This window comes from Apostichopus japonicus, chromosome 8 (assembly GCF_037975245.1).
Source record: "Apostichopus japonicus isolate 1M-3 chromosome 8, ASM3797524v1, whole genome shotgun sequence".
Classification (NCBI taxonomy): Eukaryota; Metazoa; Echinodermata; class Holothuroidea; order Aspidochirotida; family Stichopodidae; genus Apostichopus; species Apostichopus japonicus.
The window spans coordinates 34,084,457-34,360,703 of NC_092568.1; the positions used below are offsets into that span (position 1 = coordinate 34,084,457).

Here is a 276,247-nt window from a genome sequence, read left to right on the forward strand (position 1 = left end):
CATAAGCAGAATTAAATGATATTGACTGGTGAAGTTTGAATTTGGCGTTTCATTTTAAAATGATGCAAGGATATTATGTCTTTTAAATTGCTTGGGAGTGAATTTCGGAGGTTTTTGATCGAGTATCGTAATTATGAAAGTCGCAATTATAAGTGAAAAACGAGTCAAAGCTTTTTTGTAAAAGTCCTTGATGAAATTTTGCACATCAAGAACATGAAAATTTTTAGAGTCTTTAAACAGAGAGTGGTATGAGAATAATATGGAACATCGTGTATATTTCTGATAACCTTTCTAAGAGATGGAAATAATTTATTCTTTTGAGCAGTCACGTATAGTAATAAGCTATAATTAAGATGAGGAAAATTAAATCATTTTAAATCATGTTGAGCTGACTTTCGGAGAGAAAATTCTTTTGTAGATAATACTACTGTTTTGTTTTAACGTGAAAATGCTCTTTCCTTTCAGTTTGTTATCAATGAATGATTTTTTTATTAAAACATATGTCTTTTTATTATTAAAGGACAACTTGTTTCCATTAAGCCAATGTAAAATATTTGTAAATTTTTTAAAGGTTGTAAATTAAGAAATAAAAGATTTTAAAGGCTTCAAGAATGTAAATGTTTTGCCTCAGGTGGCGATGATCTAGTACAAATACAAAAGGAATTAAAGCGAGCCATTCGGAAGGAACGTATTAATTACAAACGGAACATTTGAATCACACTTCAGGGATAATAATATGAAGAAAGTTTGGGAGGGTATGAAACTGATGAGTGGGTACGCCGGGAAAAACTCAAACTCTGACCAGACTCTGTTGAATCCGACCATGGATTATGTTAATGAATTGAACAAGTTTTATAACCGCTTCGATTGTCACAATTTTAACGATGAAATTACTACTATCAAAGCAGCTCTTTCGGGTTCTACCAGTGATGAACATTTTACTTGCACTGAGGAGGAGGTTCGCCGTGAGTTTCGCAAGCTTGTTCCATGTAAGTCTTCAGGGCCGGACAATCTTTCACCACGATTACTGAAATTGTGCGCCGATCAGTTATGCGGTATTTTTAGTATCATTTTTAACTACTCATAACCCCTAACAGACCGGCAAAAATTGCACGAGTAGAGGGAAGTATGATGAAGAGTGTTGGCCAGGAAATTTTCGAAAATTCCGACACAGTTCATTTATTGGTGTACAAATATTAAAACCTCTTATAACGGCTATTATAAAACTTCGTTGAGGAAATGAAACAAATGCCAGATATTTCCGAAAACGAACACTACACACATAGGCGTAGGAGGCGGGGGGCTGCAACCCCCCCCCCCCCAAATATTTTTTTTCTGAAAATTCGGGCAATATGCTGAGAGTTTTTCGGGCACCTACTGAAAGAAAAATAAATTGCAATACATAGCTACATCTAAAGGGAATGAATTAAAAATCATCTCCTTAGCCATTACTAATGTAAGAGAGAGTTTTGACATAATTGGACCTCCATGCTTTTTCTTCATCTGCATAAGACATTTTGTTGTTTACATTAGCATCCCGCGGTGTACTGCGCAACTTTCACGGATCGTACGGTACACGATGGCATGCGATGTAATAACCGATGCTTGCTTACATGATATTGACATTAACATGTTGAACGCGCGCGGAGCTTGCGAAAAATGTTGGTTATATTTTTCGGGCAAGACGTTACAGCTTCCCAAATCAAATTGGGCTGCTTCGCCTTTGACTACACACACAGACAGTTTTGAAGCTGTTCATCCTGGAACGCCATTTTCATGCTCACTGATATGATTCGATATCTGCTGTTTGCTTGACAAATTCGAACAGGCGCGTAGCGAGGAATTTGCCAAGGGAGGGGCGAAGTCTGTAGGCAAACTATCTAAGCGTAGCGCCACCATGGGTTGGCGCGAAGCGTACAAGAAAATTTTGTCCGAAAAGGCCGCCCAGATCGCTGGAAGTGACACTTCCCAGGCCTTGTTAGTTGTATCTAAGCATTTTCTATTTTGAAATTACTAGCGATATCATAAAAAATATGCTCATGTGGTCGCCCCCTTCCCGAAATGCGTCATGTTCCCGACGACTCGGTCGAGTTCGAGACCAGCCACAGTTGGTTTCAAAGCACAATTCTACAATTGTTTAAGGCGTCCATACACACACACACGCGTGATGATAGACCATATATCGTATATATATAGATACATTAGTGAGAGAGGAAAAATGGAAACGTCAAAAATGGAGTTATCGGTGTAAGGGGTAGGGTGAGGCGCACGCCCCTCCCGAAATCCTCGATCCGTCACTGGCTACCCTGTGTATATAATAGGGATCAGCGCTATAATGATGTCACTGTTCCTCGTTCTCTTCCCGGTGTCTTGGCGTTTTTCTTTTACTCCCTCCTTTTCTCCTTTTTCTCTCTTTTTCTTTTCCCTTCCTTCCTCTCCTCCTCCCCTTTTTTCCCCTCTTTTTTCTTCTTTTTTTCTCTCCTCTTTCTCTTACCCGGGGGGCGCGCTCCCCAACGCCCCCTGGATACGCGCCTGGTATAGAGAGGGCATTGATACGTTGATGGGGTAGAGGTATTGGAGACACGACGACACACACACAGCAGCAACGTGTCAAAAACATATTTTTTTTCAAATCAATTTTACCTACATCAAGTAAGTTCACAGTGTGTGTGTTGGGGAAGGGGGGAGGTAGCATTTCTCCAAGGACCATCATACGACACTATCCAAGCGGAGCTTTACCATCAGTTGGCGCATAGTGCACCAAAGAAATGTTTGCCAAGTCCTCACAGATTGTCAGTAATTGCCAAGGGCGGTGAAGCACTTTTAATCTGGGGGGGGGGGGGGGGCACCGACATCAAAGGGCACTTTGCAGAAATTCGATTGGACTGATGCAGCCTTATATTTAGTACCCTTTAAACTCCTATTGTATTATCTTATTTGCGTATACACATCACTCTATCAACGCCCCCCACCCCCCCCCCCCTTCAAGGAAATTATGCATATACTAGCACTGCAATATCCAATGTGCAAATTGGGAAACAAAGAACAAGTTTTCTTTTGAGACAAAATGAGGTGAAATCATGCTAGTTGCTAATGTAGGAATCTTCCGAATTAGAGTTTATTCCTTGTTAATATCTTAACAAATTTTTTCCATTCAAAATAGCTTTGAGATTGACCCACGGATATTCATTAAAAGTCAGGGGCGTAGCCAGGATTTGCAAAGTTATATGCACGACTATCAGAGCGGAGCGCCACCATCGGTTGGCGCGGAGCGTACAAGAAAATTTTTGGTTTTACAAACCCCTCAGATGGCCGGAAACGGCCCTTCCCGAGTGATCATTCTGGTTCCCTGGCCTCTTGCAACACTTGAGACACCTGAATTTTTATGTAGAAAAAGGGCACATTTTTAACCTGAGGAAAAGTGGGGGGGCACGTGCCCCCCCCCCCGGTTCCGCCGCCCTTGGAAGCACCATACACAATGATGTCATCAATAAAACATTGTACGTTGGAAATATCTTTCAAGAGTAAAGACATCACTTTTTGGAAGCAAGACGGCGCAGAGGCTATAGTCAAAAGCACACACGTCTGAATTTGAATAGCCCATCATGAGTAATAAACGTTGTAAGATCCCTGCTACTTTTATATAGCTCAAGTTGGTGATAAGCACTCTTTAGATCCAGTTTTGAAAAATATATAGCAGCCTTCATAGACTCCAGAATTTCATCAATTCTGGGAATTGGATGTCTCTCACTTATCACTGCCTTATTGACTTTTCTCAGTCAACACAGACTCGAACCGTCCCCTTTTTTCTCCAAATAACCACTATTGGGGAAACCCATTCAGTAGCTTTTGTAACTCGTTCAATTATACCCTCTTTCTCTAACCGTGTGAGCTCTGTAGAGACTGCATGAGGCACTCGCCTGAAGGACTGTTGTACTGGTTTTGCATCAGTCTTTATCTTCACCTTATGAATGAAGCCTTTAATAAATCCTACTTGGGAATAAAACAACTGTGAATAGTTTTTAACCCACCGGGAGATACAGTAGGCCTACTTTTAGTAGCATTGGTATCATCAATATTACAATGTGATGTGAACACTTGATTTGGGGTTATAGGAACCGCATCTGGGAAGTCTGTTACATCAACACGATTTGCAAGACAAGACAATGACTCACCAAATATATGCAAACCTAACCCTTGGATAACATCCTTACCCAGTAATGAAACCCCGTTCTGTAAAACATAGACATTAGTATGCATAGCACGACCTTGGTAACTTACTTTAGCAGTAAAGCAACCCAGCAACTCAATAACATCATTACTTTATGAATTCACCTGTACTTTACTTGAAGCCAAAACTTCTCTTAAGAAAAACTTATCAAATGTACTGGCATTGAGAAGTGTGATATCTGAAGCAGTGTCCACAGTCAAAGTCAATAGAACATTGTTTATATGTACCGTGCATGTAATATTTGGCTTAGCCTTTGTTGGTGGAATACTTGGTAGGATACTTCAGTTTTCACCATTAACACCTCCATCGTATCCCCATCGGCAGCGTTACGCAAAGAATCCCCCCTGAAACTTGTTGAACCCTGGGAAGTTGGACCATCTGATACTGTTACCTCCCTCATTGATGTATTGTCGGGTCTCTTCAAACACATTTTAGCAAAGTGTCCAGTCCTTTGGCAACTTCTACATTTCACACCTTTAGCTGGGCATTGTCGATCGTTGGCCAAATGCTTCGGTGGTCCACACCTATATATAACACTGACGACCAAGCAAGCCCGACCTTGCTGAAGGATCCTGTGTAGAGCCGGTATTCCAATGTTAACTGTGGTTCTTCTTATGGCCCACTCGAACTTTGGCACATGATTTGTTACCGTTACTGTTTGAGTAATTAGGAGAATGTCCGTGTCCTGCAATTGACTTAGCATCTCTAGCAGCTTGTTCTGAGAGTTTTGCAATAGATCGATGATCCTGAAGACCTCAAAAACTTCCGCCCAGTCTCGAATCTACCTTTCATTTCCAAAATCACTGAAAAAGTTGTGGCTGCCCAGCTGAACACCTATTTATCACAAAATCACTCCATGAACCATTACAATCAGCCTACAGGAAGTTCCATAGTACCGAGACAGCACTTTTATCTGTGCATAATGATATTCTACTTGACTCAGGGCAACATATTCTCCTTGTTCTCCTTGACTTATCTGCCGCCTTTGATACTATTGATCACAACATTTTATTGAAACGTATAGCTCATTTAGGTATTACCGGAATTGCTCATGACTGGCTACGCTCATATCTCTCAGATAGACGACAATCAGTATCTATTGGTGGAACTCATTCTGCACCTCAACAGCTACGCTTCGGGGTTCCACAAGGGTCCGTTTTAGGCCCTCTCCACTTCACGTTGTACATGTCTCCATTAGGTCAAATCATCCGTCACCATAACTTAAATTTCCACCAGTACGCTGACGACAACCAGCTGTATACCTCTCGTTTACAAAGTCTACTCCTATGGATGCGATAACGTCTATTGAAGTTTGCTTTAAAGACATAAAGGAATGGTTTACCATAAACAAACTGAAACTCAATGACTCGAAAACAGAAGTGCTCCTAATTCGTTCTCGCTTTGATACGTCTCGTACGTTATTTACCAACCTCCACATCGGATCCGCATCTGTTAAATTATCTGATTCAGCTAAGAACATCGGAGTCACTTTTGATAGTTCACACTCATTCAACAACATATTTCTAGTACTTGTAAGTCAATCAACTTCTTTCTCTGCAAAATGGCACATATTCGGAAATATCTAACTGAAAGTCCTGCAAGACCGTCATTCATGCTATAATGTCTGCCAAACTGGATTATGCCAACTCGCTTCTATATGGTGTACCAGAAAATCAGCTTCGATTGCTCCAGCGAACGCATAATACAGCAGCCAGAGTCATCACACGCTCAAAGAAGTTCGACCACATCACTCCTATTCTTCGGCAACTGCACTGGTTACCAGTTTCCTACAGGACATATGAAGCCCTGCATGGATTAGCACCAGAATACATGAGTAGCATGATCAGTCGGAAGACCACCGCCCGCTCTCTCCGATCCTCAAATCAGCTACTGCTCCATGTACCTAAGTGGAAACTCAAGTCATTTGGTGAAAGATCGTTCCCTAATGCTGCTCCTACTCTTTGGAACTTACTTCCACTGCACATGAAGTCGGCACCCAACGTTAACATTTTCAAAAACAGACTCAAAACACATCTATTTTTGACTGCCTTCCCTGAGCACTAGCGCCACTGGGCATTGGTTTTCCTCTGGATATTGGCGCTATATAAATTTGCATTTATTACTTATTTGCAATTATTAGATATTGCTTTCTGTAATGCCAAATTGGACTTTAGAAGTAAACGTTCACGCAGACGATGTGAATAGGTCTTTTCAACCAATTGATCTCTGATCATTTCACCATGAAAGGCTTTAAAATCACAGCTGACTGCTAACTCTCGAAGGGCAGCAATATAGTTATCGATAGATTATCCTGGTAACTGACCAAGTTGTCTGAACTTATATCTCTCAGCCAGTGGCGGAGCTAGGGGTATTGGTCAGGAGGGGCGAGAATGGTCTGTAGGGGCGCTTTCGACACTATCTAAGCGGAGCGCCACCATAGGTTGGCGCGTAGCGTACAGAAATTTTTTGAGTAAAGATACTCCCTAGATCGCCGGAAATGACCCTTTCTGGGCCTGGCTAATTCGCAGATAAACGAAGAGAAGAATAAATAGGCGCATCGCCAAATTACACCAATAAAATGTGACAAATGTCAATATGTAGATGAGAGCTCAATTAAAGAAGTCAATAATCGCGAATAAGTAAAAAGTGGTAAAGAGCTGAAAGGGCGCCAGCAGTCCATTTGAGTCCGTCAGGGGGCTTTCGCCCCCCCCCCCTCTGACTGTATGGACGCTTCGCCACTGCTCTCAGCAACTACATTGACAATAGGCGAAAAATGTCTATCCAATGCTCTCAACGCGAGTTTGCATACATCACCTTCGGTACAAGCCGTAGTACTAGTAGCAGTAAAAAAGTTATTAAAACGTGTTCATGTTAAAATATGATATCTACAACATGTTATATAAACAATTTACAATAACATTTTGTAATAACATTTCTACACCCTTCTCAAAATGTTATAAACACGTTACGTGTTTGCTGGGCTAGTTCACAACTGCAAGAAAACACATCTTTGGCTGGACGTAGCACATCAGACAAATGGCGCAACTGTTTCAGTGTTTTAGAAAACCATTCAAGTTTTAAGACAAGCAAAGTTGAGTTTTATGCAAATTAAAGTTCCATGCAACTTAAATTTAACCAATTAGCTGTCTTTATCAGTCACAACAAGTATCATCAACATTATAACTACTAACAGGAGGTGGACATGCTTATCACTCTCCTTCGTAACACCTTATTATGCTTTCAGTATAAGTGTGGTGGGTGTCATCTGAACTAATTGTGTTGTTCACTTTTCATTTTTGCTCGTGTTTTTAATTCCTATCATTCAATACATTTTCAAGTACTTAAAATAGACAAAGCAAAGCACTAGTCGGGACAGTCGAACTGTTTAAAAAAATAGTGTACAAAGTTATGTGTGATATAACCTACCGTCAAATGTTAAACTATTCTATATTAGAAGGTTAGACACTATCATAGGAGAATGTGTCTGAATGCACAAAAGCGATGTGAATAACACCCATTAAACCATGATCATTAGATTATGCTGTTAAACACATTCACATTGAAGTAAGATTGGTATTTTTTACCACAGATATCAATGTCATTCCTTCATTAACTCTTGTTCATGGCTGTACTTTAGTCATGATGTCTTGTAGCAATGTTATCCAACATTATTATTATATCAGTGTTCTCAGCTATCTTACAGCTATTTTTATGTAACTGATCGGCTTCTTTTTTATATTTTTTGCATTTTTGCTTAATAAACTAGTTTGTTCAGGTAAATCCTTACCAAAGTCTTTGATAATTTTGTTTTGAAGACTCACATTGTCTTACCATTGAAGAAGGCAGGAAACGATTCAGCATGATCAGTATTTGCAATTTATAAAAAAAATGTTAAAAACAGAGGTATTTAGGATTGTCTGACTTTCGTTATGGTATGAAAATGTGACAAAAGATTTCACATCCAAAAGATAAAGAACCTTAACAAGTTTATTGATCCCACGAAACAGAAAATTTTCCATACAATCCTGAAAATGAATGATTCATGAACTATATTGAATTTGTAAGGTGTGAAATTTTACAATTACTTAGTAATTCCATCTAGGACACACCTGTTACTTAACAAAAGGCATCATGGGAAATGATATTGGCAAAAGCAGTGTACATAACTTCTCACAACAAAGAAAAGATAAACACAGTGTACCATTGACCATTTATGCATTCAGCATCAATGAAAAGTAGCAGCCAAAATAACACAATCATGTACAATAAAAGCAACTCAGTCTTTAGCGAATCCAATTGCGTCTTCATATGTATTTAACCTCCAATCACACTACTAGTGTTGACTAAAGTGGAACACATATCAGGTGCGTATCCAGGGGGGGGCGTTGGGGGCGCGCGCCCCCCGGGTAAGAAAAAGAGAAGAGAAAAAAAGAGAAGAAAAAAGAAAAAAAGAGGGGAAAAAAGAGGAGGAGGAGAGGAAGGAAGGGAAAAGAAAAAGAAGAAAGAGAGAAAAAGGAGAAAAAGAGGGAGTAAAAGCAAAACGCGAAGACACCGGGAAGAGACAGAAGAACAGTGACATCATTACAGCGCTGAAGGGTAGCCAGTGACGGATCAATGATTTCGTAAAAGTGTGACTCACCCTACACCTTACACCGACAACTCCATTTTTTGACGTTTCCATTTTCCTCTCTCACTAATGATCTATATATATACTATATATGGTCTATCATAACGCGTGTGTAGAATTTTGCTATGAAACCAACTGTGGCTGGTCTCGAACTCGACCGTGTCGTCGGGGAACATGACGCATTTTGGGATGGGGGCGACCGCCCGCCCCCCCCCCCCCATTCAGCATTTTTTTTAAATGATATCGCTAAGTAATTTCAAAATAGAAAGTGCTTAGAGGCAACTTACAAGGCCTGGGAAGTGTCATTTCCAGCGATCTGGGAGACATTTTCGGCCAAAATTTGCTTGTACGCTTCGCGCCAACCTGTGGTGGCGCTACGCTTAGATAATTTGCATACAGGCTTCGCCCCTCCCTTGGCAAATTCCTCGCTACGCGCCTGTTCGAATTTGTAACGCAAACAGCAGATATCACATCATATCAGTGAGCATGAAAATGGCGTTCCAGGATGAAAAGCCTCAAAACTGTCCGACTTGCCTGAAAAAATAACTAAAAATTTTCGCGCGCGAAGCGCGCGTTCAACGTGTTCATGTCAATATCATATAAGCAAGCATCGGTTATTACATCGCATGCCATCATGTACCGTACGGTCCGTTCAAATTGCGCAGTATACCGCCAGATGCTAATGTAAACAACGACATGTCTCATGTAGATGTAGAAAAAGCATGGAGGTCCAATTATGTCAAAACTCTCTTTTACATTAGTAATGGCGAATTAGGGCCTGCACCCCCGCCGCGCAGTGGCGGAGCGTCCATATGCCCCCCTGACGGACTCAAATGGACTGCTGGCGCCTTTTTCAGCTCTTTACCACTTTTTACTTATTCTAGATTATTGACTTTTTTATTGCGCTCTCATCTACTTATTGACATTTGTCACATTTTGTTGGTGTAATTTGGCGATGACACCTTATTCTTCGTTTATCTGCAAATTAGCCAGGCCCGGAAAGGGTCATTTCCGGCGATCTAGGGAGTATCTTTACTCAAAAATTTTCTGTACGCTACGCACCAACCAGTGGTGGCGCTCCGCTTAGATAGTGTCGAAAGCGCACCTTCAGACCATTCTTGCCACTCCTGACCAATACCCCCTAGCTCCGCCACTGCCGCCGCGCCTCCTACGCCTATGTGTGTAGTGTTCGGTTTCGGAAATATCTGCTATTTTTTCATTTCCTTCAACCAAGTTTTATAATGGCCGTTATAACAGGTTTTAATATTTGTACACCAATAAATTGCCTGTGTCTGAATTTTCCAAAATTTCTGACCAACATTCTACATCACACTTCCCTCTACTCGTGCAATTTTGACCGGTCTGTTAGGGGTTGAAGGAAGTTTTTCTTCTATATTGGTTGTCCATAGATGAAATATTGTACAACATTATGGGTATGTTTTGAAGTGAGTTTATTCACGAGAAACGTGAATTTTCAAATTCTGAACAAATATGGGGCTTAAAACCTTGAAAAGTGGGGCTGACGGGTATTGTGGGCCGCGACGTAGAATCACCTACAAAAGCAAAGACCCACAGGAGATGCGATCAGGTCGAACATGATGTGTGCCGGGTTGACAATCTTCAAAAAGGTTATGGATGGAAAAAAAAAACTATTAGGAAATACTTTGTTCTCAGGCAAAAAGTGTACATCTGGTTGGTCATTTCAAGCCCGAGAAGTGCCGTTTCCGGTGATCTGGGGGGTTTCAAAACAAGAAATTTTCTTGTACGCTGCGCGCCAACAGATGGTGGCGCTCCGCTTAGATAGTAATTCGCGCCCCCTGGATTTGAAAATCCTGGATACGCGCCTGCATATGATGATATGAAAGAGTGGGAGGACGTAGTCTCCTGGTTCTGTAAGTTCTCTATCTCCAAGTACTAAATTAAAGCCATTAATATTTACGCAATCCTCCATTACGATTTCATTGAGCCAAGTCTCTGTAAACGACACGAGGCTAACTGATATGTTTTAAATATTGTATGCAGAGCGTGGTGGCCAATTGGCTAAGGCGTCGGACTCGTGCTCAAAGGATTGCTGGTTCGATTCCTGCCTAGTTCATGACGTTGTGTCCTTGGGCAAGATGCTTTTTCTCATTTGCCTCTCTCCACCCAGGGGTTAAATGGGTACCTGTGAGGTAACTTGTCATTGGGCGCACTATATAACTGCTGACGACTGGAGGGATTGTCTCTGGGACAGGGTCATCATTGACCATGGGTAATATAACGTCTGTAAAGCGCTTTGAGACCTATCGCTGTTGTAAAGCGCTATATACAAAGCAAATATTAAATATTTTTATGTATCGTACATAACCGTTCAACTCATTCATTGTATTAATATAAGTGATTGTACGTTACCTATTATTATTGACGTTAGATATGGCTTGAATTTACGAGCTTTGAGTCGTTTCCTTACTCCCTCTGCTTTTCCTCCTTTTCTTCATTGCATTAGGTAACTCCAAGTTATCAATAGATCAATAAAAAAAATTGCCGGGTCTAGGGTGCATAGTACATAACTCAGCTACCGTATCATACCGAATCGGCTGGTTAATGGTAGTTGGAAAAACAACATTTACACACAATCCAAGCGATGGAATGAATATTAGAATACGATGAGTATCATAACTCTTCAACTTTATCAGGTTTCTCAGATTATTTGAGAGAGAACGATGATCAGCTTTATTTGGCTAGACATATAGCTATGAAATGTGCATACATGTAGGGATACTTGTCTGACGCATTTCACCGAAACGGCAAATTGAAAAATAGTTACATAAAGTGACGGCGATAAGAGTCGTTACAATGTGTAGCGAAAACGGACCCATGAAAACAGCGGAAGTTTAGCCCAGGGACAGAGATGGAACTAATACTAATCCCGCACTCCCACCCACTACCATCTCACCGGCCCACTACTCCGGTACAAATTCAGGAAAACGCCCATTCTCATAAATTAAAAGTGCTCTTAGCTTGTGAAAAATCCTTTATTATTTTGTTCTTCTCGCAAATGAAAGGTAGGCCTATATGCCTACCCTTGTCTGTAAAATAAAAGTGCCTTTTATAAATCTAAAAAACAACAACATCCCAAGTGAATCCAAAAAGGAGGTTATATTGAGACTTTTTTAGGAACTTTGTGGTTGAAACTTTGAAACATTGAAAGTTCCTCCCTCTCCCCCACTGTCCAGACTATGATTCCCCAAGATGCAACCATCTTTTCTCGTCCAAAAACACATTCACTTGTACACAATGAACGTTGATTTAGTGAATTCCCTCGGATTTAGAAGAGTTCGCTGGTTTACTTGTGACACGTGATACATTTGTGTATTGTTTTCGGTTAGTGGCAGATCAGTTGACCTGTTGAAGTGTGTATTACATTCTTCATTATACCGAATTAATTCATAAACTAGTTATAACAAAATTACAAAATGCTATTACGAATTTGAAATCCTTATGAAGGCAGGCCAGAATAATTTCATTTTGATCGTGACCAAAGAAGGATTTAAAGGAGGCAATTTCAGCAGCCCTGTGACGTCACGGTTTATGTGTATTTTATTGAAAAGTTTGTGTATACTCTCCAAAATACATCAAGAATTAATAGGTATATGAAAGTAAAAATTTAGCCTTATGACATGTCTGGCACACTTTGTGAAAGTGTATACGTCCCTAGTTAGCAAAACGGAGCCAATTTCCCAAGCCCCCAGGCTCCAGCAGAAGACAATATATCTTCAGAAAACGGTCATTCGGTCAACTTAGATGGATCGTCTTTAGCTTTCGTGTTGGGAAATAGCGTCCTCTTTTTCTTACGAGTAAAAGACGACTACTGCGCAGTTTGATATAGCCCGTTCTAAAGTTGACGAAAAATTAACTTCTGATTCAAGATGGATTTCGCAATAAATAAGAAATAAGTAAATATCTAAAAGAGAATGGATATGACAACACACTTCCAATATAAAAACATACAGACAGTTCAACCGTAGACATCATAGACAGACATGTGGACCGTCATCAAAACATTTAGGGAACTCAAATTGAAAGCCAAAATGTGAACACCCTTATTTTTTTCTTGTCTGTCAAATTCATGATTCCTTATTGCAGATAGGATATAACGTATTATTAATAATAATGAATACTGTGAAAATTACACAAAATGGCTACCTTAAAAAACCCGATCAAAGTTTTTAGAAAAATTCCTTCGGAGTCGTATGTTGACCAACGCCACAAGTCACTATTTTAAAATGGCGTCCTCTTTTTTCACAACATTGTTTAAAAACTCTCTACATACGGCTCTGAGTTGTCAAAATGCTGCTGTGTAAATAAAAACATTATGAACAAGTTAGAATAGAATATGGGATCTCGTTTACAGTCAGGCTACGTTTTTCACGGATGCCTATAAACGACGAACCGTATTTATTAACTAAGCAAATCTACCTACTGGATTAATATCCGCATAGTCTGGCGAAAAAATGCGTGGTATGAAATTTAGTTTTTACCATTGTTTGAAATAAGTTAAAGGGCAAAAAATTTAATTAAATAATAACAATTAAAAATTAAACAAAGTAGTTTGGCTTTTCAGCATTACCAGTTAGAGCTCATCAGTATAGGCCTAAAAAAGCTAGATAGTCTAATAATGGTCAGTCTTATTCCAATTTCAACAATCAAATATTTTACTACTAAAGTTATTTTCCCCATTACAAACATGTTATTGTCAAATTTACTACCTAGTTCGATCCCCGGCTCCAAGAGCAATTTACAGTTTTTCCATCTGAAATGAATTTCTAAATGGCGAAGATTCCAAATTTGAGTTAAAATGTTGAAATTTAACCCACCCGACGTGTAAGTTGAAGTCCATGAGCCCTTGCGAGTTTCTCCCACATAAGTTGGCGCTTAATAACGGCCTCATTATATCTTAAACGGAGATTTATTTCAACCTTGTTCATTAACAGCACACAATACACATGACTAGCGGATGATCCTTAAGTAAGCTCAACCGACCAATCAAATATGCGGTAGTTATTACCGCATAAGACATCAAACCACCACGACGTTGTCACAGAATGTTAGCACCAATCAAAATAGATCTCAGAAAAGCTATAGTCTGCATAGGTTTACACAAGGGCGCAGGCATGTTGTTTATCCAGGAAATGCCTGCAATTGGCTGAAACCCTAAAGCTTTTCTGAGATCTATTTTGATTGTTGCTAACATTCTGTGACAACGCACGTCGTGGTGCTAAGGTGAAATACGCTAATTGGGAAATAGTTACGAAGCTACTGTTCCAAACTAATAACCTTGAACGGTGCAGAGACGGCCAGTGACCAAAAGTGCACGTTAGTGCTACTAAAGGGCGGAATTTCACATGCTTTGACTTCACCGCATATATTCTTACGTGTACTATTTTAACAGCATTTACTTGCAACCTGCAGTACAGGTATATGCACGTATAGCCACGACAGCTACAGTACAAATGTTTAACTAATGGAGGACCCTAGCGAAGCCAACGTTCTTGTATTTTTCTGTAACGGAAAGAAGGTTAGTTTCAAATCAGTTCCTTTAACTGACAATTTTCGAAGAATCAGTTACATAGTTGAACTCGTTTTGTAAGTATATAACTAATGTACTTTTATATTATACCAACATATATATATAGTTACCTCTTACATAACCTAGCAGCCTTTGCTATGGTACCTACAGACCGTGACGAACGGAGTGAACCCTCCTCCTCCCGACCCCAGAGTTTAATAATAAAGGTGTTAACTGTTACTACAAATTTTCGGGTATTGTATTCTTGTCTGGGGAACAATCTAGGAGAACAAGGGGAGGGGGGGGGGAGTCCCGGGATTCGGCAGCATTTTGAGAAAAGAAAATGACATGTCAAAAAGAATATCTACTCTAAAAATCCATGGAAGGTATCTGAGTCTTAAGTGGGACATAGCGTGTACAGTATATACATAGGCGTAGGAGCCCAGTTTGATTTGGGGGGGGGGGGAGGGGCTGTAACGACTTGCCCGAAAAATATAACCAAAAGTTTTCGCGCGCTCCGCGCGAGTTCAACATGTTAATGTGCATTTCATATAGGCATGCATCGGTTATTACATCGCATGCCAATAACGTACAATCATTTGCCGTCTTATATACCCTTCCATATTGGTTAGCATTATTGGGGAAGTCGTTACAATAATAACGATAATAATAATATCAGGTTAACCATTGAAAAACACATTGCAAATTATTTTTCTTTCAATAGGTGTCCGAAAAATTCTCAGCATATTGCCCGAATTTTCTCAAACATGTAGGTTGGGGGCTGCAGCCCCCCCCCCAGCCCCCCGCCTCCTACGCCTATGAGTATATATAACTTAAACAGTTCAACATTGTTCCAGAAGTTGCAAACTATAGCACAAGTTTGTATCTCAATACCCGTTATTTTACCAAAACTTGCTAATACGGAATGGGGGGGGGGGACCGTCCTCCTTAGATCCCACCCCAGGTTGGCATAACATCTAAGCTTCCTTACCCTTATATGGTGATTACGAATCCTGTAACGTTCTCAAGAACGACCTCAAAGTTAAGCAGTTTGTGTGATAGTATACTTCTTATCGGTTTCCCACAGTATATATATAGTTAGTGTTGCTCATGCATTACAAAATTATCTAATTGTATCAAGACAAAGAGTGTATACTTGCGGTACTTGTTTGCGGACAAAAGTATAAAACCAAAATTATTTGCGGAGTGATTGAAATCTGAATATAATTGATATATAACAAAGGATTTCAATTGGGTCAAAAAGGTTTTTTTAAAGGTCATGTAGACTGCCGGATTGACCCGTACACTGCCGTTAACGGCGCAGCGATTCAATAGGAAGCCACTCTCTTAATTCGCAAGATTGACTTTTCACTCTTAAAGATTGAATTTTAAATCTTTGGCAGATTGATATTAGGGACCAATCGGCTTAGATTGACTTTCAATCTGTCTTAAGATTGAAAAAAAAAAGTCTTAAAAGATTGAAAGTCAGTGTTTTTTAAGATTAATATATCAATCTAATGGATTGGTTTTCTTAATCTAAATTCGATTGACTTATAAATTTCAATCTAAAACGATTGTAACTATCAGTCAATTAGATTGATAAAAGTCATTCCATACGATTGACTCTTCGATCATAAAAACTGACTTTCAATCTGTTATAGATTGAAAAGGTAGAAATCTAATAGATTGACTTTAGAATCTAATTTAGAATGACTATTAGTCTAAAAATGTTTTTTATTTATATGATTGGGACTGTCAATCAATATGATCATGATTGTCACTCGTTTTGCAGTTTGTCTATGTTTAAGCTTTCAACGTTAATTTTGTAAACATATATTGCAACAATTGGTTTTGTCACCCAATTAAATTATTCTCAAACAGAAGCTATAAACATAAGAGTATGTCCACTTAGTTTCGCTTGAGGAAAACACCAGAAACAGAAAAGACAGAATGTACTTTGTAGACGAATTATATTCATTTACTGATGCAGTGAAGAAAACAAAACATGCAGAACATGGGAAATACTGGAGTTCCATAATTTTAAACATTTTCAGGTGCTAAAGATGAAGGCTAAAATAAAACATCATTAAAACACTGGCATGCATTTACTGATGCAGTGATAAACAAAACATGGGAAATACTGGAGTTCCATAAGTTTAATCATTTTCATGTGCTAAAGATGAAGGCTTAATACTGGTGTTCCATAATTCTAAAGTTAAAGAATGAAGTTTACAATAACATACTGAAGATTTTATCAGGTGTAAAAGGAAAATTTGAATAATTAGCCTTTCCTATAGATACAATAGGCAAATAAGAACCTGAATTGGATTAAAAAAACTGAGGCTATGTCCCTTTTGGTTAAAACAAAACAACCTGGTAAGAATACCGAGCTGAACTAAAATTATGCATGCTTGTTTTAAATGCTAAATCTTTTATTTATATTTCATCAGTAAACACCATTTTAAGTCAATATCATTACTTGGGTGGTGCTCTTATTGCTGCACCAAGAGCTCGAGCCTGTGGTTTTGCTGTTGCTGGAGGTAGTACTTCATAGTTCATTGCAGCAATAAATTCCCAAAATTGTTGCAAACTTGGAGAGTACTCCACATTAAAAACATATGACACTTAAACGGTCTGTCTAAAGCATCCACCACATGAAGCCCTCCTGAAATTGCAATGCGGTCCAATATTACAAAGAACTGTTTCGGATCTTTTTCTGCACCAAGGGATAGCAACAATGGCTGCTTGAAACGATCTTCTTTCAACTTTGTTGCTTCTTCAACATCTGTTCCTTTCTGTGGATAACAAGCAGAAAAGAGTAATAACTGTAACACATGAAATATGTTCAACTGCTTTTAAAGTAGCATTTTGCGTTTGGTCGCCGTATTATACTTTTTTGACATGTCCATCAAGTTTTTTACATATATCAATCACAAAAGAGCCAACTAAGATATTTATAAGATATTTGCAGATAATGAGAAAAGTGTCCACGACAAACTCGATATTTAAATTAATCGCATACAGTTCCCCCAAACCTACTAGTTTGAATTCAACCAATCAGAGATATGCAGGTTTAGTGATGAGCCGTTGCTAAAAATAGATTCAAGACTTTGCGTTGGTACAACCAGGGAGTTGTAATGGAACTCCCTGGTACAACTGCCATATAGACTGTACCCAAATCAAGCATGGTGTTGTATTATGGATTGGTCAATGACGTTCGTAGTGTATATTCATACTATCTGTGAGGTTTATTGGGATTCCAACGGATAATATCTTGGAGAAAAACACAGTTGAAAGTTGCAAAATTTTCAACTTTTATGCCACCATTTGAAGTAAGATTTAAATAGATGGGCTAGTTATGTATGTCGTTATGGCATAGTGGAGTCAGTGAGGTTGAGAAAAATCATAGAAAAGCACGCAAATTGTTTTATTGCACATGTAATTATGTATGCACAGTAACCGTAGAAGGTGTACCGTAACAGTGCAATAAATGTACTAGATAGTCTATACTATCCACACTTTTGCCATCTGTGGGCACTGTGCTTGATATTATGATATTATGCCGATATGGATTATAATATTGAACTGACAAGAGAAGTCACAAGCCTTTACCAATTTTAATGAGCAGTAAACTTCTTGCATATAAGTACAACATGATATGTACAAGCATTAAGCATCACTACACACTTAACCCTACTGTCCAGAGAATACACACTTTTTATATATATACTGCACATATATACAGTTTCAGTATGACCAACCCACAGCTGCTGACCTTGTTCTGTGAACTGCTTGTAGTTCAAGGGTCCCATTAACCTTTGGGCAATAAGGTGTATCCTATGGCGCGAGAAAGCGGAATATATTACGTACAAATATATATCTCTAAAAAAAATATACAATTGAGTGAAATGCGCCCTGCACCACTGACGTAACAGTTTACCTGCCTTACAGATTTCAATAGGCACTTGCGGTAGATCGCAGGAAATTTGAGCTGTGCAAATGACTTTCACAAGTTCGTTTCCTTTGCAAGGTTTGGCAAACTGCTTACGTAACACACCGGCTAACGTTCCAAACTAATAACCTTGAAATGTGAAGAAGTGAGCAGTTACTGTTAAGCCGGCTAGTTACGTACGGTACAGAAGGCTTCGCTGTCGAACGTACCGTAGTACAATCAGGGAGTTGTTATGGAATAATCCCTGGTACTATCATGTGCAATGTGATATCGCAAACCCACTAACTATGAACTGCATTAAGATTCTGAGCAAACATGTGCGTTTTATGAATGGCCAGTGTAAAGAACAGGCTGGTCACTGCTGAAGTTACTGAACATCTCAGTCAGCACTTACAGAGCTCCGTACTTTGTACAGCATATATATTTTTCGCACAGAATATATTTTTCGTACAGAATATATTTTTCGCACAGAATAGGTCTTGAGTATTAGAGAATATATATATTTTCTTTACACACAATAAAACTATATTTTTGCACAGAATATAATTTCTCCTGTAGAATATATATTTTTTCTGTCTCAGAATTTATATATTTTGCTAGAGAAAAATATTTTTCTGTCAGAGAATATATGTTTTGGTACTTTGTACAGCATATATATATTTTTCGACCAGAATATATTTTTTCGCACAGAATAGAATTTTGTTGTTAGAGAATATATATATTTTCCGTACACACAATAAAAATATATTTTTGCACAGAATATAATTTTTCCTGTAAAATATTTTTTTTTCTGTCTCAGAATTTATATAATTTGTTAGAGAAAAATATTTTTCTGTCAGAGAATATATATGTTTCTTAACAAGATATATATATATATATATATATATATATATATATATATATATATATATATATATATATTGAAAGAAAATATATATTTTTCTCTTAGAGAATATATATTTATATTATAAATGTTTTTGTGTCAGAGAATATTTTTTTTTCAGAATATATATAAATATGTCTAAAATGTATTTTTGAAGTAAACCATGTATATATTTTGCAAGTAAAGCATATATATTGTTGTACACAATATATTCCGCTTTCTCGCGCCATAGTATCCTCATGAGGGTTTCTCCTAGCTAGTAGTAACTGGAATGTGATTAATGATTTATCATTTGATGACTTTTTCTCCTATACAATTCTAGCGTGATATTATACTATTCTAGACTGTCACTGTGTGAAGAATTTTGTACACTCTGCACAAGGGATGTGGTGGGAAGGTATGAAGGAAACACAGCACTGTAGTGTTTAACAGTTGATTTTAGCACTAGCAAGGGCCAAGGCTAGGTCTAACGTTAGGCCTTGCCTGCCATAGGCCTAACAAGTTTCAATGTGAATATGGCGATGGTCTTTATCTATCATGCTGCTAGACTACACAACCGAAGTTGAATGAATGTTTCAAATGTATCACGATAAAGCCTAGGCCTACTGTAATTGAATTAAACCGCATGCACATACGCATGTGATTTTCTCTGCAGTGCGTTAAACCTCATTTCGCCAAAAGTCACAATAGACCCTTGCCTAACTTTAAGTCTAATATAATTAAAGTAGGAAATGCAACAATAAAAGAAAAGGAAAATTGAAGATGGGCAGATACACAAATTAAAGGAGTAAATGAAAGCGTGTAAAACGAGCATTTTGAAATACAGACAATAAGAAAAGCGTAACGTTAAGCCTAACGTTATCATAGGCTTAGTAGATCAGCAACTAAGCAGACTGAACAGCGAAATGCTAGGCTACATGATCGACAACTAGCTGAAAGGTGTTAAAAAGTCAAAAATACGAACCTTCTAGAATAGTGATTATCTCCTCCGTGAACTCTTTCTTCGCCAGAAAATTTCTTACGGTTCCTGCCATCTTTCTTGAAATGAGAAGGCTTCTTCGAAAGGTTTTAAGAAACTGAACTAAAATACACCGCTGTTTTGGCACAATCAGTCAATCAGTACTGTGTACTATCATATACGTTTCATGCAGTGCGTTGTGCAGAGCAGTATATAGAAGACCGGTATAATGTATTACGCTGTGTGTACGTACGCGGTGCAGCAGTGGGCATTTGGTTTTGCGAAATCTGATTGGACAATAGGCAGCGTTGGTATTTGTTTTGGCGTAATCTGATTGGATAAAAGTCAATCTTTACAAGACTGACTTTTATTTGCACCACGTGACTTGATTCTAGCGTTTTCATTGGATATATCTGTAAATCTAAGAAACGATTAAGTCAAGGATAAGACGTATTCAATCTATTAGCTTAGATTTCAGTTCATTTTCAATCAAATAGATTGAAAACTACTGTCAATCTTAGCTACCACTGACTTTGTCAATCTTACGAATTAAGAGAGCAGGGCAAATAGCGTATGATTGGAGTCACGTTTAGCTTTACTGATCTAGCCTGTGACAAATATCTTAACGCCGGGTTTTGTATGCGTTGCGTTTTCCTTAGGTGCCGATTTGGGAGGGCCATATAGCAATTCTCTACAGTTGTTCAGGCGGGAAGACAAATGGCCGAAAGTCATTTCAGTATATGTTAGTCTACGTAGTGACATATTATACCACTTGTGGGTAGAGTTAAAAGTTGGTTATCTACAGATGTTCTTAACATGTTGAAGCATGCTTAGCTTATTATCAAATATAACTCCCAGATCCAAATTTGTCAGAAGTACAGTTTGTTGGAGTTTACCACATGCGAGGCTTTTATATACTTCCTATACACCTGGAAAACTTTGCCGGATATTACTGATATATTTAAAAAGACTCTTTATTCATCATTGTTGTATATAACGTGCCACTCCACCCCCTCCCCCCTCGGGAGTCCGAACGGGCGAACTTGGGGCGCCATTTCGGGAGCCCCCGTCTTTCGGGGCCAACTTGGGAGCCGTTTCTGGAGCCCCCGTTTTTCGTTTTGCTTTTCGGGGGCCGTTTCGGGAGCCCCGTTTTTCGGGGGTTCTTTTCAGGAGCCGTTTTTTTTTATTTGTTTTATTAAATTTATGTTCAGCCTCGGAAAATTCTTGTTCCGTTTGGTATATTATAGCCTGCTTTAGAGTCATGTAAGGGGCTACCATTTTGCCAATTTGAGATATACCGCCGGAATTCGGAATTGAAATCATAGTATTGGATTGTTCATAGGCAAAGAACTCTATGCAGTGAATGTATGCATCGTTGTTGCTTATACCAACATAACATTAAGTATCTTGTGGTCTGACGTTAAAAAAAACCAATATTTGTAGCAACAACAGTTGCCAATAACCAACTTGCACCCGTGTGCAGAATGTTACCACGTTTTAACTCTATACTCATAGCTTACGTGTATACGAGCATCCACAGCTTGGAATAATCTTACTTCTGGAATTTGTAAATTGCAACTCACTTTCATGTTTTAAGAATATACTAAGGAGTACATAAATACTTATTAATCAATTGGTTTATTGTTATTCCTTTATACCCTTCTCGTTCTCTATTTTTTCTCTCTACTTTGATAGAAAAGGGAGTGACCTGCCTCACAAGCCTACAAAGGTTTTTCAGATCACTTCCTAACATACATTTATCTTTCAATAATGACACATAATTTGTAACATATATTGTTATTATTATATGTTACGAAAAAACAAACATAAATGAAATGTAATTAACTTGTATACAAAGAAATTCTATATTTCTTTGATGGAATACCTCATGAATTAAGTCCGACAGGGCGGAATTACTTGATTTAATTAAGGGCAAATTTTACTATGAGTGTAGTAAATTTGTAATGTTGAACATGTTTTAATTCCGGGTAAATAATGACGGGCTGGATATCATCCACAGCGGCAGTATTCATTGTTACATTGATGACTCGGCTTAGGCTCCGATTGTGATGGTCCCGGTCTCGACTTGGATCCTATCGAAGGACTCAGTCTTGATTTCTGATCCCAAGGACTAGGGCTTTTAAGGACTTGCTATATATAACACTGTCGCTGTGCAAAGTCTTAAGTGTGCCATAATTGGACCACCATGCTACTAGAACTCACATGCAACTTACTTAAGAGTTCTATTTCGAATAAAAAATATATGGATGGAAGTCCGCAAAATATTGAATTGTGATATAGGTTAACCTCTTTAAGTGAGCAATACAAGAGCATGTGATATGCAAGTGGCAAAGTGACATGTGAATAGATACAATGAATAAAGCTTCGAGTATGCAATTAACTGCAAGGGACTTGCCGGCCTGTGTGTAGGCCAGTCGTGGTGACTGCCCCAACTCTTTCGGAGTTCTTCCACTAGTATTTAGTGTATCGACCTCTACGCTATTGTCAGATAACCTCGAGAAAGCTCTAATGACCCATTCGTCTTTGTTGCATACTTCCTACAATAAGCCCTAATTTTTTTTTTACTATTTTACGTCCTAAAATACGTCCTGCATTACACCCTACAATACGTCCTATTTTACGTCCTAAAATTCTTCCTTAAAAACTCCTAAAATGAATTCCTGAAATTTCCTAAATTACCACCTGGGGTGGGGGGGGGGGGGGCGGGTGCTCCCACCCCTCTTTACTAACAGGGTTAGTTATATATATATATATATATATATATATATATATATATATATGATGAATAGTCATCCACGATAGAGCCTGGTTATCAATTATCACCACAAAACTTGAAAGATAACGGACATTAGAGAAGATGATTAATTGGTCAAGATGGTACTTTTCAAGAACGTCACTGAAGATAACGCCTGAAAAAAAAACATCGATGAACGATCTGAAGGTGCGCGCAGTTACGGAACTATTGGGAAGAAAAGATGCAAAGGTTTCCACAAAAAAAATATAAATTAATAAGTCTCATGTTGACATTGAGTAAGAGCATATTCTCTCACACAAGCATTGGTGAAATTAGTGCTAATTTAAAAGAAATTTTATGAAAAGAGAAAGAGAGTAAAACTCATCCATCGAAATGCAATAGGGATGCTTTATTTGCCTTTGGTGGACCTGCGTTGAAACATCAGTTAAAGTCTCAGTGTAAAGTTTGGTTCCAACACTGCATCATAGATGCTCTGTCATTTAAACGTGTTCATTATACGACCGAGATATTGGTCTAAAGAAACTGAATATTCATAAAGTATGTGACATGTACACTCAGTTGTGACATGTCTTTCTATTGGGCCAGGTATACTTTCATGACATGCTCCAAAGCATTCGTACTGAATGCTTGAGCAGTACAAACATCTTTTTTCTATTCCATAAAAAGTAGAAACTGTTCATACTATCAGTTTAAATGCTTTGAAAATTGAAACATGATATCAGAGACATTCTAAATGGTATTAAGCCTTTAAAATTGTCACAATTGACTGACATGTAAAAATGTTTCAAGTGAATACACGTATGTACTATATAGTTGAGGATATATCACGGTTGACTTTAGTGTTATTTAAATAATTAAAAAACTCTGAGATCCCTTTTGATTAACCACTCAAATTTCTTGTAAAGTTTTAAATGGGCAATAAATGCCAAGAAGTGTCTGTCCAGTTGGTAATTCATAATTAGGATAAACAAAACACAGGTAGCCATGGGGTTGAACACAATAGAACCATGTATTTCTTTAATGTATTATTTGTTGCAGGGTACTTGTGTGTTTGGAAAGCAAACATATTGTATACCTTGCCATTGTTTTTTTAATCTATTATTGTCCTATTAGTTTGATAATTGATACCAGCTTTCTTTGTTTTCTTTTGACAGATAATCGACCAAAATGTTGATCCAGAGACAACACTTCTCTCATATCTGCGAGCAAAGTGTATCCTTGCCTTCTTAACAGTCAATCGTTTTTTTCTTGTTTCACTGCAAACTAGAGATAATCAAATTAACCATTTTATTCAAAAGATATTAATTAAATAATCCAAAGAATCTGATTTGGTAGTGGTATAAGTAGAAGGTGACTTGTTAGAATATTGGTAACTATAGTTACATAACTACAGTACTGATTTCGCTTAACTCCCGTTGAAAAAAAATCAACGATCGATAAAAAACGTTGAAAATCGATAAAAAAAGTTGAAAATCGGTTAAAAACGAATAATTTCGTTGACAAGATTTAGACTACTGCGGGCACGGGTTGTCAACGAAGTTTCAACGAAAATTCCACGAAAGTTATCGCGATCAAAAACCGCAAAGGCTATTCTAGACATATCAAGGTTGTGACTTGCGTTGAATCCTTAGTTTAACTACAGCCGTTTTCAGACTCTACCAGAAGTTGTAGAGGAATATTACAAATGTTACAAAAGTTTGATTGTAGATAGAGTAAGTTCTTTACTAGGTGTTTGAAAAATGATTTGGCTAGGATAATAAAAACTAGTCTTGATCGATCGTAATAAGCACATTCTACGACTCTTAAGTTATAGGCTAGTATTAAACTAAGATAAGTTTAGGTTAGCTCACCAAGGAACGCAGCGTCAGAAAAACTAGAAATAAAAAAAATATCCACAATGAAACAGTCGTAGCTGGATATCAAAGAGATCTTTATTTCCAATAAATTCCTGTGTTACTTGACGTACTACAGTATCGTTTACTACAGAACATCACTCACTAAACAAACTTTTCTGAGAGCGCATTCCGTACAAAAAATCTCCCCCAGCTTCAATGCACGCAAAAATAAAAAAACATCCTGTTATTTTCCCCCTAACCCGTTACTGTAAGTTGCCCGCGAATGCAGATGGACTGCCCTGGTATTTAGGTCGCAGCCTGGGTCTGGGCCACCTGCAGTTTGCTGCTAACATGTGTATTCCCTACCCTGGATATCCCCACCACCAAACTTTTTTTGAGAGGCTTAGTCCAATCATAAACCTGGCTTTGTCAAATTCACGCCTACCATCTGTTAATTAGCATAGTATTTATCTGAACCTTTGGCTGGCTGCCTCTAGAAGCAAACATTATTTTACCCCTACTGTTCGTAATGGAATGGATGTTACCTGAAAACCAAATATTCATTCATATTATAAGTAGAACAATCCAGCAGGGATAGAAAGTTTATCTTGAATGAACCAATCAGAAGTCGTGCTATTAATAAAACTTGAAACACCTGGCCAGCAAGAGAGTTGCAAACAATTGTATCCATGACTACTAAGAAAATAATGCAGTGACTTGGGGCCCACGTTGGGTAGAAATCTGTGGAAAATGAATATATTTTCATTGCTTATTTGAGTATTGTATATTGGGAAGAGCTGATCAAACAGTAGGGAGGGCTTTCAACTGGCCTGACGGCTTTCAACTGGCCTGACGGCATGTACATTTAATTTAATGAGAAGGGGGAGTTTTTATGAGTCTCCCGGTATGCGTCACATGAGAAGTAAATGTTTTTGTTTTTCGGTTTTATGATCGTTTTTCAAGTGGAACAGCTCATAAAATCATATCAAATGAAAATAATACATATTTGAATATCCTTCCTTAGTTTTACTAATCAGGAATGTTTAATAAAGCATGCAATGCATCGTTCGAAAAAAGTAATTTTAAAGTAGAATTTAAAATGAACGACATAAAACAATATCTGTGAAGCGTGTGGGAGCACAACTTTGAATATTCGTTGTGAAAGAAAACATAGCGAACGATGCTTATTGCGTACAGTAAATAAATTTCGCGGAACTGGTATAGAGAAATTACGTACTGCAGCTTACGTCAGAGAAGCTCATAAATGACACAGGTGGATAGAGCGCATCAAAATTCGGTTTAGGAAATCCCTATACAGCCGACAAAAGTCGATATCTCCTTCCGTTTTCGAGTTATATGCGATTTTGTGTTTTTGCGATATGGTTTTTAGCATATTTTCATTCAATAAGGTCGTTTTTGTGTGTGTTTAAGTAAGGGTGTGACCCAACAGATATTTCGCTAACCGTTTCACCGTATCGCCTGCCGGTCGGTTTAACGTTTAAACGCCGTTTCCCGATCGCGGTTTTTTTCGACGCACGGTCACTCGACTTTTAATGAAAATAGGACATAATGAGTACAATAATTAAGGTTTTTTTCCCCAGCAGGTAGCAATTCAGGCAACAAGACACTCGATCAATGTATGTTAATTACTAATTAGGCCCAATAATATTGCGAACCTTTCGTGTAATAATTGCTGAAAAGAATAACACACATGATCAGTATTCGTGGTGTTCAGAAGTTCAGATCACTGAATTTATATCACTCGGCCTTCGGCAACATCGTAACTTTTGAAGAAAAAAACAATATATTTGTCTATCTATCACAAGATTTTTAACAAAAACTCGCCTAAATTAGTAAACTTACCCACCTTTCCTACTTACTTATTAAAAGTCATGTTAAGAAAACAAATTACGCACGCACGTGTTGTGCGATGGGTTGTAAAAATCAAGTTGAAACTGGTTTGAGCAGCCTCCGATTTCATTTTCTTTCTCTTGTGTCACATACATGATACAGTACCTTACATTAGATACAAAAGTTAATTCAACAACAGCCAAAATTTGTGTCGCAATAGGTTAAGTTTTAATCGCGCTGCGCAGTACCATTCATAATTTGCATATAACATCAAAATTTACACTCGGCGTCCAGATGGCGGGAGATGTAACATCATGTTCAATCTGTTGTGTTGTTCCCATGGTGCGATGAACTTGGGCAAAGTTCAATGACCTACTTATGTTCTGTGACCAATGTCAGTGGGAATTATGTGTGTAAAATCTCGGGTTTTTCCATGTGTTATATATATAGAAGTTTTACGTAAGCGGAGCGAATTTTAAGGCGGCTCGTTGATTGTGAGGAAGCACTTATCTAAGCATCAATATTTGTGAAAAATATCGTAAGTTTTTCATTTTCATTCATTTTCTTTTATGTTTGCCGCAATCCCGCCCGCAATGCATGCACAGCATAATACCATGTGTGAAAAAAATGGCTGTACACGTGCAGACCTGAGAGAGCAAACTGGCCTTGTGTTGTTAATGTTATGACGGTACTTTCTAGAACGACCATTTGCGTCTTTTGGGGTCAACATATTTTCACACGGGATTTCAACATGCCATTGATCGATGTACACGGGTGATATATGTCACAAATATTAACTGGGAAAACGAATAGACGACACTATCATGAGCTTATGACTATTGGCCTACTACTTGAGTTATATTGAACACATTATTCATGCCTAAAACATCGTTTTTCTGTTTTTTTATAGATAGTTTGCAGTACATTACTAAGTTCTTCACATATTTTTAAATAATTTTCATGTTTAAAATGTAAACAAAATAGAAAAAATAAAAAGAGAAAACGCCTTTTTGAAAAATGGAAGCGTCCTCGCAGAATGGGCGGGGCATCTTTATTTTGCTTCAAGTAACATGTTTTCGCTCGGAAACAAAGTTTCATACTTCAACTCTCATATAAAAACAAATTTACATCTCTTAGAAATAACTATTTTTCGTATTCTGCAAGTAAACCAAGTTTATATGTCCATTCACTGTTATTTAAATGGTTAAACAGAACTTCAACTTATTTGGAAGGGTGCCTCGTGGTACATAGCTTTGACTGCAACCTCTCTGTAAGCCTGGCGAAGTTAAGACTTATGTCACTGTGTTTGGGGTTCACAGTCAGAAAACGTCCCCCGTCAGTTTAATTACACGTTTCTTTGAGTGTTACTACTCATATAAGCATGAGAATGCTTTCGAAAATATTCGCTCTTTCAAACGACTGAACTAAAGTCTAACTGATATTAATAAACGAAGTTACGCGTTTTCCGACGTTTCGTGTAACCACAAATTGACCTTCTATTTCGTTTAAAAAAGAATTTCAACGTACCGTTGAAAATTCCACGAAGGAAATGACTGAGATAACCAATCGATAAAAAACGATAAAAATCGATAAAAATCGCCGAATTTCGATGAAAAACGAAGAATTTCGGTTATTTTTCTTTCAACGAATTTTAACGGGAGTTAAGCGAAATCAGTACTGTAGAATCACCTTATACCTAAAGGAAATTTAATTTGACATTTTATTATTTTGGAAAGGGGACAGGAGGGCGGGGGGGGGGGCTGTTGGTCGATTTGGGGAAGCTACAAAATACCAATATGCTAGGAATAGTGTCTAATGAAGTAAAAGTCAGGAGGATATTCTGTATGGTATGTGAACCAAAACTGAAAAGTGTACAGTGAAATTTTAGGGTACAGTTGACTAGTATTACAGGATTTATTATGCGATCTGTGTGCTACAAGCCATGGCATTGTTAAGCTTGCTCTTTGGATATAATCTAATCGCTACCAGGTCACAAGATATGGCCCAAATAGGAGAATAAAGATGTGCTGAAGTACAATTGAAGGAAATTCTGAGAATGTGATCTAGCAATGTGGCCATATTGTAGACAAAACAATCATTTCCTTTAAGGATTGAATAATCAGTGCATTTAACTGGAACCAAACTAGGCTGCAGCGAAGGAGGATGCGGTGCTTGTACAGTGATGGTCTCCTCCTATGATCGTGTAAAACAATCTATCAGGTATAATATATGTATTTTGAATCTTAAATCTCTATCTTGAATGTTTTAAATTAAGGGTGGGGAACTTTTATACTACATTTTTTGCATATGATATATGATCCAGCTCCATGCAGTCATAAACAATCTGACGTAAGAATGCTAAGGGTTAGGGTTAGAGGATTAGGGTTAGGGTATATTAATAAAGATAAAATTAACATATATAGTGGCATATGAAAGTGGCATATAATAGTGGCATACTAGCGTAACAGTGTAATAATAGTGTAATGATAGTGTAATAATATGTAATAATAGTGTAATTACAGTGTACAAATAGTGTAATATTAGTGTAATAATAGAGTGATAGTATAATATAGGCTTATAATAGTAGCAACAATAGTGGCAGTTTGGACGTGGACAAGGCTTGATGAGGTTAATTGTTGATTTCTGTTTCTTCCATACTCCAGTTTGCAATTTGAAAATTGATCTTCTAAGTTCGTTAGTATGTGGTGTCATTGTCATGGTGTGACAATTCAAACAATCCATGTAGCACACTTTTGTGCGTTATCTTTTATCACCACATATGGTCTCTTTAAACCCTAAAGCGAGTCCTCGATAACCTTCACTCTATTGACACAAGTGTATGTGGTGATGATTTAATCAAGGTTAAAGCAAACAGAAATCTCTAAATCTAGGTGATTCGAAAGATAGCCTCAGTTCAGAAATAAAGACTCTAAATGATATGTTCTGAGGCCCACATATCAACTTCAACTCAGCAATGTAGCTAATCGTCATTATTCAATTATTAATTGAAATAGTGACCAGAAAATTGTGATTTTGTGAAGTATTGAAACGACTAGAAAAGAGCATCTAAGCAATTCAATTTGCAGATTCTAGCAGAATAATATTGATCCATGATTTTAAGTAATTGGTGATAAAATGCAAATTTAACAAATTTAATCTTATTTTCCTCTAATACCTGGTAGAACTGATCAATCAACTGAAATCGTTGATTAAAGTTCAATGGTAGTGGGGTCTGTCTGACCTTGTAATGTATTATAATAATTTTCATTCGAACCATTTTTACAATCAACATCAGTGAGATGAGATGGAAAACAGCAATAGGTACTTATTTTAAAGACTATGAATGTGTATTCAGTGAAACGCATTTCTATCTTGATATTAGACATGAGATTATATTGTGGTTTGAGGTTCTTGCATTAAAGTGTCGTTTGAAGGTCATCGGTATATTGACCTCAAATTTAAAATGCCTAAAAAATGCCAGAACGAAAAACTTTCCATGTAGTTTTTCATGTCCAAGTTAACATCAAATGATTATGTGCTAAATTAGACAATGTTTCAGTGAGGCAAAATACTTGTAGTCAAATTCTTGTTGAAGTTGGACAATTCCACTTTCCACTTTGAAAATTAACATCGTGTACCTCCGTGCAGTTGAACATTCTCATTTTGATTTTTCGTTATGAGGGTTGCATTCCTTGTAACATAAACCATCAAAGTTTAATTGAACAGTGGCTGCATGTGCGTGACTGCATACAAACACACACACACACACATATATATATATATATATATATATATATATATATATATATATATATATATATATATATAATGAATATTTGTAAGCTAATTGGTTCTACCAGAAAAGGATCATGCATGAGTTTCGATTATCTGTCGTCGATGAATAATAAATTTAATGTCAACTAAAAGATGTACAGATTGATTGATGTATACCAATTTCTGGCAATTCGTTGCTCTTTCAAAAAATGTTTATCATTTTTTTGCCTCTCGCGAGTTTGACACGTTTGACTCTCGCGATATTCTTTGCAATTAATAGTATACCTTCAAGTTATAAAGTTTTTTTTTTAAAGTTTTTTTTACTAATTATTTATTATGTACTACTTACAAATACTAAAAAATATAACATATAATTATTTTCGATCATGGCTTTGTTTGTTTAGACATGTGTCTGTGAATGCATGTCTTGCTCCAGTGTGTTCGGTGTACGGGACTGCAGTGACTACTGTCGAAGGGATTGGGAGTACTAAAACTAAGTTGCACCCTGTTCAGGTAATCACAGGCTTCTTATTTTTCTTTACGTTCGTACACGTTATATATATATATATATATATATATATATATATATATATATATATATATATATATATATATATATATATATATATATATATAAATGAAAATCGTATATATCGTATATATATATATATATATATATATATATATATATATATTAGTAGTTGTTTATCTTTTATATTATATATATATATATATATAAGTATATATATACATATATATATATATATAAATATATATATATATATATATATATATAAAAGATAAACAAGCGACATAGTGCTATATCTCGGAGTGGTCACCACCCCATCGTCAGGCAATTGTACAAGATCAACAGAAAGGAGTTTAGCCCTGTTCGACCTCGCAAGAGGTCCTACAATTGTACAAGATCAATTAAATACAAGGGCTAATAAACATCCGAAGACGACAATAGTGATAAGCATGAGTGAATTTGTAAACTAGGAATAAATAGAACAAACCAGCATGAAAAAGTAAGTAGGGATTAAAATAGCTCCAACCCGTAGCTCGCTACGTTTGTATTCAAGTCAGCATTCAAGTCTTTTATGAGAAGACTCTCTTTAATCTTTCTCCTGAACCACTGGGATTCATTACTATAATAGTGACACAATGGTAAAAAAAGTAGGAAGATTATGTTTGTGCGCATTACAATGAAGGTTAACAACCCCTTTCTGACCACCAAAAGAGACCATCAGATGTTCTTTGAATCTATCCTTAAGCCGTCTATTGATTTCTCCGACATAAAGGAACCACAGTCTGGGCAGTTTATCCTGTATACAACATTGTTGATATAATCTAACTTATAAGGACTGGCATTTTAAGTACATCTTATGCTTGCGTTTTCGGCCTTAGGACAAAGATACAACAATTGCGATTGCTTCTTGATAAATGATCACTACACCTGAGGTATTCACAATGTTACATGTTTGCCCAATACTAACAAGGAAGCCCTTAAATACATTGCTTATAACCTAGATATGATATTAACTATAGACTTTGCTTGTAATTCATGTATACTAGCTGTGATTAAGACGCTCAGTGCAACCACCAAAGGGGCTAGAAAATGAAATGATGTTCACTCATGTTCGAAAATCGGCTTTGTATAACCATCCTTGAAACTTTCCCACTTACAAAGACAACTTTCTACTTTAACCCATCCCATCTCCCCCTTCCTCCCCATCCTCCCTCCCCCTTCTCCTTCTCCTCCTCGTCTGTTAAAGATTAAGGCCATACATATACCATATAGCATATTCTGACCTGAAATTTGCAGCATACTTTTGCTTATTTTGAATCACGAACAGGAAAGGCTTGCTGCATCTCATGGCTCCCAGTGTGGGTTCTGCACACCTGGTATTGTGATGTCTATGTACACACTTCTGAGAAACAACCAAGAGCCATGCATGAGGGACATCTTTGGTGCCTTCGAGGGAAACCTTTGCCGATGTACTGGTTATCGTCCCATCCTAGAAGGATACAGAACATTTACCAAGGTGAATATTACTTCCATTTTCGGTCATTCCTCTCAGTTCTTAAACAATATATATGTTAGATAGTTTTTTTTTTTTTTGCTAACATGAATTGACGAAGGACACCATTATCCTACAAATAGGGAGAGCTACGGATCCAGTCCAGATAAAGAGGATAAAGAAATGAATCTCTTTTTGGCTTTGTGTACTCTAGATCAGGATTGACTCCACCAGTGTCCTCGAAGAAATCATATTCCTTCATACCTACGCCAAAGTTCTAGCCTCACAGGCTTGCACAAATCCTTAGAGTTTTGCTCAACAATACCATCATTATTATCATTAGATCCCCTTATAAGCTGTTTGAAAAGATATTCGTGGATGTGAGACGCAGTCTCGAAGTTTGTATTGTGTGGTCCTAACGTTCGAATTACATTTTTTATGTTCGTTCATAGATTGCATTTGACCAGACCACATTTCTCATTGGAAGAGTGTTAACACTGAAAAAAAAATGTGGTTCAGAGCTTGTTGCAGAACTTTTTTTCCAGATTTAAATCTCAAAGTTCGAAACTCACTGAAAGTTATGTTCTACTGGAGATTTTGGTAGTTTTCTGTGTTTGATGCTGACATAATAGTCTTTGACATAATGACACTTAATATTCAAATGATAATTGCTGTTGGACAGAAATGACTAATTATTCAAATGTTTTTTTAATGTTTTATACTGGTTATTGAAAATGCAGTTAATCAAAGATTGATAATGAAATGTATCAAACTGTGATCTGATATTGCATATTACTTGTTATGTATTATGTCTGGTTATAGTTAATAAAAGTTACTCCAGGAAGAGTTTCAGTTTGAATCTACCTGAGCACTTGATTGTTATTGTTGCAATTCTTCATTATTAGGGGTGTGGAAAGCAAAATTGCTGTCAAAACGGTTTCCAGTCAAACGGGGTAAGTAATTTACTATTACTCCAAAATAACAAAATACTTATCTATAATTTTAAGAAGGGTGCTGTGAAAGGATTAAAATATGTGACATTACAGTATAGACATTTGATCTTTCAGCAAATAACATGAGTGTATACTCAAGTAAAAAGTGCATACACTTTCAAAGCTAGCGGTTTCTCTATATATTATCTCTCTTATTATATTTCTCTTAGAAATTGCTAAATTAACCCAAAGTGTGTTCTTAACTTCTCCTTTTCCCACTCCCCATCCCTCTCCAATCTTTTCTCTCTCTCTTTCGCGTGACCGGACAAATACCCCCCAGACAAATACCCCCCGGACGATTACCCCCCAGACAATAACCCCCCGGACGATTACCACCCGGACAGATACCCCCCCGGACAAATACCATCCCGGACAACTACCCCCCAGGACAACTACCACCCGGACAGAAACCCCCCGGACAAGTACCCACCCGGACAACTACCCCCTCAGACTAATACCCCCTAGACAATTACCCCCCTAGACAATTACCCCCCGGATAAATACCCCCGGACGAATATACCCCTGGACATATGCCGTTAACTTTAGGAGACGGATACAGCGACGGATACGCCCGTCTTTTTTCGAGTTTAGTTTCCCGCGGGCCTCAACATATACACTGGTCCCTCGGGCAACTCCGAGAGCATATTTACAATTGGGTCAGGGTGACGGTTAAACTGGCACCACTAGGTCGTCGTGTGCCCTGGCCCTTATAACCTCCTCCCGACTTTTAAAAAGATTTGAGCTTTTCATATATAAGCCCCCAAAACTCCTGGATAGGGTTTGACAATGGACCGATGCCCGGGGGTTGGGTTGGGAATTGCTCACTGCTGGTAGTAACCAGGGGCGTATCCAGGATTTTCTAACCCGGGGGGCTGCAGCCCCCCCCCCCCCCCCCAACCAAACTTGTTGAAAATTCGGGCAATATGCTGAGAATAAATGAATAGTTTAAAAATTATCTCCTTGGTAATTAAAATAAAGTTCTAAGCTTGGCAGACTAATTCGCCATTACTACTGTAAAAGAGAGTTTTGACATAATTGGACCTGTATGCTTTTTCTCCATCTATATAAGACATTTCGTTGTTTACATTAGCATCCTGCGGATGACTGCGCAACTTTCACGGACCGTACGGTACACGATGCCATGCGATGTAATGACCTATGCTTGCTAATATGATATTGTATGTATGTATGTATGTATGTATGTATGTATGTATGTATGTATGTATGTATGTATGTATGTATGTATGTATGTATGTATGTATGTATGTATGTATGTATGTATGTATGTATGTATGTATGTATGTATGTATGTATGTATGTATGTATGTATGTATGTATGTATGTATGTATGTATGTATGGGTGTATGTATGTATGTATGTATGTATGTATGTATGTATGTATGTATGTATGTATGTATGTATGTATGTATGTATGTATGTATGTATGTATGTATGTATGTATGTATGTATGTATGTATGTATGTATGTATGTATGTATGTATGTATGTATGTATGTATGTATGTATGTATGTATGTATGTATGTATGTATGTATGTATGTATGTATGTATGTATGTATGTATGTATGTATGTATGTATGTATGTATGTATGTATGTATGTATGTATGTATGTATGTATGTATGTATGTATGTATGTATGTATGTATGTATGTATGTATGTATGTATGTATGTATGTATGTATGTATGTATGTATGTATGTATGTATGTATGTATGTATGTATGTATGTATGTATGTATGTATATGTGATCTTCCCGCAAGCAGGAACTCGCGAAAGAAGCCATGGAGGCTTATAGACTCGCAAGCTGACCGAAGCCAATCTCTCGGCACACATCCATTTAACGTCCATGTCGGGAAGTTGTTATTGAACAACACCCTTGCCAGACGACACACCTTGCTGTCGGCGGGGAATCGAACCGGGGATCTCATGACTGGGAGACGCCGGCGTTAACCAATAGGCTATACACTCCGCCTATTGACATTAACATGTTGAACGCGCGCTTTGCGCGCGAAACATTTTGGTTATATTTTTCGGGCAAGTCGTTACAGCCCCCAAATCCAATTGGGCTCCTACGCCTTTGACTACACACATAGACAGTTTTGAGGCTGTTCAATTTTGAACATGCATTTTCATGCTCACTGATATTATGTGATGTCTGCTCTTTGCTTTACAAATTCGAACAGGCGTGTAGCGAGTAATTTGCCAACGGAAGGGCGAAGCCTGTAGGCAAACTATCTAAGCGAAGCGCCACCATGGGTTGGCGCGAAGCGTACAAGAAAATTTTGGCCGAAAAAGCCTCCCAGATCGCTGGAAATGACACTTCCCAGGCCTTGTAAGTTGCATCTAAGCATTGTCTATTTTTAAATTACTAGCGATATCATAGAGAAAATTTGCTCGGGGGGGGGGGGCGGTCGCCCCTTCCCGAAATGCGTCATGTTCCCCGACGACTCGGTCGAGTTCAAGACCAGCCACAGTTGGTTCCATTGCACAATTGAACAATTGTTCAAGGCGTCCATACACACACACGCGTTATGCTAGACCATATATAGTATATATATATATAGATACATTAGTGAGAGAGGAAAAATGGAAACGTCAACTATAGCACCAATGGTGCAGAAGCTCATACCTTTTCGAGCTTAAAAATGTAGGGCCCACAAAACTTTATGGCCCACCAAATTTCCGGCCATTTTTCAGATTCCACCAATTTTGGGCCCATGAAGGATACCCCCCCCCCCCCCTCCGTTAGCAGAATACTGGCCACACCACTGGCTATAATTCCTATTTTCCCCCTTTAAATCCTGTTTTACCCACTCTCTCAAACAATTCCACTGACCTACCCTATTAAACTTTCTCCCCTCTACCTGAGCAGACCTGAAGTATGGAACGCGAAAAGGGCAACCGTATTTCGTTGCCTAAACTAAGTTTGTTTCGTTGCCTAAACTAAGTTTGTTGCTGTCTAAACTAAAGCTGTTGCTGCTAGTTTACCATGTTGCTGTTGTTCGTTGATGTCTAAACTTACGTTGATGTCTAAAGTCACGTTGACGACTAAACGCGCCTTAATGTCTAAACTCACGTTGATTTATAAACCTTACGGTTGATGTCTAAACTCACGTTGATGTCTAAAACTTTCGTTGCTAAGTTAACTTACGGTTGATGTCTAAACTCACGTTGATGTATACACTTTCGTTGCTATCTAAAGTTCCGTTGTGAACACATTGTGAACGAACATCATTCTTTCTTTTCAAAAAAATTATAACAATCAACCGCAAGTTGCTTCCGTGCAGTGCTAACAACATATCTATTACAGAGATTTTCATGCTAAATACAGCCAATTATGTTTTCTCAAATTTCCCGAGATTTGTTTGGTTAATAGTCCCTTACCCATTGTCTGCAAACATGCTTGCATCTTCAGTGCTCAATGAACGCAAAGTATGATGGTTTAACTATGTAACGCGAAAAAAGGGGGGGGGGGGGGTAATCGTTAATGTCATGCCGGATTTGTAGCAACAGCCATGTAAATATCCTTAACAACCTGATTTGTCGAACAAAATCACGTTAACGATATTTGCATGATAGTTGATACAACTCCGAGGACGTTATTTACATTTATATTGTTAATGTCATATTTGAATAATTGTTTTATCACAGAAAGTTATGAGTTGAGACAATCTATGAATTTTGCGGGAAGCTACCACAACATCTCTGATACTGAAAAGGACTTTAAATCTCACAGTATGCTTTGTTCTCTCCATATTGAGAGTTGATAATGTAAAATGTGCATTTATACCACAGTTATTTCTTCGTTGCAAACTTGCGTAAAGTTTTGCGGTCCCTTTGACCACGTGCTTCAAGTCATGATTCTGGTGCAACACTAATTCGTGTGCATAAACTACTGCAGTCATACATCGTCAAAAGTAGTCATTGAAGTTTCGACATTGCGTAAAAATGTTATTTAAATACTATAATTTTCGTGGAGTTGGTTGTTTCCAAATACTGAAAAGCATCCAGGGTAAATGTTGGATCAGTTGCTCTATGGTTGGATGTAGTCTGCGCTTCGTGAGTAACAAGAGGGGCACAGTATTGAAGTACGTAGGCAATATGACTCACAGAACTAGTTTACTAAACCCGCCAAGCAAGTTCATTCGTAACACCAATCCAGTTCGGAGTTTCGATTTGCGAAAGGGATTGTGTTGTAAATGGAATATACACAAACCTCGCTCAGCATTGTTAAGAATTTTAGACCAAAAAACCTGCTAACATGTTATGCAAGAAACGAATCATCCAAGATACACTCGAGTTTTGACTAAGGCTATGTGTTGTAGGTAAGGTGATATGATCTTTTCTCCACAAATTTTCAGGATATGCGCATGTGCAGTTGAAACTCCGAAGTTTGAACAGGCCTAATACAAATTGCGTGGAATTTAGCGAGATATGCACACTACATTTGCGGGGATATTTGAAGAGTTGGGGTAGCTGGTGAAATCGCTGCAGGTCAAAGCATCGAGGTACTATATACGGAGTTGGAGAGGAGGAAAGAGTGGCAGGGCAGGCGAAATGAAGGTCGGACGGCCGCCCTTGTAAAACAGCGAAGCTAGGGCACTGGATGGCATCCGCCATATATATATTGTGTAGAGAATTCACAAAGTACAGGCAGTGATAAGATCGCATCTTCTCAACTATAAACACTAGTAAAAGTATAGGTCATATAATAAACGCAATTGGTGTTCGATCGGGACGAAAACATTTGTCTTTAGTAATATGACTGTCATTCGTTTTACTTGATTGCCGACATTCCCCACAACATATCCAGACATCATGTAATGGTTCAATAATTCAATTTTAAGTACAGTATTTTATGCTGGCATTTTGTCTCGACACTCGTTTTACTTGATTACCGACATTCCCAGATTATCTCTACACATTGTTGGAGGGGCTCAATGAAATCAGTTTAAAAATGCAGTATTTTTATGCTGGTACTTTGTCCAGACACTCGACTTTGTACTTGATTTCCGACATTCACAGCGTATATGCATAGCCTATAAGTATAACATTATAACATTTTAAAAGTTGTTTACCGTGCAGCCTCCTATTCGTATGAGTTGTACTAACGCACATGTTATCTGATAGGCTGGCTGTGGGAGATACGGTAGCTTGTAAAACAAGGTTTCCACAAGTTTGCGTTTGGTGACTCCAAATGGACTTTGACCTCCAAGACCCCTATTGTTTTTGGTGCAGGTGTGTATAGCCACGTACAATAGACTGACCTGTGTTTATTTAATGTATCAAAATGGTGGTTCGGGCCATTTCTATAGTAACAGCTAGTTCTGCTTATACTAACACCTTTCTAGTGTACTGAAGTCATCGAAACCTCAATGCATTTTGCATTCTGGTTTACATTACACGGTTGAGCAATTTTGAACAGCGCCGATAGCAACAACGTAAGTTTAGACAATGACATATGTTTAGACAACGGAAGTTAAAATAACGTGAGTTTGAGCAACAACGTGGTAAAACAGCAGCAACAACTTTAGTTTAGACTGCAACAAACTTAGTTTAGACAACGAAATATGGTTGCCCTTTTCGCGTTCCATACTGAAGCACTCCTTGCCAAAATTTTGGCTGGCTGCCTACGTACCTCAGGCTCAAAGACTTCTAAGAATCGGCAAGTGCTGATTGGCTATAAGGCTCTCATGCTTACAGTTCAACAGTTAATAACAACTCCCAGTCCTGCTTTAATTCCACTAACAGCCTCTGCAGAGCTTAACCACAAATGTAAACAAACACTGCAGAAACTGGGAGACAAATTTAAGGAGCTTTGGCAAAAGGTGAAGGCTCAGATTTTTTTAAACAATGGGGATTCATTGTAATTAATTAACTTTTGACCAAAAATTATTAGGCATCATCTTATTCATACACAATCCAACAATCATCAGTTCAACTTTGAATATGATCCATCAAAATCTTGAGGAGATTGAGATATTTGAAAATATTACAAAGAATGACCCCTGATGACCCCCTAAATGACATTTGACCTCAATTTTCCGAACACCCCTCATAACCCTCATCCCGAGGAACGTTGTGACCAAGTTTCATTATAACTGGCCATACACTGTACGAACAGGAGCAATTTGAAAATATAGGGCGGCGGCCCGGGCCACAAAAGACCCCTAGTTGATCTTTGATCTCAAATTCATGAACACCCTGAAGGTAAAACTTCCATAGTACTATCGTGACAAACCCTCAACATTGTACCATGGAATCTGTAGGAGAAGAAGCATTTTGCGTATTTCCACAAAATGGCCCATTACGGCCCACAGGTGACCATTGACCCCAATTTCGGACCATCTCTGATGGCCCTATACCCAATGGTCCTTGTGTCCAAGTTTCATGAAATTCCATTGAATACTGTGTGAGTGGGAGCGGTTTTACCAATTGTTGACGGATAGAGTGATAGACGCCGCACTGTAACAATAGCTCACACCAGCATGCTGGTATGAGCTAAAAATGGAGTTGTCGGTGTAAGGGGTAGGGTGAGGCGCACGTCCCCTCTGTAATCTTCGATCTGTCACTGGCTACCCTGTGTATATAATAGGGATCAGCGCTGTAATTATGACTGTTCCTCTTTCTCTTCCCGAGGTCTTGGCGTTTATCTTCTACTTCCTCCTTTTCTCCTTTTTCTCTCTTTCTTCTTTTTCTTTTCCCTTCCTTCCTCTCCTCCTTTTCTTTTTTCTCCCTCTTTTTCTCTTTTTTCTTCTCTTTTTTTCTCTCCTCTTTTCCTTACCCGGGGGCGCGCGCCCCCAACGCCCCCTGGATACGCGCCTGGTAACTATTAATTTACTATTTGTTATAGTGACACTATTCTGTATTATTAATCTCCGAACAATTCAGGTTTATTGCGGCTTACCATTTTCAAGTTTTCTTCTGAGTAATTTTACTTGATGATTTGTTATGTTATGTTAGTTTTTGTATAGCGCTTTATATGGCACAGCCATCTCATAGCACTTTGAATCCTTGGTCATCAGGCTGGCTGCTGAGAATCCAGCGCACACAGCTTAGTTACCTCACAGGTACCCATTTATACACCTGAATGGATAGGGGCAGTCGAGATAAAAGTGCCTTGCCCAAGGACACAACATAACAGGATTATATATAAACAAAAGCATTAGCCACTCGGCCTCCACGCTCCTCTTGTTTTGCTTATTCTAAGCTATTTTTTCCTGTAAGTGCACGCCATTTTAGGATGGGAGGAGCAGACGGGAGGGGCGGGGCAAGCATAACCACGGTCCACCCCTCTAGTTTAGTGTGCATGATCATCATCCATACCCCCATGCATTGTTTCATGGACCGCTGGGCTATCATAGTCAAACCCGGTTACGGTGTAGCCCGTTACACCGACAGAATTGCCTGTAAGGTTTCATAATAGTATGTACGATTGTATGAAACGTAAGTCAGGGGCGTAGCCAGGATTTTCAAAGTTGTAGGCACGACTATCTGAGCGGAGCGCCACCATCGGTTGGCGCGGAGCGTACAAGAAAATTTTTGGTTTTACAAACCCCCCAGATGGCCGGAAACGGCCCTTCCCGAGTGTTAATTCTGGTTCCCTGGCCTCATGCTAACTTGAGACACCTCATTCAATATCACCTTTAAACCCCAAAACGAACGAGTCAAAATAGTACGTAATGCAATACTACATAATGTATTTAAAATTAGCAAAGTACATGTACAGAGTAGTCTTACTTTTCAACTTCTGATACTTGTATATACAAAGATAGGCCAGAATTGTCCTTGATACAACTATAGCCAGTAATTGTCTTTGATACAACTGTTACTAGTAAATTTTTAAGTTAGCCTAATAAGAGAAGGCGAGAGCTATCCGACGATTGCCATCTGATGCAAATTTCTTCAGCACAGCTTCAACGACAATTGCAAAGTCTCTGTGGATGTCAGTGACGTAGCCAGAATTTTTTTCAGTGGGGGGAGGGCGCTGGGTGGCTTGACCATTTCCTGGGAGGGCGTCTTGTTACTATCTAAGCGGAGCGCCACCATGAGTTGGCGCGCAACGTACCTAAATTTTTTAGCTAAAAGGCCTCCTAGATCGACGGAAATGACACTTCCCAAGCCTTGGAAGCAGGGGCGTCAATCCGATTTGAAACGTGGGGGGGGGGGGCGGACGTAATTGATTCGAGTATTCGGGCCGCAAGTACTATCTAAGTGGAGCGCCACCATCAGTTGGCGCGCAGCGTAGCAAGAAAATTTCAGATTTCAATATCTGCCAGATCGCTGGAGATGGCACTTGCCAGGCTGGATAGCAGCCATCTAGTTGCGTGCTTTCGGGAGAAAATTACAAATTCGTCACTCAGGAAATCTGCAATAAAGTTCATGCGGCCTTAATTTTTGGTCGATTATTTCTGTTTTTAGCGATTCCAATTGACATCAACATTAGAACCCAGTGCAAGTTGACAAATGATGCGGCGAACTGGTAACCCCAGCCCCATTTTGCCTATGTTTCAGGATAGAATACCCCTCATTTGTTCAAACCCATGACAACTAACAATCTGTTAATAAATTTACTTCGAAATGGGCACATTATATTGCACCAAGTCGGTCAAGGAATGACCCCAGGGCCTCAGATATAGGCCTATAGGAACGATGCCACAAAATGTCCACGGACATATACTATAGGCAAAGGAAGCTATCCGTCGCGACTGCATGTGCGACTGCGGTCGAAGGGTCGTTCATGAGTGGTCATCATGGAGATTCGAGACCATTCAGACCAATGATATATTTTTCGCACATGTAATTTTTTTCGACACCCAAAATCCCAGTGGGAGGGCGACTGGGGGCGACAAGCTTTCATGGGGGCTGTCGCCTCCACGCCCCCTGGCTACGCCACTGGTGGATGTGCATGAGTGCCAAACCGATGAGTCTCTCTTCATTCATTGTATAGTTTTTTTAAACTACGCACGTAGTTTTTTATTCTGCGCATTGCGCTTAAAGACCTTTCAGCAGTTGCCGAAGCTATTGGCATGGTTAATCATGGTTAGGCTATAACTAGATGTTAAAAAACTGACAAGATCGTATCCTAGTCTTTTTCGGCGGGTAGAGTGTTGAATGAAACGGCACGCGATAGAAATGACAGCCTAGATGACAGAAGAATAGGTCATCTAATTTAGCCATATTCTTGCTACGTTCATTTCAATAGTTTTTCCTGTCTTTACTCTTAAACTCGTCCCGCAAGCTTATGGATTTGAATTATGGGTGTTTTAAAAAAAAAGATAACTTGGCCAAAAAAGTTGTAGGCCCGGGCCTACAGTTCTACATACTGGCTACGCCCTGTAGGCCCGGGCCTACAGTGCTACATACTGGCTACGCCCCTGTAAGTAAAGAAAGAGGCTTGAGACCACGACGTCAGTACCATTTGAAAAAAACCTACTCTCTGGTTATTCTGTTTGCAAAAAGAATGATGATAATCTAAGAAATCAATTTAATTTTCCCTAGTTATAATAACGTTTCATATCAGAATAATAATCTGATATATCAGAAAAATAATCTGATATACCAGATTAAGAAAATTGTCTTTCATGGCCCTAATGGGCTTTCGTACTACGTAGTTCACCAGCTAAAGGTCCGCTTGGTTAACAGGGGGGGGGGGGGGCTGGGGCGTATTCTGGTTTAGTTCGGGTAGTAACCTGGGTGAGGTATCTGTGCTGGTGTATTTGTGCGGGTAGAGTTTTCCCGGAGGTAATTGCTGGGGGTGGGGTTAATTGTCCTCGGGGGTATTTGTCCTCGTTGATGTATGTCCGGGGGTAGTTGTCCCGGGGGTAGTTGTCTGGGGGGTACTTATCCTCGGGGGTATTTGTCCTCGGTGGTGTATGTCCGGAGGGTATTTGTCCGGGGGGTAGTTGTCCTCGGAGGTATTCGTCCTCGGGGGTTTTTGTCCGGGGGGTACTTGTCCCGGGGGTATGAGTCCGGGGGGTATATGTCCGGGGGGTATTTGTCCGGCAACACTCTTTCGTCACCCTGACATTGTTTTCCCACCTCTTCTTCCGTGATTTAGCTGTTCACATATTTAAATCACTGCATGCACCTTTGAAAATATTATAATCACTGAAGTCTATCCTGTGGAAATTGAGGAGAAGGAGGTTGTAGTCAAAATGGCGTGAACATGGCTAATGGCCACAGCAATCAAGAGGTTACTTATACTAGTATATATTTGAGAAATTTGATGAATTAGTAATAAAGGTGTAATCCGGTAATCTTATCTGTTAACGAACTGTTACATTTTCTAGAGAAGCAGATCACATAATCTACCTCGCCAACCCCTTTATTATTTATTCCTCCCCTACCTTCACAATGACGAATTCTACTATTGAAGCCATTCCTTTGATCTCCTTACAGTTTCGAGAAAGAACAGAACAGTTCTGCTCGCATTTGAAATGAGTATTTAAATGCTAATCACTGAAACTTTTAACATACTAAAATTTGCTTCATGTTTTCCAAACGTACCCTGCAGGAGGTTATTACGAAGCATTCTAAAATTATTCACACGCATCGTGGAGTATCCATAATTTAATCTATTAAATTCATCAGCTCAAAGAAATCTTTAACGATGGCTGGAGAATACTTGACCTCGTTTGAGAATTTGAATAACCTTCAAATGTAGGAATACTGATGACCTTTAACACTGCAGACAGGACAGCATCGAAAGCTATTTGAGATATGGTGTCATCTGAAATGCAAACAGAACTGATTTTCTGTGTCCAAACCTTTTTTTAAAGTATTTAATTCTCCTCCACCTTCACAATAACGAATTCTACTATTTGAGCCATTCCTCTTATCTCCTTAAAGTTTCGAGAAAGAGCAGTAGCCTTCAGTTCTGCTCGCATTTGAAATGAGTATTTAAATGCTAATCACTGAAACTTTTAACATACTAAAATTTGCTTCATGTTTGCCAAATGTACCCTACAGGAGGTTATTACGATGCATTCTAAAATAATTCACATGCATCGTAGAGTGTCCATGTTAATTGTATTAAATTCATCAGCTCAAAGAAATCTTTTACGATGGCTGGAGAATACTTGACGTCGTTTGAGAATTTGAATAACTATCAAATGTAGGAATACTGATGACCTTTAACACTACAGACAGGACAGCATCAAAAGCTGTTTGAAAATATGGTGTCATCTGAAATGAAGACAAAACTGATTTTGTGTGTCTCGATCGTATTTCATATTTTGAACTTCAGAATTGTCTATAATACACTACAGGTCCTTGCTATTTCCGTTTTGTTGGCTGCAATTGCGTAGGCTTTGTTTTTCTGTAAAAAATACTTAAACTATAAATAGATCTGGAATATTTGTTCAATGTTGAAAGTAAATAAAGTATGCTGGTTTCAAGTTATGCTTTTGGAATAACTGTATCAACATGACATGTGCATTCCTAGAATCTCAAAGTCGAATTGCGGACTTGGGGTTCTAGCGTGGAAACATGAGGAGGGCGCGGAGAAGGAATATTGGAATATTATGGCAAACTGAACAACTTATGCCCCAAAAAAACCTGTTTTCTATGTGAATTGTAAGGAATGCTTCTTGTCTTCTTCTTTTGATTTCGTCCAGTAAATATCCATCATTTTCTTTTAGCCTAAAAAAGCGAGCCTAGGCCCCTCCCAAAAAAGTTGATGAATGGAATGGTAATTTACTTTTAATTTTCAGGTATCTGCTGAGTTGTTTCGGTCACAGGAATTTGAGAGGTATGACCCAAGCCAGGAACCAATTTTCCCTCCTGAACTGCTGGTAGGTTACCTGAATGATGATCATCACAGTGTTTTTGATTGTAACATAACACTTGGAAGCATAAGTCTACTTATACTTGTCAGTCTATGCCACTCTCTAGTATTATGGAAATGTCTTTTTCGAGTAGAATATTTTATGAATTATGATGAAACCTTGGCAGCATTATCCAAGGGTTGTTTATTAACAATATGCAATAAATATGAGGCCAAAGATCATTTATTGATCGTTTCATTTGTTTAGTATAAGTAATTAAGTTGCTCAAAGCTTTAAACACAATACAAGTCAAAGTTCACTTAACAGTGCGTAAAAGATATGCTTCAATCCGCAAATTTCTCCTTGAAGTAGATATTTAAGTATAGAAGATAACACACAAAGCCAACGTTGGGAATTTTTACCACAGTGCCTGTTGACTATAGTCTAAGACCCTCTTCCCTCTCTTGTGATTCAATTAATGTTATTTTCATTTTCTACTGTGTACTTTGCAAATAGGGTAGGTGAAACAGTCTCCCGGGTCCGCTTACGTTTTAATATTCACACAAAATGTTCTCGTGATAATTTTGCAGGATTCCCCGTGTCCGAACATTTCAATCTTCATAAAGTCGTTCTCTCAAAAACCTAATATGAATTTTAATTGCCTCGAACTTCAAATCCGTCACTGAACGTAAACGTAAAGAAATCGATTGGATCTTTCGTATTAAGTCTCACATCACCGGCCTCAACAACGACTTGGGACCTATTAACAACTATCAGTTCAACACACAGATGTAATGCGTTCTTTGCTCCTAAATCCGCTTCCTGTATAGTCATGGTGATAATTCCATCTATGCAACTTGTACTTTTCATTCAACTGCCAAGTATTGCTGACGTAGGTCCCGGGGGGACCGAAAATTCAAATATCTTTTCTAAGACTTTACTCCTTATTTGTCAATTATGAGTCATATGTTATTTCTCTGGTTTTCTCTAAATAACATTTTCTTTTGGAGTAAACGTTGAGTTCGTTATATTACATATATATATATACGTTTTTATATATATATATATATATATATATATATATATATATCATATGATCATATGATGAAAAAATGTATAACTTTCTCTTTATAATTTCCTTTGCAATCTCTGATATTTGTGAGAAGCGTATTTCCATACAGTGTATATGTCTTTCTTCACTCGTTCTGACAGGTCCAGAGCCAAAAGCCGGCATTTTCTCTGAAATTTTCGGGACCGAGAGTGATTTGGTTCCGTCCTGTTACTCTTCAAGAACTTTTGGATTTGAGATCACAATATTTGAACTCGAAATTGGTAGTAGGCAACACTGAAATTGGTAAGATTTTACCCCTAAGGGACATAAACTTTCAAATTTGAAAGATATATATATCTTTTGTGATTTTTACAGATATATGTATTTGTTTGTTTCGTTGTGTGTGTGCAAAGTACGTGACTTACTTTTCATGTGCCAGTTCCTATTCTCCTGCATTCCTGCAAGAGCAGAATATTGCTACGTTTAGGGTTCTATTTATTAACGTTTAAGTATTGGGTGTTTATTACTATCTGTTTTAGACTTTTACAATAATTGTCTTACTGTAGTATAGTTTCTCATACTTATTTATTTTAGACATTGACTATGATGTAATCTTTTGTGCATTTTTATTTGTTTAAACTGTTTTACTATTTACATACTTATATATATATATATATATATATATATATATATATATATATATATATATATATATATATATATATATATATTGTTTATAATCGTTTAGTACGGGTGTTTTTTATATTGTTGCTTTATGCTTTCGCATTTTATGCCTTATTGGTTCTATATATTTAATATTTAGTTTTTGTTACTATTTGTTTTTAGGTTTTACATTTGTAAAGCGCTTTGAGCAGCTTTGCTGATTATGCGCTATATAATTATAATTATTATTATTATTATTATTATTATTATTATTATTATTATTATTATTATTATTATTTTTTTTTTTATTATTACACGAAGGTTATAATCTGTTACCTTATATGAAATGGTTCAGGAATGCTAGGCAAACGATTGACAAATGTAAACTAATTTTTGCGTGACACTAAATGTTCCACTATTAAACTTTAAAACAATCTGATATGGAAAGTGAAGGTTATTGTCATTGATGACTTCATATTTCTTTGTTTGCTCCAGCTGTTGTTGTTTTAATTCTCTCTTTAACCTAATTTGCCTAGTCTCTATAGAATAAATAAGATCATTTTGTAATGTTTACCTCTAGGGTGAATCTCATAGTCACATTCCTGAATTACAGGTTGCTAAATTAACTTCATGAACTACACCAAAGAAAAAAGGGGGGAACCCGATGAAGTAACTCTTGAGAGTAGCATGTCTTCAAAAAAGAAAAAAAAGATGGTTTGATGATAAAAAATAAAATCTGGCGTATAAAACGAACATTCACTAATGGAGCATAATCGATACGAAATATGAACGTATAATCCGAGGATTACACTCGGATTTGGCAAACACTTTTTTAAGAAAGCCTACACATAGGTTTAATCACATCAAAGTGTGATGCAAAACATTATTAGTTTCGACCAATCATGCCATGTCACCTTTCACCCGAAGCAAGCTGTTGATAAAGGGAATTCACATGTATACACTAACATGTAAAATATGTTTGTTTGCAGAGTATTTAAGTGTCATGTTTGGTTTCGATGATACTCGTAACCTTTGCATTCATGATGGCGTGTGTGTGCGTGTGTGGGTGTGCGTGTGTGTGCGTGTATGCGCGTGAGTGCGTTTGTGACGCCCATCTTGTAAACACGATATCTCAAGAAGGGAAGGTCAGACCAATTTCATATTTACTTGTGTAGAGTAAACCACATTGAGTACAATGGTCAATGGTCATTTAGGATCACCAGGGGTCAAATTTTGAAAACATTGTACACACGATATCTCAAGAAGGAAATCATGGGCAGACCTCACATTTGGTGTGTAGGAGTACCACATTGTGTAACAGCAGCACAGTGTTTTGGTAAAGGGCAGAGGTCATTTAGGGTCACCAGGGGTCAAATTGTTAAAACCTTGTTATAACGATATCTCCATACTGGAAGCTTGAGCCGACCTCTTATTTAGTGTGTAGAAGTACCACATTGAGTTAAAGAAGCCAATTGTTTTTGGTGGAGGTCAAAGGTCATTTGGGGTTATCAGAGGTCAAAACGTGAAACCCTTGTAAACAACCTCACTTTATATTACTTCAGATTCATGAAGAAAACTGCTCATGTTACATCGTCGAAACCATTCTGGTTGAGTAGTAGTGGCTGATTCGTAGTGAGCCCAGCTACTAACAGATCTGAAGTGTGTATACATTAGGTTGTTTACTGATACAGCTCATTTTGAGTGGTAGCGGCTGATTCGTATTGAGCCCAGCTAGCAACATATCTGAATTACGTATATTGCAGGTTGTTAACTAATACAACTCATTTTGAGTACAGTTGAACCCCATCGCAAGAAAGAAATATGCAACACCCTATAAACCATATCGTGATACTCTGGTGAGGTATCCAGGCGGGTATCCAGGGGGCGTTGGGGGCGCGCGCCCCCCGGGTAAGAAAAAGAGGAGAGAAAAAAAGGGGAAGGAAAAAAGAGGGAGAAAAAAAGAGGAGGGAGGAGAGGAAGGAAGGGAAAAGAAAAAGAAGAAAGAGAGAAAAAGGAGAAAATGAGGGAGTAGAAAATAAACGACAAGATACCGGGAAGATAAGAGGAACAGTCATAATTACAGCGCTGATCACTATTATATACACAGGGTCAGTGATGGATCGAGGATTACGGAGGGGTGTGCGCCTCACACTTCCCCTTACACCTCTTTTCCCCTTTTTCCTCTCTCACTAATGTAGATATCTATCTACATATATATATATATATATATGTATATACCGGTACTAAATATGATAACGAGTGTGTGTGTATGGAAGCCTTAAATTGTACAATTGTGCTATGAAACCAACTGTGGCTGGTCTCGAACTCGACCGAGTCGTCGGGGAACATGACGAACCCATCACTTCTTCAGATTGTTCCCATCTGCATGAAAACGCGCGCCCACAAACATACGCCCACCCCTCTAATCGCTTCCCGATGAATTACGAAACTAATTAATTAATGACCTTCGCCCGTAGTACCAAGACCTTGACAAAATCCGACAACACACCACTTCATCGATAACAAGTGATCGGGTATATTAGTGACGTCTAGAGGTCGTGCACTGACCTACATAGAGTGTGACCACTTCCGACTTTGCAATTTCCCAAGATCAGGCCCCGAAAAATCCAAGAAATCCCAAGGGCACTGTACTGTATGGATATCTAGCAATATCTAGCGATAGGGCTGAAAATCCCAAGATCTTCCCTTAACTGAAGGCAGATAGAGAATCGAAGCCTTCAGTGTGTAATGAACTTGAAACTGTGCGTATTTCGAAATGAAAAGATTGTGGGGCAAAGTAGCGTAACTCCTATGGGCTCAGACCGTACTAACCAGGTGGCCCCGACCAAAAGGGGGCCCCCGCTATACTGATGCACAGAAAAAGGGTATACCTCTTTGGATAGGGAGGGCCCGTTTTACTGGGAAAGAAAAACTCATGCAAAGACTGAACAAGACAATATACGTAATTTCACGTGATACGGAATACGGACATCATGATCAAGGGCTCTTTGGGTATTAATGTCTGTGTCGAGCTAGTTATGTTATTTATTATTATAATCGAAAACGAAGTATATTATTTAAAACCCAATTCCAGCCAATGTTGTACTGAGTGCAACATCGGGACATATGATTTTTTGAAAAATTCTAAAACAATAACCCACCACCCAACAGACTTGAAACTGCGTTCATTTGAAAAAGAAGGCAGGGCTTGCATATAAATATAATATAAAAGGTAAGAATAAAGATGCCTTTGGTGTATCTGGTAAGTAAAAAAGCACAGGAAATTAGGCTTAGATGGAGACAAAGTTTCAGCCGAAATTAGGTTTATACTAATGTTTGATTACTGTATTTGTACAGTAGTCTCCATTATACTCCATACAGTATAGGGGGGCACTTGCCCACTCCCCCTGGAAAATCACAAATTAAAAAAAAAGTTAAGCATTTGACATTTCAATGATTTCCCCCAACCGACAGTTCTCTAGTTATGTTCATTGCATACGGACCCATAATGCATTACTGAAATTATTGAAAGTCAAAATCCTAAGACATGAGATCTCCAAATAACCGATGTGTAAATGCAACTTGAACGGGAAGTGTCTTTTACGACGATCTAGGAGTATTTTTTGGCAAAGAAATCGTCGTGCGCTCCGCGCCAACCGATGGTGGCCCTCCGCTTAGATAGTATACTCAAGTAGTGTGTTACACCTTTATGACCTACTATCTTAAAAATTGTTTGCGTCCGCTCAGAAAAAAACTTGCGTCCACACGTTCCTCCATGAAAACATGCACTTTAAATTACCTCTACAGGAACGCACAATACTTAGTTATAATGACCCCTGACAAAAACATTGGCTTGTGCGCAACGGATATCCTATAGTGATAGGTTTATAATGTGCATATTGAAAATCGTAAATGCAAATTATACAACTCATGCCTATGGAAGCGTGGGGACATTAATATTATATGTATTATCTTAGATTACAATAAATTCATGTGTTTGCACTGAAACCCTATACAAGGTGTACTTACTATATAAAGAGAAGTGCAACTCATAGCAAGAATATTTTGACATAATGTGGTAGCCCATACATGCAATACAGACACAACTCTTTAAATGTACATTAATATTCACACAGATTGAAAGAGGAAGGTGCCAACTGCATTATCAGTACGCAGCTGGTACGGTACGGTGCCAGCATTATTTGAATATATGCCAGCATTAATTTGAATTTATGTCAACATCAAATCAATTTTATGTAGACATAAAAAAGTCCTGCCCTCTGATATGTCGTCATAATTTCTGAATTTTGTCCACTGTGGCCAACCATACACGTTGATATATTAGAGAGTGCACACACATGAGAGCCTATACTACAAACTTTGCTATCTCTACACGGGACAGCAACGTTACAATTAGTTGCATTAAGACCGTCGGTATAATGCCAGGTGCGTATCCAGGGGGGGGCGTTGGGGGCGCGCGCCCCCCGGGTAAGAAAAAGAGGAGAGAAAAAAAAGAGAAGAAAAAAGGAAAAAAGAGGGGAAAAAAGAGGAGGAGGAGAGGAAGGAAGGGAAAAGAAAAAGAAGAAAGAGAGAAAAAGGAGAAAAGGAGGGAGTAAAAGAAAAACGCGAAGACACCGGGAAGAGAAAGAGGAACAGTGACATCATTACAGCGCTGAAGGGTAGCCAGTGACGGATCAATGATTTTGTAAAAGTGTGACTCACCCTACCCCTTACACCGACAACTCCATTTTTTGACGTTTCCATTTTCCTCTCTCACTAATGATCTATATATATATACTATATATGGTCTATCATAACGCGTGTGTAGAATTGTGCTATGAAAACAACTGTGGCTGGTCTCAAACTCGACCGTGTCGTCGGGGAACATAACGATTTTTGGAATGGGGGCGACCGCGCCCCCCCCCCCCCCCATTCAGCATTTTTTTAAATGATATCGCTAAGTAATTTCAAAATAGAAAGTGCTTAAATGCAACTTACAAGGCCTGGGAAGTGTCATTTCCAGCGTTCTGGGAGACATTTTCGGCCAAAATTTGCTTGTACGCTTCGCGCTAACAAATGGTCCTGGGTAGTGCCATTTCCAGCGATCTGGGAGGCATTTTCGACCAAAATTTTCTTGTACGCTTCGCGCCAACTTATGGTGGCGCTACGCTTAGATTAATTTGCCTACAGGCTTCGCCCCTCCCTTGGCAAATTCCTCGCTACGCGCCTGTTCGAATTTGTAACGCAAACAGCAGATATCACATCATATCAGTGAGCATGAAAATGGCGTTCCAGGATGAAAAGCCTCAAAACTGTCCGACTTGCCTGAAAAAATAACCAAAAATTTTCGCGCGCGTTCAACGTGTTAATGTCAATATAATATAAGCAAGCATCGGTTATTACATCGCATGCCATCATGTACCGTACGGTCCGTTCAAATTGCGCAGTATACCGCGGGATGCTAATGTAAACAACGACATGTCTCATGTAGATGTATAAAAAGCATGGAGGTCCAATTATGTCAAAACTCTCTTTTACATTAGTAATGGCGAATTAGGGGCTGCACCCCCGCCGCGCAGTGGCGGAGCGTCCATGCGGTCAAGGGGGCGGATGCCCTCCCCCCCCCTGACGGACTCAAATAGACTGCTGGCGCCTTTTTCAGCTCTTTACCACTTTTTACTTATTCTACATTATTGACTTTTTTATTGCGCTCTCATCTACTTATTGACATTTGTCACATTTTGTTGGTGGAATTTGGCGATGACACCTTATTCTTCGTTTATCTGCAAATAAGCCAGGCCCAGAAAGGGTCATTTCCGGTGATCTAGGGAGTATCTTTACTCAAAAATTTTCTGTACGCTACGCGCCAACCAGTGGTGGCGCTCCGCTTAGATAGTGTCGAAAGCGCCCCTACAGACCATTCTCGCCCCTCCTGACCAATACCCCTAGCTCCACCACTGCCGCCGCGCCTCCTACGCCTATGTGTGTAGTGTTCGCTTTCTGAAATATCTGCTATTTTTTTCATTTCCTTCAACCAAGTTTTATAATAGCCGTTATAAGAGGTTTTAATATTTCTACACCAATAAATTAACTGTGTCTGAATTTTCGAAAATTTCTGACCAACATTCTGCATCACACTTCCCTCTACTCGTGCAATTTTGACCGGTCTGTTAGGGGTTGAGCCAGGGAAGTTTTTCTATATTGGTTGTCCATAGATGAAATTTTGTACAACATTATGGGTATCTTTTGAAGTGAGTTTATTCACGAGAAATGTGAATTTTCAAATTCTGAACAAATATGGGGCTTAAAACCTTGAAAAGTGGGGCTGACGGGTATTATGGGCCGCGACGTAGAATCACCTACAAAAGCAAAGACCCACAGGAGATGCGATCAGGTCCAACATGATGTGTGCCGGGTTGACAATCTTCAAAAAGGTTATGGATGAAAAAAAAAAACTATTAGGAAATACTTGGTTCTCAGGCAAAATGTGTACATCTGGTTGGTCATTTCAAGCCCGAGAAGTGCCGTTTCCGGTGATCTGGGGGGTATCAAAATAAGAAATTTTCCTGTACGCTGCGCGCCAAACGATGGTGGCGCTCCGCTTAGATGGTAATTCGCGCCCCCCGGGTTTTAAAATCCTGGATACGCGCCTGAATGCGCTATATAAATAAGTTATTTAAACATAATACGTTGTGTTTATTGAGCACGACAATGGTAGGGACTATTAGCCAAACAAATCACAGGAAATTTGGAAACGCATCATTGACTGCTTTCAGCATGAAACTTCTTTGTAACGGGAGTGTTTTAAACCTTCTACTTTGCGGTTGATTGTTATCATTTATTTGTTTTGAAACAAATTCAATCATCTATACAAAGGATTGGAAGAAATTTTGGTTCTTTTGAGAAGTTGCGGGTTTTTTAAAAGAAAGAAAGAAAGATATTATTCCAAAAAGTACGAAAACATGTCATTGGAAACCTGCTCAAAAACCGAATCATGTGTCGTTGTACACTTGTTAACACAATTTACACGTTGACACTGAGGGTTATATCTACGATTTGTGCAAACAGATGAATTTTTTTTTTTCAACTCCCTGGTTTAAAGTTGCAGTTAAAATGGTATGTCTATTAAGTGTTTATATGAATGAGGAATTGTTATAACGGAACGCTATTACTCTTTTAGAGATGTGTAACCATTTTCTTTAAAACTTTCATAGCTTCCAAAATTGTTATTATTTTGAATTCTTATACATGAACTCATACTTTCATTTGTGGCTTCATCATCTGTTACTAACAATGTGTTCAAATTTGTTGTACCACAGTGTTCTTGTGTTTAATTGTTTCTACCTGGTAAGTTGCATCACATAATTAAAAAACAAAAAAGCACCTACGGTTACAGTTTACCGTTAATCAATGAATCACAGGTAGGGATGTGTCTGTTGTTTAAAGCTTTACAAGATTGATTGCCCTACACAACAAACAATAACAACACCACTGAACTGAACAATGTGGCAACAAACACGTATTTAATGTAGATCCCACCCTTACAGTATACCCACAAAGAAATGTGTAATATACACTCGAGTGCAGTTTTCTGCACTCGGACTTTAGACCAATTCCAATTTGGTATATCATCTTGCTTGGCAGATCTCTTATTTCTGAAGTTTACTCTTTGAGTGTCGAGAATGAGCACTTATGTAAGGAGTCAATGCAGTCTTACACATTTAGCCACACATACAATGAAAATCTTCTTGTTTAAAGCAAATCATATGAAGCCAATGCTTTGATTGGTTGCTGCTATTCGTCATATGGTAGATTCTTTAGCATAAACGATAGTGGCTTTGTAATTTATATAGAGACTGTGTGTATACGGCAATTCTCACAATATAACTCCATTTCAATTAGATCGTTTCATAGTTCAAAGCTGTTTCAAAGTTATCGTTACAAAGATAAAACGGTGATCATTAGATGTCATTTTGATCTTAGTAATACAGTGAAAGGCAGTGTCATGTGACAAACAATAATTCACAATGACACAGGCTGTCATGAAATGACCATTGACCTCAACAACTGGCTTCTTGTACTAAATGTGATACATCAAAATACTAAATATGACATCTGTCCTTGTTAAAATATTGTGATAAACAATGGTTTCCACAATTTGACCCCTGGTGAACTCAAACGAATATATGACCTCCGCCCACAACATAAGGCTCAATATCACAATATTGGGACTACTAGCCCCCTTCATCATCTACATGGCTGGCTGGTGAATGCCAGCTGAACATACACTCTCGGGCGCGTATCCAGGGAGAGGCGTTGGGGCGTGCGCCCCCCGGGTAAGAAAAAGAGGAGAGAAAAAGAAAAGAGAAGAAAGGGAAAAAAGAGGGGAAAAAAGAGGAGGAAGGAGAGAAAGGAAGGGAAAAGAAAAAGAAAAAAGAGAGAAAAAGTAGAAAGGGAGCAAAGGAGGGAGCAGAAGAAAAACGCCAAGACATTGCCAAGATGGTGGCGCTCCGCTTAGATAGTACTTTGCGCCCCCCGGGTTAGAAAATCCTGGATACGCCCCTGGTATCAGATAAGCTCTTAGAACATCAAACCTTTTTTATGATAAAAACTAGGGAATTGATGATACATAATTTCAATTTCAAGTTTGGTCATTTTGTATATACAGGTGTGGAGGTGAAATTCAAGAATCAGCTCTACTCAGTTCTTATTGATGCAAGTCACATACAAGAGATGCGGACAACCTCTGTATCGGAGGATGGAGTCTGTGTAGGATCATCTGTCAGTCTCTCTCACTTTACCGAGTTTCTCAAGGTTGTGGTCGCAGAAAGCTTAGGTAAAAACCTGCAAAATATTGCAAAGACAGTACAATTTTTTTTCTGAAATCTTTGAACAGATACCTTCAAGTAGTTGTGTCTCCTTCCTTCTTGCAGTGTTGTCTACTTTGTCACACAATAGAGGTAAATCTGGTGAAAAATATGTGTCCTCAAAAACAACCAAGCTGAGATTGACATGCCCGTGAAAGAGCCATGAGCTTGTTTATGCGATTGATGTTATAAAGTGATATCAATTTGTTGCTGGTTCGATATGGTCATAAAAATATATGAAACTGAGATTTCTTGCTTTTCCTTATTATAGCATATACATATACTAGAGAGAGTATGTTGCTTGCTCCCACTACAGTCAGTGTTGTAACCTGTATTGTAAAAGTTGGGTTCATTATGTGTTACTTAAACCAAACTTGTTGATATTTTTGTATACCTTTAGCCTACTCTATATTTTTTTTATGACCAAAGCAAGTAGTTATAAATTGAAGCTTCAGCTATCAGTTTGCCTGCTTCAAACTTGTCTTTTGATCTTGTGATCCTCAGATTATTTTACGATGTTTTTCTAATGACTGTGTTTACTTCAAGTCTATGGGATTTTTATTACCACAATGTGGAAGTGTTTGACTAGGGCAAATCGTTTAGTATGGAATTTGTTATATTGTTGCATCACTTAGATAGGCAGGGTTTGACAAACTTACTGCATATTTATCCTCTTTAGTATTCCGTAAAGTACTAACTTCTTTGCACTTTACCCTACTAGCAAGAAACATATAGTACGTTGGAGTTCATGAAAACAGGTAGTGTATTGTGGAATTTACCGAGCTATCTATCCCTTATCAAGTGACAGGTTGTCCAAATGCAATGTAGCTGTCTGAAAAATATGGCCTCCATAGAGTGAAGTAATAAACCAAATTCGTCAGGCGGTACTTCTGCATTGACTTTGTTTTACCGTTTACCATTTTATGTAACAAGTTGCCCTAAATTGTCCTATTGGCATAAAATCACGAAAAATCATGCCAACATTTTTCAATTGTTAATACTTCAGTTTAATTTCTCTATTTTTTTTTTGGTAAGAAACACGTTAGATTTAAAGCCTTAGTGACGGGAGGTAGTGCATCAGAGTCAATTGCATGAACTGGCTTCCATCAATCCATGTGTTGACCTGATAGACATCTTCGTCTTAATCTCTGTTCCTCCGTGTCCAACTAATGCTTTTCTTTAACTGCATATTATGACATTACCTAAATGTTATCTAATCAGTTTCTGCTACCTCCTTTATGCCTTAAAATCAATTTGTTTTAATTATTCATCTTGTGGCCATATACTTTGCCCTAGATTCATTCAAGTTACCTGATTAATTTTCTATACGAAGTCTATGAAACTTACAGTGTTGTAAAACATTATGGTAGTGTTCTATTGTCATATTGCAAAGTAGGTTAGGCTACGTATCTTTGCTGTAGGACGTTTGTTAGGTCAACGCTCCGTTTTTCATGTTTGCCTATATAAATAATGTGCTTTTGCAAGAATTCAAACAAAGAACTGCTGTGACATATAATAAAACTAACAGCGCTATATTCTCATTTGGAAGATAAATTATGTTACTAACTGCAATCAACTGTTTCACCTCCTTTCGATTCTTTTTCCTTCTCCTCAATTTTGCATTTGAAGTAATGTTATCATTAAATGCTCACATTAAGTTAATTTTGTTTTGGGTTGTAAACGTCATGGGAAAAGAGAACTCTAATAAGAAAACATTTCTATTGTTTCTTCTTTTACCGTCCAGAGCATCAAGTCAGGTCCTATGCCGCAATAATAGAAATGCTTCGCTGGTTTGCTGGACCTCAGATCCGTAACGTGGCTGTAAATTTTCTTACATCCTATTAACATACATATTACAATAATTGTTTTAGTTTTTGTAAAAAATATAATTGAAGCATTTTACAAAGTTTCTTTAACATTAAGCTATACATGTTGCAGTGTACAGACTCAGTGTACACGTACACGATGTTATGGTTAGTTTATAAGTGCATTATTGGCACTGAAATGTAGAACAACCTCCCTGCATTACTAACCCATTCCGGGTTCAAAAAGGGTTCATAAGTGCTTTGTTGGCACTGAAAGGTAGAACAATCTCCCTAAATAACTAACTAATCCCGGGTTTCCAGGCACATGAATGGTAATAATAGGTAATCAATCAGTGACAAATGACCAGAGATCCTGCGTTTGGTCACGTATAGTTACAAAGGTCAATTTTGTTCGTTTGATAATATTAAACTGTTTTATTATAACTTTATAAGTATTTCAAAATAGCCAAAATATAATACCAATGAGGCTCTTGTAGTTTGAACAGAATTATGCCAGTAGTTTGTATGATCTTTAAATGCATTAAGCACCAAAATGATTGGCTAATTGCCGCAATAGGATATATACGACTCAAGTAATCAGCTTCATAGCCAACCGTTGTCGCAATAAGTCAGATAATTCAATATAACAATGAAGGATTACATATAATTAGAAATAATGTATTCATAAAAACGTTGAATACAAACATGAATATTTTCTGTGTATTACAGTCTATCGGCGGTAACATTGCAACAGGGAGTCCCATTTCCGATCTTATTCCGCTTTTCATGGCTAGCAAAAGCACAATTACATTGGCATCAGTGAAAGGTGGGTATTAATTCAACATTTACACCATCTTTGGCTTTCCTCATCTAACTTATTTCACAAATACATTATAATCTCAGTTATATTAATTTCATCACGTTTCAGGCAGCGTGGCTTGATATCACATATTCCATGACAAAGAAGTTTGGTGACATTTGCAATACAAAGATAGATGATAACATTAACAAAGCCCTTTGTTAGATAATTGAGCCAATAACACTCAATTGTTGATTTCTCTCTGACCGCACTAAGCTAGTATTATTTTTATATAAATGGTAATATATGATCACAAGTACTTATATTGATCATAATGTTTGATTTAATTTACCTTTATTGAAGATTTGCACTTATCATAATTTCAAGATTTTTGTTTTAACACATCTGATAAATTCCTTTAAACAAGATTTCAATTCCTCTTCAGAATCATATATACACAACGACAACAGTGTCACAAACTGTTTGCATTTTTTCAGTAAGAAAAAGGATTTAAGAATTTAAAGTTAATTCAAGGTCTTACAATTTTTAAAGGTATGCGTCTATAGGCCTACAGTAAAGCTTTGATTTGAAAGAATCTGTGTCCACAGAAGTTACATAGTTCAAAGTTCTTTCAAACGATATCTTTGAAGGAGTAATACAATATTTTGATGTTGTTTATTATACTCGGTTCGACAAATAATACAGACTAATATACATTGTCTTTCACAATTTGGGGTCAAACCCTGGCTGTTTTAACTTACGAGAGTACGCATAATCTGTCCGAACAATTAACTGTTGTAACTTTTACGTCGGATTATATTTGTTTGTACTTTTGACAAAGGTTATCGGACGGTTGCGATAAATCAAGAGTTCTACACTGCTTACAGAAAGACCGCGATGCTACCAGAAGAAGTAATTGTCAGTGTCTTCATTCCGTTTACGACCAAGGTGAATGCTTTCAATTGGTTTGATGTCATATGATTCATATGAATCTAAAATTGATTGTCATTATTAATTACATGGAAGAGGTTGTTTAAATGTCATAAAAGGGGGACCATACACAAGAAGAAACTACTTTAAACATGATTTAATACAAATTTCATCCTTTTTTATCCATAGAATGAAATTATGTTTGGGTACAAACAGTCTCCTAGAAAAGAAGATGACATTGCTATCGTCAATGCTGGGATGAATGTCAAGTTTGTAGAGGGTACCAGCATGGTTGAAGATGTCCGATTAGCATTCGGTGGCATGGCCCCCACCACCATTATGACCCCCAAAACAATGAGTAAAATCATAGGAAGGTAAATGTTGAAGCAGAAAAGTTCTTACGCAGATCTTATATTATACTGTAAACCATTGCAGTTTAACTAGAACTGTTATGTTGCACCAGCAACGTTATATCTTAAATGTTTCACGTTCGACATAATCCCAAGTATTTGGCTCATTGTTCAGAGCCAAATACTATAAAATACATATACCTTATCGGCAGCACGGAGGCAACGGGGTCGATCGCCCCATGCCTTCACTTTAGTTCATAGCACTTTGCAAGGGGCGAGGAGTGTGTGTGGGGGGGGGGGTGTAAAAGTCAGAAAATGTCTTACGAAAGTGTTTACTTGCAAGAGAGTATAGTGTATTCGTCCCCAGGACCCCTACTGGACCCACGCTGTCATTGCGCGGTGCAACACAATATTCTGCCTATACCAAACGTAGTCCCCCCCCCCCCACCAGGTGCAGGCGTCCCTATACATTGGTAGGCATAATCAATAACAATTTCTGTCCTGATTCTTATATGTGAGGGAGACTAGAAATCAATAGGTTATAACAACGATAATGTTCGTTATTAAAAGTAACATAGCTTCTCAAGGTTTAAAGTATAATATATGAAGTTATCTGGGCGCTATAGAAATTTAACTTTTAAAAACCTTGATAAGGTATCCACTACTTGCAGTAACTTATTTTCGAAGCTGATGATTGCATTTAATTTAGTTCATGATTGGCTTATTATGATTTATTTAGAGTTATACTTGGCTAAGTATTTTGCTCATTCATTATTTTGTTTGATGTATAAGAAACCAATACTTCAGTTTCCCAATTATTATATTATTAATGTAGAGGGTACATTAAATTAACATTTCTTACACAGTAAATACACTCGACAATTTAATTTATTACTGAAGTGCTTTATTAAGGATTTTGTTGATTATAAATTCTCTAGAAATACAAGTACTTATTATAAATTGATGTAACAAAGATACAATGAAACCTCTTAACTGTTGAGTACTGTTAAACGATACCGGCCCAAAATATGCTAGCATATCAAACAATAGTAACTTATTTGCTAAATTTATCAGTGCTCAATATCTGGAAGTAATTTGGACATTCCGTACCATCAGGATGATACTTTTGAAAGCTGCAAAAATGTTTTAGCATGCTAAACTTTGGGACCAGTACTGATGACCTTTAGCCGTAGAAGTAGCAAAAAGCATTACAAAAAATGCTTTGTTCTTGGAATAACAAAGCATATTGTATTTGCCGATGGAGAAGACCAGTGTGTCCTGTATTATACAATGAACAGCGAATTGGTTTTATTTCGTGTTTGTAAAATCCAAAAAGCAAATGTATGTAGAAAAATATAGCAACAAACTGGTGCAATTGTTATTTCAAATGTTTGAAATAGAGCAATTACTAGTTCTGGTGTTGAGCACTTGTATTGTTAGTTATATTGTTGAACACCAGAGTCATCGTTAGTTCTTGTTGAACAAAAGTGTAAACGTTAGTTATATTGCTTAGCACTAGAGTTATTGCTAATTCTGGTATTGAACACTAGTCTTATTGTTAGTTTTCTGTAGAACACAAGTGTAACGATAGTTCTGTTGTTCCAAAATTTGTGAAACAAAATATGGAAAGGTATTCTAAATCACCCAATCATCTACATATTTGCTTGCACATATTAGTAAAAGTGTTCTTCTTTGTTAACGAGGAATACGAGTAAAATGAGTTATTTTATTCCTGGAAATACATTTATCTTCTGATGTACCAATGGATCTGATGCTGAACACGCTCGGATGATTCAGGTTCATATGAGGTTCTGAAACAGCATATAGGCCTGCCCAATAAATGTACTACCATCCCCTTACCTGTTAGAATTGACATATTAAGGACAACCGAGGAAAAAGGCAACAGTCAATAATTTAACTCCCAAAGGAGGTAACATTTAGACTTCAAACTTTAAGTGTTTGAAATTTCAATATTAACCCAGCTTGGTGAAACAACAAGCCATTTCGCCCTTTTGACTTGTTAAAGTGGTCTTAGCAAGGAAGTGTGACCTCGTAATATAAAAGAGATGCATGTTTGAACCGCTTCGTATCCATAGCTCTTTAAGCCTGGTTTTTATGATGGACTTGTCTTTTTGATTTGGGTATTTGGCAGTTCCAGTCAGTTTGTCAATCCAAGAGATACTGGAAGCACCTAAACATATATCCAAAACGCACTTAAGTGTATCGTAAAATTACCCAGGAGATACGGAAGAGAAATAAAACCCTAACAAATAGAAAAGGTTCCATGTCCTTTGCTTATAGGGGAAAAGAAACACATTCAAATACCGTGCAATAAGAAACATGTCTACACTAGGGTGGAGAATATGCAAGTATTATTTGTAAGTTAATTGAACAATTAATCCCTCGATTGAGCTTCGTGCAGGGTTTAATTTATGATTTACCATCGCTATAATTGTGTATGGGAGACTGCCAATACTTTTTCAGCTTTCCAGAATCTTAGAGTGATGCAATTTCATTTGCAATTAATAATTTGTTTCGATCAACAGGTGTTTAGACGTATGATTTGTGTTAAAATTAATCAGTATTGCTATCATGTATGCTAGAAAGTTGGGAAAGGGTCACTTACAAATTTTCTGCTACCTCCAAAGCAAATATGTGAAAAAATATTATTGTTTAATTTTAGACACAAATGAGCATAATGATCTTAGGGTGAGAACCTACGGAAACATCCACCTATATACGCCCGTTGGTTTAGTATTCTGAAATTGGGAAGGTAAAAGCAACTTTAATAAGTAAGTGGTTATTTCCATGCAGACAACTTTTTTTTAATTTTGTTGGGTTAAAGTTAGTTAGCACCGTATTTTACGTTGCCATTGCTTTCTTTGTAACCTGTAAAAAAATACTCACTCTATGTTTTATTCAATTTATATTTGATTCAGAAAGTGGAACCAATCTTTGCTCGAGGAGGCTCTTTCTTCTCTCCAAGAAGAACTGGCTCTACCAGATGGTGTTCCCGGTGGGATGGAGGTCTACCGTCAATCGCTAGTTCTTAGCTTCTTCTTCAAATTTTATCTCAAAGTTATTATAGAGCTTGGCAAAGATCCAAAAGTAAGCGCTTGTTTATTCATCCACATAGGCATTTTACTCAACTATTTGTTGCTTTAATTATTTAATGATGTTGCCTTCACTTAGACTTTTAAAGGAAGTATTTACACATGTTATATATTTCTAAATTCAATGATTTAATGTCATTTCTGGAAGCATATTTACTCTCGTTTGCCACTTTCCACTATAGGAGTTGTGAAAGAGGGGGCAGATTATTTGTAGGTGTAGGTTGTAGGTCACTCTATTGTTCCGCGAGATTCTCGCGCGGATTTACTTGGTTCGCGAGATCTCGTATAACACGATTTGGCTATTGCCCCTTAACGTAGATTATATTATTACAGAGGTGACGTGTAAAACTCCAAAATGTTTCTATGTTACTTTTCAGTTTTATTTGAAATATATTTAATCACCGTACTTTGTCAAAATGACAGATTGGCGGGCTTGCTATGGATGTTTTAACAACGTCTATACACGTGACTGAAAGGTTAAGGTTGGTGATGGAAGTCTTTAGAATTGTGTCAAAAGATTGAATAGTTTGTTAATACGAACGTTTAGCAAACGGCAATCAAGCAAGAGGCTTAAGTATTATGATGTTAGGTTATGTAAAAATAAATATTACACATCTATAGGAACTATAAGCAAGGCGTTTTGCAATAGTGGCGTGTACAAAAGGGGCGGACACATCCATCGTCAGTCGGTGGGGGGAGGGGGAGACGATCTGTCGGGGAATATTTTACATTTACTTTGGGAACAACTAGACCACTCTTTCAGACCCAGGTCTCCCTAAAGAGCAGATCTAGGGGTCAAGAGTATTTATTCTAACTATGTTACATGTAAAGTCGACATTTACCTATACGAATGCATAATTTGACGTCTAAACGGTTCAAGTTTTTTCTGTTACAAGACCTCCAGACTCAACAAGAACTGAACATCACCCCATCATTAAAGAAAGCGTCGATCCGCCATAAAAATTCATAAGCCTACCTGAATCATGCAGTCGGGGAATTTAGAACGCCCCCCTCAACCCCCGCACCTTTGAATTCATGTGAATACCATAAGTCTGGAACCAAAGAGCGATCATAGTTTATTTTGATTCTATGAGTATAGAAGTTACAAGGCTCATTTTGTAAAAGCACTAAGGCTCTATTGAATGTTAATCTGGCTCTACCGAATGTTAATCGGGCTCAACCGAATGTTAATCGGGCTCAACCAAATGTTAATGTTCCACCGAATGTTAATCGGGCTCCACCGAATGCTATACGGGCTGTACCGAATTTTAATCGGGCTCCAACGGTCGAAAGACCACAAGCCCGTCCTGTTATTTTGAAAGAAAAAAATGTCAAGCAATGACCTGAAAATTGTCACGAGAAATGATCAGTGAAATCAAGGCAAATGCTTCCTTTCATATTCTTGATTTTCATTAAGATTTGTAATATTAGTTGGAGTTATGACTTATATACTACTGTTGTGTGGCCGGCTAGCTGTTCTGGCCTATAGAATAACAGAACTTAGAAAAATGTTCCCTCGGCAGCTGAGATCAGAGAGAGATATATAGAGACGTTACCGTAAAATAAGAAGAAGACAATACTTTTCTTGATTCCTCTCGTGATTCTTTAATTTATTGACTAGCGATGAAAATTATATATTGAATTTCGATGTTGAGAGAGCTAGAGATATTATGTTGAACAATATTGGTGCTTTGAAGTGATCACTTTGGAGACAGATACGCAAGTGCTGGGCAAGCGCAGAGAGGCCCGACGGTTCTAGGCCTGCGCACGTGTTCACAGTGCTTCTACACAGTAACGGTACGTCAGCATGGGAATACTACACAAGCTAGCCCAAAAATATGCCCTAAATCACCATGGAAGGGTGTGATTGGTCAGCAGGAAAAGTAACCTAATAAAAAAAGTAACGTGTGCGTGCAAGGTGATGACCTCACTGCTAAGACTAACCAATGGGAGCTATTATCTAAAACGTGGGCTGCTAAACATGCGCCAAGATTCAAGTGTCCTAAGATAGTTACATTAATTCACGCATCATTGTAAACTTGACCTATTTTGACATAAATGTAGCCTTGTAACAGAGAGCCAAAACAATATAATACATTAGAAATTGGCGTGAGAAAACACTAGTCCTTCCGGAGAGCTGAGAAGTAAACAAGTAGTTCAAAGAAGCCGTCGACGCGCACTCCGACGGACCTGGAGATGAAAGAAGCAGGCCAGACATACCATTACACGACACTACCATAACTTCATATTCTTTCTATCTATTTTCCAGAATACTACAGATATCCCTGATGTACCACCTGCTTATGAAAGCGCGGTGTATGATTCTCATCCGAGTGAATTCTGCAGTACACAAGTCTTTCAGGTACATGCAAAGGATATTTAGTAGTGGAATTGCTATCAATAGTTCTCTACATATGTTATCATGCATACCGAGCGATCCTGTGTTTGTTATAATAGCCAATTGTCGTCATTACTTAATCTCATTATAATACTTTGTTATTTAACACTTACTGCTGCCACGCAGTTGAGACAGGGGAACATGCATAGCTGAGGTAGAAAATATAAATGATGATTCTATAGCGAGAAATATTTTGACTTTCTAAATGCTTAAAATTCATTAATGTTACCTCCACAGAAATTTTACTAGTGTAGCCGGTCATAAACGCAGTGACCAGGCATAAATATATTTTTAGGTTTGGGAAAATTACAAGTGGTACCTTCCCATGAGGGTAGACCGATTTACTCTGAGATCGTAGGGACAACTTGAAAAGGCGGAACGCTCAAACAAACAAAAAAACATATAAAGGCAAAATAGTGGGTTTACCAGGCACATGCATCTCGTATTAACATCATTGGGGTTACTTAAACTTAAAGAAAAATGTAAACTATGTCAATGGGTGTAACTTACAGATCTCGGATCACTTTGAGGAATCCATTGAACTTATTGGAAATAAAATACTTATCAGTCCCAAAGAAAAAATCGCCGAGCGGGTCGACAGAACATAATTGACAAAATTGTCTCCTCGGGAATCTTCTAGGGCGGTTCACTCAGTTGGGGACGTTGGGGTAGGGTGGCTTTCCGGATGGCTCGCGACCCAAGGAAAATAACCTCTAGGGGCGTTTCCTGTCTCGGTTTTCAGGAGGAGCTGTTCATCACTGGGGTTGGGTCATCGCAGGGGTTCATTTCCGGTGCCCAACAAGGACGTATAATTAAAATGGGGATTTATAGTTCCATCACAACAGAAAATTAGCACAACAAATAATGGGGTTGCCAGATAATAGCGCAGGATGAGATATCTGCCTGCATGGGTACAGCTTCGGGTGATCAGTTAACTTACATTAAATATAAAAACTCCATGTAAAACAGTTCCAGGTATTCACTTAAATAAAATATCCATGTATAAAACAAGCTCCATGTGTTCACTAGACTTCTGATTATAATATAAAAACTCCATAGGTAAATAGCTTCAAGTGTCCACGTATCTTTAAATTAGTTTTAATACTGGTCCTCTGCCCTAATACTGGTGAAGTTAGTCTAAGAGAATAACTATGATCTCGTGCCCAACCATCTCAAACCTAATCCCTCCTCTCTTCTTCTCTAACTATTACAAACTCAGCTTTTTGTATCTTTTCTTAACTGTGTCCCCTACCATACCCTATTCATTCCATCCCGTAATTCCTAAAATGCATCCCATAATAATAAGTATACATCCTATAATAATATGAATACATCCCATAATAGGTAAGTAGTGTTCATCTGTCTCTGCTCTCTCAATTCTGGAATTAATTGGGAACTAAAATGAACCATGATAGTTTTTAAGTTTACCTTTATGTTTCCTGATTGACTCAAGATAAACAAACCCAGTGATAAAGTGCCATCATGATACCATGGAAACATTGCTTGAATTGCATGTTGCTTGCATCTATGCGTGGTTTAATGTTAACTTTTCTGTTGACAGGAGGTTCCATCTGGCCAGCCTAGTCATGATGCAGTTGGAAGACCGATACCTCACATGTCAGCTAAACAACAAGTCACAGGAGAAGCTAAATATGTAGATGATTTACCAAATCTGGAAGGTAATGAAATCAACTCAAACTATGATTTAATGGTTGCATAAAAATACGTGCTGCATTCTTTTATCAGAATAGGACAATAACTTGAACTTGAACAGTTACTATATGTCGAATAAGGATTAGTAGTATTATTAGCAAATACATTAATGTAGTTGAGATAATACTCTAAAGTTGGAACATATTGGTAGTATTTACATCCCATCATATTTTTTTGTTACGATGATGGGCTGTATTTATATAGATATTCAGTTGAATCGTCACCCCGTGGAGACGAATGGTTCAGCTAATTATGCAGATGACGTAGAGAATCTAGAATTTTATGGGCCAATTTCTCTGAAATACAGAATATAATGGCTAGTATATAATGAAGAGGAGAAGGATGACTATGTGGGGGGGGGGGGTACCAGTGAGAAATCCCGAGTGCATTAAAATTTGGGTAGCCTAGTGAAAAAAGTCAGTTTTGAGTCGTGAACATCTATGGGCCAACATAGTTATAACATGATAGTATCAATTGTACAGGTAAAGGATATTAGAATTGAGATGCCTCCCTTTAATAATGTATATCATAATATTATAAAATATAATTGATAGGTGCTACCCGTTAACTGGTACAATTATTCATGCATGCCAGCCCCCTTTGTATCGTTTCACTCACGTTTACATCTTTTGTAATGTAAGCATTAATAATCAATTATCACTTGACAAAGGAAGTCAAAAGATTACATTTATATCAAGTTCAATGACTTTGTACATTTGGTTATAATGTATTATTAATTATTATAATGTTTGTGCATTTATTTCCTTTCTAATGTATTTCTTTCATAATGGAATACATGTGTACAGATGTCCCTACCAAACAATCATCCTTTTCTCTTTACATAATATGATCCATATTTTTACAGCTGTGGCAATGCACATCTTTCAAAAGTGCATACATTAGGTTTTGTGTTAACATATTTACATATGACATATGACATAAACATCACACAAGTGTTCAAAGTAAACATGGCATGTATATTTTCAATCTACAGGAGAGCTGTACCTAGCCTTCGTCTTCAGTAGAAGGCCACATGCCAAAATAATGTAAGTTTGTCAGATATAAGGTTAAACCTTTCAGAGTCTCGTCAAAGTACGGAATTTCTTATATTTTCATATTGTATTTTGCAAACTAATTTTATTTATAACTATATCAGATTTCCAATCCATTATCATTGTTTGGTTCATTTGTTTGACCATGGTTCATTTCATTGAACATTGTTTATTTGCTTGACCATATTTTATTCGCTCGTCCATGGATTATTAAGAACTTTAGTGTTCGAGTTGACTGATGTATGTTTACAACACGTTTATCAATGCTCATTCCCTGTAAGCTTAACATAAACCATTATTCTGTTTTCTTTCAAGTAGAGGGCACGGGGAAAAACATGGGAGTATGTTTCATATCAAACTGTTACTTGCACTTGGAGGGGGAGATATATCCTCAGTTGCTTCGATCGTCTCTCAGTACCCGCACCATCAAATTAAACCATGGTATTACTTTCATTTTTTTTCATAAAGTTCTATGGATGTGTTGGAAGCTCTTGCCCTTCCGGGTGTTGAAGATGTTATCACTGCAGCTGATGTGCCTGGAAGTAACCTCACTGCAATATATGGAGATGAGGAACTCTTTGCAGTAGATAAAGTGGGCATATCTTCTTTATGCTGTCGAGTTATTATATATATTATTAGGCAAACTGATTTATTTTATTCTCCTGTAATTATTTCCTTTTTCCATTAACTTACTCTTTCTTGCCATTATTCCTTTTACCTGTAAAAACGTTTCCATTGTAGTACCAACTGTGCCAAAATCTGTTGGTCTGGAATCAGCTTCCGGCTGCCTTCTTGTTACATATGACCTTTTCCGTGCAAGTGCAAATCATGTTTATTGTGTAGACTATATCGCAGCGTTGGTTTTACATCATCCATGTCACATATTGCATGGTGCTTCCCAGTTACCACTTTGTATGACAAATGGAGGTATTTCAGCAATGTCAAATTATTAACGGCGCACAAGTGGAACAATCTCAATCTCTCTTGGCAAATGAAATTTTACGTCTAAAACCCTGATTCCACAAGATAGTTATATACAGTTAAGAGAACATGAAATATTGTGGATACACTCATGTAAATTCTACTTCATGTTTAAGGTCATCAGTGTAGGTCAAGTTGTTGCGATAGTGGCTGCAACAAATCAGAACATCGCACAGAGGGCAGCAAAACTTGTGAAGGTGGAATACGAAGATCTTGATTCTATACTGACGATCCAGGTGAATAAAATAATTTTGGTGAAATGGTTCTTCAAAATTTCGTTTTCGTCAATACTCGTGGTCAAATTTATTTGTGTATTTTGGAAGAGCAATGTATTCCTTTTTTTCAAAGCCCTTCGTGTATCAGTGGTGAAAGTGGTCTGCCACTTTACCATATATAAATCATTTTATTAGTAGCTTTCAATTTCGACAGATTGCATTATATTTTATATATATATATATATATATATATATATATATATATATATATATATATATATATATAAGCTAAAACAATCAAAATGGTCACAAATGAGTAAATGTGAACCGATAATAACCAATAGAGATGACATTCCTAAAATAATATTATATTATATTCACATCGTACAACTTGTTTTGAATGAGATTATCAGCAGGTCGCGGTTTGTTAATGTTTTCATGTAAACGTTGTAATTTAATTGTTGCTATTATTCTTGAATTCTGTCTGTCACGTTACCTTATATAAATAATTTATTAGTAGCTTTCAATTTCAAAAGATTGCATTATATTATATATTATATTGTAAGAATTTCATCTCTATTGGTTATTATATATATATATATATATATATATATATACATATACATATATATATATATATATATATATATACATATACATATATATATATATATATATATATATATATATAATAACCAATAGAGATGAAATTCTTACAATAACATGATATTATATTAACTTGTTATGAGTGGTATTATCAGCAGGTCGCGGTTGGTTGATGTTCTCATGTAAACGTACCTTAATTTTTGTTTTTATTCTTCTTCATATATATTCAGTTGCAAGTCAACTTATCTATACACCACACGTAATATCGTGTTCTTATGATTCCCAGGAGGCTATCAAGGAGGAAAGTTTTCTACATCCAACCCGAACGATAAGTGTTGGGGATCTAAAGGTAGGCTTCGAAAAATCTGACCATATACTCGAAGGAGAGTGCCATGTCGGAGCTCAGGAACATTTTTACTTGGAGACTATGGCCTCCATCATCATACCAAAGGGAGAAAATTCCGAAATGGAAATAATTTCATCCACTCAAAATGCCACTAAAACACAAGTAAGTTACTTCAAGTAGTAGTATTAATTACCACATTACCACATTTAAGTGACATAAACTGGTTGGGTGGGGAGAGTGTTATTTACAAACTGTCACTTTATTATTTGTAGACTAAGGTTAATGATATCAAAGTAACTGTTGTATCTACCTTATAAAGGTTCTGTTAAGATCAGAGGAGAAGTCGAGTTGGTGATGCTACTCGTGTACGTAAGATCATTCACTGTAGTCATGCATCTGAAACGTCCCACATCATGATCTTACTATGGGAGTAATTATTTGGCCCTAAAAAAGACATTAAGAATTATTAAATTTTTAGCCAAAGTTTTCTATACGGTATGACATTTTCAGATCATAAAAACGTAAGAATAATAATATATAATTTCGTCGAGACTATGTTTGCATAATAAATGGATATATTTGTTGTTATCAGGGTTTTGCTGCTGAAGCATTAGGAGTGCCAAAAAATAGAATTGTCTGCCGAACTAAGAGATTAGGAGGAGGATTCGGGGGCAAGGAACTGAGATGTTGCATTCTATCCGCAGCAGCAGCCGTCGCTGCTAACAAGTAATTACTTTCATCTTTTAAATGTTCATCAGGATTATCACCAAGACATGCTAGAGGATTAAATTATTGCCACTTTTCTTAAAAAATAACAAACATTTTTTATTCTACCTTCTAAAAAATATCCCGTCACTGCAGATGTTTGATCGTCTGATGTAACAGCGCTCAATTTTAAAATTCATTAAAAACAAGATTTATAGTAGTACATGACAAAATGGTAAGAAACTGGTATACTTACACGTGTGGAGGGTACTAGAGAAATTCTACTGTAATACATTTAGACATAGCAGTCGCAAGCATATACATTGTAAACTATACCCGCAAACACAGTACAAATTATATTTATTTTAAAGTCAATCAGTGGAAAGCGTCTGTGGTTGCCAGTTAGCGATTTAATTAATCATTTTGCATAATTTGATGTGTCTTTGGGTACTATCTTTAGCTGTACCAAAGACTTCAGTGGCATATGATATTTTAGAAAATATAAAAGAATAGTAAACTTTAATTGCCGGAAGTGTACTCGAAGATGATCAAACACAGGAGTTGGTAACTAAAGTTAATGGGAGAAGATGTATTGTAAGAGACAAACTATACTTTCCTAGAATTTAGGCTGTTTACAGTTACAGATTTTCATTTCATTAATTAAGTCTTTAGATAAATATGCCAACGCTATTAGTTTACACAGGTTACTGGTTATTGAATCAGCCTTTAATTACATCATTGCTCAACAAATAAATATTTACAGGGGTATTTAGTCATTCTTTGATTTCGTCCACTAATTTAAAAATTGCGATAAAATACATAAAAAGCCAAATCTCTCTAAAAATCCTTTCCCTAATTAATGCCTTTTGATTGTTATCAAGGGAAATTTAAGTGGGATTCCTGGTGATATGGTATTCAAGTTACTGTGACTTCTAAACTGGCACCCGCAGTAAAGAAGTAGCTGAAGGCCTATAGAGATGGTCCCCAGCTAAACGCTGGATAGCGCACTTGCTAAAGCGCAGAGGCTTTTATCCTGTTCTAGCTAAAAAACATATATTTAAAAAATGGCAACATTGAATACTCTTGACTTGTTTTCAGCTTTAGATAGCATAGTATCAGAGGTGAAACCTTGTTCATCCCAGTTTATCTTGATTTAGTAATAAGGACCACTCAAAGCATTACTATTATAATACAGAACATGCATTACCCATATAGTCTATTGCTTCATATTCTATTAGCAAGTTTGACATGCATGGTTTAACATTAGCAGGGGAAAAAAGGAATAAACAGAAATTAGTCAATTCCAAAGCATTTAATAGAACCGACGTTACAAGTCAACCACAATTAAATTGCACTATGAACAGACTATAACAGTCTGACAAAATTCTTTAAAGATAAAGAAATTGTGTTGTCTGGGAAGATTTCATTAGGACATCCTCCTCCGCACGTTTCTGGATAATTCAGGTTTCAATGCTTTGATGATTGTACGGATAAGTAACTTATTTTGGACCCGCTTTTATCTTTAAGTTACTTTTGTTTCCAGGGTTGATAAGCCAGTACGTTATATGTTTGATAGAGATGAGGACATGATAAGCACTGGCACCCGTCATCCATTTCTTGGACGCTACAAAGTTGGCTTCACCAAAGAAGGCAAAATCCTTGCCTTAGATCTATCTTTGTATGCAAATTGTGGGTACAGCTTGGATCTCTCTTCTTCAGTAAGTAACGGCGGTATTTCCATATCAAGCATTGGCGAGTTTTGCTTTCAATGTAATTGTACTCTACAGCAACAAGATTCGGAAATAATGATGTATAATTTGTAAAAATGCAAATTGCTTTGAGAGAAGAATGTTCTAAAAAGGGTGGAAGATCTTGAACATCTGTTCAGTTCAATGTATCAACACATTATAGAGGGTCTTTTCAATTTAGTTTCAATACATTAACAGGTATGGCGTCTCCTTACTTTACCTTTGATACCGTTTTGCAAATATGGCAAAAAAACATAGCTGGGTTTGTGTGTATTAGTTACAATAACAAGGGAAAGTAATTAAACCTACCTCTTCAAACTGGAAGGGGCAGTTAAGAGCCGTATGAAAATTATCACATTATTTATAGAAAATAGTCATAATGTGTGATAGAATCTCTGTAACATTTTTTTCAATGGGGCTCAGAGAGAAAACACAGCTTTTGATGTATCTGGAACAGGCAATTGAATATCAATGCTCATCTTTTTGGTAATATCAGTTCCATATTTCTGTGTAGGTGAAGACTTAGTCTCAGTCTGTATTTATTCCTCTAGAATGAAATTATTGATATCATTATTTCCAGAGTAATTCTTTAATGATGTTATTTTTTCCTACCAAAAGGTAATGGAAAGAGCCATTTTTCATTGCGACAATGCCTACAACATTCCGAATCTCCGTGTCACTGGATACATGTGTAAGACCAATTTACCATCAAACACCGCATTTCGAGGGTTTGGTGCCCCACAGAGCATGCTGATAGCAGAGAGTTGGATGACAGACGTAGCAATGAAACTAGGATTACCGCAGGAAAAGGTAACCATGAAAGATGGGTTTCTGTTCTAATTAGTCCATATAGATTTGAATATCATAGCAAGTGTAGAAGTAATGTACAGTTACAGAACTAGGTATGCTGGTCCATAATTTTAAAATGAAAGTAACATGTTTCTAAACACAATCAGTATAGGGTTAGCTGATAGATGTAGAGATGGAACTATGATTTCCAGAGCAAAATGAAACTAATAAAATAAATGTTTGTATGTACGGCAGTACGGCTACAAGAGCAAAATGACATGCAACAATGGAACCTGAATAGGAAATGGTAACGAAGAAATGTTTCTGTTCATAGCCAATATGGATTTAGATGACAGCTGTAAGGATGGAACTAAAATCACCACGGGAGAAGGTTACTTAATATCATGTCGTCTTTTAAGCCTCTATGGAGTTAGATATAAACAATAGGAAAAGTTTCAATATATATATATATTTATATATATATATATATATATATATATATATATATATATATATATAACCATTTGCTGTTAATTTGAAGTTTGTCATACATTTTCTCGTTTCACCAGATTCGTGAGATGAATTTCTACAAGGAAGGTGATTTGACCCACTTCAAACAACCTTTAATTGAGTGGAACTTGAATAGATGCTGGGAATCTTGTCTTAGGAAGAGCTGCTATAGCAGCAGAAGAAAGGAGGTGGATCACTTTAATAGGTACGGTTGGCAACAGCATTTCTGTTAATTGAGATAAAGTTAGATACAAAACTACAAGCAAGACTGGGTTTGCTACTCCTTAAACGAGCTCGCAACTTTGTTAGATTTTAGTTGTGATTGGTTTAAAATGATCACTTTCAACTTTCTAGGGAGAATCGATGGAAGAAGAAAGGCCTTGCTGTGACTCCCACGAAATTTGGCATTTCCTTCACAGCAAAGTTTTTAAACCAGGTACGTTGTAAGGCTTCACATCGTTAAAGGCATTTGTTGGGTAAAGGACATAAATTATTTCATAGTGCTATGAAGAGTTTGTTTCTGAACTCTAGCAAGATGGCATTATATTGCTCAGAAGTTTTATTGTTGATTATTGCCTGAGTTATTCATATTGCAGTTGATCTTTATAAAGCGCTGAAAGATGTTGTTTAATTTCACCCTAAAACATAACGTAGCCATGGGTTGCCTTGCTATGTACAGCATATGTGCAACAGCTGCTTATGAATCTTATATTTGATTGTAAATAGTAAAGCCTAAGCATAGTTCTAAATAAAACGCATCATGAAAACTTCTTGCCTGTTTCATATTAAAATTCTTAAATCACAATTCATTTTCTTTTGATCTCTCTTGCAAAATGCTTCAGTGATTTTTGTAGATTTCATCTCTGTTTCCTGCAATCCTGAATTTCCTTATTTCTCTTTTCTCTCTGTTTGCTGTATTGATTTATATTTTGCTGGTTGTTTTCTTTACAGGCCGGAGCTCTAGTTCACATTTATACAGATGGATCTGTTCTTGTCACTCATGGGGGTATTGAAATGGGGCAAGGACTGCACACCAAAATTATTCAGATTGCAAGTAGAGCCCTCCGTATTCCAAAAGAATTGATACACGTAAGCGAGACCAGCACAGACAAAGTACCAAACTCAAGTCCAAGTGCTGCTAGTGCAAGCTCAGATCTCAATGGAATGGCTGTGCAGGTATGATTGGTAATCATTGTTTGTCTTTGTTAGTTTCGCTCGTTTGTTTGTCTTTGAATAAGACTTTCAATTATGCTGTATTGGAGCAAGAAATGAGAAAAAGGAACTTTAGTTTTTATAACTGTTTATGTGATCAAGTAGATCACTCCCAAATGCAATTCCAGCTGCAATGGTCTGAACCAGTTGGTTTTACAACACTTCTTAATTTACTGTCTCCTGTACATACGTACTTCGATCTACCCTTGCCTATGAACTAATAACAGTCTTGTACTGCGTCCCCAGTGACCCTCTCTCATGAACTTTATATGCTTACAATGTGAATTGGGTAGATCATTATAATGGAGTTCCGTCTTCCCTTTGGACTTCCATAATATTGATGCTCTAAAACGTCATCCGATTCACACAGAGATTACAGTAACTACTGTAAATCTTAAAGTTTTGTACCACAGTAAATACTCAATTGTGCTGACAAATCTGATGAATCGGTAGCATGTGCAATTAGGTTTACAGTAAGAACTGAAGATATGTGTAATTCCAATAATTCCCAAAACAACTGGAATTGTTGGAATTATCCACTGTTCTTACTGTAATCCAAATAACACATGCCAACGATTCATAGCACAAGCAAGTTTTTACTTTGGTACAAAACGTTAAGATTTACAGTACTAACTGTCTTCGCTGTTTGTATCGGGTGCAAACTAACATTAAATAAGTTATCAATTACTCCCTCGACGGTCTTGAAGTATTCTTCCTGCTTAAGAGTAGCATTAAATCACCTGCATAATACTTAAAAACCATGTGATATAAGAACAATATTTTGAAAGCTTTATATATTCACTTGAGCTTGCTCGTATTATGGATAAGTGCATGACATTCATTAGTAGTAAAACCGTCTCTACAAGACTTGTAGTATTATAAACTATAGGTAATCATCTCACTAAGATATTGTCATCTGGGAATCAATTCAATAAAAAAGTAACCACCGACCCACTTGTAATGTAATTACCAGAATTGTCATTTTTTCACCGCTGAATCCATCTAAATGCCGATCACTAGAAGGTTTTAGTGGCCAATCTCTTGCCTACCAATAAAATATGAAAGTAATTAATACAGGGTGTCAGCTGTAAAAGTCAGGCACTTGAGTTAATACTGATTATTCCTTACTGATCTACTTAAGGATTGATATATATTGATTGCTGTAGAAATGTAACCCAATGAAAACAGATGTTGAATCCCACCATTAAAACAAAGGTATTTGATCAGTCTTGTTTTTAATATACAGAGAATGACTCCTACTTGATCAACCGTTATGAAGCTCAAAGCTCATATAGAATAATGTACTGTTTTTCTTTAAGAGAGCTTGTGAGACCCTATTACAGAGATTGCAGAAGCATATGATGGCAAATCCAAAAGGAGACTGGAAGGACTGGGTGAGTGATTTGAATGACATTTAGGAGACGACTCACAGCGTCAGTATATTTCTGTTGTGGAATGTCTGATCTTACCGTCAAATTCACTACAAAGTCTTAGTCTTAACTCTCTCCGCGCCAGTATAGTCGCATAAGCCATATCGTCGTCTCCCCAATCCGCCCTGTTCTCTGCTGCTGCTTTGGTTACCTCCCAGCTCCTCCATCCTGCCCTACTTATTTCCTTCTCTAGCGTCCTTCTCCTTGTCGTTTGTGGTCTACCTCTCGCGTCCCTCTGGTATCCACCATAATGCTGTCTGTCACACAGTCGTTCTCGCATTCCCTCATGAGTATGTGCCCTACCCAATTCCATCTTCTCATATCAGTGCCTATATGTCATTGAGACCTGCAATTTCTTCGACTCTCCTTTTTGTGGTCCTTTGCTGCCATCTTATACTCACTATTCGTCTCAAACACTGGTTTTGGCAAGGACTCATCTTTCTTTCATGTACCTTATTTATCTTTCAGGTTTCACAGCCTTATAATAGGACTGGCCGAACTAATGTCTTGAACAGATGTAGGCCTATCTTTGTTATCCATCCTATTCCTCTCGTCTTCCACACCTTCCATAACCCTTGTAATGCACCTCTTGCCTTCTGTATCCTGTTGTCAATATATCTACTACCTCATCCTTCTCTGTCTACCTTAGCCCTGAGGTACAAAAACTCCTCAGTTTCATCCACCTGCTCGCCATTCCCCGCAATTTTGTCACTGCTTCTAGCATGCTGAGTCCTCAACGTTTTGTACTTTCCCGCGTTTAGCGTAAGTCCCACTCTGGCTGCTTTCTCACCTCAAAGGAGAGGATTCAATTCTGTTTGGTGCATTGATCTTACAACAGTCCGATCCGCTTAAAATGTTATATAAATCGGTGAGTTTGCAATTAAACAGTATCACTTACACCACTAAACCTACATCTCCCACACGTTCACTTTAGATAAATCTAGGATACCATGCATGTACAAACAATCTAGTTTAAATTGTATTACTATCATAATTTGTAAATCTAACTTGCCCTGACTGTCATTTTCACTTTTGTATTTGATGTACTATCAGTGCTATGTTACGTCATACTCACACACCACTGTTAACACTTGTTTTGGTTTCTGAAAGAACAAGATTTCTGAAATAAAAAAGTTCCGAACTTTTGGTATTATCATAAATGTTAAAGTTGTACATATTACTTACAAAATATTAAGCAAAAGCTATAGCCATTATCCACTTTATGTGAATGTAAATAGTCTGCTGTGCAAGAAAAACGTTGACAAATATTTGAAATGTTTTACCATAATCTAGAGTTTAATATGTTAAGTGATATATGTCATTCAAGAAAAAATGTTTCACATTAAAAAAAAAAAATGTAATATGCTTTGTTAGTTTCAGTATTGTTAACCCTTCTCTGCATTCCTTTCTCTTTTTTAAAAGGTTAATGCTGCCTACATGGACAGAGAAAACCTCTCTGCAACAGGCTTTCACAAGTGAGTATATATATATATATATATATATATATATATATATATATATATATATATATATATATATATATATATATATATATATGTGTGTGTGTATATATATATATATATATATATATATATATATATATATATATATATATATAAATACATGTATCATTGAAAATAGAAGTTTTTTGCATTGTCTGATGTAAGAATCGCATATTAGCAATTACCAAGCCGCAAAGAAAAATTCATTTATTTTCAGAACACCAATCACTGGTTATGCCTGGGGACAAGAGGAACAGGAGGGTCAGTTGTTTGATTATTTTTCATACGGGACAGCTGTCTCTGAAGTTGAAATAGACTGCTTAACTGGGGATCATCAAGTCCTTAGAAGTGATATTGTCATGGATGTAGGAGATAGCTTAAACCCTGCTGTCGATATTGGTCAAGTAAGTGCAACTCAGTTTGTAAATAAAGAAAACTTTACAGAATGGGCATGTAGGCCATTTTTTGAAACAGTGACTATTGTCCTATAGATCATGATGCTGGCCCCAGATTAACAAAGAAGATTTACCTGGACCTGCCACAACTGAATACAAATTAAAAGTCAATTCTGGGGTACTGTGACTGTAGACGAGGTTTTCTGATATAACAATCCACAGTTTTTTTTTACTTTTTTAACTTTATTTATCAACATTAAATTCAAATTGAAATAATGTTTCACGTTTATCAATCGCTAGTGTAAAGACAGATTGATGCAGTTTCTTCCGTTGTATTGATCTATTGATTGATTTATGTCTGAACTCTCAATGGATAAGAAACTATATTAATATTGCTGAGAACTATTTTCATTTTTTGGTTTCTCTATAACAAACTGCACACACTACTGAATGCCATGTGCGTTATTTTTAGTTTCCTAACTGAACTCTGTCGTTTATGATAAGTATACGTTTCTTCGTGCTAGATTGAAGGGGCATTCGTCCAAGGTTATGGCCTCTTTGTTCTAGAGGACTATCGCTATTCACCGACTGGGCATCTTCTCACCAAAGGCCCTGGATTCTACAAGATACCTGGGTTTTCCGATGCTCCTAAAGAGTTCAACGTATCTTTGCTGGATAGAGCTCCTAATCGTGGAACTGTTTGCTCTTCAAAGGTAATTATTAAATACATTGTTGTGTGAGTAATCAACAAAAAACACGAAGGAAATTAAAAGTGGTTTCGTCAGTGGAAAACGAAATTAGTGTCAGCTACATGTGAAACAATTCTATTAAGTCAAGTGTTGTCTGTGGCTATTATATTTAATGCTCATCAGTATATAATCCACAGATTTACTAGACAGTCCAACAATAGTAATTCATTTTCCAAATTATCTATTTTTTTTTTATTAATAATGTTTAACATCTTATTAACATGCCAAAGTTTCCGGAGGGAGGGGGGGGGGTGGGTGCGGGCATGCAGATTAACTTTTACACTAAACAATAGGATATCCAATCGTTGCATTAACTTCTACAAACACTCTTGAACTGAAAAGAAAGGGAATAAAAGTGTTTAGTGTTGTTAATGTCTCAAAGTCTAAAACACTAACAGCCAATGGTTGCTCAAATTTAGATGTCTCGGATAAAGTATAGGGACAGCAGCTTGTTCAACTCATAAAATAGGTCATATGGGTACTGCATTCTGTAGTCATTCTAATTTTAAACCCTCTTTTATGTCAACTACTTTAAGCGGTACATCCGACTTCCTGTATATCTTTTCCTACTATAGGCTATAGGAGAGCCGCCCCTTTTCCTGTCAGCCTCCATTTTCTTTGCCATCAAGGATGCCATTTCGTCGGCCAGGTCGGATGCAGGTCTGACTGGTACCTTCAGACTTGACAGTCCAGCTTGTGCCGAGAGAATCCGACTGGCTTGTCAAGATGAATATACCAAGAGGGTAGCTGCCGTTTTTATTTGTTTAACAATTCGATATAACATTGACCTTCTATTAAGCTTACAGTCTTTGACCTGTCTCCACAAAACAACTGCACATTCATCCTATATACTTACTGCACATGTTGCTATATTATAGTCTGCCGTCCAAACTGTACTGTTTTGCTATATATGGTGTAGCCTGATTAGCTCTCTAATCGAACGATATTGATGAGTTAAATAGTGTAACCAACTAGTCGAATGTTTAGGTTAATTGGGCAAAATTGAATGATATCGGCGAAAGGATAGGTTTGCATCCCCTCATTTAAATTTTTACATATTTCATACTATCATGTTTTGCAAATAGTTGCATTACCATATGACAAATGTGTTGACCAATTGTCCGAAAGGTTCTAATGAATCAACAATGTGTGTGCCCAAGCATTCTATTGGCAGCCTACTCGCCCAAAAAATATAGAGACTGATTCTTTAACTGTTTACGGTGCTTGGACCTTATTTTTTAGAGAGAATCTAACATATTTTTCTCGAATGGCAAAAGTCCTCACAGAATATGCAAGAATTCTGGTGTTGGAAATTAACTCCAAATGTATTTTCATCCATTTCTTTCAGTTTGCAGAGCCTGTGCCTGGAACCTACAAGCCATTTTTCATTCGTCCATGAATTCTTTGGAGATGATACCAGAAATGTTTATCAAAGCAAATTTAGAAATCTAATTAGTACTTTTGCATAACACTTGAATTTGATCATTAAACGTTTATCTTTATTTCATAACATACATGTAAGTTACGTGCGTGGCTTTCTTTTAAACTTGTGTGGTTAAGAACACTGTCAACTATAAAATAAACGTTAGGCTTTAAGCTTTCAATATAACTATAGAATTATCGCTAAATATGATCAAATGTGAATTGATGTAAAAGGTGAACCAAAGCTGAGCATTGCTTTAACTGAAAAAAGCTATAATAGTCCAAATATTCATATTATACTCCATCACTTGTGATGGTACTTGCAAGGAATGAACCTCAGTTTAAATATAATAAGCATATAATTTATTGATGTTGAATTGATGTAGAAAGTAAAAACTCAACCGTATCATGAATATGACATTGTAACATGTTATCTTTTTTGCGTTGTTATTCTAAATATCCGAAGTGTATCTCTCACACTAGAAAATATTCAATTCAAACACTTGTTTTAAACAATAATATATTGTGTTAAAGTGTCTGTCTCTTTCATGTACACAAATGTATCAGCAAGGGATTTGCGTTAGGCTGTTGGAAGCATCCACAAATAGGAAAATAATTTATTAAGTAAGAATTCACTTTAAATGAAACAAATGTTATCAATCATGCAATTGTAAATGATATAATATCAACACATCAAACAAACAAAATGGTTTGTAGTTGAGTTGGTAGAACACGGGCTTGTACTCACGTTTTAGCCATACAATTTCTTTGTTCTTTTCATGGTTTATAATTTCACAGCCAGAGTTCCATTGATCATATATATATATATATATATATATATATATATATATATATATATATATATATATATATCTGATTTATAGTTAGGGTTTGTCTAACATCAATCAAAATTCGCTAAAATATTTAGGAAGTGAATCAATAGACCCTCATGCTCAAACGTTCATCATCATCAATCATGTTTGACTACCATCATCAATGCATGATTCCGCCTTGATATATCTTATTGTCTAAAAGAACCTTCCTTAGTGTCTGAGAATAAACCGGAGAGTCATATTGTTCAGGAATGTACGATTGTGTACTGATGATTTGTTTTAAAATAATTGGTTAGTTGAGATATATAAATTGTACATAAAGTAGCTATATAATCACGTTCTATCTTTTAACGCTGTGACTAGTTAAATCATCAAATTGAGAAGTCTTTCATCCTTGATTCTTTCAAATTGTTCCAATTCAACTTAATGCTGGTGGTTAGGTATCGTGCACGCTTGTATCCATGTCTTGAAAGGTAATATATATTATTAAATACTTTGATTATTTGTGCACGAAGAATACTTGTTTATAAAGCCCATTCCTGCAATCGGTGGTTCAAGTTTCACATTTGTAATGATATATGTCAGTGATTATTTGTGCAAGAAGAACCCCGAATATAATGTACATTCATATAATGTATATACATGCAATGTATAATGTATATTCATGCATACAATGGTCGGTTCAAGTCCATATCATATATAAAAAAGATATTTATCATGCGTTGGTGATTATTTGTGGAAATAAAATATCTGAATATAACTTTCCTTCGTGTAATGTAATTGACCAATAAAATCTAATATCACTTTTCAGACAAACATGCATATTCTTTCCCAGTATTTGGCTCTGTTTGGAACATTACCAAATAAGTGTAGATATTGTATCACGCAGGGGCGTATATCCGATTTGAAACGTGGGGGGGGGGGCGCAATCGATTCGAGTATTCCGGCCGTAAGTACTATCTAACCGGAGCGCCACCATCGGTTGGCGCTCCGCGTACCAAGAAAATTTCAGATTTCAATACCTGCCAGATCGCTGGAGATGGCACTTGCCAGGCTGGATAGCAGCCATCTAGTTGCGTGATATCGGGTGAAAATTACAAATTCGTCACTCAGGAAATCTGTAATAAAGTTCATGCGACCTTAATTTTTGGTGGATTATTTCTTTTATTCGTGATTCCAATTGACATGAACATTAGAACCCAGTGCAATTAAGTTGACAAATGATGCGGCGAACTGGAACCCCAGCCCCATTTTGCCCTACGTTTTAGGATAGAATACCCCTCAATTGTTCGAACCCATGACAACTAACAATCTGTGAATAAATTTTATCTTCAGACTTAGAATAGGTCCCATTTGAGTGGTGACTAAAGTGATGAAGGCATCCAAATAAATCAGTGGTTGTTCGTTGGAGTCCTCACGCAAGATACCTCGGTTGCTAGGTGGATCTGCATCTGGTAATCGGGTGAATTCTGGTTGGAGCGTACTATGTAACCACCGTGTACCCAGGGACGTAGCTAAGGCCTGATGATTGATAGGGGGTGTAGTGGCTGAAAATCCAACTGGATGGGTTTTGAAGCCAGAAAATTCCGACTGCTGCTTTGTACCCCCAGCCCCCCCCCCCCCACCCTCGCGCCACTCGTCAACGATACGGTCAGTGTCAGTCAGACACCCAATCTTTCGCGACAGCACTGTTGTTCCGAACTTTATTTCGATACATTTGTACCCACTGGCGCTCATTTCACAAATTTATTAGCCCCCCCCCAACCCCAACCAAATATTTTTGTGAAATTTCGGGCAAAATGCTGATAAATTTTCGGGCACCTACTGAAAGAAAGATAATTTGCAATGTGTTTTTCAGTAGTTAAACTGATATTATTATTACCATTAATATTGTAACGACTTTCAAATAATTCTAACCAATATGGAAGGGTAATAAGACGGATATGATTGTATGTTATTTGCATGCGATGTAAAAACCGATGCATGTCTATATGACCATGCGCGTATCCAGGGGGTGTTGGGGGCGCGCGCCCCCGGGTAAAAAAAGAGGAGAGAAAAAAAGAGAAGAAAAGGGGAAAAACAGGGGGAAAAAGAGGAGGGGAGAGGAAGGAAGGGAAAAGAAAAAGAAGAAAGAGAAAAAAAGGAGGGAGTAATTTAAAAACGCCAAGACACCGGGAAGAGAACGAGGAACAGTGACATCATTATAGCGCTGATCCCTATTATATACACAGGGTAACCAGTGACGGATCGATGATTTCGGAAGGGGCGTGCACCTCACCCTACCCTTACACCTACAACTCCATTTTTGACGTTTCCATTTTCCCTCTCTCACTCATGATCTATATATATATATATATACTATATATGGTCTATCATAACGCGCAGGTGTGTATGGACGCCTTAAACAATTGTACAATTGTGCTATGAAACCAACTGAGGCTGGTCTCGAACTCGACCGAGTCATCGGGAACATGATGCATTTCGGGAAGGGGGCGACCACCTCCCCTCCCCCTGAGCATATTTTTTTATGATATCGCTAGTAATTTCAAAATAGAAAATGCTTAGATACAACTAGCAAGGCCTGGGAAGTGTCATATCCAACGATCTGGGAGGCATTTTCGGCCAAAATTTTCTTGTACGCTTCGCCCCAACTTATGGTGGCGCTACGCTTAGATAGTTTGCCCACAGACTTCGCCCCTCCCTTGCCATATTCCTCGCTAAGCGCCTGTTCGAATTTGTAAAGCAAACAGCCAGATATCAAATCATATAAGTGAGCATGAAATGGCGTTCCAGGATGAACAGCTTCAAAACTGTCTGTGTGTGTAGTCAAAGGCGAAGGAGACCAGTTTGATTTGGGGAGCTGTAACGACTTGCCCGAAAAATATAATCAACATGTTAAGTCAATATCATATAAACGAACATCGGTTATTACATCGCATGCCATCGTGTACCGTACGGTCCGTGAAAGTTGCGCAATACACCGCGGGCTGCCCATCTAAACAACGAAATGTCTTATGTAGATGGAGAAAAAGCACGGAGGTCCAATTGTGTCAAAACTCTCTTTACATTAGTAATGGCTAATTAGTCGGTCAAGCTTAGAACTTTATTTTAATTACCAAGGAGATGATTTTTAATTAATTTCCTTTAGATGTAGCTATGTATTGCAATTTATTTTTCTTTCAGTAGGCGCCGGAAAAATTCTCAGCATATTGCCCGAATTTTCAGAAAAAATATTGGGGTGGGGGGGGGGGGGTTGCAGCCCCCCGCCTCCTACGCCTATGTGTGTAGTGTTCGGTTTCGGAAATATCTGGTATTTGTTTCATTTCCTCAACGAAGTTTCATAATAGCCGTTATAAGAGGTTTTAATATTTGTACACCAATAAATTAACTGTGTCTGAATTTTCGAAAATTTCCTGACCAACATTCTTCATCATACATCCTCTACTCGTGCAATTTTGGCCAGTCTGTTAGGGGTTCAAGGAGGTTTTTCTATTTTTTGCAACATTATGGGTATGTTTTGAAGCGATTTAATTCACGAAAAACGTGAATTTTCAAGTTCTGAACAAATAATGGGCTTAAAACCTATAAAAGTGGGGCTGTTGGGTATTGTGCAGGCCGCGACGTAGAATCACCTACAAAAGCAATGATCCACAGAACATGCGATGAGGTCGAACATGATGTGTGACTGGTGGCAATCTTCAAAAAGGTTATGGATGCAAACAAAACTATTGGGAAATACTTGGTTCTCAGGCAAAAAGTGTACATCTGGTTGGTCATTTTCAAGCCCGAAAAGTGCCATTTCCGGTGATCTGGGGGGTATCAAAACCCGAAATTTTCTTGTACGCTGCGCGCCAACTGATGGTGGCGCTCCACTTAGATAGTAATTCGCGCCCCCCGGTTTAGAAAATCCTGGATACGCCCCTGATGATATGCACATTAACATGTGGAACGCGCGCGTAGCTTGCAAAAAATGTTGGTTATATTTTTCGGGCAAGTCGTTACAACCCCCCCCCCCCCCCGCAATCAAATTGGCTCCTACGCCTATGACGGTAGTTCTATTAGGCATTTTTTGATTTGGAGTATTCAAAATCATACGAAGTTTTGTACGGTGGAATGTAAGAATCGCGGGATTCAATTTCTCAAAGTGGCAAGGATAATACAAAGTTTTGTACGGTGAAGTATAAGAATCGCGAGATACAATTTCTCAAAGTGGCAAGGAAAACGTGGTAAATATGACAGATTAAAGGTAAATTTGGACCGACATTTTTCAATTTTTAGGTCATGCACAATCACAGGAATAAATGAATAGGCCTAGATAAACTAGAATGCAACAGTCGGAAATTCCGACTGTCGCACTCCAATTTTCCATCTATCGTCAGTTTGACCAAGTTTGGGGTGAGACACTCCCACACCCCCTCTAGCAACGTCCCTGAGTGTACCCAGTGTTCTCACTGTGGAATAAACTTCGGTATCACTCAACAACAAGGTAACATGGGATGCGCTGCCACGGAATATGCTCCCTATTTCATTTCCCCAATATTAGGGAACGGGTACCGTCTTTGAAACACCATCTACAACTAAACAACAACTATGTACAAGCTTTGGCTCTAGCTATGAAGTGCTGTCTCGTATGATAATGACGGAGCGCACTAGTTTTCTACTGGAATCGCCCGAAGATGCGGCGTCTGTAATCCGAGGAACCAACGAACTTCTCTAACTCCTCAGGCTTCAACTTGGCTAGACGTTCGCGGTGAATATAGCACACCATCACATGGTTCAGCCTCTGTTGAGTCATGGTGCTCCGTAGCCATGTCTTCCAACGCCTCAAAGCACTAAAAGATCTCTCGGCTTCCGTCGAACTGGCGCAGGAGACGAGGAGCAACCGCAATGAGCTTTGACTTCACCAAACATAGCCCGTACCGGTGGATTCATCAACCTGAATATTTGTCTATACCCTTCAACCGACGACAACTGGAACTGGCCTCGAAAGAAAGGCAGACTAAGCTTAAGATTGTCGGAGAGCTCAGGGTACCAACTCACGAGATCTGGGTGGAATTCTCCATTCAGCAACATTGAGTGATATTCGATGATATGAATCCTGAGGTGTGTAAGTCGATGATAGTACCATCTCTACAAGCTACATTCGCCAATTTACAGAATATTCCTTACGGTTTAAGCTAATTAATGGAGGTAAATCAGTAACCCAGCAAAGGTTCCCCTCCAGGAGGGTGGTGTTGAGTTCTGGATATAATTCGCTGCCATAATCGACGATTGTCACGATAATAAAGGAAATAAACGCTCGATAAGTGTACAAATAAAGCTCTTGTTATAATCTCTCGTTTGTTGTTTTTAGGGAATTGAGGGTAATTCCAAGTGTGAACACGGGTGCATACAAGTAAAATGAGTGCAGTGAGGGTGCAACTCCAAAAGAAGATTCCTATATACATATGAGGTGATCTATATCTCAACAGGTGTGGGGGAGAGGAGAAGCGTGGAGAGAAAATGTTAGGAAGTATTGGTGTAAATTGGCATGGAGCTTATACCTTAGAGGCAAAGCTCAGGGAGGTAAATCAGTAACACATAGAATGCCCCCTGGGTGAGGGGAGCAGGAAAGTGGAGGGGAACATGTGATAAATGAACTGTAAAAGGCTTCTTCATTTAATAATGTTTATCTTTATTTCCTCACAGTAAAAATATCTTTCAGCAAACAAAAAATGTATTTGCTACAGAATAATGGCAACACCTTCTGTCTATGTAACAATGCTATAAGCTAAAGAAATGCCACACCTGAAAAAAAATTACAGCCAGTTGTTTCAATAACTTACATCTACCACACACTACTCTTCTGTACTGTAATCCAGACTTTAAATTTGATATAAATTATGACAAATATGTTGCATAACATCTCTTTATTCTTCTTGTCACTGGCTTTTTGAGTTATCATGTTCACCAAGTTTTTTAGACTTTGACCACTGTTGACCCGAAATTACCATTGAACTTCACAGAAAACAAAAGGCTTCTTGTACACAATAAGACGGATCCACATACCGAGTATGAAATCCACCAAATACTTTTGGGGTTACTGTGGTAACAAGCAAGTGTCTCATATATGCCGTCACAATCAAATAGATTCCTATTACCGCCGGTAAGGAATACACAAAGTAAACAAAATTCAAATAAAATCCCATCTTTTAACTCTAAGGTACATCCACAAAACATTTAGGTTTACCAAGTTGAAGGGAAATATAGTAAATGTTGTATCATTTATAGCATATTGTGTTAGGAGGCTTAGGAGCAATACCATATCATTTAATACAGACAGGAAAAGAGTGCATTCTGTACACTTCCCCATTATCAGTTCCTAAGAAAGTATACAATTAACATGGTCAAACCTCTGGTGTCACATGATGATTCTTTCTTGGGTTGATTTTTGTTCATAAAGTGATATGAGGTCATTGCTTCCTCCCAGAGCTGTTTTCACATTATGAGTGGTTACTAGAGAAATTAAACTGTGTGTGTGATACTATATAAACATCATCAATGAACTCAATTATCCAAGGACCTTTGTTTACGCATGAGATGCTCATATATAGTTCAAACTAGGGTGTTTAACAATCTTCTTGAGTGATTCACCTGTTTTCAGTTTATCTGTCTGAGTAAGGTTCTTCTCAGATCACTAAATTAGGGAAATATACTATTGTGCGATAGTTGTGTGAAAAACAGGTAAGTGAGGAGCAACGCAATTGTTTCATTTAAATAGATAACTGAACAATCATCTTATACTCAGACACTATTTAAAGTGTTGACATATATCAATAGAACTCCTGCTACAATTATTTAAGGTTACTTCAGGCTACTCTTACAAAAGACAAATAATATCTGAAATGCATGAATGTAGCAAAACTGTCAGTTCTTCACATAACTTACATGTATGTTCTCTTTTCTGTGTTACTCTCTATCAAACAGGTGTTGGATTTCGTATTAAGGTGTTGGCAATGATATATTAATTGATCTGAAGAGATTGCACTTGCAGTATTCTCTGGAGAAGCATTCCAAAAATTAATTTCACATAATAACAACATTCCAACCTTTTAACAATCGAATTCTGAAGATCTTAACACCAGGGTTGATTGTATAAGATTGTAAAAATGCAACCTGGATTTTATCCTCTAAAATCAAATTTCCTCCTATTTTAACATTGAAAAATCATTTTATGTTAGCATTGTTCACTTGCATAAAATGCCTACCTTCTCATTAAGTTAAATTATCATACTGCTACGTGACATAGGGTACATATCTCAAAGATTGATACTCTTCCAATATCATTCAAACAAGGTCTGTGGTTATACTATAGTCTGGTATATTTACAATTATAATCTGACATAGGACAGGCTAAAAATACAAACTTTTGTAAATGAGGGACCAATCATAGCCTTGCAAATATATGAGACATAACTAAAGCATCGGTGAGAACCATACAAGCTTGTCCACCCATCTGAGGTTAAACAGTCCTTCGCATTCGCTGTACAATTCACCGTCCGACAGGTAACGGAACGGCACATTCCATAGAGATATGACCTCCGTCCTACGACCTCTGTGCTACAAACTGTACATCCCCTGCTATGATGCCAGAGACCTGACCCTTCATTGCATTCTCTTAGATTGATTTGATTTCGAGGCAGATTAATCTTCAATTTGACTAGAAAAAGGAGGGAGGGAGAGTATTATGGAAACAAAATTAACGAGAAGAACTTAAGTTTCATGAATTGCAACCACACAATGCCATTGACCATATTGTGCATGACTGACCATTATTGTCTAAACTTATCAATACCATTACAGTCGATTGGTTAATGATGAATAGGGAATTATAGATTTTGGCCAACTGTTTTGAGGTAGAAGACCTTTCTCATCAAATATTAAACATTCTTACTTAATAAGCAAACAGTGTTTATAAATCTTTTCATTCTTGTATTTTATTGGTCTATTTTGCTATACAATAATAGATCAATAATGACACAAATTAGATTGTTATATCTTTGTTAATGTGGTATTGGCCAAACTTCCAAATTATGAACCTTTTTTCTATTGTCATCTGTCTTCTAATGTTCATATGCTCCCTTTGCCAATAAACCCGATCTGTCCTCCCAATATATCTCCCAATATCATGTCAGTACAGCAGGGTGATTGAAATAATTGTTTTCTATTCTTCAGTTTAAAAATACCACATAATGACATTAATGTATTAACCTCCTATGTACAATATTGCAAACTGCCACAGGGTCAGGGTCGAGTTGGAGTAGCTGTCTTAGGTAAAAGATTGCATATTATACATGACATGGGAGTTCAAATGTCATCAATAAATAAACAAAAGATGGTAAACAACAACAGAGATATATTTCTTGGCATACATAATAGTACTAACCTGTCCTCAACTGTCTTGTTGCTGGGATAGTAAACTTTGAAACTGTAACTGTTCTTAGAAAAAGAGCCCTATGGAATAGAAGGGGGAAAATGTAAAACAAACTGGTAGGATCAAATTTTGTTAAAAATATAATATGTTCACAAAATATATCACCAATGGGCAAACCTTTAACTTACAGAAAATGACAAGAAGTTGTGAGTTGGACCAAGATGAAGAGTTGTTTAATGTTGGAAATATTGAAGGTGTTAAAAGGAGTTTACAAGACAGTGTTATGAGTATCAAAATGAGCATGATGCACCCTACATGAGAGTACAGATATTGGAAGGAAATAGTTCAACGATGAGTAATGGAATAAGAAGATTGCAGGGTCACATGTACCAAATAGAGGGAGTTGTGCTGTGTATAGAGATTCCATTCACTTTACAGAATGGTTTATGCAAGAAATAGCACCAGTGATATTTGAAAGCCGGTAGAAAAACCATCTTCTGCTTCTTAACTTTATTAATTGCTACCATAGGATTTACAATCTGTTGAATAAATCTAATTATCTGTCACTAACATATGATGGCCATTACTGAAACTGTGAACAAAAATTAAGTATGTCACTGAACTAGAGGTATTTTGTTTCGGTTCAACTTTGAAGAAGACCTTGCTAGGATTGAGACGTCACATCCGCCAAGTTTCATCTGTCCCTGAACTGGACTAAAATATCAGAGCAGAGATGTGGGCAAGTTGAAAATATCATTACTGTAATAACAGTTGCACAGCAGATGATATTGCAAAAAGGTTGTCAAATAAAAGAACAAAACTCACCGTGTTTGTGCCGATACAGCCAGCAGTGGTAACTGTGTATGGGTCATACTTGTCTCCAAAGACTATAAGGTCTGGTAATGGGTATATTCTCAAGGCGTTATCATAAGACCAATAAACAGGAGATACATGTAGTGGTAGTGGACTGAGATGGGCTTGACAAACGACTGACTTCATAAACTGAAAAGCATATCAAAACAAAATAAGAACTGTCAGTATGTAGTACAATATATCAATTTTTTTGTATTCCATACTATCGCTTATTATCACATTTAAACTTTATTGTAAGAAGATATCCTTTAGAAAGTGCATTTTCGTGAACAGAAACAAAAGTTCCTATGCATACATCTTTCACAAACGAGAAGATTTTCTACGGAAGTTTCATACAGAGGATGTGGAACATTGGTTGCATTTGAAGTAAAGTCACTTCAAGCTGGCACTTTATTGCCAAGATCATCAGAAGTGAATAATGATGATCAAATTAGTGCCATAAATTGCCAATGAGCAGTATGAACAGTGTTACAGTTGGCAAGAACTAGTAAAAATTAGCCATGAGTGAGGTGGGGCATGATGATGAGGCTTATTTAGTGTTTAAAGAGTCTAGACCATAGCATCTGAACAGTGTTGTACTGTACACTTTGGTCTTATGATAACAACACACCATTCTCCATCTTTCTCTGTATTGGAGCTGCAGGGTGCATTGAAGACAAGACTCACCAACTTTAACTTTTGTACTGAGCACTGGCATATGCAATTAACTTCTTGTAGATAAGGAGAAAATCAGACCCACTTCTCTTAAATTTCATGTTTTCTATCTAACATACCATTATAAAATTTTCATTTCTTGATTAAAATGAACTTACATTTTTAGGAATTTCTGTTCTGCTATCTGGAAATTTGATGGAATTTCTGCACATTTTCATAATGATGTCTTCCCTGAATACCACAATTTCTTGACTGCAATATTGTATCCTAGCAACAAAAAGAACAGGAAAAGATGCAGAAGAGATTTCATGATACATTAAGTACATAAACTCTCATGCTGATGGTAAACACTAACTTGTTCTCCACCAATAAATTTCAGGCATGAAAGGTTTGTATAAACCAAAACCAATGGAACTGTTTCCTGCACCATAAGTGGGGTTCCCCCTCCCCCTCCACTGTCCCTCGCCAAATTCACATGAGAATTCTACATATTATGTTTCAAGGATATGTATTAACAGAGATAAGAGGTACACATGGTCTAACTAGTGAGGTGGTGCTCGATAAATGATTTGATTTTGGCTTGCTAGCTTTCTCCTCATGTCTCTGTTTCATGGAATTATTTCAGTATTAAACAGTTTTACCATAATCCGACATAAATGTCTTTTATTTAACAGGACTTTCACATGACAAAGTTTCTTTCAATTAAACATGAATATGTGATTTCAGAGATATGGAAAGATCAATCGCTTGCAATAACTAATAACTTTTATATCAACTTAATAGAATGAAGTTGCATTCACCTGCAAGGGTTTGTGGTGAACACTGCTGATGGTACCCGCTGTGTAATGTAATCGGTGATGCATGCAGGGATTGGTGGTCTGGAATGGAAAAGACAAGAGGGCAAAAAAACACAAATTAGCCAAGCTTAAGGTTTTTTTTTTTTCTAAAGAAACATGATACAATGTTGAGCAAACACTACCAAGAAATCCCATTCCAAATTTTATCAAAGGAATATGGCAAATTGTAATTCACCGCAGGCAAAGAAAATCTCTAAATCTAAGTGTGGAAGATCCAGTGTTATAACTTCAAAGGACCAATTTGTAGGGGGTGCACCATGCATGTGATTTCACTTCCATGATACTTCATACACACACATGTAAGCTTCATATGTTCACACTATGCTTCAGGCATAGGGCTTGTCACACGCTGAAGTATATTATAGAAAGTTCTTCCAAAACTGAAAGATTTCTCTTCGCAGCAATACATAGCACAGATAATGTTTCACAATTTAACCATGCCTCGTTTCTCTTTCTTTTTCCTCTAACCAAAACGTAATCACACAGGTTGGTGTTTAGCTACATAAAATAAAAGCAATGCATTCTTTAGTAAATTCTAAACGTTAGATAGCTAGCTTCTTTCAGAATTGAAATGAGAAACAAACTTCGGGATGTTGCCTGAAGAAATTGATATAAATGTATGAGACAGTAAGTTCTTTGTAACCTTTTCATAGCCTAATATCCTGCCTGAATCTTAGGTTCAGTTATTTACTTATTTTGTATACTGTATAATATTCTACACCACCAATTGCAAAGAGACTTTTAGGAAAACTATCCCATTCCATGGAACAGTCATTGTGGTATAAACAACTGACAGAGGAACATTGAATAGATAAAAGAACCTGAAGCAAGCCTCACCTGGGTAGTATGCTAGCTGGACCTGGATCCTGTGGGCCTGGCACAAACACAAATTTACTGTTCTCTGCTAAATAAGGGTGTTCACAAATCATATCAGCCAATAGCTTAAAGGATTCTGATTCCAGAGAAAAAAAAGAACACAACATTAAGATTTAAACATTAAGCAACAAACATTGATCAAGATGAAATACATTACAGCTGCATACATTGACATCCACAAATGAAATCATTATCATGATTATTCACCTTGTTATTATGATTATTCACTTTGTTATCCAAGCAAACCTAGGAATATGCACTTTGTCCCTAGTACTGTTTATTTATTTATTTTACAAAATTTCTATAGCGCCTTATCCAATCAGAAATTGCTTTAAGGCGCTTTACAGTAAAATACATACAAACATGATTTACAAATATATAAATCTTTAATGTAAGGTATAAAAAGGGTAGAAAATTTGTTATATACAATCGGACAATAAATTGTATAAAAACTGCAAATGAGAAATCCCGGCCACGATTCCTTCCTATTGATATATCGAAAATCACTATTGTTAACGTTTATATCAGACCATTAGCGGATTTCTCTCTGGCCGATGTGAAATTGAAGAGAGCAGTGACAGATATCATGAAGGAGAACCCGCGTTCCAGCATAATACTATTGGGAGATATAAATCGAAGCAAGATCGCTTTCCTTGAGACAATGGGCTTTCAAAACCTTGTGGACTTTGCTACCTTTCCGCGATCTGGTTCCATATTGGACGCTGTATATGTCAACAATCAGTACTACAGGGCAACAAGACGCCATCCCATCGGGTCATCGGACCACTACTCAATTTGTCTCATGCCAAGTATACGGTGCCAAGTATACGGAGAAGCACAGAGAGACCAAGCAGAGGCCCAGGAGAAGGGAAAGGGACATTAGAGACAATAATTTATGTATTCTTCGTGAGACCATAGCCTCTACGGACTGGAATATCTTCACGGAAACCTGCCCTACACTCAACGAACTGACTGAAGTGGTTTCGTGTTATATTCAATTTGTATCGGACATCTGCGTTCCAACTAGAACTGTACCAACTGCGGAAATGATGAAGAGATTACCGGCCGACGATAATATTAGACGAATGAAAGAACGAAAAAAGAAGGCAATTGAGGTGGGGAACAACGCAGAACGGAATAGGTTGCAGCGGACTATAAATAGATACATCTCAGCATGAGTATCAGGATTTTATCACTAGTGTAGTTAGCACTTGCGACCAGAAGAACCTACTTCTCAACAAAAAGAAGTGTAAGGAAATGGTATTCGAAAACATCAATATTAAGCACAGGGGTTTATTCGAGAAGAGAGACGAGAGGACAATTATTCACAATACATCCGTTGAACGTACTTCCAGTACAATGTATCTAGGAGTCTGCATTGACAACAAGCTGACGTTTTCAAATCATATTTCGAAGGTATTAGCCAAGGTGTATCACATTGTCGCCACACTCATGTATATTGCTCCTCACTTTCCTGTCCATATATGGGAAAGGGTGTTTGAGGCCTCTATCTTGCCAAATATAATATATGCTGTCCCGGTCTGGTATCACTTTGTCCAAATAAAAGATAAGAAAAGATTATTAAGTTTCCTGAGATACTGTGAGAGAATCTTTGGATTAAATCATAACCTACTTAAAGATAAAGTTAATACGGCTGCTAGGAAGGAATTTGAGAGGCTACTAAATAACATCCAAAGAAATGAAGGACACCCACTCCATTGTGCAATAAACTCTCTGTGCAATAAGACAAACTACAATTTGAGGAATGCTGCAATAACTCCCAGATTCAGGATTGAACTTTATAGGAATTCTTTTGTTTATAGGGCGTCCATGTTCATACAGCATGGTGCTCTAGAACCATTGTTGTGATTTTGTTTTTCAGTGTTTTGTCTAGTATTTACTATTTTATATCTTTATCATAATTTTATTTATTTTCCTATTTATAAATTTTTAATGATTTATACTGGAAATAAAGAATTGAATTGAATTGAATCTCAGTCTCAATCTCAGTCTCAATCTCAATCCCCCCAAAAAATCGAAAATTATACAAACAAATTCTTAAAATTTAAAATATATATATAAGTGTAAAATTTTAAAAGCGCTATAAATGCAAAATGGAAAATGCGTTGTAATAATGTGATAATATAAATAGTATAGAAAGCACGGTTAATGGAATGCAGATCTACTGTCTGCCTTCTATTCAACACAGTAGAACTAACAAGGATCACAACTTATATATATGCAATACTTCTTTTTAGCATGATATCAAGTTGCTGGAATGAAACGTTTTGGCCAAGATGCTATATTCTGCGATGTGACAATAGATCAGTGGGCAAAGGTAATTTTAAACACCCGAATTTCCGTCTTTGACCTAGCTGGGAACAGGCTTGAAGATTGTTTCTTTGTAGGGTTATGTCCAGAAGGAGAGGAAATCACCAAGGAAGATTGATATATGTTTTCATTTTTAGTAGCCGAATATAATGAATTATTTCTTAGATCATGTTTTCCATCATTCATTGGCGAGCAGTTCGTATTGATGACACTATACACTACAATTTACTGGCATAGGTGAGATCAGTTGAATGAGTAAACTATAAAGCAATGAGTCCTTATCCTGAGCCAAATTCTACCTTTGACCTACCTTGAAGAGTTTTTATGTGATTGTGTCCGTACGGTGCCGACGAGAAGTTTCCACAGAAGATGAAACAGGTCGGTGGCATCTCAGAATATCCTAAGAAGAGAGTGGCTAGCTTCTCTCTGACTCGAACTTGATCAAGCCAAATATCGGACAAGAGAACAAACATCGCATCTTGATTGGATTCTTCTAAAGCTGCTAACTTTGCTGATGACTTGGCACATGTGGGCAAGGGGCCTCCAAAAAAGTTTAAAGATCCAAAGAAGGACCTGCAATAATATTAAAATGTAGTTAGTTAGGCTGAAAAATTATTAAAAGTAATTGGTAGTGTGAGTCAATAATTCTGACCTTGAGCAAGTCAGAAGTAATGATAGGTCTGATGTCCTAGGTTTTGTCTGAGGTTTCCTCAATTTGCAAAAGGTGTCCAACCTTGAACTTTTATGGTGTTTCAAGCATTTAACTGAGATCACTTTATGCCAAATGATGTCAGTGCCAGGGAATAAAGTACCAACAAGCCTCAAAGACCAAGGTTTTTATTCTTTACCTTCTACCGAGATCAAGGTGGCTTTATACAGAACTATAAATGAATTATTGTTTCAGTTAAATCTAATGAATGACATTTATGCCTTACTCTTCAAATAGTTTTCATGACCAACAATGTTCATCTTTTGGAATTTCATGTAGCTGCATCTTATCGAAATTAAGTCTGTTGTGCAACTCTTTCACTTTTTAATTTAAAAGACTGAAGGAGATCTACGATGTACAGAAACTTGAGAAATCTGGAAACAACTGCAATCATATTTAATCCAATTTTTTATCTTTGGGGTTGTGAGGTGTAGGTGTAGGTGGGGGTGAGGTGCAGGACATATGAATTAATTTTGAACCACTTATTTTTACACTTGTGTGAATAACATGCCCTATAGTTCCAATTGTCTAATTGAATCATATTCTCATTCTTGGCTATGATTGGCTGATATGTTGTAATGTAACTTGTACCTTGGCAATCCATTATTTTTGCATTTTGAACCGGTTCTAGACTTCATTTGCATGCATAAATTCCTTGTAACATGATATTTTTGGAGGATACAGAAAAGGTCTGCTGTTGCTAGGCAACTGGATTCAATTTCACCTTCAAGGGCAGTGACAAAGCAAAAACTCTAATGCTTATACCATAATGGTTTGACTCTGTCTCGTCACTTACTCCCCAACCTTGAAGGTTTTAACGACCACTTTTGGCACCAATTATAGGCATTCTATAGCATTATATTCTTACAAACATACCTGCTAACATCTGCTGGTTCTGGTGGTGGAAATCCAAGTCCATTGACATGAAATACCTCATCCTCATACCAACCCTCAGCCAAAACAAAGCTGTTTTCCGTAAAAAATCCTTTATGAAACTGGTAGATTTACTGTCAAGGATTAGATTTTGCCTTGTTTTGAAGATAATTATTACCAACCACACTTCCACAAATACTAACATTCACTTACACTACCCTATAGCCCACGCCCCCCTCTCTCTATCATTGTTAATTGGGAGTAGCCCCAAAAGTCTTGCTTCCGGTCAGACAAACTTACATCCGTACGGTTGCCCATGGAGACATGTATTTTAACATCTTTGGAGTTCTTCTTTTATCATTATTGGAATGGCTCCCTTCTATTTATTGTAAAATATCTTCCTTTAAATTTAGGTATTTACCCATTCATGAATAACTATTCCATGGTTTTAACTATCTATAGTCCACAGAAGCAAATTTTTAAAGCATCTGCATTTCCATTGTTGCTAGGTAACTTCCCAAGGTCATAGATATGTGAGGATATCCCACTGTAACGTCTGCTATCTTCAGTACCTTCATAGATATGTATACTCTTAAATCTATCCCCTAATTCAAATTTCATCAAATGCCAAAATTATGCTAGAAAGTCAAATATTTGTCACTCATTTTCAAAGTCCAACACCCACTTGCACCCATCAGCAAAGCATTTCCAGCTATCTTTCATTCTTTCTGTCTGAGAATAATTTTGGGAAGTCCAAACTCCTTGAAAAATACTTTGGAAAAGCTTTGTCCCTTTTTGGCAAATCATATTTAAAAGCTATGCTGATGATCTTTACCATTAAACTTACTCACTTTTTGCTTATTAAAGTTATGACATGATATTCTTTACCTTTGTAAGTTTACTTTTTGCTTCCAATGAAGGAGTTATTTTAAAGATTCATGAATGTCCAAACAATTGTTACCATGCAACTGAGGCAAAGTCATTTAATTAAAGGATATTGCTTTACTGAGATCCAACTCCACTGCACCAGTTGGGTCTTCAAGGAAATATTTACCCTAAACATTAAGATAAAAGAAAAGGAAAAGTTGGTAGTGTTAATAGGATCTTTGCACTAGTCACTTGACATTACTATCACAGGAGATGTTCAACTTCCCAAGAAAGTGTTAACAATACCTGAAAGAAAATTTGTTTACTTCTGCAAAATAAATATAAACACTTTGCTTGAACCTGGGCTTACTATGTCAACTTTCTTAAAGCTAAGTGTGCAGTAAGCTTGCATTGTTTTAGTAGCAGTAATGAATTGTAACATGCTACCTTGAAGGTAGAATGTGCGAGTTAACCTCTGCATAAAAATGGTAGATTTCATGGTAGAACATCCTAGATCTCATGAATGGTCCTGAGTTATCAATGAATTAAAAATTCATAGATCACAACTTTTCAACACAGTATTTTCATGACAAGAAGTTCTATCATCAATATCTGTGTTAATGACGAAACTCACATAAAGCTTAATTATCCGACTTCTACTGGTGGCTCAGGACCATCAGGACTAAAATCAAATTTCTCTGATAATAAAACTAAAATGTTTGCCATACAACATGTAGAAAGTATAAATTGCTTACTAAATCTTATATATATCTTACTAAATTGGATCAATATAGAGGATGGATATTTCTTTCTTTTTCCTTGTGTTTGCTATATTTATCATCAGAAACTTGTTTAGAATACTGACCTCTTTTATTTGGGTCAGCATGCCGAGTACAATGAGTTCGCCAATCTTTGCTGTGCTACCCAGCAGAAACTCCACCGACTTTAACTGGATAGAGACAAATATAACACGAATTTGTGTGAGTGTCCAGATTACAACAGGAACAAAAGCTTGCATAGGTAAATTTCGTAAAAAAAAAAATACATTGAGGGCCTGATATCCAGGAAGGATCAAAATTTCAGGCTATACTGAAAAGGTTATACTGAAAGGTTACACTGAAAACAAAAATATTAATAAGCAACAAAAAGCAAATGATGGGTTCAAAGCAAGGAATGGTTTAACCCCAATTTACCTACAGGGGCTTCTCAGAGGAATACAGACCTAGCAGGGTGTTTCATTCAAGTGTACAACATATGCTATCTGTTCCTACTGTTTGAACTTCCACCTTTGGGAATCTTTGCTTTGCTAGATCAGCTCCACAGCTCTGGAACAGTCTCCCCTTACATCTGAAAACAATCCAGCATGTGTCAACTTTCCAGAAAGAACTCAATACATTCTTATCCATGAATGCATATCCATTTGTTTGATAACTGTTGGGTCAATTTTGTGTACTTTGCTCCTGCAGCGCTTCTGAGCAGTTTTTTCAACTGGATAAAAGCGCTTTACAAATGCATTTTATTTTTATTATTATATTTGCGATTTTGAAGAGCACAGGAATGATTAGCTGGATTAAAACCCATCAAATTCAAGTCCTGTGCTCAAACAACTGGCTTATGCAGTCGCAAATTGGCGGCTTTATATATGTATAGGTGATTTCTGCCAGTGTGGAATATTTTTGTTTTCTGTGCAAGTCTCGTAGTCACTAACCTGAAACTTGGTTGTTTTCGAATCAAGTGTACTTCCTTGGACTGGTGGTGTGAATAGATTGTGTCTGGATGTCCTTTGATGAAGAAGTGTGTAACGGTCTAAGAACAAAGCTGTTTTGACATCTGCATTACCATGGAGATTCACAGGTTTTGAATCCCTAGATATGAAAAATAAAACAATCAAAATATAAACTACAAAATTGCTACAATTGTCATCAGCTCATCTCCAACTACCAGAAATCTAGGTGTGAAATTCAATGAATACATCAGAAAGTCAGCCCAAGTGACCTCAATTTGGCGATCTGTAAACTCCATCTTCATAACCTTACTCAGATGTCACCAAGCAATTTGGGCTCTCTTCACATCCAAACTTCACTACTCAAACTCTCATCTTCATGGAATGACTGCTGCTGACACCAAACGACTTCATCATCTACAGAACCTGTCCACCAAGTTGATCTTAAAGCCCCCAAATATGCTCATGCAACACCAATGCTCAAAGAACTTCACTGGCTATCCATCTCTGACTGCATTGATTTTGAAATCCTAACTCTGGTCTACATAGTTCCATATTCTCCTAACAGGAGCATCCGCTCAAGTTCTGACAGCCAGCTGTCATCCGTTCTCAACAACTGTACTACTGCAGGATGTAAAGGATTTTATTATGCAGCTGTTTCATTATTATGGACCACTCTCATTTGATCCGCCATGCTCAGTCACTCGCTGCATTCAATACTACTCTTAAAACATATCTTTTTCAATTGTTCTTTCATGTAAATGTAGTTCAATATAAGTGCTATTCTGTTGCATCATATTATGTTGCTTTGTTTGTACAGTGCTACAATACATTTTCTTGTAAAAGTGCTTTAGAAATGCCTGCTTACTAGTATTGTTATTATTATGATATTTATTATGATAAATAATAATAATTTTCCCATCTGAAGAACTTTCTTATTTGAAAATATTCCAAATTTGAGTTAAAATGTTGAATTGGAAGCCTTCCGACATGTAAGTTGTAATCCATAAGCCATTACACATTTTTATTATTATTAGTAGTTTATTATTATACAACATTCTGGATCATTTCATCATAAAATTTGGTTTGTTAAAATGAGTAATCTGTGATAAAAAAGACTGAAGTTATAACCTTAGAAAGAGGGTTCATACTTTCAAGAACACTTTTAGCTGTAGATTAGCTAGAAAATGTTATTTTCACCAATCAAAAATGCATGTGGTTAATACTTTAAATCTGTAGAAATTATCCAAGGCCTTTTCATGTTTCTAACTTGATGAAACTTGGTATGAGCAAGAAAAGAGCTCTGAATTGATATCAAGGTTGCAGCCGGTCAAACTATGTGTTCCTAGGAAATGAAAATGACTCAACATGATGACTGGACAAAATGACTTGACAAGATTCTGGCTTTGTCAATTATATCTGTTTCTTCAACTTGGTATTCTATTTTGATTTGGTTCTAGTTCATCATCATTTGGTCGGTCAGCAATATTCAGTTACAAAAAGGCTCCAAATATGAGCTCAGCAATGCCATGGTAAAATGCTAAAAGTGCTCATTTAATACTACACCAGGGTAGTAACATTACGCTAGAGAAAAGGACAATGTTTTTGCAATTGGTCCTGTAACTGTTCAGGTGCATTCGAAAGAAGGGTACGATATCAAGAAATCATTGGTGATTCCTGTTACTTTGATCTGTTTTATATGCCATCAATGCACATCATAGATTGAATTACAGAATAAGCAATTAACATATAACTGAAAGAAAACAATACTGAATAGAGGTCAGCAGTGATGGATGTTATCATATAAAAAAGTCACCTTAAAAACTTTTTCTGCTCTTGATTGAAGGTAAACCTTGGAAGAGAGAATGAACTGATGATGTTGAAAACGTTATCATTCTCATCATCATCACCCTGCTTGCACTCCTCGACTGCTGCCTCAATCAAATCCTTCTTGAGAAGAGCACTGGTCACTGACATAAAGAAAAGTTTATTAAAAATATAATCATATTAATAATATTAAAATTATATCACAAAAAAAAATAGCAAAAGAACAAAAGCAACACAGTACTGTTAGCAAGTCTAGGGGAACAGCACTGATGAATTCTTTCACAAAAAGGGGCACCCTGAATCAAAATAATATGGGAATGAAAGAACCAAAACTAAAACTCACACATCTAAATTGCACATACCAGAGAAACTTAAGCAGCTGGCCAGCCATCATAATTTGGTAATACCTACTGTTGCCAAACTCATACCATTGTAACAAGCTTACACTCAAGTACTGGGGTTTAAATTTTGATACGGAAAAAATTGCTAAAATATTTTTGTGACATTAAATAAGTAATGTACTGCCCAATTACAAAGCTGACATTACATGGCTGTTTTCTGACTGTTTCTACAATCCGCTCTAACCAGTCTTCCTGCTCTCTCTCATTCAGTGTGGATAGGATCTCGGACAAATACTTGGTTGCATCGCTGTGAGGGAGAAGCAAAGAACATGATCATGCATCCATGCTACTGAATTGTACAGTGCTTACTTTTAATAGGATACTTCCTCAGATTGACTCAAAGAGCTTAAATTTATACATTACCCTTTTTTCTTCAAAAAATGAATGAGTTTAATTATATTTTAATACAGAAGAGGTTTTGGAGGGCAAAGTCATCACCAAATACAATAATCATTAAAAATAAAAGGCAAACAAGATAAATAAAAACATGGCATGACTGGAATATATAAAGAAAGAAAGGAAACTAGCCTACAAATGATTGACTGCCAATGCAAAAGTACTTTATTTAGTTTACTTTGTTAAGTGTATTTCCCTATACAGGTTTGTTTTTCAATCTATTTCATTTCATGCTCAATCCCATCATGAACAAAAACAAAAGTTTTTAGACAACTAAGCAAACTGAAACGATGCATTGCAATAGCAGGTATGTTTGTAAAATATATAAGTCAGTGTTTTTAGACAAAGGTGAACATTATATGAAATTCATTATAATGTAGGCATTAGTTAACACAGAGAGTTGTGAATGTAACAGTTGCACCTAGGCTACAGTAGGCCTACAACTTACAAGTGGGCACAGTATTTTATTCTTTTTTGTTTCACTAGCCTTAATAAACATTTTTACATGTTGATTATGCCTGGATCTTATAATGTTAGGCCTAGTGGGGTACAGCAAAGTGACTAGCTGTACCAACTTTACAGTATCTCAAAAAAGGTAGGCAAGTTGTACTAGCCTAGATAGTACTGCCTGCAGTGATTGAGCACCTGTCCTTCAAGTTCTGGTTGGTAGGGAAGGAGGGCGAGAGGTCAGCAATTGATCATCACAGTGACTGTGTGAGGATATAGATGATGTTTCTGTTTGTTCATCCAAAAACTGGACTAGTTACACTATCCTAACATTAGGGTTCTAACACATTAACAATCATAGCCTCCATATTTCGGTGATCAAGTTTAGGCTACGCTTACACAAATAGGCATTTTAGGCATATGTGCCTAACAACATTATCACGGGCCTATCCTAAAAGATCGTAATTGATACATCATACTCACATGCACTGTGTCGATCGACAAAGTGCATGTGACTGTGAGTATGATGTATCAATTTCGATCTTTTCCTACCTTCGAAGCGATAGACCGTGCATCTTGAAACATGATATAACTGAAGACTTCACCCTGACCGACATGATTGTTTCATTGAGTGATACGGGTAAAAATGCTTTTCTTTCAAGTTGTTTCTTTCAACTACGCACTTAATTTCATTATTTCCCGCGACAACTATGGGTACGGTAGCACTGACATAAATAATTCCTCTCCGCACAATAATTATGTTGTGGTCTTTGGAACGCCAAACTCTATCGCCAGATAGACGCCACCCAACCAAACTCAAAAGGCGAAATTTTGAGATCATACATTGACATTCTAATATAAAAGTCTAGTTTATTTCATTTTCAATATACCTAAAATACCGGGCCACCCACCGCAGGGGCGGATCCAGGGGGGGGGGGGGGCCCCGGGCCCCCCCTTTTTGAAAATCCTGATTTTTTTTTTTTTACAGCGTTCGAGGGAAAGGGCCCCATGAGTGATCAGTGGCGTAGCTACGGGGGGCCTGGGGGGCCGAGGCCCCCATGAAATAGGCTGGCCCCCCCACTGGCCCCCCACTGGCCCCCACTGGCCCCCACTGGCCCCCCACTGGCCCCCACTGGCCCCCCACTGGCCCCCCACTGCCCCCCCCCCCCCCCCCACTGGGCCCCCCCCCCACTGGCCCCCCACTGGGAATGGGGTAATAAAAAATGTTGTAAAAAAAATAAGTGCGATTCACTTATATTTTTTGTTCAATAATTTGGGAAATAGAGTTACACAATTATCTCGTCTGCATCTGGCAGAATAAGAAAATACAATATCTGTAGTAATCATGAGAATGGTCACACAGCATGGCATGGCAATGGTCGATGCGACGATTGCGACCATATACCACGAACCTTGTTGTTCTGCGCGATATCGATATCTGCTGAAAATATGTTAAGTGCTTCCACCTAGCGCAACAATCTATCAAAAGATTGGCTCCGTTTGTACTGAGCCGAGGTATCAGGTTTTCATATATTGCCGAGTCAAATGAATATATGCAGGCGCGGATCCAGGGGGGGTCCAGGGGGTCCGGACCCCCTGCTCTTGGCCAAAAAAAAAAAAGAGAAAAAAAGAGAGAGAAAAAATAATTAAATTAAACGCCAATTTTAAACATGTAGGACGTCAGAAAAGCGGTTATCCTCACAAGTCATCCAGGTGTGTCTTTTCCGTCAAATGAACTATAGTGTGCACGCGTGCTACACGTGCCAAAAATGCCTAACGATCTCAATTTTCAGACCGAAAAGTTTCAAACTTGAGGTGGTGTTCGATTTTTTTGGGGCGGTGAGGTTACAGAGCGGTAGGCTGCTAGGATGCGCTAACGAATTTTTCATGAGCAAACCCCTCACCCTTCCAGAATCCTGGATCCGGCCCTGCATCAAACAGTGGCGACGGAACGGGAGGGGATTGGGGGCTAAAGGCATTATGATTTTTGTATCATCTCAACTCATCTGATATGTAATACCATATTTCATAGATTGTTTTTTCCTCATCAATTGAGAAATTGCAGACATGAGATCCATATTTTCAGGCTAGGTACATGCTGCTTAGAATACTCGGGAAGTGCCGTTTCCGGCCATCTGGGAGGTTTGTAAAGCCGAAAATTTTCTTGTACGCTCCGCGCCAACCGATGATGGCGCTCCGCTTAGATAGTCTTACGTTCAGGCGCGGCTGGACCAGTCAGACCCCCCCCCCCCTGTCACAAATCCTGCATCCGCCCCTGATATGTCATTGAATATTCCACGAAACTGTCGAAACATGATTTTTACTACTGGTAGAGATATAAAATATTGGGAAGTCTGAATTTCCTGCAAACATGCGGCTGTGCCTGTTCAATACTCACTACTGTATCGCCTTAAAAAATGATGAGTGGAAATAGTTTCTCCAGGACCGTATCGTATCGTGGGTATCGAGTGCGTCTGATATACGAACGTACGTAGTACGTACGTACGTACGTCTATGGGTTAACTCCAATAGAGTTAAATTTCACTCTTAATTTGAAGTACGCCGAGTGATCACTCCAATGGAATGAAATCCACTCATTTGTTTTTAGAGTGTTGCTAGATATATGAAGAAGAAATTTACATACGAATACATGTTATCGGTCATCGATTGGCACAAAAAGCCAGATTCTGATGACATCTGCCTCAAGAAACCCAATAAATGGCCTAATTAGCACCGAGCCACCAATGTGGACCATTACCGAAACATCGATGCGTGTTAGTCTTCCATCCCCTTCCTCTAATGCTATTTAAGTCCACCGTGATGTGGGCATATCCTGCAAATCTACCGGTAGCCCGCAGGGGTTTGAGTTGGGAGAAAGGCCTTGACAGCTTGAAACAACAATTAAATGATGCCAACTTCCCTCAAGTTAAAAGTCTGGCTGAGTTGGCAAGGCCAGTCAGCATGAAAGAGAAAAAAACTTTTTTTGCATTTCTGTAACCAAAGTTGCACATCATTTGGTTGCTATTTTACCTAACAGGTGCCATCTCCTGCGATCTGGGGGGTGCTGAAATCTCAAATTTTCTCTGTACGCTCCGCGCCAACCAAGGTGGCGCTCCGCTTAGATAGTAACCTTCGGCCCCCCCCACAAGAAAGAACAGCCCCCCGTGGCCCCCCACTCAAAAAAACCTAGCTACGCCACTGTGCGTGTAATTTTTTGTAAAATAAATTTGCAAAAAGAGTACACCATCATTCTGATAAAGTGAAGGTGAGAGGGGCACTCTGACTGCATCAATAGTCTCCATCTGGAAGGGGGCATCCTATATGAAATGGCCTGGAGTAGCCTGGTAAAAAGTAGTTTGCATCACCACCTACTCCCCAAAGACGTAAATCCCAGCTCATTGCTCGAAATTGCAAATATATACCCGGCAAACCATGAAAACATGATTTATTGGAAATAAATTTTACTCCAAACTTTCACGAAAAGTAGCACCAGATTGCACCGAGGACCTCCATATTTTGTGAAATTTTCCAAAGGGGAGGGGGAACCCACTCCCCTTAGACCCCTCCCCCAGGACGACGATTAGGCATTTCCCATCTGCCCCCCCCCCCCCCCTTCAGCGAAATCCTGGATCCGCCACTGCACCGTAGTAGCATCTAAAAACGAAAGGTCTTCAACCGCGGTACCTATACACTACCATCCATATACTCAACAAGACTGTCACGTGGTTATAACTACAAACTGATCGAACCTACTTCTTACGTCAAAGATATATTATACAATGACCCCTAAAAGAAAATCCAAGAAATTGTTTGTTCTCTTCGGAGCCCCATGTATTGTTTGTACGTACCGATCGTGGGGGTAGTAATAATAACTATGCTTCAACTAATCCGCGCCGTTCGATTAGACCTCATTACGTGCGCTTGTTTGTCTTAATGTACATACACAACATACAACATTTGCAGTCACAGGTATAAGTATGCAGACACTTAACGCAAACATAGGCACAAGCAAAGATTGGCCGAGTTGTATTCCTCGGAAAACGTCTTCGAAAGTAATGCAGATGTCTCCGGCTCTGTAGAGCGAGGCCCAAACAAGGTTTTCACTTATACTTACATTTCATGTGCTAATTTAATTATATTTTCCTCTCGAATGAAGCAGCTCGATAGATGGTAGATCCTGGAACTGCCACCGAATGAAAGTTAAGAGGTCATTACTAGTGTCAAGTGCATAAAGCTTCCCAAGTAACCTTAGTAACTGCATTGTGAGTTGTTTTAGTATGCCTCGTTAGCCCTATGGATCGGGGGTATGGAATATACCTACCATCTATAGTACAGGCTAACTAAGTAACAGGGGCATAGGCTTTGTAATAGTGTTATACCGTTTAGGCTACAGTAGTCCTACCCTATGTTATTGAAATTTTCAATGTGGGATGATGGTTTACGGTAATTTCGTGATGCTAAGACTAGAGTAGAAATGTTCTTTTAAAGGCCAATGGTAGTACTACCAACACCTAAGACTGACTATTAAGAGTTGCCTTGTTTACAAGTTACATATAAGTTACAGCAGAAGGATATTGTAACTTTTTGTAAGTGTAAGTATTGCGGTCACACTAATTAGCATCAACTCACGACAACTCACGACAACTCAAGACAACTCAAGACAACAGGTTTGAAATAACATCAAATACCATCAAATACAATTGATGTTATCAGAGTATATCTGGAAACACGTTTAAAACTGACTGGAACCAGCGTGCATACAGATCTTTCACGGGAAAAAATGTTTTTGTCGTAAAAATCGCCAACTTTTTCCTAATCAAATTATTTAATGTTTTAAAATAATGAATACTTCTTATTATTTGATATTACTACCGTAAACTTTAAGTAGCGGTGAATTTCATTCCACCTTTTTACTAAAAGTTCAAGTTCCTGATGTGTACCGTCGTAGAGCAATAGAATGTCATCTCTATAGCGGAGCCATTTTAAGATTTTATTATCTGTCGGTAAAATCTGGTTTTCAAGTCTATGCATGACGATATCGCAGATTTCCGGAGAGGCTTGGCTACCCATGGCACAACCGATCTTTTTAGATAGAATTGGTTATTGAACTCGAAACAGTTTCTTGTTAAGATGAGTTCAATTAGTTTGCGCATGGATATGGAAGATATTTTATTTATTCCATATTCGCTTTGTTCCGTCTTTTCATAGACTTCTTGACATATATGTAATGCCTCCTCTTGGGGAGTATTGGTATACATGGCGACGACATTGAGTGTAGCAAGTACTGCCGTTTTTGGTAACGGGGTGGCTTCCAAAATTTGCAGAATGTGATTTGTGTCTTTCACATAAGTGCTTTGTTTTATTACAATAGGAAGCAAGAAATAGTCCACAAATTCCGATATTTTTTCGGTCGGTGATCCGTTTCCACTTATTATCGGTCTACCGGCAAATTTTGAGTTAGCCGGGTGCTTTATGAATTTTTGGTAGCACATATATGACCGGTGTGCGGATTTTGTGGCTATATGGTGACAAGTACTCGAAGGTGCTTTTATCGATCTCTTTTGCAGAGAACATATCAATTAGTGTTTCCTGGACTAAACTTTTAGTTTGAAACGTCATATCACTTTTTAACTTTTCGTAGTGGTGACTAGCTAATTGCCTTTCAATTTCTGCTTGATAGTCTGAGTGATTCATTAAAGCAATGCCTCTACCTTTATCGAAGGGTTTGACAATAATAGAGCGGTCGTTTTTAATTGCATTAAGTGCAAAACGTTCCGCCTTATGCGTGTTGCTATTGGCGTTTCAGATAGTAACACTTGCCATTTCGGTTTGTGTTGCTTCCAAGTAGTCCTCTAGGTTTTTACTAAAAGTCATGTTAGGTGACCATGTGGAGGGTAGACGGAATTTTGTAATCCCTTTTTGCATTTTATTCTGCATGATGAAGCGGATTCTCATTTTTCTTTTAAGGTCTTTTAATGACTTGAGAAGATCACCTCGTTTAGGTTTTACTGGAGTTGCTATGAACTTCAGACCTTTTCCCAACGCAATAAACTCTATATTGGACATGTTTCTGTCTGAAAAACAGTCATTAAAAGTAGTTAAGTAAAATTAGATGGCGCTCGTCGCCTTTTGCCAAGTTACCAGTGTGTGGGCACCATTCTCGATTGAAAAATTACACTTACCTGTAGTGTAATGGTTCGGTCCAATGTCATTGCGCAAGCGCAATGGCATCACGTCGTCCAATTCAACGTTAGAAAAAAGTTGGCGATATTTACGACAAAAACATTTTTTCCCGTGAAAGATCTGTATGCACGCTGGTTCCAGTCAGTTTTAAACGTGTTTCCAGATATACTCTGATAACATCAATTGTATTTGATGGTATTTGATGTTATTTTAAACCTGTTGTCTTGAGTTGTCTTGAGTTGTCGTGAGTTGTCGTGAGTTGACGCTAATTAGTGTGACCCAAGTATTGTAATTGTAAAGCCATAGTATTATGTGAGCAGCTGTCAGTTAATTGTTTTCTTGTCAAAATCTACGTGAATCATGAAGAAATATGATTAATGTTTGATTTTAAGGATACAAATTACAAAAGCTGCTGACTGGGGATCAAATGCCTAAAACAATTAACCAAATATTCCATGTCACATATGTAAACCAAAAACTTACACTAGATCTGATTGAAATGATGAATGCAACTTCAAATTCAAACACCAAATATTTGACAAAAGTTTACCTGGATGCCTCATCTTCTGCATTGAGGGGAATAGGGTGCTGCAACATAGGGATAGGAAGCAAACTCACCGAAAATACTAGATAGAGTGCATGGTACAATTATATTGTAACTTTGCAATACTAAGTAAGAGCATTTATAATTGTTCTTTCAAAGGAAAGCAGTAATTGAAACCTAATGTTGCATTATGACGTAGTTCAATCCTTGAACTGTGTGATTTGATTAATGGTTTAATTAGATTTTGTCAGAAATAAGTAGAATAATTCTAGGATGGGTCACTCTTTTACTAGCGTCTAGATTACAACTTTCAGATGAAAATCAGAACCAATGTTGAATTTCTTGCCAACCAAAAGAATTTTCCATTTGTCATTGAGCATCAGTAATATATGGCAAAGTCAATTTTTGGTTCCCAATACCTATCCAGCTACCTACAATATATCATGGAAGCTGATTAGCTATGGTGAGGAAATGGGTCTAGATTTGTACTTGTAAAGGTCCTGTTACTAAGCCAGTGAAATTTCCCTAAATTGTTGAAGACTGCTGTATAATTCCACTCGTAGTAAATAATGAAATATATCATGAAAGTTCTACAAATTACAAAATTAATGATTGTGTCTAGTACGTAGTACACTGCATATATGTACAAAACAGTTTGCTAATTTAGGGAACGTAAGAAGTTACCATATACCACCATACATACAGTAAATGTGTATACATGCCTAAGTGTGTGTCAGATGTTCGTCCAATGTAAATCATGTCAGGACTATTAAACCAGAAGGATCTGCAAACTAAGCAATTTACTTGTGGGCTTATATTAAATAACTTGTAAATTTTAAGTAACTAGTACTATGATAGGCCTAAACTAGACTCATGCTTTTAAACCTATGGCACTGACTAAGTATTAAAGATTGGCCTCATTCAATGAACCCATTAATGTTGTACCATGCAGTCTGGTCAATCAAGGTTCAGTTAAACTTGAAAGTGGAGAAAAAACATAGCTAACAGTTAAGTTAAATAAACATCAATAACTTGTTTCATGTTCATGAATAATGCTTTGTACCCTCACCAACAGTTACATGACATTAGTCAATCAAGTCATCAAGAATACCGGACCGATGGCGTAGAAGTCACCACCATCCACAATGGACAGTGATTTGGATGAGACCTTGACGAGGCCCTACACCTCCACCACATTTGGAATCAAATTGCGACAGTTTCAGAGTTTGATCGCAGAGCTGACACAGCAAGACAGTGAAGCTAGTGCAGAGCAGAGACGGCAAGCTATTAATGGTGATTATCATTCATTTTTGTTTGTTTCGTTTATTCCAGTATAAATTGCATAAAGTACAAATCATAAATAGGAAAATGGTGAGTATAATAAATAAAATGTTATGTGCGTTCATAAAACGTATAAAAAAAAATGTATAAAGGGCAAACTCTTGTCTGTTCTATTCACATGTTCCTGCAATCATTCCCGTCTGCTGTACCTGTTGTAGCCATGCCTTTTTGTAGCACAAGCTTAATGGCATTGAAGACAAGCCCCAAACTGTGTGCGGCCATCTGAAAAAGTTAACTTTCTGTTGCTTGCAAGTGACGTTTTGTTTGTCTCGCTACAAAATGCAGACAGTAATGATACGTGATACCTTGTTATCTTTAGCTGGACCTGAGATGTCCATCGCTGTATCGTTTGTACACTGCGCTGTGGGTATTGACCGCAGCTGTATGTACTGACTGTACACTAGTGTCTAATTACCGGCGGTAGCAAGCTGTGTGTTTATTTTCTGGGATCGATGGTGGTGTCTAACACTTCTGTTACACCTCATTCGAAGCTAGGTCAGATTACCTGCATTAGACGTTTCTTTTTGCGCGAGTCTTCACACCCTTTAAATCAACTTCATATGTTAAAATTATCGAATTTTTAAACAATCAAGTTTGCTCCATCTCTATGATTGAATAGCAAACTATCTACCGTCAAAACTTGAGACAAATAAGTAGACAGAATATACACACTTTACCAATTGCTGATACTTTATGCGGTCTGTTGCACGATCACACAGAATGAATGAAGCGTGGACCATGAACTTTACTGCTATAGTAATATCTAGAGATGTTAAATATGATTCAGAAAAGCCCTATGTTTAACTTTTCTTCACTTTTAGTGTCATGTTAACATCAAATGCAAAATTGTTAATATGTAGTAAAGGATCGAAACATTTTAAGTTGGTTTATAATTTACCAGGTAATTGTGCTGAGAAAATTCACATATTGTAAATTTAAGTTTATATACAAGCCACATTTCTGTGCAAATGTTTACCCTGTCACTTCCCAGTTGTATTTTGTTCACCCAGGATGTATCCATGGTGTGTAAGGTAATGTCATCCCTATCAAAAATTAGTGAATAAGGTGCACTGCCATTGCTGGGTTGGATAGCTAGGTCAAAGCACAGGTCTTATATTCATTAGGAGACCGTTTAGAACTCTTTTAATTTATTTTTTTAAACAATCTTCTTTGCTTTGTCACAAAATGGCCTTGTGAAATTAATCTGGTCAATTCTCAGTAAAAACTATATGCCAGTGAAACATGTAGTAAGTTTCACCTAATAACTAAGGATGTTTTTGGTCTGGGACTTTGGCATTTTTGAGGAAATGAAATGATAATAATTACTCCTTTTAATGCTGTACAGAACTATTGTCAAGTTGCTAGTACAACATTATCAAACTGCAATGAAAAGAGAAACAGTGAATCAGTGTACATTAAGCAGTCTGGAAATTTGTCAGATAATTAACAGCAAATCTATAGAACATTCACAATTTGCAGTAAATAAACACAAATAATGTAATATCACTTTATACTGTAGGTTTAATATACATAATGATATAAAGTTGCCATTATTAGAAATGATCACTATAGGTGTTACTGTTTACTCTTTCCATCCCTTGTCTCCCCTTTCATCCATCTCTTTTTGTTCACCATGCTCATTAACCTGTCTGTATTCTGTGCATGTTTTTGTCCCTTCTGTTACTGTTACTTGTCATTTAGCCTCTGAAGAAGATCTTGCAAGGATCGAAACGTCAGGCCAACTTACTTTTATACATTCTGTTACACAGGTTCTCTAGCGGATAAGCAGTTTGCTAACAGTTTTATTTTATTTTGAAACTCTTTAATACAATGACTGAAGGGGAGAGTTTGTACAATTCTGTTATATAGTATCATCTTCACAAGAATTTTCAATTATCTCTGCATGGGCCCCTGGTCCTGTCTTCTCTTTCTTGCATAGAAAATCTTCGATTTGATACATTCTGTGAAGCCATCCGGGCACTTTTCGGACCAGACATCAGAAGTACCGATCTTAAAGCTATATTCAGGAAAATAAGTACAAACCCTGATGCAGAAGTTGATTGGAGTGAGGTAAGATGTAGAGAGAGAGAAGAAACACAATTTGGCTGTAAACTGCATCATGTTGCAAACAATTATAGTGGACCTGGTTTGACAATTGATGGATATTTTGTGTGTGTGTTGAAAATGGCATCATGGTTAATATGCGTTTTGTATATATGTGCAAGTTTGAATATTACTTGTTACTTTTGTGGGGTGGGGGGAGGGGATGGATGGGGAGGCTGGATGTACAACTGGTAGGGTACAAACGTTTTCACCTTAGTTTTACAAAATGATGGATGAGGTATGATTCCCAAGTCAAACATGTTAATCCAATTAATGATGGTGTTTCGGGGAGGGGTTGGTAGTGTGGGGGGGGGGTGGATGGGTAGGCAGGATGTACAACTGGTAGGGTTCCAGCAGTTTTCTTCATCATTGTTCATCTTAGTTGTTCAAGATGAGGTATGAGTCCCAAGTCAAACATGTTAATCCATTGATGGTGATGATGATAGATAATACTAGATCTATGCACATGTTGCTCAGCTTCACAATAACATTTGCTTACATCTGTGTTTGTGTTTACACTTTTCTCGCAGATCTTTGGTTATTTTCAAACTGAAGATGAAGATCCCGAGCAAGTGGTAAATGAGGATATCAGTGTATTTACGGTTGCTAAGAAACAAAAAATCGGGGAGGCAGCAGGTATGACTCTTTGGTCCAACTTAACACCTTCAATCGTTGTTATTTCTATCTTTGAAAGATAAAAATTATTATTGATTTGAAGAAAAATTGAAGAATTTATCGATGATTTCCAATTATCTGTATTATTATCATTTGTTCTCACCAAATAAATGGTAGTGCCGGAACAGATTTGTAAAGAGGCTAGTAATTCAATATCTAGCTTTTTTGTTGTGTTTTTGTTTGGAATTGTACGAATATTAATCACATACGGTAACATCGTCAGAAATTAATACGCTGGTTCTGAGATGACAGAATTGTAGGTTTGCAGTCTAATCAGAACGGGCACCAGAATAATCTGGTAGGTCACACTACATCGGTTGTTTGGTTAATTATAGGTATTCATGGTTTAGAAATAAACCATTAGTCAGTGTTTTTTCATCGTAAAGCAACGGAAACCAGAACAATCTAGGGGGGTTATACTGCATCATGTGATTGTTTCATACTAATTTATGGTTAGAAATATACCATTAGTCAGTTTTTCTGCAACAGCTCCGTTCTGGACACCAGAATAATCTAGTGGGTCACACTACATCGATTGTTTGGTTAATATGTGTCCATGGTTAAGAAATAAACCAGAAGTCAGCTTTTTCTTCATCATGAGCATGAGGACTTCTTACGAGCAGACAAATGTTACTGTTTATTTGTACTGGCAGACCTTCTGTGGCTATGCCACTTCTATCATGGTAATGGAGGCGTGTGTCAGATATGATATGTTGTTGTTTGTTGTTTACACAGGAGACAAGAAGAGAAGAGATGTAGTCTATGCTCTGATGAGTTCACCTCAGATTGACATCTATGTCTCTGCCTCACAGAAGGGTGCCGTCGCTGTTTGGAATAGCAAGGTCAGTCATATTAAGAGTTCAGAAATTAGAGAGTTCTCCTGTAAAGTTTGTACATTTATATGATGGATCTCAGCTCATGAAACAGCTTGAACTGTATTTTTAGATGAGCAATTCCTGATCAGTGCAATGGCAGCAAAAGATACATAATCTGACTACTGGAAAATGAACTTGGAAACACCAATGTTTAGTTCTCATTAATGCCAAAAAAAAAAAATTATGCTTTGCTTTTTCTTTGTTTCACTTCTTCAACAGTCTTTGAAATTGGTGTCTTGTTGTGACTTAAATGTAAGTACCAGTTTTCTATTAATTCATGAAATATTATGATGGCCTGTCTGTAATTTTATTTTCTTATATTTGGCAAATTCTCACTCATTTCGGATTATGATGGAATATTGAATACTGCAGTATTATCTGTTCTCTGTCTCCTCAGCTTATGTTGTAAATGTTCTGTTCGTTATATTATTATCTTTATGATACATGTAGTAACTATCATATGCATATATATATTTATTTCTCGTATTTTATGAAGGATGATATTCATATGGTTGTAAAATGGTACTTCATCTCCCTTGTACTCCATAATATCATCTTCATTACTGTTGAGTATTATTGCATATTTCAGCATGTCTTGGTGCTTTTAATCATGAAATTTAGTTGCCACAAACACTTCAGTCCAAGTATATTAACCATTGCAAAGCTGTGTCATTAATAACACTCCATCCTTCCCCCCCTTTGCCTGCTTTTCTTGCTCTCCGGGGACTTCTATTCCACAAGTTTTCTTCTTAAGTATTCCTAGTAGTCTCCTCAATCATTCAATTAATGTTCCTCTGTATGTTCTACTCTTTGGGATTTAATACCAACTCTCATATTATTTAATGTCAGTATTAATGTTCTTGCTACTATGTTTTAACATTATCTCTCTCTTTAATGCTCTCTTAGTAATGCTCTCTTGATTGATAGATTGGTTTTAATAAAATCATATGAATCTAAAATATATCTATATGATTATAACAACTGATTCCATTTGAAGGAAACAACATGGACCACTGGTGTGGACTACTTGCCAACATTGAGACGGTTAGCCATAACGTCAGAGAGAAGCCTCTGCATATGGGATTACCGTGCAAAAGGGAAAAATCAGGTATTATTATTATTATGATTTGGAATCACGAACCTCCTGGGGTATACCCCCCCCCCCTCACACACACACACATACACCCTACCAAACATCCATTAATGTTTATCATTATTTATAGAATGATCACAAAATACAATGCAATTTGACCTATTATGGAGTTTACACATATTAAGACAACTTGTAGCAAATGTGTTATAGATGTGTTATACATGCCAGTACCTCCTGTTTGAGGAGCTTCTTTTGTTGTTCCATTATCTTTGTGTAGCGGAATAAATCCCATCACTTGCACATGATTGAATCTCCCAGCACCATTGTGTCATAGTGCTTACAGGTATTGTTGGGTATATATAAGACCTATAAACACATAACAAAACGTTTAACAATAAATCTAGAGTAATGAAGATACTTCTTGTGTTGTATTGCAGAGCATTTTTTGCATCAAACCGTTAGACAATTCAGTCCTGTGTATGACTCAGGTACCTTACAGCAAGAGCCTTCACGAGGACTGTATCATATATGGTGATGACCAAGGATATGTTAATCTGGTTACCATTGCCGCGAAAGATCTCAACACCAAACACGCATCGATTGACAGGAAGAGTGGGAATCTAATACTAGAACCTTCCACCCTCACCCAGTGAGCCCACAATTTACTATGTTTTTTCTTTTCTTCTGTTTATACATATTTCTCTGGCTAGCAAAGATGGTTGAGCATAAATAAGCTTGTTAGTGTCTTGCATAAATCTTACAACAGAGACCTAACATCTTGAGAAAGCTATTTAATATTCAAAGAAAACATCACCAATTATTTCGAGATCAGTAGACCTACTACGCTTTCATTAGCAACGATGAATAGCCTGTCCTTCTTTGCATATAAGAATCTGGGCTGAAGCTGTCATTTCCATATACTGTTTACACCACAATGTTGCACCAGAAATTGAAGTGAATCTGGTAGGAAAGAAGCTATGGTTATAGAATACAACCAGCTGATTTGAGTTAAAGCAACACCCAGGGCTTTGCTTAGCTGTAAGAATACTATTAGGAACCAGATACAGTGGAACATAAAAGAGAAGAACAAAAGAAGAACATATTATATTTGATAGAAGAGTCTCTAAAAGAGTAATAAACAAAGGAGGTGCAAACTGAACTTTGCCAACTATTTGCCTTGAACTTGAAACCAACTATTTGCCTGTGCCATTTGTTATAGTATGGCCAGCAAATTAATAGAGAGAAAAATATGAGCCAATTTCTGAAATTTGTGTAACCCATAAGTGTAACCCATAAAATGGAAATAGTGTTGTTTATTGATTTTATATCTAACTAAAGGAAATTAAAAAAAAAAAAAGACATATGAAATTTGGCTCAAGCCCTGAATATTGCTTTAAAGTGATACAGTATATTGGCCAATATTTTTACTTGTCCCCACTCCTCTCCTCTCCTCACCTCACCTCACCTCACCTCCCCTCCCCTCCTCTCCTCTTCTTGTCTTCCCTCCCCTTATCCTATTGTTTTCCTCACTTCTATCCTCCCTCACCTTCCCTCATCCCAGTTTTCTCATTCCCTATTCCTACCCTACTTGTGCTCCACTAAGTCTCCTCCCCTCCTAATACTTCAAGAATGATGATCACCCAAAGTTACAAAACCAAATTGCATGTGGAGACAAAAACTTGCATTTAAGCATATCTCAATATTTCTTTTCATTCAGTGAAATTCACAAAAGAAAAATCCATGATGACTGGGTTTTGAAGGTAAGTAGAAGAAAATGTGCCAAACTGAATATTCTCTCATTTTTATTTCTGTCAATATTCTATTAACATAAACCATATTGTTTCAAGGAAACTTTGTTATGGGTAAAATGATTTAACCTAGTATGGATTTAACCAAAGGAAGTGATGGATTTGTGATTGTTTTTTAACCATAGCAGCTCTCTGCCCTGTTGTGCATTCATTCAACCAACTTAAGTTTGTACATATTGTAGCACATACAATAAATCTATACCATGTTTAGGTCAAAGTATCACTGGTACGTACAGCTTCTGCGAACACTATGTAATTTGTAAACTAATTTTCTTCGATCGAAGAGTGGCTCTCAGTGAGGTCAGACATCACTCTATGGTGTAATCGTTCAGTAGTCACTTTTTGACCAAACGACAAGTTTGTATTTTACATAACCCAGCAAAACTGCAAAGGTTCTTAAAACACACTGACCTTGATCTGTACTGCACAATGTGTCTACAACATGATGTAATACTGCTATGAGTTGTCATTTATTTTGTGTACATCAGTATTACAGATTATAAAACTCCTTTTCCTATTTCTTCCTTCAGGTGAAGTACCTTCCTGATCTGGAGTGTTTTGCATCTTGTTCTGCTAGCTCTACGAGCTCTTTCATATTAGAGACAATTGATCGACTGAAAGATAACCAGTGAGCTTGCTTTTATTTTAAATTCAAATAGTTAACACAGGGATATGATTGGAGGGAGGCACAATGGTATAGTTGATGTTTTGTGCAAAAGTAAGTGGGCCTGAAGTTTTGATCCTAGCCGGATCTTCTTCAGAGTCTGAATGACTAATGGCCATGCAGCCTCTGAAGAAGATTCTGCTACAGTAGGATCGAAATGTCACGCCCACTTTAACACATTCTCTTACACAGGCTCCTTAGTGGATAAGTTGTTTGCTAACAGTTTTTGTTTTATTTTAGTTAATGTTTTTGTTAGTGCTGTTTGACCTCCCATAGACATCAGTGACAGAAAAGTGCAAGAAACAGTAAAATCAACACCAATAAATTACAAAGAAACAACTGGATAGCAAAAAATAATCTATGTAAGAGAAAAAAAGTTGTTTACCAATACACAAATAGGAGAGAATTTAGCAAAAATGGGGAAAAAAAGGAGAAAAATGATGAGGAAAATGATGAGAAGGAAAAAAATCTCATTTGATGAAGCTGTCAGCCTCAACATACGTGTAGAAACTTAAAAATGTTGAAGAGATTAATTTAAACTATTATAAGCAGCTGTTTGTGTTTCATTACTAAACTTTAATACATAGGTGTTTCCCATTTCCCAGCAATAGAATTCAAATTCCCAGTTAAATTTTCCCCACGGTATATTTTTTATCTAAGCTGAAAAAGTCTAATTAGCTGATAGTTATTTTGAACAGTGATGGCATTAACAACAGACTTTGTCCAGGTTAGGTCTGGCTTCATTTAACATAGCAACCCTTGAGAAAGTGTTGGAAATTCTCTTAAAAGGGTAACATACCTTCTCTCAACTTTAAGCATTGCAGCAAACTTAAAATATATACGATCTTTTTCAACGTCACATAGCAGTAAACTAGCTATTTCTCTATTTCTTTCGAAGGAACATAAGACCAGTTGCAATTCCCAGAGGTGTAAATGCTTTTGCATTTTGCTCCAGAGCAAATGTGATTGCGACCGGAGGAAACGACAAAATGGTTCGCATTTGGCACCCTCACATCTTTACCAGACCAACAGGGAAGCTGATTGGTCATTTGTTTACCATCATAGATATAGCTGTTAATGAGAAGGATCAACATGTGATTAGCTTGTCAACTGCAAGGGTAAGTCTGCGAAATGTATCATTTCAGCATTAAAAAAGTAATATCATTGCACATAAGGTCATGTGATAATTGTGAATATTGAACAACCGATATCAAAGCAAAGCTTTAAGGCATCATGTCAAAAGTTGGATACCCATGAACGGGCTGCAAAATCATTGGCTGCGTACGTTGTTATAATTATGCTCTGCATTTCACGCAATAGGCACTGCTTGTCTGCAGAGAGAGTCTCTTATATTGATTCAGCTTTGATGCAGGCAATTATTTTGGAGCCATTTGTGGCAGCTTTTCCTTTTTGAAGTGGTTCCTTTTAAGGTGATAGATTAGTATACAACTTTTTAGAAGGGTGCAAAATGTTGTTAATTTCCTGTTCTGCTTTAAGTACAGCTGTATAACCATAATTGTTACAGGGTAAACTTACTGTTAGCCCTGTCAAGTTATGTCAAGTTCCTGCGATGGTTTAATAGTTTCCCACAGGTATTACAAATTGATCATGTTGTGTGAGGTGGAGCCATTCATTTGTTTTTTCATTTAGTAGTATTTAATGTACTTTGAATTATTGAAGCACTCTGGCAGTTATCTTCTGTCTTTTTCCACAGGTATTTAGAATTTGGGATATTCATACTCTGACCAGTCTCCAAGTATTCGCTGACAATGAAGAACGGCCAGGCGAGAAAAGAATACACCACATCTTATTTGACGAAAAACATGAGAGGCTCATAGCAGGTAATGATATTGCCAGTACTATTAGTAAGTTGCAACGTTCAGGTCATGCCAAGAAATCATGTGTTACTGATGAAACATGCAACTTTAATGTCAGGTTGGTTACAGCAATACCCCCAGTTGTTAAATTGGGATCTGAAGATACTTGCTTAGAATATAATTACCTTAGAATATATGTTAAACCAAACAAGAAATTTCAAAATTTAACTTGCAAAGTAGTAAATGATGATATCACTTCAAAAATACTCACTAGCCTGCTGGCATGTATGTGTATACACTTACATCTAGCCAATTATTCAATTAAAGATACCCCTTTTAAAGGTTTGCCAAGTGAAAAGAAACAAGTTTTACAAAACAAAAGCTAAGGTTTTCCGAACATACTTATTGATAATGTGAGAATATTCTTGCCATGTTGCATAAATGTCAAGCTATAGTCTTTCTCTTCCCATGCATACAATAATTCAGATGAAAAATTCATTTGTTATAGATTTAATTAGCCTAAACTTTGTTGCTATTTTTTGTAGCCACATTTTACTATAAAGACGTACACTGACTAACACATCTTATTCTCTTCAGTTACATAACCCTGATTGTATCTGCTTTGGTGAAATTTTACATTAGTTGGCATTAACTGGCATTAATCAACATTCATATTCCATTATAAATGTAATAAGTTCTTTGACAATTATATAAAGAGCTATGTACACACAGCTGAAGATTATGAATCTACTCATCATCTATTCTGACACAGCCTCGAGTGTCCTGGATGCTTGGCCGCTTACACGGACCATTCAGGATAACATGCAAGTACCACACACCCACGACCGACCTGTTTGCCAGGTTCTATACAACACTGAACTCAACCAGGTCATTACAGTTTGTACGGAATCTGTTATAAAGGTAAGATTTGATTTGCAGCAAATTCTGATTTTCAGTGCATGTAAATCTGAATGAATTTGCAGAAATCCAGTTTACACACCCTGAAATATGCTTTTTTATATAAATTTAAACCTGCTTTAGCTTATCAGTATCACAGTGGATGTCAGATGTATTGAGAACGTTTGTTAGTCTACTAAAACCTTTAAATTAGTTCGATACTAAGCCTAGTTCTGCAACCTTTGATAGTAGGTCCAATGTTGTTTGCATATAAGAACCTGGGTAGAAACTATTATGGTATGTAATATGCTCATGATAAATTTGTTCCCACATGTGGTTTTGTTCTGGTAATAATTCTGTACGAATGAGTAGCTTTCTGTCTGTAATTTTTACTTCATTTGCTTGAAATGTACTTTCCATTCATTAACAGGTGTGGGAAATGGAGACAGGGAAGCTTGTTTACATGATAAAAGACTCGCATGGTGCTAATGTGGAAGTAACAGCAATAGCCGTGGATGAGACTGGTTATAGACTTGCATCAGGGGCAGTAGATGGTAAGAAACCATCCTCCTTCTTTAAATCTTCTATTCGTTTTATTGATATGTAAAAGTATTAGTGGGCCTGACGTGTCGATCCTAGCAGGATCTTCTTCAGAGGCTGAATGTAGTGCCTGATATTCTGATTACTAGGCTGAATGACACTTGTCATTCAGCCTCTGAAGAAGATCCTGCTATGATCGAATCGTCATACCCACTTTTTTTTCACATTCTCTAACACAGGCTCTTTAGTGGATAAGCAGTTTGCTAACAGTTTTTTATACTTTTATTTTAGTTTTATTGATGGAATAGCTCTAAACAGGGCCACATGTGTGTGATTCAACCAATGAAATGTAAAATTTTATGCTCATACCTTTGTCACATTGTGTGAGATGCTTATCTGGGAATCAGTTCTCGAGTCAGATGAGTGGGGACCCAGCTCTGTGTATGACCACATCAACTCCGTTTTATCATGATGTTCCGCTTCTCTAGAATTGTAATTTTATGTGAATCAGTACTATTCACACAAAATCAGATGTTTAGATATGAATGAGATCAAATAAATGCAGATATCATGTACATAAATGTATATGTGTTTGTTTTAACATGTCTATGTCACATTATATGTCTAATGGTTTGGATAAACTAGAATTATTTGAAATTCTGAGTTTGTACAAGATTTCTTTTTCTGTTTGCAAGGATCAATCAAAGTGTGGGACTTTGGAAGCGGTCAGGAGATCAGAAGTTGGTACGAATCACACTCAGCCAAAGATGACGAGCTCAGTATTACCAGTCTTGTTTACTGCAGAGTCGATGATCGTAGATGCATTGCAGTCTGTGGATGGAATAATAAACTAAGGCTCATAGAGGTATTTCAAACATTATTGCTCACTTACACTAATTTTCCATTTTACAATAAAGGGGGATGTTTAGTAGATACAAGCCCTCAATGTGTTGTGTGTTATTTTTGAAATACGTGGTTGTGAGATTTAATCTCTTTGCCATTGCACCTTATCAAAACAAAGGTATGGTCAAGAAGCAATAGTATGAAATTAAAGTTGACAGTTAATCCTATACTTCAAAAGCAGTGACTCTACTTGACTTAAGGTAAGTGAAAGATTTTTCTCTGGGAGGAATGTAAATGAATCACCTGTAATGTTACTCTCAGGAGTCAGATCCAGGCTTGAGGTCATTGAGGCTTACTCAAATGTAGGGATATCTCTGGGTCTGGCCCCACCCCATCCCCCTCCCTCAAAAAAAAAGTATAGTGAAATGGTGCATTATTGCCATATATATATTTTTTGTGGGGGTTTAAAGAGAAGGAGGGCATGTACACCTCCACACCACCCCCTCCCCCCCTCCACCACCCTGGATCTGCACCTGACTCTTGACAGGCAAGTGAGTCAACATCAGGCTTAACTTCTCTTCCTCCAATACAACAATCAAAATGAAAGTATTGGTACCACCTCAACACTGATAAAGATGATACTTTCTTGTTTCTCGTCGACAGGATTCTTTGGATCACGGCGATTTGACTCTCTACGCTGAGTTCTCTGACACGCTCAAGCCTTCTTCATCTTCCCTTGCCAGCAGTAAGACCTCTTCAAGTGCACGGAGGAACCTTTTCAACAATACTCCACCACTTCCTGATATCAAACAAGGAAGTGCACATATAACCTTGTTGGGGAAGAAGGTACCCATTGGAGTCTCACTTCTTTTAACCAAAACCTCAATAAATTTTGTCTTTAACCTTAAATAGTGGTAACTGTACATTGCTAACATCTGTTAATGGGTATTGCAATTGAATGACAGTGTTGTAGCCAAAAAATAATAGTTAAGATCTTTTTCTCTGAATGAAAGTTTAAATGTGACAACTGTGAGTTACTAAATGGTTACTTATCCTGCCAGGCCTACTCCAAGATGATTGGCTTAGCTGCATGTAAAGCTACTGTCTGCATCTGGTGGAACAGGCTACTGTATGTAGTACGGTTCAAGCAGACATGTGACATTTCACAAAAATTGTCCATGAAAATCCCCTGCCTTAGGTCTTACAGATGAATAGATATTTGCCACCAAAATGTTTATATTTTTCCATTCCTTTTCCATTCTAGTTTTCGTTTTTATCTCATATTTTGCTTAAATGACTTCATATTTATCTGGAATCAAGACATATGTTGATGCCTATAACCTTTCATTTACTACTACTTGCTTCAGTGGCTTTAACCAGACGTTAAGAGAGTTCTAATTCTCATTTCATCTGCAGGAACATTTGCTAGAGTTTCAGGAGATGAGTTGTATGTCCTTCCTATCACCAGACATTATCATCACTGGATGTAACAGTGGGGATCTGATTCTATGGGACACATACTCTGCCATAGTTAAGGATGTGTAAGTGAAATTCAAACAGAAAGTTTATGCTAACCCCTCCCACCCCCTCCCCCATCCCCTGAGCAGAGTCTGACGTTTCACACTTTGAGAGATATATCTTGCAACTGGTAACAAAATTGGAATTTTAGAACTTAGTTATCGAACTTGTGAAAAGCATACCCCTTGATAATGGAACAAGGATGTAGAAAGCTAGGAAGTGTCCATCATAGGGCTCCTTCCATCAAACCAATATAGTACAAACATAGGATCCTTCCATTATATAAGGGGGGGGGGTACTTGGCTGCAACAGACGAAAGAGGATCGTATTTAAGGAAGCAAAGAGTTGATATCAAAAACTACATTCAAAAGTATACATTCTACTTCCATTTACTCAGCATATACTATTGGTAGAGATTGCTGTGAATTTAAAAAATTTTCCCTTTAATCCTTTTCTCTATAATATTTCTTCTAGTAATCACATTTTGATTCCATAGTCTATATATTCGTGAATCCTTTGCATTTCCTACACCTAGATTTCACATTGTAAAGACTACAGTGGACAATGATAAGAGGACCTCTGTGAAAGCTGTGTATCCCAAGAAAGTCCACGCAGTGATGTTCCTGGTCCACAGAACACGACAGACGGATCCTCACTTCATAAAGTAAGAGTTAGCTTTACAGTTTGATTTAGTTATTGTCATATACTTCTGCAGAGTTTACGTAACAATGTGTGAATGTGATATGAAATTAAAGTTAGACTTATAGCATATAATTATCATATCTGCATATTAGTGCTTGTGGCTTTTCAGCTCCATTTTGTGGTGATGAATTTTTGGTATATTTTTTATTCCACCTTATATTTTACCTACCCACCAGACTGGTCAAAGTCCTGTAAATACATTTGTGTGTCAGGTTGTCCAAATATTCTTCCTGGGAGATAAAACATTTTAAATGCAATCCATAATTAACTCTGTCTTAGGGACTAAAATGACATCCAGTCAAAGAATTTATATAAAACATTATAAGCATCTATGTATTCATTAGTCCTAATCTGTTAAACCATTGATGCTTTTGGGAGGAAGAAAAGACAAAACACCGACTGGTATGATGCCAACTTCAAAGTTATTGAACCTGCAACAACAGCCAAGAGACAGGCTCTTATAAGATGGAAGCAATATCCAAGTGCCAAGACCTTGAGTGCCCTTAGGAAATCTAGGGCTGAGAGTCAGAGGATTGCCAGGAAATGTGCTAATGATTATTGGACTCAGCTGAGCACCTCCATCGAACAGGCCTCCACTAGTGGCAACATCGGGGCCATGTATGAAGGAATCAGGCAGGCAACTGGGCCAGCTGTAAAGAAGTCAGCACCCCTGAAGACAAAATCAGGTGAGATCATCACTGACCCAAACAAGCAGATGGACAGATGGGTGGAGCATTACCTTGAGTTATACTCAACAGAGAACACGGTCTCCGAAGATGCCATCAACTGCATCCCTGGCCTACCAGTACTAGAGAACCTAGACAAGGAGCCTACAATGATTGAGCTTGAAAAAGCTATTGATGCACTATCCAGCGGCAAAGCTCCAGGAAATGATGCCATTCCACCTGAGGTCATCAAAGAAGGAAAAGCTACACTTCTACCCCATCTCCATGAGCTTATCTGCCTCTGCTGGAGAGAAGGACAGGTACCACAAAGCATGCGTGATGCCAAGATAGTGACCCTCTTCAAGAACAAGGGTGACAGGAGCGATTGCAATAATTATCGTGGAATATCCCTCCTCAGTATTGTTGGCAAGGTGTTTGCACGTGTGGTCCTAGCTAGACTTCAGGTGCTAGCTGACAGGGTGTATCCAGAATCCCAGTGTGGCTTCAGATCAGGAAGGTCCACTATCGACATGATATTCTCTGTGAGACAGCTCCAAGAAAAGTGCAGGGAACAGCAACAACCACTATTCCTAGCTTTCGTCGACCTTACCAAGGCTTTTGATCTTGTTAGCCGCAGTGGACTCTTCAAGCTGCTGCAGAGGATAGGATGTCCTTCAACACTCCTCAGCATCATCATGTCCTTCCATACAAACATGAAGAGCACAGTCATCTTCAATGGCAGCACATCCAAACCCTTTGAGACCAAAAGTGGAGTTAAGCAGGGCTGCGTGCTTGCGCCAACCCTGTTCGGAATATTCTTCTCTCTGCTTCTGTCGTATGCCTTCCAGACCTCTACTGATGGGATCTATATCCACACCAGGCACGATGGCAAACTGTTAAACCTAGCCCGTCTGCGAGCCAAGACCAAGATCACTCGTGTTCTGATAAGGGAGTTGCTGTTTGCTGATGATGCAGCTTTTACCAGCCACACCGAAGAGGGACTCCAGCATCTTATGGACTGCTTCTCCCAGGCATGCAGAGAATTTGGCTTAACCATCAGCATAAAGAAAACAGAGGTCATGGCACAGAACACTTCATCTATTCCAGCAATCAGGATCCTTGACGCAACACTTGTAGTAGTGGACAACTTCAAATATCTGGGCTCTCTGATGTCAAGCATCTTGTCCCTGGATGGTGAGATCAACGGGCGCATTGGAAAAGCAGCCACAGTGATGTCTAAACTCAACACCAGAGTCTGGACGAATAAGAACCTGACGCTGCACACCAAGCTCAAAGTCTACCAAGCATGTGTTCTCAGTACGCTTCTCTATGGCAGCGAGACTTGGACAACATATACCAGGCAAGAACACCGACTAAATGCTTTCCATCTCAGATGCCTCCGCAAGATCATGGGCCACACATGGGAGGACAAGGTCACCAACAACGATGTTCTGTGCAAGGCTAGGTCAACATCAATCTATGCAATGCTCAGTGAACGTCGGCTACTCTGGCTTGGACACGTCTCCCGTATGGACAAAGGACACATCCCCAAGGACCTACTGTATGGTCAGTTGGAGTGTGGCACAAGATCCACAGGTCGCCCACAGCTTAGCTTCAAGGACTTGTGCAAAAGGGATCTCCTGTCAGCCCACATGGACATCAACACCTGGGAAGACATAGTAGTAGATCGCCCCTCCTGGAGACATGAAGTGAAACAGGGAATACATAGAGCAGAGCAAGACAGAAGAGAGCAGCAAGATCTCAAGCGCCAAAGAAGGAAGGAATCTAGCTCTAGCTCAAAAGAAGATACCATCCATGTCTGCACTGACTGTGCTAAGGACTGCCACTCAAGGATAGGCCTGTACAGCCACCGCAGACACTGCTCGAAAGTAACGGAACGCAATCCATCGTCTGCACAGACGGACGGAGGCCAATGAATGAATGAATCTGTTAAACTATATGATAAATCCTCCGAAATAAAGCTAGGTTTGGTTTGGTAAGGAGAATGTGTATTTGGTATCACACAATGTTGTTTGTTAGTGTTGTTAAAGTCATGTACATGAAACTTGAAATACTTTGTAAACTTTATGATTTGAAGATATGATTTGCATTGTTTAGGAGGCTTACCGATGAGGGTCACATCCAAGTAGCCAAGACAGTGGATAAAGAAGACACATTTGAGAAATCAGAATCCATTATAGTAAGCAGAATCTAATCATTAAACTTTTTAATGAATGCTGTCTTATTTTTCCTTAGATAAAAATGTACAAGTTAAATTTAATTTTAAGATTTGGCCTGGTAACAGCCATCATTTGTAAACATGACCAATGGAGGGATGATACAGGTGTTGCTCTTTTTTTACTTTGTTTCCTTAATCAACTATCAAAAGAGACTAGGTTGCATTATTTTCTCAGGAACTTAGTTTTGTGTGCGAAAAATGTGGAAAAACGGATAAATGACTAGAAAATTATTAACCAAATTTTAAAGAGAAATATAACTTTGTATATTATTACGGAAAGATAAAAGATATACGGAAGAAATCAATAATAACGATGGCTATGTAGAATTGTATTGTTAGATGATATGCATTGTGATTGAGAGAGACTCTGAATGAACACCATATGTTACTACAAATGATTTAAAGTAATTTATATAGCACTTTAAATTTCATGTATTTTGTTAATCCATAAAATGTGAAAATATTAATATTCTATGAACAAATAGTACTACAAACTTTTTGAAAGTGTTTAGTACCTTTTCTATTGACTTGATTCAGTATGCTATACTGCTGTGCTAGGCGATACTATGCTACATATATATCTTAGATAGGTTTATTGACTGTATAAGTTCCCTCCTCGTGGCTTTTGGAAAATTTTACAACTTGGTTCAATCTATCTTAGGTTAGATCAGAATCTCAATTTACCTTTGGTGCAATGCATTAAAAAGGAATACTGAAGATAATATAGCAAAATATCAAAGAGAGCTAGAAATATGAGAACCATGCAAAATGAAACCAAACTCAACATTTAGCATGGAATGATTTCCCACAATTCTCCTCCTCCTATTATATGATTCTTTTTGTTAATGAATGTGCGGAGTATTTCATTATTATATTTAGACAGAGGAAGGCAGAAGTAATATCCCCGAAGAGTCGAGTACTGAGCCAGAAAAAGATGAGAGAGAGGATTCCTCCCAAGAACAAATTATTGATCAAGAGAAACAAGAGGAAGCTGACGAAGGTATTGGAGAAGATGAAGATGATATCAAGGAAGGGGGAAATGAGATGGGGAATGAAAGAGATGAAGAGAAGGGTGAAGGGGATGAGGCAGTCCATAGGACCAGTGGCAGAGGTTCAGCTGTGGATCCAAATAATAAGTTGTTGGTAACTTCATACCAGCCTGTGGTACTCTCATGCCATGAAGATTCTCTCATCAGGTTCTGGAATATGAAGGTAAAGTTATCATGGGGTTTGATGTTCACAAAGAAACTGGTGTACGATTGCTTCAGTGATGTTTGGTTTTGTGTTACTAATATTACTGTAACCTTGTAAAACTAGAAAAAGATACTCATATAGTTATCTTTTCTGAGATGCCATTCTTACTCTCTTTGTTTATTTATTCATTTTGTTGAATCAAAGTGAAGGGAAAACAAGCTATGCATTTTAGAGAGCCAATCATTGGTTTATATGAACAAACTTCATGGTATGATGTAATGGAAGGGTTAAGGGGATGAGACAGTCAATAAGACCAGTGGCAAAGGCTCAGCTGTGGACCCAGATAATAAGTTGTTGGTAACTTCATACCAGCCTGTGGCTTATATCCAGCCTTGACTTTGTTTTACTATTGTTCCAAAGATGCTAGGTAGGCCTTCTCTTTTGTAACTTAATATAATAGCTGTATTTGTACCCTGCAGCACCAGACAAATATTCTTCTCTCCCCCCCCCCCAAAAAAAAAACCAAACTAAGAATGTAACATCATTCATTTTCAGCTTCACAGGCATTAGTAAACTTTGCTCATCCCAGCATTCCAGTGACTTTTGCCCCCTTACTGATCTGCAAGCAAAATGACTTTCTGTTTCTGCTGCCTAAATGTTACTAAATGTCTTTAAGAAGGAGGACTGCCTATCAGTGACAACATTTTGGTTTGGAAAAAAAAAATTGCAACATATTGAAAGCAAGATAGTAAATGGTCGAGCAGTTATAATTCACTTATTGTATTTTTTGTTTCTTATAAACAGGGGGATTTGTTGCAAGAAATCAGTGCCATGACTAGACGGCATGGTACACCTGTAACAGCAGCGTGTGCTGATAAGGACTGTAACACCATCATTACTGGTGATCAAAGTAAGAACTTCTTGCTATAACTGTCAAACTTAGGGTATTGTGATTTCAATGATAGGATAGCTTCAAGTCAGAAAGATTATTTACTCTGCAGGTATTCAGTGGCATATCATCTACAACATCTATGGATAAATCTTGTTGCTTTGGCAACCATTGCTTCATACTTTTTTTCTACTTTATTCCAGTTATACATGGGCAAAATTGTGCACAATTTGTGAAGATAAAAGTGTAGCAAAATGCATTTTGTGATAACATTGTTTTCACTATTCCATGCTTAGTTACCATAGCAAAGATACAAAGTAGTAAATGTTCTGTACTTTGTATTGTACCAATTAGACTTTGTGATTTTGAGTGTATTTTCTTGAAAACATTTCTAACACAAAAGGTGACTCTCCGTTCTAAATTGATATTTCATTTGCATAAGACAGTTTAAATGTAGGGTAGATAAGAAATGTCTGGCCTAGATTGGCTGACTGTGGCCTTCACTGCATTTCCGACTGTTGAATATGAATAACTATTTTGCATCATAAAAGAGAAAGACTAGTACTATTCATTATCAAGTTCAAGAAGGTAGTATTTTGAGAGGTTTATGGGATGTGGTTATTACTGTGTGAGATTTTGTCTTTTTCTGATAAGAGAATTCTGAGTTTGCAGATCAGTTTTAAGACGTTGGATCTTACTGAATATTGTTAGCAGTGTGTTGTAGTTACTGTACATATATATAATAAAAATTAAAAGGCCCAATGTATTTAAGTAATTAGAGGTCTAGTGTTATAAAATGCCTTCTGGGATACCTGAATGTATTGAATCACAGATTATTATATACTGTCAGTGGATTTACTTTAAAGGGTTTTGTTTTCTCATTTTTGTTTTTTTTGTTCTTTATTTATTTTACAGAGGGTTACATCACGATATGGGGTGTATCAGACTTCCTACAAAACACAGATTCTGAGGAACAGGTAAGATATTTATCTCATTTGCAAACCACTTTCAAATCAATCCTTTGAATTATTATAGATGAAGTGTTGCCATTTGTAGCAAGGTAACTAATATTTGATATATTGACATTTGGTAGTCTTGACTGAGGAGAGTTGAAAGTGGGTAGAGAAAGTTTCTTCAGGTTTATAAATCAAGTTTCAAATACTGATATTTCTCATTCTAATCTTTTAGGGAGTGATCGAACAAGTAGTTAGTTGGAGGGCTCATCTCAGTAAGATAGTCTCTTTGGTCTTCATCAATCACATGAAGGTTATTGTTTCTGGGTCTGTTGATGGATCTGTTAGGTGAGTATCAACTGCATTAAACTTCTAGATTGACAATTTAACTGTAAGAAAATAACATTAATTTGTAACACATATTTGTGTTGTGAAATTCAAGTGCTACTATTTGCATTGAAATGTAGGTTAAAAATTAATGATTTTTTTATTGATTTAGTATTTGGTGCTTTTAAGTGGGTTATTATTCATACTTTTAACTGACTGCAATATTCTCGTACTGTCCAATAGAATATGGAACCTGTAACCATGGCTACTAATTCATGTACATGCAACCATATACAGAGCAATATTAAATGCATGAGCATACAGTACAGTACCGCTCACGTATCACTCCGCGTAGACGTATACTCTACGTTTCTCTACGCGATTAAGATGTTATACGTTTCTGTACGCAACTTTCTACGCGGCGTCTACGCGGCGTCTACGCCGTGTCTATGCAGCTTAGGGCTTCGCTCTAGTGCCCCTGAATAGGGATTATTACGCGCGTAAAGACGTACAATCTCGTATAATCTGTAAACGTAGTGTGTTCACAGCCGCTTTACATAGCAGAGCTTCTATGGGTTAGAATAAACTGTGATGAAGAAAAGAGTCGGTAAACTCAGTATCACACCAAGCCCAATTAATAACTTTCCAAAATATTCAACCACTGAGTTAGCATATACTTAACTTTAAGCCGATAAGAATAAGAGCAACAAAGATAACAGCGCTACTAGGAGCACAAACGATCGATACAATCAGTGCAAAAACTTTAGCAAGGAAACTATATTAATTACGACAATGTGCCCCAGTCTGTTACTATTTATACGAGTTCCTCCCGTTAGGCATTAAATTGAATGTAGGTAACAATCTATGAGAACTAAGTAGGCGGCCTTGGCCGATCCTACCTCTTACAAAACCATGATAACCTTAAATGAAAAAAAACTTCTTAATACATTGAGATTCCAATTACTAGTCAAAAATATTTTCTGAAGAAAAACTTACGATATTTGTCACAAATATTGATGCTTAGATAAGTGCTTCCTCGCAATCAACGAGCCGTCCCGAAATTCGCTCCGCTTACGTAAAACTTCTATATATATCACACGTGGAAAAAACCCGAGTATTTACACACATAATTCCCATTGACATTGTTTACGGAGCATAAGTAGGTCATCGACATTCGAACTTGCCCAAGTTCATCGCACCATGGGAACGACACAACACATTGAACATGATGGTACATTTTCCCGCCATCTGGACGCCGAGTGTAAATTTTGGTGTAATATGCAAGTTATTAATGGTACTGTGCTGTGCGGTTAAAACTTAAACTATTGCGACACACACAAATTTTGGGAAGCTGTTGTAGAAGTAACTTTTGTATCAAATGTAAAGTACTGTACGGTACTATAATTTATAAAAGACGATATTCTTCAGGTGGTAAGGAAAAGGGGTGTTTCGGTGAACTCAGTCTCTTTGTATAGTATTTGGATACTTAAATGACCATGTACATGTAGTTTCTATTTCTCTTTAAGTAAGCTCTAGCCTACTTAGTATTTTTATCCTTTGTGGATCTTTATTGGAATAAATACGAAATGTATTGCTTGATGCCAGTATTTAACGGTAATCATTTCTTAAATTGTTGACTGAGCTTCAAAATCCATTTTCAAAAAAGTATGTTTTCATGAAGATTTTATAAAATCGACAAATAGCTAGGGTAGGAAAATATTAAATTAACCACATTAACGAAAGTTGTTCTATCCAAATAAATTACGAAATATTTTTAAAGGATAGCTTAGATTTCTTGTTATCCGAATAGAGACTTGGGAATCAGGAAAAAGGAGGCCCCTTGCGCAGATGAGAAACATGTTTTGTTTTAACCGGCCCTGCTTCAAAGTTGTTGGGTGGAAGTTTTTTTTCTTTTCATTCTGTTGGAACCAACGGTAAATAATGTAAAAAATTGACACAAGAAACGCTTAGTAATACTTTCTTATTTCTTCAAAATGTTGCCAACTATTCAAAGTAAACTTATACTCCGTGGAACATAACCTCTACAACTGAAAAAAAAGTAGGGAAAAGAAACACTGAATAGAAACCCATTTAACAAAAAACAGTTATAAGTTCTATGCCAGCAAACACTTTACCTGCGTCCTCTTCGCTGCTAGGTGAATATCACGTCTTAAAAACTACGATTTAAGAAACGGCTGTTTAAAACATCTCACTAATTCTTTCGGCGACTTTAATCATATTCATTGAGCACAATAGCATTTTCTGCGTATAAACTCGTGCAGGGATTATACGAGGTGTCTACGCGGCGTCTACGCGGCCATTTGTTTGTCAACGAGTTTATACGCGATTGTACGTGTTTATACCTCTTTATACGATTCTGTGCGCGTACACATGTCTATTTACACAAAGCCATCATGACAACAGCTGGTGTTGTGATGTACAAGTGGTCCACTATCCTCCAAACTTATGGCCCTCAAATTAACAAAAACATTCAGTGCCCTCACTTATTCCTTGCCTTCAAACTAGAATGACAATTTTATTTCTTTGAATGCCCATGTAAGACTATATTATGTGTGACCATGTATACGGTTTTCATTATCTTGAGTATCCATGTTTACTGTTTTATAATTCTGCATACCCATGTGTACTGCTTTGATGATTTTGTGTACCCATCTGTTCTGCTCTGATTAGTTTTGTGTGCTCATGTGCACTACTTTCATTATTTTGAATACCCATATGTACTGCTGTCATTATGTTGGGTGTCCATGTGTACTACTTTGGTTATTTTGTGTGCCTGTGTTTTGTGCTTTGATTATTTAATTTGTCCAAGTGTACTGATTTCATTATTCTGCATGACCATGTGTACTGCTTTCATTAATTTGAGTATCCATCTGTACTGGTTTATTTTGTGTGCCCATGTGTTCTGCTCTGATTATTCTGCATGCCCATGTGTACTGCTTTCATTAGTTTGAGTATCCATGTGTCCTGTTTTGATTACTTTGTGTGCCCATGTGTACAGATTTCATTATTCTGCATGCCCATGTGTACTGTTTTCTCATATGTCCTGAGATCTCTTAAGTATCTATGAATACTGTTATATATTCTCTCCAGGGTGTGGTATGCTGGAGAGTCTCAATGTGGTCATTTCATGGGTTTCTTCAACCAACACCGACCATGGAACTATCCCAGTGTGGAGAGGAGCAGCACTCCTCTTCTTCCTTATGACATCACCGAGAGACCTCTCAGACAAGCCAAGCATGTCAACGACAGGAAGACAAAACAGAAGAGCTTTGACTATCCACTGATATTCACAGATACAAAGTAAATTAAGAAACACTTTCTATTCTTAGACTGCTCATAGCATATTTCTGCTAATTCTATCAAGGAAGAGTATTAAAATTCAACTGGTTTTGCATGGAACATCTGCAGTTTACATAAGTTTATGAATATTCAATTCCTTTTGTTGTGTTAATCAGATATGTAATATCCAAGGAAAGTCCATTAGTTTGCAGTACAGGTATCAACTTGAATGGCCTATCTCTAGAATATTGTCCTATTGTAGAAGAAGAGCACAATAGTTGTATTTCTTCAAGTTGAGAAAAAGAAATCATTCCTAACCATTTATCCAAACAATTTCTTTGCCATAGTCAGCATTTATAATGTGTTGCCAAGCACAGTATAAAAGACTGGGTTGGAATGTTTCAGTTGGTTTCTATGGAAACTGCATTTATTAGTAAATATGTAGCTAGATGCAAACTTGCTGGTATAAAATATGTCACATAAACTTCCTCAAAATGACTTCCACTTGTATGTTTTACAAGAAATATTAGCAGAATCTCGAGGGATATGTAGGTTTCATGTAGTATTGTAAATACTAGCTGTTACTAGCAGAATCTCAAGGGATGTCTAGGTAGTATGCAGTATTGTGAATTCTAGCTTGTTACTAGCAGAATCTGGTCGGATATCTATAGGTTGTATGTAGTATTGTAAATACTAGCTCGGCCTTTTGGCTAAGATCATGTGTAGTATCTGTTCCCTTTCGAGGGGAATGGTGATGCACACCCGACGATGATCACACAGTCACAGTCCTGATGCAAGGGACTGGGGCTGAGAGCGGATCAGTCGTTTGGTAGTTTGGTTTCGTGCCCAGGTTCTTTCCTGGGCGACTTTTCCTTAAAAAAAAAATACTAGCTGCTACTAGCAGAATTTTGAGGGATGTTGCATGTAGTATTGTATACAGGCCTCAACAAATACGGTCGCCAACTCGCCAATGGCGACTAGAATTTTGCGACTGGCAAGCAAAAAATGCATTACGCTCGACATTTTGGCGAGTGGCTCATTCGCTTACTGCCTAACAGCTCTGTTTCACCAGCTCGAAACTAATTTGATACTAATAGCTCAAACTAAATGATGCACGATAGTTGTAACCGAAATGGAAAACTACAAACTTAAATAAATGCGTTACGACCACTCAACAGGGGGTACCTTGTGTGTACGATCGGTACAAATGAAAACAATGTTGTCAGTAGGTTAACCGCAATCGCGCGAAAAGGCCTACCTGACATGTCAATACGTAAAACATTGTATCCCAATTCACAAGTCAGTAATATGCATAGCTTTGGCTTTTTTTCCACAAACTTTCAGTTCTGTTACCAAATTGTTGACCCTTATAATGGCCAGCAAGAAAAGACGAAACTTTGAATTCATTGGGTGTTAAAGAACTTGGGAGGATGGCTGATCATTGTAGTACTTTGCTCCTAAATGATCAGAACAACCCAGATGGCTTGAAGAAATAAAGGAGGAAATTGAAAAAGAGTGGGCTCAACTCAAGTCTCAAGTCAGTTGCCAAAATATTCCATTTGGTCCCCTATCCCAGCTTGTAATCCAGGATGGCTGCAGCTATCCTCTTGTTGTCTGAATTATTTAAAGTAATGGTGGTTCTGCAAATGAGTTCTGCAGCTTGTGAAAGGGGATTCTCAACCATCAAAAGAATCAAAACTTCACACAGAACACTTTTCTTGCTCCAGACTATAAAGGACTTAATGCAAATTTCTGAGAATGGCCCGTCCATAACAGATTTCAATTCAGATTTATTCATTTTCCCAAAGATAAATAAGCAAGCAGTATTCGCGGGAACCTTTGCAAAAACAGAATGTGTGCTATAAAAAGAAAAAAAAAGGCCCGCGTATTTTCACATATCACAATGTAACTGCTGTCTGAGCTTTGTTGTTTCTTTCTTCATCAGCAACAGTAAATGTATATATTCCTATAAGAAAGTTTATTGAGAGTGAACTTGAAGCAAGTCCAAATCGCATTTATGTTCAACGACCAATGTCAATGGGAGATAACTGTGTAAAAGCGCTCACTATTTTTACGTGCATTATGTGCAGAGATTTTTCAGGTGCGGTGACTTTTTACGACCTGTAGTAATACGAACTGAACTTTCAAGGGAACAAACGTTAACTAATAATTTTGCCAAAATAACATTACATATCTCGAAATGATCAACAGGAAGTTTCTTGGATTCATTTTTAGTCCAAAAAACTTGATAATTCTCGAGACCTGACCAGTGAAAGCGGCAAGTCGGACACTTGGTAATCGATCGATAATAATAATAATATTGTCAGTACCAAGCATTATCTTAACTTGTTAACGAAACTAACATAACACATACACCGATACAGCAGTCTGATGTCATGTCCAGTGAAAGTTACAGATGGTCAGCCGTGCCATTGCTTATTATTGTGGTCACTTTTACAAAGCAAGTCATAAACAATGCTTACAATGTTTCACCATTTTATATTTTCATGAATGCATGTTTTAAACACTTTTGACGCAGCACAATTTAAATAGATCGTTTTTGCTGTAAACAACTTACAGTAACACTATACCGCGATATCCTAAGTAAGGCCATACTACCTAGGTTTATATCACACAAACACTTTGCAAGAAAAAATGGCGAGTAAATTTAACGTTTTGGCGAGTAGAATTTTAGACTCGGTCGCCAGTTGGCGGGTAGTTTTAAAAATATTTGTCGAGGCCTGATTGTATATACTAGCTGTTACAAGCAGATTCTTGAGGGATGTCTAGGTTGTATGTAGTATTGTAAATACTAGCTGTTACTAGGAAATATAATTTAAGTGCTGTGTAAGCTTGAAAATGGACACATGGTCCCACATTACTTTTCACAACATTTGTGACGTTTCAGAAATGAACTAAAATATGGATATTACCAAGTATCAAGTAGTAAACATAGTAATATAGACCATGACACATTTGTGTGCCAAGTACATGGAGCTGTTTGTCTATGACACTTTATTAAGTTTAGTATTCAGAATATGTAAGATAGTAATTAATCTGTGAAACTAGGCAAGCAAGCCACACTGTATTGCTTTAAAACTTTGTTTATTCTCTGTTTTCTAACATGTTTTAATATGTGTTACATAATGAACAAATTTTGTACTTTACCTATTTCATCTTTTTGCAAATTTATTTAATTTAGTTAACTCAAGTGGAAGTACATATATTATAACTGTTTTCATCCTGTTTGTCTCCTAGGTGGAAACCTTTCCGAAGGTCTGCGTACATTGATCATCCAGTAAGAAAGGCAGATCCTGTGGACAAGAAGTTCTTCAATGCTTTAGAGAAACCGCACTTTTACAACGACCACCTACAGAGCTGTAAGACAGGCGATATGCGACTTGGTGCAGTATTTAGGGCCTTACCTGTCTACAGGGTAATTACATGTTGCCAATCTGATCGGTCAAGCATTCTTCGTAGAAAACTGTCAACTGTAAAATTTCATCAAATCAATTTAAGTTAGCTTTTTGTAAATAATCGATGGCAAGTGTTGAGCACATGCAAATTAATTAATATTTACAAATATGCAATAACCCAGGAAATGTGTTCTTGATAAACATCAGTTACAATCCATAAAATAAAAGGTTATAGCTGGATAAAGATTGGTATCAATAATATTCCAGAATAAAGACTGGAAATATTAACTGTTTTTTTTCTTGTGGAATTCATATCTTTCATCTCAGACATGCATTGCTTGTACATCGAAAGCCAAGATCTGGTTGTTTCTCTTTTTTTGCTTCTTTGTGGCAATTATGCTACAGTCTCACATTGCAAACTGTTTTAATTACTTGAAATTGTCATATTTGTTGATATCTCAGAATTGGGATTATGGTGAATCTGTTCTTTAAAAGTTTGATCGACTATTAGTTTGATTCCTTCCTTTCTTAGACTTGATGACTTTCGTAAGTTGATTGATGTGATGTTTACTGGACTGTCTCGACTGGTATAAAGTCCGTTGTTGTTGTTCATATTGCAAAGTTTCTTTGTTTCTTTCATTCAGGTGGGTACCCCAGAGAGGATCAAGACACCACAGATGAATACAACTCTGCCGCCATCTAACTCTTACTTGTATGCACCGCTACCCAAAACTACAAGATCTACGTCACCAATCAGAGAGGTCATGAAGGTAAGCTTTGCATATAATTATTGTCTCTTAAAGAAACCCAATGCATCCCTGTAAATTCAACTCTTAATTGTTAGCACCACTACCCAAAAGATCTATATCACCATACAGGCAGGGAAAATATGAAGGTTACCTTAACATAAAGATAGTCATTATAAATAAACCCATTCTGCTGCCCTGTGCATCCTGCCTTTACTTGTGTGTATGCACAACTCCCCATCACAAGTCATGGAGGGTATGAAGGTAAGCTTGCATAACTACAGTCCCTTAGCAAACCCATGCAGCTCTCACTCTGGTAACTCTATGAAGATAATAAGCTATTTTTTTAAGTGGCTACCACCTAACACTATATAGTTCATTAGTCAAGGAGATTGAAAAGTTGAGTTCACATTAAGCCATTCTGAAAAATCAATTCAATCCCTTCACAACTCTGTCAACCCTTTCTAACTACTAGCTAACTGTATTCAACGACACAGACTGAGTCAGACCAGATGTAGGCCACTGATTTCAGTTGTATGTATGTATTTTAGATCCTCCTGCAAGCAGGAACTCGCGAAGCCATCATTGGCTTATCAAAGCAGCAAGCTGACAGAAGTCAGTCTCTTAGATTCATAATTTAACGTCCATGATTGTGAATTGTCAACAACTCTGTAACTGGATGAAATACATTAATCTTGGAGTGACTAGAACTAGGGACCTTATGTAATTCATGTTTGTAATTAATGTTTTTGTAATTGTTTGTATTGTTTGTAATTAATGTTTGTAATTAATTCATTTATGTTCACCTTTAAGATAAAACGGTATTTATCACTAAATTCATTCTGGTATATACAAGTCTTCATCATACAGCTGTATATAAGACTTAGCCTATGGACCGTATTCTTGTCTTTATTCTTAGGAAAATCAACACCTTCGTAAAAGGGGCAGTAAATCTCAACTAAACATCAGCCTCCCTGTGTCAGGACTCTCGGACAAGAAAGGAGACTTCGCAACTCATGGCTCTATTTGATATGAGATGATTGTTGTCCAAGAATATTCATCCTCTCTGTGTATGGTGCAAGAGTAAGCAGAAACTTCCCACTTCCTAGTTGATTCTTCATAGAGCCTATACACTGCTGTAAATGAATTAGAATTATCAACAAAAACTGGATTCTACACATTGTCATAGGCATGAACAGTTTGTGACACTGCAGAATTATGTCGCAATGTCTGTAAGTGAAACTTGTGAAAATTTTAATTGGTTTTGAGGGAATTATGAATTGAAGGGGATAACATTTTAATATTGTGCGATGTCACTTTTGTATCTTTTCCACCTGTTCCTGGGGACTTAATCCTTAGTATTATGCTATTAAGTAGTAGAATTATATATAAATATCAAATAATATTATTAGTATTATGCTGTTATGTAGTAGAATTATTCTGAGAAAGGGATCAGTCATCCATTAAATCCTATTGTATCTACAAAGTTTGCTATTTTAGTCATATAGAGTAAGGCAACTGTTGCCTTCCGTCAAACCTTGAACATCATTTATGCAGTGTGCACTGGAATTTCATACTAATTTAATTTAACCTATTACTCTTTCATTGATTGATGTAAACTTTCTTTGTAGCTATGTGGCATTAATTGTAATACTTAATAATTTTAGCCTCAGGTTTTTTCCATGGATTCCTAAAACGTTTTAGAGCACAGGTGGAAAAAGTGAGACCCTCAGGCCAATTTTCAAAGGACTGTGAGTGTCTTCAAAATCCTACTAATGTGAATGATGGTACCATACAATATCTTTGAAATGTTGTCATCTTACCAAATTTCTGAATTTCTTTGAAGTATGGAAATGAACAACATGAAAATATGTATACTTTGGGGAGTTAGTTTGTAGGACCTCCTTATGATAGCAATGGGCATTTCAACGTTACAGATGGGCAGTGTGTACGTAGAACTGTCAGTATTGCAAGGCTGCTAGGGTACAAACTTTGACTCTGGCCTGGAAGATAAATTTGTGTCCACGGCTGTATTTAGTGATAAATACGCAGTTATGATGGTATTTGTATATTCTGTTATTTTGACTACCTTTGAATTAATTTGGATAGATCAGTTACTCTTCCAAACATATATATAATAATTGGACTTCCATGTCTGTATTACTTCCAATCAGGCAGATATGTATGTATGAATTCATATATGTGTTCATTCATAGAAAAAGGATATTGCGAGGAAGAAAACCTGCCTCCCTTGCATCAGGGGAGTGACTTATTTCACTTGTACATTATTAAAGCTTGATATATATTTCTTTCATTCTTTTTCAAGTTAATTTTGATCATTTAACTCTTCCTAAAGATATCTAAAACATTCCGTCCTCAAGCCTTCCATATTCCATAATTTTTATTCCTTCCAGACCAAAACACTTCATAAAGATGCTATATATGTGGATTCATGTTAGAGAAACAGATAATTTACCCTTTATTTGTCTACATTCCTCTTTTTATAAATCTATTTTTCTAGTATAATTTCATATTCTTTTAACACTAGCAAATTGTTATTAAGGTTAATGTAGGTTTTGTTTCTTATACATCTCTTTGATATGTGAACAGAAATGATTGACATTCTACTTATCATTTGATAATTTATGTCTATTGAGTAAGAGTTTGATATAACTGAGCAGGAAGGTGTTACAGATGGTTGTGTAAGTAATATAGATCGTTTCAATCTAATTCAATCTAATTCATGTTCCAGTTATGTGGTTGATAGAGCATTCAGTGGTCCTCCCTTCCAGTCAGATTAACCTGTCTTCAAGGTATATGTAAAGTACTTTCACACACCTGTAATCCTTAGTGGTAATGTATGCATAATAATTTCAAGCAGTGCATTTTTGCCCTACCTTGAAGCTTTGACAATTATCCTGAATTTTGGATAAGAAAAACTAAAAAGTAAAGTTTCTGTGTATACTATGTGTGAAAAATCAGAGAGGGAACTTTTTTTTTTTGACTGTGCTCATTACTGCTTTGTGATGTAATAAGTTTAACAGAAATTTGACGCATTATCCAGGGTTTATTTTTCAATGCTGTGATTTATCTTGTTTATATATTATAAACCTTATGTACAGTGTGTACCTTTCACTTTACATTGTGTACCTTTCACTTACACTGTGTACAACACAGATCTAATGTCATGACTGTAGTCACCAAATTTCACAAGTCAAGTGTCTCGAACAAGTTTGTAAATTCTCCCCACATAGAGATAACAAAGTGACTTGGCTTGAGTAAGAAAAAAAATTGTGATAATTAGTGTAATCAATTTTTATATGAAGTGATTCGTTACATACTGCTTCTACCAGAAATTTGTTTGTCATAGGAAAGTACTCAAGCAACTTTCGGTGCTACAAGTTAACAAATATCTCTAATATAGAATTAACAGATTAATACTAAGTTCACTTTTCATGTATTTTTGCAAAATTTTCTACCATTGAATGTGTTCTTCATTGATACTGTCTATGGTGTGTATGTTTTATAGTATGATTATTCTAGAATTGAATAAAAGAAAAATGTAATTCAGTTTTGATTACTACTTTGTGAAAATAATTTATGAAATCATGTATGAAAATGATATAGATTTACAATTGGGTTGTATTGTGTGTAGAACATTGTTTCATTACTGTAAAATGCAGTCCACAAATGGCCCACATATATACAAAGCAGTCCATATGCAGTCCACACAAACGATTGGATTTTGTTTGTATTTCATGCGTGTTTCAAAATGGAATTGGTTTATTATATGAATATCAGGCAATCCAAAATTTTGAAAGGCTGATGTCTTTGTGTCTCATATAACATTTGGATAAAACATTTCCAATTAGATGACAGGAATGAATTTATATTGCAGTGTCCTAAACTGATGCAACCATTAACTCTTTCAATGTTGTCACACTTAATTAATACATAAGCTATGAAGATAAACATGAAATTGAAGGTATAACCAAAAATGATTAAGATAAACTGTTTGATTTATTTTCACTTTGATAATGCATTTATGTAGCCATTGTATCACACAGTACACCAATGCATTCCATGATTGCATTTATGTCACAGCACACAAGCAATTACTACTTTAAGACAATATGGATTCTGCAGTTATGTAAAACCCATGGGACCAACTTTTTATCGTATTTCATGCATTCAGAATATGACTATGTATATGCAAATCATGACCATTTGAAAGAAAACTTCAATAGAACTTGTAAAATTTAAAAGAACTACGATTTATGTTTTTACGTTGTGTCTTCTGTACTTTAAAAGCATTGTTAATAAGTCTGTGTTGAAATGAACAGAAGCAATTTCATTGCCAAGGTAATTTGAAATTCTTAAACAATTCTGTGACCAAAGTTCATGATACTTATACAGTATACTTATACTGTAAATACCTTAGTCTTACTATACAGGCACATCACTTTATACTTAATTACATAGTGTGAAGAAAGACAAGAATATGGATAAACTGAGCAGATAACCAGTTCATGTTCATCGCAACATTTGGTTAACCAGTCGTTCTGTATTGTCCTAAGAGCTTTTGTGCAGTAACCATTCCAAGCACACATATATGTCCATTCGGAAGTTGTATTTGTTACTTTCTTAGTCCATTCGGACAAGCACACATAAATGTCCATTCGGACAATGAATTTGTTTTTCCTTCCGAAGGCTGCTCCATTGATTTGACAATGAACAAAAGTATATGCCTCATTTACATCCAGTCCAAGAATGGCAAACTTGCTTGAACAAAGGGCCAACAGAATGGTCGTGGGCCACATGAACTATTACTTATCACTATACCTGCCGCCATGGGTATACGTTTTAGTATGTATTTATTAGGTGGTGTTGGAAAAGCAAATGATCTTGTTTGTCTACAAGAATAAATTTAAGTCTAATTATATCCTGTTCCTCGACTCCTGGTACTATACAGGTCATCTCTCCACCCCCACACCTCATCACCCACCCCCTCCAAGAGACCTTCACTACACCTTAAACAGGTTATAAATATCAATCAAACAGCACTGAAAAACATGATCAGAAGTGAAATACTTAGTAGAACTCAGAAGCATATGATGCAGTTTCATGAATTCTATGAAGATGTCTTATGTTTGAGAGGGCCTGACAGGACCTTGAGAGGAGGGCCTGATAGGACCTTGAGAGGGCCTGATAGGACCTTGAGAGGGCCTGATAGGACCTTGAGAGGGCCTGATAGGACCTTGAGAGGGCCTGATAGAACCTTGAGAGGCCTTGACAACAAGTCCATGCAGTAGGAGCATTAAATAATACATACATGGTTATACTCCATATTTTACTGAGGATTCTAAAGATGTTCTGAGTGAAACCAAAAAGGCAAGAATGTTTAATATCTATAATTGCATATGACCTGAACTGTGAAGGATAAACACATTTTAATGGCCTACTTGTGAGTCTGACACAACATGCCTCTTAAAGCATCACCTTGGCAACATGCTCTATAAACTAAGCAGGCCTGAAGTACGCTCAGTCATATTGGACAACTTTTATCAAATTTCGTTAGTGCACTTTTATACAAGAACAGCCTCAGCAATGACAACAATAAGCCTCATGCGTAGAAGTCTTCATCAATAAAATATTGCCACCCAGGCAGATCATCTGATGTCACCCAGAGACGGCCAGACGATTTCCTCAACAAACTTTTGAGCTCTGTCTTTGTTAAAAAGTGATCTGTTGGCACTCAGTGTTAGGCTATCAATGGCAAAGTCTGAGAAAAGTTTGTATGGCATGGAGTGCTCTTCTCCTGGTAAATTTCTGCAAACAATTAGAAAGTAAAAGTTATGTATAAATTGTAACATTTTATTCTATAATATGTCTACTTTGGCTACCCATTAGTAGCAAAATAGGAATATAATAAATCAAAAAATACGATATTGCTTTTAAGTTTGATTCGTAGCACCGTTGATGTTTCCCAAATTAGTATTTTGTAGAATTATCGTCATCTTATGAGATTGAATACTGGGTCCAATTATGTTTTTGGCTCCCTTGCAGTGATTTACAGTCTGCTCATCAGGTTAACTGTTCTCACCATCGGGGGATTATCTTACATCTTAGCCAAGGATAAGGCTTTGTTTACACAGCACAGTGTATCAGCTGTGCTGTTTACTATTAGCTTGTAGTACAGTACTAAATTTATTCCTGCTGCACTAGAGAATAACATGTGACAATGATCGTACAATGTGACCAGGAAAAAACTGACATATATGTCAATTTAATTCGACATGTCTATTTCGTCCAATCAGAGCACAAGAAAATGACATGTGACACTGGTCATCCAATGAGATTAAGAGCAGACAACATATGTCAATTCAATTTGACATATATCGATTTCCTCCAATCAGAGCACTAGAAACCAACATGAGACACTGTTCGTCCAAAGAGGGGACGAGAAACTGACATATGTCATTTTAATTTGATATATGCTGATTTCAGGGATTATGGCACACTAGGTGCACCATACCCATTAGTACAGTAGCTTCCAGATTAGACTGTTTTTTGAGTTTGGCTTGGCAAATACCAATATTGAGCGCATGTTTGGTGTTCACCATAATTGCCAATATGTACAATATTTGCTATGATGGTATAGGAACAGTACCATGCTCATGGTGCTGTCTGTACAAACAAGTACCAACTAACAAATTAGCCAAAGACATAAACCTGCTATATTTTAAGCTATCATTCACAGCCTAGAAAATAGCAAACTTTATAGCTTACCAAATGGTGACAGACCATATTTTACCACATGTGTACCAGTTTAGTGCAGTAGCAACTATAACTTCACAAGTTACAAGATACAAGTATTGTGCCCTTCCTAATCATGTTGATGCCCCCTCCAACAATTCCTGCTAAGAGCATGAACAAACATGTGCCGGCATTATCCAGTTTTTACTCCGAATGTGAAGTAATATTTGTAATGTACAATGATGCGAATTAACCCAAACATGGACAATACGTCTATGATTGTTTGTTTATGTGCGAGGTAATGAAAGTCAATGCACTGTTACAGAAGATAATGTAGCAAAACTATGAAAGCTCATGTCTGGTGGTAAATGCACCAAAGAATAAACTGAACCAACCTCTCATGAGAAATATCCAAATGCAGACAGAACCCTTTGTATCTAGTTGAGAAGGTCAACTGCACTTTGCCGGTAGCTTTCATGTGTATATAACTGGGATGGAAGAAATGGCAATCTGGAAAGACATCTATTGATCAAAGGAAAGCAAAACTTGAAAAATGCCAGATATATGTGTGATGCAGCAGGTAGTGGGAGTCATTCCCCTACTCCCCCCCTCTCCCCCCCCCCCCCCAACAACCCATTGCACAGTCCTCAGATTCCTAGCTGGGAATCCATCAGGAACCAGACCAATAGATAGAGTATTCTTTGTGTTGGATCAGTCTTCCTTGTGAATTATGGAAAGGAGAGATGCATATTGCAGTTTATGTCAAAGAGGATGCCTTGACTTTCCTTGGTGCTTGAAAAAAGTGGTGATACGTTGGGGTACACTCTCATCCATTAGATGAGGGTGTTAAATGATCGTCGTGGCAGCAGAAGTCAATGTTGACATGCTTGCCCTATCATGCTTTGAATGCAGTTTGAAATGAAAGGCCTGTATTAAAGAAGGTTGTATTCATCCATGATTATCATATGGATAGTTTTTCAAAGTTCTTGGCTTCCATAAAACAAGATTAAATTTTCCATTATTGCTTTCTTGTTCTTAGACCTTGAATTGTCCTCATATTTGTGACACAAATATATAGTTATATACATAATAATGTTTTATAAATGTGTTTACATAAATGTTTTTTACAAAATGTTTTACACAATGTTTTAAATATCAACTCAGGGTTATATTTGATCTGTTTTTTTGTCTCATCTTTAGACCTTGAAGAAACCTCACATAATGTTGTTCTTACTGTGCGTAAAATAACAATAACTACGTAAAAGAAACAGCAAAAATATTGGTTCATAACTGGCAAGTTCATGTTGATTGGAAAATTACGTATATTTGCCAACTAATCTGAGGGTCAATTGCATAAAACCATTCCTGTATGATTCCCAATCTGCATGCTGAATATTGTCTCTTCCACTTGTCACTGTGTACAATGTTTAAGTCATTAGAATCTTAACACAGAAATTTATAGATCTATATAGATAGGATTTCACTTTTTAAGATTTCTAATATGTGGTTGCTGTAAATCATTCCCTTTAAATATTCGGAGCCATGTTTAGTCTTCATTACGTTCAAATCGGTTTATAGTTGGATTCCACATATTCTGAAAGTTTTGTTCACAAAAGTAGAAGATTCAAAGAAGTTAAAGTTTTACCATTCTCGAGACTGAAATTGTTGTGTAATTGGTAAGTTGCTTCATATTCCTTCATTTCCCTGAACCAAGACCAAAGCATATCGCCAGGTGTGTTGTCATGGAGATGGCTCTCTGTAGGTAAAAACAATTATAGGTCAAGAATTATTAAAATGTCACTGAAAGATGGTGTTAAAAAATTCTATAATTTGATGACCATTTTGTTCAGAAAAGGCAGTTCATCTTTATTCAGCAGAGCCATTTCCAGCCACCGATAACTTATGCAAGAAATGAGGGTGAAAAGTCATCAAACTGAAGTACTAGTTTTTTCATCACAAGGTTTTGAGCAAGAATTACAAATGGATGAAGATAATCAAGTAAATTAAAATTCTCTCTAACACAGAATAAGTTTTGTTTAGAAGTTTACAATACCTGTAAATTTAATGTTGCTATGGTACCAAATGAAATGCATATAGATCTTTTATAAATTCTGGAAAAAAATGGTGACTGTTTAGCATGGTCTCACAGTTGCTTGCAAGTTTCTGAGTTTAACACTGTGATTGGTATCCTGGTCACATGGTATGCAAGGTACTGTGGCTTCCAACTTGCACCCACAGTGAAAGAAGACTTTGATAAGGTTTGTAACCAGCATAGCATATGACAGGTTGGTTGGTAAGTATAGCACAGGAGTCTTGGAATTAATCTTTAGCTTAACCTATTTTTAATTATTCTTGAATCCTGTGGTAGATCATGCAGTCGTAAATGATAATATAATCCAAATGTTATAAAACCTCACAAGATCAAATGATCACCTACTAAGACAGAGCAAGCAAGTAGCTCACAAGTAGCATCTCAGAGAATAATGTGACATTGATACAGAAATGATATTATTTATCTGCTTAGAGCCAAACAAGTGCTTCTTTTCCTGTATAATATTGGCACTAAAGGTAGAAGAAAGTTGTGAGCAATTATTGCTCAGGGTTGGAGGAGTGCCTGAAGCAAGTTAAGTGGTAGTAGAACAATGTGAAGGGCTATTGACAACTTTTCAAGTATTTGGGGGTCGAAAGTTATTCCAAACTGTTTTAGCCGTGTTGAGTGGTTGTGAGTAAATTGAAACAAACAAACGGGAGTGATAGATAGTAACGTATTTGCTGGAAACTCTTTGTGTATTTTTAATAAACTATATCAGAATGACATTTTGTACCTTGGGTTATTTTGGAGCAGATGCTTCCAACATCCCTTGAGATTTGCTTCAGCTGAAGTTGTGAAGTAAGTTCCATGGTCAGTAATTCTTGATGATGAATGTTCTCTACTATTGGGAAAATCTGATCAAATCTGCATGATTGAAATTGAAAGATCATTTGTCTGGAGAATATATCAGGTGATGAAAGGGGTGGAGCACCTGCATAATACCGTAGTGATTACTTTTTAGTACTCATCCCTCAATATCACAGTAACATTGTACATTAGCTAAACTAATTGTCTACTATTCATTCTTTCATTCATTTGTCTTGTTTCTTCACAATATAAGTGCAGAGAAGTCAACTAAATGACAAAACATATAAACAACAGGGAAAATTATGAAAAGAAGCACTCCAAAAAAAAACCAGAGGGCTTGTCTAGTAGAGTGCTCCACTCCCATAAGTAAATAGAGAGAACAATACTAGAACACTAAGAAGAACACAAGAACAGTAACACTTATATCCACCCGCACTCCGACCCAACACGCACAACCCATGGACCCCACTCCCCACCACCCACAATAAACATAAATATACACATATACACTTGTATACAAATACACACACGCATATATGTATAAGTATATACACATACATATATACTGTACACATATATACACCCATGTTAATATAAACATGTATGCATACTTACACATACACATATACAATCACGCATACATACATATATATTAGGGGGGAAAAAAATACAATAACAAAGGGATGGCTACAGCATACAAAATACAAAACGAAAACTTATGGGGTAGGGGGGGGGAGGCCACTAAGGTAATCTCAAAACCCTCAAAAATTGTGATACTACAAACATAAATAATGGAAGGTTATCATTGTCTCAAGACTAAGCAGGGATTTCTCACCCCCCCTCCCCCAACACACACACAGCTTCACTGTGCCTCCCCCCACCTATATTGAGGACTGGATATGATACATAGTGAAAATTTCTACAGAATATGCACAGATGTGGATACTGCCTTTAGTATACTCTTACATGTTTTGCTGCATTTTTGTGAGTCCACCTCTACACCACTCTAAATCCTCCTTCTTCTGCCTCAGGATGAAATCCAAGCTCCCCTTGATTGCTTCAAGTTGATGTTTTTGTCTTTGAAGAAACAATTCTTCATCCTTAACCTGTGGTATATGTAAATAAAATAAACAGAAAAATAACACCAATCTCTGCTTTTGATTACGGCTTTAATATCCCAGTAATCATTAGCTAGAGAGAATTCTGTTCTATACTGTACATAGCACTGTTTGTCTCCGATATTAAGATCATATACCAGAGGTTTTACAATACAAGGTTCTAAATAGCTCAGATAAAGACAAGGTCTTATGTCACACATGTAAATGACATCAAAGGAAATCAATTTTGGAGTTTCCCAATGAGTTGACCGTGATAATATTGTGACGGATAAAATGACACGTATAGGGTTATTTCCACTGGTCATAGGCTAATTAGCATAATATGCAAGGTGTTTGTAGCGTATTCAACAGTAAATGCCAAAACGTATTGTTAAGGAGCGAGGCGCGCTAAAAAAAACAAAAGGTCTCTTACAAAGGATGAATATTTGAATCACATGCCCCTAATTGCAAGCATTGCTTCCAGGTGGAAATGGGCAAATGAAATGGAACACGAGGTTTAGAAACTTCAACTTCACTCTGAGCATTTAGGCAGAGTAGACGGCGGTTTTAGGCGTTAGCAAATAGGCGTCAATCACAGTATATATGTCGTGGAGACAGGCCTAGGGTATATATTACCGGGAGAGGCTACATTGTCTGGGTAGACGGTACACTTGTATTGATATCTGTTTGAGAGTACCCTTCACCGACCAAATGGAGACACCTGCCCCATGCCGTGACTCAGAGGCTGTCTAAATCTTTTCACTGTACCATTTCCTGGGAGACGAAACTCAGTGCTCCGTTTTGTTGTTAGAATACTGGGAACGCTAAGTCAGAGCCTATTTAATTTAGAGAGGAGCCACGAGACGGAAGATCCGTGCGTAGCAGCCAACGTTGAGGCCCTCCCTCCATTGGTAGTGTGTATTGGACGATAAAATCATCTGTGGTTATACACGAAGTAAACGTTATTTAAAAGATATACCGAATAACGCCAGATTAGTTAACAAGAGAATTGTCGTGGAGAAAAAACCCGACTTCGTTAGTTAAAAGAAACATTTTCTGTTAGTTAAAAGAAGGGCACCAATAAACGTTAAGATTATATGTTATGTAAAAGACAGTTAATGTAGCAAAGCAGCTTATAAATGTGAATTGTAGCTTACAATAATAAAGTTTCGTTATTTATATTAGCATACTGTTACATTTTCATTTTTTATAAGTGTTAAAAGAACCCGAGTGGGAATTTATTATTCGAATTTCCCACGTCACAAATATGCACAAGCCTTCCAGGGTACACTCTTTTGCACACATTTACAATAGAGTTTCTAAATGTATAGCCCGAACATGTTCTTCAACTAACTGCCGTAAACTTCAATCATCATTTGACGTATACCTGTAAATCTACATTTCCTTTTCCTTTTGCCTGAGAGAGGACCCCCAAATTCCCCTACATAGAAGATGGCTTCAATGACCAGCAGGAGAGCACCCCTCATATATCGCATAGATCTGTTATTTGCCTCTGGCCATGATATAAAAGTTCACTGCAGGCGCATAGCCAGGAATTTGCCAAGGGAGGGGCAAAACTGTAGCACTTCCCAGGCCTTGTAAGTTGCATCTTATCATTTTCTCTTTTGAAAATACTAGCGATATCATAAAAACATTAAAAAAAAAATTTAAAAATATGCTCAAGGGGGGGCAGCTGCCCCCTTCGCCCCCCCCCCCCCTTGGCTGCGCGCCTGGTTCACTGCGCTACTGTACCTACATTAGTCTCAGGAAATTTTGAATTTGATATTATTTATTATAGCAACTCATCATGTAGAAGAGCATGTGCATGCACAGCATTCATTTGATAAAAGTTGTTTTCTGGAGTACTGCAAGAAACAAAAACAATAGAACAAACTGTCAAGTTGTAAGACTTAACTAATGAATACAGTGCAATAAACAAAGTTATCTGAAGTTTGAAGGGGCAGCCCTGGGCTTAAGCCATCTGGACTCAAAAGGGCGGCATTAAGCTCCCTTTTGCAAATAAATTGAACACAGTTTCATCTTTCTTTGTTTCTTTCTGGTAATGGTTTTAAGGCTGTTGGGGAAGGGAAGGATATGGCATAATGGAAAACTATAAAATAAAATAAAAATAATAAACAGATATGATGATTACGTTCATCAGTTTAAAAAAAAAAAATTCACATATTAAGTTCTTTCTTAACATTTTAGGCTGGAAGCATTCAGATCGTTTTCAATGCAGCTGAAAAGTGCTAAACTTAAACAATGCCTACTGTTTAGATAAAAGCTTATGAGTGCCCTATCCAATGCGGACAGTTCACTAATCCCTTGCAATCCAGTCTCAATCTGTAATTATTTTATCCTTACAAAATGTGAATCTGCAAGTTGATAGCTAATGGAACACATAAAAATGTAATTACCTGTTTTAATTCATCTGTAGACTCTATTATTTCTTTCTCCTTCTCTTTGATAAATTCTAAGAAAGCAGGCTCCAATGTAGTGGAGGTAGATGACATTTCCTAGGATAAGAGAGAACAAAACTGGAAATGGTGATATTCAAGCACGTAGCTAGGGCGGGGGATGGAGGGGACGCCCCTCTTAAAATGTGCACAAGGAGAGACAGGGAGAAAGAGAGTGAGGGAGAAAAAGGGGACCATGAGCGGGGAGAATTTTGGAGAACGTTGTTTTGAAATCTCACATAAAGTTTCAGAAGAGTGGAAATTGGAATATCTCTTCCCCATCTATACCTGAACATAAATTTTAAAAGTATAACGGTATATCAGATTAGCCTTTTGTCCCCTGCACATTTAAAATGCTTTCTAACTTGGTAGCCTATACATATAGTCAACCTATCGAAAAGGAATGCAAACCGGCTATACCTACCTAGCCTATAGGGGCAGAAACTGAACAAAAATGCTTTTTGCCTTTTATTCACTCAATTTGGCCAGTAAATTCTCTCATTTAACCAGTTGTGTTACAGAAAAAATGGCAACCCTGATGTAGGCTGTAAACTAAGTACAACTTCAAACTGGTATCCCACCTTGACACCGTCATACTGTTTGTTTTGTTATGCCTACTGCCACATAGGGCCACCGATTTGATTTGGTCACCCTAGAAATTGCTTCTATTTTGAGTATTTTATTACCTAATTGAATAATTCTACCCAACAAATCAATATTAGGCTAATCATATCCAGTATTTTGAAACCTCAGCAGATTGGATAAAAACTGAAAGCATGAAGCCTCAGCTAAAGTCCACGATATCATAGAGCGCGGATAGCGCAAAGTGCTCTCGTTGACAGGTCAATAAATTGAATCCGCACCTTTCACCCACCCCCAATGTGAAATCTTGGCTATGCACTTGGTGATATTTGACAATGAAAATGTATGCAATATCCTCCTGTATAAAAAATTCAATTCCAACTCATAATGCAAGATTGCAGGTTAGTATGATTGTTGAACTTAACTTAGTCTGTAATTGGCATGAGACTTAATTGAGAGTCAAACAGTTCAAAAGACAGGGTGATTTACTCCCAGAGACATCAAGAGCCAGATTGGGGTCCTGGGACCCATTTAGTACTCCTAATACTACTATATATGAGAATGAGAAACACACTTTTCTTCTTCCCACATTTTCTCGGGTCCAGTAATACTAATATATAGCCTAGGAAAATAATATACTTAGCTTAAGCTGCCTCACGTTACTAACAGTATACAGTAGCATAGGCCTCCGTCTAGTCGCCCAACCAGTTACGCGACATCTCACTCCTCAGTGAAACGTTTCGAGATTTCTAAAAAAAAAATCATTTCCCCAGTTTAACTTGAGCCAAGATAGTCTATTTTTATTGCATACGTTCAATTGCGTGTCCATACTTCGCCGTCAGTCAGACTCAGAGCAGGGATGTGTAAGTTGGATTGCTAGAATTCTCGTGTGCAGTTGGGGTTGAGGTTAGCTTCAAGGTGTTTCGACAACAAAACTTGGTACGGTATTGCATTCTGAGGATTTCACTGAGGTTAGTATCAAGGTGTTTCGACAACACAGCTAGTTGAGGCTAGTCTAAAGGTGTTTCAAGAACAAAACTTGGTATATTGCATACTGAGGTTTTCACTGACGTTAGTGTCAAGGTGTTTCGACAACACAGCTAGTCATGTGTATGATGTATGTATATTAGATCCTCCTGCAAGCAGGAACTCGCGAAGAAGCCTAATTGGCTTATCAAAGCCGCAAGCTGACCGAAGTCAGTCTCTCACATTCATATTTAACGTCCATGATTACGAATTGCTAATTGTCAACAACTCTGTAACTGGACGACATACATTAATCTGGGAGTGACTTGAACCGGGGATCTTATGATTGAAAGGCACCGGTGAAAGTCATAGGCGTAAGAGGCGGAGGGGTGGGGGGGGGGTGCTTGGGGGAGGGGTTGCACCCCCAACCAAAATTGTTGGTGAAAATTCGGGCAATATATGCTGAGAATTTTTCGGTTACTGAAAGAAGAAGAATTTGCAATATGTTTTTCAATGGTTAAATTGATATTATTATCCTGGAAGCGTACTAACACGGAAAATATAAGTAAAATTTGTTGCGCGCTCCGTGCGCGTTCAACGTACGTCTTCATGTGCATACCATAAAGGCATTTATCGGTTATATGCATGTGATGTAATAACCGATGAATTGCCTATATGATATGTACACTAAGATGTTGAGCCTGCGGCGCGAACAAAATTTCTTAAATTTTCAGGGCAAGTCGTTACAGCCCCCCCCCCCCCACCCAAATCTAATGAGACTCATACACCTATGCAGCTAGTTGATTCTAGTTCCAAGGTGTTTCGAAAACAAAACTTGGTATATTGCATTCTGAGGGTTTCACCAGGGAGTTGTTATGGAAAGGTTAGTGTCAAAGTGTTTCGACAACACAGGTAGTTGTCACACATTTCGTTTTAACAATACTATAAAAGTAACTATAGCATCTTCATCTCTATGTGTAGATCAGTGTCCCCAACACATCCCAAAACTCCGCAATACGATCAGCGAATCTGAAACGGAAGTGACGTTCGAGGTCAACCATAGCTGTGTTGTTCAAACACCTTGGAACTCACCTCACAGTTGGAAGTCTGACCCCGTGACCTCGAAGAATGATCAACGATCACGCATATCATTAAATTTGAATTTGCCCGCATTTTACGTAAAGTCGGTCCTACTTTTCACTCACAGAATTTACAGACATTGATAGTTTACAACTTACCGGAACCTCACAGAATGGATTAAAAGTAATTCCAATGTATGGTAGGGCAAAGATACCCGAGAAAAAATCAACGAAAACCTATGAAACAACGATTGCAATCCAACTTCGTCCTCACACATGTATTCCTAACTGACACAAAATAGGTCAAAACGAACCAACGAAAGAGAGTTACAGCAAAAAAGTTCTCCCATTTGTGGATCTTGTACTCTCCTACATGATGCTGTAAAGATTAGGTAAAATGGTTGTCTAAGACGGCCGGTCACAAAACGATTACCTCGACTCGGCGATTTTGTTGCTGTCGCCGCCATTTTGAAATTAGGTAGACTTTCGCCAAGCCGTTTGCATGCTATGGGCTACTACCGACAAGACTTCACTCAAATCGTTTTCAATGTAGTGGAACCCATTCCTTTAGTGTACGGTCTATTAGGAATGTTAGGTTTTGTGGCGTGAAATTAAGTAATTTAAGTTGTGCTAAGGTTTGGAAGAAATTTTGTCCCAAATTCTAATATATGATTAGGTAAAATGTGAAATTACTGAGAGCTGCGTATGGGAGGGGTAAGAGAGACAAATTGGGGAGGGGGCAAGGGAGATGGTGTTTCCTTTCTAGCTAAATTAATGGTGGTAACTATTAAGGTAACACAAATTTTCCTGAGTCTGTTGTCAAAACTGATGGGGTCATACCACATGTCGAATATACAAAGGTAACATGGCCTAGGCCAAACCTTATTTCTAGTTGCTTTCTAAGGAACTTCCAACAATTCCAAATGATTTATACCTACAATACCAAATGATTTATACTTACCCACTTACCATAATTCCACAGTAGCCCTTACTCAGTGAGATTCTGCAAAGCTGGGTACTCATCTGTTGCTTATATTCATCAATAAATATCAGTTAACAGTTTTCCAGTCAATACCAATCCTTGTTTGGTTCATGTATCACACTACATAACCACTTGTCAATATTGGAGTTAAGTACTGTGGCTTGGGTAGGGGTGTGTTGTTTAGGGGAGGGGTGTGGTGTTTTTAGGGGTTTTGGGGAGGGAATGTGGTGCTTAGCGGATTTGGGGAAGGGTTTGGAGTTTCCCAGCTTTGGGATGGGTGTGGTGTTCACCAGCTTTGGGAAGAGTTAGGGTATTTTGGAGGGATGAGGTGGTTTTGCCACATATGGGGACTTTAATTAAAAGCGGACTTTCAGTACACAGGACGTGTTTGGATACATTACGTTCTATGGATACTCTGACCAAATATTTTGAGTAGGGCTGTTTTCTTTTTCTTTTGCACATGCATAGTAGAACATTAGTCAACAGTGGAAATAGAGTTGCCTGGTCTTTTATTGATTTTATAACTGTAACAATAAGGCACTTTAAGCAACAGAAAAAAGAAAACAAAAACATTTGGTGTGACACTCTCCATGAAAGAACATGTTTTAATGTCCTGTGAAAATATGGGCATGAAATATAAATTACTTCGATCACTTCAAAGTGAAATACTTTGTTCAAATGGAAGGAATAGCTTAACAAAATTTGAATACTTCTTGAAATGAAACACACTTCATACTGTGAAGACTTCATACAATAATATTGTCTGAAAAAAAATCACACACAATGTCAAGTGCATTATGACTGGAAGGGGTATTTCAAGGTGGCATAGTGAAGGCATGACATAGCAACAACAGTTCAGGTGGCAGGATGGATAGTTTTGTAACTTTGAAATGGTGAGATATACCTGTGACATATAGCATAAGATTAAAATTAAAAGACAAATATATAAAAGTAAAAGGTAAGAGTAGAAAGTAAATAAATAAGTCCAAACTTGACATATAACTTTAACAACCTGGTCTTCTTCAGAAATAGGAGCACCAATAGCAGCCCAACGATCCATAATTCCTTTCATATAAATCAAATTATTTCCAACTGACTTGCCCTCTGCCATTTCAGTTCTGAGGTACTTTTTCTTGAGCTGAAGTTTGTTGGTTAGAGAATCCTTTTCGAACAGAGTACGCAAGGCATCCTAAGCATTACTTGGTTTGTCACTTGTTGTAATTAATTCCAGCTGACTAGATGCTATTGCAAGCACAATGGTGAAAAATGCCAGTTGTGTCTTTTTCAAGTTTGCACTCTTCTACTTCTCACATACAGTAACCCCCAACTTTCCTGAGCCATCCTCATAGCCCACAGGCCTTTTGCAAGAAACAAATGTCTCATCTGGAAATTCCATGTCAGCCAGTTCGAGCCATCCATTTTGTTAATTTTCCACGTCATATCTTCTGTTGTTCCAGCCATATTGGTCAGTTGTCACGACTAAATTAACCACTTTAAGTACCGACATTTCCCAAGAAATGGTTCCAAAATCAGCACATAAATTCCAAACAACAATCTATTCTACACAGTTAACTTCCAGTGTATGTGTCTGGGCCAATAACCTGTTCGAGTTAGCTAGAGAATAGGCATGAGACTGCTGAGTATATTACAGCCTGTTGCTGCACACAACTTGTTCTTTCTATAAGAGTATAACAGAACCTGAGGAAAAATGTAAATTACATATATATAGAAAACAAAATTGCTTAAAGGTAGCACACTAATAATACAACCTGATTAAACAAACAATAGTTTGGAGCAGAGTTGTAACAACAGGCACTTAACTGATCCACAGGCTGCATTCCTTCTTACTACGGGTACATATAACAGAGCTAGGAACTTAAAGATATATAGTATTAAATAGAATGTGAGACTTCATTTATTAACAGATCTCTATAAATAAAATCTTATATGAAGACTTCAGATATGAGGATAATAAACATGAGGATGTAATAAACTCTGGAAGCTATCTGGGCTAATACTTAATACCAGTGGAACTGCATTTTGCAATGTTAGTCATTATACATAACAAAACAAATTTAATAGTGAATGAAACTTTTCTTCTTTTTGGGAATCACTTTTTTGGTCATATATACATGGGAAAGCACCTTAGAGAAATCTGTGTGTGACACACACACACACACATAGGGAAGGCTGTACGTGAATGACTAACTAAGTACTTCTACTACTGTACAGTACCTAACATAGAAAACAACTTAACAATAAAAAGATCGTAAACTCTCGTTAACAGCAAAACATGTTGTCACAAAATGATCCCTGATATTGTTTTAAGTCACCTGGAATTATAAGTAGCTATGTACAACTACATGGCTCTATGAGGTGCAATTATTCTCAAGTACCAGCAGTAGGTCTAACTGTAATAGCAATAAGTATAAAGTGTATGCAGTATAAAGCAAGCTAGTTTTATTTCTGTGTTACGTATCTTGCTCTACCTAACTACATATTAAGCATAGGGAATTGGGCCTAGACTTCAGTCATGGATCTAATACCGGTCTTGAACACTTGTAACAAAGTGACATTGAAATGGATCCCGATCCCAGGATGGAGGAAATTTTCACCCAGTCCAGCTTTAATAAAACTCATAATAAGCCATGATCTTAACTTATACATAGTACAAAGGCAGTCTACTAGTACTACTAATAATTTTTGTATAATAATAATAAATTGTATCTTATGCAGTCCAAATCTTTTCAAGAACAGGCCCCTTAGAATTATTACACAAGGACAAGAAGGCAGTACAAAGGCAGTCTACTAGTACTACTAATAATTTTTGTATAATAATAATAAATTGTATCTTATGCAGTCCAAATCTTTTCAAGAACAGGCCCCTTAGAATTATTACACAAGGACAAGAAGGCGTAGGCTAAGAACTGAAGGTTATAAGCCTTAGTCCATTATTAAAATTGGACTAAACTATGCAGGTATTCTAGTATTACTAAAACTAGGCTAGGGCCTACCTGTAGTAAAGACTTGTCGTAGTAGGCCTATATTACTTTAGTAAATACAAAAGTACTACAGTAGGCCTATTGGCTAGCCTAGGCTTGTACTAGTAATATTACTGTCCGCTATGCCCTCGAATTTTTAAATTTTAACTATTTAGTAGCCATAAGTAGTACCGTGACTTATCAACTCCCTGATTTTTCCATATTAACGCAAAAAATGAAGGGAATCTATGCCGAATAGAAAGATTACGAAAAATACGAGACGTTGCAAATCTAGCACTAGCTACATCATAGTCGACATATAGCGCTAGGCTGCACGTTATAGGATACGGTGCTTTCGTGTATAGGTGTATTATGTACGTTAGGATACATGTATTAGGGGCAACCAAAACCACATAGGAGCACCATTTTCGTTGACCAAAAAGTCACACTTTTCGGGGGAGTTACAACTTTTCTGAAAAATATGAGTAAGATTCAAGCTTATATATTACAAAAATGCTATTTTTACGGTTAAAAGTTGTCTAAGACGCGAAAGTCACATAACGATAGACGTCGACTCGATTTGACTTACCTTTATGTTTTTGCGTTGGTCGTCGATAAGAAAATGCACTGTTCTATTGGTAAAATCTTCGTTTCTTTCCGGAAATGATCGTATTTGAGTCTCTAAAGTATCCTTTATCGAGCTACGATACTCGTAAACCCGAATGACATTGGGATGTTTGCGAATTTTACCGATTACATCCATACATGGAAGTAGCGAACCGAAGTCCGTAGAACCGGATTTGAGCGAAACAATTACTTCCGGGTCAAGTAGCTGTGCTCGAAAATTTGCTAGTAACGGTCATATATTGAGGTCAGACTTCCAACTGCTCAGCCTGTGCAGTTCGCTAAGTTAGGTGATCACTCAGTGTACGCTATATCAACTATTATTACACAGTTATGGACTTATGGGTCGAAATTGGTCAAGTGTGACGTCATTTTATACGTCATCTATATACTGTGTTAGAAAAGAGAGCGTGGAGACAGGGACCTATCTAAACAAGTGTAACAGTGGTAACCCTTACCGATGGACTTGGTAAAGGCGACGAGCGCCACCTATTTTACGTTACTACTTTTTGAGAATCATTTGCTACTACTACAACTTTTCGTGAATGGTCGTATCATCCTTTTTACAGAGCCATTCTTTTACATGACAAGATTATATTATATTCAGGGTAAGCTTTAATTCATGATTGTTTGATAGGATTTAATTGCAGAGTGATGAAGAGTGTATTTGATTTCGAAATTGCTGTCAATTAAGTAACCTAAGTAACTTGCCTGTCACCGTAGATCGCCATTCACCACCGTGCTATCCTAACGCACGTGTGTTGTGGGGCCTTGGCCTTGACATTATAAGATCTTTGTCACAATGTGCGCTACCTCATGTTATTGCTAAGTTGTATACTATTATGCTTATACTTATTATCCTTTTCGTCGTTATCATAATCAGTGATGGATGATCAAACTTATAACTATTAACCATGATTCCTGGAGATTGGTGAAGGTGTTAATTAGTATTAAATGGTATTATCAGACCTGAGAGTTCTATAATCTCCTTAGCAACCCAATTGTTTAAATGAAGTTGGTCACATGACATGTCACCTGATTTGTTATTCTTTTTATTTCCTTAAGTGATTTGTTTAAATTCTTTTTGTTGTAGTAATTGAGATTGTTGGATTCATTTAGTGCTTTGCTATGACCAACATCTGAGAAAATAATGAAACAATATTCAATTAAGTAAGAACAATACTCAATGTTTATGACTCCTCGTCACTCATGTATTGGTTCTCAGTGCACAATTAATTTACATTAATTATCCATGATAAGTAATTACCTTAATCTTGTATTTATGATCCTTTTGTTTTGTCTTTGCAGGGTTTTTTCATTTCTTATTGTTGTTGAATAAATACCATACAGTAGCAACATGAACCTGTGTTTCGGTCATTACAAATTGGCGTAGTCGGCAGGATAATGGAAACCCCTGAATATTAGAGACCAAAACCCCTGAATATAATACAATGTCCGAAGTGGAAGAGATGCGGCTTGAGCTGAAGTCCTTGCGGGATGCACTGGAAAGGGAGAAGCTGGTTTCGATGAAGGCTAAAGCTGACATTGAGGCACTCCAGAAGTTATCTGTTGGGTCTGAAGCTGACTCAGATAAGGAAGGTGATGAAGATGTCCATAGTACCAGTGAGGGTGAGAAGCAGCCGTCTGTGGTATACCTCTCACAGGGTCAACGAATTGATCGATTTTGTGACCGACCTACAAAGCCAGGAGATCCGTCTGTACAGGAATGGATCAGAGACATAAGGAGTCAACTGGAGGTCCGACGACTAGGACCTAAGGACCAAGCCAGTCTTATTCTCAACCATCTAGGGGGGAAGGCAAGGAAGGAGATAGCAGGAAGAGGGGAAGAAGTTCAGAGGGACCCCAGTAAGATTTTTGCTATTTTGAGTAAAGTCTTTGGTGACGGTGACACTCTCTCACAACTACAACAACGTTTCTTCTCTTATAGACAGAGGGATGGTGAAGATCTTGTAGCTTGCTCCTTAGAACTGGTTGATCTCTTTGACCGTATTTGTCAATTAGACTCATCCTTTCAATCATGCAGGGAGAAAAGTTTAAGGGGAAGACTGGCAGAGGCGGCGAAAGATGAGGGGGTACGGAGAGAGTTACGAAGGCTGAACTTGGAGAATCCAAACATGACGTTCTTCGATGCACGAGACCAAGTGATGGAGTGGATTGGGGTACCAAAGAGCCTGACACAAGGAAAATTCACTGTTCATAAACTTGAGGCAGACAGTGAGTACCATCACCTTATTAAACAACAGGGCGACCAGATAAAGGCACAACAACAACAGATTGATGACCTAATTCAAGCTCTGAAGACTAATGCTGAGAAGTCCTCAAGGCCCAATTACACTCATGGAGGAAAACCATCTGGTACTAGACGATGCTACCAGTGTGACTCTAAGTTTCATTTCAAGCGAGATTGTCCTGACAATCCTATGAATAGGCAACCACAGAGTGGGGCAGGCACAGAATCAGTCTCTCCAACCACCAAGGAGCCTTTAAACTAGGGAAGCCTGTCGTTGGCAACCAGGAATCGACAGGTGTAGTTTTGAATAACCCTGGTCATGACACTCTTGTAACCAAAGCAGTAGGAGAATGCCCGAAGATTACAGTTCAGTCTGGATCACTGAGTATCAGGTGCCTTCTTGATACAGGTGCTGAGGTTTCTACGATCACTGAGTCGTTTTTTCTAGAGCACATTACCCAGAGTGGCGAGCTGGTAGATGTAAGTGCTTTTCTGAAGATATCTGGTGCTACTGGTGTAAATGTCCCATACATTGGATATGTGGAGTTACCCATTACTGTATTGGGTTATGTGTTTCCAGGCATGGGTTTCTTGGTAGTCAAAGACTCTTGTGACCCCCAGTTTGTAGAAAAGAAGAGGATGGTGCCTGGTGTTCTGGGATGTAATATTTTCAGAGCAATGCAGAGGTTGCTGGAGAACAAATGGGGAAGTGATTTTCAAGATAAACTTGTTCTGGAATCTGGCACCATAGAAGACCAGAGGTTGGCTCATGTTATTGCTGCCTTTCAGGAAAAGGAGGAAGATTTGAATAACCAAGGTGTGGATCATAGTATTGCTCGTGTATGTGCTGAAAAATTGGTACTGGTGGCTGCAAACACCATTACGTCCATACAGGTATCAGTCCAACCCTCGACTGATTCAAAACCATATGTTGCCATGATTGCACAGTTGAATGCTGAGGACAGGACACACCTACCCACTGGCTTGCAGGTTGCACCAACACTTGTTTCCATTGATCGAAGTGGTGTTGCTCCGTTGCAGGTAGCTAATTTTTCGAATCATGACATTTATCTCCAACCAAGGGCTCCTGTTGGGATTGCTGAAGGTGCATCATTAGGGTCGATGGTCCAGGTGAAACAAGTTGATGTCAATGAAATACAAGTGCAGACAGTTGATGCGAATGAACTCCAGACTGTATCAGAACCACCTGAACAAGTATCAACAAGGGCTATTCCACTGGAATCCAAGATGACTATTGGTGACAAGTTAAATGTATCTCAAAGGGAGGAGCTAAGAGCTCTGCTCCATAGGTATGATGATGTTTTCAGCCAGCACGAGGACGACCTTGGCTTCTGCGATAAGGTGGAACACCGCATTATCCTACTGGACGATAAACCAGTTAGGGTACCACATAGGAGAATTCCACCTCACAGATGGAAGGAAGTTCGTGACCACCTGCAACAACTTTTGTCTCGACAGATTATCAGAGAATCGTCTAGCCCATATGCGTCACCAGTGGTGCTAGTTCGAAAGAAGGATAACAGCCTGAGAATGTGTGTAGACTACAGAGCTCTCAACGCAAAGACACACCGTGATGCCTACCCCATTCCCAGAATTGAAGAAGCCTTAGATGCACTTAAAGGAGCTAACTACTTCTGTAGTCTTGATTTAGCTCACGGTTACCACCAGGTCCCGGTTTCTGAGAGTGATATAGAAAAGACCGCTTTCCGAGTTGGTACAGGAGGTCTCTACGAGTTCACACGAATGCCGTTTGGACTAACAAACGCCCCAGCGACATTCATGCGATTGATGGATAAAGTGTTTGGTGATGAGAACTTCCAAACAGTCCTTATCTATTTGGACGATATTTTAGTATTTGGGCGAACGTTCCAGGAAACACAACAACGTTTAGAGATGGTTCTGAGTAGGCTGCGATCATACAATTTGAAAGTCAAGCCAGAGAAGTGTTACTTGTATGAGGAACGATTGAGATACCTTGGCCATATTGTTAGCAAGGATGGTATTCTCCCTGATCCTGAGAAAACGAGAGCCATTCAGAATTGGCAAAGACCTGAAACTGAAAGAGAGTTGCGGAGCTTTATGGGGCTCGCAAGTTATTACCGACGTTTTGTTGCAAACTTTGCCAAGATAGCAGCACCACTCCATGCTCTGACAGGTGGCCAGAGATGTAAAGCAAAACGTCCTCACAACCCAACCAGATCAGTTGCAGACAGATGGGAGGCAAAACATGAGGAAGCTTTCCTTGAGCTGAAATCAAAGCTTACCACAGCACCGGTATTGGGCTACCCTGACTTTCAGCGCCCATACATTCTTGAAGTAGACGCAAGCTTACTTGGTTTCGGAGCAGTACTCTCCCAACAACAGGAGACTGGACGAGTTGTTATAGCTTATGCAAGCCGAGGACTGAAGCTCGATGAGAAGCAGATGAGTAACTACAGTAGTATGAAGCTTGAACTGATGGCGCTTCACTGGGCCATCACAGTGAAGTTCAGAGATTTACTGCTGGGGGCAGAATTTGTCGTATACACTGACAATAACCCATTGAGCTATTTAAAGACATCTGCCAAGTTGGGGGCAGTGGAAACACGCTGGGCAGCTGAGTTGTCCCAGTTCCATTTTGACATTGCATACCGATCAGGGAAGTCCAATGTGAATGCTGACTCATTGAGCAGAAAGGAATTCCATGGCGAAGAACCCGTCTCTGCTCGATTTGGGGAAATTGTTGCTGTTGCTGGTGACCTTCACACAATGTCCACTTCGGGCATAACTCTTCCAAATGAGGTGAAAGAAAGGATACAGGAACGTACCCAGGAGGTGTGGCAGTAAGAATTACATAGTCTGCCAGAGAGAGTTCAACCATCGTCCACCTTTCCTCTACCCTCCATGTCCACTGAAGGGATAGCTGGACTGCAGTCTACTGATCCAGTTGTAAGTAGATTACGACATTACTGGGATCTGAAACAGAAACCAACTATCTGTAAACTAATGAAGGAATCCAGAGACGCACGAAAATTGCTTCGAGAATGGGAGCGTATATCAGAGAAAGATGGTATACTGTACCGTACAATCACTTTAAAGGGACAGAGGGTACAGCAGATTTGCCTACCATTGCAACTAAAAGATACCGTCCTCAACTGTGTTCACGACCAGACTGGTCACCAGGGATCAGAGAAAACGTTTAAATTGGCAAGGTTAAGATGTCATTGGATTGGCATGGCTAATGACATTGTGGAGTACTGCAGGAGATGTCCGAGGTGTACACTTGCCAAAAGTGGACCAAAGATCAAGACATCCATGGGTTCAGTGGTTGCCAAAAGGCCACTGGAAATTGTAGCAATTGACTTTACAATGCTAGAGCCCAGTTGTGGAGGTGTAGAAAATGTGCTAGTCCTTACAGATGTGTTTACAAAATTTACGCAGGCTGTTCCTACAAGAGATCAGAAAGCATCAACAGTAGCTCAGGTTCTATTCAGAGAGTGGTTCATCAAGTTTGGTATCCCAGAGAGAATCCACAGCGACCAAGGTCGGAACTTCGAGAGCCGATTAGTCCAGGAGTTGTGTAATTTGTACAACATCAAGAAAACACACACCACCCCCTACCACCCGGAGGGCAATGCACAATGCGAACGTTTTAACAGGACAATGCATGACCGCTTGAGGACATTGTCTATGGATAAGAAGAGAAAATGGCATAAGTATCTTCCTGAATTGGTGTATGCATATAATATAACACCACATACCACCACTGGATACTCCCCTCATTATCTATTTTTTGGAAGAGAACCAACATTACCCATTGATCATTTGTTGGGTATTGAGAGTGACGAGACGTGGATGGCAGATCACCATCAGAGGCTAAGGACAGCTCTTGATATTGCTGCATCCAATATTGAGAAGGAAGCACAACGACGTCAGGAAAAACATGGCCAGCCAGCTCCCAATACTAGTTTACCAATTGGCGCCAGAGTATATACCAGGAACAGGAAAGTAAAGGGTAGAAACAAGATACAAGATTTCTGGGACGATATCCCACATAAAGTTATTTACCGTCCCTATCCTGATGGTAACGTGTATGTCATTGAACCCCTTGACGGAAATGGCACAACAAAGACATTGCACCGAAGAGACATACTTGATTCAAAGGAATTGGTTCAAACTTTGGAACCTGCAGGGCCAAGTGAGGAAGTACCTGCTGTTGAAGCCCTAAGCCAGAATGTCAACCCCGACGCCCAACAGCCTTGCAGCCGTAACGATAGCAATAAGTCAATTGAAATTGCTACAGCGCCTATGCCCGATGCTGATGAAGCTAACACTACAGCAGACGTAGACCATGAAGTTCCCAGTGACTCTGTTGATATGAACTCATACGTAAACGAAAAGGATTTAGGGAACAACACCTTGAGGCGTTCATCCCGAAGTAATGCTGGTGTGCACTCGAACCCTAGTAAACTTCCCAGGTCTGCAATTCAGCAAGAGGTTCGAACTAGTTTTGTTGACCCAACTGTTTTAGCTAATATATCTCAAACTCAGCTCCTGTTGGCACAGATGCTTGCCAAGTGTTAGTGTTGATTCCTACAGTTATATGCTTTTGTGTGTTCGTTAGATTTAGGTTGGTTTGGAAAGAATTCTTTTCAATTTAATTTTATTGTATATATGTTGTTGTCACCACTCAAGCACTGTGTAGATGTTTTGGCAAATGTATATGTATTCAACCTTCCAGGTATTAAATGCCTATTTAGCAGAGCTTCATCTATCACATTCCTGCATGCAGCATTGTGCAAAATGGTTCATTCGGATTATGTATTATTGCTGGGATCTATTTCAAGATTTGCATGTAACTGTATTATCTCGATCAGTGGTATTCAGTCTATCTTGTCATTTTGTAACATTTGCTCATTGGTACTCAGTTTAAGAAAGGGTTAGCAATTGCAATTATGTATTTTGTCTTGAAATACTTGGTTAGAGTACATGAGAGTGTTGAAATGTAGAATGATATGTTACAACCAATCTTATGGTTTTAAGTCACACCGACTACCATATGTATTGGACTTACTTGACAGCTTACTGAAGCAGGTTAGAAAGGCTTGCTTGTTTTTTTTTGTAAATATGTTGAAGTTTTATTTTTCTGTCTTGTTCTTCTGATTAATGTCAGGGACGACATTGTTTAAAGGAAGGGGAGGTGTAACAGTGGTAACCCTTACCGATGGACTTGGTAAAGGCGACGAGCGCCACCTATTTTACGTTACTACTTTTTGAGAATCATTTGCTACTACTACAACTTTTCGTGAATGGTCGTATCTTCCTTTTTACAGAGCCATTCTTTTACATGACAAGATTATATTATATTCAGGGTAAGCTTTAATTCATGATTGTTTGATAGGATTTAATTGCAGAGTGATGAAGAGTGTATTTGATTTCGAAATTGCTGTCAATTAAGTAACCTAAGTAACTTGCCTGTCACCGTAGATCGCCATTCACCACCGTGCTATCCTAACGCACGTGTGTTGTGGGGCCTTGGCCTTGACATTATAAGATCTTTGTCACAATGTGCGCTACCTCATGTTATTGCTAAGTTGTATACTATTATGCTTATACTTATTATCCTTTTCGTCGTTATCATAATCAGTGATGGATGATCAAACTTATAACTATTAACCATGATTCCTGGAGATTGGTGAAGGTGTTAATTAGTATTAAATGGTATTATCAGACCTGAGAGTTCTATAATCTCCTTAGCAACCCAATTGTTTAAATGAAGTTGGTCACATGACATGTCACCTGATTTGTTATTCTTTTTATTTCCTTAAGTGATTTGTTTAAATTCTTTTTGTTGTAGTAATTGAGATTGTTGGATTCATTTAGTGCTTTGCTATGACCAACATCTGAGAAAATAATGAAACAATATTCAATTAAGTAAGAACAATACTCAATGTTTATGACTCCTCGTCACTCATGTATTGGTTCTCAGTGCACAATTAATTTACATTAATTATCCATGATAAGTAATTACCTTAATCTTGTATTTATGATCCTTTTGTTTTGTCTTTGCAGGGTTTTTTCATTTCTTATTGTTGTTGAATAAATACCATACAGTAGCAACATGAACCTGTGTTTCGGTCATTACACAAGAATAAACGTTGTTTCTTTTCCGTTTCTCGATAACGCATCCACAAAGAACCATGCTTTCCAAAGAAAAGAACTTGATCATCAAGCAATGTTTTCGTTGTAATATGACAGTACAAGTGAGTGAATGCGCGCTGTTGTTTTCTCAACTCCAAAGCCGAAAGATTTACAGCTCTGCCGCCGAAATCACAGTAAAATAGTTGCGGAGGGGGAGGGGAACCCTTTTTTTTTTAGGAGTGAACAAATTTATACCCTCAACTGCTGAGGGTTGAAGGGAAGATGCACCATGAACGATCAGAGGTTTATTTCATGAAGTTCAGTTCGTTGCGGAACTGAACCTGGTAGATATGTAAACATTCATTTGTCACACGTATACAGTAGAATTTATGTCAATATTTATTTGCTTTTCGCGCTTTTAAATTGTTTAAGGCGATGTTAAGTTAAAATTTCTTATAATGAAAGCGAATAAAATAATGAAAGGACTGAATAACATACAGAATATCCATGTGTTAAACCATTAGCTAAGCTGCATGCATGGGTACCGACAGGCAAATGAGATTGCACCGACTTCAGTCTGGGGTAATCCCATGATATTAGGCCATTCCATTTGGTGACGACTGAATTTCCCCCTTCCCCATCCCTAATAGCCTAATCCGCGGAGGGAGAACGTTTATTAATTATTTCTGAAACGTACTGTTTTGACAATTTTGAACCACTACTGCTATAGTAAGGTTCAGGAAAACCATACAGGTGCCTTAATTCAAGTGGTCCTTCTTTATTTATAAAGCACACCACATTTCGCCGGATGCGCACTATATAAGTAGGTTCGATAATTGAAAAACCTCAATTATTTCGGGCTAACTGACTACCAAATATGCAACCATCCATACATAAAACCACTACATTATATGTAGTTTGTTGTGTTTCATATTTATTACCGCTATCACATACGAATATAAGTATAAGTATAAATGCTATATGCTTCCTATATGGCTGTGTACTTTTATGATCTCGTTGACAAAGAAGTGAAGCTAAATATTTTCAAAGGGATAGGGGCCAATTTCCTTTTCTTGGAATAGTTTCTTCATTTCCCTTCATTAAAATCGTAAATATCGGACAGACTGAGCTAAAAAAAATGGAAATTCTTGAACATAAATTTTGCTTCGAATGTTGCAAAATATTGCATCAGATAGCATATGAGGACCATTGATTGTAATTTGTTCAAAATTTCTCAAAAGGTAGGGAGTCACCACCTTCATGAACCCTCTCCCATTCGGCACTTCGGGCAGACTCATTTATATGCATTCGGTATACGGTACTCTTTGGAACCCCTCGTTTTTAAAAACCTGGATGCGGCCCTGTAAAATAATGTAAACACGTACAATCATCAGGGAGTGTGGTTAGCCGTTTCACTTTTTATTTACCATCTAATAATATCATTTATTAATTTTAGTAGCTACAACTTTGAGTAGAAGCACCTTCAGTTTAGGGTAGTAGCACCACTAATTTACACCGCTGCATGAAGTAGTACTTAGTGTCGCCTGTCTAATTAAGTGATGGGGGTATCCGACATTCAAGAAATCAGAAGTTAAAATTGATACCTGGTGTTCATTATCACCGATGTGGGTAGGAGGAAAAGGCATTGGCTGTAAACAATAGAATTCATGAGATTATGTGGGTGAAAACTATTGAACTGTAAATACATATGGATATCGGTAGGCATATTTTTATAGACCGAACTGATTAAGGAATTACTATCCAACTTATAGGCTAAATAATGTTATTAACACGGTAAATCGCTAGAATAGCAGGATAACGTTTTCACAACGTGTTATATAACATTATTTCGATGTCAACACAACGTTTTAAGAGGTTGCAGAAAATGTTGTAAAGACGTTATGATAACATTTTGAGAATTATTATGATAACGTTATAAAATAACAGTATAAAAACATTGAATGTGTAGTTGCTAGAATAGCAGGATAACGTTTTTACAACGTTTTATGCAAAGTTATTTCGTTGTCAGTACAACGTTTTTAAAATGTTGCAGAAAATGTTTTAAAGTCGTTATAACTTTTTGGCAAATGTTATGACAACGTTATTAAATAATGTTATGAAAACGTTTAATGTTGAGTCGCTACAATAGCAGGTTAACATTTTCACAACGTTTTAAATAACATTATTTCGATGTCAGCACAATGTTTTTCAAATGTTTCAGAAAAGTGGTAAAGACGTTATAGTAATGTTTTGACAAATGTTATGATAATGTTATACGAAAATTTCATGACATCTAAAAGCATTTCGAAAACTTCTGTACTTTAGACGGGTTATTCGCGTTGTGAGTGTAATGAAACATGAGATTCAGAATGGATGGCACCGTCTGGTGCTTCCAACACTGTCAGAAAAGAGTTAATAAGACCATGGAGCTATCTGTTTATAGCTTCATGATAAGACTTGAAAGCTTTCTGTACTGTCTATTTATTGTAATAAAGCACAAATCATGACATTGTCAGAGAAAGATCATGTAATAGAAATAATTATCACTCTGAAGATCCACCATCTTCTTCCAAGAGAGTTCTTTTCCTCTTCTGTGCAAAGAAGTTTGTCTCTGTGTGGAACCATGCAAGAAAAACAAAACATGCTTGATCATAGAGTAACACAATTTAAATGTGGATTGTATATTTGGTTTTGCCTTCAAACATTACATGCCGTATATTTGTAAGGCTTTCTTCATACTATGACACTGTACTTAAGCACCTCATGGTCATGCAACTGAAGCAATGAAAGTCGCACATTCTCTTGACCCCAGATCAGTGGCGGCGGAACCGGGGGGGCTTGGGGGGGCTCAGCCCCCCCCCCCCAATGAAAAAGTTGAGGGGGCAAATGCATGATAAGCCCCCCCAATATTTACCAAGGCTCCGAAACGTGCATCTGCCCATTTTTCAATGCATACTTGTCGATCTGTCCGATGCACACGTATACTATATAGGTGTAATAATTTTAGTAATTGCTGGGGGACCCTCGGCCCGTCCCCTGGCTATAGACCACATTGTCACCGCAACCGCGTCTTCACGCCCCGTGAAAAGTGGAAGCAGTGAGTGTGAGTACCAGTAAGCGTAACACAACTTCGTCTTAGGCCAATGACTTGCCTCATTTCAGCCAGTTCTCCAACATCCCCTTACTTAGTGGCGGAGCGTCCATATATACAGTCAGGGGCGGATGCCCCCCCCCCCCCCCCGACAGACTCAAATGGACTGCTGGCGACCTTTTCAGCTTTTCACTATACTTTTTACTTATTCGCTATTATTGACTATTTTATTGCGCTCTCATATACCTATTGACATTTGTCATATTCTGTTGGTGTAATTTTCCGACAAAATGGCGACGACACCTATTTATTCTCCGTTTATCTGCAAATTAGCAAGGCCCGGAAAGGGTCATTTCCTGCAATCTAGGGAGTATCTTTACTCAAAATTTTTCTCTACGCTCCGCGCCAACCTGTGGTGGCGCTCCGCTTAGATAGTGTCGAAAGCGCCCCTACAGACCATTCTTGCCCCCCCCCGACCAATACCCCTAGCTCTGCCACTGCCCTTACTACACTCAAAAACGTCTTTGCGAGTACACTACGAGTATAATAGCTACTCTCTTAAAACACCATCGAATATACAAATTACAATGTTTTTACAGACTTTTACGTGCAATCTGAGAAATTGCAGACTTGAGACCCATATTTTAGGGCTAGGTATTCGCAGCATAAAACACACGGGAAGTGCCGTTTCCGGCCATCTGGGGGTTTGAAATAACCCAAAATTTTCTTGTACGCTCTGCGCCAACCGATGGTGGCGCTCCGCTTAGATAGTCTCCACACATTAGCCCCCCCAATAATTTTTCCGTTCCGCCGCGCCTGCCCCAGATGACATTTGATCTATGCCAAAGACAAAAGGGGGCTACTTAATACTGAGCGCCCAAAACCCCATGTTTTAACTCTGCCAATTTATGTTTTATTTGTTTTGGGAAATTTGTCAAAATGTTAGCATTTCTTACAAGACCATGTTTTAGTCCTCCACACCTTTGGAACTCTTCTAACCTAATATTACCTTTCAACTCCAATATCCACAATGCAAAAATGCATTTGACCGTAGAGGATCTTTAACCTCCACCAATATCGATAGGGTGTTCTTATTCATAGTGTTCTTATTCAATTAACATGGTACACTATATGCCAAGTACAATATCTGGCGAGACTTGTCAATGTTACCACCCTTCATACAATATGGTGTTTACAAGATGTACAGACTTTGACCTGTGTTGACCCTAGATTATTTCAGACCTAAACCAACATCAACAAGGTTCTTCTATCTTTATGTTATATTTCAACAATGGAAATAACTATGAAGATTTTCAACGTCTGAAATATGTCTTTAATCGTTCCAAGTGAGCCAAAGTATACCAAGGACCCGATCCCCCACCCCAACTGCCCAACACCCTAAAGAAGAGTGCTATTCATTCAAAAGTATTATTCGTCACGTAGATGCTCATGTCATATCACATGTACGACCAGGTAGTACAGTTCACCTTTGACATCCCTGCAAACCTCGTTGTATTTATTAAGTATTTTAATTTATATGCAACGATGAAATTACATTGTGCACCAATATCAATTCTAGAAGTTGCTATATAAGCAGTATTATTACTGTGATTTTTAATCTTACGTCCACGGGACGCAACATCTGAAAAATGTTTGAGTCGGCTCAGTAAACCTTGCGTCTAGGCTGCTGTCCTCCATGAAAACCTGCACTTTAAAATACCTCTACATGCAGGAATACGAAATACGTAAATATATAATGACCATTACAATACGCTGGCTGGTGCGTGCAGTGGTATGCCTAAACATGTACAAAAACATTTAATGAAGAAACTTTTAATTAATATACAATAACAAAATTACTGTCAAATTGCGAAGAGAGAAATTTGGCTGCAGAGCTTGTTAATTACCATATATGCAGGCATAGACGGCATACCATTGCAAAAAACTAAAGTGTATATGATAATGTTATAGGCTATGTATATGCTGTGAGTTGTCTGAAATCAAGTATAACGAGTGTCTATAGACATGTATGCCAGCATAAAAATACGGCACTAGTCAACTGATTTAAAAGAACCATTAAATGTTGCGTGCATATGCCGTGAATGTCGAAAACAAGTAAAACGATTTATAATAGACAAAATGCCAGCATAAAAATACTGAATTAGTCAACTGATTTAAGTGAACCATTAAATGTTGCGTGCAATGGCGTGAATGTCGAAATAAAATAAAACGATTAAAGTTAGATAAAATGCTAGCATAAAAATACGGCACTTGGCAACTGATTTGAGTGAACCATTAAATGATATCCGTGCATCTGCTATGAATGTCGAATATCAAGGAAAAAGGAGTGTCTAGACATAATGCCAGCATAAAAATACTGTAGTTTTCAACTGTTTGAATTGAACCATTAAAGGAATAACGAAGGCAAGGATCATATTTAAAAAATATAATAAAATACCCTCCTGAAATTTGTTGTACAAACAGGGTGGTACTAAATTTCTTGTAAAACAAATAATCAGATTTTTTTCAGCATGAAACTTTTGAGATAATAGCTGTCAAAGATGACCTCGTTTTGTACAGAACAACTTTGTAAGTTGTACAAACTGTATGATGGGTCATTCCGTGTCAAATCACGGATGGATGTTGCTGCACCCTCTCCAAAACTTCATAAATTTATTGAATGCTTGGAACACCATGAAATAAGCATATTCTGAAAATGTCAGTTGCATTGCTTCAACATTGGCCGATTTGTCACACTTTGAAATTCCGCCATTTGTCGCCACAGCAATTAAACATCCTACTACCTTTCTATTACAGATGCATATATAGTCTATCCCATAAAAAAGGAATATAACAAGTTGGGCTACAAAAACATTGTCTTGTGGAGTAAGGTCAACTTAAAAGTGTTAAAATTTTCGATTTTGGTATTTTTCACTAAAAAATGTGCTATTTTTAGTGATATATTTCTCCTAAACCATTGATTCAGGGTACTTGATTCTTTCAGAGGTTAGTATGTCTAGTAAAAACAATATAAAATAATGATTAAAATGCTTTCCGATAATATTGCTATTCATGCTGCGATTTAGCACGAGGAAGGGGTCTTGATGCCAATTTTTCACCAAAGTAACCATGCTAGAGCTGTAAGGGTTTCATACTTTAATTATAAGTATATAATCCTTACACCTAAGCAAATATCAGGGTATTTGCATTTTTCAATATGAATTTATGAGCTTGTAAAGTTGCTCTGATGTACAAAAGAGCTCTTCTGTAACAGCCAATAACTCAGAACGCGTCATGTTAAAAATTCTGATTATTTTTTGCAGGAAGAGATATAGTACCGGTACTACCCTGTTTGTACAACATATTTCAGGCGGGTGTTTTGCCTTATTTTGAAATGAAAAATCTCAAAGTTTGGGATTTTTACAACAAACAAAAAGTTTTTGACTGTTTTGACGTTCCCTATGTCTTGAGCTTGGGTATTGTACTTCAATTCAATACTGCGCAGATTTCAATGTCATATAAACAAATACTATTTGCATTGTACTTGCCTGCTACTGCTTTAGTTCATTAAATTGATAGACTATAAAATGAAAGTCAACCAATACACACATGTAGGCTACAAAAAAAATTAAAAAAATACACCTAACACTATTACACACTGCACATGTACACACTGTACATGTGTGTACTGCAAACACTGTACATGTTAGCGTTTCCTATCAAGAGTTATTTATTCCACCTCATATATAGAAACAAACTTGATTATTTAGACTGCAAACGATGCATTTCTGAGCGATATTTAGACTGTAAATGAGGTCTACATGTAAATATCCCTAAACACATTGCTCATATTACTTTTTAAAAGGTTGAAAATATAGGGGGGGGGGAGAGATTAGAAACCCCGTAGAAGTGGTGCTTTCTTCACCTGCTACATGCAAAAGTTCCCCGACTGAACTATTTCCCCCCGACTGACGATCTAAGGTGGGAGAGGTTGGGGAGTGGGCATGGTCCCCCGCAGCTCGGCTTTGTTTCAAATTAACTTTGTGGTTTCCCCCTCTACAATACTTCTACAATAGTTATACACTTGAGATTAGCTTAGGATTTAGATTTTAAAGAAAATTTAATGATAGTTGAGACATCCCTCTTTTCCCTCTTATCAAATACAATACTCATAGAAGGATGTGAGCGATCGTTTGAAACACCGAAGGGAGAATTCAACGTATATATACTAGTGGTGTGCACAAGTGGGTAAGAGAGCGGGTCATTGTCCAGTCGGGGATTTTTCCAATCAGTGGGAAAGAAGAATTGAACCACTCCCCCAGGTGTTCGAACCCCACCCCCGGCCACCACCCCCCCTTCAACTTCACACGAAGTATGTATATATAAGCATCACATGCCTCCAATGCACCATTTTACATCCAAATGTTTATTTCTTTTTTTTGGGGGGGGGGGGGACCCTAAACCCCCTACATGGGAATTGGCTTCAGTTTCCACAGGGCAGAAGCCGTCCTTTACAAAATCCTTGATTCGCCTCTGGCTCTCCCATAAAACTTCATGAAGCTCTGAATTAAATCAGTCGATTCAAGTTTGGATTTATTATTATTCATTAGCACATTCTTGCGTCTCTAGAGCTACTTCACATACACCTAACGTATAGTTTAAATATATATGTCTCAGAAAGCACCCTTTTGAGGGCTAAAAATGTGTTTCCCTACGTGGGAGTTGGATTTAATGACCTCGGAGCAGCACCCGATCCTTTCAACAAGCTTTGAATCCACACTGATCCTTCTGTCAAGGTTCACGCCCCTACAGAAATCAGTCGACGAAATTTGAACCCGTTCGAAATCCTAAGCACGCCACTGCTATTACGCCTAGACAATCTCTTTTCCTCCCCTCTGTGCATTCTTATAATTCAATTCCTCTTCAAACTGAAATAATACGGAAGAGCAGAGAAATGGAATCGCTTAATACATTGTTCATTAGTGGGATCAGTTACCAGTTTAACTCTCAACACAAATGGTTCTCCTAAATTACCATAGTGCACCCTTGCTTTGAACCATGGATGAGTTGTATTCTGTTTCGACTTCGCACTGTCTGTCAGATTACTGCATATGCCGCGTATACTTACATCTGTTGATTTAGGTCACCGGTTTATGAAGGTAGTGAACAAGGTCTGCAGCGACTATTGTATAAATTGATTGTAAAGTATACACGCTATGCAAAGTCATGATCATCAGAAATCTAATGTCGCGTTGCAAGGGCGTAGGAACCGGGGGGGGGGGGCTGGGGGGCGCTAGCCCCCCCCCCAGTAAAAAATGTGGAGGGGCGGAAGTATCATTCCGCCCCCCCCCCCCCGCTTCGCAAGTCAGAAAACCCCTTTTTCATTTCCAAATGAGAAAAAAATCTCATTTGGAGCACCAAATTGCATCTAAGGCCAGGTGAAAATACAAAATTATGTTTACAAAATGGAGTGGGTGTTGAAGTGTGCTATATTGCACCAAACTGCATCTGAGGCCCCTCCCCCAGGCCGTCCATCAGTCTTCAGCCCCCTCACTCAAAAGTACCTTCCTACGCCAGTGTCGCGTTGTATCGAATAAGTTTATGTAGTCTGAATTCCAATTCCAGTCTAAATTCCAATTTGTCCGTTTAGAGAACTTGAACAGCGTTGATCGCATGCCATGTATACACTGGGTATAGGGGATATTATACAATTTTATCCGGTGAGATGTTTTAAACTAAACAATATATATACTTCCCGGTGAAAATACTAAGGGGAGATTTTACACTGTGACATCGGCAAGGTATTGCGAGTGTATTACTGCCGTACATAGTTCAAGAAGCAGGTATGTCGTGCACAGTGGCGCTGCTAATGTCGTTGTATAGCTGTATTGCTAAGTAAAGAGTTTCGATCGTGTTTACGTTATGTGCCATCCTGTGTTAAGCCTTTATTAAGCTAAACCTTTTTATTTTAATGTAGAAACATGTGCACGTTTAACTAACATGTAGTGATGACATTTACTTTACTTTACTGATTTAAATTTGTTTACATTCGTAAAAATAGCTTGCTTTCTTCTCCACGTGGCTCGCCGTACGGAAAGGTTTTCCCTTCGTAGCTCTCTCCACCTCTCTCTCTCTCTCTCTCGATCCCTCCTCTCCGCCTCTCCTGCCCGGAAACACAATTGGAAGTTTAAGAAAACATGATTCAACTTAACATTCAAAGGTTTCAAACCCCATCAATCTCAATGAGCTTCTTACCGGTGTCGCCTTAATTTGATTATTTTCGGAAGTCGGCCAACCACCAGAGGTGGTACATCTGCGCGCGCTAAGGATTACATATAAGTTTTTCATCTACTATTAAATACTTTTAGTTCTTGTATGTTGTTTAGAGCTCTCTATTTTCAGCTGAAAGTAAGAAAGAAATGATACTTTGTTTTAAACCTCTTTTCCTTCTCAAATTCTCTCTTGTGAGTCATATTATACTTTAATGTCTAACGTCGTAACATCATATGCATGAATGGAAGTTGAGGATCTTGCGAGGTTCCTTATGCACGTCAGCAGTGTACGAAGTGAACGAAAACCCTGAAAGAACCTTCTGCAAACTGTCATATTCTAAAAGCTACGTGCATATATCTACCGTAAGCTGTAACGGACGACAAACGTGACGATTAAGCGATCGTATGCTTACAACGAAATTGGAGTTTTTTTGTTGTTGCATGTAAAGTTCTTTTAACGTTTAAAGCTTTATGCTACTGCATTGTAGACTAAAACTCGAAACCAAGACGAGTTTGGGCGTAAGCAATTTGCTTTTTTTTTTACAAGCACCGAATGAGACCATTACTTACACACAAGTGAGCTCAATGTTACAGTTTACATAATAGTTGCTTCATATGTTTCACATTCTCGACATCATGTGAGCCTTTTGGCGTTCCATAGGCTCGAATAGCACTTTGAACTGTTGAACTCTATCCAAACTAACAATTCACAATCAAGCTAACACTAACCAATTCATTCTCGTTCAACTGATCGAGGTGGCCAATCTTGCATGTATACCTACGCAGTTTTACTGGTGGAACACAACCTACATAGCAAATAGCAAGGTAGGTGTTCTATACAATTGCTAACAATATAGGCCTAAATGCTAACGTTGATATTTAGCCTATGTGTCTCCAAGCTAAATTGAAGGGTATAGCTGACCATGTGCAAATATATATTTCCTTGGTACGAAATGCAGAAACGTATGGGATGGTATACCGTAACATCGCGATGTTAAGAGCAACTGCATAAGTGTATCGCAGAACGCAAAGTTAGTGGAAGCACGGAAGTTACCGTGTATCACCATAAAGTTCAATGAAAAATACATTTTTCGTAGTCAATTCGTAATCGAATCTCTTTAAACAGACACATTTTGTTAGTCTCATTGTGATAAAAATATTTCATCATTAAATGTTCTATTCAATGTTCTATTCACGTTGCAGCCAAGAGTGGTTCCTTAATGTCGGGGTTGAAAATGGGAGAAACCAAAGCTGAATCTGAAGTCCTTCTGTTCTATTGCAATGGGAAAAAGGTACGTCAAGTGGTTCACGTAAATTTTTTGTGACCTGAAAGTAAGGTTTTCTAAATTTCATTTATTCATTCCAGTATAAATATAAAATTTATAAGAGGAGTCATAAAATCTGTTATTAGAGCGGCGTATCTCTTATACTTGAGTCAGTTTATTTTTTTGGATTTGCTATGTTAATGTCTTATTATTATTTGAATAGGATTGCAATTGTTTCAACCATCTTGACAATTATTTGACTATGTGAAAGTAAATCATTAGAAGTAAAAAATGGGTAATATGTAGCAGCTTTCAATTATAAGTGTGTCACATACAGACATACCCACTCACTGTTTTATTTGTTGTATGCAATAGCACATTTGATATATTAAATATTCCGGTTGCGTCATTGCTAGGTATTTTGTGACTTAGGTAGCTTATTGAATTTGTAGAAGAATGTCTGACGCCTCTGTCAAATTATAAACATTTTGTTATTTTCAAAACCGTGAGAATCTACTTCACAAAATAGGATTGAAGAATTCCTTCGTGCTTGTACAGGTTGCCACTCGTTCAAAGCATGTTGCCTTGCCCTATGTTAATATCTTCTGGCAACAATTTAGGTAATGTGAATTGATTCATAATGTACACAGGCCTACGTGGAATTCTTCTGTTTAAGATGTTGACAATCACCCGCGGCTCCGTTTACGTGTTACAATATATAATTATGTATATTCCACTAAATATCTGAGTTATAGTTTCAAACTTAAGTTATAACTTTCCAAAGTATTTGCTTGTACACAATTCTGTGCTATGTATTTTATTTTAGCGTGATATTATTTTAGCACATTTTTCTTGTTTTGATTCCAGATTTTAGAGCCTGATCCTGACCCCAGGATGACTCTGAATACCTACCTACGATGCAAATGTATCCTTAAAACTTATACGTGCGTGCATGGTTACAACTACTTTTTCAGAGAAAGCAAGAGAATTCATTATTCATGAACATCATGATCATCAGCGATGTACTGTTTGATGATTTGTCACGGGGTATCAATTTAGTTTTGTAATTTAACATAATTTTAAATGAACAATTAATGTGGGCCATTGTCATATTTTACACGAGGAACATTTTTATATATTGCGGTGTATCATAAAGCTGTTTGGGGCCTCAACTATCAACCATAGAGTGTAGTTAAACACTGTGTTGTTGCGATACTAATTTGTTTAGGAGGGAAATGTCCGTATTGTTTTCTTATTCATATGTAAATTACAGTAACTGGTACGTATATTTAACATCCAGTAACACTTTTTACATACCAATAAGCCATACACTGTGGTTACATAGTTACCAAGCAGCGGCCAGTGCTAATGCTTATGATGCTTTTATGGCCCTTTACCCTTACTCAGTGTCTCTGCCGGGAACCAAGAAAAGCTGCGAAGAAGGAGGCTGTGGTGCTTGTACTGCAATGCTGTCATACTATGATGTCAAAGACAAGAAGATTAGGTAACTTAATTCTAACTACTACAAGATTGTCTCTAGCATCGGTTATAAGATTAGATTATCGATAGCCTGGATCCGTCATCAATCAACAACAACTGCATATGACTTACATAAAACCTCTGAATATTATCCACAAGTCCACACACAAGGAACATCATGGACATAGAACGTCGGTTCCTTTGTTAATTCCTCTGAGCCTCTAGACCAGGGGTGGGCGACCTTTTTTAATGAAGTGGCCAGATATAAGAAGTGAAAAATTAACTGGGCCACACCTAACCAACGAACTGCTGTTAATTTCAAACCTTTGATTCCGAGGACTTTCAAGCAATAGGTGTGTGTACTTAATCTGTATTCACAAAAACATATAATGTCAATAAAATACAGTTGATATATAATTGGGATAATAGGCCTACCTGACAGCATCATTAGTGCCGATAAATTCTAAGCAGCTAGCTCGTTTTTTGGTGATGATGTAAAATTCATTGATTTTTTTCTTTTTTCTGAGACATCTCACGGGTCGCATAAAATCACTGGCGGGCCGCATGTGGCCGGCGGGCCGTAGGTTGCCCACCCCTGCTCTAGACCATATTTTGCACATCTCATAGTACAAGTCATGCATGTGATAGCTTTCAACTTCGCCTTCTCACGCCAGCTTGTTATCAACTGTCCATATTGTTTTGATATCGATGGTAAATTTAATCCATTCCACCTCTTCCATATATATTGTTGTCACACAATCCAATTGCAAGAAAAGTTATGTGCAGACTCATGACTAGTCTACATGTTGTTAACGCTGAAGGATAAGTCAAGGGCAATGTTCTTTTATTGCAGGTACATGGCGGTTAATACTTGCCTAACACCCTTGTGTTCTGTTCACCATATGGCAGTTACAACAGTGGAAGGTATTGGGAGCACCAGGTCAAAGTTGCATCCTGTACAGGTAGGATGTCTATGTTGAGGCAAAACATGTGACCATAGTGCAAAGGAATTTTGGCACTTTTCGTTCAGAATCACATAAAATCATTTCTTGCAGTGTAATTTTTCTCATGCAAAGGAAGCAAGACCAATACACTCTACAATCTTCATTTGAAACGAATTCCCACCCTCCTTTCTCTCTCCTTCTCTGTACCAAATATGTCTACATTCAGCAAACACAAAATGTTATCATAACATTTTAAAAAGAGCCTCTCTAATATGTTTTATAACGTTAAATGTGGTGTTATAAAAACTTCGGCATATCGTTTTTATGAGATATTAATGTTACATTAATGTTCAACGAAATAATGTTTTGAAATAATAGCCTGAAAACGTTTTCGTGACATATTTATTACACCACAAATAACGTTATCAAAACAAAAGACGAAACGTTTTAATAACGTTTTATAAACTTTTTGTGTTGGTTAAAGCAGCTCTTTGGCTTTGATTTGCTTGTGGTCTTCTGATTAGTACTCAAATTTATTTTACAAATAACAAAGTAAGTGAGACACTCTTGTAGACTTTTCGACAAATGAATTTGTGTACAATTCTGTGTATTTATGAATATTGTGACATTGGTTAATTTACGCCGAATTGCGTTCTTTCCTAACAATGACAGGAGAGGATAGCCCTAGCTCATGGTTCCCAATGTGGATTCTGTACTCCAGGATTTGTGATGTCCATGTACGCCCTACTCCGTAACAGCCCTCAGCCCACCATGGAGCAGGTAGAAGCAGCGCTTTTAGGTAACATATGCAGATGTACTGGATATCGTCCAATCCTAGAAGGATTTAAGACATTTACGAAGGTAAGTATCCTTTAGGCAAAGTGGAATGCCAAAGTGTAATACGATCACAGAGAACCCAATTAATTGGGCAGGTATCGGCAAGATGATATTACTTACTTTGAATTTATGTAGTGCCTATAATATACCACGTCGGGCTATGTTCAGTGGCGCTTACAGTCAAGAAATTGCTCTTGATAACCGAGCAAAAGTCTTGTGGTTTGGACCATTATTTGGATAAATGTCATAACACTAACATTTGTGTATCAACTATGGGATATGAAGTGTCTTAGCAATATTGGTTCAATCTAATACAACTACCAGTGCGGATCAGCAATGGGTCACTATTGTAATCCTTGTATAGTTGAATACTACGCGTTGGGATAACGTATAGTTAGTAATTCAAACCATTAGTTATACATCATTGAACCATCCTTGCCCTAATGCACGCTTTACAACTATTGAATATTAAATTTTCTTGACGATATTGGTCCAATGGTTTCATCGCGGTTGTTGGATACTTAACGTTGGGCTTATGTTGAATAGAATAAGCCCAACAATAAAATTGGTAATATCATATTGAACAATCGTTGGACCAATACTTGCATTCCAACTGTGGAAAACCAAATATCAGGTCATTGTTGGTGTCAGTGCCTTTCATTGGATTGGCCCAACGTTGGGCCTATTACGTGCACCATTACCACCGCCCCCCCCCCCCCCAACTTCCTTTATCAACGTTGGCCTGAATACGTTTGGGGGATACACCTGGGATATTTGTGTATAGTATTTTAGTGAAATGTGTTACCGTATTTGTAATGTGTCTGGACTGGTATTTTTTTTTCTCTGATTTCTAATGAATGAAATATGCATTGTTCATAATTGCCATTGCTCATCCAGTCATTTTTATTTAATTCCCTAACGTTAATGCCACTGTCTATTATCCGCCCTTATCATGGGTCAAAGCACTCATATTGACGGAACGAACAGTTCCTAACCATAAGCTGATAGAAACATGCTGTTAATACCGTTCATGTACTGTCAATATGATTGCTGGGCATTAAAAGTATAGTATAGAAAAAATGCAGTCCTATCTGCTAAGGTTGGTTGACCGATTTTAAATGTGCATGCTAATTTTAAATGTTTCCACAGAAAGAGCAAAACACAATGAAATATTGCTTAAATAAGATGTGTTATAGTCTCACAAAGAGCCATTCATTCTTTATCGTGGACTCAGACAAGCTAAAGACCATTATAACTACTTTACAACAGAAACCGTTTTCTGCTGAATCACATGGATGCAGTTAATCATTATCTTATGCACACATAAAAGCTTGATTAAAAGTTGAAAGGTTGTTAGTTTAGGTGTCTTCTTTACCTTCTTCATTACTGTCTATGCGACAGAGTGTTTAAATAAAGCAAATACATCACTTTGGAATGAAGGCTGAAGTATTGGTTTAATATCAGATTGGAAGGATACAGTATTTCAATAATTGAGAAGGTGTGCTTTTGATCGCAAAGATATTTTATGTAAGGTGCATGGAAATATTGCATAATAGCAATTTATTCGTTTCCGAAATATAGTTCATTGCTAAACGCTTGTCCAAAGCACGCCAAAACATTCTACTTACTTGATTGTTGCACACCCCACCCCGGCAACGTCATGCAAATGAAGCACGAATATATCGTTCCTTCCATCGATCCATCCATCCATCTATCCATTCATCTATCCATCGATCTATCAATCGATCTATCCCTCTATATCCATCCATCCACTCTTCTATCTATCCATTGGATATCCAGATACCCAGTGCAGGGGTCCATCCTGTGGAAAAAAAACCATGGAAGGTTGAACCTTTTGTCAGTAAAGCATTATCCAATTCTGGGTAATTTAGACGTAATGGAAGAACAGAGACAACGATTGTCTTCCTCTTACTTCAACGTCCAAGAGTTTAAGACCATGTTGAAGTTGGCGCCAATACTGAGTTCGACACGGCACAGAATTTTTGATTTTCCAGTAAGGTGGGGTAACATACCCTGCGTCCCAGTACGCGTTGCCGAACGTTTTGACGTAGTGCATAACCATAGCATAAAATGATCACAATCTCTACGCAGAAGAACAACATTACCAACGTTCGTTCATCAAATCGCTGCGCATGGAATTTAATTATTTATCCATATTTTGTTGCTGCATTATCGCAGGAAAATTTTCCTGTTATGTTACTCATACTAATGGTTTATTGAATAGTTAAATCGCATCAACTCCTATCGCTTAAATATTACTTGAACAATTCTAATTAATGTGTGGTAAGATATAGTAAACATTTGTACATTTAGGAATTCGATTTTCAAGTTTGTCAAATGTACATGTTAAGAACCTGCTTGAGCATCGGACGACCATGAAGAGGACTGTGGACGTCCGCAACAAAATGTAGTCGTCTCGGGCGACCGTTAGCCTGTTGAGCTTGACCAAACATTTGAAAATGCTAACTAAAATATCCGCAAGGGATTTTGCGCAATCCTTTTTGATTTCTTAGTAACAAATTTAGTTTACTGTCATAACATTGTAATGAAATTGACATTTATTTGGGCTTTTTTTTAAACGGAGGGACTATCCGTAACGTTAAATATTAAAGAATAATTGCCTTCTACTTATGTTTCAATCTATATATGATGAAGAAATACCCAGATGTTCAAAAGTGAATAAATGATAGTTAATAATGTGAAACATTTAAGAAATGTATCTTAATTGTCATTTATCTATCACAGGCATTGGAATAGTGACCTGTATTGTTTGATAAAAATTCATGTATACAATTGTGCAGCAAAGGTTTACTTTGGTCGTAAATATTTACATTATCTTTACTAACTGGTGGATATTATTTTTAGGTTGTGTAAATGTTTATGCTCTCATTACGATGAATTGGCCCTCTATCAGACTACCTGAACCTTTCAACACTTTAATCAAATTAGTTGACCATCATACTACCCGAAAGATGGGTTCGCCTCTTAATAATATACCATGACTACTATAAACCACATTGTTTACTTCAGGGTTGCTGCGAAACCGAACAGATTAATCTTTGGCTTTCTTCTGTTGCTAAGGACTTGACCTAAACCGTTTAAAACGCTGCCTTTCAATTAAACATTCATGATCTAGTCTAAGTTATGTGTTTACTAGTTCTTTCAAACCTCTCCAATGTTTTAATAGCCTGCATTTCATTTTCATCAATTCAATAGATGACAAGATTCGCTTGTTTTATTTCCAGTTCTTTTACGTCTAGTGACTTAGTTGGGCATGGTCAGGGTATATCCTTTGTACTTTCAATTAAAACGTGAAAAGAAAGATATGAGCAATTATATATATTATATATGTTTAACTTCTCTTTTAGAAATGTTGTGGGGGTACCAATCAAGGAGATTGTTGCCAAGCCAATCAACTTTCATCAGAGGAAGAAAACCTTGGGGTGAGTCTTGCTCTGTTCGATATGGCCTTAAATATGAAAAAGTGCAATTCAAATCTTCAAACACAAAGAGGAAATCATTTGATTTTGAAACACACGACAGCAAACTGTGAATGCTGTGTCCTATTTTGATCTTAGTTGGTAAAGTTGTTATAGTAAAACTCTCCAAATGAATAAGGTCATTTGATTCTGCATTAATTTTGGATATGTTGCATGTTACTTTTGTTTTGGGTGTGGGTGGGGGGGGGGGGCATTGTAGCGCAATACGCATGCTTATGTACGTGTGATGCCTCTTATCTTGAGAGTTTTTGTGCTTTGTGCATTTCTTATTTATTAAAAAGTCTGAACAGATTGCAAGATGCATAGTCGGAATCAGTTTAATTGGTTAATTTGGTTAATCAAAGGTAGGCTATATTCTAACTTTTTTTATGCTGTAACTAAAACGAAATATGTTTTAGACTTGTGCCAACATTTATTGTTATTTAATATTTTCTCAAGCTTTACCAGGACAACTTCTTTTAAATTTTGATTCCATCTTTGCAGTTAACTAATAAGCTGTTTAGAACCCAGGACTGGCAAACCTACGATCCGACACAGGATGTAATATTTCCACCAGAACTACAGGTTAGCTCTTGTAATTAAGTTATGGTGTCTCTGAAGTTAAGAACAGTTACTTTCACGCAAAGGAATATGTTACTTTAATTTTAATATTTATTATACTTATACGCGTCAAACCGTTTTGTTTCGTTGTTTTTAAGAGAATATTTTTGACATTGCTTGCTATGCTTGTTTAAGATTAAATGTATTTTGATTCAAATGCTGGTAACAAATTTCACTATTGCAATTTTTAGAACCCAACAGTACACATACGTTTCATTCAATTGGTGTGAAAAGCGGGAACATAATATGGGAATAGTGAATATTGACACATTTTGTTCCAGTTCCAAACCGTCCTTTCGTTACATATACTACCGAAAACATTAATCAATGCATTCGTGGTAAAACTGTTACAACCCTACAAGTTATACTTTTCAACCTATGGTAAAGAATCCAGTGCAAGAAGATGTTTCAAATGTTCCTAGCCAAGAGACACATGGTTTTATGAGATACAGAAATGAGACCAGTTTTGTATTGGCTTAATTGTTCCCGTTGAAGGAAGCACACATTTTTGTCAGTCTTCTCAAAAGGTTTCCGGATATTTTGGACACTCATGGAAACATGTATTTATGCAAATTTGCATTGCACAGGTTTCCCGGAGTTGTTCTTGTGTATTCTACGTGTGATCAGATTATCTTATGGGATGGCATATGTACCTTGGCCTAGTGTTACTTGTATGTAACACTCAATCCTATTTTCATCTCATTGCAAATTTGCACTAGATTTTGTAGATTGCCAAATTTTGAGCAAGATGAAATACATTGATTGTACGTATGGAATAATTCACAATTATAGTTATTTATGATGATATGTAACTTCCAAATGGGTAGCAAAACTCAGCCAACCGCTTACAGTCTTCCATTTTTCTTCGTAGCTGCTGGCAGAGGAAGGAACAAAGGGAGTACAACTCTCTGGTCATGAGGCTATATGGTTCCGTCCAAACAGCCTGCAGGGTCTGTTCGATATCAAATCTACCCATCCAGAGTCGAAGATAATTGCTGGCAACACTAGCATAGGTATGTTAAAGAAATACACAATGGATTACAACAAATGTTTTGGGGTCATCAATTTTAAATACGTTGACAAAAAAAAAATTACATCAACTTTGCTTTGTTTTCCGTAGCACACAAAACCATGCTACAAAACCATGTAGGCTGTAGATGTATTTTTATTGTAATTTTCATTCCAACACTGTACAGCAATCGTTTGTAGAAAATACGGTACAATTTATTCTAAAATAAAATGCTTAAGAGACAATACAAAGTCTTAGAATAGCTTGTTAGTTCGTAAGTTCAGCAAATTTGATATCAACTTTAATTCGTTACTATAGCAACAGCTTCAAGCACAACGACTGCAATAATGATTATAAGTATGTTGCTAGGTAGATAAAGTAGGAAATTTCTCATCTGTTACATATTGTCTTTTTATTTTTGTTAATATTTCTGAAGAATGCAAACGATGATATACAGGGAATTCGTTTCTCATATTAAAGGTGTGGATGTGAAGTACAAAAACTGTGACTACACCACAATTCTTTGTGCTAGTCATATCCCAGAGTTAATTCACTTGGAGGTAGTTGACGATGGGATATTTATCGGTTCTTCTGTTACCTTCTCTAACCTGGAAACCTTCTTGCAAGAACAGATAAATAACCTTTCAGGTGAGCTAAGTACTTAATTCGCATGCATGCCGAATTAGCGAAGATTATAAAGCTATATGTTTGGTTCCGAACATGTTGTATGTCTAAGGCTTTGCTAGTGATTATCGATCAGTTTGCCAAACCATAAGTAACAATCAGAGCAGGTGATAGTAAAAAAGGCTTTGTTCAGTACAAAAATGGTGGGTTATTGGTCACTGGCGGAGAAACAGGGGGGGTTGGGTTTGTTTTAACCCCCCCACTTTTTGAAGAGGGGGGTTGGCCCACACAATCAACCCCCCTAGTTTTTGCCAGTAATGTTCTGTTATAGCCTATGTTATGTGCTCCAAATGGCATAATAAATCAAATTATTATATTTGAAATTGTTAAAGTCATTTCAACCTTTTACCGGTAGGCTACATCAACAATTAACGACCGAAAACCGAGTTAGAATTGACCCATACATTATTTCTAGCCACTTTCCCCCACCTTGCGCATTGGAACTTGTAGCTCATAGCGCTAACTTCACCCCACAACAGACATACACAAAATAACGTTTTGTTGCTGTTGAATAGCTTTGGATCTGTATACACTTGCCAACTTCAACGAGGTGAAGGAAGGACAAGAAAAAGAAGAAAGAGAAAAGGGGAAAAGGATGGAGTAGAAAATACGGCAAGAAAACGGGAAGAGAAAGAGGAACAGTGACAAAATTATTCGAATTTGTAAAGCAAACAGCAGATATCACATCATATCAGTGAGCATGAAAATGGCGTTCCACGATAAACAGCCTCCAAACCATGGGCGCAGATCCTGGTGAGGACTGCGGGACGCGTCCCCACCAACTTTTTCAATAGCGGGGACATGAAATACCGTGTCCCCACCAATTTGTCTTGACCAATAGCTGCATTTCAAGTTCCCCTGTATTGAACTTTGGCGCAGTTTGATCCAGCATTGTGCAAATGACATGCAGCAGTTCTCATTTTATTGTATTTTATCCATAGTTGTTAAATATAGGACGGAAATCGCATTTGCGGCAGTCTATATAGAGGACCCCAGACCCATCGTATATACAAAAGTCTACTTGGATTATTTGTCCCCTGATTTTCCTTCTGCAGACGCCCATGTATTTCTCCAAACTAAATTTCTAAGCCATGAGATCTAAAACTTAAGGAGGTTTAGGAGCATCATTAGGTCTGGGAAGTGTTATTTCCGGCGATCTGGGAGGTATATTTGCCCAAAAAAATCGTACGCTACGCGCGAACCCATGGTTGCGCTCCGCTTAGATAGTGTCATAGAACAGACACGCGTCCCCACCATTATCCAAGACTGATCTGCGCCCATGCTCAAAACTGTCGATGTGTGTAGTGTTCGGTTTCGGAAATATCTGGTGTATTTTTATTTCCTTCAACGAAATTTTTTAGTAGCCGTCTGAATTTTCGAAAATTCCCTAACCAACATTCTTCATCATACTTCATCATACTCGTGCAATTTTGACCCGTCTGTTAGGGTTTGAAGGAGGTTTTTCTATATCGGTTGTCCATAGATGATATTTTGTGCAACATTATGGGTATGTTTTGAAGTGAATTTATTCACGAGAATTGTGAATTTTCAAATTCTGAACAGTGGGGCTGACGGATATTGTGGGCCGCGATGAAGAATCACCTACAAAAGCAATGATCCACAGGATATGTGGTGAAGTCGAACATGATGTGTGACTGGTGACAATCTTCAAAAAGGTTATAGATGAGAAAAAAAGTATTTGGAAAAAACTTGGTTCTCAGGCAAAAGTGTACATATGGTTGGTCAGTTTCAAGCCCGAGAAGTGCCATTTCCGGTGATCTGGGGGTACCAAAACCAGAAATTTGCTTGTACGCTGCGCGCTAACCTATGGTGGCGCTCCGCTTAGATAGTAATACGCGCCCCCGGGTTAGAAAATCCTGCATACGCCCCTGGTTAAATGCAGCTTTTCAAGGCCTGGGCAGTGCCATTTACTGCAATCTGGGAGGCAATATTTGCCAAAAAATTCTTGTGCACTGCACTTCGCGCCAACTTATGGTGGCGCTCCACGTAGATAGTGAGCCAGCAGTTATGACTTTTTATTTCATCAATGGCCTGCAACCCAGGCGCGTAGCCAAGGGGGGGGGGGGGGGGCGAAGGGGGCAGCCGCCCCCCCTTGAGCATATTTTTTACAAAAATTTTTGAGGTTTTTATGATATCGCTAGTATTTTCAAAAGAGAAAATGCTAAGATACAACTAACAAGGCATGGGAAGTGCCATTTCCGGCGATCTGGGAGGCATTTACAGCCAAAATTTTCTTGTACGCTTCGCGCCAACTCATGGTGGCGCTACGCTTAGATAGTTTGCAATGCCGAATCTACAGTTTCGCCCCTCCCTTGGCAAATTCCTGGCTACGCGCCTGCTGCAACCCCCCCCCCCCCCCCACTTCTGACAAGAAATCTCCGCCACTGTTATTGGTGCTTTGGTAGTCATGGGCTACGCTGTTGTTACGGCCCTTGGAACAGGAAGCGAGAACTTGAAGAAATAGCATATACAATACAATACGTAGTAACAAGTATCGGTGAAACATAAGTATAATTTCTTTCCTGAAAAGCATATAACATGGGAGCAATGAACAGGTACTTGGCCAGCGTGAGAGTCATACCAATACATACGTTTGCTGGTATAATTAAAGTTTCTTATGGTTTGTTTTTCAAAAGAATACATTATTTCTATCATTATTTTCAGAGACTAAAACAAAATCCTTCAAAACTCTTTTGGATCTTTTGGGGATTATTTCTGGAGTTCAAATCAGAAATGTGGCTGTGAGTATATTTCTTCCTTGTTACTATCTTGTCCATTTATAGTAAACAGATTACTAGATATTAGCAACTTTCGTTGTTTGGACCTACTCCAAGTGTCTTTGAATCTGATCTAGATCGTGAGGAAATGAAAATGTTACAACCAGTAATGAAAAACAGACTACCTCAAGCATTTTTAGTAAAATCTCTATCTCCCTAAAAGAACAATTCAGACGCCGGTAAAGGTGAAATTGGAGGACAGATTTGGTTTCTGTTCCTTCGTGTCAATGATTTGTCCAGATCACTTTACGTTCCTCGAGCAACATTGGTAGTTTTTGTAGACTGATATAGTGCTGTACATTTGACTGCTTTTCAATGATGCATTAATCTTCAACTTAATTATTTTTAATGTGCTGCTTACAGTCGATTGGAGGGAATATCTTGGCAGATCGACCAAACTCTGACTTGAAACTCTTTTTCATGGTCGCTGGATGCAGTGTAAAGCTTAACTCTTGTTCAGGTATGTACCATTTGAAGTTCTATAATGTCTTTACCATATACGATTCTTAAATGACACTTTTCCAGAGTGCTAATTAAGTTTCATTTGATTTTACAGCTTCACGAAAAGTAGCGTTCAAGGAAATGTTCTCTGAAGATGGGAAACCTGTTCTTGGAAATGATGAGGTCTTGTTGGGGATTTTGTTACCATTCAGTGAGGAGGTAAAATATAATTTTCGTATACAACTTCTCCTATACCCTGGTACACATTGTCCACCTTTCAAATAACTTATCATCTGGCAACACACTTTTGTATTGCTTTTGTCTTTAGGCATTCATAAAAGTTGTGAACATATTGCCATTTTTAATGTTTTACAGTTCGTGAAAGCCAAATTGGAATGAAATAATTAAGTAAATAACTCAATTGACCTCCACACACACACAAATGTGTAGAATGATGATAATTACATTTTTAAACTTGGCTGTATCAATCATCCTGAATAATTATGGTTGTGCTAGACATTATTGAGTCCGCACTCATCTGAAATATTAATCATTCATCAACGCAGAAGCTATCGTGTTCACTCTTTACAATGGATAAGCTATCATATTAACTCTCTGTATTGTGGGTAAGATTTCATCTGCCTTTTCAAAGTAGATATGGTATTATATGTGGTCTACAGAATAGATAAGCTATCATCTTTACTCTTTAGAATGGATAAGCTATCATGTTCACTTTCAATCCTTCCAATTTAACGAATATGCTCTCGTCTGTAATATTTCTTGTTGGTCCGAAGGTAATTTATTTCCAATCTGTATTATAAACAAGCTACCGTTTCTACCCGTAGTCCCATAAGCAATCATTGCTACGCAGAATATACTCTTACCATGGTAGTTTTCTCCTTACTCTGCAGAATGAACACTTCTCCTGCTTCAAACAGTCAACCAGGAGGGGCAATGATGTAGCCATTGTGAATGCTGCTATGAAGGTACGATTTGAAAGCACATCGGATGTTATTGAAGAGTTGATTCTGATCTACGGTGGTTTGTCTGCCTCTATCAAACAAGCAGAAAAAACAATGACGAATTTAAAGGGAAGGTATGGTTGTTGTTTATTACATACTATATTATGATATGTTGTTATGTGTTTAAATACATGAATGTGCCCTCCTTACATGTATGTGTAAGAATTTGTAGAGGTACTGCATCTCTCCATTATAATATATTCAGGAATCAGATAATGTAATTCTAAAAGTTGTCAAAAATGTAGCTTTAGTTTGCAGGTGTCAGAGAACAGAATAAAAGTATTTAAAAGTTGTAGATCTCATTAAAAAGTTTACTAATCAATAGAATGTCCTTCTGCTACGACGTTTTGAATACCATTATTCGGGGAGCTTGGCGGTGAAGGTCAAGCTGCGGTTTGCATTTACCTACAACAAGCTAAGATATGGATGGACAACATGATGCAAACCAGCTCTGTCATCTTGATCAAGTATTTAACAACTTTTAATTAATCTTTCTCTCTTGTAAAATGCCAAACACTTTCTCAAACTTCTTTAACTTGGAGAACACTCCCTCAACTTTGTGTTGCTATTTTGCTCAGGAAATGGGAAGCTGATGTTGTTGATGATGCCTGTGTATGTCTACTTGATGATTTATCCCTACACTGTGGTTCGCCTGGGGAAATGGAGAAGTATAAACAATCTCTTGCTCTAAGTTTCTTCTTCAAGTTTTACTTGAAAATTGCACAACAATTATCAGATAAGGTAAACAAGTTTCAAACATTTCAATAATAGTTGTCAAGATATTTTGATTCCTTAAAAATTAAGAATACTTTAGTACCCTAATACAATCTCAGTTATAACTAAAAGCTGTCTGTTCTTGGAATATCTAATATTCAGAACCATAGAAAGATGCAATTTCCTCAATCAATAGTGTTTCTGTTAAGCCATTGGGCATTTTTTTTGACATCCTAGGCAAATTACAAAGTAGGACAGAACTACAGCATGTTAGGGCCTTTAATATTAAGAAGATCGATTCCATCCCGGGGGACTTACCTTCTCTTGGTTCTTCCTACCTGTTATTCCTGCAACTGCCTTCCTCTATCTCATAACAAAACTTGCTCCTTGCAGACATGAGAGTAATTAACGTATTATGAGTAAATTGTTACGCTAGTTTGCTTTTCTAGATTTCTTTTCACATTGCAATTGTTCTTCTCATACATTTTAAAGGTCCCAGGAGATAATCCGCCAATCCCCTCAGAATGGAAAAGTGCGGTTGGAGAAGCTGAGAAAGTTTCCTTTCAGAGCACGCAATTGTTTCAGGTATAAACATGGGTGGACTTATGTAAAGATATTTCTGATGAATAATCAACAATTTTTTTTTGTCCATAAGTCTCCTTTAGTCGGGCCATTATATCCTTACACAAAATTATACTCCTATTTACTCACGTGAAAATGCTGGATGTGAATTCTACCCGTGAAAAATGAAACAATATGCACGTGGAAATGCCGCCAATACGCGCAACCTGCTGGCTAAAACGCACTTAAACAGTCTGAATACGCACTTCAGGTTAATAAAAAACGCACAGAAGAAACGCATATTGCATGAATAGTACATTAATACGTATATAAAACGCATAAGGAGGCACCTTTAACGCGCGTGAAACTGCTGTATGTGCGTCTACGGGTGAAAAATGAAATAATACGTACCTGAAAATTCAGTTAATAAGCACAACATACAACCTACTGGCCTAGTGTAAGATTTAATTTAACTTTTAAATAATGTAGTGGGTCATAATGCTTTAAGTTAACCTTACTGTTATCTTGGAAAGTTTTACATCGAAGTCCTGGTGTCTGGAGGGTCCATACAACAGTGTTTATTCAGAGAAGAGAACATGTCTAAGTAGGATTAGAGGTGAGAGTAGAGTGTGTCGGGAGGGAGGGGGGTGGGGTAACGCGTAGCGTCTACTTTATCATCAACGTCGCTGTAACATCATCACTGCAAAACTATATTTGATGTTTGCACACTATATATGTAGAATATTAACTAGCTTCTTTGGTGTACCACTAGGATGTTGTAGATGGACAACCCGCGATTGATCCTGTTGGAACTCCAAAACCAGTTAAGTCCTCGTTACAACATGCAACTGGAGAAGCTAGATATGTAGATGACATAGCTCCACCAAAGGGTGAGTATCTTTCTTAAACCAAAGTTACATATGTTTATTTTTTCTGAGTTCTAGTAGATGTTTCACCTCTCCAAAATAATCTTCAAACAGGAAAAGCAAGAATGTCGATAGTAAACATTTGAAAAACCTTCTTCTAGCTGTTGCCATGGAGAGATACTACTTTAATGCAAATCGCAAGATATGTTAGACGTTTACTGTCATGTCCGTACGGTTTCTATATTGCAAATATATTTAGATGTTTGAATATATCTATATATGATTGAAGCTTCTGCTAACAAACTGTCACCACTGTGGCAATGTGGTGTGGCCGGATGTTAACACTTCTAATTTGTTGATCATGGTAATATAAGTTTTTTGATGGTTTGTGTGTAAACTATTAACTGGATATCTTCACGATGGCAATCAAAATCTTCTCCTCCCCCCCCCCCCAACAAATAACATATGTTACTACTGGTTCTTGATAAATCGTAAAATTCGTATTAATACCTGTCACAACTCTGCCTCTTTACTTCAGATGAACTGTTTTTAGCATTTGTTCGTATCAAGTCACCACATGCGAAGATAATGTAAGTCCTTAGATACGTAATTTACTAGTCTGGTTAAACCGTATCTATATACATCATTGGTTATTTTCGCTGATCACATAACATGTGATATGTGAAATGGTTCATTCAGGACAATAAATGTTAATGACAGCCTTCATATATATTTTCACAGCCGTTTTGTACCTTCCAACATGTCAGTAAGATCGTTGTTTTAAAAATTCTTACAAGACATTTTGATTACATAGTTCCAGTGATTTTTAAAGAAAGCAAGGAATGTGTTATAATGAACTGACACGAATGCACCACAAGAGATAGTATGAGTGATTTAGGGATGAAATTAACACTTGAAACCACAAATTAATTCAAATGTAATATTGAATTTGCATGAAACAAGACTAAAACAAGAATATTCAGTACAAGTTAAGATGTCACAAAGTTTGCTTGGTTACAATCGTGTTTACTGTTTGATATCGCACTGAACCTGAGTCAGCACGGTTGTTATTAATTTAACGGGGTGCCTCGTGTTCACACTGGCTACTTTCAGCTGTATTAATCTTCATTCAATGCAACTGAAAGTCATACCTCCCTTCCCCCACATAATTCTCATTGTGTGTGTCTGTGAATTTTCTACCCCTTACAGATCCATTGACTTTTCCGCAGCTCTGGCAATGCATGGTGTAGCCGGGGTTGTGACAGCTGATGATGTTCTTGGTACAAACTTCTTCCAATCCGTCGGAGACTTTATCTTTGCTGTAAATGAGGTAGGTCTGATAATTAGACGGATGGTTCCTATCATTGTATACACCTGTTCCTTTCTAATAAAACACATTCTGATATGTACCTCAAAGTGAAATAACTATATATATAACTAATAATAAATATTTACCAGTTGATCACCTGTTTTGCATGTATGTATTCCAGAGTATATAGCCTCGTTTGAACTTGGTTCGAAATAGGTTAAGATGATAGCTTTCATTATGTCCATAGGTGACCTTCCCTGGTCAACCAATCGCTGCCATCTTAGCTGTGGATGAAGAGACAGCACGAAGAGCAGTCAGATTCGTGAAAGTGGATTACGAGAATTTGGACTTTACCCTGACAATTGAGGTAACTCAAAGAGTTAACTTTATTTAACCTACGGCAGGTGCCAAATTCTCTCAAAGATCTTAAATATTATTTTGCGGTAAGGATGAACCAATATCTTATCAGAAGATCAAAACTACTAACCCTTGAGGATTAACATATGTCAATTGTGATTTTAAAAAGAATTAAAGCCGGCTCTGGGTATGAAAGAGACACTTTTACTTCAGAATGAGAGTCTTACTGGCTGAATCTCGAATCCTTTATCCACACATTAATGTCTCCATTGTGCAAAATGTTATTAAGCAAAGAATATGGCACCAATGATAAATCTATCAGACACTGGTAGCCTATGCGTGCTTGATAATGTTAGTTTCAGAAGAAGTGAGGTTGGAGTAACTTTCAATCATTATGTTTACAGGGATATTAAATGGTAATACTGACGAAAACCAGACCATGTGCTTCAAGTTCTAAACAATTTAAAGACGTTTATAGAGACAGTAAAATTGGTTACAATAATGAATTTTCTTGAGGGGTGGAGGGGGGGGTCAACAAAGAGCATTTGTTTACTACATTTTTTCTTTAGATCAACATCTGTTAAGTGATAGTTGTTAATGATAATTGTTCATGCCAAAGCCCACAGAACGACTGTCATGTCATTAACACATATGGATATAAGTAACCCGGGTACGATTTTTTTCCCAAACAGCTTTGCAATTATGTAAATAGTCGCTCAAGATTGGTCGGAAAAGTAACGTCATCACCATAGAAACCTTCACTTTGAGGTTACCAAAATGTTTGCATCCATTCGTTGCAACAAACTCACGTATTGTACCGATTCAAACAATTCCGGCTATCATGTTTACCATATATTCATTCAAAACTCGTGAACTCGGGTTGTCATGTTAATACTAGTGTTTCCATTCATCGAAAGGAATTTCTATTTCAATAGAACGGCTCACGAATCTTGGAAAACCTGAACACGAACCCAAATGGATTGTAGCGTACGTATCATAAATAAGGTCAACATGTGATTCAAGCATTAAAAGTAAAGTTAGGGCGTTAATTGTAACAAGTCAAACAACAAGACCAAAATTAATCTGTTCAGCGTAAGCATCATGTTTCTGTGACGTCAATTCATGTTCTGACATTTTATGACCTATGGACCTTATCATTCTTCTGACTCAGAGTATGTCTTCCAACTTCCCAGCGATGGTCATTATTGATGCTGACGTCACGAGCAATCTGATTGGCTGATAAGTCTGTAATTGCAAACCTGTTTGGGAAAAAAATTCGCAACCCGGACTCTTGCTTTAAATTCTTTGTCTTTCCTTTCCAGTTCTAGATTCCTGATAAGATACTCTTTCCGTTTCCTGAAAATAGCTGGCTCTTACAATTAAAAATTAACTCACTCGCCTAGTTTGGCACTACAGAATAATTGCAGAAAAATTTAATTATGCAGTGCTGCATTAGTCAAAGAGAAGGAGTGAAATGTGTTCAATTCAAATTAAAATTTGTAGAGGGTGTGTTATAAGGCCCTAGACGGAAGATGTAGAAATTCTGCAATTCGATACAATGTAGTTCCAAGTATGTTTTGTTTGCCCATCAGTACTATATGTCAGAGTTGTGTCTTTAAGTTGCTGATATTCACAGGAAGCCATAAGGAAGAGTAACTACTTCCCCTATGACCGAGAACTTGTCGTCGGGGACGTGGATGGGGAGTTTACCAACTCGGATCATGTGATTAATGGTGAAATGAGGATCGGAATGCAAGACCATTTCTACATGGAAACCCAGTCAGCCCTTGTTAATCCAGGAGGGGAACATGGCGAGTTTGAAGTATTCACTGCTAATCAGAGCTTACATGAGTCTCAGGTGCTCAACTTAAAGTTATTCATGAACTTGACATGATTGTATGTCTTATCTAATACTATGCTATATGATGTTATATTTTAGAAACACCAATACGAAACAAGAAATATCTATTTATTTTAATGAGCGAGGGTATAGAAGTAAATTTCAACTACCATTGGCGAACGTTTGGTTAAGGAGGTGTTCAAATGCAAAATGGTACAATATTTTGCAATTTTTACAACTTTTTAGTCTGTATCGCACTTACATAGTCTAATGTGCCCTGGGCTTTGTTTTAATATTCTGTCTATAATGGTGATATTATTTAGGTTCTTGTGATATGTTACTCCTAGGTTTGTGATCAAGTGCAAGTAAATAAGCCAGTAATTAATAGATGAATCTGTCAGGTTCTAAGAATGACAAAGACATTTTCTTCGTGTTGATACTAATTACATGGAATAGAAAATTTACCAAATCAAGCTGCAACTTGTAATGACAAGGATGTTTTCTCGGTAGATGATTATCTCAGAGGTGCTGGGTGTTCCGTCAAATCGCGTCGTCTGTCGCAGCAAAAGGATCGGTGGTGCGTTTGGCAACAAAGGGTTGACAGCTTGCTTTCATGCCGCCAGAGCAGCCGTGGCTGCAAACAAGTCAGTTGATTATCACTTTGTCTCTGTAGAATGGACTTCTGTATATAACTAATTGAATATCTTAACATTTTGACCATATATACCTGCTGATCGGCGATTGTGCAGAAAACCTTTCTGATATTAGAGATATAAAAACATTAGAAACCACGATCGTAATTAATAACAAAAGTGTGTATTCGTTATGATGCTCTAAATCGACAATCACGATAGAAGGTGACAGGTATCATCAAAAATCATAAAATCCCCAACTAACACTTATTTGCTTATACGCAAATACACAAATTTGCAAGTTATCGATGTTCCTTTTGTGTTGTTTCTATGTTAAATATAAATGTAGCATCCCTCGCTAATTTCTCGTGCTCATCACCGTACCATAATTCGTCAAAAGAGAAGGAAGTGGTTCAAATTGTGGCAGCAGTTCAGCTGACAGATGATATTCTGCAGCCCTCTGACATCCATGTTTGACGAGTGAACACATGAATATTTCTGCTAATATGTAAAAATGAGAAAGTTATATCAAAATGACAGGTCCTTCAAGGAGGATGCGTCTCAACAGGCCTGGGTTGGTTTTAAAGTACCCTAGCGCATATTCAATTTTGTTTTCTTTTGCTTAAATCTTGAATTTTTATCAAAATGTAATGTTGAAACTGTTTTCAAACGGATATGTCGTTCTATTATGGCAAATTATAAAATAGTCTGCTAAGCCGACTCGGGTTTATTCAGTCTACTGTTTTCACATGTGAAATGTTAAAATTTTGTTACCATCACATTTCTAGTTGTCCAGTTGTACACTGGGATTTACCTAATTGCTGCAAAGTAGTTCAGAGAATAATGTTGATCTTCAGGTTCAATTGCTCTGTACGTGCTGTACTTGAGAGACACGAAGACATGATATCTACAGGTCAAAGGCCATCTTACCTTACCAACTATAAAGTGGGATTCAGCAAAGAAGGCAAGCTTCATGCTTTGGATTTGGAAGTTTATACTAACTGGGGAAGTTCTCCAATACTGAGTACAGACGTAAGTGCCACTTCTGTATATATATTTTATACAAAGGAATGAAGAATGTTTGAGTTAAAATCATATGTATAACGAACGACAAACAACAAACAGGTTCCAGTAAACCAATGTTTGTGTAACATCTTATAATAAAGACTGGTTGCCCACTATATATTTAATGAAATAAGAAACGACTGTTTCCAATTGTAAAGTTAACTCTCACCCTTAACCTTTATCCCTCATTTGTATATCCGAAATGCTAAGACGATATAGGAATGATGCGCTTTATTTTTGTAACAATAGTTAATCTTTATGTTCACTGATGCATGTTAGCTGTCGGCGAGCCCTGGCTCGCTTGTAGAGAAGGCTAGTTGAGTTGGCCACGAGGTGCTAGAAGTACGTTTGATTAAATATATGTAACGCACGGTTCCAGTGTTGTACATAGTACTTTTGATTAAATATATGTTACGCACAGTTTACGGTGTTGTAGGCTACATAGTATAATTTTGTATCCTTCCGAACGCTACATTTACCGTAATCGGCCTCGCTAACATTTGCATATTTTGGTGATTCCTCCACACTCTTAATTAAAGAAATCTGATGTAAGATATATTTGACCAAATAGTTGTAATGTAGTCAGCCTAGCATATTTTTGATGGAGTAAGTTTATATATTACAGATAACTTGACCTTTTCCAATTTATGAACCACAAGTTCTTTTCCAATTTTCTGCTTGTATTTGGACAGCTAATGCATGCTCTCATGGATAATGTTGACAATGTCTACAAGTATCCAAACTTTCGAGGCAGGGCAAAGATCTGTAAAACCAACCTACCACCAGGTGTCCCAATGAGAGCAGCTGGTACAGCTTCGGGAATGGTGATACAAGAAACAATCTTGAGCCACGTAGCAGTCACCCTTGGAATCCCAGAGGAAAAAGTAACATCGCAGTCAATTCTCTACTATTTGCATTTGCAAAAAAAGTATTTGGAAATAGTCCTGCCATTGTTTATGTTGTAATTATTTTGCAGCAGCATCCACCAAGACTGACAGAATTTGATTAGCCACCTTAACACACCTTGATGGCTTTAGTAGAGACTGTATATATTTTTTCAAATGCATTCTACTGTTGGAAGATGAAAATTGGTCGTATGGTTTCTGCTTCATATCTAAATTTTGAAAGTACCAAATGCAGTTGGTTGTTTTCTTCTTAAGGAACCGCTACCGTTCCACCTCTGTCTCCTCTATATATCGCCATCATCTACGTCAACTTCCATTTGTAGTGTACCATAAATTATTTATTTCAAGTTCACTCAAATGTCTAAAGTAAATTGGTAAAAATACCTATGCATGCTACATATACCTATACAATGATTCTAATTGTAGGCTAGGAACTGATATACTTGGTTTGAAAAGTAACGGATTTCTTCACGATAACAGGCATCTGTTATGTTATTACGACAGTAAAATTACAAATACTTTTTATGTTATTTGCTCCATTTATTTGGTTGAAGGAGGTGTTAAATGACATGGAAATGAGCAAAAAGTGTGTATAACCTTAATGATATTCTTTATGAGGATTTTAAATGACACATTTGCTGTTCATATATGCAGATTCGTGAACTTAACTTCTACAAACCAACTGATGTGACTCATACCTATGTGAGTCTGAAAGGCTGGACATTGGACAGGTGCTGGGAGATCTGCCTTCAAAGAAGTGATTTCTTCACAAGGAAATTAGCTGTGGAAGATTTCAATAAGTGCGATTTAATTTCGTTATTACTTTTTTTATGACATTTTGGGGGTTCAAGTTCTTGGGACAAACATGATTTTGAGCCAATTTGTTTGGGGGCCAAATATTTTATAATTGCAATAACTGCACAACCTTCAATCGTATTGTACTGGGATTCCAAGGGCGTAGGAACCGGGGACTGGGGCGCCAGCCCCCCCCCCCCCAGTGAAAAATATGGAGAGGCGGAAGTATCATTCCGCTCCCCCCCCCCCCCGCTTCGCAAGTCAGAAAACCCCTTTTTCATTTCCAAATGAGAAAAAAATCTCATTTGGAGCACCAAATTGCATCTGAGGCCACCTGGAAATGCCAAAACATTCCAAAGGGGTGGGGGACACCCCCTCCCCCAGGCCGGCCATCAGTCTTCAGCCCCCCCCCCACTCAAATGTATCTTCCTACGCCACTGTGGGATTCAGTTGATGGTGTATAGCTGGTACATGTGGGGTTATATTTGTTAGGTTCATTTGGGTCCAATATGTTGTCAGACCTATATTGGGGAAGAGTGGATCCTAAATTGTGTAGTGCAAAACATGACTTATTGGGTGGAGCTAAATAGTTTGCGTGCTCAAGTTGGACATAGCAGTAACTTAACTGTACAATGACCGCTTTAGAACATACCCATCTGTAGGGATTTGATACCATGTATTCCTTTGTCAACTATGATATTTCATATTCTACTAAGCAATGAACCATGGTGCCCGTTCGGCTCTTGTTGGCTTACCAAAGTTGACAGGATAACACCATGCTCTGAATGATAGGGACTCTTGCGTAGTTTGCATTGTAATGTAAGTGGTATCATAACGATGTAATGGGAGCGATGTGAAGAAAATAGACATAAATCTGTTATGCCTATTGTTCAATTAATTTCGTATTGTCATATGTTTTGTATTATTTTCAAACATTACTTTAAATCGACAGAAAAAATCGTTGGAAGAAGAGAGGATTGTCCATTGCACCTGTAAAATACCCAATCGGAATGACAAAGTCCGTTGCAGAGGTATTTCAATCACTCTTGCTCACATTTTCCGACATTTATAGTAAAATCCACTTCGGAGACTCGGAAACAATGCTTAATCTCAGTGAAGCGGACTTGATTGAAAAGATCTCTTAGGAGCGTTCTGATTGGTTGACGACCAGACGTGTGAAAATTAACAACTGATCGGTAGTGAAACTTAGGTTGCTGAAATGTGCAACTTTTGAATGGTACCGTACAAAGCTAATGTTAGTTCGAATATATGTATGAATAAGGGAATGTGCAGGTATTTTGCCATGAAGTGTCTGGCGGGGATTCTACAAAGGAATTCTCATTGAATTTAGAGACTGCAGTTTACGCGGTTCTAAATATGACGAATATGACAGGGCGTGTGTGGAGATCCACATTTGGTGATAGCCTTTGTGTGCAGAAGTTTTTGTCTTCTGATATTAATCTAACAATGCAGTTTTCACTAAATGTTAGTACCATCTAGTGACTTTGACTGAAAATTGAAAGATGTGACTTTATTTTTATTAATTGAATGCTACTTATTCATTTCAATATATTGTAATAATTTTATTGTGTACTGCCAATTATGTTTCAGGGAGATCCTCCGAACGATATAGGAAAATGTAGTGGCAAACCTCAATTAATTGCCACATTAATTTTTAATAGCCTATGAAATTGGTCTGTTTCAAACATCTTGTAGAGCTCAGCTCTGGTGCACATATATACCGACGGTGCTGTCTTGATCAGCCATGGAGGGATTGAAATGGGTCAAGGGTTGTTTACCAAGATGTTGCAGATCGCCAGCAGAACTCTACGCATACCTGTAGAGAAGATCCATTGTGCAGAAACAAGTACAAACACAGTAGCAAACAATGCGGTTACTCACGGAAGCATTGGAACTGATTACAATGGACCTGCTGTGAAGGTAACGTTAGCCTAATATGAACCAAACACACCGGTTGGTTTTTTTTTTGCTCGACCAATGGTTCTAAGTGATTAACTTTCAATTAAATTATGAAATTGTATCATCTACATTAAGTTATAGTAAAAAATAGTATAGTTAGCCGAACAGTATTAAAAACTTTTATCAAAGATAATTGCAAAAGACAATAATTTTATTTGTTACTTTTTGAACATATATTTAGAGTAGTCTTTATTGGTTTCTGCAGGATGCCTGTGAGACATTACTTCACCGTCTGGAACCTTACATGATGGAGAATCCCAAAGGATCATGGGAAAATTGGGTACAACATTTTATTTTCGCAGATTCTATGGTTACATAAATCCGTTCATGAATGTATAAAAATATAATGCATAAGAAATAAGAAAATTGTAAATTAATGGACTTCTCGTGAGTTCAATAAAATACTGTAACAATATGATAATTACTTTTGTCAGAAACAATAGTGTAACATTTGGTAGTTAAATGTCGAATTGAGAAGTTATGCGTGTATGATCATATAGATAGTCCCTGAAAATTATATAGCGCTTGCTAAAAAGAGTGAAACTGACTTACAGATGGAGACACCGTCCAAGCAAACTTTTATAATGAACCTTAATATTAATAATGATAACAACAATAACAATAATAATAACGAGAAATATTAGTATTTGACATGTAAGTTAGTTTCACGCTGCTTAAGCGACCACAAATGGGCTTATGATTCACATTTTCACGTAGCTTCCAATTCAACATTTTAACGCGAATTTCAACATTTGTGGCTTAAAAGTTCCACTTTCCAGTATCAACATTACGGCACTCCTTGTTCATTTGCTTTAATTCTGATCAGATCACTGCTGCCCACGCGGATCGAGTCTGCCTATCCGCAACCGGTCACTACAAGTGAGTTAACACAGTATGTTTACATTAGATCTTCATGTAGCAGTGATACTGTTGAGCCCGTAGTTATGCATAGGGAATCTCTTGCAAAGCTTTGTAAGGAAGCATAAATTTGATCGTTTGTCTAGAGTTAGCTAGAGCCATCGTGTTACCGTATTCATGTGCATATGTAGCCGACCAATCACACATGGTACGTGAAATGTGGCACAATACATGTCTTTCCGTTCAAGTTAAGATTGTAAGTGGTGTTACAGCCAAAATTATTTCATAGTTAAATACCACATTGAGTCACAGATTTTGCTAACAGCATCACGAAAATTGTTTAAATTATCATTTTCTGTAATATATTTTAATGTTTAAGGGTACCAGATGACTACTATACCCTCAATCCAGGGTTGGGTCAATTGATGGCAGCTACTTATTTCTGTTTTGGTGCTGCCGTCTCTGAAGTTGAGGTTGATTGCCTTACTGGAGACCATCGTCTTATTAGGACCGATATCGTTATGGATGTTGGTGATAGCATTAACCCTGCAATTGACATTGGGCAGGTGAGTTGCTTAAACTACTTGACTAGATCAAGGGCGTAGGAACCGGGGGGCTGGGGGGGGCGCCAGCCCACCCCCCCCCAGTGAAAAATATGGGGGGGCGGAAGCCCCCCCCCCCACTCCGCAAGTCAGAAAACCCCTTTTTCATTCCAAATGAGAACAAAATCTCATTTGAAGCACCAAATTGCATCTAAGGCCAGGTGAAAATGCAAAATTCCCTACAAAATGGAGTGGGTGGGTTGAAGTGTGCTATATTGCACCAAATTGCATCTGAGGCCACCTGGAAATGCAAAAAAAATCAAAAGGGGAGGGGGACACCCCCTCCCCTTAGACCCCTCCCCCAGGCCGGCCATCAGTCTTCAGCCCCCCCCCCCACTCAAAAGTACCTTCCTACGCCACTGGACTAGATGGATGAAATATGAAATATGATATATATATATATATATATATATATATATATATAGATATATATATATACATATATACATATATATATATATATATATTTTCCTTTCTGTGATCATTGAATTAATGAATCTCATTCTGTGAATATCAGATAGAAGGCGCCTTCATTCAAGGTTACGGCATGTACGTTCTCGAAGATTACCGATACTCTCCAACTGGAGAGCTTTTAACTATAGGACCAGGAGGCTATAAGGTACCACTGTGTAACAATGTACCATCAATTTTCAACGTCAGCCTGTTGCACAGCGCTCCCAATCCAAGAGCCATATGTTCATCTAAGGTAAGAAATTTTTAACTCTCAAACCAGTGGATTAGTCTCTTTGGTTTGGAGTCTCTTGCTCAGTTTTTGTGTGTAGATGTTTAAAAAAAGTTCATAACTTGCTAAGATGTTTGGTATATATGCTCATTCACTTCATTTAGTTTCCAGCAATGTTCTATATATGTAGCAATTATGTTGCATTAACTTGAAATTTGTGAAGAGTGGTAACTAAACTTGTATTAATTGGCCAAAGGCTTAATTGTTTCTTTAACAAATTGTGTAATTGGGTGACAATGATACTTACGAAAGATATTAATATGGGTTTTTTAATGTGGGATTTATTTTTTAAATTGATTGAATGATTATTTACTCAAGTTTTCTTTAAAATTGAATTTGAAAAATATGTGTTTCATTAGAGGAAAGCAAATGTTTATGTATCTTTCTTTCTTTCCATGATACTAGGCAGTTGGAGAGCCGCCGTTTTTACTCGCTTGTTCTGTCTTGATGGCAATTAAAAGTGCCATATCCTCGGCAAGGGCTGATGAAGGTCTGACTGGATACTTTCCAATGTTCATACCAGCAGTCCCTGACAGAATCAGACTCGCTTGTCAAGACAAATTTACCAGAAAGGTAAATAAAAATGACAAAGATGTGAAAGATGTGAAATGACTTTCAATGTGTAAAGTTTTCCTAGGCTGGAGAATTTTCCTTCTTCCCTGATGTTGTGTGATTATCTTACGAAAAAATCTTGCATTGCAATTTCCATCTAGATATTTATTATGTGGATTCGATATCCAAAAAGTCGTTATTGTGGACACACGTTATCCGAAAACATTGGCCTCATAGGTTTCCCTTGTATGTGCATAGTAAAGAACATGAACTTACACCAACACAGAAAAGTACATGCCGAAGCAGTTTTTACAACACTGTATGTCACATAATGAAAAACAAAAACCCACACTATCATTTATGGTACCTGAGATTCTTTTTGAACCAGACATGTCCCACAAATGTCAGAGAATAGATCTTCAAATTCAAATCTGGTCATAATACTTTGATATAATTGATTTATATCTTTATCAAAGGAGTGTCTTATACCATTTGCGTCAGCAACGTTGCATTTGCAGCAATAATCGGGATACATGTGAAATATAGAACACTGCATCTTTTGGAAAGCAAATTATGTTGATTTTATTTGAATGATGCATTCATCCAGATATTTATGTGAATGTTTGTTATATTATACCCGATGAAAACTGATATAGGTATAAACCACCAGTCACCCTGGCAGCACTAAGCAAGATATTACGTTTATAACCTACAGGGTACTATTTACATGCACAAAACGCGGTGTCAACACTGTAAGAAAAGCCATAATTAAGCGGTTTTGGTGTGTGTTGGCAGCGCTATATTAGCACCAGTTTATAAGTTTATCAAGTAAATTGTACAGTATTTTGCATTACATATCAAAAGTGACTTGATTGCGTAAGACTACCAACCTTGTTGCAAGGATTGCCAAAGATATTTTACCACAGCTCGGCAGAGTTTCCAATTTAATTATGAAGAGTGATTTTAATTTGTATATATTCATTGTCAAGTAAAAACTGTACATGTTATGCAAATTATCTTCCATCATGGCAATTGTTCTTGTCATGTTGTTTTCTAATTCTTCTTTCAGATTTCAAAGCATGGGAATGGAAGGAACCAGCAAGCGTTCATACGTCCATAGTCAATTCTTTCGATCAATCAATCAATTTCCAATAACTATTTAGTCGTAGTATAACAATCATAGGCATGTTTAATTTCATGATTGTACACATTTGAGTCACTTTGTCTTTGCAGCTTTTATGTTGCTTACCTTTTTTCTGTTCCTATTTTTCATTTCATTCCAAATACTAATAATTTCCATTAAGAAGCTCTCGAATGTGCAATCGAGAAAAGAGTCAGATCCAATTGAAATGGTCATATCATACCAGCGTTATTACCTTGTTTGTGCCAGTCTGGTAAACAAATTTGCTTACATCCTTATCGTAGCAGCCTTAATATTATTTGCAATGAAGTAATTTACTTTTTGTCATTTATAACTACTGTGAAATTACTATATATTATAATAATGAAAAATATACACAATCTTTCGTAACTGAAATAAAACAAAGTATATATTGTACCGTAAAACAGAAGTATTGTTAACTGTTTCTAAGTATTAATAGCATGTATTGTAAAAAGTTATGATATCAATTTCATTCCAGCATTTGGTGTTAACATTCATATGATGCTTTTACAGAAAGTACTAAGGATGAAATAGTCATTACATTAAAATGACACCAAAACAGGAGTACTACAACAGATGTAACATAGTAATGTTACATTGTTTTGAGAGTAAAATAGCAAAAAGTTTCACTTTGATTTGAGCATATAGCATTCATATGAAACTTCCAAGAAACGTTATTTTCTTTATCTTCGTGAGCAGCTTTTGAACGTACTAAAAACATTAACTGAATGTAATATAAACAGGAGAACTATCACTGCTTTACAGTAATATAAACATGTAATGTTACTTTGTGTTGGGAGTAAAATAGTACATTTTTCCACTTTTATTTGAACATTGCCTTTACATTCATATGAAACTTTCAAGAAACGTTATTTTCTTTATCGTCGTGAGCAGCTTCGGAACGTACTAAAAGATTAACTAAATGAAATATAAACAGGAGTACTATAACTGCTTTTCAGTAACATAAACATGTAATGTATACTTTGTGTTGAGAGTAAAATAGAACATTTGTTCACTTTAATTTGAGATTTAAAAAAAAAATCAAAAGCACATTTTTGTCTTCATCCAATGTTTTGAATATTATTTTGGTCACGTTTTATTCATGGGTCATAGCATGAGGTGGCAGATTAAATTAAAGTCAGTGGCATGAAGTGCAATCACCTTTTTCATGGTCAACTTAAAACATAGACACATATTAATTGAGTATAAAATGTCTGCTATGTGAGAAGCTACTATGCATACATAGATAAAATAACTTATAAATCCTGGAAACAAAATTAAGAGCCTTAATTTATGCTATATAGAGCAACAATCATGTACAATGCAAGTGTTGCTTGTATGTACCATCACTCAACGATGAGAATACATAGCATCTTGTTTTGGAGTGTACATTCAGATTTGGCCAAATTGCCTTCCTGAGTCAGTCATTTTACTCTGATTCAATTAATGATGAGTTCTAAGATAGGTTTATGATTTTTGAAAACATTAACACATTAATACAAAGTGGTTCCTTCGCCTTCACCAATGTTGCATTATTAGAAGGTATTCATTGTGTTCACAGTATCTTACCTGTTTATCACAGCGATGTCAGTATGTGTAATAATATTATTCATTTGGCGTCCAACTGCAGCCTAGAAAATGTATTATTACTCCTATAATGAAAGAGTTCAGCCCAACGGTACTCATTATTGGAAACAAGAAACACCCTTTTTTATCAACCAAAAGGCAGCTGATCGAATATATGGTTTGGATTGATACATTACTATTATGAATTTCTTCTGTTTACATATCACCTCGACTATGTTATCATCAGCTGAGCATTTATATATAATAAAAGAAGAAAAATCAGTAGCCATTTTGTGTCATTTTACCAATGTGAAAAATTACGAAAATCAACACAGCAAGGTTGCGGAGATGTACATTCAATCCTTAGCAAACGTCATAATCTACTGACGACGCAGATAATCATACCCTGTTATTTTGCTGTCCAATGAATGGCCTTGCAACTCGTTATTCACTTCAAATATTACCTTTTTTCATCGTTCGAAATGAAAGTATCTATGGTAGTAGGGGAATGTCTGCATGGCGGAAGGACAAATAGTACATTTACAATAGAGGTACTTACGCATTAATTGACCCATTTCGTCTACCCTTTTTTACGGGGAGGGGAGGGGGCTGGAGGGCTTTGGTGGTAATCGTAACATTTGCAATTTGTAAGTAGAGTGCAAGTACTCTAATTATAGTCATCTCTTTCGTAGAGGTCAACACCATGCTAAGCCTCAAACCCGCGAAAGCCTTGTCACCCTTTCCAAAACTCCTACTCGATTTAACTCAAAACAACAAATAACTATTTATTTGTCCTGCACACCTCCTGTACCTTTAAACCGGTGTATTGGTGTACCGAGTACCGTGCACATTTGCGACATCATTTTAATGTGCCTTTCAACACATTAAGACATTGTGCAGTGTCTTACTGATATAAACTTTAATACAATACAGCAAGTGTATATAGATTTCATTGCAAATCAATAGAGTTGACACATCGATGACTCATAAACGCGTTATAAGGCAAGCAATTCAACCAAATAGCATACGCCTTGCCAAGAAAGTTTGCTATGAGTTGTATGGATTTATTGTAGGTACGTTTTGCGTTGATATATTAACACATTTGAAAATATGCTAGTAGTGAGCTGCATATGTAAATTCTAATCAGAAAGTAGTTTAATACAAATATCTCCATAACTTTCATTTTAGATATCACCTTGACCGTCTTTTATTTATAAACTTGTCCCTTACTCTCCAAGAAACAAAACTGCAGCAAACGTTGTTTCTTAGCACTTTCTGTGATTAGCTAGCCTACTTATCTTTATTCTCTAAAACTGTTGTGTAACATCTCTTATGTATATGTATGCCCTCGCAGTGACTTCGCTATTTTCCTGATACGTAGGGTACCATCATTTATAAGAAATTATTCACTCCTGCTACATCTAAGCTTAATTAACAACTTCTCCAGCAGAATTAATAGCTGAATCCACAGAGGAACATATACCCTGTTCTTTTACTATCACGTTATTAGCTTGGAAATGTTAAAGGGATTATCAAACATTGCTAGTTATGCTAAATTGTCATTATGGTAGCAATAAGACTTGACACGAAAAATGGAAGTTTCCTTTTTTGTTTTTATTCATGGTGACATATAGACTGACAGATGCAGCCTTAATTTAATTAAGTGTAGTACAATCAAGTGATAGCGATTCCATGGTTTGCTGCATCTTATATTCCCTTTTATAACACTACATAAATTTCTTTGTTTTGTGCCACGTCATTGCCTTAAACTGACACTACTATTCGTCACCTTTGCAAAGTTGAAAACAAAGATCATATTTTGTATTGTGCCAACGGTGAAAGACGGGACAGAGCCAAGAAATAAATGTTTTCATATTTTATTCCTGAGGAGACAATATAATAAGGCACTTTTGAAGAATGTCTACCCACTGAATACATGCAAGGAGCGTATATCAAGCTACGTTTAACCGAGGCCTATGCAAGGTACGTTCTAAGAAAAGTTAGCTGAGACAGAACCTTGGCACGGAAACCACCAGCTTGATCAACCCCTTCGTCCCCTTCATTAAATCTTATAGGTAACCGCCGTCATGACGGTGTTAGGTCAGGTGAATATCGCGATTCCCTATGAAAGGAAATCGCTACAACATATGATTTGCAGAGTAAAGGTTGTGTACTTTATAACCGAGCTGAAAAGAACAGTTAATACATGGTATACGTTTTAAGAAATGTTACCCAAGATTATAGAGCATGGGCACGAAAACCAAACACCTTACCTGATCCGCTTTCAAGCCCTGTCCCCTTTCATCGAGAATGTGGCCTTTGTCAAATATGTATAGCAAGTATGCCGAGAAGGCTAGATAGGATAAAGTGATTCGACAATGGAAAGTTTAGTCTTGTGCTAGAACTTCCCTTTAACTAGAATTCTTATCTCAGATAACACGGATGTCCTTGCACCCGCTAAAATTCATTCAAGAACTAAGGCACCACTCGTATCATTCTTCTTGTTATGCAAACTAAGAAGCATTGGTCTTCTGACTGGAGTCACAATAGGTCTCTACAAAGTTATGTGTATCTTTTGTACATTGTTTCGTAATAGACTTTCTGCTACGTGTGTCTATGTTACAATCAATTAAGTTACTATTACGACGGCGAAGCTTTACGAGGTAAGTCGCATTTGTGTGTTTGTACAAGTTTGTTACTTTTGCTTTATCTGTATATTTTATGTGATTGTCTGTTGTAAACAGGTATATCAGCATCTTAAAAATGTTTTACGCGGCAATATGTAACATTGCCCTCTTTTTTACATATATATTCCAATTTAAAAACGACATTATCTATCTATCTATCTATCTATCGATAAATATTTATGAATTTGTATGTTGGCTCAGAATGTCGGAACCAACCTTTCTTTGTGTTTTGCCGAACAAATCTGAGGTAAAGTAACCCAAAGTTCGTAAAGTAATATATGATAGTCTTCATGTTAAAACTGAGTACTTACAGGTAATGGTCACCAAACAAGTTATTACTTTTGTCCATTAGGGCCTACACCAATCAGGGAAGATGAAAATCGTGTCCGTCTTTGGTTTTCTTTTCCTCTGGGGAGGGGTGTTATTAACGGAAACCGCCCTTAAAATATCACTCTCTATCTTCTCAATTAACATTGACTGTGGAATGAATAAATATAATATACATATATATATATCTATCTATATATATATATATATATATATATATATATATATATATACATACATAGGCGTACCATATTAGAAATTTAATTGCATTTTCACTTTTAAATTTCATTTCTAGGTTAAGTTGCATAGTTAATAATAGTCGCCATGTTGTCACATCGCTCTCTCGCTATTCTGGTCTTGTTTCTGGCATTAACGTCGGTGTGTTTAGCAGGTTTGTATACATTTAAAGAATTTGACGCCTGAAAAATGACCTAATACTTTGTTAAAATGTTAACTGTTTTGAGGACCGGTATATTAATAAAATAAAGACAAAATATTTAACCGATAAACATGACCGAATTTCCTTCTGCATTAGCCCAGCTGTTTGTCAAATTCAAATTTCAAGTTTGTCTTTACAAAATGTAAGTTAAAATTGTATTTGTAGTAACCATATAAAAATCAACCTAAGAAACTTGTACATAATTTACCAATTTATTACACCCACCTTCCCATTAAGTTAGGTTAATTTATTCTGATTGAGAAAGTAACAGGGCACAGGTGGTGGAACGTGACTAGAACTACCTTTGAACCAAAGAGAGTATGATTCATTTTCTATACCAGCTCATACCAGCTATATCAAAATTATGTATTATTATTATCTTATACGAATTAAGCTATATCGATCGTTAATTTTACCAATCCCTACTAGCCCATTTGCCCGTCGGATTCTGGACTAGACTCTTACCTACCCCCCCCCCCCCCCCACTACACCCCTTCTTCCTCCCCATGCCTTGTCCCCACCAAAGTTTCTTTCAAATTGTTCACATTTATAGAAGACTCTTTAGTTTAAGTTGCTAATTTTAACTCAAGTTTGTAGATCTCATCACAGTTTCTTTCATGTCCTGGTAGGTAACCGATGTATGTACGCTGGTGTCATTCCTGTTGACCCTGGCATGGAATTCAGGATTCCTTCTCTTGGCCAGATATGTTCATGCAGTAGAACCGGTGGTATCCTTACCTGTAACCAAACAAGCTGAAACATCATCCCCCTCATTACCATGTATGTATACGCTACACGCACTGTGTATACAAATATTATATTTATATCGAACAGTAGACGTTAATATCTCATTGTCATTTATCTCATTTTCATTATCTCATATTAATATCTCATTATACAGTGGAATGCACGGAGCAGTAGGATTCTATGTACGTCCGTGAGTGGTTGGGGTGGCGGTTAGATAAAAGCAAACGGAATAATCTGTACATTGTCGAAAACTGAACGCGAGCCACGGTCCCCTCCCACCGGACCCCTCTCGCTTCTTGTTTTCTTTCTATCGCGAAAACCTCCATTATTATGCCACATTTATCAAAACTTTGCCAATTCTAGTATGAGCAGAAAACCCTGTATGACAAGTTAATTTAAACTAAAAAAAAAACACCCTCTAAATTAATACGTATATATCACCAAGTCGTAATTGCCACACTGAAAAAATAAACTAGTCAATATTGCCACGGACTAACGTTAAATTAGTCTGTAACGTTAGCCAATGCACACGGACTACCAAAAATCTTCGTTTCATCGCTGCTTCTTAGTCAGTTTACACTGACTAAGGAAAATATAATCGCAGCTTAGTTGGTGGCGACGGACTAAGGTATTTTAACCCATGGACTAAGACCGATACGGACACCCGATTTACGCCATAATCGTAGCTTAGTCGGTGTCGACGGACTAATGTATGACGGACCACTTCGATTCAATTCAATTTGGAAACCGAGAGGCAACGGCAGCTTGCTGGACTTGGCATAGATTCATACGATCACTCTAAGCAACTTTCAACCGTAAATCACCCAAGAAGGTCTTTAGAAGAATGGAGGTATTAACTGCCATCGTCGGCCTACCTGTTATTCCTTTAACTTGAAGGTAAAATTAAAGTTAATTGTTAGGCCACTGGCACTAGTACTGTATTATGGTTAGTGTAACGCTACCGTTGTAACGCTACTGTTGTCACGCTGGCGTTTCGCAATACACAAGTGCAATGACAGTGAGTAGCCTATATATAGGCTTCTATTGGGTACTGCAGTGCATTCTCAACACTAAAGTGTGCATTCTAAACACCAATTAACAATGTGTTATGTGTGTATTGGGCTAGATTGAACAGTGGCACATAATCTTCTAATTTATTCCCAAACAAATGCTGGAACTATAAGTCTCAATAGTTTATTTGAAGTCTACACTCATTTGGTAAAATTTCCTGTAATTTCCCATGTGAATCTAAATGGGTAGGCTTTGTGATATTGAATAAGCAAGGCTAGACCTTCAAACGTACAGTCACAGTAGGCTGAACAAATTATGTTGGCTAGTCAACGGTATTATATGTTGCGAGCAGTCAGGATGCACGCTTCAGTTCTATTTAACCTTCTCATTTATCATTTTTTAGTATTTAATTTCCGGTCACACCCAGGAAACAATTGCGACATTCCTTCACGGTCGACTTGTTTACTGTAAGAAGTATTAACCGTTTTTTCTCAGGAAAGCTTGATAGTCTGAAGTTATTATAACATGTGCTTTTAGTATACTGCCAAAAGAGTAAGTTGTTGTATTTGCATTGATATTTTATGTAGAAGTAACGGAAAATTTAGTATGTTTAGTTTGGTCTAATTGCACGTTTTTTTTCTTCTGTCCAATGTAGTGCAGGGTTCACTTGCACGAATTCAAATTATTCTGTTTATGTATATGTATATGCATCGATTCGTAGATTATGATGTTTTTTTGACATTTATTTGTAATTCAAGCATATCTGTTTAGTAGCAAAGTTTAAAGGTTAAGATTAATTAGTTTTCTCTTTTTGATCCTAGATTGAATGAAACTCATTGACGTAAATAATTGATCAGATCATACAGTTTAACGCAGTTCCTAAAACTCTGGGTATTCTCTAGTCTTCGCCGGTCCATTATATACTTTAGTACTACTAGTAAGACTAAATCAAGACGACCGCAAGACAAACTTAGTGTAACAAAGTACTGATTCTCCTCTAGCCTAGGTCTAAACAGGCTTGTTATGTGAGCAAGCAAAATAACAACTAAAAACGATTATGCCTATAAATAAGTTGGCTCAGTGCATTTCTGTTTCTAAAATTTTATATTATTAAAGATCATAAAAACAAACAAAGATTTAGCCCATGTTTTATTATCTCTGTATTCTGGGCATTTGATTCTGGTTGCAATGGTGATGACACTCTCGTTCAAATTTTCAGCTTTATACAGTCTGCTTCAAACTTTGGGATTGTTTTTTGAGACTATAGTGGAAGCAAATCTCACATAACTTTGTGGTGACAACTTTTTTTTTGTTCTTTTTCAAATGATGAATACTTTGCTGTTTTTTTTTTCCAGCAGGAATTGAAAAGCCAAATATCTAAGTCAAGGGTGAGGTTTCCTGTGATGTACGACACCAGTGTGGAGGCAACAACAGAAGAGGAGAACTGTGTTATATATGGCTTAAAGACATGTTTTAAGATGATATATTGGTACCCTTCGCAGAACAAAAGAGTTTATCCAAGAGTCCAAAAAGCAAAGGAACAAGTACCATAGAGAAAAAAGATGGAAGAGTGAGTTTAATTATTGTACCCAACTGTTTAATGATATTAAAGATACTTTTCATAACCTGTTTTAAAAAAAAAACAGTCTAGTATATCATTTACGTGCAAGCTTCATAAGTTTGGTCAAATTTTCACTGATCTGTAGAGCGGGAGTCCAGAGGGTTTGGTTAGCTGGGAAGGTAACCAATTGCCTGGTACATCACAATGTTCACAATGCATTCCTGTATAAGAAACCTGACGACTGGCAAACCGACTGTGGTGGATGTGGCTGGGAGAGCAATTTAAAGTCACCTACCCTGTAATAGCTAACCTAGATCAGCTTTCATGGTAACCACATCAAAGTAAGAACAATGTGTCATGTATGGCCCCAAGAGCAACAAATGGCCATCGCCAGTAATTATTGGTGGTGGGGTACCCCTGCCAGTGATCAACAATTGACCCCTCACGGCTGACCTAGGTCAGCTCATGAGGTAACCACTTGAAACCTACTGGAAAATGTTGGTTAGGACTTCAGATAAAAGGGATGGGCATTGCCAGTAATTTTTATTGGTGGGGTACCCCTGCCAGTAGACCCCCAATATGCCCATCCCCTCATTGACCTAGGTGAGCTCATGATTTGACCAGTTGAAACCTACAGGAAAATGATAGGTATCACTTCATATGTAAGGATGGGCATTTCCAGTATTTTATATTGGTGGGCCACCACTGCCAGAGTTCGCCCATCCCTTACATATAGAATCCTGTCAATCATTTTCCAGTAGTTTTCAACTGGTTAAATCATGAGCTGACCTAGATCAATGAGGGGGGGGGGGGGGCATTTTGGGGGTCTACTGGCAGGGGTACCCCACCAATAAAAATTACTGGCAATGCCCATCCCTTACATATAGTGTCCTGCCAATCATTTTACAGTAGTTTTCAACTGGTTACCTCATGAGCTAATCTAGGTCAATGGGGGATGGGCATTTTGGGGGTCTACTGGCAGGGTTACCCCACCAATGTAAATGACTAGAAATGCCCATCCCTTACATATGAAGTGATACCTATCATTTCCAGTAATTTTTCAACTGGTTATCTCATGAGCTGACCTAGGTCAATGAGGGAATGGGCATTTTGGGGGTCTACTGGCAGGGGTACCCCCCCCCCCCAATATAAATTACTGGAAATGCCCATCCCTTACATATGAAGTGATACAATTTTCCAGTAGTTTTCAACTGGTTACATCATGAGCTCATCTAGGTCAATGGGAGATGGGCATTTTGGGGGTCTACTGGCAGGGGTACCCCACTAATAAAAATTACTGGCAATGCCCATCAGTTGTATCTGAAGTCCTAACCAACATTTTCCAGTAGGTTTCAAGTGGTTACCTCATGAGCTGACCTAGGTCAGCCTTGAGGGGTCAATTATAGATCACTGGCAGGGGTACCCCACCACCAATAATTACTGGCAATGGCCATTTGTTGCTCTTGGGGCCATACCTGACACATTGTACTTACTTTGATGTGTTACCATGAAAACTGATCTAGGTTAGCTATCAGGTGACTTTAAAATTGCTCTCCCAGCCACACTCACCACAGTCGGTTGCCAGTCGTCTGGTTTCATATACAGGAATGCACTGTGAACATTGTGATGTACAAGGCAATTGGTTACCTTCCCAGCTAACCAAACCCGCTGGGCTCCCGGTCTATTGGGCTCATTATTAACATGATTAACATAATTATTAAGCTTTGAAAAATAACTTGGTGTTATGCTGTTCAAAGCTAATAATTATTTGGTAAAGCTGCTATTCCTGGCTTATAATTTGAGGGACCTAGATTTAAATGTATACCTCCCAATATGTTATAAAATTTTAATGTAAATGTATGTTTATGATAATGTGAGTTATCATGTGCTATATCTGTATCTGCGCTTACACGTATATCATATTTTCTGTTCACAGGTCAATAATGGTGCAGATTTTGGCTTCCTGAAGACAAGTGGGAGGCCATTTGTAGTTACGAGAAACACTCTTTGTTTGTGAAGACTTAACTGGTGTCGATTTGGGGTACCACTTTAAAACGAAAGTCATGAGGAACCCTTGCCCAAGATTCAACTTTGCATTATTGTGCAGTGCTATACTTTTGCGATTCATGTTTGATCCATGAACTTGTCTTAACTTTGTTGGAATAAAATCATATTTTCAGATTTTTGTTTACAGTGATTTCTTCTCTATCTGTCGAAAGTCAGCCTTTGTAGACATCAGAAGTTTTATCAGAAATAAATACTGCCAACGTACACATTATTTGTGTTTCTTCTGCTCTCTTTTCTTTCAGTGATGCTAGTCAGTGAAACTAGTCGGGTTTAATTCTTTCAGTGATTCTAGTCAGTGCAACTAGTCAGTCGATACCGACCAAGAAAGGTTAGTCGGGAGAGGCACCATCCTGACTAATGTAAAACCTGCTATAAACTAGTCGGTGGCTCATATAAATTAGTCGGTAAAGACCGACTAATGTCACCAATTAATGTAACTGACTAATATACATTTACCGACTAAGAAATTGTTGATCGACTAAGCTGACGGACTAAGATGACCTACTAAGAAATCCAACTGACTAAGGAATAAATTAGTCGGTATAGCAAGTGACTAAGGCTATGTTAGTCGGGAGAGGCACCAGATGGACTAACGTTATGTTAGTCGGTGAACCAATTTAAGTTTTCAGTGCATGGTCAAATTGGGTTCATGCCTTTCGACTCGAGAAATGTGACAGTTTTGTAATTCTAAAGCTTTGTGTGGGATGTCGCTTTAAACACGCAAGACTTCGCAAAGGTTATTACAGTGTCAGTATGTACCAATAGCCAGCTTTTGATCTATCTTCCGGTTTTGGCCGAGGCATTTCGTGGAAGAACAAATCTGGACAGTGCGGTATGTGACGTATCGAGACGAAATAAGTATTGTTATTTATTCAATAATTAGTTTCCTGATGAATGTCTTTGTTTTTGTTTACAGATGCGTTTGCCTCGGATTTCTGAAAATTGTAAGCTACAAAAGCAACTCAATGCGTGCTGGAAGGAACAGGCCTGCCTCTATCTATAGACGACAGCTCCATGATGAATATTACTAGTTAACTTTACATCATAATGTATGGCTCTATTCGTTTAAGTTTACAGGAGTTGATATCAAAAGTAATGTATATATATATATATATATATATATATATATATATATATATATATATATATATATATATATATATGTATGTATCATTAGAAAAAACATAGAGAAATGTATGACTCATAATTGACAAATAAGGAGTACTGTTACAGAAATATATCGGAATTTTCGGTTCCCCTGGGACCTACGTCAGCAATACTTAGCAGTGGAATGAAAAGTACAAAATGTAACACAATGGATGTATGACGTTAGATCAGTGTGAGTGGCACTGTGGAATAAGTAGCCTACCAATTAAACAGAAACGAATAGGTATAGAACGGATTACACAAGTTTGTAGAAACTGGTACTTGTTTAGGGGTGACAAGTCTCTGTTGAGGCCGATATGAAACTTAATACGAAATATCCAATCGATTCCTTGCCGTTTGAGTTCAGTCACAGATTTGACGTTAAACACAATTCATATACATTTTAGGTTTTTTTAGAGAATGTCTATGAAGACTGAAATGCTTGGAAACGTGGAATCCTGCAAATTTCCGCTTAGGGTTTAATAATCACATATTCAATTCGTTATATAACGAAGTGAATTTTTGTGATTATTAAACCGTAAGTGGAACAGAGCCGTTTTATTTACTTAATCACCCTCTTTACAAAAACATATTCAACTGTGTTCGCTCTATTTATTCACTGTGGAGAAAGTTCCATTTATAATCGTTCGATTCGTACCAAATCTTCCTCAAGGGCGGCGGAACCGGGGGGCACAGGGGGCACGTGCCCCCCCCCCCCACTTTTCCTCAGGTTAAAAATGTGCCCTTTTTCTACATAAAATTGAGGTGTCTCAAGTTAGAAAGAGGCTAGGGAACCAGAATGAACACTCGGGAAGGGCCGTTTCCAGCCATCTAAGGGGTTTGCAAAACCAAAAATTTTCTTGTACGCTCCGCGCCAACCGATGGTGGCGCTCCGCTCAGATAGTCGTGCATACAACTTTGCAAATCCTGGCTAGGCCCCTGACTTTTAATAAATTTCTGTGGGTCAAACTCAAAGCTATTTCGAATGGAAAAAATTTGTTAAGATATTGACAAGTAATAAACTCTAATTCGGAAGATTCCTACATTAGCATCTAGCATGGTTTCACCTCATCTTGTCTCAAAAGAAAACTTGTTCCTTGTTTCCCAATTTGCACTTTGGATATTGCAGTGCTAGTATGCATATTTTCCTTGAGGGGGGGGGGCGTTGATGGAGTGATGTTTATACGCAAATAAGAGAATACAATAAGAGTTATAAAGGGTAATAAATATAAGGCTGCATCAGTCTAATCGAATTTCTGCAAAGTGCCCTTGGATGTCGGTGCCCCCCCAGATTAAAAGTGCTTCCGCCGCCCTTGATCTTCCTCCTTTAATTCTGACCATCCGGCAAGTAAAATTGCAGTCAAGCACTTCCGACACTATATTGTTCCATGCTTCCTTGCACAATAATAGGCTTTTTGTCATTTAGCATTATTAATGGGGGATAATAAACGCCTGATAACTTGACAGTTCTATCTTTTATTCATCCTCCTCCCTTGCACTGACTCACGGAGCATACGCCTATTAAAAGCCCCATTGACTTACAAACTAAATCACAAAAGTAATGTGGTCTCCAAGTTTAGATAGCAGTTCTCACTAGCTAAACGCTACCCATCATTGGATAGCTGGCCATTCATTGCACCATTTTTTTCCGTATTATGAACGTGCTGGCGCTGCGTGCAGATATTTTGCTATGAGAGCATGAAGTTTTCGTCATGCACTTGTAAACAAACCTCTTACTTAGTAGTAAACAATTTTTGCACGCTGCTCTTGGGGCCTAAATGAGTCTAAAATTGCCTCAATTGACCCATGCACTTCTATTCATGCTAAAACACGCAAGCCATAATAAACCAGATCCTGATTGATAACATATCAAAAAGATGTTCTCCTGCGGCTTTTTGGCACTTTGCCGAAAGGAGACTACTCCGGAGGATTGAAATAGACTCTAATAGGAGTATGCCACCCTCAGTATCACTGTGTAGCACTGAAAAACTTATAGTATCTTGTAACAGTATTGCGTGCAAATATTTTCACAAATTTTTCTACGATTATTGAGCTAAATTCAGCCAAAATATCATAGCAACCATCAATTTTTCAAAACCATATGAAGTTGCTTTTCTCACCTCATCAAAAGTACATGTTGTGCAAAGTTTGGAAGAAACAATCCAGAAATGAAGATGAACAAAACATTTCAGCAGCTTCTTTTGGTGGTCGGCTAGTGTTGCAATACCTCAATACAGGTACATGTTATGCATTGAGATGAATGAAAGCATGGCCATTATTCTTTCTTGCGTAGTATACTCAGAATAAATATTCTCTAGATATGCAGCATTACTACATCAATTCAGATTTGATTTATGATTAGTTCAGTTTAGTTGTGTTTTTCTGCAATTTTAAGTTTTGTAAAGGTTTCTACTAGTACTATTGTAAATTCATTATGCAATAATAACCGCTGTACTAACAAATAAAACTTTTATGGACTTCCTCAGTCAATGAAAGGTAATCACATAACAAAAAACACAACAGGCAAGAATATAGTAAACACATCTATTTATATAGCCAAATGTATTAATACATGTAACTATTGTTCAACATATATTGATCATATACAATTCTTTTGTGATGTATTTGATGTACAAGTCCATATTTCAGAATGCATTGTATAACCATCATGATCTTCCTAGCTTTGCGTAAAACAATAACTTAGGGCCAACCTTTTCAACCGAGAAGTTGTAGATCCTGGATTTCTCGGAAGAGAAGGACATGTATTGGTATGTACCAAATTTATTAACCAAAGACCGGTGTTTTTACCAAACACATATTTTGGATTTTTCAATTCTAGGTAACAATGATGGTTGTGTGGTACATCTTCTTCCAGGTCCGGTATTGCATAACCTAGGCTAATAAGTAATACATATACCAAAGCCAAAAACTCACAAAAATGTTCAGTCGTTCTACAACATAGAGTTACCTATACTCGAGATACACAAATACCAAGACACGTCTTTGCAACTCCATTAGAAATTACCTTTACTCTTCTAGATCTACCAAAGCAAAGATCCATGATGATCTCATCTATTGAATAACCAGTACTAAAAGACACCGTAGATGTGTGGAAGCTACTTCTGGACAGGGCTCCTTGCTCTGGATAATAAAATTACCTGCTCATAGATGAGTCCACACAAAAATACCACAAACGCAGTTTTGGTCACCACAGTCATTCCAAATATACACTGACAACTTCAGCAGGATCTGCTCTGAGATTGCTGAAGTTATCAGGGCAGATTGCTGAAGTCAAACACACCTTGTGTTTTTTTCTCAAAACACTGTAGTCTGTCTCCACAGTTTAGTTGCCCATCTTAATGCTATTGTGTCTTTGTAAGTTGCTACACATCAGGCTAGCTGATTGGCTGAAATAGATACAAATGACTGACAAATGGTATTGGAGTATTATAATTTATTCAGTCTTGTGTATGCCATAGACTATCTGCCATCTCTAAGCTTTGATTTACAGTCATGTCATCTGTGACCACTTCCACTGAGGACGAATGTTCTAGTTCTGACTGTAGGAAAGCATTACAAAGAAGGCTATCTCCAGGATTGGCTGGATTGTGATGCAAAGGAGGGTTTGTGGCCATGGTCAGCGTTGTGTGCGGTTGTGACAGTACTAACACTGAGCTTGAAGAACTGCCGGAATCTTCTAAATTTGATTTGTCTTCAACAGATCTGTCATGACCAAGTCCTGCAAATGGAGTAAGATAAAATTAATAGCCTCATTGTTTGCTTTAATCTTATTGCAATTTTTTTTTGATTTTGCATAAAGATAATCTGACTTTATCCCTGACTCTTAACTGCAAGAGTAGGGTAGGTTAGGTATCAATGTTGTAAGACTGCATGCAGTTGTTCCAGACTAAGTGTAACGTTGGTTTCAAAATGTAACAGACTTTCTCAAGACTTTAATCATCTGTATTGACATTAAAACAAATGTCTAGCGGTTCTTCATATTTATCAAAAATATTACGACAAATGAAAATAAAAAAAGATAGCAGTTCACCTACTGAAGCATTAACTCATACAAATTACACTGAAAGCAAAAATCACATTTCAAGACACTTTAACCAGAAAAATGTTCAAAGGCAGGAATGTCGTTGTGACGTAACTGATTCGCTTTGCGTCCAAAATATCCAGCATAGGTGGACTACGTACCCCATAGTACACTATACAGATGCCTATTTGCCAAAGGAAGCGTTTTGCCTATCCGGATTCCTTACACTGATTTAAACCATTAATGTTTTGGTTCACTTGTTATGCCGAAAGTTGACTTATTCACAGGTTAGGAGTTATAAACTTGAAGTAGTGATGAGAAAGTCTCTAGACAATATTTATTTCACTTTGATTGACTTTGCTATATATACTCTACATGATTAATACTTTATAATTAGTGACACTGCATTTATGTAGGTCATGGGTCTGAAGTATTGTTACACTGTCATGGCTTGGGAGGGCTTTTTGAAAATAGGACAATGTGATAGAGGCCGTAGAAATAATGTCGGCTGTGACTTCACAAACATCTTTGTACTGTTTATAGTTGGTAAGTTGTAAGTTCCAAATGATTTCTTCTCTCAACATGTAAAGCAAATTTTGTCTGCAAATGCATGCTTTTTTATTGTATTTTTCATTGATATGACAAACCTCTAAACTGCTCTTTTAATGCCAAAATATTAATCTGTTCAAGAACAAACAGAAATATCTGCTTTAGTAGACTATTAATCCCACCAGTTATGATGAGAGCTTACCTTCCAAGACAGACTGGTTAAGAGTTAGCCTCGAGTTTTCTTGATCCTTTATGGCATCTTGTACTGATAGTGTGTTGGCGTCTGAGCTAGAAGCAAGACTATTATCAGCACCTCAAAAAAGAATTAAAAAACTATTATTACATTTTTGTCTTTGTCTGACTGACCTGGCATTGCTACCATGGATATTAACAATCTTACAAAGGATATATATATATATATATATATATATATATATATATATATATATATATATATATATATATATATATATATATATATATATATATATACATAGCTTAAATTCTCAAAAGCCAGATCAGAGCAACTTGTTTGGTTTTATCTCTTTACAAATAGATCTTTTCCAACTCTGAAATATTTGAAACTGAAACATGAAATAGTTGACATCTGAAACACCATAAAGAGTTTGTCCATAATGGATTTTTCTGGTATTACATGGTGATTGTCAGTCACTACCTTTCGAACTGTTACCGTTCATACTCATAAACTTTTCTAAATAGGTCATTTACAGAGTATCATCCTCGGAGAAAACGGTCCTGTGATGGAGGTACTTATATATCAGTTACTGATATAATCTTTAGGTGGTAGTCAACTAACATGAAACCATCCCTGCATGCACAAAGGAACTCTTCATATGGGCGTAATTGTACAATAAAACAATGTTTGCACATTTGCCGGTCAGATTCATGCTATTGTACGTAACTGGCCACTCAAAGTTTCCAGTGGAAAGCTCCTCAAAGCCTTCTTTGTTTTTGTTTAAGCACTGTTCCCAAGTTTCAAATATATTGAAATCAAGCATCTCTTGTATGCAGGCTTTGCCATAGAATCTTGAGGCTTATAACATTAAGGTATACATGTGTGGGATTCCCACTATTTCACATCACTCCCCAACGAGAAGTCTTAAATCTCTTTCACACTTACTGTGGACATGATGGCCGACAGTATCCACCCAGCTTCTACAATAACTAAGTTTATCTTTGGGTTCACATCAAGAGCTAACATCATGAAACATTTGGGGGGGGGGGCATACTCCATGTAGAGTCTATATCCATCTGCCAGAGAGTTCTCCTGCCAATAATCAGCAGGTGAACATCTCTTTTGATATGTTATGAAACTGTTACGAATATCATTTATTACTAAGTCATGAGGTTTGTTTACAAGTGACAAAAACTTCAGGTTCATACTTCATAGTCTTGATACAGAAATTTGAAGGTGCCGTGAATGAGCAATGGTCATGGTCAGCTCTCCAGTGAATGAGTAGGGTTTTGCCAGTGAGACGATAGCGTGTAAGTCAATGGGGCAAGTCTGTGGAGTATGTTACTTTAAGAGACAAATTAAGATAAAGATCTCACTGCTTAGAGTTAGATCAAGGACGCCCGATTCCTTCAAGCTGTTCTGGTTGGCAGGGTCTCCATCATCAACAATGCTGCACAATAGTTGCAACTTGTGCCTCTTCCTATGAGCGTTACGACTGCTGCATTGTGAAAAGAGCTTACCGCATATCTCACATTCATATGGTTTCTCTCCTGATGAAAAGAATAACAAAAAGAGACAAGTTAATATTACTAACTTAAACAGGAGTGCTGTGAACTAAAGAAAGAAAAAAAAATTGCCAATCTTCTCACTCCACATTTACTCTACTCCTAGCATTGGTTCTGCCAAAACTATGGACATGTGATAAATCACACCTAGAATTTAGTTCCACAATCTGAGATCATTGAACTGGTTTGGAAAGAGTTATATCCGAAACAGGATTTGAACCTGTCACCAGTTTTACCCACAGGTCTCTATGCTCTTATCACAATGATCTGCAAGCTTTCATGGCCACAAGTGACGATGCAGGAGTTTCCATGAGGACTGACCCATGACCCACCAGGAGCCGCGCCCCTCAGAATCGTTGTTCAAAATGCATGATAGCTAGTTGGCACTATGGAGGTCACCAAGCTAGAAACAGTGTAGATCAATTTTCTAACATCTAGAAAAAGCCAGTTACCCAATGCAAGTTTCTTTATCATCCACTTCTTGGTTGCACTCAATGGTTTGCAGACCATCACTCTAACAGATGAGATGAGAATGAAAGTCAGTGAAACCTCTGCAAGGTAGGGAAGGTTCTATACTTACACAAAACCATTCCTGGCAAAGACTTGGCTAATAAATAATAAATCTAACTTGGGGTTGAACCTGATCTTTCAGCAACAACAACAAAAAGCAGAAATTAACATTTGAATTCTGATAAATTATGCATCCATTCACAGTGAATAATTTAAGTATTAAACAGTACCACTTGTTCTATAGTAGATACGCACCATCCATCAATTTAAGAAAGAAAAAAGGGCCTAAGGGATTAACATTTGTTAAGGTGAGTTCCTTTGAAGGTAACTAACAGTGAAGTAACATGTTGGCCATGGATGACCCTTTTTTGATGATTCCAGAATATTCTGGACCAACTATGTCTTCACTTCACCAGTTTAGACCTATTATTACAAAGCTGAAAATACATTACCAGTGTGTGTTAGCCTGTGCTTCTTCAAACTTGAGTTTTCTGCAAAGCTTAAATTACAATCTGCATATGTGCACAAGTATGGCTTCTCTCCTGGAAAATGAGAATGAGAAACAAATAAATCCACTTGAATGGTTGTCATGTATCCATACCTTTCACTGTCTTGTGAATGCTTACAGGGCATCTATGTGTTTTCTTGCAGTTTGAAAATTGTGTTGGACCCCAATATCAGTTTTATTTGACTTCAATGGTCAAAATGTCATGCATAACACACTCTAACATAAATTCCTGATAGTAAGAATGACTTGGTGAAGAGAGGATAATGGTTTGAACATTTCCAATTTCAGTCACAGAATTCAAACAAGATAATGAATTTTCTGATAGAAAAAAAAATTGTAGAAATTTCTTCTTTCTTTCATAGCAAAGACAAATACAGTGTACAAACAATATTCATAACTAAGAGCTAGATTTTATAAAGGGAACTATGTTCCTCTGCAATGTGTATCTGAGATAAGAAAGAAACGAAATGTCAAAGTTGGAAATATTTGCAGCATTTTATTCCTTGGAAAACCACTTGCTGTCACATTACAAAAGAATCTAGCCACTGGATCATGAGATTAAAGGGCAAATTTTCATGGTTTTTGCTGATTGTCCCTCTGACTACCTTTGTTGTCTGAGAAAATGTAGCAAACAACAATATGTACATTGTAGGAGACATGTGTAGGTTTGGTGAATAGAACACCAGCATTCTGGACGAGACCAATTTACTTAAAGTAGCTGCAATCTGTTTTTAATGTAAATAACTATTCATCCACCTTACGAAAATCCAAAGCTAATTAAGTTGTCACTTATTGAAGTATTATAACCATAAGAGCTGGAAGTACTTATATTATAGGCCTACTGTAAATCTTCACAGGTTCCTAGTTTCCATCATCACTCATGGACTTACAAGGCATCAGTATGGCCTTAAAATATGCTAGAATGTCTAATAATGGTCCAGTATGTTCTACTTCTCCAAGAATTTCAACAATCATCCTCAAGTCATATTCCCTCACTGAGACATCCTATTGTCTAACTGAACACTTTACATCTCTGATTAATGTAAAGGATCAGATATTCAGCAAATGACACTACCGTTGAAAACCATGGGAATGAAGCAGTTTTAGCTTTAATTTCTCTGATGATAATCTACAGTAGTAAAAGTCAATTCACAGGCAATGTTACTGAAAACATTTGAAACCAAATTTAAGCAAAAATGCAGCTATTGAATACAGTAGCTTAATGTTGTCTGTTCCAAAGGTATTCCACATGCTCTAGCTTTGCTTTTTTAACTTACATTGCTATTATAAGACTATGAAGAAAAAAATTAAAAATTCATTTAGCAATACCATACATATCTGTGAAATGTACATCACTCAAAAAACAATACAAATTGTAAATCCATGGAATGAATCAGTTGTTCCCATTTTGTGTACAGCGTTATAGAGGTTTCTGAAGTTTAGTAATTCTCATAGAATAGTAAGAATACTGAAAGCAAGATGCTTCAGTGTTCACCAAAATGACCAAATGTTTCATGCATCTTTTCATTTGTGTAGCAATTTGCCCAGTCTGCATAGCATTTTTATTGTGATACTGGATTAATGATATTCTCTGAAATCCTCTGTAATAATGCGGCTACTGTATAGAAATCCCTAACAACAGTATATTGCTAATTATGTGTCCAGCATAGTCTTAGTAATTGTATACATCAAAGTGACAAAGTCACATGACATTGCTCCAACATTTTAATTAATTTCATAAAGTGTGTTGTCAAACTATAAACAAACCAACTTGATGTGTACCAGGCACTGAAAATGTACTGTGACTGTCATCTAAATTATGTTATGTGTTATGTCTATTTGTTAATGTATTTTGGTCTCTTATACCTCCTCTGAGGATACATAGAGAAAATAAACTAAACTAAAGTAAACTGGATTCCTGTGACAAACAATCTATTGTTTACGGAATTCACTTCCCCCTCTCATACTTCCTTCTTTTCATACTTCCTTGTTATGGGAAGAAGCACAACTTTTTGTATCAATTTGAATCGGTCACTTATGACCACATGACTATAGTACTCTTATATGAAGGAAAAGAAACACTGAAGAACAATTCATGCACAACGATCAAAAAGTGGACCGCTTCATCACATTTTGCTGCACTCTGTGCTGTATTTGTCTCAATCTGGTGATGCCATTTCATATCAGCTATTGTGAAAAATTCTTGTCTTCCAAGTTTTAGGCAATTGCTTAGTCTGCAACCAGAATGCAACAATTCAGTCAGTTTCGTTTTTCCCCACACTGATTGACAGGAATCGTACCATTCAAGTTGTGGAAACAAACCGTGTCTTATTAGACTAAACCAATAAGGGAGCGACATTGATCTCTTCATTAGTCCCAGGGGTATTTGATTATCCTAACACACAGATTAGTGAGCAAAATATGTTGTTTTCTACATTGATGTCACTAGAGATGTTAAATAACTTGAGCCTAAGCTATTTAGACTTCACTCTTAATATCATCAATGAATACTCAGCTTTACAGACTTTCACTGAAGACCTTACAGGCCTAACTCGGCCAAACCTAATTTACTCTTAAAAGTCTGGACTGAGATTGGTTGGTTTGTCATTAAATTATTAATCTAATTAAAATTATTTAGCCTACAACACTTTGGATGAGAAGGACTGTTTGCCCAAGTTCAAACATTTCAAGTATGATGGGATAATTCAGAAGTCCTGTAAAAAGGGAAATTGGATGGTAACTGTTCTAGCCTTATCACATTTTGCATTGAAGCAATAACTAGCTGCTTTAAGAGTACAAATTTAATGAAATGATGTGTCATAAAATGAAGTCTTTATAAAAATTACCGGTGTGTGTCCGTATATGATTGGTTAAATTTCCTGAAGTTGTGAAGCTTTTACCACAGCCTTCCTCTGGACATTCAAAGGGTTTCACTCCATTGTGACTTCTCATATGGACATCCAAGCTCTGCACTGTGTAGAATGTTTTACTGCAAGCTTTGACTTTACATGGGTATGGTCTGTCATTTCTGGTGAAACAAAACACTAAATAATATAAAATATAAATATAAAATATAAAATACAAAATAATATGTCTTGGAATATTAGGTGATGAGTTTTTAGGATTGCTGTCATCAGGAGAAAAATGATAAAATTATGGGTTACCTAGGGAATCGATGACGCAGAGCTCAAAATACCAGGACTGTACGATGAATGACCAGTCAAGACATAATCATCCAGTATTTATGGGAATAAGTTTGCAGTTATGTCACTGTTGTGGGCATAATGCAACACTTGCTTTTAAAATAATTATAGAACGATGGCACAGGAAGTACTCTTCAATTGAAATATGACAGCATGCCAAACAGGATATTTAGATATTTTATGTGGCCATTATTCCAGATAAAAATTTTCCAAGTATGGGAAGCGTACCATCATTAATAATGACACTGTATTTGCGGTTTCGATGTCTGAGATATACCCCATATATCAATTAAAACTTGAATACAGTCAGGAATGTTCCTTAAAGGCCAAACTGATGTTGGCCTATCAGGTTACAAACACAGAGCTAATAAGCTGAAGCAATTATGCAAAGGTCTATTCTGAGCTAGATAATCCAACTGGCCGTATGGCTTCATTGACCAAGTTACTAACAGAATGCCCAAAGCTGGAGGTTGTTTTCCTGATGTTTTTCAAAGTAACTGCGTAATAATAGGTCACCATTATAACCAGGCTTTCAGTCATTCCCCGGAATCTAATGCTTACCCACTTGAACATCTCTTTCTCCCTAGGAACGGTGGGTGAAGCAATAGTAAAAACACTGTCTCTAAATTGTGACGATTCAGCATGTTTCTTTGCCAAGGGTATGTCTTGGCATTGCAATAACTTTCAAGGATGATATCACAGGTGCATTGACAACCTTTGAACTGAATGTGTTTGCTTCACACATATGCTACATAAATTATATTACCACACGAAATCCCAAACAAAGACTAATTCACATACCAGACAAATACCAGACAGGGCGCAGTGCTAAAACGTTCCAATGTGTGAATTAGGTAGATGCAAAGGTGCAGATGTGGAGTGGGAGACAGGCAAGAGAGGAGCGAAGAAAAGTCTTGATTCTCTCAAATAAAATTGAATAGTTCAAGCGCAAGCCAGCTCCACAATAACATGGCATGGAGAGAATCTTCAATGTCGATGGAAGCGCTCCAAGAATATTACTTGTAGGAAATTCAAACAGTTTAATATTACTAAAAAAGAGATTGACTTGGAACTTTGAAACCGTGATCCCTTTCTTACAGCAGACACAGTAACAAACATTAAAAGTCATACAGCACAGCAAGGTTATGCAATCTACTTACGAGTGTGTTCTGACATGGTACTTAAGATGACCGGGCCAGGCAAACCTGCGATTACAGCCATTGATTGGACATTTCAACACACGATTCCCTTTGTGAGTCTCTATGTGGTATCTGTAGTGACCGGATGACTTGAAACTTCTCCCACATTCCTCACATTTTATTATTTTATCTGTAATTTGTAGGAGAAAAAGATGAAGACATTTGTGCACAAGGTACTGCAATATAACACTTCAACTACAGAAATGTTCATGGTCTTTGCAATGTTTGCATATACACAAACACTAGCTGACCTGTTACCTTTAATACCAAAAAAGAGTTCTGTTGCATAATTTTGGACTCTACAGTACTTGTGATTCAAGAGTGGTTCACGTTATACATCTCTTGAAATGTCTTTCTCTAAAGGTTAAAACATGTATTTAATATTGGTCAATTTCAAACTGCCTTTGACCTCAACCATAAAGTTTAAGCTAACTTGGCTTTCTTTTATCTGATGTTGCTCATTCACCTTCCAAACAACATGATTTATTGGTATATATAAAGTGTTTAAACTTGGGCATCACAGAAACGTTTTCTACGCTAAAAGTATTTTTCACCTATTTTAAACGTCATTAATTCTAATCGGCACCCATGGGATTGAGCTATGACATTTAAACAAGGCTATATATAGTAAGAAGGTGGACATAAAAAGTAATTTTGATTTTGTTACCTTTCAGGAATTATTTTAACTTTGCATTATTGTCAAACTTTCAGTGCAAAAATGATATTAGAGAATAACAACATAGTGTGGGCATGTAAACATTTTAAATCACCAACCTGCTTGTTTGGGCTGTGCTGGAGTATTGTAGGTCTTGGCAATGTTTTCCTGGGTGGTATAGATCAGATTTGCTTGAGCAAAGTCTTTGAATCTCAAGAAGGATGGAAGGTTTGTTTCTGCTCCTCCTTTTGGCATATTGCCACCTCCGACCAAGAGGACTGGCATTAAACTAGATGACTGGATGCCATTTAGACCAGCTGCACCATTTTGGTTACTACTACCACCAGCGAGATTAGTGTTTGGAATATTCAGGATAAAGAGATTGGAGTTAGAATGAGCTAAATTGCTGAGAGAGTCCAGAACACCTGAATCATCGTTGCACTGAGAAGGGTCGTCCGCATATGAGACTTCCGATGCTGATGGGGGGTTTGCCCCGTCTGTCCCTTGAGGGGCGGGATTCTTGACCTGAGATGTGTTATCATCGACCATCCAGACTGCCTGAGATACCAGATTCAGATGCTCCGATGTCGGTGGGGGGTTTGCCCGTTGTGTCCCTTGAGGGGCATGATTCTTGACCTGAGATGGACTATCATCGATCATCCAGACTGCTTGAGGTACCACCATCGATGGGCTGAGCATACAGTGAGGATCTGGTTCCTCCAAAGCAGAAGAGGGAGTGTCATTCATCAAGGCTCTAGCAATGATGCTGTCTGCTGAAAATGTGTCATCAAGGCCCTCCTCTGTAGCTGCCATAATGGGTCAAGGTTAGAGTGTATCCCTTCACACAAAGAAAGACAAAACAACCATGTTTCCGATAGAGTTGACCAGCCAAACGTGCATGTCAAGTACTGTACCTGCGAAGGAAAATAGATTGGAAAATACCTCAATATTTTTACTGATGGTTTCATTCTTAAAATTCATGTTGGCACTGAAGATATGATAGTTTCACATTCAGTCATTTGACTTACTGCACTCATTTAACAAATTATGCATTATATATACTCTTTAAAGTCTTAAAATGCTCAAAATTATGATTTCCATGTCAGTCTGTAGCACTGTGCAGTTGTGAAACATCACCCTCAATAACAGGCAGACCTGTATGACTATGGTATTTTCAATAAAAGTGGGGAATTCTGAGACACAATCAACAGAAACGTTGAAGCATCGTCAGTATTCTGAAATATATATTTTCTTCCTTTCTTTTCATTTATTTATTATTATATGATTATTATTATACTATTGATAACTACTAGAGACATAAAGTCAGGTAGGGCTGAGGGGGTGGTAGGATGCATTATTTGCTGTATACATAAGACTACTTGTCTGGAATGCGTAGTGTTTTTTTCATAACTCTTTTGTCTTGCTTTTCTTGCTTTTATTTGAAAGATATTTTGCTTTCCCTATTCTACACCCTCCGTATAGTTTAACAGATTAACAATTTTTCACTGTTCATGTTGGCGCCTTCAAGATGAACAAAATCTAACTGTACATTGATTACTTGGCTTTGACCGTATACTGTACTGTAGATACTGGTTACCAAAACTGGTGTTCATCTTACAAAGTTGTAATTGTTCAGGGCAGTTAGTTTTGCCCTCCTCAAAGTTTCATAGACATGGTAGTTTTACCCTCCCCAAAGTTTCATAGAAATGGACATTTCTAAAATAGTGTACATAAAAATGTTTATTGAGCATTGAACAAATGAACTGAATGATGTGATTGGTTACAATGGACTTGGGTCATAATAAGAGGGGGATGTTATGTTGTATTTTTTAATTTCTCCTCTCTTCCAACCCACGGAGAACCGCTCTGAGGTGCAAAAGTAAAATAATTGGCAGATTGCCAGCTATGAAAACTGTGTGGTATGGACTGTGTACATAGTTGGCAATGCTTAGTGATTCTGTGTGTTTCGAAAAAGGAAATTTACATTTTCAAGAAATGGACTTCTTATTAAAAGCTGCCTATCTGACTTACCATGAAAAATGAGGTTTCACAAAGCTAAGTTTGCCAAAAAAATATTCATTACTGGGCAGGTCCAAGCTATTTGCACTGTGACGTACGGGACATTTCAGAGACTTAAATGTGTCTAAAAGTTATAAAAAATCTATTTTCCAGAAACTTTTTCAGGTTTTCATATTTGTTATTGCTGCTACTTTATTACAAACTTATGAAGATTTCCTACACTTGCTTTGATTAGGTCCCATCTTAATTGATGTACAGTGTGACGTACGGGACCAGAGAATTTTGTGTTTTTTTTGCTAAAGAGCAAAGCTGAAATCGCTCTGAAATTAGGAGGGCAGTGATCAAGCTGTTATAACTAGTGAATAGCCTAACCTTCCAAGGGCTAAGCTGTAACATATTAGAAAAAAATATGAAGCCATTCCAGTTCAGTGATTACACAAATGAAAATTGTCCTGTGACGTACGGGACATGTGACGTACGGGACAATTTGTCCAAATAAAAATTGACTATGAAAACTCATATTTTTATTCCTGAATATACCATAACAAGCTGATTTCTACATAAAAACATTCATTTGGATATGTCAGAACAATGTCATTTGTAATTTAATGCCATATTTCCTTCTTTCGGGGATCGAAAGAGCAGTGACTGTGCTTGTGAGATCATTCCACTACATAAAACATGGAATGCGTAAAGTATAAATCTACTCTACACATTCATCAAATACTCATAACATCAATTCTAGCTTTGTTAGACCACAAATGATCCAAGATGCAAGTTTTGGTGCAAAACTGTCTCGGTATATACTGTACAACACTGTATCATACTCACCACTATTGACCCTGAAGTTGAAATATGATCCATCCCATTCAAAACATACCAAAATGTCCACAGTAACATCAACATAATGTCCATCTATGAAACTAGTACAACAAAGAAAACTCTATAGACCTGATACTGGTTACCAGACCAAATACTCATTACATCAATTCTAGCTTTGTTAGACCACAAATGATTCAAGATGCAAGTTTTGATGCAAAACTGTTTCGGTATATATACTGTACAACACTGTATCATACTCCCCACTATTGACCCTGAAGTTGAAATATGATCCATCATATTCTACCAAAATGTTCACAGTAACGTCCACATAATGTCCATCTATGAAACTAGTACAACAAAGAAAACTCTATAGACCTGATACTGGTTATCAGACCAAATACTCATAACATCAATTCTAGCTTTGTTAGACCACAAATGATTCAAGATGCAAGTTTTGGTGCAAAACTGTTTCGGTATATATACTGTACAACACTGTATCATACTCCCCACTATTGACCCTGAAGTTGAAATATGATCCATCCCATTCAAAACATATCAAAATGTCCACAGTAACGTCCACGTAATGTCCATCTATGAAACTAGTACAACAAAGAAAACTCTATAGACCTGATACTGGTTACCAGACCAAATACTCATAGCATCAATTCTAGCTTTGTTAGAACACAAATGATTCAAGATGCAAAGTTTTGGTGCAAAATTGTTTTGGTATATACTGTACAACACTGTATCATACTCCCCACTATTGACCCTCAAGTTGAAATATGATCCATCCCATTCAAAACATATCAAAATGTCCACAGTAACGTCCACATAATGTCCATCTATGAAACTAGTACAACAAAGAAAACTCTATAGACCTAATAATGGTTACCAGACCAAATAGTCATAACATCAATTCTAGCTTTGTTAGACCACAAATGATTCAAGATGCAAAGTTTTGGTGCAAATCTGTTTCCGGTATATACTGTACAACACTGTATCATATTCCCCACTATTAACCCTCAAGTTGAAATATGATCCATCCCATTCAAAACATATCAAAATGTCCACAGTAACGTCAATGTAATGTCCATCTATGAAACTAGTACAACAAAGAAAACTCTATAGACCTAATACTGATTATTGAACAAACTCATGAGTGTTTGTCCTCTGCAAAAATTGGGCGAGCAAAACTCTACACTTGTAACTAAAAATCTCAATGTCTACTATCTAAGTTCAGGACACAAGAACATTGTTGCACAGTCATGATAGTCACACTTCACAATAGGCCTACGAAATGTTGAAATGCAAACTCAACATTCTTGAAGTTGTCCTCATTCAATGTCATTGTTGAATAGCATTGTAGATGATTCTGTATCCCACACACACACACAATTGACTTCCCGATAGTATATTGAACAACACCTGGGCTGTTGGTGGTCATCAGTCAATAGTTTATTTGGTGCCATGTTGTGCTCTTCAGGCATGCAGGGATTATAAGTTGCAACTACCATCTTTCAACAAAATAAATTTGTAAGCATTGGAAGGTTTCCAGTAGAGGTCCCCATTGGAGCCCATGCATGTTTATTATGTATAAATACAGGGTTTCCCCCACACTATGTCCCGTACGTCACATTTTGTCCCGTACGTCACATTTTTAATTTTGATAATTAGATTTGCTGTGAATATTTTTTCAATTTTTTTGGGATGGATTTTGTTGAACAATGTTCTTAATTAGAACTTTACAGAATATCACCAAAAAAAAATTGTTAGTCCATATCAAAACTTGAAAAAAAGTGCTGAAAATTGTGACGTACGGGACATCAGTATTTGGACACTAGCTAATTAGCATATTTAATTGATGAACCCCCAAACATAATATGTCAAAATTATTGGAAGGAAGGGTGTATCATGTCCCACATAACTTATATTCAATAAGTTCATATTGCTGGCAGGGAAATAGGATTCCAAATGTCCCGTACGTCACGCTGCAATTTGAATTTATGCAAATTAGCCAGCTGTAATTGTTCGAATAGGCAAAACAATTAAAAAAAATTATGAAAATCTGAAACTTCAATAATTCAGCTTTAACATGACACCACATTTAGGGTGCTTCAGTAAAGTTTGAAATTTGGCTTCTAGGGATACAATAGCTTGGACCTGCCCTACTTACGAAATAAATGATCCAAAGTATCACAAATTTATCTGCTGATACGCCATGCCTCTTGATTTAAACAAACCAATGAGAGTATGCACTGTAATGCATATTCAGTAGACTTTCCACCGTCTTCACAATCTCTCTTTGACTAGACCAAAAAAAACTTTATTAGAACTAGCTCTCTGACTAGGCTACTAATGTTATATTTATACCTAGGCTACTGCTACTAGTACCTACTAACAGTAACCTATTAGTACTAACTGATCGAAGGGACACTGACTTACCAACTTTATTGTATTTCAATTCAGCAATAGTCTCGCTTCCAAAGTCCTTTAAACAAAACTAGTTGTCCAGTGATAAGAACCCAACCCAGAGGAATAATTAAGTCAAGAAGCAAAGCTTTAACAAAGTTCTATCACTGTCATTTCAGTCATTAAATGACATGTTTCATCCCTGAACAACACTGGTGGTATATTGAAACAAGCAAAAACATATCTGATCAAACATTATTTTAAATTGTTCCCTTTTGGATATACACATTATCACTTTAATGTAATTGATATGTTTAAGAATACCGGTATTTCTGTATATGGGTAATATGCGGATAGCAATACCGGTATGACTATGATGGCAATACCGCCTATAGATATTCAAATTTATCAGTATACCACCAGACATTACCTACAATACATAGGTCACTAAACTTGTTAGTGGGGGAATCCTTGCCAAATCAACAGATTTTTGGGTCGATTGTCTGTATGAATGTACTGTAACCCACCCCCCCCCCACCCACATCCTCTACCCAACCCTATATCAGAATAGACAAGGACCCTATGCAAATTAAAACTCAAACATGCCTTTGCTTGTGAATATAGAACACACTCAAAGTAGGGCCAGAAAAGGGCCCTATCTAATTTTCTGTTATTTCAATTACTTGTTTCGAAAAATTGAGACCGAAAATATTCCTCAAAATTAGCTAAATTTGAAGACTGGTCACATGTCTTCCACAATATCTGCAATATCAGACATAAAATACTTTACATTTATGCAAAAGATGTCTCCAAACTTGACACAAATTTAGGGCTTTTAAAATGCAATCTGGATTTGGTTGCTAGGCATGGCCGTATCCTAGCAACCAAAAAGAGTTTTCAAACGTTTTTTTGCCCAAAACATGTGGTAAGACGCCATATCAGTTTCAGGCGATTCTGAAAGGGTCGACGTGGAGGCTACTGTTGATTTGGCTTGGATTGACCCTAATAGATATTTTTAAATTATTAAGCAATTGTGAAAACCTATCATAATCTCTCCCAAATTAAAAAATTGGTATTTGATGTTCACGGTCAATTTTTTTTCCAATACAGAAAGCAGCAATACAGAAAGCACATTCTGTACCTCAAGTATGTTATCCAAACAAAGGTTATCTATGAGACCTGGTTGACACCAGACCAAAATATTATACACTAGGTCTTAAATAACAAAGTGGCTATTCTTACGACTGTTCGTAAGAATAATTTCCGACTACGCATGCGCAGTTGCTATTTTTATGACAGGAGAACTATTTTGTACGACAAGGAGTAACAATAATTTCCGGTTAGGGTTAGTGTTAGGGATAGGATTGGGGTTTAGGGTTAAAGTTAGGGTTAGGGTTACCTCTACTACATGCGCAGTTGCTTTAATTACTTTACTGCGCTTTAATTCGCCTTTGTCGGAAGAATAGTTTTCTAAATAATTGTTACGACTAGTCGTAAGAATAGCCACGGCCCTTAAATAAACACTCACTTCATTGGTATATCATCTTACCTACAGTAGTCAATATTTAAAATGTTTCATATTCTTCAATTTTTCATAAACACTGGAGCCAAAACTACTGGGAACAGCACAATATTACACTGTCCTAAATTCCCTAAAACTGAGCAGGACTACAGCCTGTTTTGTACAATCACAAGAGACTTGAGAGTGCTTCAAAGTTCAAGCCTATTGCAACATTCCTATACAGTGCTGAGAAATTTTTGTCTGAGACATTGTCAAAACCTTCATCAGCATTTTTCATCATGTGGAAATATCATTGCGAAGGTGGTACCACCACGGTTTAGCCGGCTAACATGTATGTATCATTGTCACACAATGCTCAAACAGTAGCCTACACACACTCGCGTAGTGAAGCTGAAGAAGACTTGTCGAGGGAGCCGACGGAGCCGGGTATAATTGTTCTGCGAAGGTTCATAGCACAAAAGGAAAAAGAAAACTATAATTTTAAAATAAGCTTATATTAACCTCCACTGATCAGACCCATAACTAAAGCAGGAAAGATACCTAAGTGTGCTCTAAGCAGGTATTACAAGCCTAGGCCTAACGTTATTGATATCTTCTTTGAAAAAAATAGTATATGTCGCACAAGCTCAGTATAGTAAAATGGTAAACATCAACTCACTAAAATTGCAGGGGATAATTACTAGTTCATCATTCAGTTGTTGGCTGGGACGATGCGGCTCAAGATATTATCAATCCCAGATATCACGGATGATAGGTGTCTAACACTAACGTATAAAAATGTCCAGTGATATAGTGTACCAGTACAGTTTCGCGTACAATAAATAAATATTCAGTTTATGTGCTGTGTCAGCTAATTTACTTTTTTTCTGGCAGACAACAGACTGACCACTTGCATTACTTCGGTTTCTGCCAAATTAGTCCGGACTGCTATGGCGCGCCGTTTGTACCATACGTATGTTGCCATCGCGGTAACTTATGTTGCTGTCGCAGAAACGTAGGTTGCAACAGTATAGTATGTTACATTGCGAAGTTCGCCTGTGCTATTATGTAACTTAGAAGATAATCGCATTAAGTTTCCGCGGCGGCAACCTAAGTTACCCTAACGACAACCTAAGTAACCGCGACGGAGACCTAAGTTTCCGCGACGGCAACATAAGTTTTAATACGGCAACATAAATATGGTTCATCAGACGGTGTTGGATTCCCTGATGAAGCAGAAGTTTTCACTGTCCTGAAGGCCGAGACGAGAATTTCACATTAATTAAAATTAAATTTCTACTTACATTTTTCCGAATTTCTCAACAACACTTATTTCTCGCAAATGCAAGTTTCAACTCGAATAGTGATAACATTTTTAGAAGATATTTTTTTAATTCAGCTGACCACGTAGAGTATAGAGTGGAGGATGTCTTCAGGAATATTAAGCTGGAAATGTGTTTGTATTTATGACTGAAACATGTATACTGTGATCCACTTTCAGGAGTATAACTATGAGAGAGGGATTATCCATGCCAAAGTACGTTACATTCAATCACATCTCGAGTTATAAAGAACATTTTGAGGTGGGGTTTTCACCAATGTTAAGGCCCGGTCACACTATACAGCGATATGTTATCGGAATACCGTCCGATTTTTCCGATTTTAGGCCGAAGAGTGAGGTTTGTGGTAGTGAATGTAATGAATGCAGTGGAATATTCGAATACCTACTCCAAATCTGAGGGGTTCTGGAACGGACTACATTCTGAAGTGACGTCACATCGAAAAGCGATAAAAATCGGAAGAAAAATCGGATAGCTATCCGATAAAAGGAAACGGAGTCAATAGCAAAAGTTAGGAGAGGGCTATTCCACATCGAAATGGCTCAACAGATTGCAAAACAGGTCCTTTATCAATGTGGCTAGAAGACCCGAACGAAAAACTGACTGTTTCGATTCCTCCGGGAAAATCGGATAGTATTCCGATAAAAAATCGGTATAGTGTGACCGGGCCTTAACAGTGTTTATTTTTACATACGGTATTCTGCCACCGGGATATCCCGTCAACTGTAAAGACACTGAAACTAGGGTCACGTTTCCGTTTCCGTACATATCAATCAAGACCATACCTGTTACCGTAATAGCTCATATATACGATAACTGCACGCCAGTGAGCATATCAGTTTGTTTCAATGGAAGAGTCGCATTTCCACTGTCAGTAGTCCAGCCAACGCAATGAATAAAGTATCTATTACCTCATTCTATATCCCGATTGGTTGAATGGGCGGGGCTTGTAAGGTTTCGTATGTATACATGCACCGTACACGGGTATTGAAGGCGAGACAAGCGTGCTATGAATAGTCATTTGGGGCGTTTTTATTGCAAGGTTTATTAATTGGGTAAGGTCCATGTGTGGGAGTGTCAGAAAAGTAAACGAAAATGACATAATTGGCTAGTTTACACTAGACGTATCCAGTCAGTCATGTGTTATGTCAATCCATACATTTTTTTATTAACACCTCGTGGTCAAAAGTTCAACCCTATTGTTCACTTTAGAACTTACATGACCTTGAAAATCCATCCGGGTCCCTATGTACAACTTTCATTGTTAAATTGCTTCCCCTCTAATCAGTATAGTGTACACTTGGTTGTACAAGAAAATCCATGTATTAAATAACATCAGTTATGTACGACATCGCTCCAGAGTTCATGTATGTTCAGTTTTCCATTGAACGGGATTTGCGTGTGCGGGGACGGGCACAGTTGTACGTGAAAAGCGACAAAACAAATTGATATGCAGGTTAGTTAATAATTGGTTGCACCAAGTACCGTACACGGAATATGTCAGTAGCCACACACACAACTTGATAACAACAAGAAGAAAATGTTCCACATGATAGAACCAGCTTGTATAATACATTGCTGCTTGCCAGAAATAGCTGTCACAATATAACTTATGACGGCCCGAACCCCTATTTTGATGTACAATTACACTATGGCATGGTAAAAACAGGTTAGTCTACTGTACGTGGCAATACATACCTCCACCAAAAACAATAGGGGTCTTGTACTCAATGTGATGCATCCACACACCAAGTAAGGTCCATGTGTGGGAGTGTCAGAAAAGTAAAAGAAAATGACATAATTGGCTAGTTTACACTATAGTTTACGTTATAGATATCACATGTAAAAGGGTTTTCAATATTTGGTGACCTCAAATGAGATTTGACCTTACAAACAACAGGATTCTTTTACTCAATATGGCAAATCAATGTACCATGTACGAAAGTATCAATGATTTTTGCTGTGAGATATCATGTTTTAATGGTGGTTTTCAGGCCTCGACACTGAAATATTTTCAAAAGTACGCGCTATTTGGCCACCGTGACTAAAACTCGCCAAAACGAAAATTCACTCGCCACTATGACTGATGTTCAACTTCCATAGTACATATCTACACCATCAATACTTTCTATGAACAAAGGTGAGGCACTAAGGCAGATACGTGGTGCTACATTGGAAAGTTCTGTTTCTGTGCAGTATGAAATTTACACTTTTTTTCCACGTATAAGTGATGAACAAAGTAACACATGTCGCAGAATCGTAAATAAGCAGCTATGCGTATACTGTGGTGTTTCAAACAAATAAAAATATAACATCTGCAAAAATATCTACGAAGATATAGCTTGTTTACTGTTACATCAGGGCTTCTCTAGTACTAAGCATATACTATACAGTAGCTATACACGCAATCCGCCTGCGTCGACTGCAAAGGTTACGATTATCATCGGAACCAGAAATCAAATGGCAATTTGGTTGTGTACCGAAATTATTGGCGACTCTCCAAAATTTTCTGGCGACCCGAAAGAGGGTCGCGAAAACCAAGGGTTAGTATGGTGATGAGTCGTATAGCAGTCTATTCAGTGTATACCAAACATAGAGCAGAATATAAGAGCTCGAGGGCGGACTGTCCAAATATCTGTGCCAGCATTGAGACCCGGCCGCCATTACCAAACCGGACAAGATGTGAGCGTCGTCTGCTCACTGCATATATACGTTCAACACATAGTAGGCTATATGTTACTATAACACTTGGGTTAAAATTGACCCAAATTGGGTCACTTTTTGACCCAAATGAAAGTCAGGAGGGAACCTAACACATTTGGGTCAAACTGACCCAGAAAATAAGGTCAGAATAAGTGACCCAATTTATGGGTTGAAAATTTGACCCAGAAATATTGGTAAATATTGACCCAGGCAAGGGTTATGATGGAAAATCAACCAAATTTGGGTCAGCTTGACTCTTATAGGAAAAAATACATAAATACAAAAGGCTTCATTTGACAGAGCAATTTATTGATATAACTCCTTCAAAGAAAGTGAACTGAAATGTAAAATTGCAACAAAACTGAATGTTTCATTAACATGGTACCATAGTACAAGATCTAAAGGAAGGAATTGTTTGTAGCATTACCAATGATTTAATATTTTTTTTACCCCATTGCAATTTTTACATAAACAATTTCAACATTTTATTAGACTTGTTTGGATAAAATACAATTTGCTGAATGTATGAACGAACACTTTCTAGCTAGACATGTGTGTGTCTTCATAGTGATAGTTATCAGCTAAAGCATAGACTAGCTCGCATGGGGAGGTATTTGCCTTACTTAAGATGTAATAACAAAAGAAGAAAATGACAATCAAAACATGGTTGCCACATTTTTAAAAGATGGGGTGATGGATGGTCAGGCTTGAAAATGTTCACTAAATTAGGCCTCGTAAAGAAAGATTCCCCCCCCCCCCCTTTTAACACTTATCCATGGCTTTCATTAAACGGCGGCAAGCCTATAAGTAATGAGTCCAAATATTATGTGTAATATTTATACTGCTGTTGTACATAACCCAGCACAGGTAAATATTGTATATGTAAATATGTGTAGAATGGATACGCAGATTTCTGCATTCCAAGAGCCGTTCAATTGAAAATAGTCCAAGAAATTTATTTAGAGCAGATAACTGGGACTGGGACAATCCATATAATTTCCTTCTAAAATTTCATGACAGCAAAACAATTTGTGAGCTGCAACTTTGGAACTGGAATTTATGAGATGAAAACAAATATGATCATACAGGCTGAAAACGTTTTGCCAATTCTTCTTAGAATACAAAAATATCTTTGCTTTGTATATGAGGCAAGTATGCCTTGGTCCCATAAACGTGATTCAACTAACAGTTGAGATTTCAACTAAAATCACACAACTTCAGATGATCATAAAGGTTGCTCGGCATTGAACAAAATTGTGTCCAAATTCTTTCAACTGTTATGTAAAAAGGAATTGTAATGGACAGTTGAATCGATTGACAAGTTAATTCTAGTGTTGCACTGTGCGACTATTGTTTCAACTTTGTTGAAAGTTCTTGTTGAAGCATGAATATGGGACCCAGGTATGAAAATTTTCAGCCCTACTTCATTTTGATTTTCAAATATGTCTTCAATGACACAACTGATAATGAAATTTTCCCAGGTACATCAATGTCGTATACAACAGTCTGGAGGAACTGCCGGGAGTTGTATCATTGCCACTGATAATCCATATCAAAAACATGAAAACACTTAAAACATAAATCAATGGCATTAATCAGCGACTCCTGTGGAATGGCTTCTCTCTCTATGATTATGTAAGTTTGTTCCGGGCTAACCCTGCTGCTTCCAATAGCTAGAACGAATGGTTGCTTTTGTTTCACCCCTTCAAGGTAGTGTAGAAAATTGGTTCCAATCTGAAATGAAAAAGAAAAGGTTATGGAACCAAACTTATTAGATTTATTCGAATACTGCCTTCCATATAGAAAGGATCATATATTGTAGTACTCCCCAGAAGGTGGGGTATTGATAGAAGCAATCTTTGTTTTGATTAAGGATGTGCAATATTTAGCATTCACAACTTCAGTGATGAATAGTGCCACAATTTCATAGAGGGTTGTAGAGATGCCAGGTATTTTATGCATTGTACTGAAAACAAGTTTTTTTTTACTAATTCAGATATAAAGAATTGTCGGGCCTCTGTAAGTTAATTTGAGGCTCATCGAGGAACCCTGGACAATTGATTTTGGATGAACACAGTGTTCAAAAGTTAACAAGACAATTATACTATCCCAGCATACTGCCTGGAATACCGCAATGTCCTATCCGATCGGTGTGAATTAGATTGTACACTCTTCCACTGCACACTCAACATATTCTGCATTCACATTTATATACATGTATTCATATATCATGTGTATACTGGACTGAGGAATCATTGTTACAACTCTACCTGTAATGAATTTGGTTTAGGGTTTGTACAATGCAACCTGGTGCAGTTGTCTGTGTGAGAACTTGCTAGTGGGTAATGTTTTCACAATTTCTGGGGGTGGTGAGGTTCTTCGGGCATTTGATTGGCACAGCTGCAGAGCATTAGTGACCGATGCTTTGATAGTCCCCTTCCACCATTCCCCTTGGGAAAGTGGCTGAATGCATCGTTCATGTCTTTCAGATGGGAACATAAAATGGTGGTTCTAGGAGCAGGGTGGGATTGTAATTGATGAATGTCTTGTCTCACCAATCGATGTACACTGCTCGAGAACAGAAGGCAAGCTCTTTGCCTGTTTCATCCATAATTGTATCGTCTGTCAATTTTCCTAGATGAACCTGTAACCGACGATGATCTGATAAAAGGAATTTTTCTACTTCAAATTTAGCTTTCAGCTCACCTTTTGCAAATCCACAAATGAAGTTAGGGCATCTTCAATTGTAGCCCGTTTTCCTTTGCCAATTAGTAAGATGCATGGAATGCACTGCAGTGCAATGTTGCATACTTCATCATCTGTAAAGAGGGAAAATAAGAACCTTGGGGAAAGATTCACAGACTTAACACTCATAGAGTCACTGATTATGCCTGTGTTATAAGCTAACACATTTGTGGTAATATATGATGATATATCAGTTACAAAAAGGCTTTCAGTGGAACATTATGCATTATATAGTGTGGATAGGATCTCTGACGGCTCTACAAATCCACCAATTTCTCAACAGCATCTCTGATTGTGATCCAAAGTTGGGTGGATGCCAGGCCAATGAATGTTCGTCGATGAAGCAAGACAATATTACCAGAATTCTGATGCGAGAATAGAAAACATTTGTAGCTTATAACAAATCCGATGTCATCTATGTTGAATGTGCAGGGTTGTGCCCATGCCAGACCTAAGACACTGTGTACTGACACATGGCAATCAAGCATAATACTTGACACTATTCTGTTATCTGACTGGCCACCTTAATCCCCTGACTGACCCCCTCCTCCAAATACACACCATTTTCATTATTTCCCCTGACTGAGTTGAAGCTCAGCCGGGGCCCAGTGACACATCACTGGCAGTGTCACATGAAAACAGTTCACATGCATTTTACCTGGGTTAAGTTATTGCACCTTAGTTACCTGATAGTTGACTGCTGTCTTGATCAATCCCCAGGTGTCAAGACCAACCATTTTGCTTGTCAGCATAATGCAGTAGGTTCCTAGCGAGTGCAGGTGTCCATATCAGGAACAATTTGTCCCCACACTTTGGCTTGATGACTTCAAAGTCAAGATTAATCTGAAAAAGGATGAAATATGTGACAAATCTGCACAGAAAGCATTTTTTTGTGCCCAGACTTGGACTGTGAAGATTTTTTCCTGTATAATTTTTTACACAATGATGATAAAAGGTATATACAATATACAGTATTGCTATGGAAAAGATTTACACATTGTTAGTGTGGGTGAAAACAACTTATCACAGATAAAAGCTTTCAAATTGGGAAATTTTGGTAGCCCATCGGACTACTGCTACTAAGTGTTCTGACAGTTGTGGTAGTCCAACGTATATTTGGTTGTCTAGGGCTACACTCTGCTACAGCCTACTGAACTACCACATATTTCGAACCCTGACGATTATGCCAGGCCCTATATAGATTGAGGTTTGTCTGGTGCTGGCATCATAATCTGAATATTTTCAATGAATGTTGAAGCAATTTAGCTGAAAAGTGCACAGTTACAGGCACCCCGTGCTACTTACAGTACTTGTTACAACACCCCCCCCCCCGCCCCTGCTTAACTGTACATACTTAATTTGTAGAATTTATATACAAGTATTTATCGTAGGGTATCATAAGGTGCCCGAATACTGCATATACACCTAGGCTACCTAACAATACGTTCCAATATTACCGTATAACAACGTGCTCAAAAAGCAATATGAACAAATAAGATCTGCTAGGCCTACTTATTTTTAACCATAATATATGCAAAACAGGCTGTTTTTTCACATCTTGACCAAATAGACCTAGCATAGGCCTATAACATTCTAGGCTAGGCCTAAATGTTATTTTGTATGATAATTCAAAATTTTCATTGCCAAGAAATTTTCAAATGAAATTGTTGTAAATTTATTCCAAGTTCTGCCTCTTTTTTGGTCTTCTTTGCCTTTCGTTCGGAAGTCAGATAGACTACAGTATGTTAGTACACTTACTGCTTAATCAGATGTAACATTAGCTATTTAACTAGGACTAGGCCTAAGCTATTTTTGTTATTTAGGCCTAACCCTAAAATTCTGGTAAAAACTCTTGTTCACAGGTGCTTGTTCCATATCTAACGTTAGACCTATAACACTATACGCAGTAGGGCCTAGGCCTAACGTTAGGCTAAATGCTTCACACTACAGTAGCTGCCCCTATGTGTACAAAAAAAAACACCCCATTAGCCTGTCCAAATCTAGCCGTCATCCTCATGATCGCAAATAGGCCTAGCCTAGGGGCCTAATCATATTTACTCAGCAAACTTGGCACAACAATGCTTAATTATGCATCGTCAACAATGCTTACTTATGCAGAACTTTGTGCATCGTCATATTTATTTTAAATATACAGTTCGGCAAATGTAAGAATATGGAATAATGTTTGGTCTCCGTGCAAGTCCATGGGTCTATCCACGGGCGATCCTAACGGTAGTAATAGGCCTAGGCCCTATAGGATATATTGACATCTTACTTCTTAGTCCTATCGAAAACTTTGCATTTTTTGTACGTAGGCTAACTGGCAGCGACTAGGCTAAACGGGTCCGTTTAACAACTTGGACAGAACTTTCTGTAAATTAGCTCCATATTTTACAATTTCAACCATTAGGGGCCTAATATTCATATCAGGATTGTGGATTTGTATACCGGATACTAAAGCCTAGTAGAGGTTTCGTACATATATACATAATCTCAATATTTTAAAGAAACTACTTAGCCTAACCAGATAGTGTAATGTTTACAGGCCATGCCTACGTTAGGCCTAGCCTATGTTATGGCTTAACGTTAGGCCGTAGGCTAGTACGACTACGAATTCAGTCACCGACTTAGCCTTACGTTATGTCTTCGTATGCTACGTCAGCACTTCTTGAAATTTAATTACATATAAAAAAGATATTTGCACATGATACCATACCTTGGAATGAATAAGCCCATTCCATCAAGCCCCATTCTTCTAATTTATCTTTCACAAACGAATCCATCTGTGCTTCTGATCATGTTCGCTCTGTCAGCAAACTTGTCCTACAGCCAAGTTGTCTATGGCGCGCGCGCAGGGCCAATATTATCAGACGGTCAATGTGTGTTCGTTAATTGGCTGATCTGAAATGATGCACTCATATTCCTATAATGTTGACCAATCATAGTGCAATATTATTTTGACTCATTGTTGAAAGTCAATTTCGGACTTAGCATTAGGTCAGCTTAGTGTATGGTACAACCCAAATTGGGTTATAAGACCATCGACCCTGCGTTTGGGTCATGAATATGACCCAGGTGTTTTAAGAGTATACCAACTGACCAAACTTCGTAAATCAAAGTTTCTCACAGAAAAATGCCTGAATCCTGCCTTGCATTGAGTTTGGGCCTAGGCTAGGACTATCCTAACTTCAATGCTAGTATTCGCGATCGCCCAGGTTGTTATACATCGCCGCTAAGCCTCAATAAAACTGTGCATGCCTCAAAGAGGCACCATGAAGAGACAACAGATGACAAAGACAATTCAGTTTATGGGTCAATATAATGCTGCCCCCCCCCCTGCCTTTCCCAAAATAAGGGGAAATTCTTTCTTTGTTTCAGTCCTAATGACTGTTTAAAGGATAATCTGGTGGCCAAAGTTGATTGCTGAACAGAAATGCTGAAAAGTTTCTGAATCAACTGTGAAATAACATCCTCATAGCATTTTGTATTGTGAAGATATGAATTTTTAAAATTTAGTGATATTTTGTTAATGCATCTGCATGGCAACAGCAGAATGGATGGCGTTTCAGCTGAAAATGTCTTTGTTTTTCTTTATGATATTTCAATCATTTATTTACAAACAAAAAGAATATTTCTACAAAAAGATGCATTTTGATGAAATTCTAAGTACAGAGAACTTTGTGTAAAAGTAAGTTGGCCTGACGTTTCGATCCTATAGCAGGATCTTCTTCAGAGAACTTTAACTATTATGAAAATATTCCAAATGAATCAGGTTTCATGGATAAATCAACAAGAAGATTATAAGCTTCCAAAGAGCATTTGCCAAGATGACATCACAGACCCCTACTGTGATCGAACTTCCTGGAGTAATTGAAGGTTTAGCCAGTCCAAAACGGCCACATTCAATCAAACATAGCTAGGGGCATGATATTGAGATTGGGTTTTCAACTAGCAGTGTGGAATATTTTTTTCTTCAATAAAATGTTCACATTGTCTGTCTGTCACGAGAATACCCTTTTAATGTCTACCAGGGCATATTTTTTCGCGCTCGGCGGTGACTCTTGTTGTGGGCCGTAAAATGCGGATGAAATCGGGGGACGATATAGTTTGGTACCTCCCCCCCCCCCTCCTCCAATTCAAACAGCTCGCTACACCCTTGGAATATATATATATATATATATATATATATATATATATATATATATATATATATATATATATATATATATAACATGGCTATAATAATCGCAATGGATAAAGGAAAGCAGTCACCATTTTCATACGGAGTATAAATTCTTTGAGAAGAATGAAAGATCTTGACCGTGAAAAGTACACGCCTAATTATATCATGTGGAATATCATTTTGCGATATGTGAATGAACCAGCCGCGGTGTTATACTACTTTTCATATGGATTAAATTATTTAAGAAAATGGAAGATCTTGACCGTAAAGTGCACCTAAGTACTCCATGAAAATGTCTTTGTGTATCATGTTCTTGCAAAATGTGGATTATCCGAATTTTTTTAGGTTATAGTATATTATAATTTGTTCTGTGGATCAAGGAAATATAATGTACGTGTAACCATTCCATGCCGGATTAAATTCTTTGGGAAAATTCGTAGTATACGGATTCATGCTGACACGAAGGTAACATAAATGTCATTCTTTTTTAATTTATGAGGGATGTGGATCATTTCTCCTACTTATTTTGGCTTTTGAATGGAAAAACCGTGATAAGTATCCCCCCCCCCCCCAAGTTTTACCTAGGTCTAACAGCTTGTACATGCGCACTGTGTTGTGTCTTGCCCGGGTTGGTATTGACGGATGGTTCCAGCTGCTTTGCGTTAGCGGTATTATGTGTCCGCCCTCTATCCTTATATGATGCTCTAAGATACAGAATAATGTATTTACACTCGCGAGTCAACTGTTATATTCAAGGAGTTGCTGACTATTCAGATCATCTAATATTTTGGGAGCTGAAGGCGATTTTCGCCGTTTATCTGGGGCTGCCTTTTTTGGACGGTGGTGTGCTGGGGAGGGGTGTTTCGTTTCGCTGCGTGCGGGTCGTCCTTTTGTGTTTTTTTTTTAATGTTTGAGTGGGTGGTTGGGGGTTTGTCTCTGCAGGTCGGTGGGCATATTTATTTTTTTGGCTCGCTTGACCTGAATTTCGTTTATCAGAATGGGATGATTCGGTAGTGCCGTTTGGCCGTGACGTTTTGGATCCCGCATGGCGGGTCACGTAAAAAGCATATTTTGGGAGCGAGATAAGAAGTTGTATAACATATGCACGCGCGCTGTACTTTGGTACTGTCACCACATACGGCGTATGTTAACATTTCAACAACGATGCTACCACTTTGAAAATAATTTGTCTACTAAATACAATGTTTGGGAGCTTCTATGATATGTGGTACGGGGTGTGAGGCCGGGTGATTTTTTTCGCCCAAACAGGTTTGCAATTACGGATCAGTTTTCAGCCAATCAGATTTTAGTGTTCCCATTCTACCAAATGAATTCCGTTTTCAAAAGAACGACTCTCGAATCTTGGATAACTTAAACACGAACCCAATCATATGTAGCGTATGTATCATATGTCAGCTTAACATATGTGTTCCAAACATTAAAAGTATAAAGTTAGGGTGTTTGGAAGGAAACCCCGTAACGTACTAGACTTAACTAAGTGTCATAGGTCAATCAACAACAAATCTTAATATGTTCAGTGTTTCAGTGACGACCATAAACTCATCCATGTTTTGACATTTTAAGACCCGTGGACCTTATAATCATTCTTCATATTTAGTGTATATCTTCCAACTTCCAAGCGTGGTCATCATTGATGCTAACGTCATGAATGATTGTCTGTAATTGCAAACCTGTGTGGGGGGAAATATCGAGCAGGGGAGGGTGAGGTGGAAACTTCGAGGAAAGTGCTGTGAAACTTCTATAGCATTCTTATTGCATTAGAGGCAATATTTACTAGCAAAGCCAAACATTATGAAAGGAGTTTATTACTGATGCCTAGGCTACTGACAATATATAGATCGAAACCGCCGTGTTTCAGACGTGATGAAGGGCCATGTGACGTGGTCTTCGGAGGTAATTAAGACTACTTTGTGAAAATTCCATATTTACAAATAAGAGTTCAAATGATGAGGTATTCCTATCTTGGGGGATTGTTTGGATTAATACTACCACAAAACATGGGCGGGTGAGTAGATGTATATATAACATGTCTCTCTGTTTTCTATTTGAGATTCTTTTCTCTTTAAAGATTTTAGAAGGACACGTGGTGACAAAGGCTGACTTTATCGAATTTATTGGTTCTGTACTGTAAATGTCTTATTCATTGTACTGCATATATACTTTATCTTGATATATAGGCTGTTTATTTCTGGTAACCGTTCCCAGAATGAATGAATTGCTATACCCAAACTAGTCCAAACTAGTCAGCTTCAATACAATTGCTAAAAGATCTCTTTGTAACAACTTCCTTTGTAGGTATCGTATGGCTGATTATGCTCACCAAGCACGTTCAAACCATGCATTCAAGTGTAATAGGGATAGGCCTGTGTGAAATTTTGCACGTAAACAAAGTTTGATGTATACAACAACATTGACATGTGACAGACAGCAGCCTTTGGGTTCTTCTATTATTATGTAGGTAAAATTATTTTCATATGTTAATTCATATGATAATTCTTACTTTATTCATATACATCTGTTGTACTTCAGTGCTAAGAAATGTATAAGCAACACATATTATAACACATATGATATCAACAATCATAGCAAAAAGTTAAAAAGCGGTCATTTTAACAGCAAGATGCCGTTCTTTTTTGAATTGACTAATACGATAACCGGACCGTTTGTGGTGCATTCGAAATTGCAAAGGCTAATGCTAACACTATCGCTGCAACTGCAAAAGACTGAAAAAGAGCAAAGTGACCGAAGAGAAATGTTATGAACGCAATTGTTGTCCAAATATGCTTGGTCATTTCTTTGTTTATTTTAGCGTAAAGGTTACTTTGATAAGAATAGTACCGATATTCTGCTTTGTAAAGTTCACACATCACACGTGAGCCAATACACCGTACAGTAGTAGAGACCTACAAACATAAACAAAACCAGTTAGAACCGGTTTTTACTTGTGCAAAATTTTCCATCACTCCACTGTATATGAGACCGTACGAGAGAAAGGACGCTGAAAAAACCAACGTCCAAATTTAGGTGCACCGGATTGTTTAGGTTAGTTTTCGCAGTATATATCAGATGCTAACAAAAAATTGTGGACATTTTTAAGCGAATATTATTTCATTGGATTTATCCATAGCGTAGCCGCTGCAACGTTAAAAGCCACTTTCCTCGATAAACGTGCGTTTGCACTACAGTAGGTTAGTTTCTAGCCGATTACGTAAGTCAGATCAGTATCCACATGCATGCTTTACGGTATTTTATTGCGGGAACTTGAATTGAAATTGGTCTTATCCATGGCATGGTATATATGGCATGGTATACAGTGCACGCAAGTTGTGCCTAGTAAAATATTAGTATGCTATAGTATAGTACACTACAAGCCTAGGTTCTGAATCGGTTAAGTCGGCAAAAATCCTACTAGAGCCGGACATAAACGCCAACCGAGTGCTACAAAGTATGAGTTAGAGTATAATTTATTTGATAACCAAACAAGAGTTTGTAAGCTTTTCCTTGAAACAGTCTAGGCCTAGACTAGGTGCATGCACCTAGTCTAGCCGAAGTTAGGTTATAGTTGGCAATATTTGTCAGTAAAATACATCAAAATAGTTGATGCTTTCAAGACCTCTGTGTTGCCACTGACCAGGCTGAATCCAACCGAATGTGTTTGTGTAGAACATGGGGCATATCGGTACAGTTAGGCATAAGGGTTACTGTAACTGTAAATCATGTGTAACTCAGTAGTCCTAACTTCGGCTAGGGCCTTACAAGTTACACACCTAGGCTAGCCTAGTATTAGTATTGATGCTGTGACTAAGTTGGCTAGCATTTTATACCAAGCGGAAGGTAGGCTAGGCTTATTTGTCATTGTATGTATGTTGGTGAATGGTAATTTGCGTAGAGTACTGTGCTCTAGGCAAGGCCTACATATATTTGTTATATTTACTAGGCTCCGAGTCCTACAGTATTACTACTACTAGTGGCAGTGGTAGTTCTAAGGAGTAGTCTTACTACTACTAGTATAGGAATATTAGGATTAGGACCCAGTCCTATGTAGCTGCATTGGTACTGGTAGTATTACTAGTATTAGTTTTAATCTGCAAAGCCTTAACAAAAACAGCCGAACTTGTCATAGTGAAACAAGGAAATACCAGTTTTGTATTTCAAGACAATTTGGTGGATTATTTCACCCATTTAGTGAAATTATAAAGTAATATTCAATTCATGTTTCTAGCAGCTTGACTCTCGACATTTACAAGTATAAGTCTCTCTATGTCTGATGTATAATCTACTTTCAGCACATGCGAGTGCAGGTAAACAAAAATATTTTTGAAAGCGCCTCAAATAAAGATGTTGGCATTCCCCTCTTTTCACAGTAAAATTGGTGGCAGGCCTTGCCTTAGTTATTGTAGCTAAGGGCTAGGCTGTCAATTATTAGTAATGCCACTGTCAGAATTAACTGCCTGACATGAGAAGGCTTCTTTGCAATGTTCATTTTGGGAATGCTACAACACTAGGCCAATGTCAAGTTTCTCAAACAAATGACAAAGTGCACAGACTTAATCAAGCTTTCATCTGATGCATGGAGTCACAGTCCAACTGGGGAATCCATGCTGATAATTTGATGTTTATTTTGAAAATATCTTTCAGTCCACTCTGCATCCATCCTAGCGTGGAAGTGTATGCAGTGGGGAATAATCATGTTCTGTGCTAGGTACTATAAAGGAAGCAGAGAATGAATGAAATAAAACCAATGTAGATTCCATCCATTAGTTACAATTTATAAGACTAAAGAGGATTTACCCATGGCAGAATTGTTTTGTTAGCTTATTATTGTACTTTGTGGATTACCAAATTTGCTGTCCACCCAACCTTGGCAACTTGAAGGCTTCGAAAATCTAGTTGTTTTACCACAAGAAATGTTCATTAAACAAGTACTGATTCCACTCCACAGACACAGTACAGTGTACAATTCATTGTAGAAACTCTTTGAACCATTTAGGATGCACCTTAGGGATTGTCAAAAACCTTAAATTATCATCAGTTTGCCCTTATGTTTTCCTGTATGTTTCTACCCTTATCTTTTCCTGTGTTTCTTTTTTCTTCTTCTTCTTTAAAGTTGTTGAACTAGGACATAGCAAAACTCAGCTATGCAGGGAAACTACGAGACTAGTGTCAAATTTAATGTAAATTTATTTGGAATCAACTTCTAAAAACTAATTATATTTTTTCTAGATTACGGATCATCAATATGCCGGCACAGAGTATGGGATCATTAGCTGAGCAGGCCTCAAAGCTCCTAGACTTCAGTCAAAAGTTGGACATCAACCTCCTGGATAACGTGGTAGATTGTCTGTACAAAGGAGAAGGATTAGAGGTGGGATGTTTTTTTATTATTGCCGTTAGTGAAATTCTCTCTCTCCCTTTTGTAGTGACCACATTTTTAAATGAAAATGGTATGCATTCTGCTAAAAAGGTTTTCTGGTTTACTCTTTTATAGTATCTTTAGGTTTGTTATAGAATAAATCAGAATGGCATCAAGACATGCCTACTGTCAATTGTATCTCATCTATCTCTAAACAAACACTTTCAGTTTGTTTTATGTGGAAAATAAATGGAACAATTTGAAATATCAAAGAACAAAAATTCTCTGGAAAAATGTGTCAAAGGGATCAAATAACTGTAAGTTCTTTGTTCACTTGACCACCACCCCCCCCCCCCTCAGGGGTTTAGGCAGCCAGCCGGCTTTTGCTCGGTCAATATTTCATTTTATATTTGTCTTTCCCTAATTTAACCAATTAAATTGACTCACTAAACAGCTTGCATTTTACCCTCCGATACCTCAAAAATGCAAAGTTTCTAAGGGGTCCTTGTCCCCTTAACCCCCACAATGGACCCTAAGGCAGGCAGGCCCTTGACTCTAACCTTGAGGGGCAATCGCTTTGTGATTGCAATGATGTTTTTGGCATCATTTTGCCCTAAAAAGTTAGGACACCACTTTAAAGTTTGGACACCCACAACTACCAGTTCTGCCTCAACCCTTGCCCCACCTTCCCCCCATTTTTTTACTAATGTTAAAACAATATATTATTGAGTCTTGTCCACAACTACATTGTAATTATATATGTACACTTACTATCAGTGCCATCTTAATTGCTACTTTGCAAGTATACAGTACCTTTTCTTAATTTTGCAGCAACGAACAGCTGGACAAATTTTAACAAGTTTAAAAGAGCACCCAGATGCCTGGACTAAGGTTGATACAATCTTGGAGTTTTCAAGTAATGAACAGACCAAGGTACAGTATGTTACTGTAGGCTGATAGATTTATCCAAATGATAACTCACCCACTGCCATTATGTGTCATCTAGTTATTAGACTTGTATGAACAGATGTATAACAGATTGTCAATTGGGTGTCAACAGGTTAGAAGGATGTGTAACATTCTAGTTGAACTCACTAGAAGTCTTTTCTAAGTATCCTGTTGAAGTTAGATTGAAAACTTTTCAAATTTTGAGGTAGAATATTGAATGCAACAGGCATCAAAGTTTGAAAACATAACTCCAAAATTTAAGAGCTGCATTTAATCTGTGAATTCTCTATTGCTATGATTTTCCTTCGTTGAACATGGTTTGGTCAAATTTAGTTAGAACTGTGAAAGGGCTCTATGTGCATACCTGGCATCCAGGTAATGAAAGTTGCTTCAGAATTAACCCTTACTTTAGACATGAACTTAAACCTCCTTATCAGTTTGAGCCTCAAGGGTCAACAGGTTATATCTGAAATGGTGGAAAAATTGGTCAATTTCACAAAACTATTTCACAATGTTTGCCCAATTAAAGGTAACTATTAACAATTATTAAAGGGATTGCTAGCTCAAAAGCAAAATGTGTCTTTGTTTCATGTAGGAAGACTTGTTCTTTCTGGATATTGAAACATTTTGGTTTAAAATTCCTATACTGTAAATGCCTTACCAGTGAATGACATGTAGTTAATGCCCAGGAGGAATTGCTACAAACCTTTTCTGGTTCTCACTTCATTCTTGTCTAGACAAATTTAACTCACTTGCTCTACCTTAGTCAGTTAGTTATTTTGAACTTTGAGCAAATTGTATGTAACAAGAAATCACACAGCTAACTGGCTTTCTGTTTGTTTCTTTTGGTATCTCCTATTCTTACTCATGTAGTATTATGGATTACAAATTCTGGAAAACGTAATCAAGAGTAGGTGGAAGGTTTTGCCAAGGAATCAGTGTGAAGGTATCAAGAAGTACACTGTTGGTTTGATCATAAAAATATCATCAGATTCCAGTAACAGCAATGTGAGTACCATGGTAAATTGTATTCTTTGCAAATTAGATATTTTTGTTAATATTTAAACCTGTTTTGGTCTTTTCATGACCTACTGTTAGATGGATGTTTAGGTAGATTGTGCTATGCTTCTCGTCTATAAGCACTTGACCTTCTCCAAATCTATGGATTACTTTAGTGACTCAGTATCAATAATGTTCTAGAACAAATTTTCTTTAAGCAACATTTTAGATAACTTTGATAGTAGTAACTCATTTTTGAATTGTCAAAAGCATAAATAAGAGAATTACTAATGTGGTAATTTATGAGAAATACAAACCCTTACACTGATGAAGTATCACCACTAAATTAATTCAGATAGTCTTTTTGTCAATATCAATTGTAAATACAGTACTATGACCATTCAGTCATGATTCCTCTGTTCCTTGTGTTATTTTTTGCTGTTCTAATTGAATGTTGTGATACACCAAGTCTGTAGTTTTGGTATCTTTTCTGTAAAGACTTTCTATCACTGACACCTTTCTTATTTCACATTGCTTTTACTTTTCCTCTACCAAAGAAGAAGATGAAAGTGTACCTTGGAAAACTGAATATGATACTGGTCCAGATTCTTAAACATGAGTGGCCTAAGAACTGGCCCACATTTATCAGCGATATCGTTGGGGCAAGCAAAACAAGTGAGACGCTCTGTTCGAACAATTTGACCATTCTGAAACTGTTAAGGTAAAGTTACCCATCTATGCTTCTGATTATATTTTAAGTTAACTACATTAGTTGTTCATAATATCGTTTTGCGTCCTGTACCACGTTTCTGTACCATGATCTGAAAAACAAGATTCTTGACTTCTTTAATCTGATATGGTGATTAAATTCATTAGATCTATTGTAAGTGAATCTCTGGCAGCAACTATTATCTTAAACTTTGAAGTTAGAGCTCCCCAATGCTGTTGCCTATTTGTCTGCAATTGTATCTCTGCCCCACTCGAACTGTGTGGTAACTCTACACGTGTACTTCAGAATCCTCAATCCTTTCTACGATTTGTTATTTCTTACAGTGAAGAGGTGTTTGATTTCTCCAGTGGCCAGATGACACAGGCTAAGGCAAAACATCTGAAAGACAGCATGTGCAATGAGTTTTCACAGGTCTTCACACTTTGTCAATTTGTAATGGTAAGGACTCCCCCCCTCTGTTTGTTCAGTATTTATATGAAAAAACAAATAAGATTTTATATGTTGTGTTGTTCGTCCCCCTCCAAGAGTTCTTATGTGGTATTATAGAGGGAGTCAGACTTACAGTAAACAGTTGTGACTTAACATGTCTGACTTGTGTTTACCTGTTGTTATGAGCTGTTTGGAACAGACTAAGTACCATTGCTAAGTAGATAACCTCTGATGTTGAAGAGTAGAATAAAGAGTGCTTGAGTAACATATCGATGTGCACTTCTCAATATTTCCTTGAGTAGTTAAATTCATTTCTGGCTGTTATTTTGATTGGTATTTCTGACAGAGCTGTTATTGTGCAATCTTCTTGTTGTGTTGGTGTCAACTTGGATAACTCTTAGGCAGGTCTACCGTAGGAGCCATTGGTATTTCTCTAGAAAATTGCACTGACCCTGTTGTGTTACAAAGGAAGACAATAAAAAGAGGTGATCATATGAAATAGGACACAAAAAGATAGTGTACAAACAACTCAAATCTGTATAGGAGTTCCATTCACAATGCAGGAAAGGTCAAATGAAGAGTGGTGCACAATTGAATTTTGTGATTCTTTTCTCTGTTTTCTGAGCTTGTGTCGTTATAGTCTCTTCTGTGAATAAGCATTACCCAAACAAGGATGGATAATCAACCAACTTTATTTCCTATCTTGGCAGTATGGATACTATCAGGAATGCTAGCCAATTTTATTTTTTGATTTAGACTTGCTGTTACCTGAGTCAATTAAGAAAGACATTCACAGTTCATTATGGTTTGAGATGATAGGCCTACGACTTCGCTTTAAAGGTTGACTTTCACACAATTTTTTAAATCTAGATACAGGATTTGTGGTCCAAGGAAAAAAAAAGCATTACTGCTAGAGTAGCTATGTTTTATGGCCATCTGAGTTTTCAAAATATTCACCAAATACAGTAAAGCTCTGCAAAGCTCTGAACGTTAGACTGAAGTGATGATGCGCTCTGCAGTGCCGGTCTACATGTCAATCCGTTGTTTTAAGAATTTATAAAAACTAGGTCAAAAACATGTCTCTGTAACTTCTTATGAAAAATAGAGTAGTGACATTGGATGACATTCAACACCATTTTGTTAAGAATAAACAGTAATAGCTAATTATGCACATTGATGATGTAAAGGGAGTGACAGCCTAATTTTCTGTTATATTATCCCTTTGTTTTTACAACCTTCGTTTCAAGGACAATGAACACAGGTTTGTGGCCTAAGCCAATTTTGTTGAGATATTTTATCGTCTTTCTTTGAAAGAGGAACGTCACATTTTTCAAATGATCTATGTGGGTAATAAGGGGTTTACATATTAAGGGCTAAAATTAGAAATTTTGCTGAGGGCAACACTCCATGTTATAGTTTGCACAAATTTAATGAGTTTCCCAGATTTATCAAAACTTCAAATGTGTATATTTTGGTAACGAAAATAGTTTTCAAAAAAACAGATTTTGAATGAGATTATCACACATGCTGAATGTACTGAATATGGGGGCATATGGGCTAGGTGTCCCTAGTACTTAAAGGTCTACTACATGTCATTCAGCATTAAATTTGTGCCTAAAGTCAATGCTGGAGACAGCTTGTTGTTCAATTTCATTTCTATTCTTTACCACAGGACAACTCTCAGAATGCAGCATTAATGCAAACATGTCTGGAGACATTGCTGAGGTTTTTGAACTGGATCCCTCTTGGTTACATCTTTGAGACAAAATTAATCAGTACGCTCATATACAAGGTAAGATCTGTTGTTTTGTGTGCTTTACAATCCCAGGCTGAGAGAGCGGTTCAGCATTTATCAAAGTTACAAAAATACTTGAAATCCATTCTTTCAGATAGCCCTTGCAAATGTTAAAAAGCTAAGGTTCATATCTTCCTGATGAAGGGAAAGGAAAGTTTCTTTTGGGACTGCTGCAAGCGTAACAAACTTGTCGATGAGAAAGAAAATCTAAATTATGATTGAAAGTGTCACAGAATGTCTGGCAAACTTTTCAATTCATTAAAAGAGGGTGATATTTTGTTATACTGAGTTTGAGTTTATTCATGGTTCAAACCATTACTGTAGGATAAACTAGATTACTATATATGTGGAATCCATGTTTGAATGCCTATCTTTGATATTTCACTTCATCCAAACTTTGGTTTCACAATTCTTTTGTTATATTTGCTTTCTCCCCTTTCCATTCCAACAGTTTTTGAATGTACCCATGTTCAGGAATGTGACGTTAAAATGTTTGACCGAAATTGCTGGTGTGAATGTCACGCAGTATGATCAACAGTTTGTACTTCTCTTTACCCTGGCTATGGTGCAACTGAAACAGGTCAGTAGTTTTCTTGGTTTAAGTGTTGTAACAAGAAACTTTGGTGACACCAGTATTGAATATGATTTGGATAGCATCCATTGCTTCTAAATGCTATTTTTAATTCACAGAAGTTTGTTAATTGTGGCAGTTCTTCAGTTACAGCATTTGTGAAATAGGAGACCAGAATTATGCACAGGGTATACAGGTGTAAAAGCAGTAGTACTGTACATTGTCATTCCTTCTCTTATACCTTCTGCCTTGAATGTGAAACGTTTAATTACATAAGAATCATTTGTGGATACTTGCCCCCTCTCTCCCCCCCCCCCCCCACAAATTAATGGTTAATAAAATGCAAAAGTGTCTTTTTTCTGTGTAGTTTGCACATGATTTGTGAAAAGTTTTAAAAGTCACGACTGCTATCAGTCTGTGTAAACAGCAGCAGTTCTGTACAGTGTGTTTTCATCCTATACTAGAACTAACTTAGTATCTATTTCCTTTTAGATGTTACCCATTGAGACAAACATTAAGGAAGCTTATGCTAATGGAAGTGACGATGAGCAGAACTTCATCCAGAACCTGAGCTTGTTCCTGTACACATTTTTCAAAGAACATGTCCAACAGATTGAGAAGAAACAAGAACTGAATGACATATTGTTGGAGGTATACAATCATATATTTTGTGAAGCCTAAGTTGCATATGAATCAGTTTACCATAGCGTAGAAGTTGGTTGAATTTCTCTATGTCAGTTTCAAAAGTGATGATTATAACAGGATGTGTGCATGTTTCACACCTTTCTCTGTTACCAAGCACTACTTGAATGTTAGAAACATTCTGTATCACTGCATATATACCAGAGCTGAAGTACTCAAGTCTAGTTTACTATGGACTCTGACTTGACGTAGCTTTGGATGCATTTGACTCTGATTTGGCACGGATTCACACCAACTGGAGTCACTGGACTTGGACTCGACCAAGACAGAAGATAAGTGACCTCTTCGAGAGCTCTGATATATACTGAGTAGTCTCTGTCTGTTCAATATAATTCTTGTTACATTTCTGGAATTGCTGCCAATTGGTGTGAATCCTCAATGATTTGGAACAGTTATTTCTCTCTTCATGCACTGTTGATGGTAGATGACACAGGCATGACAAGTCTTATAAAAGAAAGAACTACTTGCTGCCTTAAAAGTTAGGTTGTGTGGATAACCTCTCTTGGCGCTGCTTGTATGAGCAATTTACTTTGTATAAATGTAAACTGCTGTTACCTCTTATAAGTAATTGCAGGAGTCAAGGAATTACACACTCTAGAGACTAGTTTTGGTCGAATGTCATAAAGTAATTTTCAGATTATAAACATTCAATTTTTCAATGTCTCCTGTTTCAGGCGCATCATTATTTGTTGCTGATCTCTGAGGTGGAGGAAACTGAAATATTTAAGATTTGTTTAGAGTACTGGAATATCCTGGCATCAGAATTATACAGGGAGAGTCCATTCCCGTCGTCTACCACATCACCTTTGCTATTGGGGAACTCACAGCCAGAGATACCACCTAGGAGACAGATTTACCTCAACATTTTATCCAGAGTAAGTACCCATTTATCTTCATGTCTTTCGATTACACTAGCACAATCTTTTTCTTTTTGTCCTTTTTTTGCATGGTTATGTTTGCTAAGGATTTCTTAAAGAATGACATTAGGCAAACTCTTAGTCCCCACATGTTACCGTCCAAGAAAAAAAGAACCAAAAAAATGAGTGAATGTAATGTTTGTGTAGCTTATTCAAGAAATTAAACTATAAAATATGCTTTGGAATGCTTGTTTATGGCTAGATCAATGACATCAGCTCTTTGGTGCTGGCATTATTGTTAATGATAATCTATTGTTTCTTAAATTGTAAGAACTAGACCAAAACATCTTCTTTTTACTCCCTATTCAACAACAGAGCATCCTTTGATCACATTAAAAGCTATATGTCCAAGTCCAATTTGTAGCACATTATAAAATTGTCATTTGAGACCAATAAATTCTCTTGTTTTCCCTTTGAGTTTTGAGCTGCATCCTGGAATTTTATCTACTGGTCTGTGTATAAGACTACAAGGCCCAGTCACTTTAGCTGATGAACCCCGTCATTTCTGATAATTAAATGTTGTTTAGAAATAAAGTTATTCCAAATTCAGCACTAATATCAACCAGGGTTGGGCTAAACTTACACAACATAAGCAATCCCAGATGAGGCTTTATTAAAAAAAAATGGTTGTTGTATAAGTTTCATTTCACTATTTCAATATTGTATGGTTGGTGTGCATGTAATACCATGCCCTTTTTGTTAAGTGTTGCTGATTTTGGTTTTTGATCAAAGGTGAGAAGAATCATGATATCTAGGATGGCCAAACCTGAAGAAGTCTTAGTGGTGGAGAATGAACAGGGCGAGGTTGTCAGGGAATTTATGAAAGATACAGACTCCATCAACATGTACAAAAATATGAGGGAAACACTCGGTAAGAGCCTGCAGATTCCAACACACCAATTGTTTTTCAACAGGTTGTTTTTATCGTTTCTTTCATGTGTCTGTGACCTCTACGCGCATGGCAAGTCTGGAAAACCTAACACATCTACAAAGAAACAGTCTTCGTAAAAAGATGTTGTTTTGGTTACAAAGTAGTTTCTTGTCAGTTGTAGAATTTGGAAAGTTGGGTATGGTAAAAGCTATTGTTGTTTATTTTACCAACTCAATCTTCTTGAGCAATGGAAAGGTTGTTAATTCTGATGAAACTTTCTCTTCCTTGTACCTACATTCTCATCATTTATGTTTTAAAGAATATATTGTTTGATATTGACTTATTAGCTTGTTTGAAGTATCAGTAAACCTTTTAAATATTTCCTTTTTCTCTCCAGTTTATCTCACTCATTTGGATTATGCTGATACTGAGCAAATCATGACAGAAAAACTTCAATTGCAAGTGAATGGACAAGAGTGGTCGTGGAAGAATTTGAATACAGTAAGAAATGAAAGACATACTGAATATACACTTACGAGTATGATTAGTAAGACCTTCTGATATTAATTACCCTTCTCAGGGAGGTTGGTATATGAGGATGAATGTTGATAGGTGTGAAAAAGGCAAAAGAGTAGATTTTGTTGCCGACTCTGCAGATGGTAGACTGGATTGTTCGATCGAGTCTAGGCCTTTGGCTACTTCAAAAAGCAACTTCAGTGTACAGTGCAGTTATTAATGGAAACAGCCTTGAAGTTTTTGATAGATTTTGATAGGATGGTATCACTTGAAAGGTTGAAGAACAGTCACTTTTTGTGAAACAACTGGTAGTTATGTGGAAATTGGATGATTACATTGTGGTGGAAGTTTTGACAGGATTGCAGAATCAAACATATATCATCCATGTTCCATTGTAAGTCACATTTGAAGATGTAAGAAATATAAATGCACATATCACAACAGGATATAAACAATGCTGAAATTATAGCTTCAAAACACCCCTGTTTCCTGTCTTGCATAAATATGCATGCAATAAGGGATAAAAATAATCAGGGTGTAAAATATTCTTGCCAGTTGACATATCTCATGGGTAGGATATGTGGTATCACTTGCACATTCGAACAAAGATACCTAGTGTTTTAAGTTGTATAAGAAAGAAGAAAATTTGGTAGCTTCAAATTTCCATCTTTTTATCTGCTTACTGTGAGTTGAGATCATTTGGGGTTTATTGCATGGAACATGAATAAATTTGATTGTTGTATCTTTTAAATCTCAAGCTTTGTTGGGCGATTGGTTCCATCAGTGGAGCCATGCATGAAGAAGATGAGAAGAGATTCCTGGTTACAGTTATCAAGGAACTTTTAGGGCTCTGTGAGCAGAAGAGAGGCAAGGATAACAAAGCCATCATAGCTTCTAATATCATGTATGTCGTCGGGCAGTACCCACGCTTCTTGAGAGCTCATTGGAAATTCTTGAAGACTGTTGTCAACAAACTCTTTGAGTTCATGCATGGTAAGGAACATTTACAACCCATCATTCCTACTGGTAGCTAAATAAAACTGCTATGTGACTCTTTGGGAAACTTTCCCTACCACAAATAAGTTGAATAAGAAATTTTTCAGAAGTATCAGCAAAGAAGCTGTTATTATTGAGATATAATTTGTTTTATCATTATTTTTCTCTCCAGAAACACATGATGGTGTGCAGGACATGGCATGTGATACATTCATTAAAATTGCCCAAAAGTGCAGAAGGCATTTTGTGCAAGTTCAAGTTGGTGAGGTGATGCCATTCATTGAGGAGATTCTCAACAGCATCAACACAATAATTTGTGATTTACAGCCCCAGCAGGTAAGTAGAAGGAAGGGAACAAACACATGGGTTACCTACCATTGTAAGTTTGTACAGTTAACATGTGTATAAAAAAGAAACTCTCTGGTTTTAAATATTAAATTTGGTGATTTTTGGCTTCTTAATAGTGGAAATTGGCAAATTAAATTACGTTGATGGCTCGCAGTATTGCTGCAAACTGACCTACTCAGATCGATTTCGTCAAGAATGGAACACTGATGTGAACAATGTTTGTGTTGATTATGCCATTGGGCTTTCTCCCTAATGGAGGATAAGTCACAGGATAAATGTTGCAACTGATGGCTAACCCTGATACGATTGTGTCTCTTACTTCATTGAGGTTCCTTCCACAACACATAAAATTGCAAACTTTTGCAACTTGCCCGTGAAAACTGATATCACTTAGCTCCCATATTGTGAGATATATGTTTATAATACTTGTCGGTATCTGGTAATATCTGGTCTGTGAACTTTTAGAGGCATTTCCTTTTTCTCAACTCCTTTCCTTCACTCTTTCAGGTGCACACATTCTACGAGGCTGTGGGATACATGATCAGTTCGCAGACGGACAGCATTGTTCAAGAGCACTTGATAGAAAAGTACATGCTACTTCCAAACCAGGTTTGGGATCACATCATCCAGGAAGCAACTAAGGTAAACTACTCTTTTCTGAATGATATCACATTTTTTTGTAAGGTAGATATAAGGATATATTATCTTTGAAATATCGTCTAGCATTGATTTGAAATTGATTATGTAAGATACTGAAACAAGCAAACCACTAGCATTGCAGATGACTTACCATGTGAAGTGACTTTGGGCCTGGATTAACATTTTTCTTGAGATATTGGAAACATATAACACATTGGTTCGATATAATGTCTGGAAGATTTACAATGTTTTCAAATTCCAGTTCCTGGAAAGGTGGGGAGGGGGAAGGTGAGAAGGACAAATAGAAATGCATTCAATTCTAATCAGGATGTAAAGATCTGCATGAAAAGTTTGTTTACTGTATGTGTATTTTCAATGCCTGTGATTCATACGTGGAAAAGTTGTGATAAATTAATGTCTATGCCTATTCCTTTTACTTTCAAAGAATGTGGATAAGCTGAGGGAAGAGGAATTAGTCAAACAACTTGGAAGCATTTTGAAGACCAATGTCAGAGCTTGTAAAGCAGTTGGTCATCCCTTTGTTGTTCAGGTATTGTTCAAGAATGTCCTTTTGTAATATTATCTACTGTTCCCTTGTGTCACTCTGGTTTCTAGTGAGGCTTCTTTGACTAAATAAAAGTCATTGCTTGGGTACAGGATCCATCCATGAATATGACAGAAATTTTGTATAATATTTTACCCTAGGTTTCTGCTATACTTAATGGGAACCTCACATTGTTGTTGGTATGGGGTATATTATTTGTGAAAGTCACTATGTGTGGGAATGACCTATAAGTTTTTTTTTAAATTTACTACACTTGAGGAAGGGTACGAGTAGCAACCTAGTATTGCCTTGTGCATCATTATGTGTCACTCAACAGCTGTCGTTTGTATGTTCCCTATGTTACGGGACTTACCGGTTGTATTGTAACCAAGACTGAACCCAGTGTAGACATTTGTCCTATATGGTATTAGGATTCTTCTGTATAGGGCTTTCTCTCTTACTTCATGTAAACATGGGATGTATTTCACTCATTGAGTTGTAATAATGAAGTCCTGCTAGACTAATTTGGCAAACTGACTGGTTGTGAAGTGGTCTTACAGCCAGTTTGCTTCATCTGAATATAAATTTAAGTTAGCCTTCATTTTGTAAGTTTCTTTCCATCATTTCCTCTTTTTTAGCTGGGTAAGATATATCTGGATATGTTGAATGTTTACAAATGCATGAGTGAAAACATATCTGCAGCTATTGCTGCTAACGGCGAGTCTGTAACGAAACAACCTCTGATTCGAAGCATGAGGACGGTGAAGAAAGAAACCTTGAAGCTCATCTCCGGCTGGGTTAGCATGTCGACAGACCCACAGATGGTAAGGGAGATTAAGAAATTCAACAAAAGTCAGTTATCAAACAGAGGTTGAATAGCCTGATGTGAAGGCTGCTGTGGGTTATTAAGGCATATGAGAGCTTACTTATCCCTCCCCCCCCCCCCCCTCCACCAGCATGACTTCAACAAGAGTATATACTAAACAGCCCTAGCCAAAAAATATTGCTCGAGTTTCTGAGATTGTGTTATTTTGCACTAGACATTTGAAACCATTTCTGCCCTAACTATTCCCTTACTAAGGATTTTCTGGTAAATGTTATACAAGGCAAAGTAAATACATGGTGTACTGTTTTGTATTAATTTAAGTGCTGTGTTCTAGGGGTAAGATCCACGTGTCTTCTTTTTGGTTCTTGAGAAAAGTTTCTTTTTAAAGTAAAATGGCCACTGCATGTTCCTATTTTATAACATTCTGCTACAGAGAACTTAGTGCTATGTGTATTGTGGACACATGATTCCAAGTTAAGCTGTTACAACAATATATTAAGATACATATATTTATCTTTCCAGGTACTTAAAAATTTCATTCCACCACTCTTGGAGGCTGTCCTGATAGACTACAGGTCCAATTTGCCGGCAGCCAGGGAACCAGAAGTGTTGAGTACAATGGCTACGATAGTCAATAAGTTAGAGGTATGTGCAATAGTACCAGAGAGCATGACATTTGGCTGGAACAACAAACTTATCACATGAGGGTGAAACAGCCTCATAAAATCTCAAGTAGGAACAAGTACATGTCAAATTTCTTTGTGGTATAATTGCAGGTGTCATCTTTTTATGTTCAAACATTGTTATTTAGCTGTTTCAGTCTATATTTGATATTTTACTGAAGATGATTAAGTGTGTACAACAGTGTGATACTTGATGCCTCTAGTGGGTTATTGGCAAGTACACCTTGGTAGAACTTAGTACTTATGAAGGTCATACCCTTTGATAAACAAACAAGTTACCAAGGAAGGTCAAAAGTCATGTTAGGTCAATGAAGAACAAAATGAAAAAGCCTGGGTAAAACAAATCTTAAAGCTTTAAGAGGTTCAAAAGAATCTTATTTGCTCGTCTTGGTCAAAAGCGCAAATATGTGATATAAATGTTCGAGGTGGGATCAGTTTCAGTCGGCATACAGAAAAGCATATATGTCATTACAGTTTATCATCATAGCTTAAACGTTTGACTGGTTTTGTTCGTTTTTATTTCTCCAGAACCACATAACACAGGATGTCCCCAAGATATTTGATGCCGTCTTTGAATGTACCCTTGAAATGATCAATAAGGATTTTGAAGAGTTTCCAGAGCACAGATCTAACTTTTTCCTCCTCCTGCAAGCTGTGAATTGTCACTGCTTTTCTGCCCTTTTTGCTATTCCTGCTGCTCAGTTTAAGTTGGTGCTAAACTCTATCATCTGGGCAGTCAAACATACCATGAGGAATGTTGCTGATACTGGTAAGTTTATCCAACATTTTTTAGTGGAAAGAAGTCTGTTGTAAAGTGTTTGATATTCATGAAACATGCTAGTCCAATATGTAAATGTCCTTGCTTGTAAGCAGTTGGGATTGCTGCACTTGGAGTTAGGATACACTAATGTTACCATCCTTCTTATTTCTTTCTGTCTATTTTAACCTAGTTTGTTCGGTCATGGATGACATTAACTAAGTCCATTTCGTGGAAAGGTTTTGGTCTCATATTTAAGTCGACCTCCAATAAATCTTGCATCATTGACCATTTATATCTAGCATTGTGTCTGTTCAGTACGTACAATCTGTTTGAAATTTAATGCAGTAAAGTAAGGCAATAATCGTTGTTTCTATACAAAGGTATTACAATTAATGTATTTTTTGAAATAAATTGCTCACTATTAAAATTTTTGTATGTTAGAAGACATCACCCGTTCAACATTGCATAAGTTATCTCATTGTAATCAGCTGTGAGGGAACTGCAACTTGTCTTCTACTATTCCTTGTAAAAATGAAAAGTCAAATGAACTGTTGTAAAACATTTCCTGTCCATTTTCTTCTCAGGTCTTGCTATCTTACACTCCTTGTTAGAAAATGTTTGGGAGGACAACTCTGCTGCACAGAGTTTCTATCAAACGTACTACACAGACATCTTACAGCACATACTGTCAGTGGTTACAGACACATCACATACTGCAGGTAGGTGGCCAGCATGTTTTCAACTCCTTACACCAAAGGCGGAATGTATCTGATGTTTTGTGTGTATGTGTATGTATGCGATGCTCAGCCTTGAAATTTACGAATGGTTTATAAATTCATACTGTGTGTGTTGATCCAAAATGATCACATGGTACAATGATCACATGGTTCGTAAAAGACGTCAAAGGTCATTTAGGGTCACCAGAGGTCACTGAAAAGCTTGTTAACACAACTCCGTAATTAGTTTGCTGAGGCAAACTGTATAGTTATTCAATTTCCTAGTTAGAAAATAGGTCCATCTTAATGAGTGAATTAACTGAATAGTTTTATGGAGGTCAAAGGTCATTTGAAGTCAACAGAGGTCATAGTCTTGTAAACATTAACTCCCTTGGATTAACTACATTATTTGTATGTCAAACTTTGTGATTACATGCACTGTTTTATTATATTAATTTGTTTATCTTTCTGTAGTTGTCAAAGGTCAGTTGAGGTCAACTGACGGCAGAGTCTAAAAAAGTTGTATTTACATGGATTGTTAATTTTATGTAGATTATTTATAACTACTGAGATTAAATGACATTGTAACTAGTCATTAAAGGTCTACCAAAGATGAAAATGTATCACTTGAAATTAGCCAGGATGTTTTTCATTCTAGCGTACTGTAATTTCTTAGAGAGTGGTTCTATGCATTGAATGAAGCCCTGCTTTTTCATCGTTATTTTCTCTTTGTTGTAGTCAAAGGATAAAGTATGTGTAAAAGTAAGTTGGCCTGACGTTTCGATCCTAGCAGGATATTCTACAGAGGCTAAATGACAAGTAACAGTAACAGAAGGGACAAAAACCCGCACAGAATACAGACAGGTTAATGAGCATGGTAGAAGATCCTGCTAGGATCGAAGCGTTAGGCCAACTTACTTTTACACATTCTATTAAACAGGCTCTATAGTGGATAAGCAGTTTGCTAACAGTTTTATTTTATTTTGATTAAAAGGATAAAGTAAACGTTTATTACATTGATATTTTCATTCATCCTTTCCAGGACTGACCATGCATGCCACAATATTAGCTTACATGTTCAGCATTGTTGAGGGAGGCAAGATTACAGATCCACTAAGCCAGTCACAAGGAACAAAGACCAATGGACTGTATATCAAAGAGTTCACAGGATCTCTGCTCAAAGCAGCATTCCCACATCTCTTGGAGTAAGTACCCATGTATCTAGAAAATCATCTCTGTCGACTAGCTGCTCCAGTAGTCTCAAAACCAGGGAGTCATTGTTTTCTACACTAAAGGCAGTATAATGTGTCTTGGAGCTACATTCTGAGCTTCTCTGTAAACAACTTTAAGACTTTAAAATAGGGGATTGACTGCTTCCACAAGAACAGTAGTCATTAATCCATGGGCTGCAAACATTCTCGTGTTTGCAAAAAAATGCTACACTTCTAACAGATTGCTGGAAGGCTTATGTAATACTGTGTATTCGGAAGTAGAATTTACCTTGTAATTTTTGACATGTTCTGATGTTACATGTAACACACATATCTGCTTTTATTTCAGTGCACAGATTAAAGTGTTTGTGACAGGCCTGTTCAGTTTGAATCAAGATATTCCAGCCACAAAGGAGCACTTGAGGGACTTCCTAGTCCAGATCAAGGTGAGATTCCCTTTTCGGAAAATGCAGAAATATTACACCTAGTTTCTTTAACATGCCTGCTCGTATGGAATTGGAATTACATTTTGGTATTTAGCTTCCTAAACTTTATGTAAAGTTACTGGTAAATGTTGGTTGCCAATGGCTGTCAGTTTTACCATACCATGTTAGAGTCACTCCTATAAGATTGTAATTGATGAAATTTAAGATGATATCCACCTCTTTTATCATTCACTTGGTTTTTGTTCTTCAAAGGAGAGTTACTTAGCCAAGAATTGATGATAATCATGATACCCATATGACTGCTCCTCCCACTCCCCACACCCAGTTTTGGTTGTATTAAATCACATCAGAAATTTGAGATTTAAAAATATTTTTAAGTTCACCTTCCTGTCCATCGTTTCAATTATTGTTGTGGGATGTTATTTGTAAATAGTGTCAAACTTGTTCAAAAGTCAATTTAGGAAGCAAAAATTAAAAAATAAAAGAGAAGGTGAAAAAAAAATGGTTTAGATTGTAAAAGAATGTTTCCATGGGTGTGTAGCAGATGTCTGATGTCTTGATTCCCAGAAAAGAACTGTAAGTGAAATTTGAGTATGGGAATTTTCTGAAACTAACTTCTGCTTGGCTTTAATATTCACAGGAGGTTGCTGGAGATGATACCTCTGGTTTGTTTCTGGAAGAGAGAGAAGCAGCTCTTAAACAGGCAGAGGAGGAGAAGCACAAGGTACAGTTGTCAGTACCTGGTATCGTCAACCCTCACGACATCCCAGAGGAGATGGTCGATTAAAACCGCTGCCACTGTCAGTGAGCGTTGATGTTTGGGGAAGCAGCTGAAAGCACTCCTAGCACTTCTGTTAATCCTGTGGTTGTGTGCTCATAGATTCTTGCCACATGTTTGTACAGACTCAACCCAAGGTTATGAATAGAAGGCTATTTAACTGTGGATTAGCATGCAAGTTTATCACTGATGACTTGGTTTATCTTCAGGAAAGGAGTTTCATCAGTGAAACTGCCATGAAGAATGAAGCTTTGAATCTGGATATGCTAGTTTCCCGAGTAACATAGAATAATTTGATTTTGAACATGCACTGATATTGTTTAAGTTGTTACTTACCTGAAGGCTAATTTATTCTCAGTGTTGTAAAACTGCAATTGGTGGCAGATGGGGATTTTATAGCTATCCTAAGGGGTGTCTTTCAAAATGATCATGTAAAGGAGCTGAAACGGCTACTAAAAGCCTGGTGAAAAGTATTCATTGCTTAGTTGAAATGGTGCAACTAAGATTTAACCTAATTGTGAAGTTGGGGGGAGGGGGCAGTGGGGTCTGTTACTTAACTACATCTGTGCTCCCATCATGTGTGCAAAACTTCATTGATTGAAAGCAAAGCTGAACACAATATGTCACCTGGTTCAAGTTGGGTGGACCCATCACTGCACTGTTGACCAGTCATCCTTCTTTCCCAACTTTGTGCTTTCATTACACAGCATGAATAGAGAAACTGTTGGGACTTAAGACACACATCTTACACTACTTGGTGAGACAATAGGTCTTTACACACTTACTACTTTTGTCCCATTTGAAAGTAGAAAAACTACAAATGGAGGAATCGTCAACAATGTGTGTACTGTACATATGATATTCTACAGATATAAAAAAAAAAAATTAAAAAATTTCCAATAAAAATAATTTGTGATAAAACTCACAATGATTTTTTTTTTTTTAGTCTGTAAAAGTAGTTTTTATGTTTATACAATACACAAGACCCAAGGCATTCATAAACAAGTATACTAGAACCAGTGTTGTCTTTGTGAATTAACAAGTTATCTTTCAGTTTTGCTTATTACAAAATGTTGCCTCACCAAAGATGTTAGATTAGTTGTTTGTACATGTACCCTTTCTACGGGTCTGTTGTAAATATTTCCTTCTTTTTTTTTCAGAACTGTACACTTAAAGTTGTATATTATTGTACATTAGATCTTCTCATACAGACTGCAGTAACAGATTCAAAGAAAAGAGAAAAGTTTTGTTTGTTGTTTTAGTTACCTAGTAAGTCAAAGTTAGTGCTTAATTACCAAAGACAGATGAAACACTTGTCATCAGTTTTAACCCTGGTGCCATTTGTGAACCGGTGAGAGTTATTGTTGAGTACTATTACAAAGTCATCCATTAATGAGACCTCTGTCTTACCATTTCAAGGCAGTCTTTTATTTTTTGGTCTTTGAAATAATAGACATTTGATAAGTTAAATACTTAATTGATAGATGGTGTCCGGTGTAAATGTTACTGTCCATATCGTCCACACTTCTTTTATAGCTACAGTTTTGTACCTTTTCCCCTGGCCTTTTGATACCAGTCTTAAAATGTCTTTTCATTTCTGAGTTTTTTGTTTTCCTTTGTTCCATGTGTTCATTTGTACGTCTTGATTTTATATATAATGTGAAAAACATCACAAGTAAGCCTTCTCCTTTGGTTATTTATCCCATGTCAAGTTTGCTACCTCTCTGCAAGAAACATGTTAGTTATGACTATTTATATCATTTTCACTGTACAACTTCAGAAGAAGTCATATTTTTTCTTGTAACTGGGAAAGAGGGTAACTTATTTAGCCGATTATGTATGCAGGAAGTGCCATATGTCAAGTTTGCTACCTTCCGCAAGAAACATGTTAGTTATGACTATTTATATCATTTTCACTGTACAACTTCAGAAGAAGTTATATTTTTTCTTGTAACTGGGAAAGAGGGTAACTTATTGAGACGTTAATGTATGAAGGAAGTGCCATATTTAATACATGTTTAAAGTCAACTTAGGGATGACTTAAACAGGTTATTACTGAGAAGAATTTTGTTTCTAAACTAAACTTAATATTTGCAAAACCTAAAAATAGAGAGGGTGGGATGGAGGGAGGAATTGGAGGTTGCTAATGATTTCTTGTGGAACCAAATTTTTCTGAATGGTTTAGGAAAACTCTGGTAAATGAAAGGATAATTAGAGGTTTGTTAGTCATTGTCAACATTTGTTCGTTCAGTTTGACTGTTATGCTGGCAGTGTCTTGTCGGGATACTGCAGCCACCTCTGAATTTGTATCACTGAGGATAATGTGGCTTCTTTATTTTAAGAACCTATGACAGTCGTAGATATCAGTCTTGATGTCAAATCCCTGTTCGAGTCTGTGTTTTACAGGCAAAGCAACTTGTGAGCTAATGGTGTGCAATTGCCGGTAGAACAAAATACCCTTTTAACCCACGCACCTTGTACAGGTTTTATCTTTGTAAAACCAAATGCAAAAAATAGGGAGATGGGAGGATCTTTGTGACGAAGAGTCCAACAATAGATCTGTTTGTATGATTTGTTAGATTTGAGATGTTTTAGTGGATCTGCTGTAATATTAAACAGGAGAGGTTGTATTCATTGAGTAGAATACAGCAGCTGGTTGCAAAGTGCAATGGTAGATACTTCCAATCCTGGTTAAAGACATGTGGCTTTCATTCAGTAGAAAAAGAATCACCCCTGGATTTATATCCCTTTTAACAAGTACTGATACAAGTAATTTCCTTATTTTTTCAAATACAGATTGGTTTTCTATACATTAAAAGAATTATGAATAAAAGAAGAATCAAATTTGAGATTCATTAAATCAAATTAAAGTTTATTTTCTTCTCTGTGTGATTGTAGTAGCTATTTTTTCATGGGTACCCTTTGGGGCTGTTAATTTTTTTTAATTCTCTGAGGAATCGTAAACCAATCTTAATGTGATTTTGTGTGCTTGTGCTTGTGAACCTTGCTTGTAAACAACTATGTCACAAGAACTTAGTAGTAAGTCCCGTAGAACTTAGCATGCCTCTTCAAATGTGGATGCCCCATAAGACTGAGTACAAGGTGCCCCTTATGCTCTTTTATTCCTTGCTGGGGTACAATTTTGTTTTATTTTGAAATCAACAATTACTAAGCAGTTCAGGGATTGCACCATTCTGGAAGCTTGCTTCCATTACGTTTGTACGACGTAACAGAATACTTAGTTTTCAAGAAAAAAAAAACGAGTGTATGTTGTGGAATATACAGATATTGGTCTCCGAGGGGTAGATATAAGACATACCATACATTCTAAACAGAAGCGTCATGACTATGTGTTATATATTGCCAAGATATCTTATCATGTGTTTGTGTGCACTAGTTTGTTCAGAGACGGAATAGTGGAGTTGGCTGACATAAGCAAACAAGACCCAGACATTGACCTCTGAACCAAAGGACGCTACATTTATACGTGTACAGGCGGTGAAGGATAGTGATTGGTTGAATTGTTGCTGTCTAGTCGGGTCAAAATGTTAACGGAACTTTCCTCTTGGGCGTTATTTCCGCCACACTGTAGTGGTTCAATGTTGGGTCGTGGTATCAGCGGATTGTTATAAATAGCTGTACAAACTAAAAATACAAATTTATTAACACCTGTAAAGCTTAACGGGGAATAACTTGGAGATTGAAAAAATTATAAAAAATACTCGCACAAAGGTGTGCTGAATACTAGTGGAATTATCTGCTAGCTAAAAATAGAATTTCACTTTATACCCAAATATTGTAGGTTCCTTGCATGAGAAAATGTGAATGCATTGAATGGCAAGTTTTTAATCTGGTGCCAGTTTCACACCCAGCGTAAGTTATTTTGATAAATCAAGTATATAGCATACAAGTGGCAAGCTCTGATGTCATCCCGTCGCCATAAATGTTTGTTCACGACACTGACACACCGCTCTGGATTGTTTTCATCAACATTCGTATGATTACTATATTTGCAACTTTCAAAACCTTAAATTTTACCTCAACTTCACCTATCCCATTTCTATATTTTGGCTATAGGCCTACTAGGTAAGAGTGTCAATTTATTCTGAAGATATTATGTTTGCTACTGAACATCAGGGCAGATATGTGTCACCAAACCGTTTCAAACCGTACGTACCGTACTCCGATCACCGCTGTAGCCTACAGCTTTTTATTTTCACTTTCAACTCTCAACCACTGATTAAATTATCACTTTAAGCAAAATAAATCCTGATTGAACCTTGACACAAAACTCAATCAACTTGATCCACCCTCATGCAACCCCAGTCCAATAACATACAGAAAATATTATTGATAATAAGGCATTTTTACCTCAACTTAACCAGTGACAGTAAAACTTGACACAAAATTCAAAATTTAGCAATAATTAATATTACGTAGTGTTCCTTGTTGCTGGTCCGGTCAAAACCAGTTCTCATCGGAAACTACGGTGGTCGATAAGTTCAATCCGGTTAAGCTGGTGTTTTCCAAACAGTCCTAACTGTGGTTCATATCGGCTTCCTATCTGCTTATATATAAAATGCCGTTGTATTTTGTACCGTTTTTCATTGCACGGCTATTATTTCTACATCGTATCGTTCAACGGCTTGTAAATAGTACCGCGTATAATATTGTGTACTATTGCCTTTTATAAACTCTACACATTTTTCTTCAAACGTGGAGAGGGGGTCTGCATGAACCCACACTTTCAGCATTGCACACAAAAGCATTACCTCGGTTTTGCGTTTAGATCTTATTTCAGTCGAATATACCACACAATGCACTACGTTTCTCGTCTATGTTATTATTTTATTTTTCTTCTAGGGAAGAGCGCCAGACCTCAAACATAGGGTCGGCTTACACGGCTACACCCCGGATTTTGTAAAATCCTAGACCCGCCCTTGGGGGCAGAGGCGGTGTTCAACTTCACACAAAGCAACACTTTCAAACTAATTAAAAATAAAAATTGTTAGCAAACATCTTATCTACTTGAGAGCCTGTGTAATTAAAATTACGAGTTCCTTGTTGCTGGTCCGGTCAGAACCAGTTATCGTCGGAAACTACGGTGGTCGATAAGTTCAATCCGATTGAGCTGATGTTTTCCAAACAGTCCTAACTGTGGTTCATATCGGCTTCGAATCTGCCTATATAATGCTATTGTATTTTGTATATTTTTTTTTATTACAAGGCTATTACTTCTACAGTATCGTTCAACGGTTTGTCAATCATGGCCGTGTATACTATTTTTCTTTTTTCTTCAAGGGGTGGGCGCCAGACCCCATACATGGGGTCGGCTTACACGGCTACACCCCGGATTTGTAAAACCCTAGACCCGCCCTTCGGGGTAGAGGCGAACCATTGGAAACATGCCCTCCAGTGTCGAGTTTAGTGGTCGTATACAGCTGTACATAGTGAAATTTCAGCACCCTAAAAATTGCCTGTAGTTGACCTAGAAGGTTCATCTTGAAAACATCTTCTTATTGATGTCTTGATCCTCCTATAAAAAAAATGTCCCATCCGTCGATACTATTGATACACAAAGAAGTAATGATACATCCGCAGAGTGTATATCCACGATTTGGGTGCACCTTTAAAAACATGTAAATTTACAGTAAATCACTGTCGAATTTTCCAGAAAAGTCGGTTTTTTTTTATATTTACATAGGCCTATAAAGTTTTGCTATTTTAACAGACGTTTTATGTACAGCAAGTGGTTTACAAAAAGTAGTATTTTTGTCCCTCCAATGAAAATGAACAAGAAAATCCTATAACTTCCAGAATATGTCAGTTTTTTAAATTGACATTTAAAATTCTGTGATTTTTATAGAAGTTAAATAGGGTTGTTATCTGCTTCAGTGTTACATTTCAGCACGACACCACCCCCATCCCCCCCCCCCCCGTGTTGCTGATCAACGACCCTTGTCCAGCGGACGTGTACTACTCCTGCAATTGTTACCCTCGTAATGTGAGAATATGCATGATAGTGAATGGTAGTTCCTAATTCACCCCTGCTGCGAAGATTAGATGGACCATAAGGTTCATAAAGTAACAATGCAGTCGTGTGACTAATCGCCCGCAATCTCGCTCCCGGGTCCGAAATTTACCGTCCCATCCCTTCGGACAACTGAGTGTATCTCCATGTCATAGTAAATCAGCCACTTTCCCAAAATCAGCTGAAAGAAGATTGTGTCTAGGGTTTTTCAAGATTTTGTGTCTCCCTTATTCTACGGCGGTACATTTTCAGTGGCAGTTTCAGAATTTTTCGAAAGTGGAGTGGTGCGAGGCATCTACAAAACAGGAGATTTTCTCCGTTGAACTGAACTAAAAAAAAAGCTGCGAAAGGGAAGGATGATTTCTAAGGTGCACAACTTAAGGCCACAAACCCCACGGGCCATCCACAGTTCGGCTATCTACTTTTTAAGTGCATGCATGGCTGTAACACCAACTGCTACACATTATTTCCTACAAGTTTTACCGTGTAGGAATATAAGAGGTACGTTTCTAACATAAGTAACCAATGTGTGTTGCAATTGAAGGCGGACTCGGAGTGGCGGACTTTTCTGGTTTAGTTTATTTCTTATCTGCTCTATTGAGTAATCTGCGAAATTACCCAAACGTCCCATGGATTAGCGCAACATATTGTAATCAGGGAGTTGTTATGTGTTGTAATCACCAACGTGAAACGTTTTGCATGCGTTGTGCTGTCCTATTATGTATACTTCTAGACATTTCTTGTGCGGTTGCAACAGTGAAACATTTCACAATACCGGAAGTGATGAGTATTGTTTACGAATCAACAGTATATTTGGCACGATGTCAATTTGTGACGTCATGGCCGGATCACAGCGTCACAATAATTATTCCGTCGTCATGGCCGAATCACAGCGTCACAACAATTATTCCGCATTTACTTACAGAGCTTGTCTTTGTTTTTTATCTGTATTTACTTGAGATCATAAGGTATCATTCAATATAAAACTTTTTCTTTTGCTT

The 276,247-nt window shown here is 37.4% G+C and overlaps 7 protein-coding genes and 4 long non-coding RNA genes across 26 annotated transcripts; 6 read left to right on the plus strand and 5 right to left on the minus strand.

Moving 5' to 3' along the window:
* Window positions 1-14,122: 14,122 nt before the first annotated feature.
* On the plus strand, window positions 14,123-82,236 carry LOC139971689 (xanthine dehydrogenase/oxidase-like). The gene is made up of 32 exons (XM_071978379.1): window positions 14,123-14,415; window positions 24,130-24,187; window positions 28,785-28,881; window positions 30,840-30,948; window positions 32,292-32,480; window positions 33,362-33,409; window positions 45,183-45,263; window positions 46,449-46,590; window positions 55,619-55,786; window positions 57,562-57,638; window positions 58,352-58,448; window positions 59,263-59,369; window positions 59,541-59,725; window positions 62,641-62,809; window positions 65,084-65,176; window positions 66,774-66,891; window positions 67,920-67,971; window positions 68,446-68,569; window positions 69,075-69,194; window positions 70,066-70,287; window positions 70,718-70,851; window positions 72,374-72,548; window positions 73,197-73,388; window positions 73,937-74,082; window positions 74,232-74,313; window positions 74,829-75,053; window positions 76,409-76,483; window positions 77,942-77,994; window positions 78,239-78,425; window positions 78,941-79,129; window positions 79,741-79,908; window positions 80,514-82,236. Exons 1-32 carry the CDS (start codon window positions 14,362-14,364, stop codon window positions 80,562-80,564), a joined length of 3,987 nt encoding a protein of 1,328 aa, XP_071834480.1. The 5' UTR covers window positions 14,123-14,361; the 3' UTR covers window positions 80,565-82,236.
* A 3,393-nt stretch (window positions 82,237-85,629) lies between these two features.
* On the plus strand, window positions 85,630-87,438 carry LOC139971707 (uncharacterized). Its single transcript, XR_011794449.1, has 2 exons — window positions 85,630-86,762; window positions 86,795-87,438. It is a non-coding gene; the product is annotated as an uncharacterized lncRNA (long non-coding RNA).
* LOC139971694 (DNA polymerase epsilon subunit 2-like) lies at window positions 87,083-106,336 on the minus strand. Of its 2 annotated transcripts, XM_071978392.1 has the most exons (15): window positions 106,308-106,336; window positions 103,558-103,575; window positions 101,971-102,071; window positions 101,413-101,566; window positions 99,582-99,738; window positions 98,739-98,822; window positions 98,005-98,061; window positions 97,010-97,131; window positions 95,735-95,997; window positions 93,055-93,169; window positions 92,161-92,238; window positions 91,519-91,627; window positions 90,659-90,835; window positions 89,846-89,913; window positions 87,083-89,119 (listed from the first exon to the last, which is right to left on the minus strand). In XM_071978392.1, exons 1-15 carry the CDS (start codon window positions 106,319-106,321, stop codon window positions 89,104-89,106), a joined length of 1,533 nt encoding a protein of 510 aa, XP_071834493.1. In that variant the 5' UTR covers window positions 106,322-106,336; the 3' UTR covers window positions 87,083-89,103. The 2 variants fall into 2 exon arrangements, with proteins under 2 accessions (XP_071834493.1, XP_071834492.1); XM_071978391.1 differs by lacking the exons at window positions 103,558-103,575; window positions 106,308-106,336 and adding an exon at window positions 103,220-103,489.
* Window positions 106,337-106,525: 189 nt separating this feature from the next.
* Window positions 106,526-142,621, plus strand: LOC139971690 (WD repeat-containing protein 64-like). Of its 5 annotated transcripts, none has more exons than XM_071978382.1 (27): window positions 106,526-106,874; window positions 110,470-110,687; window positions 112,675-112,805; window positions 113,369-113,474; window positions 114,249-114,355; window positions 114,608-114,640; window positions 115,386-115,496; window positions 115,919-116,130; window positions 117,199-117,241; window positions 117,820-117,917; window positions 118,852-119,071; window positions 119,668-119,794; window positions 120,543-120,691; window positions 121,098-121,221; window positions 121,903-122,072; window positions 122,714-122,896; window positions 123,467-123,591; window positions 124,104-124,232; window positions 127,054-127,135; window positions 128,054-128,386; window positions 129,173-129,278; window positions 130,173-130,234; window positions 130,446-130,558; window positions 133,649-133,858; window positions 137,096-137,273; window positions 137,898-138,023; window positions 138,919-142,621. In XM_071978382.1, exons 2-27 carry the CDS (start codon window positions 110,540-110,542, stop codon window positions 139,027-139,029), a joined length of 3,537 nt encoding a protein of 1,178 aa, XP_071834483.1. In that variant the 5' UTR covers window positions 106,526-106,874; window positions 110,470-110,539; the 3' UTR covers window positions 139,030-142,621. The 5 variants fall into 5 exon arrangements, with proteins under 5 accessions (XP_071834483.1, XP_071834481.1, XP_071834482.1 ...); XM_071978380.1 differs by having other exon boundaries at window positions 106,526-106,763; XM_071978381.1 differs by having other exon boundaries at window positions 106,782-106,929.
* LOC139971702 (uncharacterized) lies at window positions 140,868-152,756 on the minus strand. 4 transcript variants are annotated; one of them, XM_071978416.1, is made up of 7 exons: window positions 152,621-152,756; window positions 151,169-151,267; window positions 148,621-148,760; window positions 147,581-147,711; window positions 146,401-146,511; window positions 145,151-145,277; window positions 140,868-143,828 (listed from the first exon to the last, which is right to left on the minus strand). In XM_071978416.1, the coding sequence occupies exons 2-7, from the start codon at window positions 151,262-151,264 to the stop codon at window positions 143,669-143,671; spliced, it is 765 nt and encodes a 254-aa protein (XP_071834517.1). In that variant the 5' UTR covers window positions 151,265-151,267; window positions 152,621-152,756; the 3' UTR covers window positions 140,868-143,668. The 4 variants fall into 4 exon arrangements, with proteins under 4 accessions (XP_071834517.1, XP_071834515.1, XP_071834516.1 ...); XM_071978414.1 differs by having other exon boundaries at window positions 152,601-152,740; XM_071978415.1 differs by lacking the exon at window positions 152,621-152,756 and adding an exon at window positions 152,457-152,500.
* Window positions 152,620-207,564, plus strand: LOC139971688 (xanthine dehydrogenase/oxidase-like). 3 transcript variants are annotated; one of them, XM_071978376.1, is made up of 33 exons: window positions 152,620-152,760; window positions 177,380-177,468; window positions 178,309-178,366; window positions 178,849-178,945; window positions 179,774-179,882; window positions 180,537-180,725; window positions 184,091-184,165; window positions 184,706-184,786; window positions 185,694-185,835; window positions 186,312-186,479; window positions 189,201-189,277; window positions 189,677-189,773; window positions 189,870-189,973; window positions 190,666-190,850; window positions 191,355-191,517; window positions 191,983-192,075; window positions 192,824-192,941; window positions 193,456-193,507; window positions 194,127-194,247; window positions 194,474-194,593; window positions 196,220-196,441; window positions 196,934-197,067; window positions 197,913-198,087; window positions 198,813-199,004; window positions 199,680-199,825; window positions 200,773-200,851; window positions 201,537-201,761; window positions 202,006-202,080; window positions 202,627-202,679; window positions 203,038-203,224; window positions 203,778-203,966; window positions 204,408-204,575; window positions 205,624-207,564. In XM_071978376.1, exons 2-33 carry the CDS (start codon window positions 177,397-177,399, stop codon window positions 205,672-205,674), a joined length of 4,017 nt encoding a protein of 1,338 aa, XP_071834477.1. In that variant the 5' UTR covers window positions 152,620-152,760; window positions 177,380-177,396; the 3' UTR covers window positions 205,675-207,564. The 3 variants fall into 3 exon arrangements, with proteins under 3 accessions (XP_071834477.1, XP_071834476.1, XP_071834479.1); XM_071978375.1 differs by lacking the exon at window positions 152,620-152,760 and adding an exon at window positions 176,848-177,001; XM_071978378.1 differs by lacking the exon at window positions 152,620-152,760 and adding an exon at window positions 177,147-177,207.
* On the minus strand, window positions 155,309-158,688 carry LOC139971705 (uncharacterized). The gene is made up of 2 exons (XR_011794447.1): window positions 158,387-158,688; window positions 155,309-156,514 (listed from the first exon to the last, which is right to left on the minus strand). It is a non-coding gene; the product is annotated as an uncharacterized lncRNA (long non-coding RNA).
* A 4,827-nt stretch (window positions 207,565-212,391) lies between the features above and the next one.
* LOC139971901 (uncharacterized) lies at window positions 212,392-216,751 on the plus strand. Its single transcript, XR_011794530.1, has 3 exons — window positions 212,392-213,045; window positions 213,849-214,063; window positions 215,991-216,751. It is a non-coding gene; the product is annotated as an uncharacterized lncRNA (long non-coding RNA).
* A 3,046-nt stretch (window positions 216,752-219,797) lies between these two features.
* LOC139971708 (uncharacterized) lies at window positions 219,798-230,598 on the minus strand. The gene is made up of 7 exons (XM_071978419.1): window positions 229,814-230,598; window positions 229,001-229,169; window positions 227,484-227,665; window positions 224,582-224,671; window positions 223,431-223,604; window positions 222,061-222,171; window positions 219,798-221,006 (listed from the first exon to the last, which is right to left on the minus strand). The coding sequence occupies exons 1-7, from the start codon at window positions 230,505-230,507 to the stop codon at window positions 220,726-220,728; spliced, it is 1,701 nt and encodes a 566-aa protein (XP_071834520.1). The 5' UTR covers window positions 230,508-230,598; the 3' UTR covers window positions 219,798-220,725.
* Window positions 230,599-240,752: 10,154 nt separating this feature from the next.
* On the minus strand, window positions 240,753-246,313 carry LOC139971710 (uncharacterized). Its single transcript, XR_011794450.1, has 4 exons — window positions 245,950-246,313; window positions 243,920-244,076; window positions 243,195-243,307; window positions 240,753-242,222 (listed from the first exon to the last, which is right to left on the minus strand). It is a non-coding gene; the product is annotated as an uncharacterized lncRNA (long non-coding RNA).
* A 4,007-nt stretch (window positions 246,314-250,320) lies between these two features.
* On the plus strand, window positions 250,321-269,743 carry LOC139971711 (exportin-1-like). Of its 6 annotated transcripts, none has more exons than XM_071978422.1 (23): window positions 250,321-250,479; window positions 252,661-252,802; window positions 253,622-253,723; window positions 254,612-254,746; window positions 255,295-255,458; window positions 255,791-255,905; window positions 257,569-257,688; window positions 258,143-258,271; window positions 258,755-258,913; window positions 259,639-259,839; window positions 260,614-260,752; window positions 261,150-261,253; window positions 262,027-262,261; window positions 262,437-262,600; window positions 263,120-263,254; window positions 263,697-263,801; window positions 264,434-264,619; window positions 265,144-265,266; window positions 265,833-266,073; window positions 266,649-266,783; window positions 267,823-267,985; window positions 268,341-268,437; window positions 269,078-269,743. In XM_071978422.1, exons 2-23 carry the CDS (start codon window positions 252,677-252,679, stop codon window positions 269,222-269,224), a joined length of 3,225 nt encoding a protein of 1,074 aa, XP_071834523.1. In that variant the 5' UTR covers window positions 250,321-250,479; window positions 252,661-252,676; the 3' UTR covers window positions 269,225-269,743. The 6 variants fall into 6 exon arrangements, with proteins under 6 accessions (XP_071834523.1, XP_071834526.1, XP_071834522.1 ...); XM_071978425.1 differs by having other exon boundaries at window positions 250,403-250,625; window positions 255,298-255,458; XM_071978421.1 differs by having other exon boundaries at window positions 250,404-250,645.
* The last annotated feature ends 6,504 nt before the right edge of the window (window positions 269,744-276,247 follow it).

Bases quoted from the DNA above. Each gene is read 5' to 3' on its own strand.
- LOC139971689 (XM_071978379.1), top strand. From the start codon at position 14,362: ATGGAGGACCCTAGCGAAGCCAACGTTCTTGTATTTTTCTGTAACGGA. The intron at 33,410-45,182 runs GTAAGTAATTTA...TTTAATTTTCAG, and splicing joins ACGGTTTCCAGTCAAACGGG to GTATCTGCTGAGTTGTTTCG. The intron at 67,972-68,445 runs GTAAGTTTGTCA...TTTTTCATAAAG, and splicing joins AGGCCACATGCCAAAATAAT to TTCTATGGATGTGTTGGAAG.
- LOC139971694 (XM_071978391.1), bottom strand. From the start codon at position 103,284: ATGTCGGTCAGGGTGAAGTCTTCAGTTATATCATGTTTCAAGATGCAC. The intron at 98,823-99,581 runs GTTAGTGACTAC...GTCTCTATCCAG, and splicing joins CGAAAACAACCAAGTTTCAG to TTAAAGTCGGTGGAGTTTCT. The intron at 98,062-98,738 runs GTCAGTATTCTA...CTTAATGTTTAG, and splicing joins TGCTGACCCAAATAAAAGAG to GGTAAATATTTCCTTGAAGA.
- LOC139971690 (XM_071978382.1), top strand. From the start codon at position 110,540: ATGGACAGTGATTTGGATGAGACCTTGACGAGGCCCTACACCTCCACC. The intron at 119,072-119,667 runs GTAAGTCTGCGA...CTTTTTCCACAG, and splicing joins TTAGCTTGTCAACTGCAAGG to GTATTTAGAATTTGGGATAT. The intron at 137,274-137,897 runs GTAATTACATGT...TCTTTCATTCAG, and splicing joins GGGCCTTACCTGTCTACAGG to GTGGGTACCCCAGAGAGGAT.
- LOC139971702 (XM_071978413.1), bottom strand. From the start codon at position 152,471: ATGCTACTGTATACTGTTAGTAAC. The intron at 151,268-152,447 runs GTGAGGCAGCTT...CTCTTATCCTAG, and splicing joins TACTGTATACTGTTAGTAAC to GAAATGTCATCTACCTCCAC. The intron at 147,712-148,620 runs GTAAGAGTATAC...TCAATCATGCAG, and splicing joins ACAAAAATGCAGCAAAACAT to ATTTGATCAGATTTTCCCAA.
- LOC139971688 (XM_071978376.1), top strand. From the start codon at position 177,397: ATGTCGGGGTTGAAAATGGGAGAAACCAAAGCTGAATCTGAAGTCCTT. The intron at 189,278-189,676 runs GTGAGTATATTT...TGCTGCTTACAG, and splicing joins TTCAAATCAGAAATGTGGCT to TCGATTGGAGGGAATATCTT. The intron at 192,942-193,455 runs GTGAGTATCTTT...TCTTTACTTCAG, and splicing joins TGACATAGCTCCACCAAAGG to ATGAACTGTTTTTAGCATTT.
- LOC139971708 (XM_071978419.1), bottom strand. From the start codon at position 230,507: ATGGCAGCTACAGAGGAGGGCCTTGATGACACATTTTCAGCAGACAGC. The intron at 227,666-229,000 runs GTAAGTAGATTG...TTGTTTCACCAG, and splicing joins TACCATGTCAGAACACACTC to AAATGACAGACCATACCCAT. The intron at 223,605-224,581 runs GTAATGTATTTT...TCTTTTCATCAG, and splicing joins GCACAGGCTAACACACACTG to GAGAGAAACCATATGAATGT.
- LOC139971711 (XM_071978422.1), top strand. From the start codon at position 252,677: ATGCCGGCACAGAGTATGGGATCATTAGCTGAGCAGGCCTCAAAGCTC. The intron at 252,803-253,621 runs GTGGGATGTTTT...TTAATTTTGCAG, and splicing joins ACAAAGGAGAAGGATTAGAG to CAACGAACAGCTGGACAAAT. The intron at 268,438-269,077 runs GTGAGATTCCCT...TAATATTCACAG, and splicing joins ACTTCCTAGTCCAGATCAAG to GAGGTTGCTGGAGATGATAC.